The sequence below is a fragment of the Canis lupus genome, chromosome 4, assembly GCF_003254725.2.
Source record: "Canis lupus dingo isolate Sandy chromosome 4, ASM325472v2, whole genome shotgun sequence".
Classification (NCBI taxonomy): domain Eukaryota; kingdom Metazoa; phylum Chordata; class Mammalia; order Carnivora; family Canidae; genus Canis; species Canis lupus.
Genome location: NC_064246.1, coordinates 57,430,599 through 57,718,956, shown reverse-complemented (window position 1 = coordinate 57,718,956; position 288,358 = coordinate 57,430,599). Strand labels below are relative to the sequence as shown.

Genomic DNA, 288,358 nt, shown 5'->3' with positions numbered 1-288,358 from the left:
TCTCCCTACAGTGTTGTCTTGGTGCCTCATGGATGTACGATGAGTCCTACAGTCCCAGGCATCACCTCTCTCTCAAAGTAGAACAAAAGGGATGGAGCCACACAAACCATACTATTCTTTTTATTAAGAAAGCAAAAATGTTCCTAGAAGTCCCAGCAACCTTCTCCTAACATCTTATTGTCCAAACTGCTGAGATCCACAGCCACACCTGGCTGCCAGGGAGTTGGAGATCAGAGTTAATAGTAAGTTTCAGCCAGTGGTTCTTTAAGAGAGATCTCCACACCAGCAGCAACCCCATCACCTAGGAACTTGCTGGATTGCAAATCATTGGGCCTCGCCCTAGACCTACTGAATCAGAAACCCTTGGAGTTAGGCTAGTGATTTGTATTTTAATGAACTTTCTGGGTGATTCTGATATGCTTAATTTTGAGAACTACAGGCCCAGACTGATTCTTTGTTTTCTGGGACTGGGCTTATTGTCCTGAATAGAACAGACATTCCATCTAACATTCTTTCCTAACACAAAGGTAAGAGATGGATATTGTGCAGGCATCTATGTGTCTAACACAGAGATATTAGCTTTTGGCTGTAATATAAGTTGCAAATAGGACAATTGTTATTAAAAAGACTTGCATCAGAAGTCAGCATCCTTAGGCTTGAGAACTGGCACTTATTATCTATTTGCTGTGTGATCTTGGGCAATCACTGAACCTTTCTTATTCTACTTCCTATTCTCTTAAAAAGAGATATCCTTGCAGGGCTCCTATAAGAATCACCCAATACGATGTTTATGGGTGGACTCTGCAAACCCTAAGTCTTCATGTAGTGTCTGTTCCCATGCATCGGTGCATCACTGTCCCTCTGTTCCCTAGGCTTCTGCTCTGATGCTCTATCCTGACAGTCCCTGAGCAATCCAATACAGGTTCCACAGGCAGAACACACGAGACTTTATCAACAATGTCCAGGTATCCTACTTACTCGGGGCAGGGGATAATGTCTTGGGCAGGGAAGGAATAGGGAAGGGAAATTTTCTGTAATGCACTAAGGGTAAGTCTGTGGGTTTTTTTGTTGTTGTGGTAGTCATTTTACTCTTGACTTCTTACATTGAATTCCTTGAATTTAATTATCTGGGAGCTTTCAAAATGGCTTGCCAGATAACTTGCCACCAAAAAATGACAATCAAGAAGTTTGAGATGGGATACTGATGGCATTTTTGTGGTAAGAGGAGGCAGAATGGGATTTCTTTAGCATGTGCCAAGCATTTAAATAGCAAGAAGCTGTTTCTCTCAGACTTCATGCATATAACATCATCCACTGTACTGTAATCTCAAGCATGTTTACAAGCTTTGAAAGTATTATAACCATAAAGACCAACTATGCATAACTCTCCATGATTTGATCAATTCACTGGCAAGGATCTGTGTAGTGCCTGGGAGGGGGCATATTCTGTAATCTAGGCCAAAAAGGGCACAGAGGATGATTATTTTGGTATATTGGCTGGTTGCTGTTGTATCAGTGGTCACCTTCCTTATCAAGAGCGATCCTTGCTTAACAGTCATTAGTGGTAGGAAGTGGAAGAGGATAGAATGGCAGAACCCTGAGCACTGAGAATTCCTTTGAAATACAATCTCATTTGAGACAAGGATGGCCTTGTGAGGCGAGATGTGAGGTTGTGCTAGGAAAGAAATTTGGTAAGTTCAATTCTCATAGCAGAAAGAAGCCCTATGAAGCACCAAGTTATGATCTTAAGGAGCCCCAAATTATGGAGCAAGCCCCAAATTAAGGAGCCCTTGATTATGAGTTTTGTAAGACTCTGGAATTCTTATAAATTTTGTGAACTCCTGAATGTGTTCACATAGAAACCCTTGATTATCCTTAGGGAGAAAGGCTTCTGGGCTCCTCCCCCCCCCCCCCCCCCCGCAAAAAAAAGAAAAAGCTGGAGAAGTAGCAAGGAATTAAGGAGTGGATGAGTTGAGGAAATGGTGATAGTTACTGATGGAGAACCATCTGGGAAAGGCTGGAGGAGTGCATGGGGGCCTGGTTTGCAGTGGAGAAGGATCCTTGAATTTGAGCTTTAGAAATTCCAGGGTAGAGTCAGTGTCCCCTTCCTTTCTTGATAACTGCAACAGGCCAGAGATTGGAAACTTGTCTCATGCCATTTACCAACTGTTGGGCCAATAGTTCATGTATTCAATGCATATTTCACATTTGCTGGTACCTACAAAAGCTGAGTGCCATATGTAGTGTTAGTGAGTAATGTGAAAAAAAAACATGCAACATTTCTGCATCATGGAGCTTATGTACTAATAAGGAAGACATAAAAAACCCTCAACAAATAAATAAGTGTAACTTATCAGAGAAGTGATGTGAAGGAAATAGAGTGGTGAGTGAGAGGTTTGCCAGCAAGGCCATGTTGAACAGGGTGGTTACTGTGGTCCTTTTGAAGACACACATTTGAGCTGAGATATGAAGGATGAAAATGAACAAGACACATAAGGAGTTATCAGGAAACTATTTCTGGTGGGAGAACACCCGACACAAGTGCCTGGTGGTGGGAGAGAGATTGACAGTTTCAAGGAATGGAAAGATGGCTAGGATGTCTGAAGTATGGCAGGCAAGGGCAGCATGGGGACAATGCTGTGAAATAGGCCGGGGAGTTGGGGAGGGCCCAGATCACGGAGGACTTTGCAGGTATGGGAAAGAGTTAGGCATTTATTTTATGAGAATGAGAAGAGAGAGATGAGAATTTATTCTATGAGAATAGGAATGGGAAGTCATTAGAGGGCTTTGAGCAGCAGGTTGACAAAGACCATTAACAAAGGTCCTTCTGGCTTCTAAGTGAAGAATAGATTAAAAGGTTCTCCAAGAAGTCATTGAGACAAATCAAAAGCTGGGCATGGGAAAATATGGTGGCTTGGCATGGTGGGACAGCGAAGATGGAGAGATGTAGATATGAGTGGCTCTGCAGGTGGAATGGCAGGTGGACTGCAAGAAATGAAATAAATGGTGACAGTCCTGATAGTCTTTTTTTTTTTTTTTTTTTCCTGGTAGAGCGTCGTAAAAAGGGTACCATACCATTAGGGAAGAACTGAAAAGGAGATATGTGGAAATATCTACTTCAGCAAGTGCCCTGGAGTCTGAGTCATAGAAAAGCCAGCATGGAATCCCCTCACGAGTTTTACACTGTTTCCTGTCCTTAGGCTTCAACTGTCAGGTATCACTCCAGTGTCGGTGATGGATTAGCCATACAAAAATAATAAAAGCAGTCATTGAGCTCTTACTGTGTCCAACAGGTTGCCAAATTCCTAAATTTCCCATCAAAACTATGGAATAGATCTCTCTTATTGATCCCTGTTTTCTAGTTGCAAAAGTGAAAGCTCAGAAAGACTAAGAAATTTGTGTTAAGTCACCTAGTTAGGAGGAAGTAGGAGAGCAAAGAACTGAAGCCAGGGCTATCTGACTATAACTTCATGTGTTTGTTCCTATACTCTGTTTTATAGGCTATACTTGGTACACAATTAGTCAAATAAATGTTTCCTGTGGATACCTACTATTCATAGCATCTAAACACAAGGTATGATATTGAGCAAAATGTGGGTCCTGTTTTTAAAGACTTGACACAAGATCAGAGGGATCAAAGGTGGCCACAAATGACTCCTTGCCAACTAGAAAGTGATGAGTAACACACAAGAAGTAAAATCAAAGGACTTTTCTAGTTCAAAGAGGCAGGGAATTTCTGCTGCCTGTGTGTAGGGGGATATACAATCAGAGAGTGCTTCATGGAGGAGGTGGCAAGAAGAGGGCCTGGCTATAAAACTAGAGCAAAGCCTGAGGGGACACCACAGAAGCTCCTGGAGTATGTGTCATGTGACTGGCTTAGGGCAGAAGTTCTCAAAGTGTGGCCTGGGGACACTTTGATATGTGAAGTCAAAACTATTTTCAAAAAAAAAAAAAAAGACACAACTATTTTCATTATTTGCCTTTTTCACTCTCTTCTCTCATGAGGTTGCAGTTGCATTTCCCAGAGGCATGAATGACGTAGGATATTGCAATAGACCGAATGCAGGAGCAGAATGAGAACACAGCTGTCTGACTAACCCAAATAATAAAGAGATGTGTGATGAAAGTAAAACATACCATGCTTCCTACTATTTTTTGTGTGTGTTTGCCTTGAGAAACAGTTGTTTTTCATAAAGATGTTATTTTTTATTAACGGTGTCATTGTAGATTGTGTTAAATAATTTAAAAATTGTTTTTATTTTAAATTTCTAATATAATAAATAATCAGTAGGTATAACCTGCATAAACCAAAGTTCTTTCGGATCTTTAATGATTTTAAAGAGTGTAAAACTTAACTCCTGAGACCAAAATTTTTTGATCTGGGGGCTCCTGGATGGCTCAGTCAATTTAAGTGTCTGACTCTCGATTTTGGCTCGGTCATGGAATCAGCTGGCTGGACTCCATGCTCAGTGGAGAGTCTGCTTCTCCTCTTCTGCTCTTCCTAGTGCATGTCTGTGCATGCATGTGGTCTCTCTCTCTCTCTCTCTCTCTGTCTCTCAAATAAATAAATAAATCTTTAAAAAAAAGTTTATGATCTGTTAATCTGATGCAACAGTAAAGGGTAACCTGGGTCAGGGAGAAGTTAAAGGATCTTTTAGGCTGGAGTGTGTGTTGGCTTTGCTGCTTCCCGATAGGAGGAGAGCCAGGCTCAAGTTCCTGGCCTTTCCTTGGTGGGGCTGTAGGGTTTGTAGGGTTACATGCATCATAGCGTGTCAGTATTCTGTTCAGCTCCAGGCAGCATCCCCTGTCCTACATTGTGTAAAGTCCTGGAGGGTGAGGCTGCTCTGGTTGGGGAGCTATCGGAGTTCTCAGCTACCGCCTCCAGGACAGGAGGGAGAATTGTGAAATGGATTATTCTCATTGCCTTTCTAGTCTCACTTTGCTACCTGAAGTACTTTAAAGCACATGTTTTTTGTGTGCTTTAGTTGAAATCACCAGCTGGATCTCACCATTACAGCAGAGAGCTAAGGCCTCTTAGTCATTGGAGTGAGGTATTGCAGTGTGGTTAACCACTTGGGCTTTTGCATTAGCCGTGCTGGTGTTTAGTCCAGATACTTCTATGTATTGTCTTCTTGTGCTAGTTATTTACCTCTCAAAAAATTTTTTAAAGATTTTATTTATTTATTTGAGAGAGAGAGAGAGAGAGAGAGCGGGCGAGCACACATTAGTGGGCAGGGGCAGAAGGAGAGGGAGAAACAATCTGAAGCAGATTCCACACTGAGCACAGAGCCTGACATGGTACTCGATTCTACAACTATGAGATCATGACTGGAGCTGAAACAAAGAGTTGGATGCTCAACTGACTGAGCCACCCAGCTGCCCCTACCTCCCTTATTTTTTTTAAAAAGATTTTATTTATTTATTCATGACAATACAGAGAGAGAGGCAGAGGGAGAAGCAGGCTCCCTAAGGGGAGCCTGATGCAGGACTCGATCCCAGGACCCTGGGGATCACGACCTGAGCCAAAGGCAGATGCCTTTGGTACCCCTACCTCCCTTATCTTTCATTGGTAAGTAGAGCTGATGATACCTGCTTCATAAATTTGTTGAAGATATTAAATGAGAGAAGCTATGTAAAGTATGCAGCATAGTGTCAGGCACATAGCAAGGCCTCAGATGGCAGCTATTAGGGTTCAACTAGGACCAGTGTGTTGAAATCATAGGCAGGCAAATTGCCGCTCAATGAGCGGATGCACGTCAAGGCATTAGTATAGTACTTGGCATCTAATAATCATTTGATAAGTGGTCATTGCTGTTACTGATGTAATTATTTTCAATGTGAATTTTAAAATTTTATGATGTAGAACTTCCTTATGCTTAGAGCTGTCCTCTGAATAAATTCAGCTATGTTGGATTTTATCACTTGTCATTTGTTCATTTGTTCATTCATTCATTCCACACAAATGTTGAATGCATCACCAGATACCACTCTAGATGCTGAGGATTCAGAATTGATTTTAAAAACTGGAAGAATGTAAGTAAGGGGTGGGCAATGAGTCATGGGATGCTATAGAGGGGAATCATGCATTGGATAAGCTGGGGTAGGATTCCGGGACTTTCGAGCAATTCCCCTGCCTGGTGACTTATGAAACTGCATCCTCATATGACATTAGCATTGTAGAATGTCAGAGCTGATATTCCACAATGACATTCAGGCTTTAGTGGTCACTTAGTTCCTTACACATATGAAGAAATTGAGGTCCTACTTCCTGTTCCAGATTCTGATAATGTTCTCTTTAATACTAAGGTCCCCAAAGAATTCTGATTTAGTTGGAAAAATGCAGGAAAGGGGGAGGATGATGAACTTTGTCCAGCTTCACAACAGCCAAATCAGTCCTTCAATGAGTAGAAGTGTGTTAGACGCAAAGTATCTAACATAGGTGAGCCAGGAGGGAAGCAGTGTAGCCACCTGGTTAAAAATACTTCATTACACTCCCAGGTTTTACACTTAGGAGGTTATTAGTTCTCTGAGGTTAAGTTTTCCCAGTTGGAAAATGGGGATATAGTTAGAAATTGCATTCAGCTGGTTGTAAGAAAAAATCTCTCAAATGGTGACTTGAACGCATTAGTTTTGGGTTTTTTTCTCCCTCAAAGAAGTGAGCAGATCAAGGTGTATGGCAGTTATACAGTCTCCCAGTGATGCAGGCTCCTTCTGCCTTTCCTTTTTGCCATCCTTAGTACATGGCTCTTTTCTTCATTGTTAATGCATGGTCAAACATAGCTGTTCCTCTCCAACCACCACATCCAAGTTTTTGTAGGAATATAGAGGAAACGTGGAAGGGAAAAAAGTCACCTGTAAATGGAGTCAGTCCTCTTTTAGAGACTGTTTCTCAGATATGTTGCTCACAAACTTTTTATGTCTTATGGTCAGAACTTGACCATCTGACTCTCCTTACTTGCAAGAGATGTTGAGAGAGAAACTCTTTGGTCTGGGTACTCTGCAGCACCTAATAAAACTGGAGTTTACTTAGTAAGGAAGAAAGGGATAATGGATATTGACTGAGTCACTAGCAGTCTTTGCCACAGGAACCAAATAGCATTGTCTATCCCCTTTGGTTTGGGGAGGATTGAATAAGATGATGCATGTAAAGCACTTAGCTCAGTGCCCAAGCATATAGAGTTTATCCAAGAGAACATGATAATCTTTGCCCTCAAGAAATTTCTCCTTTTACTGGGGGGATAGATATATAATGAAGTAGTGACATGGCAATCTACTACAAGACAAATGTAAAATACAGTCGCTTCACAGGGTCAGCTCTGCTGTAGCCTTTCTTTCCTCCCGCCACCTCAGGTCCATGTACCAAAGATCATAGCACAGACCTTTGTGGAGCACTTCTCACTGGTTAGATGCTTTCTTACTGCTATTCAAGCATGATCTTTTTTGACCTCAAAGCAACCCAGTGTAGGTTGGGTTGGGTGATAGGAAGTAGGTATTTTGGGGGAGAGGGAGGCTTCTTTAAAAATTGAGGCATATTTGACATATTACATTAGTTTTCATTAGTTTCAGCTGTATAACAATGATTCAATACTTATATATATTGGAATGATATTTTATATTTTAGTTGTACAACATAATGATTTGATGTTTACATATATTATGAAATGATCACTATAATAAGCCTGGTTAATACTTGTCACCATACATAGTTACAGACTTCTTTTTTCCGGTCATGAGAACTTGTAAGGTCTACCATCTTAGCAACTTCTGAATATACAAGATGGCATTATTAACTATGGTTGCCGTGCTGTACATTACATCCCCATGACTTGTTTATTTTATGACTGGAAGTTTGTGCCTTTTGATTCCCTTCACTCATTTTACCTACTTCCCACCCCCAGTCCTGGAAACCACCAGTTTGTTTTCTATATCTATGAGCTTGGTTTTGTTGTGGTTGTTTTTAGATTTTACATGAGTGTGATCATATGCATATTTGTCTTTCTCTGTCTGATTTATTTTACTTAGTGTAGTATCTTCCAGGGCCAACCATATTGTTTCAAATGAAACAGCCTTTCTGAGGTAAGTGATTTGCCTGAGTCATGTGCTTATTAGGGACAAGTTGGAATAAGAGTCCACATCTGTGGGGCTGGTAGCCTTGCTGCCATACATCGAAGCAGGTGGGCTTGAAGGTAGTTTCTCTCTCCTATGGATTGTTAAAAGGAAATTAAAAATAAAAGATAAAAATCATGATTCCCATACAGATGTAAAAATGAGCACAATTCATATTCAAGATTTTACTGAACTTATTTAATGAAGAAACAGCTGTGATGTTTTAACCAGTTCAAAGGAGAATCCAAAGAACAGGAGAATTTAGAAATCAGGGACATTAAAATAAATTTGGAAATGGAGACAAAACTCATTTTTTTCCTACAGGTTGGGGAGGGTTATTCCCTTCGTTGGACATAATTCATTTGCATGTCTGTGGACAAGAATTATTTTGCATTGCTATCAATTATCTATAAGTTACAGAGTTAAATAGTTCCCAAAGTCAGAGTCAGAAAAGGTGGAAGGGTACTATAGACAATGCATAATTTCCCACTGAAATACACATTGTCCCTACAACACCTTCAGAGAAGTTTCTCGTCCAGGCTTTCTGATCCTGTTTCGGGCCCAGGCCTTATGTTTCTACCTCCCTCAAATATGACTATCCTCTTCTGTTAACTTCATATGTTACAGAATTCGTGTCCCTTTCGTGCCCATGATTCTTGGTCACTCCGCTTTGAAGAATGAAAAGGTAGAGCAGACGAAGAGTGGTGGGCAACAAAGCAAAATTTATTGAGCAAGAGTATAAAGCTCCCAGAGAGGGAGGGGAACTCAGTGGGTTGCCCTCAGAGTTTCTAAGTTTAGGGTTTTTTATCAGCTCTTTGTCGGAACTATGTTAAGCAATCAGGCTGAGTCGTGCCAATCAGGGCTTTGGTCACGTATCTGTCTTGTCTTATAGGATAAGTGTAGTAGGATTGCAGGGTTCTTATCTCACAGAGTTGAAGAATGAATCTCAGGGACACAAAAGGTTGAAGTGAAAGCTTATTAAGTGAAGGTGAGAACAGTACGGAAAGGAAAAGCTCTCTAGAGTAAGAGGGGTCTGGAATGGTTTGCCACTAAGGGCTTTTAGGGCTGGTCTTTTATTGAAAACTTCACCAGGAAGCCTGTGGCCTTGAGATCCTGGTGCTGTCTTGGTTTGAGCAAGGACTATTGATAACACCCTTAATGACTGACTTCTCTGAGGTCTGGTCATTTTCCGTGATAACAATGTAGCCGCCGAAGAAAAATATTCCTTAATATTCAGGGCCAGGTGGTCTGGTCTATTCCCTTATCTTTTGTTCACTTTGTGTTGGGCTTCTGTATGCCAGGAATAGTTTCAGAGCCTGGTCAGGGACCCCTACCTAGACTAGACCTTAACCCTTCCCTTACTCACTGTCAGGTTCATGTCCACATACTGATAGTCCTCTTTTGGTGACATCTGAGGGCTTAGGTCTTCACAGCCCCTTGCCTGGGATATTGACAAATGCTTTCGTGGTTAATTATATTATTTTAGGATGTTTTGCCGAAGTCATTTCTGCAAAGGCTGCAAAGGAGAATGTCAGTGTGGTCCTGTCTAATCTGCAAAACAGGATGTCAGTGCTGTTTTATTTTAGCTGTCCTGACTCCGTATTTTCTTGTTGGGGACCCTGGCCCTGACCACCTTACTGTCCAATTAACTCTGAACACATAGACTTCTGTTCCCTTTGGGTTTGGCCTATAGTTTGTTGCTTCCAGGGTTTTTATTGATTGATACTCCTTAAATGGGGGCAGGAAAGCCAATTGGAGGGCTGTGGCTGGGATGGCTCTGTGAACTGACTAGATCAGGAAGCCTCAGAACTGGAAGATTCTCCAGCCAGTCTGCTTCCTAGGCTTGGCTCCCATGGTGGCTCAGTCACGAATTGGTTAAGTAGCCTTGGAAAGTCACTTGACTTTGAATCTCTCTGGAATATTCCAGAACTTCCCCACATAGACTGAGCTCTCCCTGAGAGCTGAAGAGAGGTTTTTGTTTGTCCTTTTCTTTTCCTCTCTCTCTTTTCAGAGGTACATTTGGGAAGCCATGTGATTGAGTTGAAATGTACTGGATTTAGTGTCAAGATTTGGTTTCCATGTTGTCTCTGTTTACTAGCTGGGTGATTGGAGGCAAGTCTTCCAACGTGAGTTTACTTATCTGTAAAATGGCGACAGTTATTCATGTCTGCCACAGGCTGAAAAAATACCACCCCCCCACCCTGAGAGATGTCCACATGGAATCTCTGGAACCTATGAATGATACCTTGTTTTGATAAAGGGTCTTTGCTGAGGTAATCTCTAGAAGAGATTATTCTGGATTATCCAAGTGGGCCCTAAATGCAATCACAAATGTCCTTGTAAGAGAAAGGCAGAGGGAGATTAGACACCCAAAGGAAGGCAGAGTGCAGGTAGAGCAGAGGCTGGAGTACATAAGCACCAGCCTGGGAGTGCAGGCAGTCACCAGGAGCTAGAAGAGGCAGGGAACCCATTCTTTCCAAGCCTCCAAACAGCGTGGCCTGGGCAGATTTCAAACTGCTGGCTTCCAGAATTGTGAGAAAATAAGTTTAAGACACCAAGTTTGTGGTAGTTTGTTGCAAGTCCCAGGAAATGAATAGATATCCCACTGGCTTCACAGGGTTGCCCTGCATCTCCTAGGAGAGAGAACCTAACAGTGCTCTATAAATGGCCACCTGCATGTTAAGGGTCAGGACAAATAATGGGTAAGTAACATGTATGTATCCATTTGTCCATTGCACATTTAGGCAGCACTTTGATAAACTGAAACAAAAATTTTGTGAAAAAAAAAACTTTTCAAGTAAAAAATAGCATCTGGAGCAAATATTCCTGGCTGACCTCACTTTAGGTATTGGCCTCCTGCTGTCAGGGGAAAGGATGAAGACCGTGGTCTCACCTTGCAGCTACCCTGGGCTGGACTTGTGGGATAGGATGTCTGAAGATGGATCAGTACATCCCAGACATTGCTTGCTGTAGTGAAAATAGTGTTGTTACCATGAAGAGGCTTCGAGTGACAGCAAGAACAAGCGGCTATTGTTTGGTGGGTCCCATCTCAGGGTGAAAACTGGCACAGCAGAGAGACAGTTGGAGTGGACTGCCTTTGCCCTGCCAGGGCTCAGTGCAGCAGACCACAGCAGCTGCACTGCAGCCCAGCGGGACTGAAATGCAATGGTGAGGCACTGCCTGCCAATGCTGACTGCATTCCAGAGGTGTAGATGCCAATCTGAGACGGATGCTGTGCCAGGAGCAGGTGGAAGGTCCCCGCTTTGCCAGACCAGACCTGTCTCCACCTTCCTCTCCTAATACACACACCTTGTCCAACCATGGTGCTGTGTCAGGGGTGTTGGCCTGGCTTTGCAGATGCATCCTCTTGGACCTTTTTGTGTTCGTGTCTTGCTCTGCTTATTCTCAGTACTTAAGCCAAGACACTACTTGCCAGAACCTCTTCTTTGTCCACTAAACCCGTCATATTCAATTTCCCATCTCTGGCATGTTCCCACCTATATGCTCTGGGAAATCACAATTGTCACACCATTATTACAGGCTTTAATTAACTACTTACTGAGCATTGAGTACCCACTATAAGTCAGGCGGATACATGCTGGGAACATATAGTAGACAAAACAGACAAGACCCCACCACCCAGGGAGTATGTTAGTGGTGGCCAGACTTTAAGCAAACAGTCACGTAAGGAACTCCTTAACTATAAGTTATGATATAGTATGGAGACAAATATAGGGAACTAAAAGTTGTTTATTTTTTTTATGACTATAGGAATTAAAGGGCAAAGGTGCTCAGTTGGTTAAGTATCTGCCTTTGGCTCAGGTCATGATCCTAGGGTCCTGGGATAGAGCCCTAGGTCAGGCTTCCTGTTCAGCAGAGAGCCTGTTTCTCCCTCTCCCTCTACCTGCTGCTCCCTCTGCTTCTGCTCTCTTTCAAATAAATAAATAAATGAATGAATAAATGAATAAATGAATGAATGAATGAATAAATAAATAAATAAATAAATAATAAATAAATAAATAAATTCTAAAAAAAAAAATAGACTGGAGGAATTGGGAGGTCTTCTTGAGGAAGTGACTTTTATTTGCAGGTGTCATGGATGAGTGGGAATTCAGCCAGTATACAAGCTGGGGGTTTGGTGTTTGGGGTAGGAGGTAATTTCAGGCAGAATGAACAACAGGTACAAAAGCTGACCTGCAACTGAGATACTGAAAGGGGATGATGTGACTTCTGCTGAATGAGTGAGGAAGGGACAAAAGGCTGGAGAGGTGGGCAGAGACCTGATTGTATTGATGGCATTTTAAACATCTTTGTCTTTGTTCAAATTGTGAGGATTTCCACAGAAATATTTTAACAGGAAGATGACATGATCTGGTTTTTGGCTAGTGAAAGAACAGGTAGGAGAAGGCTAGAGTGGAAGCTGAGACAATTAGGATATCTTGGGAGAGAAGGACCCTAGTAATAAGCCCATACAACCTTTGCCCATACAGGTGGAGTTCAACTGGTAGCCCAAACTCCCCCAGAGAGTTGATGGATGAGCTAGGACTTGAATGCAGATTTAATGATTTGTAGGACAATATACTTGCCTCTGTACCACACTACATTTAAGTAAATGCTTTCCCTTTCATAGGGATAGTAATAATTGATGTTTTGTCTTCAATGGGAATGTAAGACGTTTTGTGGTCTTATTACAAGATTCTCATAGAAGTTGATAAAGGATAGAGGAAAACCCAGCAACTGACTTACTAACTATAACTTTACCACATGGATGACCACTGTAGATAGGTTCACCATTGTGTTCAGGGCAAGATGACATGGTGGTTGTAAGATTTAGGGCTGCTTCATCAGACAGACATGAGTTGAAACTGAAGATCCACTCTTCTCTTCAGATAGCATTATTTTATTCAAAGCAAATATTTGTCTGGCATATAGTAAGTATACAATAAATGCTATTTATTCAAATAGGGATAGTGGTGATGATAATGTCAGTCTATTTAATCAAAGACAGAGTATGTCCTTAAGGGGACAGGAGACTTCAAAGTAAAAGGCCTTTCAGAATAGCTACTGAATTTCACCTTTAATTAATCAGTTCAATAAAATTTATTGCGTGTAGGGCAGCCCCCGTGGCGCAGCGGTTTTGTGCCGCCTGCAGCCTGGGGTGTGATCCTGGAGACCAAGGATCGAGTCCCACATCGGGCTCCCTGAATGGAGTCTGCTTCTCCCTCTGCCTGTGTCTCTGCCTCTCTCTGTGTGTGTCTATGAATAAATAAATAAATAAAATATTTAAAAAAATTTATTGCGTGTATACTATGTACAAGCAATAGTCTGTCCCAGGCACAGTTCATGCCCCCAACGTGTTGAAGAGGGGAGATAAGAGAAATCTATAAACAATTCTAATGCCATGTAGAAATCATGTTCCTTGGGAGAGATGCTAAGTAAAATGGAGGTTCTGTGACAGTTGTACCATCTAGCTGGTGGAATTTCGAAAGTATTATGAAGAGGATGGCTCCTGAAATGTGGTTTGGAGGATGGGTAGATTTTTAATCTTTTGAAGATAGGGTAGGGTAGTTTGGACATTTTATTTTATATTGCAAAAGTTATACCTGATCTGTTTAGAAAATTCAGAATAAAATCTGTAAGCAAAAGAAAGAAAATCAAAATTCCCTGTGATCTCACCAGCTGGGATAACTAGTTACCATTGTGTTGTATAATTTTAAAACATTTCACTATGCAAGTATATATACACATGATTATACAAATAGAATTGTGCTATCCTATAGTCAGTTTTTTCTTTTTTAACTTTAAACACATTTAAAAATAATTTTTATTTCACCAAGTGTTCTCTTTTGTGTTCTTTTGAGTCAGGTGCTGCCACAAGAGGGGATACGAGAGATGCGAGAAAACAAAGTTTATTATACTTTTAGGTTCTATAGAGAGTGTCATCAGACACCATAGTGGGGACATATCAGGGAAATACCCAGAGAGGGGCTCATTCAGGCAGATGGGGAGCCAAGAGAGAACAAGGATCTGTGGACAGGTGCCTTTATTGGGTGTCAGGGTGGAGTACACAAGCAAAGGGCATGAGGGGATTTTACTGGTGTATTTGACTGTCACTAGATCACAGGGCCTGGCAAGAAGGCAACTGTGGCACGGGTTAGCCTTCTCACTCACTGCTGTACCTGAATGCCAGGTCAGGGTGCTCACAGCCGGTTCATGGAGATGTTGAAGCAGCAGGGAAACACATTTTAAAATTTACAGTACATATCTACAGTCTTACAATTTTGTGGTGGTTGCTTAGTATTGGACTCTTGGAGATGTTATCGTATATTTAGCCAAGCTTCTATAGTTGGCCACATAAGGTACTTCCTTGTTGCTTTCTGGTTTATTTTTTGCTTGTTAAACAATACTACAATAAACATAGTCATAGCTGAGTAATGCCATCACATGATGATGTCTTCAGGCTGATTTATTAGTAGTAGGATTTCTGGGCCAAGCGGCCTATACACTTAAAATTGTTTTCTTTTTTTTTTTAATTTTATCTTCTAAGTTCTGGAAATAAATAGTGGGTATACACTTCAAAAAGTCATTTATAAAGTTGTATTACTCAAAGTTTTATTAACCTGAGATACTATGTTAGTAATAACTCCTTACATTTTTCTATCCTCTTACAATGATGAAAGCATGTTTACATACATTTCATCATTTGATTCTCATAACGGCTCTGGAGGCAGACAGGTAGATATTGTTATTTCTCCTTTTTCAGAGGAGGAAAGTGAATCTCAGCCAGCTCAGCAATCTACTTAGGATAACATGGCTAGCAAGCGACAGAGCCTTCTGACACGGAGTCCTGACACCCTTTGGCAGTATACCCTGTGGCCTGCTGTGCCTCCTCACAGCACATTAATGACCATCTCACCATCCATAATATTAACCTGATGAGGCTATTAGACCTGTGATGTTCACTAGGAGTGGTTTTCCAGGTTTTATATCACTTTTCCCTAAAATATTATTTTAAAAAATACTACTGTGAGACATTGTTTTTAGCGTTGGCTACTTTCTCAGTTATGAATGGGTGGGATTTTAATAGGCAGTGGAGAAGGGAGGTAAAGTATTTCAAGCAGTAGGAGTATGGCTGTGTAGGAAGAGATTAGGCACTGGCTTCAAATGGGCAATGTCAGGCTAGCATTGGTGCAACAGAAATAGGTTATTTAGCTTGATCTATGTTAAAAAAATTACCAACATCAGGATATTTCATGTAGTTATGTGTATTCCTGGGCTCTTCATTCAGGAGCTCTGGCAACCCTTGGCCTGCCTTCAATCTAGACCATGATTTTTATCCCCAGATTTATTGATATATAATTGACATATAACAATGTATAAGTTTAAGGTGTACAAATGCTGATTTGATATACTTATATATTACAAAATGATTACCACCATAACATTAGCTAACATCTGCATCATGTCCTTAATTCTCTACTGTGGTGATAATATTTAAGGTTTACTCTCTTAGCAACTTTCAGGTACAGTTAACCCTTGAACAATATGGGGATTAGAGCGCTGACCCCTTGCATAATGGAAAATCCATGTAAAACTTTTGACTTCCCCAAAACTTACCTTCTAATATCCTACTATTGACAGGAAGCCTTACTGATAACATAAGCAGTCTATTAACACATATTTTGTGTGTTATATGTACTAAATACTATATTTAGAAAAAAGATCCATGTATAAGTGGACCCATGCAGTTCAAACCAGTGTTGCTCGAGGTCAACATAGTAGAATATTAACTATAATCACTATGCTGTACATTAGATCCCCAGAACTGATTCATCTTATATGGAAATTTGTACTCTTTGACAAACATTTTCCCTTTTCCCTCACCTCCCACCCATTGTTAACTATGATTCAAGTCTATTTCTATGAGTTTTGGCTTTTTTAGATTGCACATGTCAGTGATATCATACAGTGTTTATCTTTGATTTATTTCACTTAACATAATGCCCTCCAGGTCCATCCATGTTGTCCTAAACAACAGGATGTTCTTTTTCATGGCTGAATAATACTCCCTTGTGTATACCACATCTTCTTTATTCATCTGTTGACAGACCTAGATCCTCCATATCCTGGCTGTTGTAAATAATGCTGCAATGAACACGGGAGTGCAAATATCTCTTCTAGATCCTATTTTCATTTACTTTGAATATACTTCTAGAAGTGGGATTGCTGGATCATGTAGTAGTTCTATTTTTTTTAGTAGTTCTATTTTTAATTTTTTGAGGAACCTCCATACTATTTTCCATAGTGGCTGCACCAATTTACATTCCCATCAACAACACACAAGGTGGTTTTTTTTTCCCCCACATCCTAACACTTGTTATCTTTTGTCTTTTTGATGATATCTATTCAAAAAGAGATGATACTTCACTGTAGTTTTGATTTGCATTTCCTTGATGATTGATATTGAGCACCTTTCATGTACCTGTTAGCCATTTGTATGTCTTTTTTGAAATAATATCTATTCAGATCCTCTGCCCATTTTTAAATTGGATTCTTAAAATACTGCATTTTATAAGGTTTTTTTAAATATATTTTGCTTACTGACCCCTTATCAAATATATGATTTGCAAATATTTTCTCTCATTTTGTAGGTTGCTTTTTCAATTTTTGTGGCTTTCCTTTGATTGCAGAATGTTTTGGGTTTGATGTAGTCCCACGTATTTATTTTTACTTTTGTTGCCAATGCTTTTGGTGTCATCCAAAAAATAATTGCCAAAATCTGTGTCAAGGAGCTTACCTTATATGTTATTTTTCTAGGAGCTTTATAGTTTTAGGGCTTACATTCAAGTCTTTAATCAATTTTGAGTTGATTTTTGTGCATTATGTAAGACTAGGGTCTAGTTTCATTTTCTTGTGTGTGGCTATCCAGCTTTCCAGTTTTCCCAACACCATTTATTGAAGAGACTGTCCTTTCTCCATTATATATTCTTTGTTATAAATTAAATGACCATGTATGCATAGGTGTATTTCTGAGGTCTGTATTCTGTTCTGTTCATCCATGCATATGTTTTTATGCCAATACCATCCATTGAAATGAAGAATTTAATACCTCTAGCTTTGTTCTTCTTTCTTAAGTTACTTTGGCTAGGGACACCTGGGTGGCTCAGTGGTTAAGCGTTTGCCTTCAGCCCAGGGTGTGATCCTGGTGACCTGGGATCGAGTCCCACATCAGGCTCCCTGCATGGAGCCTGCTTCTCCCTCTGCTTCTGCCTGTCTCTGCCTTTCTCTCTCTGTGTCTCTCATGAATGAATGCATGCATGCATGCATGAATGAATGAATGAATAAATAAATAAGTAAATGAAATCTTTAAAAAAAAGTCACTTTGGCTATTTGGATCTTTTGTAGTTCCATATACATATTTTAGGATTGTTCTATTTCTGTGAAAAACGCCATTGGAATTTTTATTACTGTTATTCTATAGTCTGTTTTTTTAAAGTTTTTATTTAAGTTCTAGATAGTGAACATACAGTGTGATATTAATTTCAACTGTACAATATAGTGAATGATTCAGCACTTCCATAGAGTACTCAGTGCTCATTTTAGCAAGTGCCTTCCTTAGTCCACATTACCTATTTAACTCTCCTCTGCCATCCACTTCCCTTATGGTAACTATCAGTTTGTTCTCTGTAGTTAAGAGTCTTTTTCTTGGTTTGCCTCCTTATTTTCTCCCCTTTCCTCATTTTTTGTTTCTTATATTCCACCTATGAGTGAAATCATATGGTATTTGTCTTTCTCTGACTTATTTCACTTAGCATAGTATTCTCTAGCTTCATCTACGTCATTGGAAATGACAAGATTTCATTCCTTTATATGGCAGAGTAATATCCCAATATATATATAAACACACAGCACACGTTCTTTATCCATTTATTAGCCGATGGACACTTTGGCTATTTCCAAATTTGGCTGTTGTAGATTAACCTGCAGAAGAAATGAATAGACATTTTCCTAAAGAAGACATGTACATGGCCAGGAGACACATGAAAAGAAGCTTAATGTCTTTGAACATCAGGGAAATACAAATCAAAACTATAATGAGCTGTCACCTCACACAGAATGGCTAAGATAAAGAAAATAAGAAACAATAGATGTTGGTGGGGATGTGGAGAAAGGGGAACCCTTGTGCACTGTTGCTAGGAATGTACCCTGGAAAACAGTATGGAGGTTCCTCAAAAAGTTAAAATAAGACTACTCTATGATACAGCAATTTCACTACTAAGTTTTTACCCAAAGAATACAAAAATATGAATTCAAAGGGATACATGCACCCTGATGTTTATAGCAGTATTACCTACAATAACCATTGGAATTTTGATGGAATTGCATTTGAATCTGTAGATTGTTTTGGACAGTTGGGCATTTTAACAATAGTAATTTTTCCAATCCATGAGCACAAAATATCTTTCCATTTATTTGTGTATTCTTCAACTTCTTTAATCAATGTCTTACAGTTTTCAGTGTGTATCTCTTTCACCTCCTTGGTTAAATTATTCCCAAGTATTTTATTTTTTTTAATGCTATTTTAAGTGGGATTGTTTTCTTAATTTCTCATTCTAATAGTTTGTTGTAAGTGTATAGAAATACAACTGATTTTTAAAATTTGATTTAGTATCTGATAACTAATCAATTTGTTCTAAATGTTTCTGGGTAGACATTTTAGGGTTTTTTATATATAGTATCATGTCATCTGCAAATAGAGACAATTTTACTTTTTCCTTTCTGCTTTGGATGATTTTTCTTTCCTTTTCTTGCTTAATTGCTCTGGGTAGGCCTTATAATAATACATTAAATAAAAGTGATGAGAGTGGATACCTTGCCTTATTCATGATCTTAGAGGGAGCTCTTCCAGCTTTTTATCATGGACTATGATGTTAGCTGTGGGCTTTTCATATATGGACTTTATATTGAATTGTGTTCCCTCAGTATCCACTTTGTTGAGAGTTTTTATCATTGAAAGCATGTTGACTTTTGTCAAATGCTTTTTCTCCCTCCGTTAAGATGCTTGTATGATTTTTATCCTTTATTTTGTTAAGGTAGTGCATCATATTGATTGCTTTGCAGATGTTAAGTCATTTTTACATCTCAGGAATAACTCTCACTTGATCATCATGTATGATCTTTTAAGGTACTATGAAATTCAGTTTGCTAATATTTTCTTGAGGATTTCTGCATCTATGTTCATTAGGAATACTGACCTGCAATATATTTTTGTAGTATCTTTGTCTGGTTTTGATAATCAGGGTAATGCTAGCCTTGTAACATGGGCTTGGAAGCACTCCCTCCTCTTCTATTTTTATTTTTATTTTGGAAAACTTTGAGAGAATCGGTAATAACTATTTTTTGAACATTGTATATAATTTGCCAGGGAGTCATTTGGTCATAGAATTTTCTTTGTTGGGAGGTTTTTGATTACTACTTCAGTCTCCTTACTGGTAATTACTCTGTTCAGATTTTGTATTCTTCATGATACAGTCTTGGTAGGTTGTATATTTCCAGGAATTTATCCATTTTTTTCTGAGTTGTCCAATTTGTTCTGAGTTGTCTAATTTGTGTATTATTGTTCATAGTAGTCTTTTTGATCGTTTGTATTTGTGTGGTATCAGCTGTAATATCTCCTCCTTCCAATTTTATTTATTTGAGCCCTCTATTTTTTTTCTTGGTGAGGGTATCTAAGTATTTATTTATCTTAAAAAAAAGCACTGTTTGTGTCATTGATCTTTTCTATTATCTTTTTAGTCTTTATTTCTGCTCTGATCTTTATTATTCCCTTCCTCTGCTAACTTTAGGCTTAGTTTGTTCTTTTGTTTCTAGTTCCTTGAGGAGTAAAGTGAGGTCATCTAAGCTGAATCATGACTGACAGGAGTTGGGTAATTTCTACACCCTTTAGATGGGACACAAGTGTTCTAGTTTGTTTCAGGCTTTTGCCTCCAGTTTTTCTCAGGCTTTACCATTCTCTGTTGTTTTTCTGAGGGTCAGTAGTGATTAAAAATATGCCTGTCATATTGTTTTTCTTACATCCAGCTGGTTTTACTCTGTCACTTTGCTGGCTGGACCTTTTAGGCATCTGAGTATAAACCTGTTGTTTTATTTATTATTTTATTTTATTTATTTTATTTTAAAAAAGATTTTATTTATTTATTCATGAGAGATACAGAGAGAGGCAGAGACATAAGCAGAGGGGGAGGCAGGTTCCCTGCAGGGAGCCCGATGCAGGACTCAATCTCCGGAGGACCCCGGGATCATGCCCTGAGCCAAAGGCAGACGCTCAACCACTGAGCCACCCAGGCGTCCCTGAACCATTGTTTTAGGGTATGTGCAGGGCATAGCCCATTTCAATTAGGGCCTAGAGAAGATCCAGGAGAGTAGTGGGAAAGAAAACTGGAAAGGCAGCTTATGGTCAAGTGAGGGAGAGTCTTAAAACCAGGAGAAGCACCTGGACTTTATTTTTTAGGCACAAGGAAGCCACCAAAGGATTTAGAACTCTTAACTGACATCCTTGTGCCCTGTCCTGGGGCAGCTGTTCTTTAAGTGTTCTTTACTTTTGCTGCATTTTCTCTTTGCCATCTCTGCTCCCAATGGAGAGTGTTTTCAAAAGCCTAGACAGCTGTTTACATCTTCTTTGTAATGAAGGCATTGTGCTTCTTCCCTCCCTCTGAGGACATCTTGTAAATTGCTCGCTCTTTGTGAGAAGAGCAGCCTGTACTCCTTTCCGTGCTCCACGTCCCTGCATGGAGGCCGGGACAAATAAACCAGGGAGGTATCGCTGCATCCGTGTCTGACTGATTCACCAGGATTTGAGGAGGAGGAGGAGGGCCTTCATTAACTGTTGCCAAGTGGTTTCTGGTTGAAAGCGATTTGTATGGTGTTTGGCTTGTGGGGAGTCTTTGCTTATTCCCAGGTCAGGTCCTTGGATATAACCTGGATGTGATGCAGAGAAGTGCTGATAAGGGATTTCAAAACTCGACTTCTAGCCCTGGCTGGGTTGCTCATGGGCTCTGTGACCCTGTTCACTATCACGTTGGTGAGTCCTCCTTTTCTCATGTGCAAGATTAGATTAACTGCTACCCTGTCCCACATCACAGGGGTGGTTTGAGGATTGAGTGGAAGCATGTACAAGAAGAGTGCCAAGTGTTATACACACACTACAAGGTGACCATTAAGGGAAGAGAATTGTTTTTGTGGAAGAAAATGGGTCCTGGCCAAGCACCTTTGTAGGGTGATGGTGCATATGGCCTTGACTCGAAGTGGAGTAGATGATTCAGGTGGCTGAGATAATTCAAGCAGTTGATTCTATGGACTAGAAAAAGCCCATTAGGGCAATATGTCCCTGCTAGCTCGAACACAGTAGTCCTGGTTAAATAAAATGCAAACTTATAGCAAAGTGCTTAAAAGTATGGTCTCTGGCCTATGGCTCTCCCTTTGGATCACACTCTTTCTAGCTTTGTGGCATTTAGGCCATCTTTTTCTGATTTGCTAAGCAAGTATCTTAACAATAATACCTGGGTCATAAGTTTATTGTGAAAATTAAGTAAGGCAGTGCAGGTAAAGCCTTCAGTAAAGTGCACAGCCTATTGGAGGCATTAAATAAAACTTGGTATTGTGAGTAGTTCTCTGTTGCTCTGGCTCACTGCTGGAGGGGAGTGAATAGGACCCAGGTATAGGCCTGGAGGGGAGCAGACCTAGAACAGCAGAGGCCCTGGCCTGGTCCAGGGCAGGATGGAGGAGGCTCTGGGAGCATGAGAAAGGACACAGCACTGGGAAGTGAATGGGGGGCACTCTGTTGTCACCATCTCCATAGTGTTGTTCTGGAAACCTTGTTAAGGTGATAGATCACTGCAGCTTAGCACTCCTCCCTTCATCTCAGCAGGTACCTCCCACCCTTGATGATGATAAGGAGGGGAAGGTTATCAGGTGTTGGTGTGGGACCAGGCAGCAGTTTCCAGGGAGCTCCTGACGCCTCTGTGGCAGCTTGGTGCAGAGTGTGCAGGAGGCAGGCTGGGCAGGCGAGTGTAGCAAGCTGGTTACGGTTGTGGCAGGCACCAGTGTTTTATGGTTGTGGTGGCGCAGGCTTGCTAGTTGCTGTTTCTGGAAAGCATTTTCACTTGCCTTTTTATTACCTACATCCCAGACATTCTCTCTATAGAGCTTGTGTCCTCGGCCCAAAGTCTCCCTCCCTTCTTCCCTGCTCCGTCAGAAACATACAGACATTGGTAGCAGCGCAGAAAACTTATGACACACATTATATACATGGGCACTTGTGTAACCCTTGTGACCTACCTGTTTCTCTACCTCTAGGACCCCCTCTCCCCATAGAACACAGGAGTGGGCCCTGGTAGGGCATAAAAGAAGGCTTGCATTTTAGCACATTCCCCACAGCTCAGCCTCTCCCTGACCTTTGGTCTTCTTTTCCCTTTCCTCTGAAGATCTGATAAAAATGCAGACATGGGGGTGGGGCACCTGGATGGCACAGGTACTTAAGCATCTGACTCTTGGTTTTGGCTCAGATTGTGATGTCAGGGTCATGGGAACTATCCCTGTGTCCGGCTCCGTGCTCAGTGTGGAGTCTTCTTGGGTTCTCTCTCCCTCTGCCTCTGCCCTCTGTACCCCCTCCATGTTCTTTCTCTTTCTTTGTGTCAAATAAATAAATAAATAAATAAATAAATAAATAAATAAATAAATCTTTTAAAAATGCAGGCACAGAAAAGGTCAGCTTTGCTGTCTAAATCATTAATCCACATATATTTAGTCTGAATCTATAAGTTCAAGGCTCAGCATGTTTATCACAAGAGCAATGCAGGTGACAGTCAACTTGGAGGTGTGGGACCCGCAGGGGGATGGGGGAGGGGGACGTGCTAGACAGGGACCTTAGTCTGTGTGCAGCTACTTCCATAGCTACATGACCTTGCTTCTGTCCCTGTCCCTTGCTGGGTTTTAGTTTCCCCATTTAAACAATACATATTTCGTATTCAGCGATTTCTGTGTTCCGTTGAGCCCCGAAATTCTGTGATTCTGTGGAATTTGTCATTTCAGTTTCCCCAGACCCCCTCACCCTCTCTTTAGAATGAAGCATTATTGGTAAAAGCCCATCTTGCAGTGCCTTTCATCTGCACCTGCTAATGCAGCGTCTCCAGCCCCCGGCAAGGCCCTTCAAGCTATTTCAGGGGGTCCCCAGGGAGAGTCCCATATGTGCTAACAAATAAATCTGGTCAGCTATTACCTGGCATCTGCCATTTTCTCCTTCCAGACGCCCGAGATAATGCTCATAGCTGATGTTCTGCAGTGTTCATTGGTCAGGGGACGTTGCTTCCCCAATTGTCCCAGTGCCCAGAGGCAAGCCACCTGCTGCCAGGCTCTAATATTTCCCCAGACCTTGAGGGTCTCCAAAGGACTTCTGTGCTACCACTGCTCCCACCATGCCCAGCCAGACCCAGGGCCACTATAGGAATCATTCTCACTCAGTTAGTTACTGATTCTTCTGCCACTGCAGTGAATGTGCTGGAATCCAAAGCAGGGCTCTGGAGCGAGGTGGGGAATAATGTACCTCACTTCCTTCAGCTCCCTGCTAGGATGTCTACAGCTCTCTTCCCAAAAGCTTCTGGGCTTTCTAGTTCTTTCTGTTCACCTTCCACACATAACCTGTGAGAAACTGAGCTGAGGAAAAATTGGAGTCTGAGATAGTGTACTGGACTCAAAATGACTCTACTTTCCAATAATAAAGGATTTGGCTAAGGGAGAACATTGACTTTGGAATGTTCTCATATACAACTTGCTTAGGGACACAGGAATGTCTACACTGTAATCATACATTTCAGTCCTTGTGGCTCCCAAGGGATTTAGAGTTCGAGAGGACTGTGGTGGATGGAACGCAGGCATAACTCCATTCCAACGTAGGACACTAGCAAACTAAGCTATAGGTGCTCAGCATGGCCTGAGATCTAAGCAAATTCCTTCCTCCTCCTATTACCAAATCAACCTTGAGATCTGACTACCTGCACAGGTCAGGAGAGTGAGGTGACGGACCTTGCCCTGAGCACCAAGCACAGTACTTGGCAAGCAGAAGACAGATGATCAGTAAGTATTGGAGGCCAAGAGAGGGACTAGATAAAGAAGAGAGAGGCGGGGGAGGTAGAGAGAGCCCCGGATAGATCAAGGCTGTCGTCTGGTCAGACCAATGCGAACCTCTGATTCTTTTCTCTTGGACTGTCTCTCATTCCAGACTTACCTTTATAAGTGACTGATTTCTCATCATATACACACATGACATGTCCCTTCCTTCCCTAGTGGTAGCAGTGGGAATGCATAGTCATAGCTTCTGGAAATGTGTATATATTAGGCCAAGATTAAGAGCTGTGCTAATGATTTTAGTACATGGCATGTCCTACATGCAAACCGTATTAGCTTGTCTTTTATGTCTAAAGCTTCTATCTCTTAAAATTAGGGCATAAGGGGCACCTTGGTGGTTCAGTCAGTGAAGCATCAGCCTTTAGCTCAGGTCATGGTCCTGGGATCGAGCCCCATGTCGGGCTCTCTGCTCAGTGGGGAGGCTGCTTCTCCCTCGTCTTCTGCCTGCCACTCTGCCTGCTTGTGCTCTCTCTCTGTCAAATAAATTAAATAAAAATAAATAAATAAAATACAATCAGGTAATTGAGTAGGTAGACATGACAGATAGAATTCCATTCAAATATAAAAAAGCAATTTTTAAGAAAATATAGTCCTTGGGGTAGTGAGTTTCTTACTACTGGAAGTATTTATTCAATCAGAGACAGCTTGGCTATTTGATGAGGATATTATATGGGAGATTCAGGCACCAAAAAGAAGTTAAACTGACCTATAAAGTCCTTTCTAAATGAGGGAATCTATGTTTCTAAGTTCCTTATATACTATTCTCACTATCTGCATGTTAAGGAGGTATCATCCAAACCCACGGATTAGACTTCCTCTTTAAGCTTGATACATAGAGATGGGAAGGATGAAGGGACCCCTCATGGCTAGCAAATCATCTCATATCATCACTAATACTCTCAAAAAACGGGATTAAGGGATTTTAGGTTATTAACTCTAGCCCACACTCCCAGTTCAAGTATACTTTTTTTTCACACCAACTTTCCAGTGGACACCCTTTTTTTTTCTGTTGACCCTTTCATTGGCGACCTTATCATTGGTAAGATAGACTTTCTTTACACTATACTGTATGTAAGGTTCACAATAGCAGAGACTGTATCTGTTTGGTATATGGGTGCATCCTGGGCTCTTAGCATAGTTTCTGGCATGTATAGTGGATAGATAACAAATTTACTGAATCAACATACTGGTTGATTGAATATCAAACTTCTCCATTTAAGTCAAAATGTGCTGCCTCCTTTGAATTCAAGGACAGAAGTCCATGGACCAATACCAGAGGTTGGAGAATTACTCGTCCCTGCATTTTAGCCTTTGACCTAGAACATCAGCTTCATCTTAAGACTTATGAAGGACCAAGTTAAAGAGAGATGGAGATATGTACTTGAATAGCTGCTGGATCTTCTGAACTCAGGGGCCCTATTGCATTTGGTAGCAATGTAAATAATGTATCATTGCATTTGAGTTTGTGTGGCTGACTGGTGGAAGACTAACATTCCCAAATAATGTGCATTTGAGAATACTATCCTGGAGAGGATAGTTATCCCAAGCTTGTTAGCTAAGGAGAATAAAGAACTGTTAGAGGGGCTAGTCTTCATTAAAAATTTCTTAGAAACACTTCTTTCATAGCCAAGTATGGTTGCCTTAAACCTTTTCCTCTCTCTTGCAAATGTATGCCTTTGATTCTAAAAGAGAGTAGCAATGATCGCAAGTGCTCCATTGGTGACAATCTAGAATATAAGGCATTACCTGTTTCTATGGGTTTTCTCTCTTTTTAAAAAAGATTTTACGTATTTTAGAGAGATTGAGTGCATATTTGTGTGTGAGAGAGAAGAGAGTGGGGGAAGGGGCAGAGGGAGAGGGAGATAGAGAATCTGAAGCAGGCTTTGAACTGAGGGCAGAGCCCCGTGCATGGCTCAGTTTCATGACCCTGAGATCAGGACCTGAGCCCAAATGAAGAGCCACTCAACCCACTGAGCCACCCAGGTGCCCCTTAGGGGTTTTCAATCTCAGATGGATCCTCCATGCAGCTTGGCGATCCCTTCACAGGTTCTAAATCACATCCCATCTCTGATTTCTCTCCATGATTCTGCCCAATTTTAGCCTTTCCCCAAAGTGTCCAGTTCTGTCACGTTTCTTTTTATGCTCAGTGGATGACTTTAAATCCTTCAGTGAGAAGATAGATTCCATCATTTTAGCTCCATCAATTGCCTGTCTTGATATCTCCCAGCTTATCTCCTTCCATATAACTTTCCTCTTTCCTCATTATCTAGAGAAAGAAAAATCATTTCCCCTGGCCAAGGGTCATATCTTTGTCTTTCAAGCCCATCCTCCATCACTTCCTTGCAAACCTTGTTTTTCCAGTCTTCTACTTTGTGATCTTACCTTCAAGTGCCACTTCCATAATGCTAGTTCTTTCTCTTCAGTATGTGAACACGAGCAATCCCACAGTTCCTAGGAGCTATAGTCTCATTTCTTTTGTGTTCTTTTTAAATTTTATTTTATTTTATTATTTATTCATGGGAGGCACAGAGAGAGAGAGAGAGAGAGAGAGAGAGAGAGAGACAGAGACATAGGCAGAGGAAGAAGCAGGTTCTCTGTGAGGAGCCTGATGCGAGACTTGATCTTAGGACCCTGGGATCATGACCTGAGCCAAAGGCTCAGCCACTGAGCCACCCAGGTGCCCTCTTTTATGTTCTTAATGGTTAATTTTGCTCAAAAGCAAACACTGCTTCTCAGTCGATCAGAACCCATTTACTCCTCTACCAGTGTAATGCCCTGTCTTCTCCTCCTGAAATTGCTCCTGATGACTGGTAATAACCATTATGTTTCTAAGTCCTGTGGGTGCTTCCTGCCTTTTTCCTTGGCTTCTTTGTGGCATTTGCCATTGACCATATCCCTTGGTTTCTGATTGTCTCCGGATTTTCCTCTTCTCTGCCTAAGAGTCTTTCTTACCTGGGATACAAAATGCAAAATAGGATTTTAGGGACTATTTGCTCAATTCTCCCATGGAAAATACATAACTAGTACCACTCTAGTGCATAGGAGAAAAGTTAAATCATTAGATACAATGGATGCCTTAGAGCATTTAATTTTTTCCATGCATAGGAAAAGAGTGGCATCATCTCTACTTCTTCAGTTACTTTTTTCTTCCTTCCTCCTCTGATCCTTTTATTTCTCTAACCCTAAACTTTCTCCCTGGGAATGACTTCTCTAAGCCTGTAGTAGGAGCTATCAATTATAATCTGGTGGCTCTGAAAGCAAAAGTCCAAACCACACCTTACTCAACAAACTCAGAAACAGTATTCAAAATAAATTCATCATCTTTTCTCTGGACTTTCTTGAGCCCCTGAATTGTATCCCCATTCAATCAGGTACCCAGCCATATCTGGGAGTAATTTTAGATTCTCCATCTCATATGTCCTATCCCAATGCAGTTATTCAAGGAATTCCTTAGTTCTTGCTTCTTTGATATCTTGTGATTTAATATCTTATTCTAAATTTAATTCAGGCCCTTAATTCCTAGATTTCAATCAGGTGCAACCTTCCCAAGAGTCTCCCTATTTCAAAGTATACTGCCTTCCTCCTTCTCCCCTCAATAACCACAGAGTGATTAATGTAATATTCAAATATGCTTATGCTTCTCCCTATTTAAAGATTTTCAAGGTTCCCCTCTCCCTGCACCCACCATTAATCTGTCAGAATACATTTTGAATTTATTTGTTAGGCAAGGTCATCCATGATTGATCTCTGGCCTCACAGTCTTCCCACACAGCATTTATTCCAACTACTTTGTCTACATACCCACTGCCAGTTCTTTCCCTGGGGTGCCTGTTCACTCTATCACTTTATTATTTATTTATTTATGACAGAGAGAGAGAGAGAGAGAGAGAGAGAGAGAGAGGCAGAGACACTGGAGGAGGGAGAAGCAGGCTCCATGCCGGGAGCCCGATGTGGGACTGGATCCCGGGACTCCAGGATCGTACCCTGGGCCAAAGGCAGGCGCTAAACTGCTGAGCCACCCAGGGATCCCTATTTATTATTATTTTTTAAATTTAAATTCAATTTGCCAACATATAGTGTCACACCCAGTGCTCATCACATCACATGTCCTTCTTAATGCCCATCACCCAGTCACCTCCTCCCCCATCCCCTTCCCTGCCAGCGACGTTCATTTTGTGTCTCAGAGCAAGCGTCTCTCGTGGTTGGTCTTTCTCTCTAAGTTTTCCCTACTCAGTTTCCCCTTCTTTCTTTATGGTCCCTTGTGCTATTTCTTATATTCCACATGTGAGTGAAACCATATAATAATTGTCTTTCTCCGATTGACTTATTTCACTTAGCAGTTCCATCCATGTTTTTGTAAATGGTAACATTTCATCCTTCCTGATGACTGAGTAGTATTCCATTGTGTGTTTGTGAGAGAGTATATACCATATCTTCTTTATCTATTCATCTGTCGAAGAACATCTTGGCTCCTTCCACAGTTTGGCTATTGTGGTCATTGCTGCTATGAGCATTGAGGTACAGATGTCCCATCGTGTCACTGCATCTGTATCTTTGTCTCTATTATTTTTTAAAAGATTTATTTATTTGAGAGAGAGAGAGAGAGTAAACACAAGCAGGAGGGGCAGAGAGAGGGAGACTCTGAAGCATATTCTATGCTAAGTGCAGACCCCAATGGGGGTGCTCAGTCTCATGACCCTAAGGTCAGGACCTCAGTCGAAACCAAGAGTTGGTCAACTTAACTGTGCCACCCAGGTGCTCCTCACTATTTTTATGTACAAAAGTTTTTAGCTTTACTGAGATATAATTGACATATAAAGGTTTATAAACTTAAAGTTCCTTATATATTTTGGAGGTTAACCCTTTATTAGATATACTGTTTGCAGACATTTTCTCCTATCCTGTAGATTGCCTAAAATCTGTTGTTTCCTTTGCTATGCAGAAGCTTCTTAATTTGATGTAGTCCTACTCATTTTTGTTGTTCATTTGTTTTTATTGCCTGTGCTTTTGGTGTCATATTTTTGAAATTATTGTACAGACTTACATCATAAAGAACTCCCCCCCCCAAAAAAAAACCAAACAAACAAAAAAAGAATTTCCCCAATGTTTTCTTCTAGGACTTCTCAGTTTCGTCTCTTAGTTTAAGTCTTTACTACATCCTGAGTTGATTTTTGTGTGTCGTGGAAGATAAAATCAATCCTTCCTCCCTCCCTCCCTCCCTCCCTCCCTTCCTTCCTTCCTTCCTTCCTTCCTTCCTTCCTTCCTTCCTTCCTTCCTTCCTTCCTTCCTTCCTTTGTATATCCAATGTTCCTAGCATGAAAAGACTACCTTTTCCCCATTGTGAAGTCTTGGCACCTTTGTTAAAGGTAGTTTTTTGGTATTTAGAAATGCAACCAAGATTGTGTGTTGGTTTGTATCTTGTAGCTTTACTGAATTTATTACAATAGTTTTTTTAATGGAGTCTTTATAATTTTCTATATATGAGATTATATTGTAAGCAGGGAAGATTTTATTTCTTCCTCTCTGATTTGAATGCCTTTTATTTATTTATCTTGCCTAATTGCTCTGGCTAGGGCTTCTAGTACTCTGTAAATAGAAATGGCAAGAAAGGGCATCTTTGCTTTGTTCATGATCTTAGAGGAATTTTTCACTGTTGGCCATGATGTTAACTGTGGGTTTATGACATATAGCCTTTATTATGTTGAGGTATATTTCTTTTATACCTGGTTTGTTGAGAGCTTTTTATCAGGAATGGGTGTAGAATTTTGTCAAGTGCTTTTTCTATTCTATTTTTATTCTTTCTTCTCTTAATGTGGTGTATGACATTAATTGATTTCATATGTCAAACAATCATTGCATCCCAAGGGTAAATCCCATTTGTTCATAGTGTAATATCCTTTTAATATGTGGATTGGACTCAGTTTCTTAGTATTTTGTTGAGGATTTTTGCATCTTAATTAATCAGAGATATTGACCTATTCCCCCCAAGCTTTATTGAGATAGAATTAACATATAACCTTATATAAGTTTAAGGTATACAACATTTTGATTTGATGCATTTATTGTGAAATGATTATCACAACAAGGTTAGTTAACACATCCATCCCCTTACATAGTTACAATTTGTGTGTGTGTGTTGAGAACTTTATGAGAGTTATTTTTTAATTCTCTGTCAGATAAATGGTGTAACTTCATTTTATTAGGGTCAGTTTCTGGAGATTTATCTTCTTCCTTTATTTGAAGCATCTTTGTCTGACCCCACCCTTTATGACTCTCTGTGTTGGTGTGTGTTGGTTGGACAAAGTGGACACTTCTCGCCATCTTCACAGACTGGTCTCATACAGGAGAAGATCCCCACCAATCAACCTTCCTCAAGGAGTAGCAGATAGATGTGGTTTTTTATGTGCTTACTCTCTTGGGACTGGGGCCAGAGAGCTATGGCATCCACCGGCCCAAGCTGTTGCCTCTGTTATCTCTTAGGAGGCTAGACTGTGCTGGACCCATTAGACCTCTAGGACTAATGAGACAGATGCTAGTTCTTTGGGAAGTCTTGGGGAAGTTGGGATGCTGGTACATCTTTCCAGCACTCTTTCCTTTCTCTGGAAGGAACTTAGGAGCTGAGATTTTTTATCTACTCACTCTGCTGAGTTTGAGGATGGGAAAAGGGAATTAATGACATCTACCAGCCTAAACTATAGCCTCTATTATCTCCCAGGACACTAGGCTGTGCTAGACTCATCAGAACTCTAAGACTGGCAAGACACAGCCAGTCCTCTGGGTACTCCCTTGGAAAAGTCAGGGTCCTGGATACATGAACCAACTACTTCTCTCCTGATTAAAAGTGGGAGTTACGGGATCACCTCCTGATTATATGATGCTGTGCTAGGGGCAGAGTCAACAGCAAGAGGTTGTCCTGAATCTGTCTACTGGCTTTGGTGTGTCTTGTTTCACATTCTCTTGAGGTGCAGGAGCCTTTTAATTAGTTTATCATTTTTTCACAAGGGAAATTTGTCTAGGAATTGTTGTTGAATTGGTATATTTGTGGGGGTTTGGGGGAAGGTGGATTTCCTACTGACCATTTTGCTGGTGTCACTCTCGACCTGTCCACTCCTCTTGCTACTTTATGCTCTTTGCTCCCCATAGTTAATGGAGCTCTATCTCCTCTAAGTGTGCACCCCACTCCGATATACACTGTGATTACATCACACAAATCACTGTAGTCTCTGCCTTACTTATGGTCTCCCAATCATACTGTGAACTCACTGCGAACAGAAATATACTTGCTCAATTTCTTCTTCCATACTTGGCACTGAGTACATCCTCATTTATGAGCAGTAAGTTTTAAGTATAATTTCCAAAGACAGAGTAGTGGATTATTTGTTTTAACTAATTGTGAATAGGGGAGTCCTAGATTTAGAATCAGACACCTATGATCCCATTCTGGCATATTACCAATTAGTGATCTATCTTTGGACAATTCAGTTCACTTATTCTAGCCACATTATCCTTTCCTCTAAAGGGAGGCTAATAGAGAGTACCTTCTGAGAAAGATCACCTAAAATAAAGAGTATGAAAGGGGCTATGGAAATGTAAAGGATTATTATTATTTTTCCATATTGAAGATTTTGTCCATTTGAAGGTTTGGAGGTTATCAATCATCTGTGTAGATCAAAAAGAGAAAGGAGTTGTGGGCAAAGATAACACCTCTCAGTTCAAGTTTTCTATACCTTGGTACTATTCATAGCCAATCATGTATGACTTCAGTGTTCTAGAAATACAAAAATAATCTAGCTAAGTGTCTTGCCAGAAAATATAATCTAATATATGCTCTTATTCTCCAGAAAACACATCAGAAGAAAAAGTGACATCTATTCCTATAGTGCAAATTAGTTCATTCACTAATTCATTCCAAATTAGTTCATTCACTAGTTCATTCCATTAATCTTTTTTGAGAAACTATGTAGAACGAGACACTGGATTGGGTGCCATGAGGGGTATGGAGAAGAATGGGACTTAAATTGTCTTCAACAACGTTCAATCTTGGAAGGAGCTGATACATGTCACTTTGTATTTTGCATTATTGGTATTTATGCCTAAATCATAAAAGAGGTATAAATCAAAGGCAAGAGGAGGGATCCTGGGGAATATTCCAGGGAGAAGATGACATTAGCCTTAAGATATGGGCATGATGTGGAAATACAGTAATACACGGTGGGCAATGGGAAAGAATCCCCTCAAATAGCACCAGCTCCACTTGTGGAGTTTCCAGGAGTGTGTCAAATGGATTCCAGTGGAGGTCATCATAGAGGCACACAGAAAACAAATAGGAACAATAAATTGGATGTTTCAGGCAAATACTTGGATAAAATAGATGGATAGAAGGTGTGGTCTCATAGTTCTCAGCTGTTGCAATTTTCCTCACTAAGAGAGTGAGAGACTGGGTAACACCCAGGAGGGGAGCCCAATATCTGCTCTGCAACTCTTGCTAGTGTCATTCTGAACACTTCTGGTCTGACCTGACATTCAGTTTCATAACCCCCATTGTGGGACTGCTGGGTGAATGTAATAATACTTACCTTGCCTCTCAGGGGCGTCATGGAGTATAAATGAATACATCCTAGGCAAAGCATTAATTGGGTTCTTCAGGTAAAAGGTGCTCAGTAAGTGAAAATGCTAATGTTGTTATGAGTTTCCCCCTTTGCTGTCATCCTGGGAAGCAGAAACGATGTTTACACAGCTATGCAAAACCATCTTCTTCAGCGTTCTAACCTTTTGAGAGGATAAAAATATGTGCAGTAATAACCATCAAGCTGGGTTTGAAGCATTGAGATAAAGGGCCTGCCCACCAGATGGTTCCCTGGGGTAGGTGACTGGTAAACCCTGCTTTAATCTTCATCAACAGAAGAAATGTTTGTTTCTTGGTAGTTCACAGTAGACCAAAGGAGACACAGTCTTCTTTTTTATTTGCCACTTGTGTGGCCTTGCTAACGTCTTCCTGCCTGGTTATTTTCATACAGAAGCTCTCCAGTCATGTACAGAAGCATGAAACACTCATTTCTGTCGGGTAAGTCTGTTAGGATACAGCTCTCTGTGGGTCTCTTGCAGTTCCGCCTATCTTTGAGTAGGAAACATTGACAGCTTTGTTCAGGACTGTCTTTTCAAGGACGTGTCTATAACAAACAGCCTTGGAAGATCAAGATCGCATCCCTTCCTAGGGTGGAGGGAAGATTTCTTTCCTAATCAGAGAAATGAAGGTAACATCTCACTCTGGGAAAAAGATTGGACAGGTTTGTGTGTCCCCCCACCCTCCTTAATGAGATTGAAGGTTTCCTAAAGTTTGGGTTCCTCAGCTCCATCACGAACACACTGTGTTGGCTGCACCGCTCTTGGCACATCTCTGCACTTCCCCAAAAGACTCAAAGGACCAGGGAAATGGAAACAAGCATGAAGCTCATGCTGCCTGCTGTTCTTTGAGTTATAAACTCCATTGTTTCAGACCCAGGAGTCTCACGTCTTCTGTCAGCATCTTGAAATAGTGGCAGGCTGAATTATCATCTTATGGGACCTCATACCCTTCCCATTCCTTGATGACCTAGTTCTTCTAAAAGTCAAGAATTTAAAATGCTCTCATATCTACCTTCTTTTTTTTGTTTTCTTTCTTCTCACAACTGTGGGAGCGAAACACTCTGCCTTAAATCAGTGCCTTGTTATGGCACCCTGGGAGAGGTAATGCAGGAGCCTCCTGACTGCTTTCTTGCCTCCAGTCTTTCTCCACTGTGTATTCATATCCTGCACAGTTGCCAGGCTCAAGTCCCTAAAGCTCAGCTTTGATCACGGCCCTCCCTTACTCCAAAGTATCTAATGGTTCCCCATTGCCAGAACGAATGATAGGTCCTTTAGACAAAAACAAATGCTTTCTGAAAGTCAGGCTTCACTGTCTGTTTCCAGACCTCAACTTTTATGACCCCTCTTTTAGCACTCTGTCCTTGAACCAACTAAACCACCCCTTGCACTCATAGTCCACTCTTTTCTGCTTCCTATCTCTGTTCATGTTTCCTTTCCCTGAAATAGTAATTTCATTCCCCATGTCTGCCCTTGAAATTTTATCACCTTTTCATCCATGCTTCAGTACTGACTTTTCCAAGATGGCTTCTGAATTTCTATGCTGACTCAAAGTATGATTTTCCCATGGCACTTTTCTTATTTGATTTTGTGCCATAATCACCAATATTTGTCTTATCTTCAGTTGAGGGCAAAGGTCACATTATGCTCTTTGTTGCAGAACTTTATCTTGCTTATTAGTGTCTTTTAAATAGGCATTCAATAACAGTTGAATTATATGGGTTTGATAGATGATTCTAGTGGAGTTCAGAGAGGTGAAGAGGTGTGTTCAAGGTTGCACAGCAAGTTAGTGAGAAAATGCTTGGACCAGAATCTCACTCTTTTGATTTTAAGCCAAGGATGTTATGCTAGGAGTGTTTCACTTCTTGAGAAGCCTGATTTTGGCATAATATGCCTCAAGCATTGGCAGTTATATACTAGAGAGGAAATTATTTATTACAAAGATCAGACACCAAAATCTAATCAAGGATTTTACTTTATACCAAAGATATAAAATACTTATTTGATTCTAACTATAAATTAACAAAAGGAAACCAGTGGTGTGACAGTAAGTATGGACAAATGTTGTAGGAGAAGTGGCTTTCCAAGGGTCTCTAAAAGCCTGCTCCAGAGGTGGCTACTTCAGCCTCACCCATGGGTGACAGCCAGAATCTTTAGCAAGTCAAGTCCTTACTCTGTCCTATTTGCCTGTTGGAGGTTAGGATGGAGCAGCTGACAAAACTGCTCCCAGGGAGCAGATCTGCTGACATCCTGGGCTGTTTAGGAGCAGGGGAAGAAGGATGATTTCACCATGTTCTACAGGAAGAGAGGCGTATGGCCTTTCCTTGGTCTGTGCCTTCCCTGGGATGAAGATTGCTTGGCTTGGAGTTAGTCTTTCATTGCTGGATGTTGCTAGTAACAAGATGAACAGATAATTTTCCTGAAATTTAACATTCCTGGCCATCTTTTGCAGTTGATTAAACAGAGAGCTAGTTCTCTGATGGTAACAGTCACTAAAGTTCGTCGTGAGCCAGTTCACAGTCTATCTGAGAGGCAAGAAACCCTTGGGCCTGTCTCACCCAACCCCCATCTTCTCCTCATAAAGAAACTGAGGTCCAGAGAGGTCTTTCGACTCTCACACCTTCTCCCACCCCAATGTAACAGGCTTCAGGGTGACCTTGAAGAGGGAAGGTAACATTGATCTGGGCAATCATGGATAGAAAAATGCTACAGAAATACTCCTGGAATCTAGGGAGTGTGTACTGCAGGTGGATACACCTCTGTTAAGAGAAATGGAGTGCATTCCCACCCAACAGAGCAAAGACAAAGAAATAAGTCTTAAAACAAAGGTGATTCATAGAACCTATAACCTAGATAGGGCAGTATTTTTTTTTTTAAAGAATAAATTAAGAAGTACTTCTTGCTGTCCACACAAAAAAGCTGGAAAGAGGTGAGAGGGTGAACATGGGGAACTGACTTTGCAGACTTATAAAAATTTAAGCACTACTCTGTGCTGTATTAGGTTTATTAGGGAGAGTCTGGGGGAGCTTTTGTTCGTGCCTTGAATCACAATGGTGCAGTAGAATCCCTGTCATTAAAATTTGAAGGTAGATAAACAGTAAATATTTCCAGGGATAATTACTTAGTGCTGGGCAAACCTCAAAGTGTTGGAAGTTCCAGCTCCTGTTGGATCAGTACCATAGATGAGGGGGGTGGTATTTATCTAAAGCTTATCTGAATCATCTGAGCAGCAGAGGTAGGTGCAGTTTGGCAGACGCTCTTCACATGGTTCTGTTTGAGAGGCTTAATAATAACAGTTAAAAAAAAAACCTTCCCCAAGGAGATATTTATTATTTCTACAGTGTCACCACTAGCAGAATCACGTCTCCCTGCTCCCTCTGGCCTGCCCCTTCTACCCTACCAGTCCTCATTTACAAATCCCTACAAAAATCAGCAAAGCCTGATTTGCAAGATGAAAATCTTCCCTGGAATTTTGGAAGATTCTGTATTCACTGGAATTTTGCATCAGTGGAACCAGGGGCATGGCTATTTGTTCTTGAGTACTTAAAATCTGAGTTGTACTTACTAAATACACTTATATTCTTATCATAGAGAAAAATATAAGAAAAGTGAAAGGTCTCTGACCACCAAGAGGCCCTGGGTTCAGACCCCAGCTCTGCCATCATCTTCTGGAGGTTTAACCTTGAAGAAGTCATTTAAAACCCGAGCCCAGGCTTTCTCAGCTACAGAATAAGGTGATCATCAGATCTGGTGATCATTAAGGTATTTTCCAGTTATAAAATATATGACGACACTTCCAGAGCTGGCATGGATGTTAGATGTTCTACAGTTTACTTTGCAGATAGGGAAACAGATTGATTGGAACAGTTTGCCTGCTTGGGTATCAGGCTTATCAAAGTGAGAAGAAATCTACACACGAGATGGTTATATTACCACTCAGGATAGTAAATACCTTTATTGTCTAAATGCCTGGTCCAGAAGCAAAACAGCCCTTTAGGATTAAACATTTCCAGAAAGCTTCATGAAGGAGAAATGGGACTGGCTAGCAGAAAGGGAAAGATGGTGGCATCATCAAGGGTACAGAAAGAGGAATGTGGCAGGCCTGTCTGAGCCAAGATGTATGCCAGGGCGGCGTGTTCTACAGCACAAGCTGTGCTCTGTTGCCTTGCTAGTACTTCCACCATGATTCCAGGTGGTACATGGTCTCAGTATTGAGTAATGTGGACTGTGAGAAAGTTCTTTCCTCTTCAATTCTCCTTTAATCCATCTGATCATGCCAGGGAGAAAGACTTGTGTTTGTGCTAATATGTTTCTTTGCAAAGATTTATTTATTTATTTTAGAGAGAGAGTGCCTGTGAGCCAGGGGGAGGGGCAGAGGGAGAGAGAGAATCCCAAGCAGACTCTCCACTGAACGTGGAGCCTGATATGGGGCTTGATCCCATAATCCTGAGATCACAACCTGTGCTGAAATCAAAAGTCAGTTGCTTAACTGAGCCACCCAGGTATATGTTTTTAAGGTCCTTAATAACTCCCTCACACCTTTTTGGTTTTAATCAAAGGCAGAGCAAATGATAGCTTCAGAAATATCATCAAGTAACAGCATCTCTTACATTTAATAACTCTGCCTGTTATTCTTATATTTATTTTGAAGATTCCTTCTATTTATGGCAAGCAGTACATTTTTTTCCTATTTATATGGTGATATAAAGTTTCTTTTAAAAATAATTTTGCTTTAAAAATTATTTATTCACAGAGAGAGGCACGGAGAGAGGCAGAGACTTAAGCAGAGGGAGAAGTAGGCTCCCTGCTGGGAACCTAATGTGGAATCATGACCTGAGCCAAAGGCAGATGCTCAACCACTAAGCCACCCAGGTGCCCCTTAAAATAATTTTAAATAGACGGTCCTGGGATGGAGCTCCTGCATCAGGCTCCCTGCTTAGTGGGGAGTCTGCTTATCCCCCTGCCTCTCAACCTGCCTGTACCCTCTCTCACTGTCTCGCTCTCTCTCAAATAAATAAATAATAAATAAATAAAATCTTAAAAAATAATTTTAAATGGGAACATGCCATTTAAAATGAATATACTAAGTAAGAAACAATGCATGCAGGTAGTTTAAGGGTCTAGAAAAATCCAGAATGTGATAGGAGATTGATGACATTTGGGAAACCCTGATATGTTTGTAAAGAGCTGAGGCTCCTGGAATAAGACAGGCCTGGGTTCAAATCCTGCTTCTGCTATTTACCAGTGCTGTGACCTTGAGCCTAATCTTCAGGATTACATGGAGGAAGAAGAATGAAGGATTATGATAACTCCAGGAAAGCACCTGCAGGATTATCATGAAGTGAACACGGTCTGCTCTATGCCTGTCTTTACCACCACCCCTCCCCTGTGGTATCAGGTGCTTCCCTGTAACCACTGGCCCCACCACACCTTCAAGTCTGGCTTGTTTTTTATTCCCACCTCATTTTGTGCTGCTAGTGCTTTGGTGAGCTTCCTCCGTTCTGTGGAGAGAGAGCTGCTATGGCGTGGTGGAAGGGATATTAGAACTTGAAGCAGGAGACCGAACTTCGAACCACTTACTAACTATTGACGTCTGAGATAAGTTACTAACCTCTCTAAACCTTTAGTATGAATATTAATAAAATAGACATGAGTATACTATCTAAGCCTGTTGTGAGAATGGACATCAGTGCACCAGAACATTCCGGGCACATAGTAGGTCTTCAGTAAATGGCTGTCGCTTCTTCTCTGTCACCTATCATGTAGAATCTATCAGCATCTCTCTTTGGAGTCTTTGTCTACTTCGTTAATGCTGTGATATGACAAGAGACAGAGACTACTCTTTAGGCAGCTAAATTTCTCAGGAACAAACTGCAGGCTGTTAAAAATGCTCAGCACGACCAGACAAAAAAGCATTTCAACCAACGGTTCTGCAACCCAGTCTGGCAGATTCTTGACTTTGGCATGATCTTGCCTCTATAGTTTCCTCCCTTCTGACTCTTGACCCATAGAAAAGAAAACCTGCAGAGACATCTAAATCTAGCCCTTATATAATGTACTGTATGTAGCAATCTTACTTTCTAGATAGATTGTGTATTTTCAGGTCTCTTTCAGTTATAAGTGACAGAAACAGAATGCAGTAGGATTAATTGGGACAGGGAACTTTTCAACCCATATAAGCTAAAAAAAAAAAAAAAAGTGAAAGGGACTGATTCATCTAACTGGAAAATCTGGGGATTGTTGGCTTCAGGCATGGCTAGATCCAGGTGCTTAATGATATTATCAGTACTGATGAGGAATGCAAATGTAATCTTAACCTTGATCATCCAGGCAGAATAAGAAATGCTGTAGTTAGACATGAGATATTAGGGTGTTGGCAACTGTTCTGTGAATATACACTCTGTGGCCATCATTGTTCCTAGTGGATGGCATTGCCCAGACACCCACCATGTCAAGAGCTAGTGAAATGGATGTGGTTAGAGATTTTAGATGGTTAATACTGTGAAGGAGAAGCTAAACACCCTTTGGCGTGCCAAGATAAAGTCCCATGTTTATTAGAACCATAAAATGCTATGATGTTACGGCTGACAGTGCCAAAGAGAATCAAACTTTCCCCTTGATTTTATAGGAGATAAAATGAAGGCTCAAAGTGACTTTCCCAAAATTATACAGAAATTCAGAGACGCATCTAGAGTTATAACTCAGATTTCCTAGGTCCCAATTAAATATACTTCCTCCCCCTACACTTTGCTACACTTCTGGATGGCTTAGCCTCCAGCTGCTGAATCTGGCTGTTCCTCTTATTTAACCAAAGTGCATCTGCTAAGGATTTAGGCTCTTCTAAAAACTTCTAGCCTGGCTTCAAGTGGACCCCTGCCACAAGACAAGAGCAGTCAGCCAAGCAGAGCAGTGCCGACACACAGACCCAGGCAGAGGGGGAACGCAAGGTACAAAACATTCTCCCAGTCCTGACACCTCCATCTCCCATACGCCAGAGGCCATGTGAACTGGTTTGCTGAGAAGGTTCTGGCATATGCATATTCTGCTCCCTTAAGTGTTACTCCTCCTGCTTACACTCTATAAACCCATCTGCTGCAACTCTGTATATATCTGGGCCATGGTTCCACTTTGTGAAACTTTCCGTGATGCAGACTCCCAGAAGTTTGTCTCTGTTCTCTTTGACTCCTGGCATCAGACTTTGGAGGCTGACCTTTGAGAGATCACCTTGTCCATTCTTATTAATGACAATGGAGGAAACTAAGGCTTGTAGCACTTAGTGATGCTAAGTGACTTGCTCAAGATCTCCAGTGATAAGAGATAGGCCTTCAGTCACACGTTCAGTCCTTTGTCTACTAGATCCCGCTACATATGGTTGTACCCTGGACCTTGGTGACTTCTGTCCAATCTGGAGTCCACCTCATGTTTTGCTGTTTCTGGAAGCGACCATCTCACTGTGTAGGTACTACGACCCTTGGTCATCAATGTAATTCCTGGATTTCTACAGCTGCGGCTACCTGTTCATACATGGCTGCTATTCTAGAAGCAATGCCAATAGACTCAGGCATCTTGGCAAGTAAGTAATGTAGTGACAACTAAGTGCATGCAATTTACAGTACGGTCACACTGTATGTGTGGTTAAGTTCTAAAGTGAATATGTAACAAGAACATTCTGCATAATCAAAGTACCCTAGAAAATGCTTTAAATTGTCTGTAAAGTATGAAATAATTCCATCTTGTCCTATGTTTGACACAGCCAGTTTGTCCTTGAGCACTGGAACAGATGGCTATTTGGTTGAGCCCCACATGAAATGGTTGCCTTGTGTTTAGAAACCAATTAATACCAAAAATAATACCATGTCTTTAAACAAAAACAATCACGATCATCTTATTAAGATGGCCATGCTCAGAGAGGATGCAGGGACAGACACTGCCCTGGGGACCAGCAGGTTAGTCTCTCTCACCTCATGCTCATGCGTGGGCACCTCTCAGCTCTTTAAATTATTTCTCAGCCAATTGCATGCCAATGAATTAATGTATATTAAATATGTATACTACATAAATCTACTCTACAAGATAGGTAATAAGAAACATCTACACCATTTGGGGCCTGTAATACTTTTGACAGTTGAGCTAAAGGCTGATAAGATTGCCACCACCCTCAAGGAATGTGTCGTGTGTACCATACTTGCTCTCTGTACTCTCTTCTTCCATTTCTGTGAATGGAAGAAAAACTGACTTTTTTCTCAGTGTACTTAAGCCCCATATGCCTGAAATTGTGTCCAGAGTGTCCCTCTTACCTCCATCATGTGTCATAAGGCTGAAAACACAGAGCACATCCCATAAATACTGATACCACCATAGCCTTATTGACGGAGCTGTGCTAAAGCAAATGCGCAGTGGCCTTTGGGTTCAGGAAGCCCTGGCTGCAGATCCAACCTCTCCCCTTTGATAACTCTGATGAGCTCCCTAAGGTTTTGTCTCCTTCATTGAGTGTCAGATTAGATAACAACATCTTGTTTGAAAGTTTTGTGAGCCCTTAGACATGGTGCATCAGGATTGCCAGGGGTTGTGGTTGGTATATGGTGGTGTGTTCAGTAACTGGTGGACACCTGGATGATTATTGCTGATTGTGTTGGAAGAACCGTGGTCTCTGTGATTCTCTCTTAGACATAAGAACATGTGGACTAGAATTCTGAGATTTTTGGGATTCTGGTCTTCATTCTATCACCTATTACTATTATTAACAAAAACCTCTTGAATGAGTGTGACAACCTCATTAGACTTCTTGGGGCCTCTGTTTTAACACTTGTCAAGAAATGCTGATAATTCTTCATTTTCCTACCTGCCAAGATTTTTGTTAGGAAGTTTCACATATGAGAAAATATACACGAAAGTGTTTTACAAATGTGAGTCCACGGAGAGGTCCGAGTTCGAGCTCTGGCACCGTGACTAGCCAGCTGAGTGACCTCCTGCAAGTGAGCCTCTGTCCTCATCCCCACCAACTCCTCCAGGTTATTTTGAAACACAAAAGAGGTGATGAATGTGAAAGTAGGTTATAACCTCTAAAATATATTCATGTAAGGAACAATTATGTCATTATTAATAAAAACATTAAATGCTCTAAAATACCAGAGACATTAGTAACATCATCTCTCAAAGGAAAAATGACGTCATGAAGAAGCTCGCTGAACTGTTCAAAGATCGATTTGGGCTAATTTTGTCCTAGGAGGAGAGAGGGACTTAGAAAGATCTCACTCTGGCTTCAAGGAGCCTCCTCGGGTTAGGAGTGATGTTTTCATTTTTGTTTAGTTTTGTTTTCTGGGGAGTCAGCAGCGGGTCTAATTAATGCCATCAAAAGCATGACATTTAATTAACTAAATCACATGTTGAGCCTAATGATAACATATTTCAGCACCCGGCAGGCAGTGATGGTCTCTTGGGCCATTTCTAAAGAGGCTTGTGATTTGATAAGGAGAAAACCCTTCTCAAAAAAATCAGAGATCCCCCCAGAGTAGCCAGAGAAAGCACAGCAAGAGTGCGTGCCCGCACATTCTCCCAGAAACAAAGAGAAGGAACAGCAGAGAGAGGAATGGGACAAATGCATGGCCTCTTTATCTTTTCAAAAGGTTTGTTGGAAATCTAGAGGCATATAAGAACAAACCTAAGTGTCTAAATTGCCTGTCCCATGTCTTGGTTTGTTCCAATTACCACTGGCAATCAGAGCAGGACAAACAAGGAGCTGGCAGTGGGGTGTCTGAAGCCAGCCTGCCAGAGTCCCTCCAAGCAGCCAAGCATGTGGACGTGGGTGCCCTCTGCTGGGCACTGGGAAATCTACGATGATGCTCATCTGGGTTCGTACCCCAGGGGCCAGAGCCTTTCCCTCTGGAGTTGAACATTCAGAGTAGAATTCCCAGAGACCCCATGGTCACAATAGAGCCCACCCATTTGTCCTACAGGAAATCGATTTCCAGATCATTCTTTGCCTTGGTTTACGCACAGATCCCTCCTTTGCTACCCTATTTCCATTACATTCTCACAGACATTAGTATTGCTTTAACTCTGGCACAGAGTTCTGTTTTGTGTCGTTGGTAATAAATCTGGATAAAATGACTTATATATGGTGTCATGAACTGCATCAAGTTGGGTCATCTAATGTAAACACTCCTTTGAGAGAAGAGGGAAGCAGAGGCTTAGGAAGGTGAAGTGACCTGTCCAAAGTGCCCCAGCACAGTGGTGACTGCAGCCTGTCCCCTTTGCCTGGATGTGCTGTCTCCCCACACTGGCCCCCAATGCGTGGTGGGCGACTGAGATATTCACTTGCATGGAACCTCAGAGGATGAGAGCGTATCCTGGTGGTGAGAGTGTAGGCTCTGGAGACAGGGGTCTTGCACTTGAATCCTTGCTGTACCTGCGTTGGCTGTGTGATGTGAGACAGGTTACATGACCTCCTTGCAGGTCATTGTTCTCATCTAATACCAAGGTTGTGAGGGTTGAATAACTGAAAGCGGGGAAAGCGTTCAGTGTAGTGCTTGGTACATAATTGGTATTCAATAAATGATGTTTATCATTACTTCTATGAGTGCATGGTAGTATTGGTTGGGAGACATTAGCAGTGGTTATATAATAGAACTACGAGAACTGATGTCAAGGGATTGCCTAAATTGTTTCTTGCATTAAACATGAAAACATGCCTTCCTCCTGGAGGGCCACTCTAGGCAGAGTGAGCAAACTGGGAGCAGGTGGGGGGGGGGAGTTTAGGGGAACTATGTCACTGGTGTCCCTTGAAGGAATGGTAGAGTCGGGGAGGAGACTTTTAGTCTTTTAGTTGGTGCTAAAAGAGGTGGCCTCGAATGCCAGGAGCTTGGCTTTATTTGGCATTCGACGAGGAGTCATGGCTGATTCTTGAGTAGGGCAGTTTTCCGTTTGTCTCATGTGACTCATTCTTCTGCTCCTGTGATGCGAGGGCTGCCAGGAGCCTGACGGATTACTGCCCCCATCACGTGTGCACGCGCACATATGCACACGAACACACCCGCTGTGTGCTATTCAGTATTCCACTCACCTTGAGGTTGTCGCCAAGGAGCCTAGTGTCGCTTGCAGCCACGTCAGAATGAGGAACGAGCCGGGCTGTCACGGTTGGCCGGTGGCGGGGGCTTGTCGCTTCTAGATTGAGTGCCCGTTTCCTTGCATGGAAATCTCTGGTGTGGGTGTAAAGACGCCGAAGGTACTGGCAGAGGGGAAGGAAAGGGGGCGAGAGGCCGCTGGTGTGCAGAGAGAGGAGAGAGAAAGCCCTTCCTGCAACTGCTGCAGGGATTGTGCCCCTGGAAAGGGTGGTCAGTCCTTTTAGTAAACGCTGCCTGGGCCTGTCAGGTGCACTGCACCTCCTGGGGTGGGCCGCGGGGCCCTGAAGTCCCTGCCTCCCCCATTCTTGGACTGGCACTTTATTTTCTGCATGTTGCCAATTCTTATTTGCTGGGGTGAGCAGGAGATGAGGCTGAGGGAAAGGAAACAGGGACAATTCTGATGGATGTTGCAAGTGGAAGCTCAGTAGGGTTTGGTCTTTGGGTGATGCGGCCCCTGGGCCTCAGCAGAGACTCAGCCGTGTGGAGCTGCTCACGTCTCTGTGACCCCATCAGTTAAGGTGGCAAAACAGCAGGCTTGTGGGCTACTTGCCAGTGGATTTGATTTAGCACCAGAATGTCTTTTTTTTTTTTTTTTTTGGATATTAGAATGAGATGGCAAGATTTTAAAATTGGATTTTTTTAATATAAAAATATGAATTCTGGCTTCTTTTGAAAACCAGACCATTTGATGGCACCGGTCTGCATTCCCCCACTGGCAGCAATCAGTAAGTAACAGGAAGACTCTGCCCTGTTTTTAACAAGGCGAGCATTCTCAAGTTCCCCCACTGCTTCCACCTGGTCCCTGATCCATTAACTTGACCAGCCTGACCCTTTCAACATTAGCTGGTGACCCCCAATGTGGGCTGACTTCTTCGTCTTAGAAGTAAGAGCACTGAGTTCCAGAGAGGGCCTGTGGTTTATCCACGGTCACACAGTCTGCCCCCGTGGACAGAGTAGGTGCCATTTACTTGATGGGATTTGAGAGGTGGTAAGAAAGACTTACTTTTTCCCCCACTTCCAAGTGGAAAGTTAACCTCCTATCCCTGCCATCTGCTTCATAACAGTCTGCAAGGGGTCCCAGGAAGAGAAATCTTTGGCCATATTACATTTCTGGCCTCCTTCAGATCATTTCCCATATGTATCTTTGCTGCTTGTTCTTATACAGACAGCCTGGCTCTGTCCCCCAGGCTTGGGTACACCAAATGGTGTCACCACTGGGAGCTGAGCAATAGAGCCAGAGTTCTAGAATCCTCAGCAGTAGTTCAGGCTCACAGGGTCTGAGCCTGAGTCTCCTTATCATAATCTCAGGAGGCTGTTGTCAAAATTAAAAGGAAGAAAATGTAGAATGTGCTCAGCATAGTAGTGGCCACAGTGGCAAGAAATAGCCACTTGAGGTTAGAAGTTATTATTCTAGAGAGACTTGGAACTGCCGGTGTCTGAAGACAGCATCTTGTCCAAGTGGCTCATTTTTATGATTGAGGTGATAACACGTGCTTGTGGTAAAAAACACAAAAGTAGAGGAGAAAATCAAGTAAAATGTAAGAGGCTTTCTCTCTATCACCACCTCCAGATAGTCTCATCTCCCCAGAGGCAGACACTGCTAAGTTTCTTGTGTATCCTTCCAGAAATTTTATTTGCATCTGCATCATAAATAACTTGCATCCTATATTTTGACACAAATGGAATCAGACTACTTACGCTGTTCTGGTACTCACAGTTTTATTTAATAATATGTAATATGTCCTCTTCTCAGGGAAGCACATATAGGTCTCTTTTCTTCCCCCCATTTTCAGTGGCTGCTATTTCATAGGAAGATTATAGTATAGCTCACAGGTCAACAAGCTTCTTCTATAAAGAGCCAATATTTTAGATTTTTTTGGATCATAGGGTCTGTACCATTTCCTCCTACTTCCTGTTTTTTTTTTATCTATGCTTTAAAAATATAAAGACCATTCTTAGTTCATAAGCCATACAAAAACAAGCCAGATTTGGTCCATGGTGGTAGCTCATCTATGCAGTCTCTTGTGGGGACAGTTAGGTTGCTACTACAAGCAATGCTGCAAGGAGCATCTCTGTGCTACATCTTCCAGACTTTGTTGAGTTTATCTGGAGGATGAATTAATGGCAATGATGTTGCTGGGTCATATTTTTAAGTCATGGAAGATATAGTCTCAACCTCCTTATTTTATAGATAGTTCAAGAAATACAGTGAAAAGAAGAGTCCAGTGTCCCTCAGTAAGCCAGTGGCAGGAGGAGGACTAGAAATTACTTTCCCAGCACTTGACCAGGGCTCTTTCCACTATAGCACAGGCTCTGTTCCTGGCTGAGGCCTGGGATAGAGCTTGTTTTGGGATGTGGAGTAGGAAAGACTCAAGTGCCCTTGAGTCACAGAGCAAGGTTGTGGAAACTGGGAACTTGAATACTCTTAGGTCTCTTTACCTATCTGCGTCTTATTTCTGCACTTGTAGCCGTTCTTGCTCCTGTTGTAGACCAGCTAGTTTCCATGATGAATGGCTATTCATGATGACCACTAACATCTCCAGGATCCACATGGAGGAAAGGAAAGAAGCATGAGTCACAAAGGAGGCTTTTGCCTGCAGTTAACAGGAGACCTAGGCACAAAGTAATTTAAATAAAAAAGAAAATTTATTATGGCACATAACTGGAAGTCTAAGAGGTCGGGTAGGCTGTAATTAACATGGTTAGTGGCTTGATGGGTCCTCATGAACCCTGGGTCTTTCTATTTCATGTTTTTATTCTCAATGTCGGCTTCATCTTCAAACTGTTGTAGGATGGTTGAACAAGTTCCCAGAGTCACATGCAGACCCAAGAACAGTCTGCAGCTTCCCCTCAGGAGAGAGGAAGCTTTCCTAGGCACACCCCAAACACACTTCCCCTCATTGGCCGGAATTGGGTCACATGCCAGTTAGTGACTCAATTACTGATAAGAGGGATGAGGTTACTAATACTGGCTTATGAAAATTATCTGAGCTTCAGTGCTTAGTGGGATGGCCACCATCCTGTCTATTACAGAATGCTTATTTCTCAAATCAGCTAGAGAAAATTGCAGAAAAGGATTTGTGTTGCTTTGTCTTGGGTCATATTATGCATTCCTCAGGCCAATTCCTATAGTCAATAAGGGATTAGCTTATTGTTGCTAAACTTGGATAAGATAGTTACTCTTTGATCAACTGCTATTGTAAGAATGGTACAAATTTTGAGAATGGTGGGAAGATGAGGAGAATGTGCTTCCCTTAAATGCACCCTCATTGTGTCCACTACAACCTTTAGGAGATCTCAGGTTTTAGGAAATGACCTAAGGAGAGGAGGAGCACTAGAATTCAAGCCAGACTTCTTGGATGAACGTCCTGGCTCTGTTATCCACTGGGCTCAACTCACTGTTTCTGTGCTTGAGCCTTTCCATAGGGGGATAATCATGCCTAGGCAGCCTGTTTTATAGGATCCTCCTGAGAATCAATGAGGACATGATGAAAACAAAGTAAGGGAGCTTTCAGACACATGATAACCTAAGTAAGGGATCCTGGCTAGTCCCATAGTGTCTCTGGGAGGCAGGAGGGAGGGCTCTTTCTCTCTTGGCTCTGTGTACTTCTAATCCAAGGCTGTGGGACAGGAGTAGACTCAAGGGAGGTGAGCTAGATAAGGCACGGTGAAGGCATTGATGCAGAGATGGAGTTGTAGGGTGAGGCTTCCCTGATTCTTTAATGGCCCCACTTCACTCTCCCTGCAGAGCAGCTCCTGCCATGTTTCTTTGCCCTTTCTCCTTCCAATGTCCCTTTTTTCTATGTGGGGACCTGAGTGACTTAGACTGCTGGTTCCTAACAAATTGCTCTCTTGGCCTTCCTTTGTAACGATCACTTTGTTAACATTGAAAAGATTTATTCAACCAAATTTTACTTTTGACCTTCTGACTTTCTGCTTGTATGTATGTATGTGTGTGTGCGTGTGTGTGTGTGCTTCCTTCTCTTTGGAATGTTTGAAATGTATTTGGAACAAAAATGGAGAGTTTAAACAGTTTCACTGTGCATTCATCTCATTCATTCATTTGCCCCATTCCTTCATTCAGCAAATATTTGTTGATGATCTGTGCCAGGTTTTAAGCATATAAGAGAGAGCAAACAGAGATGTGGAGCTCACAGTCTAGTAATATCAGTGAGTGGAAGCCCACTGCTGTTTCTCTCCCTCCTGACATAGCACTCATCACCGTACCTAGGGATCTGGGCATACCTTTCGAAGCCAGTCTCTGGGACAGGGCAGTACTCCCACTACTCCTCTCCTACAAAGGTTTCACGGGAAAGGTAACAATCTTAACTCTACCACTTGCCAGCTGTGAAACCCGAGTAAGACCCTTTCCTCCCATAGACACGGCATACCTGTCTGCCAAATAGAAACAGCAGGACTATCATCAGGTTGCTGTGAAGATTAAGTTGGATCACCTGAGGGAGCCTATGCATTGCCCAGGTAAGGGCAGGGGCTCCGGGGTCAGGCTGTCTTGTTCACAGTCTGGCTCTATTTCTCACTAGCATTGTGACCCTGAGCAATTTAGTTTATCTCAGTTTTCTGATCTGCAAAATGGGAATAGTGATCATTTCTACCCCATTGGATTGTTATAAGGGTTAAGTAAGTCTTATAAAGTCTTTGGTCCAGGCCTGGTATGTGATAGTGCTCGACAAAGTTTATTATTATATCTACCTAAAAGTGTTTTCCCCCCAGGTGTAACTCTTTTATAACTGGTAAGGAATTACAGTGGCATCTCTTTATTTTGCTTTTCAGAAGAGGAGCACCCATAGAAGGTTATCACTCATAATTGAGCTTTTTAAAGCCCTGCCTTGTGGACACAGATGTGCTGTCACTCTGCTCGTCATTCACTGGGCATGTCATAATTGTGCCTGCACTGCTTACACTGAGTGTGATCGGTGCAGGCAGGCACACACAGTCAATGCTGGGCAGAAAAAGACAAGGGAAATGGCTCTCAAAGAGAGAATACAAGCACATATGACTATCAACAACAGTAAAAGATACCTTGGAGCTGCTCAAAGGAGGGTAGCAAAGGGCTTCTGAGAAGGGAAAGAAATCCATGACACCATTTCATTATTAGCAGTGCTAACAGGTCATGTGACTTTGAGCAACTTGCTAGACTTCTCTGTGCCCTGTTTCCTTATGTGTTTTACTGTTTTAGAGAGAGAGAGAGCTAGAGAGAGAAAATATCATACTTTATTAGAGATCCCAAACTGGTACCATAGATGGGTTTTATTTGGCTTATAGAGGCTTTAAAATTCAGGGTTAGTTATCGACACTTAAAACTTCAGAGATTTCATGGAAAACTCTAGATAGCCAGTTTTTTTAAAATAAAGATTTTATTTATTTATCTGACAGAGAGAGAATGCACAAATAGGCAGAGTGGCAGGAAAGGGAGAGGGAGAAGCACAGAGCTAAATGCAGGGCTCAATCCCAGGAGCTTGGGATCATGAACCGAGCTCAAGAGAGACACTTAACTGACTGAGCCACCCAGACAACCCTAGATAACCATTCTTTTGGAAAATTGGAGGAGCTGGCAATAGGTAGATGGAGTTGAATATCAATCCCCCACCTTCAGGTGAGACATGCATGTTCTAGGGCCTCCTACTCCCAATAAACTTGGTTTCCATCCACCCACCTGGCTCATTTAGGTTTGCTGCCTGGATCTTATCAGGACTGGAGTTTGTGACACCTTAAACAGGTGATCTCCTTAGCATCTTTTTGTTCTACCATGAGTTTACTAAGTAGGACAAATATTACTATAATCCTTTTAACTGCAGAGGAAAGAGTGAGTCAGAGAGATTGCTATTTGAATACACAAAGAGATGAGGAGCATTGGTGGGACTTGAAAACAGGTCTCAATTCATTCTTTAACACTTTCTTCCAGGTGCATTACACTTTTTTCTGGACTCAGGGTGATCTATTCACTCTTCTGATGATGATGGTGTTAACAATTATAATAATAATACCTATTGTTCAGTGAGAATTTCATTTGTCTTAGTTACTTTCTATCACTTAATTATTTTGAGGTATAGGCATTAATATCCCCATTTTGTAGAAGAGGAGACAGAGATATAAGGAAGCCAAGTAATTTTTCTGTGGCTACATGTTTACTTGAAGCCAAGATTTGAGCTCAAGTCTGTCTCACACCAAACTCCCATCCTTAACCTTGAGAGTCACAAAACTGCAAAGATAGGGCCAAAAACTTGTCTCATTCAGTAATGCTGATATGTGAATTTTAGTGGGATTAATTTTTTACCCTAAATGAATGCCTGTTTCACTTGCTTTAAGCATGAGACCCTCTGAATACACAAATCCTCAAATGTAGTGCTCTTAGCAATACACTTACCAAGGAGAATGAGAACCCCAGAGAGGTCAGAGGGTCTCATTGTGATGAGAAAGGAGCTTCTAGCTGTCAGGCTGGATATGGCAGCGTAGTAACATCACTCCCAATGTCAGAGAGAGGTGAAGGAATAGCCTGGCTGGGCATCATTCACAAAGTCCTGAGGCTGTGCTCCTGGCGCAGTTTGACTCAGCGTTCTCCCGAGAGATGGGACTGGCCTGGCTTGTCATAACTTCACACGTTTATAGGACCTGAGGTTGGAAGACACTACAGAGGTCATCTGGACCCATTTTTATGCTGGCATCTTCCCTATAAAACCCCCAATAGGCTGTTTCTACCCTATGCTGAAAGACTTCCCGTGACAGCAAGCTCAGTATTCTATAAAACAGTCTTTTCCATATTCGTTAAAAATTTCTTTGAATCGGGTTCAAGGCTGCATTTCTATTTGATCTACTGTTCATTGTTTTATCTACTGGAGGACTGTCTCCTCTCTGCCTTATACATCAACCCTTCTTCACGTTGTATTGTGGTAAATACTTTACCACCAGGTGGTCCCTCCTTGCTTTAAATATCCATATTTGCCTTAACTGTCCCACATGGAAGAGTTCACAGATTCCTTACCACCCGTGCTCATTATTCTCCATTTGTCCCTCCTTTCTGTACCCATTTCTACTGTTTTCTGTACTGTTCCCTGCCTTGGGAGATAGACCTGTCTGGGTTACATCACCTGGGCTCCCTTGCTGACTTATGCCATACTGGGGTTAGCCAGTAAGAAGTAGAGGTGGGTGCTTAGAAGGTGAGGGAGAAGAGAGGATACTTTTCCTGCACTCTTTCTCTGCTTCAGCCTGACTTTCAGGTTATGACAATATCTCTCCATCTCTACAGCTCTTGCTGGCGCCCTCCTGCAGGGATCTGGCTCTCAGTGGAATCTGAAAATACTACTCCCTGCCCTTGCCCTTTCAGTTGTATGGAGTTCATGACTTTCCTCTGTTGCTAGTCTTCAAGTGCCTCAGCATCCCTAGCTTGTCACTTAACCCTGCCTGTGCTTCTCTCCTGGTTGCTTTGCTTTGTTGAAGTTTCCATTGTTGTGGATTTCGTTTCCTGCTGTGACCATGAACTATCTTGTCTCCTACTGCTAAATTTACTCATGTGTGCTCTGTATTTGTTGTTCTTCCTGTTGATTTCTCAAATTATCAGGCCTGGCACAGTTGACAAGGTCATTGCATATGAGCTGTTAGCCATTGGCACACATTGTTGGCTCACCCCAGGTTTAACTAAAATTGTTAGGTCATTTTTGTGAGATCAGGTGTCACGCCCATCTTTGGAGCCAGGTTATCTGGATTCAAATTCTGACTCTAAAATAAATAATGCATATGAGCAAGTTGCTTCCTCTCTATTGCTCAATTTTCTCCTCTGTGAAATGGGATGACAATAGTTTTCATCTCCAAAGAATTGTGAGGATTAAATGATTTAATACACATTAAGCACTTAGAACAGGGCCTGATACACAGGATGTTACTTTCATTATCAAGGTAACCATCTTTTAAATATACAATTGAACATTTTATTTATTTATTTATTTATTTATTTATTTATTTATTTATTTATTTATTTATAGATTTTATTTGTTCATCAGAGACACAGAGAAAGAGAGGCAGAGAGGGAGGCAGAGAGAGAGAGAGAAGCAGCTCCATTCAGGGAGCCCAATGTGGAACTTGATCCTGGGTCCCTAGGATCATGCCCTGGGCCAAAGGCAGGCACCAAACTGCTGAGCCCCTCAGGTGTCCCACAATTGAACATTTTAATCTAAATGCAGAACTTTTCATTTTTGCCTTTTTTTAGCATTCCTTTATGCCATTGGTATTGTGATTTTGATACTGTCCCTTAAAACTTTGTTGCTCAAAGGGTGGACTACTAGCCAGCAGTGTGGGCATCACCCAAGATGATGAAAAGAGCTGGTGAAAAATTAAGAGTCTTAGATCTCACTCTAGCCCCATTGAATCAGAATTTGTTTGTTCACAAGACACCAGGTCATTTTTGTGCACATTTAATTTGAGAAGCTCTGTTCACTCCCATCTATTGTTTCTGAATCATCACTCTCAGCTAGGATAGAGAAGGTATACCTTTGACAGGGAAGGTATGCCATTCTCTACTTTTAAGTTTGCCATAGACGCTGGTGTTGTAGCTCAACCAAGCCAGGCAATGCTTCCGGGAGTAAAACTCTCCTGGGAATAAATATGGAGTCCTATTTTTACTGCTGAGGTCCAGAGTTAGACTGAACAGGTGTGTGTGTATGTGTGTACACATATAAATCGTACATGAAAAGATGTATTTACCTTAAGGTTTGTTGTGAGGGTTAAGTGAGATAACCCTGTGAAGCATTGAGTACATATCCTGGCACATAGAATGTTGACATCCTTTCTCTTTTCCATGAGTCATATGACTTATGTCCAAAGTGTAACCCATTCCTTGAAGAAAAAACTCTACTTGACATAACAGGAAAATTCACTTCAAATAAATTGGGAAGATTGGGTTTATTTGAAAGCTGCAGCAAATGCCTCACGGTGACATGAATGCCACTGCTCATTTCTCTGGCCATGTGTTTCTGAATAAATTGTATTTGACTTGATAACTGTAAATGGAAGCATAGTGTAATTAAGAAGTGAAGAAAAGATTACTGGTGTATAAATTTGAATTAAACACCATTGGCATATAAGTATTTGTATTGTGGCTGAAGTCCCAAAGAGGATACTGTTGAGGTTGCTGATTAACCTTGACATTAATTAAAATGCACCAATAATAGAAGAAGTGAGATGGCTTTCTGTGATCAATAGATGAAAGATGTTAATTTTGGATTCACCCCGATGCAGCTCAGAGGACACTGTATAGCTGGCCTTACTTTTCTCCAGGAGCCATGTAATGGTTCAGAGTATGGCTCTGGATTCCAACTGTCTGGGGTCAAAAGCCATCTCCTGCCACTTACTACTTGAACTCTGGAAAAGTTACCCCATGTTTCTCAAGGCCTCAGTTTCCTTAACCGCAGAATGTGGAAGATAAGAATTTTATCTAAGGGATGCATTCCTGAAGACCATGTGCACTCCAAAACTCACACATTTCAAAATCAATTTTTCCATAAGACTGACAAAAGAAGGGAAGGTATTCCTGTCCATGATCCTGTGTTTTTTAATAAGAAATACACTTTTGGTCTTATTGCTGGCACAGAGTTCCTAAAACCCTTGGAATTTCCTAAGTTACAAGAGTTATAAAGGGATCTTTTGTTAAGTTAATGAGGTGACTTGTGGACACACCTGAAGATGGAAGCTGGTTACCAGTAGAGTCAACTATGTGATTAGAGGATTGGAACTTTCAGGCCCACTCATGACATAGGAGAGAGGAACTGGAGGATGAATCAATAGCCAGTGGCCAATGATTTAATCACCTATGCCTATGTAATAGAGCCTCCATAAACACCCCAAAAGGACTGGGTTCACAGAGCTTCCAGGTTGGTGAACAGGTGACAATGTTTGGAGAGTGGGGTCCTCTGAGAGGGCATAGAAACTCTGTGCCCCTTTCCCAGACCTTTCCCTAAGCACTCCTTCCATCTAGCTGTTCCTGGGTTATACCTTTTTATAATTAACCAGTGATCTAGGAAGTAAAATGTTTCTCTGAGCTCTGTGAGCTGCTCTAGCCAATTAATCTAACCTGAGCAGAAGTTCTTGGGAATCTCTGATTTATAGCCTGTTGGTCATGAGTACAGATAACAATCTGAACCTGAAATTGGCACTCTAAATTGGAACCTCAATTTGTACCCCTGGGTCAGAAGCTCAAGTAATAATAACCTGGGATTGCAGCTGGCCTCTAAAGGGGGTAGGAGTCTTATGAGACCAATTCCTTAACTTGTGGAATCTGATGCTTTCCTGGTAGATAGTATCTGAATTGAGTTGAATTCTTGGACATCTTGCTGGTGTCTGAGAATTGCTTGGTGTTGTGTGGGAAGCTCTCCCAGTACGCACATTGGAATGGGTGTTCAGACACCAAAAAGCAACCCTTGAGCTAAACTGGTACCACTGTCATTTTAGGACTTAAGAAAATGTATAAACATAATTTTTTTTTTTTTTTTTTTTTTTTATTGGTGTTCAATTTACTAACATACAGAATAACACCCAGTGCCCGTCACCCATTCACTCCCACCCCCCGCCCTCCTCCCCTTCCACCACCCCTAGTTCGTATAAACATAATTTATAAATCCCTCGGTTCATAAACTTATGCGGTATTTGTATAAACATAATTTATAAATCCCTCGGTTCATAAACTTATGCGGTATTTGACCAACATGGGGAGGAGTGGAGATTGGTGTTATATTACATTTTGTGCATAAAGTAAGATTTTATCTTTTTTATCACAATACTTCAAATATGCATAAAATGGGGCTGTCCTATACTGATCTCATGGTTGACAGATAAATGAGATTGTACATATGAAATACTTTGCATGGTGTCTTATCCATAATATTAACAACTACTATCAACTATTTGTTAAATGCCAGGCGCTAAATACTTCAGGCATATTATCTCCTTTACTTTTCACAACAACCTAATGAGATGGGAGAATTATTTATTACTGTGTAACAAATTACCTCCAAATTTAGAGTCTTTAAATGACAAACTTTTATTACTTCCTACATCTTTTAAGGTTTGGGAAATCAGGGGAGCTTGGTTGGTTGGTCCTGGCTTAGGAACTCTCCTAAGGTGGTAGGCAAGCTGTTGATGAGACCTGTAGTCATCTCAAAGCTCAGCTGGGGCTGGGGAATCTACCTCCAAAGCTGCTCAGGTGGTTTTTGGCAGTTGTCAGTCTTCACTGGCTATTGATAGGAAGCTTTGGTTTCTTGTCAGGTAAGCCTTTCCATATAGCTGCTCATAACATGGCAGTTGCTATCTTCCAGAGCAAGAGACCTGAGAGAAAAGGAGACAAGATAGTGTGTCCAAGATTGAAGTCACAGTCTTTTATAACCAAATATCTGATATGACATCCCATCTTTTCTGCTGTATATTGGTGGTAACACAGATCAATGCTGGTGCAACAAGTAAGGGGACTTCAAAAGATTATAAATAGTGGAGGCAGGTTGTCTCAGTCTGTGTAGACTGCTACAGTAAAAATGCCATTGATTGGGTGGTTTAAACAACATTTATTTCTCAGTTCTGGAAACTTGGAAGTCCAAGACCAAGGTGCTGACAGATTTGGTGTTCAGTGAGGACCTACTTCCTGGTCATAGAAAGCTGCCTTCTTGTTATGTCCTCACATGACAGAGGGCAAGGGAACTCTCTGGGATCTCTTTCATAAGGGCACTATTCCTATTCATAAGGGCTCTATCTCTCATGATCTAATTACCATCCAAAGACTCATCTCCTAATACCCCGATTGGGGATTAAATCTCAACGTATGAATTTTAGGAGTACACATTCAGTACAGAGCACAGGTATTTGAGAACTATCTTAGAGGATGTTTTCCATAGGTGGATACTGTTTTTTTTTTTTTTTTTCATAGGTGGATACTGTTATTATCCACTCCCCTTCAAAATTAGAAAACTGAGGCATACAGAGGTTATGCAAGTAATTCAAGGTTGCACATTAATAAATTTACAAAACAACAAAACAAAACAACCCAAGTTCTAAATTTAGGCATTTTAGTGGCAGGGCCCATAATCTTAACAGTACTATTTTGTCCACAGAGTAACAGATCAACATTAGCCACAACAACATTCCCAACAACCAGTCTGCATATCTAAGACTGTAGGCTTAGATTGCATTTGACCTTTATTCCTTCTGCTTAAAGATAAGTCTGTAGTGAGCTTCTTTCTTCCCTCAGCCTGGTGGTCTGGGTATGTACAGAGAAGCAGAAAAGAGGACTCATCTGTGTGAAGCATCCAGTCTTGCTGGGGTGACAAGACCAGCAGAAATTTTTGCCCTCTGCACTTCTATGGCGCTTTTTCCTTTATAGTGATAATAATAATAACAATAATAATAATATGTATTTATCATAATAATTAATTATATATATTATTGTTGTTATTATTATTATTATTATTGACACTTCATTGTCCTGTCCTGTCATTAACTTTTTCTACGTGAATTTTTTTGGCCTCCAAACTAGATTTAAACTCCTCTGGGGTTGGTCTCTGTTCTCTACCTCATTGATTCTCACTCAGTGTCAAGTAGAGTTAGTTAATGATAATGGATATCCTCAACCAATGTTTACTAGGGAAAATTATATAAAATTATTGGAAGGCCAAGGCAATGTGTGATGAAGTGGTAAAGCACACAGGAGAGACTATGATTGCTCTTTGATGTCAAAAAAGGAAGAATTTGGAGTTTTTTTTCTTGAAATATGTTCCTTTTTTTTTGATGTTCCCTCTTTGAGCTATCTCTGAAGCATGCCCTTCTTTCATCTACAACATAACACACTATTCTCTGAAAATATCCCAGCCCCTGACCCACCCATACCTCTCATTCCTACAATAGCCTTGGTATTCTTGAGTGTCTGTTCCATCAACGTAAAAGTTTTTGAAAAGGATCCCTACTTATTGTTGCACAGAAGAACCTTCAAGTTTTGAAATCGGAAATGTCGTGAAGATCCTTTATTCCACTGTCTTCCCTTTGAGGTAAATGGGCATCCATGTCAAGGAACAAAGGGTTTCGATTCTATTGGCACATTTCCCCACAGATATAAAGAGTATAATTTCTCTTTCTCTCTCATTTCAAAGTCAAATTGTCCTCAATTTCTTCCTTCTCTGGTTTGCCTTTGCTTCAGCATTATGTTCCAGACTTTGGCCATTGCTTGCAAAATCTTGGAAACCGACTCAACTCATTTCTTTCCTCTCCAGTCTTTTCTTTTCCCTTGGCTTAGCTGAATTGTACTATTTCAAAGGCTACTTTTATTTTTTCTTTCTAATGCTTCCCTGGGGTCATTATTCCCTATTAAATCATTCCCCAAAGGTGGGATTTTGTTTGTTTGTTTTTGTATCTATTGTCTTCTGTGAGAAGGCAGAGACTCCTGCAAAGCAAAATGAATAAGGATTTCAGTGATAGTTCTTGGTTTGGCTCCTCTTCCCTCATCTGTCCCTTTGTAATTTCTGGTACTGGTACTTTAAGTAGAGGATTGATTTCCTTGAATAATTCTGTCCCACTAAGTTCAGAGAATATTACACAGCAAAAATGGGAGGGAGGCAATTGCATGTCACAGTTCCTTGTTGCCCAGCCTGACAAGGATTCAAGAGACCTAGCTAGACCTTAGCCTTCCCAAAATGCCTACTTCAATCTTTTTAAGTAGGAACTGTTTTTACTTCATTTTACACATGGGGAGATTGAGACTCAGAGAAGTTACATGGCTTGTTGCGGGTGACTCAGGTAGAAAGAAGTAAAATCAAAATTCATACCCAGAAGTCTGGTACCAAAGTCTGTGCAATTGGCATAGGTGCATCATGGTTAGATGCTGAATGAGCAAATCAACATTTCAATCAGCCTTAGGGATGGATGAAATACTAATGAATTCTTGCTTTAAAAATGTGTAATCTTGTTGGAGTATGAGACATGAAAACATGTCATCTGGATGTCACATGTAATAAGACATGAACATGTATTCTCAGGGTCTGCCTATGCTTAGAACTTATAGCCCAGCCTAGCATCTTCTGTTCTGGGTGTCTGGTCAGGGGTGATACCCTCCCTCACCACTGGCCCAGCTATGTGACTATGTTCTATTCTCCCCTGGAGGCCCAGAGGACAGCTGTCACAACTCAGCCCATCAGGGAGCAGGGATACTCAGGTAAGGGCAGAGAGGAACTCATATGTTCTGGGCATTCACCAGGCAAGTCTCCACGTGTGCTCTTCTTTGCTTTTTCCAACTGCCCTTTGGAGTAGTTGGTATTATCTGGATTTTGGAGATAAGGAACTTAAAGCTTATTTAAAAAAAAACTAACTTGTTTAAGATCTCACAGCCCGTGAAGAGAAGATCTGGCCTCGAATTTATATTCCTCTAAATGCAAAGTACATTTCTATTGTGTGTGTGTATGTGTGTGGGGTAGTGGCAGCAGTGATGTAATAGCAAGAAAAGACTAGTACAACCTAATACTCCCTTCTGCCCCCACTCTTGTCATCCACACTACTTGAAATTCTCATCATGAATTACTGGTTTGGACTTTGGGGTGTCTTTTTTTCAAGTTACTGTTCCTTGGGTAAGAAACCAAAAATCTAGCAAGTTTTCAGCAGAATTAGATTCTAATGGGAAGTGACTTAGAGCAGATGTTTAGTTGTGAGAAGGACCTGCTTGAGTCTTTAGGGGAACCCCTGCAAAAATGAGGACAGGCATTCTGTCCAACTGTCTTCCAAACCTGTTTTATTGGTTTGGCTAATTCTCTAAGATAAGAAATCATATACACCACTCTTTCTGCTCTGTAACTTCCCAAATTTTCTCTGGATATCTAATAGCCTGAATTTGAAAAGAAAAACCTAACTGTTAAGGAATTAGACCTATGGTCTTTCTTTGACAAAATGCCTCGCCCAATCAATTAGGTTCAGTAAGAAAAGTCTAGACCTGTAGATTTTGGGGTGTCTCTCCCAGCCATGTGGTAGGGGAAGGATAGGCAGGTGGAAAGAAAAAAAGACTGTTATTCTCCCTCCCTCATTTTAATTACTACTGAAAAGTTACAACCGGAAGAAGGGATTTCTAACTACTCAGCAATTAATTAACTTTCTGCCTCTCCAGCAAGCACATATCCCCTAAGACTTGGATGAGTCTGATGGGCAGAGGGGAATGCTTGGCCAGGACCAGCTGTGTGTGTCCATCATAATCCCCTTTGGTCTCCAACCTAATCTGAAAGTGGCAGCTCAGAGTTAGTAGACTTGGCAGCTAGTAGAGTTGGAAGTGGGGAGAGAATGAAGGAAGAGAATGAGTAACAGCAATGCTAAAAAAATAAAATGTAGGAAAATCATCCTTAGAATGAACTTGAAAAATTCCATAATATATGGACTCTTAATTTTCAGCCCATGAATGGACTTCAGGGAATCTACCAGTCTCTTGACATCATATGCAAAACTCACTCTGTGGGGGCATTTTCCATGGGTTTCATTAGTCTCAAAATGCTTCATGATCCCCCAAAGTTCAAGGCCAGTGGTCTAATCTACTTACTATTCTTTAGAGATGCAGAAACTAAGGCTGAAGAAGGGTTCACAAGATGTCCAAGGTCAGAGTGTAAATTAGTGTTGGGTCAGAATTCGGACCAATATCTCCAAACACTTGATCCTTTCCTACTTTCATCACATTTTCTCTTTGTCCTGGCTTTAGGTTTAAAACTTGAGGGGTATGTTTGGTGGAGGTTTAAGGGACATGGGTGGCTCCAGAAATATAGTACATTGATATCATTGGTCTATGATATCTCGTCATGTCTCCTCTCTCTCATCCCAATCCTTTGAGGATTTTACCCTACATTGGAGGCCAATTCTATTACTTAACTAGCACCTGGTATCATTATGTTATTTGATCTACCTGAAGACATGGTCACTCTAAGATGTGGGAGTCTGCAGCTGCAGAGAAGTTGCTGTGGACAGTGCGGTAGGTCACAGTAACGCTTTTCTTCTGAGAAATCTTTCCTATCTTTGGGTCAACCTAGTATCTTCATCAACCTTTGGTTTCCTTGGTTATTTTTTTCTTCTCTCTCTCTCTCTCTTTTTTTTTTGTTGAAGTACAACTCCTATGTACTAAAATATATAAATTTTAAGTGTAGAAACTGGTGGATTTTTACCTATGTATGTATCTATGTGACCACCATCCAGATCAAGGTATAACACTTTTACAGCAGCCCAGAAGGTTCCTTCGTGCCCCCTTTCCAATTAACAGAAACCTTTTTCCTCCTGTAGGCATACATCATTCTGACTGTCAGTTCATTTACATCATATAAATAGAATCATATAATATATATCCTTTTACATCCAGCTTCTTTTGCTCAACATAACATCTATGAGAGTCATTCATGTTGTTAAGTGTGGCAGCTGTTCATTCTTTTTCGTTGCTGCATAGTGTTCCATTATTTCAATCTACCATGTTTTATTTATCCTTTTCCCTGCTGCAGATCATTTGGATTGTTTCCAGCTTTTAGCAATTGCGAAAAAGGTTGCTGTAAACCTTCTTGTGTATGTCTTTTGCTGGCACAAGCACACGTTTCCTCTAAGGGATGGAATTGTTGGATTATTTTACATACATATGCTTAGATTCAGCAAATACTGCCAAAGTGTTTTCTAAAGTGGTTGTATCAAATTCCCCTGATTTTAAAGCACCTACCTCAGATCGCCTGCCTGTGTAGCTATCTGAACTCATTCCTGCCCTAGTTTCTGCATTCACCTTTGCCCTAACTTCAAATTCTTTCACCTTGGCTCTACTGAGTTGTAAAAAGTTAGATCTAGAAGAGCATGCAACAATCATGCGATTCAACCTCAGGGTTTCAGAGGTGGACAAGATGAAGCCCGAGTGTGGCTGGGTGAGGAAGTTGTCCAGTGACGCTGAAAAGGTCTCAGCTGACCTGGGATGACAAAGCATCATTGTAAATGCTCTGATAGAGGCAGGGGACATTTCTTATTCATCTTTTTGATCTCCCAAGCATCAGCTACATGAAAGTACTCAAAGAACATGTGCCAAAAAAAAAAAAAAAAAAAGAAGAAAGAAAGAAAAATGAAATGGAATGATTCTTAGAGATCATTGAGTTCGGTGTTTGCTGGATCATGAGACCATGTATGCCTGGTACACAAAGAAGATTCTAGGTGGTAACCTGTTAAAAATGAGTGACCCTGTTGTGAGGAGGGTTTTCCTCTTTCATTCTCTTTTAAACATTGCAGTTGGTAAAAGGATGAGAATTTTGATTTAGTGCCATATGTCACCTCATTAACACTTGTCAATCTCCCTTCTAGCTAGAGCTAAATTTTCACAATTTTTTAAAAGAGGTAAAATTAACATATAACATTATATTAGTGTCTGGTGTACAACAGATTTGCTATTTGTATTTGTTGTGAAATGATCACAGTAAGTCCAGTTAACATCTGTTACCATGATGCTTTGTTTTTGTGGCATTTTTTTTCTTTATCTTTTACAGTGGTTACCTTCTGTTGGAACTTTTCTATTCATGGCTGTGGTAGAAAGGGTCCCTCCTTTTCAAATATCTGTATTTAAGCATAAACCAAAAACTTGTTTCACTGAAGAGAAAGGTAAATAAACAATAGTAAATGACACATTACACTGTGAAAGTGCTCAGGGATTGACCAAAGTCTCATTGACAGTCATCTAATTCAGACTTGTACTGGATAAAGAAGAACCAGAACCCAGGTGGAAGAACCTTGAATGGCCATTGGAGTTGGCTGCAAGGGCTCTCGGTACAGTGCTCCTTATATATAGGTCTGGTTGTGGTACCTGTTTCTGTGGGAGGGAAAGAGACAGTTGTAGCCCCAAGCTCCTCATTTTACCCTAAAAGAGATTTGAAGGATCACCTGGGGGCATTTTTGAAGCACAGCCTTTAACTTGTCCTTCTGCAGAGCCTCTGTAGGCAGAAGAGAAGACACCTATCTGGGACTGTGGAGTGCTGTGTCACCACTGCCTCCATGGCTTAGCTCCTATGGCAGCTTTCCTTACCGATGCCAAAGGGGATGTTGCCAAGTGCTTCCTTGATGGTGCAGCTCTGCTCTTGCCTCGGCCCAGCTCACACAGCTCAGGTGGCTCCCCACCAACTTCTGAGGTGTGTTATATTTCCTCAGCTTGGCCCTGAGGGTCCTCACAGCCAGTTTGCCTTTCCAGGGTCATCTCCTGTTGCTCCCCAGACTGTCCCACATCCCATGCTTACCAAGCTGCACATCAACCCTAAGGATGTTTCCTGTTTTATTTCCCTCATGCATTCCTTTATAGTGTTCCCTATTTTCGGAATGCTCTTCCTTCATTTCTGACATTTAAGAAGACTTTAATGATTTCTCCAAGCAGGTGTGATTTCTTTGCCCTCTACTTGAAGCAGGATCCATTTTTTTGCTGAAGAGCCTACCCAAGTGTAATTCACGAAGTCTCATTCAAATGGATTACCTCATTGAATTGTCAAGATCTATGAGCTAGGTATTATTAGTAGGATTGTCATTTTACAGCTGAGGAAATTAAGGTGCAGAGCAGTTAAGTAACTTGTCCAAGGTCACACTGCTGAGAAGCAGCAAAACCAGAACATAGACATTTGGCCATGTGGAGTCCAAAGTTCACACTGTTTCCCAGTATTCTCTCCTGACCACCCTTGCTGTCTACTACATTCTGCCTTTGAGTTGGCTAAATGAATTCTAGGAAGCTCTCTGCTCAACCCATCCCAAGATGCAGCTGCGGTCAGGTGTATGTCTGAGGTGAACATAGTGAGGGCCTTTTTCTCACCATCACTGGTTAGGAAGCTGGGTCTGGCAAAGATGTCTGCTTTGCACCAGCCTGGGTTATCTGTGGAGTACTGTACTGGCAGCTGTTGTGTCCTGGTAAGAAAGCCATGGGCAGAGGGTGGGGAGAGCGCCAGAGTATGTTCTTTCTGCTTTGACTCAGGGAGAGCTCCTGGCCCACAGGAGTGAAGGTTCTAGCCTCAAGGAGAACAAGAGCTTGGCTCCTGTCCTTGGGCTGCAGCAGCAGCAGCCTTGCACAGACTGCTGCTGCCCAGGGACACCATAAATCGCTGGGCCATGGACTTGACAGCCAGAGCGATGTGATCAGAAAGCCAACAGGAGCCATGGCCAAACCTTTGGTGACTGCTTCTTTCATGGTCCTCTCATCCATCATGCCAGACATAGTAGTAGGTGGGATAGTCGCCTTCTTTCCAAATGGGGACTTGGGAGTTAGACAGTCAAGTCCCAGGTGAGCAGAGTGCATTAACCCTTTCAAAATAGTAATCCTTTATCCCAGCAGAGCATTTCATATGCATTATGTCCCTTAGTGCCCATTCAGTTATTCCTTGAACAGACTATGACACAACCACTAGGCACTAGGCATCTTTTTCTGATACCTGCTAAAGGAGAGGGAAGAAAAGTTCCCATTTTACAGATTAGGGAATGGAGATGGGACGTAGTGCAGTAGGCAAGAATCTCTCATTTTAGTTCCAGGACTTCTGTTATCATTTGAGTGAAGTTAGGAAAATCACTTCAGTTATTCATCCACTGCTTTTCATGAATTATCTATCTTTAAAATTCACTGTTTTTTTTTTAAAGTTATACTTGCATATAATTGGAATTTAAACTTTCTAAAAGGTATAAAGCCAGGCAAAGCTCTTGCTCATCTCTCCTCTTAAACTCTAGCTCTTGTCTCTGAAGATGACAACTCTTTTTTTCTGGAAAACAATGTGTGTGTGTGTGTGTGTGTGTGTGTGTGTGAGAAAGAGAGAGAGAGAAACAAATGGGAATGTTGTATGCTGAGCCTTGCTATTTTAACTAAACATTATATCTTGTAAATCTTTCCATGTCAACAGATAGATCTCATTGTTTTTAAAGGTTAGTTATTATTACATTGCATGGATATACAATTAATGATTTGACCAGTTTGCTATTTATAGATACTTGTTTTATTTTTTTCTTTTCTTGCTGCTTCATAAACAATGCTGCAATGAATGTCCTCATACATATGTCTTGGCATACTTTTGAGCAAATTCCTAGCAAAGAAACAGCTGAGTCAAGAGGTAAGTGAATTTTAATTTTTGAGAGCTATTGCTGCATTGTTTTCCAAAATTTGCCTCGATTAACATTCCAATCAACGGTGTTTGAGGCCTATTTCCTACATCTTCCCTTTTAATTGGTCATTTTAAAATAGGTTTTATAAACCTATTTTAGCATAGAAAAGTAGAATCCTATTACCTCTAAGTCCCCCTTTCAACTTGTATTTTTGTCGTTGTTGCTTCTGAGATGTTACATATATTCTATTGATGTTTGGCTTTTTTTTTTTTTAATTACATAGGAGGCCAGAGAAAACATAATTGTTCATATGTATAATAACAAGGATTTATTTTTTAAAATTTATCTAACATGATAAGGAAAAAAGGTGAGTCCCCATATGTAAACCTCTCTGTTAGCCAAAGTGGCAAATAGCCCAAATGTGTGAGGGCAAAAGGAAGAGAGTGGTGCCAGAGTGTCAGGGGTACTTGTCAAGAGCAAGTTCCTAGGATGCTTAATTATTCTACAAAATAAGGGTTTGGCACGTGCAGGTCCTCCTCTGACTGTGGCTCCTAGAAGCAACCTGCAAGCCTCTTGTGGTCCTTGTCCTTACGAAACTCATTCAGAAATGAGTTTGGGCAGATATGCTTATTAGCAGGGTGCAATACACAAAAACTCTGTAAGTTTGTAAACGTTAAAAGATCTGATTCTTAGTTCTGTCAGTGCCACTAACCGAGACCACCCCTCCACCACCACCAAGGTGCGAGCACATCACTCCAATGAGTCTCAGGTAATATTTCCTGTAAAGCAGAGTTAAGAATTAGACTAGATCAGCTGCACTATTGAAATGCAGTATGTGACCCACTAATGGACTATAACATGATTTTTCTGTTGACTCTTATTTTTAATATAGTCTTTATTTTTAATTCAAAATTTAGAGTCAGATAATTCTATCAAGTTTATTACAAAAGACATACCATTGTTCCCAATAATTTTACATATTTTGAGCTATTAAAAAAATTTTATCTCAAAGTAGCATGCATGTATAGGACCTCTTTTTTTTTTAATTTAGAACTATCTTTTTATATCCCACTATGGAAGATAAAAAATTACCTGTCACCTAGCAGCACTACCCTCAATGCACACAAACACATTTTCTATTCCTCTACTCCCTAATGCAGTTATGGCATAGTTAGTTATGTGAATGTTCCAAGTTTACATTATGTAAATATTTTTTTGCTACTGAGCCATGTAGAATGAATGCTGTGATGACTTTTCCTTTTCTCTCTAATTTTTCTGTTTTCTGTAGAGCTAAGAAATATCTTTCTTTTATTTGTTTAGTTTTTTTAAGATGTAATTTTTCCAAAATTTGTGCCCAAGTGTTGTTCCCTCCCTTTCTTTGCTTGTCACAACCTCTTCTCATTACGATTACCCATATTAGATATTCTTCCTAATTAAATATTTTTGGAGATGTGACTCTTAGAAAACTCCTGAATTGCTTTAGCCTGGATGGTGTTCTCTGAGTCTGCTATACCATTCTCACTCTGGGGGTTTTCATCCCTACTTTTTCTTTCCCTTCTTTCTTGCATTGGACTCTATATCCTCCTCTTTCTGGTTTTATTCCCTTATTTTGGTGAAGCACTTCATTCAGTCATTTTCTTATAAAGAATGCCCAGGATGAAAATTAAAGTAATTTGTGTTTCTGAAAATACCTTTAATTCATTTCTATAGTTATTTAACATTTTGGTTTGATATAGAATTCTGGATTAGAAATTATTTTTCCTTATGATTTTGAAGGTATTATGTTTCACTGTTTAAGCTTTTAGGATTGCTGTTGATAAATCTGAAACTTATCTGCTTCTTGATTCCTAGTAGGTAATCAGTTTCTTTTTTTCTTTTTCTCTGTGGATCTCTTAGATCTTTATTCTCATCATTGGGATGTTCTATCAATGTTCCTTGGCTTAGCTCTATTTTTACTTCCTGTGCTGGGGTTTTTAGTGAGTCTTCCAATGTGGAAACTCAGGTTTTTTGATCATGGGAAATTAATACTGAATTTATTCTTAGATGATTTTCTCTTTACTATTTTCTCTTTTCTCTGTTCTTGAAACCCCTATTATATAGATGTTGCATCTTCTGGAGGGAGTCCCTATTTTTCTTATATTGTCTTCCCTATTTGTCTTTTTGTCTTTTTGCTCTTCTTTTTGGGAGATGTCTTTCACTTCACTTTGAGTCCTTTAGCTTTTCGTTTCTCTTACCACAGTTTGGATTTCTAAGAGTTCTTTCATGTTTTCTAATTCTACCTTGAATAACATTGTATTTTTCTTTTTTCTTTTTTTAAAGATTTTTATTTATTTATTCATGAGAGGCAGAGAGAGAGAGAGAGAGGCAGAGACACAGGCAGAGGGAGAAGCAGGCTCCACGTAGGGAGCCTGATGTGGGACTTGATCTTGGAATTCCAGGACCATGCCCTAGGCTGAAGGCAGGCGCTAAACTGCTGAGCCACCCAGGGATCCCCACATTGTATTTTTCTTTCATGGATACAATATCTTCCCCTTTCTTTCTTGCTCATGATGTTAATGGCAGGTGGTGGTGATTGTTGTTTACGGTTTTCATTTTCCTGTAAAGTCTCTGTCACTAAGTTGCTTTTTTCCTTGTTTGCTGTCTTATTATTTGTGGTTCATTTTAAAGGCTTTATTTAGATACTTAGTCATTGTTGGCTATCTGCTCATATTTAAGGATGAGAACGAAAAATGAATTGAGAACCTTGTAAGTGTGGGCACACTTCCATTTTAAGGTTATAAGTTGGGCTACTTTATGAGAAGTCCTGGTATTGGTTTTTTCAAGTGTTTTATTCTTGAGCTAGTTGGATTCCTCATGTAAGATTCTTCCAATATCTTGCCTGGAGAATATGAATGTCATTGTTTTGATAGAACCCAATTGGAGAATAAAAGCTGGAAGTCACAGCATTTAGATTGTAACTATTGACTTAGTACCCTTGCTTTGAGTATAATATTCTCTTCCTCATTTCTTCCCAATGCCTGCATATTCAGAGATCTTGAGTTTTTTCATTCTTCACAATAAATTTCTAGTTTTTAGTCATAAATCAGTTAAGGGTAGTTTCCTGGCTCTGCAGATTTGAGAGAACATCTGGAAGCCTACTGTTTTTTAAACCTTCTATAATGGGTAATATTCCATTGTATACATAAACCACATCTTCTTTATCCATTCATCTTTCATTGGACACTGAGGCTCCTTCCACAGTTTGGCTATCGTGGCCATTGCTGCTATAAACATCGGGGTGCAGGTGTCCCGGCGTTTCACTGCATCTGTATCTTTGGGGTAAATCCCCAATAGTGCAATTGCTGGGTCGTAGGGCAGGTCTATTTTTAACTCTTTGAGGAACCTCCACACAGTTTTCCAGAGTGGCTGCACCAGTTCACATTCCCACCAACAGTGTAAGAGGGTTCCCTTTTCTCCGCATCCCCTCCAACATTTGTTGTTTCCTGCCTTGTTAATTTGCCCCATTCTCACCGGTGTGAGGTGGTATCTCATTGTGGTTTTGATTTGTATTTCCCTGATGGCAAGTGATGCAGAGCATTTTCTCATGTGCATGTTGGCCATGTCTATGTCTTCCTCTGTGAGATTTCTCTTCATGTCTTTTGCCCATTTCATGATTGGATTGTTTCTTTGGTGTTGAGTTTAATAAGTTCTTTATAGATCTTGGAAACTAGCCCTTTATCTGATACATCATTTGCAAATATCTTCTCCCATTCTGTAGGTTGTCTTTTAGTTTTGTTGACTGTATCCTTTGCTGTGCAAAAGCTTCTTATCTTGATGAAGTCCCAATAGTTAATTTTTGCTTTTGTTTCTTTTGCCTTCGTGGATGTCAGCTATTAGAAATGACAAATACCCACCATTTGCTTCAACGTGGATGGAACTGGAGGGTATTATGCTGAGTGAAGTAAGTCAGTCGGAGAAGGACAAACATTATATGTTCTCATTCATTTGGGGAATATAAATAATAGTGAAAGGGAATATAAGGGAAGGGAGAAGAAATGTGTGGGAAATATCAGAAAGGGAGACAGAATGTAAAGACTGCTAACTCTGGGAAATGAACTAGGAGTGGTGGAAGGGGAGAAGGGCGGGGGGTGGGAGTGAATGGGTGACGGGCACTGGGGGTTATTCTGTATGTTAGTAAATTGAACACCAATAAAAAATTAAAAAAAAAACAAATATGAAGACCAAAAAAAGAAAAAACCTTCTATAATGGAAGGTTTCCAACATAAACCAAAATGGAGGGAAGAGTATAACAAACTCCCATCTTCCTAATACCCAGCTTCATTACTTGTCAGTATTTTTACAATTTCAATACTTCAAACATACTTATAGCTCACCTTCTTACATTTGGCCCTGCATTCCCCCTCTTCTCGAGGTCCTGGCATCACCAGTTTTCACTCTTATTTCTGCTTTACTAGATTTTTATTGTTGCTCCCTCAGTGTTTGGTCTCTGCCACACTGAAGTTTCAGTTCCCCCATGCAGATCATATCCCTTCTGACAGCTATTAGATGCCCTCCACTTGGAGTCTTACTTCCCCCACCACCTTGACAGGCTAGTCTGTTACATCTTATCACAGCCTTTGCATTCTCCTAGAAACTCCCCTAACCCCTTGATTATGAGTTCATGGCCCCTTCCCTACCTTCTCCTTTCCCCTCCACTTTATCCCCTAAAATGCTTCTCTCATTGCGCTGGAAATGCCAGTCTCCCTCTTTAGATGATGAGTTTTGGGAAGACAGGTATATCTTCCAGCACAAATTATATATACAGCAAAGCATTATTAGATATGTACTGTATGCCAGATATGACTGAGTGTTAATTCTCAGACATAGGTGCTATTATCATCCCCACTTTATAGATGAGAAAACTAAGGCACTATTTGTTATTCAGTAAGTTGGCCAGGTTCATATCACCAGTAAATAGAGGAAGAGCCAGGAATAGAATTGAGGCTATCTGTTTCCAGAACCTGCCAAGCAAAGGATATTTCAGATCCAGTTGTAGAATAAATGCACATATGAAGGTGTGATTGAACTGACCAGGCAAGCCCAGTGCAGCCAGGAGGTTAGGAAGCCCCATCTGACAGCCTCACCAAAAGCACTTCTGTCTTACTCTGCAGCACTGGATATTTCCAGTCTGTGACAAAAGGACTGAAGGTCATTGCTATTCATAACTACAAATATTCATCTACAGCCTGCCCTCTGGACACCCGAAGAAGAGACCTTCAGAATTATAACACAATGGTCTCTAGAACCTGCTCATATGCAGATTCTGTCCTCTCAAGAGTCTAGCAGAGTGCCTGGCATTTAATAGTTTCTCAGTTTATGTTGAGGGTTGCAAGAAGTCAATCAATGAGTAAAATTAATTGAATAATCGATCCTTCAGTCCCTAAGTGCCAAATTAAAAGGCATTTTAGTCTACCTCATACCTGGGAAATAAACATTAAAAATTATAAGATTAGAGTTTCTCTCTACCCTCCTGTTCCCTTTTAGTATCTACTTTTCCTTGTCCTGGTACCAGCTTCAGATATCTAGAATACTAATGCTGTCCATCCTGCGCCCTGCCCATTTCCTCAGGATACTCCACCTGGAATATCTTCTTTGCATTATCAGTCAACTAGTATTTATTTTTAAAATGTCTGTAAAGTACCTACTAAATGCTAGGAGTTTAATGGTGAGAAAAAATGTCTGTGATTCATGGGGGTTGTCAAGTTCTTGAATTCCTATTGTGTGCTTTGTCCTGGGCTTGGCTTTGTAAGGGATATAAAGAGGCAAAATGATGTCTGTGCCCTCCAGGAACTTATTGTCTGGATGAGAAAGCAGAATAGGCACACAAACAAAAAATTAGAGCACAGGTAAGAATTAAACTGTAGGAGAGTTTGCATAATGCAGTAGGTTCTCCCAGAAGGGAGACAGCAATGTGAGGTAGAGTTTAGCTTGTATCACAGGAATGTTTAGAAGATTAAGGAAGGGGAATCAAAGATTAAAGAGTTTCCTTATAACTTCTAACTTTTCCGCTAAACTGTCAAGACCTTACCTACTTTGGTTACACTGTATCACCAATGCCTAAGACAGTACTCATTCATTTCCTCTACTCAGTTGTAGAGGAAATGAATGAATGAATGAGTGAGTGAGTGAGTTTTAGAGAAGAGGAGGATATGAAGGTAGATGGATGAGACAGATCTAGAGTATGGGCTGTACTTTTCTCTCCTGAGGATATTGTTCTGATGTCCTAGATATTAGTCAATTATCTCATAAGTTAACCTTTAAAAATCCCTTTCTGCCTTGAGAACCTCTGGTTCTGTGATTCTTATCCCTGCAGAAATGCTAATTGTTGATAACGGTTTAATGCTGGATTCCTCCTAGAGCTATTTATTTTAACACTGGACTCCAAAGATGTCTATATTCCTAACTGAAGGAATTTTAAGTGCTTAGACAGAACCAGGGGTGGGAGAGATATTTATAGACTGCAAGGGATGGGTCCCTGAGTATTAGCTCACATGGTGTTCTCTGCTCTACCTACCCACAAGAGTGACTCAGGAAGAATGGTTTTGGCAGCCACTTTCTTACTTCAGGGAGATTGGGAACTTTAGAGTTTTTTTTTCCAGTTTCCTCTTCCTCTCTCCAGCCTTCCCTCCCCTTCCTTTTCCCTTCCTTCCTCCCTTTCTTCTCTTTTTCCTTTGTCTCTGAGTCAACCAGTGGGCATCTCATCTACCCAACCTGGTTATGTTTCCATAACTTGTCTGTCAGTTCTGATTTCCATTAGGGATGGGCTTGTCCCTTAGTTCTTGGTTAGCAAGTGAGTCCCCAGGCTTATAAGAGAACAATTGGGCAGGTGGTCCTTTGTGTGTGTGTGTGTATGTGTGTGTGTGTGTGTGAAAGAGCCAGCACAGGCACACAGGATATGTGGGGTGAGGGGAGAGAAAGAAGGACATGTGGAATACAAATTAAGAGATATATAGGTCAGTTGATTGATTGTTGAATTAATAATAGGTCAGGGCCTTGAGCCCTGTTGTGTTAGGACTCATGACTATCCTATGTAAGTGTTATTCTTATTGTAGAGATGGTGTAACTGAGGCTAAATGGGGTTTAGTGATTTACTTAAGGGTACAGAGCCAGTAAGCGTTAAGGGGGATTCTCTTTGGTCGCAAAGTCAACAAGTTAGCCTTTTGTTATATCATTTCCTTTGTTGCTTGCATGTGGACAAGACTGTGTCTGGTCCTTCAGCATACAGCAGAGATGACCTCAGTTTGCTGATGGCATTCTTAAAATCCATAGCTACTTCTAGCAGACGTCATCTAGAAATATAGGAAGTGTCCATTTGTGGGTGTACTGCCCAGGTTTTAGTCCTCTTCCCTCACCCAGCCCTCATCTTAGCCTTTCCACCTGTCCCTAACACTTTGCACTTGGTGGTAGGAAGGAAGGAAGAACACTGACCAAGAGGCTAACAGGCTTGGGTTCAAGCCCTGCTCAGCTACTTATTTTTTTGGCTATTCTGAGCCCTTTAAACTCACTGGTCCTGCTTCCTTTCTGTGAAGTAGATGCGCTATCTAGTAATATAATAAAAATATGGTAATAACCACAATAATAGCCACAATGCCACTTTTTGAGCAGTTACTATGCAGATATTATTTTGCTAACTTTATGACAGATTTATAAGTTAGGGAGGGGATTAGTATCTACCCCCATTTAACAGAGCAATGCTACGGTTAAGCGTCTTGTTCAAGATTATACAGGTGCTGACTCTTTGAATAAAAAGTCATATCCTTACTACCACCTACAAGGCCCAGCATTAATTTCCCTTTAAACCAATGCCCCTCCACTCTCTCCCCATACCTCACTTTCTGTGCCCCGGCCACACTAGCCTTCCTGTTATTATTCTCCAATATGTTGTGCTTCCTTCCACTACAGGGCTTCTCTTTGAACAGGCCTATTTACAGTGGATGTAATATCTCCCTTCCTTTCCTGCCAGCTTAAAACTCTCTACTCAGTCTCCAGATATTCATTCATCTCTCATCTCCTAAGGAAGTCTATGGAGGTTTAAAAATAGGCCCAAACATTTTTTGACATCTTTTCTATTGAATGGAGCATATCCCTGCTCATGGATCTGGGCAGTTTTGTGGCTTTGACTAAGGACAAGGTGGAAGTGATGCTATGTAACATCTGACAGTTGGTCATAAGGTACCATGCTCTTTCTAACTTGTTCATTAGAACACTTGTACTGGGAACCCTGATCCACCTCACAAGAACTCTGGGTTTCCCAAGACTGTGCTGGCACAGCCATGCATTGGTGCTTTGGTTGGCAGCCAGCTGAGTTCCCAAATGACAGCCAGCATCTACTACCAGCCTTGTGAGTAACCCATCTTAAATACCCAGCTCAGTCAAACCTTCAGATGACTGCAGGCTTAGCTGATAACTGATTGAAATCCCATTAGACATACCAAGAGAGAATTATCAGCCAAGCCTTTCCAGAATATCTAATGCACAAATCACGACCACAATAAGATGATTCTCTCAAGCTATTAACTTTTGGGGCCATTTATTATATGGAAATAAAGAACATTAACAGAGTTTTCCATGGGTACTTCCTCCTACTTTTGTAACCAATCTTGGTCATTTTCCTTGTTGTGTTCTTATATAACTAAATTCCTTTTTTCATACCACTTTTCTCAGTTTGTAGTTACATGATCATTGGTATAATTATTTGGTCATCTGTCTCCCCCAGCAGACTGGCTTTGTGAAAAAAAGAGTTGTAATTGTTTTTGCTTGATTGTTGTTTCAGGTAAGAGTGAATTTGGCTACAAGTAATGGTGCAGTGGCTGGTTCCTGGCAGTGGCTCCAATCTCTTTGGGGTTGTTTCCCACGGATGTGAAGGTAGGTGGCTGCTAATATTAATTTAGTTGCTCAGACTCTCAAGAACCCAGAAATGCTTCCTCTTCTTTTTGGTCATATCCAACTCGTTATGTTTTCATCCTCAGACTTATATTTTACTGTTGCAAAATTGATGCCTAGCTCCAAATACTATGTCTTTACTCAACACTCCAATAAGCAGGAAGTAATAGGATAGAGAAAAGGGCTTTTTCCTCATGCAGATCTATTACTTACCAAGAAAGAAAGTTTCCAGCAGACTTCTTGTGATGTCACATTGCTCAGAACTGAGTCATTTGTTACGTAGAAGAGTTAACATAGCAGGCTATAGGCTGCTACCTTTATTTATTTTTTATTATTTTTATATATATATGTATATTTTAATTGCAGTTCAATTTGCCAACATATAGTATATACCCAGTGCTCATCCCATCAAGTGCCCCCCTCAGTGCCCATCATTCAGTCATCCCATCCCCCCACCCACCTCCCCTTCCACTACCCCTTGTTCCACTAACTCCCCAGAGTTAGGAATCTCTCATGTTCTGTCCCCCTCTGATTTTTCCCACTCATTTTCTCTCCTTTCCCCTTTATTCCCTTTCACTATTTTTTTATATTCTCCATATGAGTGAAACCATATAATGTTTGTCCTTCTCCAATTGACTTACTTCATTCAGCATAATACCTTCTAGTTCCAACCACGTTGAAGCAAATGGTGGGTGTTCATCCGTTCTAATGGCTGAGTAATATTCCATTGTATACATAAACCACATCTTCTTTATCCATTCAGCTGTTGATGGACATCGAGGCTCCTTCCACAGTTCAGCTATTGTGAACATTGCTGCTACCTTTAGAAGAGCCTACTTGCAAGCTTTGCTTGGGGCTGGCATTTGGGAACTTAGTATTTGACCCATTCCATAATGAATAGAGGAGTTTATGGCTCCAACACTGTTTGTACAAGTAGTGCAATTAATGTTTAACACCTTCTTAGAGTATGGAATTTTGGTACATGCTAAGCAAAGAGTGCTGATATGACCAGCCCTCAGTAAAAACCTTAGATTTTGGATTCACATGGGCTTCCCTAGGTAGAAATGTTGTAGACATGTTACTGATTTCTTTTTTAATTGCTGGTGAAGGGAGCACACTCATGTGTCTTCTCATCAGAAGGGGAGAGCAGAACACAACCTATGTGTGGATTTCTCCAGATTTCACCTTTGTGTCTTTTTCCCTTGCTAATTCTATTGTGTCCTGTTGTGTATCTTTTTGCTGTAATTAGGTTTAGCCATGAGAGCTTCTAGCAGACCATCAAATGATGATGAGAGTCATCATCATGATCTTTGAGAGTCCCAGAACACATGCTCACTGTGAGATCCCAGAACACATGCTCACTGTGAAACACATAACAATCAAAGAGGAATGGGAAGGATTACAATGACTAGTGTAGATCAGCACAATTTACTGTTTTGGCCTGGGAAGGAACCTACTGTCCCCCTACCACCCCTGCACCTGAAGATGTATTTGAAATTCTGGAATCAATTTAGGGGAGGATATGTATGTATGTTGGAGAATGATGTTAAAGAACCAAAATAGAATCTAATAAAAGCACATAGAAAGTGTATAGTATATACATTTTGGGAGAAGGAGAGGAAGAATGAACTGAACAGAGCCAGATTTTGGCTTCTTATATCATTTATTCTAAAGTTCAGATCTGAACTATTATGTCATATGCTACTCCCTTTGGCTTCTTATAGTCCTGTTGGAGGAGTCACATAAGAGGACTATCAAAGGACTACATACTACACAGCTGGGAAGGTTCTCTGTCAGTCTCTATGCACAAAGCACAAGGCAAACTTGCTTTGTCTACTCAGCAAATGGGTAAAGTGGCACCTACTTCCACTCCATCTGGTGTTGTGTCTGGAGTGGATTGATTGGTATGGGATTTTGGTCTGTTTTCTTAAATGATTCCTGCATCAAGTCAAAATAATTTCACTTTGAGAATCTTTGCTTTTAGTGTTTTAAATAGCTAGTTCTTCATGAAAAAAAAAAAAACCTGAGAACTTACAGGTAATGTTTTCTTTGTTGATTGAGATGCTGGGGAAATTGTTCAACAGGAGAGCTAATAGCTAGAGTTGAAGGCGAAGGCATGGAGCTCTAGGCAGTCTCCTGCTGAGAGGAGAGTGAGGAGGGTTGTCACACAGGGCAGGACTACTTGTGAGTGACAGCTAACTGCCATGCCCTAGTGCCAGGCATAGTGCGCAGTGCTCATAGGAGGTCCACATGGCTCCTCCACTACATTTTGTGTCATCTCTGCCAATGACTTTTTTTTGTATGTATGTAACAAAAATATATCATTTTTGATTCGTAGAATAATATCAATTCCAAGAATTGGTCTACCTTAGATCGAAACAGTCCAAGACCCTAATTTTACAGATAGAAAAACTAAGATCTAGAGAAGGGATGGGACTTATCTAATGTCATCAGGGAAATTAGTGTCAGAGCCACAGTGAAGAACCAGTTCTGCTGGCTCTCAGCTAATGTGCTTTTCCTGATATATCAGGGATCACCAATGGCAGAGTGGTACTAATGATATTCCTTTAAGTTCATATAGATCCTTATGATTTTTCATATTTTCAGAGGTATGTCTCTATTTTAACAGTAAGGAAACTGGTATAAGGTGCTCAAGGGAGTTGCTAAGATTTGAGACTTGTTCTAATTGAATTTTTGCTTTTTATATTACTCTGGACAGTAGAATTTTAGCAATGGTAACAGCAGTTATTGTGGCTGTTGCTCTTAGAAGGCTTTTGGCTACAATGAACAAAAACTGCACTAGAAGCCATTTAGTGACTTATTGACATTATAGACATAATAGTGACTTATTTTCTCATCTAGGAGGAACAAGCAGTCTGGGAATAGGGCAGATCCAGGGTCGTGAAGAATTTGGGGTCTTGATAACAACATCACTAATGCCAGATTTCTTCTCTCTCTTTGCTCTACCATGTTTGGTCTATCAGCAAGTCTGCCTTCACGGTCACAGGATGGCTTAAATAAGCATAAGAACTTTAATGAACAGCCTCTTTTGTGTAGTGTTTTTGTTTTTGTTTGTTTTGGTTTTTTAGTAAGGAAAACTTCTAAGAGGTGACCCAGAAAAATTCCTCTCAGGTCTCAATGGCTGTGAGTGGGTCACATGCCATTTACCCATTCAATTAATGACAAGCATAAAAGACCATGCCATGGAGACCCATCCAGATGCACTCCCTGGGACAGTGGGGCAGGGTCTGCTATTGAGAGATCTCTGTGTTCAGAGATGTGAAAGTGACATGACCAAGTTCACACAGCCAGAAAGTGGCAGAGGAAGGGAATAAAATCCAAAGTGTGTCTGACTCTACAACCAGCATTCTCGACCACCACACAAAAACACTTCCCATTCTTGTTTTCCATATTTGCCCTCCCCTCCCTAGTACTACTTGCCAAATTCCATCCCGCATGCCTAAGTCACTTTGGCTGGTGATTGCAGGATCTTCTCCTTGCCAGGTCAATGTCAGCAATCAATCCTCATCTCCTGGGCGTGAAAACCAGCCGATTAGAGCTGTAAGTAGGTGTTTAACAACAAGGAGTCAGCCAGAGCGTCCGTCAGCAGTTTTTCCCCCTGGCGGCTGGGCATTAGCAAATATGCTGAGAGAGGCACCCCTGTGCCACTGCTGCTGGGAGGAGGGAGTGTCACGGGGGCAGATGATTTGAGAAAAGTAGAATGACAGGATGTCAGAGCTGAAAGGTCTCTTAGAGTCTGTCTAGTTGGGCTCCATCACTGTGGTGATGGGAAAACTGAGACCCAGAGGAGGGAAGGGATTGCTTAGGATCACTCAGAAAACCATTGATTGGTCCAGGATGAGAGCCTGTCTGGATTTATTCAATGTTATTTCCAAGGTGTTCTGAAGTCTAACTCCATATACTGCCACCTTATAATTCTCACTCATGAAATCAGTTCTTTATTAAAATGACATCTGAAAAACGAAGGCTTTTTGGACTCTATTGTCTGGTCTTGATTAGGGATCTTGGGGCCCTCTCCTGAGAGAAGTACTCACTGACATACATTTGCCTGGGATAATTGCTCCAGGTAAAGCCCTGCCAGGTTACTAGTCACAGACAGGCAGCCACTTGTAGCAAATCCCCACTCCTCTTCAACCTCTTCCTCCCAGTCTTTTTTTTTTTTTTAAGATTTTATTTATTTATTCATGAGAGATACAGAGAGGGGGGTGGGGAGGGAGAGAGAGAGAGAGAGAATGAGAGAGAGAGACAGGGAGACAGGCAGAGGGAGAGGGAGAGGGAGAAGCAGGCTCTATGCAGGAGCCTGACGTGGGACTCGATCCCAGGACTCCAGGATCATGCCCTGGGCCGAAGGCAGGCGCTAAACTGCTGAGCCACCCAGAGATCCCCCAGTCTTTCTTTCTTTGATCATTCAGAACAAGTCCTGTTATTGGAAAGATCTAAAGGCACATGAACCTTGGAGCCTCAAGCCTTAAAAGTGAATGTTTCCAGCTTGAGGAGTAAAAGTTAATCAGATCAGAGTATAGAAATTTCTTGCAACAGTATGGGATGGCTTGAGATCTCCACATTTCATATATATATATATATATATATATATATATATATATATATATGAACCTATATATATATATATAGGTTTGGGGAAGTCATAAGAATTTCAGCAGTATTTATTGAATGACTATAAAAGTAGTAGTAGCAGCTGCTATTTACTGAGCCCTTCTTTGTGCCTAGCACTATGCTGGGTCCTTCACATGCATTTTTAACTTGAGTCTCCCCAAGCCATGACATTTCTTTTTTTTTTTTCTCTTATATTTGTTTTTTTATCTCTCTCTCTCAAGACTAGAAAGTTTGGTCCATAGCTGAAAAATCCTTTAATTTACTGCTATATTCTCAACTCCTGGAACACTATCATATCATCAGTAGGTGCTCAGTTAATATATACTGAATTAATAAAGCAACAGGCTGATGAAGTAGGTATGCTTATTTTTCATTTTATAGATGTGACAACTGAGGCTTTAAGAAACTACTCTGTCCAAAGTAACTATATCAGTTTTCCTTGGCTGTCATTAATATAAGAACAACTAATTCTTATTTAAATGAATGAGAGTTCTGTGGTTTTCTTCCTCAAACAAGAATTCTGGAGATGCTGTGGATTCTGATTCCACCTCAAAGATGCCATCAAGGACTCAAGTTCTTTCTAACCTTCTGCTCTGCCTCTGCTGCCTTCACTGTGTTGGCTTTTCTTCTTTATGTTGTATACTCTTGGCCACAAGATAGTTATGACATGAAAAGTACTTGCTTCAGACTGCAAGTCTGTGTAAAGAGAGAAGCAAGCAGATGGGGGCAGCAGCAGCCATGTGCGTTCCTTTAATCATAAAAAGAAAAAGTCTTCTCAAAAGCCCCTGGCTGATTTCCATTTATATCTCATTGGCCAGGTTATGTCACAGGACTACAATTAGCTGCAAGGGATGCTGGGAAAATGAGTATTTGTCTTTCTCTGGCCCTACTGAGGAAGTAGGCAAGGGAGATAGGGATTAGCAATAAAGGTATGTTAGCTACAAATGTCTCTACCCTAGTTGGGCAGATAGTAGTGGTGAAGCCAGAACTGGAATACAGATTTGCCTCTAAACTCTGTGTTCTTATTGACCAAGCATTAGCTAATCTGACTTTTACTCCTGATCCCAATAGAAAATGATCAGCTTGAGACATCTGGCTCTATTCTGAGTCCTCATTCTGTCCTGAGTCCTAGTTTCTTTATCTGCACATTGAAGGAATGGACTAAATGAAGTCTGTATGTTCTGGTGTCTATAAGGTTGTATGCTTTCAGGTCTCAGTCTGGCTCATGGCTGCTTTTAAAAGTCTTATTCAAAACCAAATCAAAATCAAAGTCACCATGTCAGTGGAGTACTGTATTTCCCAGGATCCAAATCCATCAAATAGAATTGATTTTCTTGGTGTTTGTTTTCATAGATGGTGGTATGTGTGTTTATGTGTGTCCCTCTGAGATATCTGATTCAGTTTTAGATGGTGAATAAAGATTGATTTTTGTCTCTAGTGATCTGGAAAGCCCAATTATTGTTGAGGTTCCTATTTAAATAGTTCTTCTAGCCTTTCATTTTTTACCTTTCTTAACAGTCCAGTCTGTGTAGTCTATATATTTCAGGGTTTTATTTTGTTTTAATTAATTAATTAATTAATTAATTAATTAATTAGAGAGCCCTGGCAGGGGAGAGGAAGAGAGAGAATCTTAAGCAGACTCCGCACCCAGTGCAGAGCTTGTTTCAGGGCTTGATCTCACAACCCTGAGATCGTGACCTGAGATCATGACCTGAGCTGAAATCGAGAGTTGGTGGCTCAATTGACTGACCCACCCAGGCACCCCTCAGGATTTGATTTGATTTATTATTGCATCTTTCTAGCAATAATTTTCTCTCATAGGATTCAGAACCAGAGGGAGTCACAAGTGCTAGTCTCATATCTTTAAACGATCAGCTCTGGGACCCTGAGGAACTCCTTCTGCTTCTCTAGGTCTCTGTTCCCTCGTTTATAAAATGACAAGATTAGACAAGATGGTTTATATCTTAGGATCTTCCAGCTTTGATATTTACATATTATCTGTGAGTATATGAGGACAAAGCAGATTCTGATTAATGAATAGACCACATTAGTTTTATTTCTTTCATCTATAAAGTGGTTACAAAGATCAAAAGAAGAATTGGCAGATATTAAATAAATGCATCAAATAATAATTATTACTTTTGTAATCATTTTTAAAATTTCAGGCCAGACTTTCTCATTTCCCTAAAAATAGCCTATTAGGGCATTTTGGTAATTTTGGCAAAATATGATACCCAGTGATGTGAAAAGAGCATTGGATATAGGGGCAGGCCAGTCTGGATTTACATTCTAACTCTGTCACATAATAGCTTTATGCCTTGATTCATGTTATGTATTCCCATAGTGCCAAAGTTCCTTTAATCCTGCAAAAATCAGGATTAAAAATATTTAAATTACAAGGTTATGGTGAGGATAAAATAAACAGGTTTATGAACAACACTCAGCACAATGGCTGGCGCATTAGGAGAGTTCAACAGACCTTATTGTTTATCCTTCCTTCTTCCTGATGCATTAGAAGCAAACACAATTTGGTAATTGTCTATTTTCTGGGTGTAAATTTTTCTCTTTGATGGTAGAGCCACTTTAGATGGGACATATGGCCTATGCATCTTTATTTAATATATCAGCCATCTGAATATTGGTTGTTTTGTAAGGGGCAGAAAGAGTGAATCCTTTTAGCTGGGACCCCTGTTTCTACTCTGTTTCCTTTAGCTTGTGAAACCTGGGACACTGGGAACTTCATTTAATTTTTCCAGTCTTCAGCTTGCACATGTGCAAAATGTTAATATCGATTTCAGAGGGCTTTCATTAGTCCTCTAATAATTTGAAAATGCTTGGTAATCTCTAGAGCATTAGGGAAATATGAGGTATCACTTCTGTTATTAATTCACCTACCTATCTTTAAACTGGTCTCCTCTTTACCTGTTCAAATTCTTTCTGAACTTCAAGATCAAAGTCATACCTTTGTTGTAGGAAAACTTCCTTCTGCCCTACCTCTCCAAAATCTACCCATCACTAACTTTTCATGGCCATCACTGCTTGGGCTACTCTCTGTTGCCATATAATATTAGTGGTTTCTCCCTGTTTGTAGATGATTTCCCCCGACTTGATATTGATAATGCTTTTTGCACATCATTTTGACTCATAGCCCTTATCATGCATCTCTCTTAGGGCACAGTTAAAAAATATGTGGCAGTTGATTGTTCTCTGTGTTATTATTTTATTGTTCAGGCTTAACCATTTTCATTCTAGAGTAATTTATTTTTCATTTAAATTAAATTAATGATTTCTTTGGGGGCATGGGTAAAAATGCACATGGCTTAAAATTCAAAGGGTGAAATGAAAAAGGATTCTCCCCTCCCACGTCTGCTTCTTGGTGCCCTCCCCAGAGACAACCACTATTGTTAGTTCCTTGATTGTCTTATCCAAAGCTGGTCTACATATCCCCTTTCTCCTTATAATAGTAGGCTTCTCTTATGTACCTTGTGTTTTTATTTATGATCTCATAGATAAATGAAATCAGATAAATATCTGATAGCTTCCTTAATAGTATAAAAATATCAGTCTGTCTCCTTTTATTTTTTGGTTTATTTAAACAATCATTTTTTTATTGAAAGTGTTAATGAGATCATTGTACATTTACATACATTTGTAAGAAATAATTTAGAGAGATCTTGGGTACCCTTTATCCACTTTCCACTAATGGTAACATTTTGCACAACTTTTAGAATAATATCACATCCAGGATATTGCCATTGATTCGATCGACTGATCTTATTCAGATTCCATTTTATTTGTGTTCATTTGTGTGTGTGTGTGTGAGAGAGAGAGTATGAGTATTCAGTTCTATCCAATTTCATCATGCATTGTTTAGTGTATCCTCTACCACAGTCAAGACACTGAACATTTCCCTCACCACAGGATCCATTATAGTTCTACCCACCTCCCTCTCATTTCTCTATTCCTAGCTCTTGTCATTCACTAATCTTTTCTGTATTTCCAAATATTTGTCATTTAAAAAAAGTGTTATATAAATGGAATAATACAGTATGTTACCCCTTGGGATTGGCTTTTTTTTTGTACTGAACATTATTATTGGCTGTGTGTATATACGCACTACAGTTTCTTTCACTTTTTATCTGTTGAAGGACATCTGGGCTGTCTCCAGTTTTTTGTTATTATGAATAAAGCTTCTATGAATATTTATATACAGATTTTCATGTGAACATAAGTTTTCAATTTTCTGTGATAAATGCCCAAGTGAATGATTGCTGGTTTGTATGGTAATTGCATGTTTAGTTTTATAAGAAACTGCCAAACTTTTCCACAGTGACTACCATTTTACATTTGTATCAGTAATGTGTAAGTGATCCAGTATCTCTGGATCCATGCCAGAATTTGGTGATGTCACTATTATTTATTTTAGCCATTTTGTTTGGTGTATAATGATATCTCATTATGACTTTAATTTGCATTTCCCTGGTGGCAAGTGATGTTGAACATCTTTTCATGAGCCTCTGTCATCTGCATATCCTCTATATTGAACTGTCTGTTCATTGCCCATTTTCTAATTAGGTTGTTTTATTTTTTTATTGTTGAGTTTTGAGAGTTCCAAAATACATTAGATACCAGTCCTTTGTTGGCTATGTAGATTGATAATATTTTCTTGCACTCTGTAGCTTATCTTTTTGTCTTCTTCCCATGGACTTCTATAGAATGAAATTTTATAATTTTAATGTGATCCAATTTATCAATCTTTCTTTTGATGAACTGTGCCTTTGGAGTCAAGAACTCTTTGTCTAGCCCTAAATCCCAAAGATTTTCTCCTATGTTTTTTCTAAAAGTTTTACAGTTTTACACATTACCTTGAAGTCCATGACTCATTTCAAATGAATTTTTGTATAAGATGTGAGGTTTAGGTTGAGATTCTCTTTCTTTTGTACCTATTGGTATCCAATTACTCCAACATCACTTGAAGATAATATCCTTCTTCCAGCAAGTTGCTTTTGCCCCTTTACCAAAAATCAATTGCACATATTTGTGTGGGTCTAATTTTGTGTTTTCTGCTCCATTGATCTATGTGTCTGTCTATCCACCAATAGTTCATTGTCTCGATGACTTAACATATAGTGAATCATGAAATCAGGTAGACTGATTCTTTCTACTTTATTCTTTGTCAAGATTATTTTAGCTATCTTAGGGACTGCAACTTCCCACATTAATTTCAGAAGAATGTATACAAAATATATACAAAATTTCTGTTGGGGTTTTGATAGTATAGTCCATCCTTGAACAATGTGAAAATCTGCTTATTTCTTTGGACTCCCCCCAAACTTATCTAGTAATAGCCTGTTATTGACCAGAACCCTTACCAACACAGATGATTAACACCGATTCTGCATGTTATATGTATTATATGCTGCATTCTTACAATACAGTAAGCTAGAGAAAATAAATGTTATTAAGAAAATCATAAGGAAGAGAAAATACATTTATAGTACTGTAATGTACTTATAAAAAATCTGTAACTGGACCTGTGTAGTTAAAATATGTGTTGTTCAAGGATCAACTATAATTGCTTTACACTTGTAGATTAAATTAGGTAGAGGTGATACCTTTACTGCATTGAATATTTACTATGCTCTCTATTCATTGATTTATCTAATCAGCATTATGTAATTTTCAGCAGACAGATATTCTGTTCATCTTTAGAGCTAAGTTTTCATTTTTTCTTTTGGAATGGTTGTAAATGATACTGTGGGTTTTTTCCCCAGCTTTACTGAAGGATGATTGGAAAATAAAAATTGTATATCTTCAGGTTGTACAACATAATTTTTTAAAAGATGTACAACATGATTTAATATATGTATACATTGTGAAGTGATTAATACAATGGTATTGTGTTTTTAATTTCAATTTCCACAAGTTCACTGTTAGCATATAGAGATGTGTTTTTGTGTGTGTATGTGCTTTGGTCTTATATTCTGCAAGCTTGATGAACTTACTGTTGCTTAAAAATTCTAGAATTTATTTTTTGTAAATTCCAAGGATTTTCTACATTAGAAAATCAGGTCATCTGCAAATAGAGATAATTTTATTTCTTCTTTTCTTATCTATATGGCTTTGTTTCTTTTTCATGCCTTATTGCAGAATCTAGAACTTTCAGCACTGTATTAAGAGTGGTGAGAGTAGATATCCATGCCTTTTTTTTTTATCTTAAGAGAAAGGTATTTAGTTTTTCATCTTTAAGTATGATGGCACCTGATTAGCAATAGGTGGCTTCATTTTTAACAGATTACTGAATATTATTCCACTGTAAGGTTGTACTATAATCACTTCTACAGTTCTTTCTCAGTGGATTTTTATTACTATTAGTCTTTTGCTTAAATGATGCTTCTTTGAGTATTCTTGTATATAGATATCTTTTCACATATTAGTGAATATATAACCCTCTTCTCTGTTCTGTCAAGGCTTACTCCCTCGAAGATCTTACCTGGTTTTGTGGTTTTAAGTGCTATTACAATAACAACTCCTAAATATATGTTCCAGCCTGATGTCTACCTTGAATCTAGATTTGTGTATTCCTTTGCCCATTTAATTAATATCTTCATTTGGATATCTAAAATGCTTCTCAAAGTCCACAAGTGTAGAATTGAATTGCTAACTTGCCTATTTCCATCCCACAAAACCTGCTCTTTGGATGCTTTCCCTATTTTAGTAAATGGAATTCCAGCCTTCCAGTGGCTCAGACTAAAAGCCTTATATTCATCCTTGCTGCCTCTATTTCTCTGACATCTAAACTATCAGCAAACCTGATCAGCAAATTCTGTCCTAACTATGATCAATGTTTTTCACTCCAAGGCTATTCCTTTGGTCCAGACCACAGTCTATCTTCCCTAGGTTATTGCTGGGGCCTCCTAACTGGCCTCTCTCCTTCTGCTTTGCTCCTCTACAACGTACTCTTCATACAAGAAGTCACAGTAAGAAAAAGAAAAAAAAAAAAAAAGGAAGTCACAGTGGCCATCTAAAATATTACATTGTATACTTCCCTGCTCAGAACTTCCAGTGACTTCCCATCTCCCTTAGGGTAAAATAAAGGTCCTTACTGTGGCCTGGAGAAACGGTACAATCTAATTTGTAACTCCTGTATGCTTTGGGTATATCTACCTCTCTGACGATTCTCACTCTGCTCTGGCCACACTGACCTCATTTTGCTCCTTAAGATGTCAAGTGCACTCTGACCTCAGAGCACAAACTGTCCCTATACCTGGGACATTCTTTCCCTAGGTATCTACATAGCTGACCCCCTCGTTCCCTTCAGTCATCTGCTTAGTTTTTACTTGATCAGGCAACCTTCCCTAAGTACCCTCATCCTCCCTTGGAACTCTCCTTTCCTTTTAACCAGATTTTTTTCCAACATGCTATTTATCATCATCTGAAATATTATATGTTCACTTGTTTCTTTGCTGTATGTCTTTCTACCAATAGAATGTAAGTACCATCAGGGATGAAATCTTGTTTTCTTCACTGATGTATCTCCAGCTCCTCCAACAGTATGCAATAAGTATTTGTTGAATGAGTTAATGAATGAACTGCTGGGTCAAATGTAATGCGCATTTAAAATTTGATAGATATTAGCAAGTTGCTCTATAAAGAGTTTATACTAATAATATATGAGGGTTACAGTCCCACTCTTAATATATGAGAGCTCATTTCTTTTTGTATACAACCCATTAAGAGTTTTTCTCAACACTCAGTTTTATGCTGCAACTCCCAGAGGTAGACACGATAGATTCAACATCCATATATTTATTCAGATTCCAAGACAAGTTTCAGAAAGATCCCATACAGAGATAGTGATTTCAACAAAATGTCTTAAATAGCTAGGTTCTCAAGCTTTGTATGTTCACATAATTTCATACATGAGAAGAATCTGGCAAAGTGCTCACAGCTTCTGTGTCTTGTTTACATTGAAATGTTAGTAGAGTTAACCTTATTTTTCCATTGGATTTTCTCTTGAATCCTAAGTCAGAGAGCACAGGAGAGCCCTCTTCCTGGTGCCTTTTTTGTTCTTTAAGGCAATTAGTGATTCTTCCCTCAGAAAAGAGTACCTTCCCAGTATCTTGAGCCACTGAGGATGTTTTGGTGGGGGTGAGAATGGGGATAGATGTGAAGATTAGACTATTTTAAGAATTAGGCCAGAGAAAAGGGACCTTGTTGCTTGCTGTTAGATTCCTACTGCTGGACCCTTAGTAGGCACTATGTGAATAGTTCTTGAGTGCTGACTTAACATTTGTGTTATTGACACACTTGCCATAACAGCCCTGAATATCAGTATCATGCTTTCCAACACATAAAATGGCTTTATATGATTCCCAAACAGTATGCATTTCTTGAGCAGAATCTCTAGAAGGTAGGGCAGGAAGGATGGAGGCAAAACTTGGTCATTGTAATCTTTCCCAAAGTGAGTACTGTGGAATATTAATATGGGGAACAGATTTCTTAACAGCAGGGGTTTTATAAAGCTTCTTCAGAGACTTTTGGTTGTAAATATGCTTTGTGAATATCTAAGAGGGGAACAGAATGCATGGTGTTTGCCAATTTATTTGAATCAGTCTTTTATTCCCTAAAGTACATCATGGGCTTGGGGTTTCAGGGAACAAGTTTTCAGAAAGATTGGCCTAGAGCCCTTCTGTCTGGGGTAAACACTTGGAGACAGAAGGCCTCTTATTCCAGGCCTGATTCTTTACTGAAGTTTCAGTTTACAGCTTTCATCTTAAGAGAGAATATTGACATTTTGCTTTGATTTTCAGGACAAAGTACAAAGGACCATCCCTAGAAGGTCCATGATTTATTTAGGACATTTGGAACAGTGGAACATCTCCAGAAGGTCTGAGTTACTCAGTTCTGTAGGTTGTTTGGTCTTCTAATTAACTATCCTTCTTTATTCGTTTTTAACTGGTTGGCACAGCCATCCAAGATGCATGTTTAGCAGAACCTGTTCAGGTGAGATCAGCAGAAAAAAGGAAGGAGCTGGAAGGAGCTAATGAAATGCTGGGATCCTCACTTCACACTCATTTTCCTCTCACCCAACCTTCGGAACAGGAGCTGACACCCGGAGAATAACAGAAGTTACTCAAATGTGATGCTTTTACCGAGGAGAAAGATCTGGAGGAGGGTACTGACAAGAAGTAGAAATGTTTTGTTTGAGGGCGAGGGCTTATTTTCAGTGCAGAAATCAGGGATTGCTTCAAGGAGAAGGTGGCTACTAATTTAAAATGTCCATTTGAGAGAAGTTAGTATTGATTGAAGTTTTGAGGGCAATTTGACTATCAAATTTTAAGTGTTTATATCCTACTGATTCCATAGAGTTCCATGACAATGCCACTTGTAGGAATTATTATAAAGAAGTACTCACATAAGAACAAAAATGCATATTTATAAATAATGAATGGTGATACATTGCCAAAATAGAATCCTATGTAGACGGGAAGAAAAATGAAATTTCTCTATGTGAAAATATATCCATTATATATTCCAAATGAAAAATCAAGATACTGCACATTTTGTGCATACCATTTTTATATAAAAGAGTTAATAGCTTATAATACAGAATATAGACTAAAATCCATAGTGACTTAGAATACAAATGAAGCTGCTGGTAGTGTTTATCTCAGCAGGGTAGAAAACTGGGAATCATCTCATGCTCTACATTACATTTTTCTGTAATACTCATTTAAAAAATAATCACATGTTATCTATATGGTTAGAAAATAATGACAAAGATCTTTTTTAAAGTACGGTTTGTGTGATAGATGAACTTTTTTCTCTTTATTTCTCAGGAGATTCAAGGCACATGGGAATCCCAGAACACATAGGGAATGTATAATTTCTTTCTCTTTTTCCAATTCTTTTGGTCCTCATCTCCCCTTCTAGAGCCCTCATTTTCACCTAGCCTACTTTCTCTCTTGGACCCTCTCTGTCCCTCCAGCCCTCCCAGGCCCCCAGTGGATAGCCCATCTGCCTTCATCTCATGTCTGAGATTGCTTCTCTATAGCTCCCTCTGGAGCTTTCCTATGTACTTGCACCTTCAGACCACTGAGGCTTCCAATATTTTCTCCAGGTAGGCCACCTATGGGTGAATAGAAGGGAAACAATCTGGCATCCCTCTGCTCTACAAATGCATCTACTTTGTGGCATGGGCCACTATTTTTTCCACATCTGGAAAATGTTTGAATTATGTTAAATAATTTCTAAGGATCTTTCCCAAGATAGTATTTTATGACCACTTAAGAAAACATATTTACTTTCCACTTTAAGGTTTTCTGACTTTGTGCCACTCTTACCTGCTAGAGGAGAGAAACTTTTATCACATTTCTTTAAAATGTGCTGACAGGCAGTATTGGAATTTTAAAAAGTGCAGTCTTGACTTTACTACCATTTTATTTTGTGGCCTTGGCCATTTGCTTTATTTCTTTGGGTCTCAGTTTTCTCAGCTTAACAGTGTGTGTGTGTGTGTGTGTGTGTGTGTGTGTGTGTCTGTCTGTCTGTCTGTCTACAGCCTTCTCATTATAAGGAAATATTTGGAGGGCAGCCCGGGTGGCTCAGCAGTTTAGCACCGCCTTTAGCCCAGGGCCTGATCCTGGAGACCCGGGATACAGTCCCACATCGAGCTCCGTGCATGGAATGGAGCCTGCTTCTCCCTCTGCCTGTGTCTCTGCCTCTCTCTCTCTCTCTCTCTCTCTCTCTCATTGTGTTTCTCACGAATAAATAAATAAAATCTAAAAAAAAATAAGGAAATATTTGGAGATAAATGTGGATATTGACCTGGCTTTTATCCCAAGGGCTTAAGAATCAAATGGTAAACAGATGTGTAGGTGCTTTTATCAGTGCACAGCAGAGTCTCTCAATCGAGGCACTATTAGCATTTTGGGGCAAATACTTCTTTGTAGGAGGCTGTTCTGCATGTTATAGGATGTTTAGCAGTATTCTTAGCCCTATTTACTAGAAGCCAGCAATATCTCCTCCCCAATTATGGTAACTAAGAAAATGTTTCCAGATGTTCTCACATGTCCCCTGGGGGTGGGGGGCAAATCAGTCCTGGATTGAGAATCGCTGATGTAGAATCATATATTGACTTCAAGCATTGGTAATTATATAACTACTTTGAGAAGGAGAAAATAAAAGGAAGAAAAAGTCACATAAGTAGAATTCCAGAGAGTGCCAGAGAAGTCTCCTGTGAGGAACAGAAGATGATACACAAGTGAAGGTGGTGCCAAATAGAGCATCATTTCTGGGCAGTCATATTTCCTGTGGGAACAATCTGTACCCTAAAGAAGGATGGAGAGATCCATCCTGTTGAGGAACCCTTCTACCATGACACGGGAGAGTAGGGGTTTATAGTTCTTGCCAACCTCTAGTTATAGATGGTGATCAAAGGGGGATTTCAAAGGAAAATGAAGGATACAGCTTATTCCATTTGGTCAGAGACTTATAGAATTTCATGGATATTAAAGCATTTAGCCAAATCTTACATTCAAGTGCTACACTGCTCTGTATAATATTCTTAATTCCACTAGTTATTTGACCTTGAACAACTTATTTAATCTCTCTGAGGGTTTGTTTCCTACTTTCTTCTTTAACTCCAGAAGAATGTCCAATTTTTCCAGTTTCTTAATACTGTAATAATAGTTGTGAGCAAGACTAATCATTATATTACACAAGGATCACTGTACTTTATATGCAGTGCCTCAATTAGGCACACGGTAACCCTATACATCTTGTTATCATCCCATTTTGTAGATGATGAAACTGAGGGTGAAAAGAAGCTTTAAACCTAGTTCGTCCTGTCTCACACTTTTGCCTACCTCTGCTTCGCAGCCAAGAACTCAACACACAACACAATACCCTGGGTCATTGTTATTTATTTCTCTATCTCATCTTCTAGAGTGTAAACAACTTGAAGCAACTTGTGAGCAATCTGAGCAATCCCTGCACCTACTTACTCCTGACTCCAAGGGCTATGTCATGTACATTGTACTGTTCTCAGGCCACTATGCCTTACTTGTAAGGAATAAAGAGCTAATAGTAGAATTTTATACACCAGGACCCAACAGGACAGCAGGAGGGCAAGAACCTGAATAAGTCAGAAAATATCAGTCTTCCAGGCAGCAGGAGACTAAAACCTATTCATAGGTTTATTAAGTAGGAATAAGTGGAAACAGAATTCATCTTTTTAGTGCCTTAGAATTTGAAATAAGGAAGCACAGGAAGATAAAGTGCTTGTCTATGCTTACACGGTATGTTGGTAGCAAAGCAAGGTTGAGACTGGGCTCTGGCTCCCAGTCAACTTTTAGTGGCATGCTGTACAGGTTGGATGGATCAGAATGCAGCATCTAGAGAGGTATTACCAGAGCTGTGAACTGAGGTCAGAGTGTAGATAGTTAACTTCTGTGACTCTCCTTTTCCTTATCTGCAGATGGGAGTCACAGTGATTCCTACCTTAAAAAGTGTTTGTGAGGAAAAAAAAAAAAAAAAAAAAGTGTTTGTGAGGATTAAATGAGATAAAGTACAAAAAGTCTGTAGCACAGTATCTGTCACATAGTAAGGACTGAACAAATGTTAGCCATTATTATTATTTTCAAAGATTTTAAAGAGATTCCTAGCTATATGCTTTTGTGACTTTTCTTAGAATGCAACATATATCCACTTTTAAATTCTTCTTCTTTAAAAGATTTGTTTATTTATTTCAGAGAGAGAGATGGCAGGGGGAGGGGCAGAGGGAGAGACTGAGTGCTGAGCTGGATGTGGGCTTGACCTCAGGATCCTGAGATTACCAACTGAGTTGAAACCAAGAGTCAGATGCTTAACTGACTGTGCCACTCAGGCACTCCTCCACTTTTAAATTCTGCATGCACTCCGTTTTCCTCTTTTTTTGCATATAGTTCTTTGAGTTTTGGCAAATTCATACACAATCAGGATACAAAACAGTTCCATCATTCAAGAAATTCTCAACATTTTCCCCTTTCTAGTCAACACTGCAACTTCTAGACTTAGCAGAAATCTATGTTTTCTGTTCTTGTAATTTTGTCTTTTTCAGAATGTCATTTAAATGGAATTATATAGGGACGCCTGGGTGGCTCAGCGTTTGAGTGTCTGCCTTTGGCCCAGGGTGTGATCCCGGGGTCCTAGGATCGAGTCCCACGTCGGGCTCCCTGCCTGGAGCCTGCTTCTTCCTCTGCCTGTGTCTCTGCCTCTCTTTCTCTCTGTGTCTTTCATGAATAAATAAATAAAAATATTTTTAAAAGGAATTTATAATATATAATTTTTGAGACTGTATTCTTAGCATAAATCATGGGATTCATCCATGATATGATACATATCTATATAGATACATTAGAGGCATCGATATCCAGATATATCTATATCTCAGTGTTTCTTTCCTTTTTATTGCCAAATAGTATTCCAGTGTACAGGTATACCACAATTTGTTTATCCACTCACCAGCTGAAGGACATGTGTGTTGTTTGCTGTGTGTATGGAACAATTATGAGTAGTGACACTATAAATATTTGTACACAAGGTTCTAGGTAAAAATAAGGTGTTATTTCTTTTGGGTAAACACCTAGAAGTCTGCTTGCTGGGTCATATGATAAATGTATGTTTATAAGAGATTGTTAAACTGTTTTCCAAAGCAACTGTTAACATGTTATGTTCCCATCTGTGATATATGAAGATTGTAGTTTTTCCACTTCCTCTCCAGTACTTAGTATGGTCAATCTTTTTAGTTTTAGCCATTTAAATAGGTGTGTTATATTATCTCCATTGTCTTTGTAATTTGAATTTTCCTAATGACTAATGTTCTTGAGCATCTTTTCAAGTGCCTGATTTCCATTAGTATATCTTTGATGGAGTTCTTTTTCAAATCTTTTGTTCATATTTTTAAGTTGAGTAATCTGGTTACTTAGTATTGATTTTTTAGAATTCTTTATATATTCTGAAATTCTGACAGATATTTTGCTAATATTTATACCAGTCATCATTTATCCTTTCATTATCTAAACAGAATCTTTTGTAAAATAGAAGTTTTGAATTTTGGAGGTGCCTAGGTGGCTCATTTGGTTGGGTGTATGACTCTTGGTCTCAACTTAGGTTATAATCTCCTTGGTCATGAGATTTAGCCCCATGTGGGGCTGCATGCTCGGTTCAGAGTCTGTTTAAGATTCTCTCCCTCTGCCCTTCTTTTCCACTCGCACTCTCTCTTTCTCTCTCAAATGAATAAATAAATAAATATTTTTGAAAAACACTTTTGAATTTTTATGAAATCCATTTCATTAATTTTTCTTGATTAGATCATGCTTTAGATTTGTGCCTAGGAAATCTTTGCCTTATCTAAAATCACAGAGATTTTCTTCCTTTGTTTCCTTTGGAAATTTTATAATTTTAAACCTAACATTTAGATTTGTGATTAATTTTGAGTAAATTTTTATGTGAGACGTATGGGTTGGAAGGTTTGTTTTGCACATGAATATCTAACTATTAAATTCATAATACTGGTTACATGTAAACACTTAAGGCTGCTGCTATGTATGATCTCTCACTCATCAGTACCTTAGGAATATTGATAACTTCTATTACATGATTATGATTATAATTATGATTATTTGTCCATCTATCACCCTTCTCCAACAAATGAGTGAAAACCATGAAACAGCCACTGTACTAGGTAAAGAACTGTCAACGTTATTGACTATTATCTCAAACAACTCAGGCTCATTAAGAAGGTCAGTTATGGGCAGCACACATTTATAGTGATAATAAGCAAGACGCAATGTCTATTTGTCAGTCTGATGAGGAGTTAATTTCTCAAGTCTGAGAACCGAGGAAACATGAAACCTAACAAAGTCAATTCTCTTAATTTCATAGCTTACTTCAGTGCTTAGGGACAAAATAATCAGGTTTTAATTGAGCCAAAATCATCTCCAGAGACTCTGAAAATGTCTTGTAAACAGTTTTGCTAGTGGACCAAGTGCCCAGAGGCAGAGAGAGTTCTAGGAAGAAATTGTTTACTCATCTCACTTTTTCTCCCTTATTAACAATGCATTGTTTCATTTGTATCTGAATATATACAAACAAAACTTTCCCACAGATAATTTAGAAAACCTACTTGAAATTTTCAAGCCTTTGTCACATCTATTTCTTAACATGTATGGGATAGTAGAAAGCACACGGGAATGAATCCATGGTCCATCTTTCAGTAGTATGGCTTTGTTTCTCTTTATCATGATCTTATTGTCTGTAAAAATAAAATAGCATGCCAACCTTCCAGGGTTTACTACCTTATAGGATTTTTCTCACTGGACAGTAAAAGAATTAAGATGATGACTCTTTCTATAGTACCATACTGCAGATATGTTGGGAAGGATAGTTCCTATGACATGAGTTCATGCAAAAACACCACATAGGTAGTGAGTGATTTCTCTATGTCAGGCACTCTACTAGGTTTGGAAATACAATGATGAGTTAGAAACAAATATAATTCTTGCCCATATGGACCCTGTGGTTTAGTGGGGAGAGTGAAACTAAAACAGATAATTACAAGCACAAATTGTACAAATTACTGTATAACATCCAAAGAAGCTATATGATAAATTGCCTATGTTGAAATAAGTCCCCAGATCATCTGACATATACCCAATAAATTTTATGGGTTATCTCTTTAAAAATAATTTTGTGGTCCCTAAGGAAGACATATTTCTTACCTAGAAGTGAAGAATGTTTTCATCTGATTCGAAGAGTCAGAAAATATAGTAAAGTACCCTCAGTGAATAATCTTTGATGGAAAGTCAAAGTCATCTTGTTACCAAAACAATAACATTTTAGAGATCAAACATAATTTCTGTTTATATTTCTGTATTAAGATTTAAAGAGGAGGAGTTAATTTGTATTTAAAAATTACGTGTTCTCTTTAGAATTGATTCTCAAGAAGTAGAGTCTTCTGATGACTCAGAATCATCATTATGAGTGTTGGCCTTTTGCTCTGTACGACTCATTCTGTCAGAAGGACTACATGCCCCTCACTTGAATGTCCCCTGGTTATAATTTTATGACTTCTAATACCCACTTTTATAATGTTTCTAATTTTCCATTATTGTCATCTGTCAACCTTCCTTTTTTTTTAAGATTTTAAATTTATTTGTTCATGAGAGACAGAGAGAGAGAGAGGCAGAGACTTAGGTAGAGGGAGAAGCAGACTCCCTGTAGGGAGCCTGATGTGGGATTCCATCCCAGGATCTGCCTGGGACCATGACTTGAGCCAAAGGCATCTACCTTTGCTCAGTGCTCAGTGCTCAACCACTGAGCCACCCAGGCTTCCAACCTTCCTATTCTAAGTTTATTTGCTTTCAGTAGTAGCTCCTCTATCCCTTTTCATTTCTAGTTCCAATCTGCTATGATTGGGAAACAATGTAACCACATTCATTAGAATTGTTTGTGAAATAAGAACAGGCTCAAGGAAAAGAAAAAAAATCCTCTTTCTTTAGCAAAGTGCATCAGCTTTATGCATGAAGGATTTTGTATGAATGCCAATTCTAGATAGTTTTAATAATTCAGGTCACCACAAAAGTATCTTTAAACAAATGAAGTGATTTATGTAAACTGGAGATAGATAGCCAACTAAAATCTATTCTATTTATACAGTGCTTTTCACTTTTTAACGTGCTGTGTTTTTCATTCTAGCTTAACTTCATCCTCACTACAGCAGGGTGAGGAGAGATAAGGTGAATATTATAAAGAAACTCAGATACAGAGATGTGAAGTGATTTATCTCAAGTTGCTTGGTGAATTGTTGACATAATTATGTCCAGAACATAGGTCTCTTGACTCTTGCTTGAAGGTTTTAGAAGGGCAGGAAAAATAAAGAAGTAGGACTCAAGAAGCAAACATTTTACATTAACCTATACTGGTGAATTTTACTGGATGAAATTCAAGTGTTTGGGGAACAAACCTAACATCATTTTGGGTAAATATGGGTTTCTGGACATGCTTGAACCACGTATAAATGCACAGTGATGGTTCTCTTGGCCCCTTGGATATTTTAAAGTGTTCTTTTCTCTGTCAGAGCAAATTCATCAAGGGACTACCATGTGGGGAAGTTGGTGAAATATCAAAAAGAGGATGAAGAATGTGTATGAAAGTGAGACCTTCAAAATTAGGTTGCCATATTTGATAAAGAAAAATGCAACATGTCATAGTTTTGAAATTAATTTTTTCCTTTCACTTATTTTTTATTCGTTCAACAAATACTTACTTGGTGACAGATAGTATGCTATGCCATGATGGTCTAAAGATCAACAAAACATGGCATCTCCCTCAAGTTGCTCACGCTCTAGGAAGAGGGGTGGTAGGAATATCTTAAAATTAGATTTTGGGGGTTATACTTCAACTCTGCAAACACGCCAAACTTCATTAAATTTTATACTTAGAATGAGTGAATTCTATCATTTGTAAATTACATCTCAATAAATCTGTTTAAAAAGAGCCAATTTGTAAACCAAGAAACAGACTCTTAACTGTAGAGAACAAGCTGATGGTTATCGGAGGGGAGGTAGGTGGGGGGATGAGTTCAATAGGGGATGAGGATTAAGGAATATGCTAGTTGTGATGAGCACTAGGTGGTGTATAGAAGTGTTGAATCCCTATATTGTATACCTGAAACTAATATACCATATGTTAATTAGCTGGAATTTAATTTTTTTTTTTTTTTTTTTTTTTTTTAGAAAATAGGAAGAGCCAAACTGAAGCACAGAGTGATTTGTGCCATAATAGACATAAATTTAGGATGTTATGGGATCTCTTAAGAGGCTTACTAATTCAAAGAGACAAAGGGCCTCTAGAAGAAGTGATATCTAAACAGAGATCTAAAGAATGAATCAGGGATACCTAGGCAAGGAGTGGGGGAAAGCTGAATTGAGCAACAAAAAGAACATGCATAAATGTTGAGGGTAAGAGCATGCATGGTCTGTGTGCTTCAAGAGGTAGAGTGGTTTAGCTTTGCTAAAGCTCAGCTTAGGAGGAGGAGTTACAAGAATTGAAGCTGGAGAGATGAGCAGGAGTTAAGCATTATGATCTTCTATACCATGAAGAAGAATTTGTAATTTATTTTAAAGGTGATTTGGAGTCATAAAAGTTCAAGACATGGAAATGTCATGAATAAATATGTGCTGTGGAAAATCAGTTTAGCTGCAGTGAGGATACTTGCTTAGGAGGAGAAAGTCTAGAGGTAAAATCAGCAATACAGGCAATTTCATAGCCTTAGTCAGTGGATTTGAACTAAGTAGATGAATTTAGGAAAAGGTAGAATTAGAAAGACTTCATGACAAATTAAGTGTAGGAGGTGAGGAAGTTGAAGATGTTGAGGAAGATTCTAGTTTGTATTTCAGTGGCCACATACTCACCAAGAGAATGAATACTGGGTGTAGTTCAAACCTGGAAAAAAAGAAGGTAATAAATTCAGCTTTGAGCAGTTTAAAATTTAGGTGTTTGTAGGATATCTATCTATCTATCATCTATCTATCTATCATCTACCTATTTATCTATAGAGAGAGTGAGTTTTAGGCTGGGGACACAGATTTTGGTAGTCACCAGCATATACATAATAATTGAAGCCAAATGGTTGAATAAGGTTTCTTAGAAGGACATATAGAAAGAAGAGAAGGGGCCAAGATAATACATAAAAGGACATTAAGATTCACTATGTGGACAAAGGAAGAAGAAACTTAGAGGGAGATTTATAAGAAATATATATGGATGCATATAAGGTAAACAAGGGAATTATGATGTCATAGATCTAAAAAAAGCTATTTAAAAAAAAAGCTTGTTTTAAAAAAAAGATGAACAAATGTTTAATGTTGCACAGATATTAAGGACTGATCTTAGAAATGCTCCAAAATTTGTCCTTTGGATTTAGTGACAAAGGCCATTCATACTCTTGACAAAGGTATTTTAATGGAGTAATAGGGGAGAAGACCATGTTACAAGATGAAGCATGGACGGAAGAATGGGGGTGAGAGTAAAAGGTAGTGTAGACAAATCCTTGACTCCAAAAGAGAAGAGAGAAGGGGGCTATTTGAGCTAAGGTGGTAAGGGAAGGCTTCTCCTCAGGGAAGATGATGTTGAACCTCAGTGATGAGAAGGTGGTGGCTCTGCCAGGAACTGGGGAAATAGTGTGCCAAGCAAAAGAACAGTAAGTGCACATATTCTACTGCAGGGCTGAGCTCTGTTTGTTTCAGTGACAAGAAGACCAGCATGGTTGAGCGGCAATAAATGCAGGGAGAGTGTTGGGACTTGATGTCAGAGATTGGCTGTTGGGTCATGTAGGGGTTTTAATGGCCATTCCAGGGGTTTAAATTTCGTTCTATGTGTGATAGGAAGTCATAGCCAGGTTCAAATGGGGATATGCTGGTTTATGCTGCTATGTGAAGGATAAACTATAGGGTGCCAAGAGTGGAGAGAGAGACCACTAAGGAGGAGGTGGCAATTTCTGAGGCAAGAGATGATGGTGACTCAGGCCAGTTTGTTAGCATGGGAGGTGGTGTAAGAAGGTGGGGTTCAGGATAGATTCAGGAGGTATCACTGATGAAACTTGCTAATGAATGGGATCAGAGGAATGAAGGATGACTCCTAAGTTGTTGACCTAAGAAATGAATGGATAGAAATATGGAGGGGGGTCCACAATCCATAGTTTTGTTTAGCCATGTTAAATGTGAGATGTCTATGACATCCTCATGTGCCTGTAGAGTAGGTACTTAGATATTTAAGTCTGGATCACAAGGGAATAGTTAGAAGAACTAGAGTTGTAGATCTGGATGTCTTGGAACATTAGGTAGTTTTTAAAGTGATGACACTGGCAATGTATGGAAACGTTGAGTCACTAATACTGTATGTTAACTAACAGGAATTAAAAAGCAACATAAAAAAATTTTAAAAACCCTACTAATATCTTTAAAAAAAGTCATGGTACTGGATGAGATCACATAGGGAGTGAGAATAGGGAGAAATAAAGTTTGATGACTGAATCTTAAAGTACTATGTTTAGAAACATGGCAGAGAAGGGAGATCGTCAAAGGAGACTTAGAGCAGCAAGTGAGTTTGGAAGAAACCAAGAAACGTGTCATATCCCAGAAGCCAAGGGAAGAAAATGTTTCATAATTCTACAAATCAGATTAATTTTCTCTTCTCTGGTTGGGAGTAGAGGTACAAGTTACACAGAAAATCAGGAAAAGGGGATTTGGGGCTTTCTCCCCTTATAGCCTTCTTCTTTGCATTTTCTGTGAAACTGTTAAGCTTGATAGCCAGGAGTGTTAAGAGTAAGCCGCTCTTGCAGCCCTCATCTTTAGGAAGAAGACCAACATACTTCAAGAAAGGCTTGTATAGACTTGAACAGAAATAATTCAAAGTGGAAAGTAATGTGTCATCAAACAGCTTCAGATGAATCATCTTGGGGGCTTTGTATTGTCTTTTTGACAGGGAATTTTTTTTTAAAGATTATTTACTTATTTATTCATGAGACACACACAGAGCAGCAGGCAGAGGGAGAAGCAGACTCCATGCAAGGAGCCTGATGCAGGACTTGATCCTGGGACTCCGGGATCACACCCTGAGACAAAGGCAGATGCTCAACTGCTGAGCCACCCAGGTTCCCTTTGATTGGGAAATTAAGGAAGTCTTCATGTAGGAGGTTATGCTCATGTGTACGCACACACACAAAAGCATATGGAAATAGGCAGGAAAGATATCTTAGCCAGAGGGACTTGCATAAGTAGGCCACAGAGGAAGAAACTTACAGCTGGTGTCAAGGATCCCAATCAGTTCAGTTTGTTTGGCTCATAAATAGGTTGGTTGATTGATTCTGTGCTCCACCTGTGCCCAGAGCTCACACAGGAGACACTCAAAGCAATGGTTCTTTGCCACAGATTAAAATATATAGAGAGCCAGAAACTCAAAAGATTAGCTTTCAGTTTCTAGACTCCTCCACTGGCATTGTTCCCTCTCTGATCTTTTAATCCAAGTTTGTAAAAATCCCTGAAACTTCCCTGGTCTCCAAGGAGGAAGGATAGCAATGAGATTGTATTGAAGTCCTAAATCCCCAATGGCCCAGCTTAATCGAATGGACATATTTCATTAAACAAATGCCTCTGCCATCTGCTATATTCCAATTAGGAATGCATGAGGAACATATTTCTCAATTATGTTGGAGAAGATGTCTGGGCTCAGAGGCCCTGGCAAACAGCCTTTTTTTCAGGCAGTGCTCAATGGGGAGAGCTGTCTCTAGCTTGTAGTGGCCCTCATGTTTTTTCATGTCTTTTCTCAACTCCACTAGTAACTTTGTATTACTACATTCCCTTCTGGGTTGGGACTGATCTGATCCAATACCCCAAACACGCTGGTTTCAAATCATTGCATTTATTATAAAAAATAGTATTTGTTGACATTTTTGTTGTGATCAGCTGCCATGCTATGCATTTTGCATAACTTTATCTAAATCTTAAAACTTCTCTTATTGAATAAGTAGGATCCCCATTCTATCAATGAGGAAATGAAGGCTTAGCAGTCTTAAATAATTTCACCAACGTTCCACAGGTTGTGAATGATGGAGTTGGAGTTTGAACTTAAACAGCCTGGCTCATGTTCTTACCAGTGAGTGTTACTAGAAGTGCCATACACTGACAATGCTATCCTACTTCCAGGGACTTCGCAGGGAAATTGATCAGGGTGGGTGGGGCCAAAGAAAATGCTGAAAATAGCCTGGGAATGGAAGAAGTTACCCTCAAGATTCCAAGTCAAAACACTGGAACAGCATACTCACCATTTTATATCCTAACCCAGAATTGACTGCAGAGCAACCTATCACATCTATTTATCCACCTCTTCTCTCAACTCCCAAACCTGTTTATTATTTAACCAGTCAACTGTGCTAACTCTTATGCCTGGCTCATGCCATCAGGGTTGATGATGATATAGGAGAAAAATTACACAGCACTGTGATTTCCTAGTTCTACACATTTATAGGTGCCCATCTCAGATGCCTACCTCAGACTACGCAATGATCCTTTTACCCATTCCTAGACCCTCATTGCTCACAGAATGTCATCATCATCTTGTGATATGATGTTTCTAGCTACCTGTACTTCTTACCAGCTTCTACCTCTAGCTTATTCCCTGCCATCTCAGAGCAATAAAAATTAACTATCAACATTTATTTAGCATATTTTATAAACTGGAAGCTACTGAATGTCTGTATTAGTTCATTCAATCCTCATCACCAAACTGAATCCTCATTTTACAGACAAGAAAAATGAGGCTCAGAAAGGTTAAGTAAGTATTCCTCAGGAATGTGTTCTTAGAGCTTTTGTCTTCTCATATGTTGTCCCTACAAAACTGCATCTTCTTCCATGATGTCAGTCACCAGCTAGGTACTCATCTGGGAGATAGGGATAATGACTCTCCTTGGTACATAATAAACCATGAGTAAACAGGATGTGTGGTGGTATGGGGGGGGGTAGGAATGAGAAGGCTGAGGTAGCAAGAGTGTCAGGGTGTTGTAGATAAGATGGAAGTGGTCACAGTGGTGACAGTGATCCTTATGGGGGTGATAATTATCTACTGGTTAGTCAAAACACAGAACTATCTGATTTTTTACTCCTCCCTCTTATCATATCAACATCTATAAATGTTATTTTATTAATTTATTTTAGGCCTCATAGTCCTCATCCTAGTTGGAACCTGTGCCATTTTTTTTTTGCCCAACAGGTGAAATGACTTTCTTAAGGTCACACAATGAAGATCGAGTGCTGGTCTAAGGTCTTCTTATTTCATATTCTTTTCCCCTCAATCAGGGGCAGTAGAACAGAATAGCAAAGAGCCAGGATGACTGGATTCATTTGTGGTTCCTACTCTATTATCTGGGCAAGTTACTTATCCTTTTCTACCCACCAGCAAAGTGGGAAATGACCGTAGCATCTACCATGTGGGGTTGTTATGAGGATTGAATATAACAATGGATTTGAAGTATGTATTAGCTTCCTAAGGCTACTATAACAAAGTACTGTAAGCAAGGCGGTTTAAAACAAGAGACATTTATTATCTCAATCCTGGATGCTAGAAGTCCAAAACAAGGTATTAGCAGAGCAATGCTCTTTCTGATGGCTCTAGGCGAGAATCTGTTCTTGCCTCTTATAACTCTTGCTATTGCCAACAATCCTTGCTGTTCCTTGGCTTATAGATGTCACATAGTTGTCTTCTCCCTATGTGTCTATACATCATCATCCCTTTGTGTGTGTCTGTTTCTGTGTCCAAATTCCATTTTTTATAAGGACACCAGCCATACTGAATTCAGGTCCATTCTAATTACATCATTTTAACTTTATCACCTCAGTAACAACCCTATTTCCAAATAAGATCACATTCTGAGGTATTGGGATTTAGGACAGGAACATATCTTTTTTAGGAGGACACAATTCAGCCCATAACAGAGTACTTTGCCAGTCTTGGATACAGAGTAAAACCTCAATAGATGTTTTTTTCTTTCTCACCAAGGAGTCTCTTCTGTCAAAGGAGAGCTCTGTGCTGGGGAACAAGACTGACAGCTTTGGCTCAGCAATTGCTTGCATTACACAATTACACATTCAGCTCTGGAGGCAGGCGTCTTCTGTGTTCTCAGGGAACATCATCAATATTGTGACACTGCGACATGTGTCAGCCACAGGGTTCTCCAGGTCTCCTTCTCTGGGGATTCTTATAAGGATGGAAACTTAGCCTCCAATCTTGGGCAGTGTGAGTGATGGCCCGCCCAGAGGCCGGAGGATGAGAGGGTCAGAGTGTCAGAGCTACCAGAGATCTCAGATCCACCACACTCAACTCCCTCACTTTAGTGATGAGGAATCTGCAGTGAGCACAGAGGGGCAGAGATACTCACCTGGTGTGTGTGAGGCAGAGCCAAGATCAGAGCCCCTGTTTCCTAATTTCCACTCGATGCTCTTTCAACCATATCCATATCTCACTGCCAGAATTCTTTTTTTATTTTGTTGTTTACTTTGTACAAAGATTCTCTCTTTGAATTTCTCCATCTGTGTAATGGGAGAGTTACTCTAGGCCAGCACCATCTAACAGAGATACAATGTGAGCCTCATAAGTGACTTTTAATTTTCTAGTGCTTATATTAAAAAAGTAAAACAGGTGAAGTTAATTTTAATACTGTGTTTAATCTAGTCTACAATCACTGCATTATAATTAAATAGACATTTGACATTTTTGTCTTACTAAATCTTTGCAATCTCGTGTATCTTATGGCACATCTTAATTTCACTCACCACATTTCTTTTTTTTTAAGATTTTATTTATTCATTTGAGAGAGAGAGAGAGAGAGAGAGGGAGAGAGAGAAAGACTGCATGAGTGAAAGGGAGCAGCAGAGGGAGAGGGAGAAGCAGACTCCCTGCTAAGCAGAGAGGCTGACATGGGACTCAATCCTAGGACCCTGAGATCAAGACCTGAGCTGAAGGCAGACACTTAACTGACTATACCACCCAGGCACCCCCAACTCATCACATTTTAAGTGCTCAATAGCCACACAGCCAGTGGCTACAGTATTGGACAGCAGGGCTCTAGGTCACTGGTTTCCAGTGCTGGTCTGCCCATCTATGGTGAAAATGTTGGTGTGAATGTATCATTTTTACTTTCTGAGGAAAGATTATTCATTCTTAAGTTAGGTTCTTTCTCTCTTGAAATTTTTGATCAAAGTATCTCCTCCCTCTTAAAATTATGGGGATACACAGATGGAAATGTTTATGTTTTTGGTTTTAAAATGTCCTTATTTGACAAAATAATAGGGAATGCTAGAGTAGTTAAGAAAATATAGACGTATATTAAGAGACATATATGCATATGTGTGTACATTATGTGTGTATTTATACACACATATATATGTCTGTATATGTATAACATTCTGGGCTATGAAATCATCATTAATCATTTAGGATTATTTTCCACTCTGATCTTCCATAGTTGTCATTAAAAGTCAGGTAGAGGTAAAATGTCTGAGACTTTGGGGATTAGGAAAGCAAAAGTACCAAGAAAGATCTACTTGGTTTTGGTTTTTGTCAGTTGTGGAGCATTTGGATTTTCATCACTGAGTTGAGTATATTTAAAGGCTCTTACTAGGTCAAGTCATCATATCGGACACTAGTTTTCTCTGGCTCTAGGAAAGATAGTGAAGTACTGAGAAAGTATTTCTACATTCTGTCCTTGAGTACATGAACTCTAGTGCCTTCTGAACACTCCCTGGGGAGTACACCTGACATGGGCTTGGGGCCTGGCTCATCCAGGTATTTCCATATGGGGTGGGTGGCCTGATGTTCCTTGGGAATGCATAGTCATGATTAAAGACCCAATTCTTTACTGTTAACCTCTCAGTCTTTCAAACTCTGTGTTCTGCCTAATTGTCATCTCATCTCACCTCTCCTCACCTCTATTCTCTTTTCCATCCATAAAGGTCTGCTTTCAATTTCTTTTCCATACTTCTTCCTGCCTCAGGGTCTTTGCACATATTTCCTCTGCCTAGAAAGCTCTTTCCTCCTTGTGGCTTATCTGTCTGGGCTCAGCTTAAATGTTACTTCCTCAGAGAAGCCCACCTTTATCCTCCAGACTTGGTCAGGTCTCCTGTTATAAATTCCCTTAGCTCCTCTACTTTATAGCATCTAGCCCAATAATTATTTGCATGATTGTCTATTTGATGTGTGTTTAACTAGATGGTAAGCTCCAAGGGAAGCTTTTGTTCAAAGATGCTTGCCTGGCACCTAACAATATACTTGATTCAATAAACACTCAATAAGTAAAATTGGTTGAACAATAGGAATGCTCTGTGTGTAGCATTTAATTTGGGGGTAGTTATTTCATATACTGAGAAAGGGACAAGTCAAGCCCATTTAACCCTTTTTTACCTGGATGTTGGTTCCTACTAGGCCAATACTGAGCTCTAAAGCTTGTGATCCCTTGGTATTTGGAAACTCTAGAAGATTCTGTGTACTTTCTTCTGGACATACCTAACACAGAAGCTGTCAGAGAAGTCTGCCATTATCATCACACTAAGAATAATAAGATGCACCCTAGTCACACCTGCATTACTCATTAGCTAAGAGATCTTGGGAAAGCCACTTAAATTTCAACTCAGTAGACTACTCAGTTCCAGGTTTTCCAGTTGGTGGCTTCAGCCTGAAATAGGTTGTCAAAATCTGTCAATGTGGAGGGCCTGGATCTGTTATCTCTGGAGGGCTCATATAGGCTTTGGACAATGGGGAAATCTTGTCAGAAATTGCGTTGCTTGTGACTCTGGGTTCTGAAAAATAGAAACTTGTCAGAGGAATAAAGGTTACCTTTTTTTTTTTGGTCAAGGTCACCAGTGAGTCACTGACTGTGCCTAGAATAGCAATTGGCTCAGGAACACAGTTTTGATCATTTTTGAGTATCACCCAGATATTTATTAGACAATAAATATTTTTCCTTTTTTTATTAGTTTTTAAAAAAATGGATATGAACTATTGGCACTGAGGAAACAGGACCAAACAGGGAAGAAGAGTCTAAACAAAACCTAGGAATATCTGGCTGGGGTCCCTCTGCCTGGGTGAATTATGTCAGCGTGAAGGGTGCACTGGAATGGAAGCCAGAAGCCCTGGCTTTTAGTTCCAGCCTTAATACTAATGAAGTGTGAGGCCTAAGCTTTCTGGATCCCTATCCTCCTTTTCTGGAAAGTGGAAAGAGTCAACTTTGATCACATCCATGGAATGTTGCAAAGGTTCAATAGTGTTTATGTTAATTTATTTCATAAGCACAAAGCCCTCTACAAACAGAAGGATTCCAGTGATTGTTTTTGTTGTCAGTGAGGATATCCTATGCTTTAAATGGAGCCATTTATGGTGTGAGCCCTCTAGGCTCAATCATTCACTGTGAAGTGCAAGTCATTTACCTCTGTGAGACTCAACTTTCCCATCTGCGAAATGGGACAAACAAATCTTTCTCTGCAGGCTCACTGAGTTGCTATGAAAAAATAAGCTAAGTGATGTGAAAATACTCTGAAAAGTGCAAAGCCTTTCTTCTCTTGCTTTCTAATCCTTTGACTTCCTTCTTCTCCCTCTCTGCTACCATCTTTACAGGGCATCTGCTGTGTTTTAGGCACGTTATTAGTTATGGAGGACTCATGTGTAAGATGCTTGACCCATATCATGCTTTCAAGGGATATTTGAGTTTATTTGGAGAGACATGGGCATGTAGGAGTGTAATGCAGTGTTTTATAACAATACTGAATGAACATTTAATAAGTGCAAGGCACTGTTCAAAGCACTTACATTAACTCTAATCCTCACGCTAACTCGATAGTACTCAATGGTACTAATATTTTCTCCAGTTTTGAAGAGAAGGAAGCCAATACCCAGAAAAGTTGGGTATCTTGCCCAAGGATGCAGAGCTACTATGACTCCTGGGGGTCAAGCTCTAGAGTCAGTTCCCTTACTCATCAAGTACAAAATGCACAAGTATAGTAGAAGCAAGAAAGAAGAGAGTCATTAGTTGAAACCTAGGGACATCAGGGCAAGCTTTCTAGAAGAAATCACAAAACCAAGTGTTCTAGGTGGCAGGAATGGGAAGGGCATTCCAGGCAGATGGAACAGTTAGAGCAGACATAGAGGTGTGAAATAACCCGACAGACTGTGAGACCCTCCATGACTTGTCTCTTGTCGACATTTCTGACCTCATCTCCTTACTTCTGCCGTGCTGATTCTGCTGTAGCCACATTGTCCTTCTTGCTGGTCCTGTTATGCCAGACTTTTCTTGTTTCAGGTCTTCCATGTCTGTTCTTCTTTCCTAGGACTCTCTTCTCTTTGTTAGCATGTCTGTTCTGACACAGATGTCACCTCCTTTGAGAGGCCTCCCCTGATCACTTTGCCAATTATAGTTGCTTTCCTTCTGTTGGTTAGCAGCTCATTTTTAAATTTCTTTTACTTTTCCTACTAACACATAGAATTACCTGAAATGATATATTTATGAGTTCGCTCTACCTCTGCCTACCTTTCCTGACTTTGTTAGAATGTCCGCAAGGTGGGAACATTGTCTTTCCTATTTACTGCTGTGTCTTTAGCAGTTAGAATATTGCCTGGCATGGGCTGACTGCTCAGTGAGTGTTTGTGGAGTTGGTAAGGTAGAGTAGGACATGGGGTAGGATGGGATAAGGCTATTCCAATGCACTGGGGCCTTGTGATGAAGATCTGGAATGGCTTGCAGATCGTTCTTATGGGTACTGTCTTGGCAGGGTTCTTCTCCAGTGCAATATTGCCCCTCCTCACAGGGGAATCTGGAATTGTTGGGGCCATTTGGTTGGTCAAATGCTGACATTTAGTAGACAAGAGAAGAGGTCAGCGATCAGCGATGCCATTTTCCTGTGATACACAGAATAATCCTGCCCTATGCAGCAACAACAACAACAAAGGTTCCATCCAAAATACCAACACCTCCAACCCCCACTAAGAAGCAAAATGAATAATTAATAAGAATGACCTTTAGGGGACTGAGCAAGAGCACCACTCTGGTCTTAGTGTTTTAACAAAAAGAAGGGCTTGAAATGGAGTTTGGGTTTATTCATCTGTAAAGTACAAGTCTTCTCTTTGTCACTGGGTTACCTGTGCTAATGAAGGGGAGAGAAAGAACATCATGAACTGCAGGATGTTTTGTCTCTTAGTTAATTAGGGTTTCCTATGAAGCATCTCTTCACAGGTATAAAGCTTATTATTATTACTAGTGGTGTGAAAAACATCTCAGCGATGATTTCATTTGAATCTATTTCCCCTGTGAAGTAGTAGGGCAATAAAATAAAACACATAACATAATCTATATGTCTGCTTTCTTCCTCCCTTCCTCCCACCCTCTCTCCACACTACCCTCCTTCCATCATTGCCATGACGAAAATAAAGCAGGAACTGGTGTCTATGTGTGTCAGGGGAGGAAGGACACAGTTTAAGATTAATGGAACCCAGGCACTGGAAGTGGATTTTATGAGGATAGGAATAGAAGTTTATTCACTTCAAAGAACATTTAGATGCTATCAGGGAAAATATATAAACGCATATATATTTTTATTCAAGCCAGCCCCTGAATGGGTAGAGCACGCACCCTGAATCGAAGGTGGCCAAAACATTTCTCCACAGCCCAAAGAACCTTAACATTCATTCAGGATTTCAACAGGCTTTTTTTTTTTTTTTAAGATTTTATTTATTTATTCATGAGGGAGGGACACACAGAGGGAGAGACATAGGCAGAGGGAGAAGCAGGCTCCTTACGGGGAGTCGGATGCGGGACTTGATCCTGAAACCCCAGGATCATGACCTGAGCCAAAGGCAGATGCTCAACCACAGAGTCACCCAGGCATCCCTCAACAGGCTTTTGATGAAATATTTTTAGTGAGTAAAGACCGTGGAGTAGGTACTACACTGCATGGTGGGAGCAGAGTGGAGTATGACACAGAATGTCGCTTTTTCTCTCCCGCATCCGCCCACCCCTCTTGCTGCTGCCAGTCTGGTCTCCCTGCAGTGTGGTGCAGAGAATTCCAACATCACTGGGAGCAATGTTAGACTCCTCGCCAGGATTTCATGCACAATTATTTTTGTTTTATTTTACATGTCATCAGATGATTTGAGATTCTCTCTCTCCCTCCACAGAAAGGAATCAGTTTTTTACCTCCAAGGAGCTAGCATTTTCATTTAAGGTGTTGGTAGGGGCAGAGCTTTGGGTTAGATGAACCTGGTTTAAACTAGGCTGTGCTGCTTAAGTCAAGCACTTCACCTTCTAGGAAATCAGTTTTGTTTGTTAAGTAAGGCTAATATGACCTCTGCTTTGGGTTCCAAGAAGAAGGTGGGAGAGGACATAGAATGCTCTAGCACTGCATCTCACGGAGGCAGGGTGATCAACCTTTCCTGTTTGTCCAAGTCTGTCTTGGTTTAGGCAGTGAAAGTCCTGCATCTCAGAAACTCCCTAGTACTAGGCAATATGGAAAAATGGGTTATCCTAGAGCAAGTAAGTGTTCAACAAGTTGTAGTTGTTAATAGCAACCACAGTAATAATGTCTCTCATAGTAACTGCGATGAAATTTATGAGGCTCTTGTTCTCTGTTTCTTTATCTGGGAGGGTGGCTAGTGCTCTCCTCCTCAATTGGGGTGCATTTCTTTAGAAATTTCTGTTCCAAAGCTGGTGAGTGAGTTCTGATACTTTAATAATACTGACACATTGGGCAGAAATCATGTCTCCTCTTATTATGGCGTTTACAGCTTTTTGATTTAGGCTAACAGCAACATGAGACCTGTCTCAACCTTTACTTTGGCTCTAATTTAACCCTCTGTTATCTTCGGTTTCATCTGTAAAATGAGAATAATTTCCCTGTCCTTGCTGGTTACAAGGGCAATTGTGAAGATCAAATGAGATCGTAGGAGTGAATCTGCAGAGTAAACCGAAAAGCGTATTATAAAAATAAAGAATTATTTAGCTGTGAATTTGAGGACATGGACAGAATCTATTTTCCTGGGTCCCAGCACAGTTCTATCTACAGGAGATTTTCAGTGTGCCTCCTTGGTAAAGGAATGAATGAATGAGTGAGCAAAGGTGTGAGCTCACAGATGAGTCTCCTCTGGTGTCAGTTGCTTCCAGGAAGGGAGCTGGAATGACTTGCTCCCTAACACCAGCTGGTGTGCACCAGTCCAGCGATCGCCTTGCTTCCCAACCAAGAACAAGTGTGCTTCTCTTTGCCCTGCCTTGGCCCAAGGTAGGCAGAGGCAAATTCTGCCGAGGGTTAAAGCTGGATTAACAGCCCATGAACGTTTTATTTCTTTGCTAGCTGAGCACAGTAACTATTGATGGCAATATAATGTTCTTATTGAGAGGAGAGTGAGGGAAATATGAGAGGAGGGATTGATTTTTTAGCTCGGACAGAAAAGAATACTGGGGAGACAGTGACCCATCACCCAAGCACACTCACACAGTGGGCAACACTTCTGAGGTAATCTTTTCCCGGTAGATCAGGGGTTTTTAACCTTTCCTAGACTATAGAAATCCTGAGAAGAGTCTAATTGGAAACTCTGGAGCTGTCTCCAGGAAAACACATATGTACACATGCATATTAAGTTTGTTGTATGATGTCATGGAACTCCAAGACCCACAGAAGAGTTTTTCTGAACTTGGGAAAGAAGTATCATGATGCACATTTGAATTTAGTTTGCAGATGTATCTTGCTTGGTTTAAAGGTGACATAAAATTGTATTGAATTAGTTGCCAAGAGCTAAAATCAGAAGATTTCTACATAAAAATCCAAGTATCTGTCTTCTCTTAAAAAGGCAAAATGTCTGGCACTCTTGGGCTTCCACAGTGGCTATCAGCTGGGCTGAGCGAGGCTGTGTGTGTGTGTGTGTGTGTGTGTGTTTTAAACAAGGGAAAAAGACTTTCTAATTGTTGCCAGTCCTTTCTTCTCTCCCTTTCAGGCCTTTGAGTTTTGCCCTCTACTCTGGAAGGGGTTAAGATCAAGAACCCCTGTCATCTTTTGGGTTCTAGAAAGAGAGCTCTTCAGGAAACTTTGAAGTCAAGTATTCTTGGAACATGCCCTCAAAACAAATCCCACCCACACCCAGAGTATAAAACCAATTAAGGAGAAGTTGGTCTGTTTATTTATTTATTTATTTTTAAAGATTTATTTATTTATTCATTCAGAGAGAGAGAGACAGGCAGAGACACAGGCAGAGGGAGAAGCAGGCCCCATGCAGGGAGCCCAATGCGGGACTCGATCCTGGGTCTCCAGAATCACGCCCTGGGCTGCAGGTGGCGCTAAACCGCTGCACCACTGGGACTGCCCAAAGTTGGTCTGTTTAAATGGGCACAAGGCCCTACATCCTGTCAGTTAGTTTGGCCTCCCTCAGCCTACTTCAGTGGCCCCCAAGGTACTACTGGGAAACATCCAGGACTCAATAGGGTGAGTCTGAAAACTTCCTTATATCAGTCAGAATTCCAACAGTTGCATGTAACACAAACTCGAGTTAGCTTTAGCTGAAAAGATAATTTATAGGCTTATGCAACTTTGAATGTTTGTCCTCAGACAGGGCTAGATCCAGGAACCCAGATGATGTTATCAGAAATTCTCACTGTTCTTTGCTTTCCTCTGATTTGGTATCGTTCTCAGGAAGCCTCTTCCCATGTGGAAGACAGATGACTACCAGGAAGACTCCAGGTTTACATTATTGCTACAGTTTATAATCCTGTTAGGAAAAAAGCTTCTTCCTAAGAGTTCCAGCAGAACCTGGGATATGGTTTCAGCAAAACATTTTTGGTGAGTGCCCATCCCTGAGTCAATCACTATGGCCAGGAAAATGGAACCAGCATCGGTCAGGCTTAGATCACATGTTCCAGGAATCATGGAGGTCCTGGGATTGAGGTCAGAGTCACATGAACCACATGGATGAGGACTAGGGTATGGCTAATTCTCCAGAAGAGTAGTGGGGAGTTAGCACAGAAAGAGAAGGTATAGATGCTAGAGAGGCATAAACAACAAAAATCTGTTCCAGAGTGATTTAACCCCACTTTTCTTTTTCCTCATGAGGATGTGGAGACTTGGAAAGAGAATGGCATGTGTCTAAGGCCACAGATCTAGGAGGTGGCAAAACTGAAGTGCCAATCCAGAACTGTTGCCTTGAATCCTAGTGCTCCTTCCATTTTAGGCACTAGCCCTTCTTTGTTATCTATTTTTCTGGGATCCTGACTGTGATATGTTGTAAGGTAACAATAATCATATTTGACAATAAATCAATCCTTGAACTATAGAATTTTAGTGATAAAAGGGGCCTAAGTGGGTTTATTATTTAAATAAGAAAACAGGCCCAGAGAGACTAACAAGGTCAACTGACAATTTATATAAGACTATCAAAGTGTTCTCACATTTCTTATCTCATTTGAAAGTAAGAATAATCTTATGACACGTTGAACTTGGGTTTCTTGTTTTCAAATATTTTCTCATCAGTGAAATCATTTTAGCCCCACAACAACCCTGTAAAGTAGGAGAAGATAATAATTATTTGCTCTTGTCTATACAAGGCACATGGTCATAGAGGGTAAGATACTAGCCCAAGGTCCCACAAACATGTAAGGGGCAGACCCAGTTCTAGAATTCATGTGTCTGGCTCTGGGTACTTTTTCTGTGTGACACTTGAATCGGATAGTAAATTTATAGTCAAGGACCTTTTACTTAAGTAATAATCTAAAACATTTGGGCAGACTGATCACTATTAAGGTTTTTAAATCTTACCATTACAAGTTACATTATATTTGTCCTATACCAAAGACAAATATGAGGGCCAATGAACTTTAATTCATAAGAATAAAATTTAAATAAAAGAATTTGGGGAGGGGTACCTGAATGGTTCAGTCAGTTAAGCATCTGCCTTTGGCTCAGGTCATGATCCCAGGGCCCTGAGATAGAACCCTGCATTGGGCTCCCTGCTCAGCAGGGAGCCTGCTTCTCCCTCTCTCTCTGCCACTCCCCTTGCTTGTACTCTCTCTCATTCTCTCTGTCAAATAAAATAAAATAAAATACAATTACAAAAAAACAAATAATATAAATGGCAAGATGAGATTGAGTTTAGGGAATTTTAGATCTGGAAGGGATAATAGAATAAAAGAAAGAGAATAGTCTCCTTAATAGATAAAGAGACTGTCGTTCAGGGGCACCTGGGTAGCTCAGTTGGTAGAGCAGGTGACTCTTGATCTCAGGGTCATGAATTCATGCCCCATGTTGGGCATAGAGATAATGTTAAAAAAAAGAAAAAAAAAAAAAAAAGAAACTGAGGTTCACAAAGTTGATGTAATTTGCCTCAGAGCCTATAGCTGGTAAATGGTAGAGACCAGACAAGAATATGGGTCTCCCAACTTCCTGTCACCCTGAGGATTTTGGTCATGGTGACTGAGAGGGAATGTATTGTGGGTAAGACACTACATGACTGTCTAAATGATTCTGCAGTACTTGACTGTGTGAGGAACATCAGCCACTGGTGGTACTCAAGGCAAATTTTGGTGTCAGCCAGACATGGAATTATGTAACATTGACTCAAGCTCCAAAAAAGTAATTATCTTTAATTTTCTTTCAATGTTTCTGATTCCATTAAAGGAAAAGTCTCTGTTGGATTCTAATTTGACCTTAACACCTCTGTAGGAGTTGCTTGTGTCCCTTTTTTTAGCCGAATATATACAGGTCTCAGGGTTAGAGCTTTTGGTAGGCAAGAGTGACTGGCCAGAGCTCAAAGACATTGTATTAATTTCCTCATCTATAGTTTGGATATATGACAAATGATATCCATTTTCAATTCATGAGTTGATCTAAAGTTTCTTCAAAATTTTACTTCAGTTCTATTTAAAATTTATTTAAACAAAAATGAATTGATTTATTAGAAAAGTTATGTGTATATAATAGTGCAGATTAGGGTCCTGGTACAAAGATCTGGCAAAATCAAGATGACAATAAATAAATGAAGTTGGAGAATTACTGTTGCAGGAACTGGGTCCAAGGCTGCATCTAGGGCATGTTGAAGAGTGCACCATTTTGACTTTAGAGGAACACAGATTTAGCTCCTAGTCCTACCACCAGAGTGAGCTGTGTGACCTTGGGCTAGACGCATCACGTCTCTGGGTCTTAGTCAAAGTAAACAACAGTGCTTCCTTTGCAAGGCTGTTATGCAGGTGAATTAACACGTATAACAAGTATCAAGCACAGTGTCCAACACTTGGTAGATGAGGAACAATAGCTCTGAGGAGTCCTGTGCTTTAACTTGTTATGAATGAAAGAGGAGAAAGTGAAAGGATGAGGGAGGGTAATAAAGCAGCAGATACAGCCTTGCTTTGAACTCTCCCACCCTCTTTTTTGTTTCTCCTGAGGTGACCAGGCAACATCACAGCTGGTTAAGTACATCCTTGCTCCAGGAGGTCTGTTTTATCACTTTCTGAAAAGGCAAACTATAATCCTTGAGGCTGCTTTATTGCTTGACGACTGCAAGTTTGCTTGACGGAAAAGCAGCCTTCAGGGCATGCTGGGAGGTGGATTCATTTGTTATTCGGGGCGTAGGAGGCCATAGCTTCTGGGTTGTTAAAGAACAAACAAAAATATCCCTTAAAAAAATAGGCTATGGTTTGGTGAAGCTTGAAATGTAATCCTGTGGTTCAGCCCTAAGAGAAAATCTTCATTAAGCTTTTTGAGGTTTGCCCTGGTGGACTGTGGTTTGCTCCGTGGGCTGTAGCTTGCTTATTTGATTTCTTAAAATACCATGTGAAGATACTGTTTATTTGTATACTGTGTTTTTGCCTCCTCCTCAGATATGGCTTCTGAGGCAAGTGCCTCACCTACCTGTGCCTGGGCCTAGTCCTCGCTCTGTTCCACAACGGCCAGTGGCACCCCTGCCATGAGGAAGAGAGAGCGTCATTATACTCTGAGTTTTCCTGGTAGGCCTAAACGTAAATATTAGAGAAAGGGATTTTTGGCTCAACATAAGCTGGACAACAATGAAATAGTTTACCTTATGAAATGGTGATTGTCCTGCTGTGGTGAAAGTACAACCCAGATTAGGTGACTTCACTCAAGAAAGCCAAGAGTGGAGGGGTTTTTCTGCTTTGAATTGGTGGTTAGAATGGAAGACATTTTCTTGTAATTCCGATATTGCATGAATTGAATCCATTCATTCTTTCATTCGACAAATATCACTTGGAGTGTCAGGACTGTGCTAAACACTGAACATGAATACAAATGTAAAGAGACCATGCCACTATCCTCAGGAGATCCCGTTTCTCAGCTGTGAATGTGAATGTGGCAGGGATCGACAACTCCAATAAAGCAGTTAGCATCAACCAAGTGCTATGTCCAAGGCACAGTTGCTGGGTTCTCTACTCGGTGCATATTGTATATTTGTTATGGAAATAAAACATACATATAGTGAAATCCCCAAATCATATGGGTGCAATTTGATGTTTTGGTTAAATATATATGTATATACACACATGTAACCATGATCCCGGGCAAGAAATAGAAAACACTTCCATCATGCCTGTAAGTTCCTGTGTGCCATTCTCCAGACAGTCTTAGTTTTCTCAAATAGCCTCTGCTTCACTCTCTAATACCATATAATAGTTTTGCCTGTTCAAAGACTAAATCTATGTGAAATCATAGAGTGCATTAGAATTTTAGTCTGCCTTTTTAAAATCAGCATTTTTAAAAAAGATTTATTTATTTGAGAGAGAGCGAGAGTAAGCACGGGCAGGGGGGAGGGGTAGAGGGAGAGGAAGAGAAGTAGACTTTCTGCTAAGTGCAAAGCCTGATAGAGGGCTCTAATGCATTAGGGCTCCATCCCATGACCCTGAGATCATGACTTGAGCCAAAATCAAGAGTCAAGATGCTTAACTGACTGAGCCATCCAGGGGCCCCTTAAATAAGCATGTTTTTAAGATTCATCCATATTATTGTAGGTTTTAATACTTTTTTCTTATTGCTGAGTAGTATTCTACTGTATGAATATGACACTTTTTTTTTTTAAATCATTCACCTGTTGATAGATACTTGTTTCCAGTTTGAGGTATTAGAAATAAAGTTGCTTTGGAGATTTTTTTATATATACCTTTTGGTTCATATGGGGATTCTTTTCTGCTGGGGTTTTGAGGTGAGACTGTGTTTAACTTTTTAAGAAAATGTTGAATAGTTTCCCAGGGGGTTTGAACCATTTTATAGTCCTACCCACAGTACATGAGAGTTTCACTGGTTCACATTATTGCCAATATTTTTTGGTGGTGGTATTTTTAATTTTAGTAATGCTAGTAGATATGTACTGGTATCTGATATGTTGTTTTCTTTCTTAAAATTATGTTTTAAAGTCACATATAGTAAAGTTGACTTTTTAAAAATGATTTTATTTATTTATTCACGAGAGACACACGTAGAGAGAGGCAGAGACATAGGCAGAGGGAGAAGCAGGCTCCTTGCAGGGAGCCTGATGCTGGACTCGATCCTGGGATACCAGGATCACGCCCTGAGCCAAAGGCGGATACTTAACTACTGAGCCACCCAGATGTCCCTAAAGTTGACATTTTTACTGGAGTATAGTCCTGTGAATTTTAACTACTATAGATTTGTATAACCACCCCCACCTCCCAATCAGGATACAGAATAGTCCCATCACCTGAAAAAATTTCTTTTTGCTTCCCCCCTTATAGCCAAATCCTCCTCTCACTCCAACCCTGGTAACCACTGATGTGTTCTCTCTCCTTATAGCTTTGCCTTTCCCAGAATGTTATATAAATGGAATCATATATTTAATTTTTGAGACCAGCTTCTCTCCTTGAGCAAAATATGTTTGAGATGCATCCATATTATTGCATCTATCAAGAGTTTTTCTTATTATGAATAAAGTCACTGTAAGCATTTTGTAGAGGCTTTATGCCTGCATAAATGTTCATTCTCTTGGGTGATTGAGAGCAGGATTGCTGGAGTCATATGGTATGTGTATACCTAGCTTTATAAGAAATTGCAAGTAGGGGCACTTGGGTGGCTCTGTTGGTTACATGTCTGTATTCAGCTCAGGTCATGATCTCAGGGTCCTGGGATTGAGCCTGTGGTGAGCTCTGTGTTGGGCTTCCTGCTCAGTGGAGAGTCTGTTTCTCCCTCTGGCTCCCTCCCCACCCCTTCTTGTGCTCTCTTTCTCAAATAAATAAATCAACTCATTAAAAAAAAGAAACTGCCAAATTCTGTTGCAAAATGGTTGTACCATTTTGCATTTCAACCAGTATTCTCTGAGAGTTGTAGTTGTTCTATATTGTGAGTTGCATCATGTCCCCCAAAAGATATGTTGACATCCTAACCCTTGGTACTGGTGAACATGACCTTATTTGGCAATAGGGTCTTTGCAGATATAATTAAGTTCAGATGAGATCAGACTTGGAATAGAGTGGGCTGTAAATCCAATGACGGGTATCCTTAGAGGTTTGGAGAGATACACAAATAGAAGGAAGACAGTCATGTGAAGATGGAGGTAGGAATTGGAATCATGCAGTGACATTCCAAGAACACCAAGAATCACCAGCAATGACAATCACAAAAATTAGAAAGAGGCAAGGAAGGATTCTTTTTGAGAACCTTTGGGGCCATGTCTCTGTTAACACCTTGCTTTTGGACTTGTAGCCTCCAGACTGTGAAAGAACAGATTTCTGTGTTTAAAACCACCAAGTTTGTTGTGATTTGTTATGGCAGTCCTAGGGAATTAATATACTCTGCATCCTCTCCAGCAGCTGCCTCTTTTTTTTGGGGGGGGGGGGGGACAATATTATTTGAATAGATATGTAATAGAATCTTCATATAGTTTTAATTTACATTTTCTTAGTAGCTAATGATGTTGAACCTGTTTTCATGTGCTTAGTTGTCATCCACATGTGTTCTTTTCGAAATGTCTATTAAAATCATTTGCTCGGGATCCCTGGGTGGCGCAGCAGTTTGGCGCCTGCCTTTGGCCCAGGGCGCGATCCTGGAGACCCGGGATCGAATCCCACGTCGGGCTCCCGGTGCATGGAGCCTGCTTCTCCCTCTGCCTATGTCTCTGCCTCTCTCTCTCTCTCTCTCTCTCTGTGACTATCATAAATAAATAAAAATTTAAAAAAAAATAAAATCATTTGCTCAATGAAAAAAACCGGCTTGTTTACTTTTATTGAGGTTTGAAGGTTCTTTATATATACTGGATAAAAGTCTCCTGTCAGGCATGTATTTTGCAAATATTTCTCTCACCTGCCCTCTTTCATTCTCTTGCCAGTGTCTTTTGCAAAGGAGATATTTTGAATTTTGATGAAGTCAAGTTTATAATTTTTTTCTTTTATAAATCATATTTTTTGTTGTATCTAAGAAATCTTTGCCCAGTTCAAGTTGTGAAATTTTTTTCCTAGATTATAGTTTAAAATGTAAATCTAGAATTCATCAATTTTCTTTTAAAGAAATTAGAAGAAGGTAAATATCTAAATTTTATTTTGATGACATATTTACCAGTCTGGTATTCTATATTTCTATAAATCTAAGGTTTCACTCAGTCTTCATTTCCTCTGTCTTCAGCCTGAAAACATTCCTTTACCATTTGTATGTACAGATGTTCTAGCAATTAATTCTTTCAACATTTATTTATCTGAATAATGTGTTTTATTTTACCTTTAGTTTTGAAGGATATTTTCACTGGATATAGATTTATACATTAATGATTTTATTTTTCTCAACTTTAAAGATGTCATTCCATTGGTTTGCAGTGCTTCTATCCTCTCTAATGAGAAATCAGCCATCATAATATTTTTTATCTTCTGTATGCAATGTGTCTCTTGTCTTTGCTTGCTTTTAATATTTTCCTCTTCATCTTTCACTTTTAGGAGTTAACTCTGATATGTGATTTTCTTTATATTGATTGTACTTGGGATTTGCTATGATTTCTTATCTCCAATTTGATCTTTTTTTCACAGTATTTTTGAAGTTTTCAACCATATTTCTTCAGTTACATTTTCTTCATTTTTCTCTTTCATCTCCTTCTTAATCTCTAATTACACACATTAGGCTGCTTAGGTCATTGAGACTCTGTTCATATTTTTCCCAATACTATTCTCTCTGTTTTTAAAATTGGATAATTTCTATTGATCTCCTTCCAAGTTTGCTAATCCCTTTGCCTGTAGTTTTCATTCTGCTGTTAATTCCATTTAATGAATATTTCATATCTAATATTACATGTGTCATTGCTAGAATTATCACTTGGTTCTTTTCTCTAACTTAAATTTGCCTTTTGATAATTCTCTCTATTCATTATAGTTATATTTTTTAATTTGAATTTTTGAACACATTTCTAATATCTGCGTTAAGGCTCTTGTCTGATAATTACATCTAGGACACTCTGGGGGGTCTATTTCTAATACTTGCCTTTTCCCTTGATTTTGGGTCATGTTTTTCTCTTCTCACATTAAGAAATATTGGATCTTGTGGATGATGCATTGTAGGTACTTTATATTTAAATAATTTTTCTCTACCAGGAAGTTACTGAATGATCATGTTGAACTTGCAAAGGATTTGTTTTACATATCCTTAGATTATGTATATTTCTGATTTGGTCTTAATCCTTGTTCATCGCTTAAAATTCTGAGAGTCTTTACCATATGTTACAGCTCTTGTAGAGCATTAATGGAAAGTGCAAAGTACTTCTTAAGCATTTCTAACATGGTTACACCTCTAAGCACTGTCTCTTCTGAAGTGAGCAATACCTGAAATCTCAGTTTAGGTCTGTTGCCTTCTACTATTGATTTCAGCTGGGTTCACTGAGCCTCTCCTCACATGTTCGATTTTGGAGTTGGCCAAAGATTGGAGAGGTGTTTGTCCTAATTTTGGTGCTTCCCACTTCATAGGTTTCTTCTTTCCTGGATCTTTCCCATCAATTTTTAATCTCTTTGGTAGCACTGAAATCCTCTGGCATATTTAGCCAATAAGATGCAACTTTCTGTTTGACTACTGTCCAGTCTGCACCATGTAGACCAGAGATACCCTCAGAAAAAATATAAATAAACATGGATTTTACAGATGAAGTTTCCTTCTTTCATGGATTGTGTACACTCCAGTTATTGTCTTCTTTTGATCACTTTCAGTGCCTTAAAATAGTTATGTTTTTAAGGAATATTTCATTCACAGTTTATTATTATTATTGGTGCACAGGTTAGTCTAATATGAGCCACTCTATTATTACTGGAATTAGAAGACATTTTTACTCTATGAATTGTTATACTTTTCTTCAAAATAGAATAATAATTAGCAATTATTGTTACCACTGTTTTCCTGATGAGCAAAACAAGGCTAAAAGAGATTAAATGCCTTTCTCAAACTTACCTAGCTTGCAAATGATACAGTCTGAATTTAAACCCTTTAGTTTTAGTTATAGATCTATTACTGCAGATTATAGGAATTTAGGATAGATAAGGGGAAAAAGATCACATGACCTTAGGGGAAAACTCAATTATGTTGGTGGTAGACACATTCTGTGTTTATTTAATCCTTCTAACAGCCAAAGAGGGAAGTTATCACAATGACTCAGGTATTTTACTCATGTGAGTGTTGATAAAACATATGCACAGCTTGCATACCTGGTGTCTTTCTGACTTTACTTACTACATTGTGTTAAGTCACCGATCCTTCAGTCAGAGGTAGGACTGCCTATTAGGCAGATGAGGTAGCATTAGGTGACCCATAGATGGAATGGCATTGTATAGTCATCTAACAGAAAAACAAATCCTGGAAGAAAGGAAAAAAATCCTTGAAGATTCTATAGCTAATCTATTCATCAGCATGGGCTGCCATAACAAAATACCATAGACTGGTTGGCTTATGCAACAGAAATTTATTTTCTCATAATTCTGGAGACTAAAAGTCCAAGATCAAGGTTATGGCCAATTTCTGGTAAGAACTCTTCTGGCTTGCAGATCATTGCCTTCTTGCTATGTCCACATATGGCCTTTCCCTGATATATGCATGTGGAAAGAAAGAGTTCCAGCATCTTTCCCCTCTCATAAGAGAGACTCCAGTCCTATCAGACAAGGGCCCTACCCTCATGACCTTATCTAACCCTAATTTACTTCTAAGGACTCCATCTCCAAATGCCATCACACTAGGGTTAGGGCTTCAATATATGAATGTTGGGAAAGACAATTCAGGGAAACGCTGGTCTCCATGTAATACCTGAATTGACTGAGGCCACACAGTTAGCAGCAGATTTGAGAGAGCTTCTCAACTTTGCTCAGTGTTTTCCCACCAGAGAGTAGTTCATTGACTGAGTTTGTCAACAAAGAAAACCCTTCTTCACCTGTTAAGTACTCAGGACACTTATGTAAGAATTGTCCTTGCTTATGAACAAAACAAGCAATTACCTATCCAGAATAATCTGGCATGTCCCAACTACTCTAAAATAGCTCTGTCTTTATACCTGAAACTTCCGTCATGAAAGGAATTCCACTGGATAAATGCATGGCCTTTAATAGCATAGATAGCCTAGTTAGAGGTAAGTCACTTTACATTTTAGTGTAAATTAGTTGATATAAGCGTTTTTGATATGAGAGCTTCTAAAGATAAACATTAGTTGGAAAACCTTCCACCATGTGTATTCTCTTTATCATGTCATTAACTTGAATCTGCTTCCTGATCTGTCAATGGGAATAGTGATAGCATGAATTTCTTAGTTGCTATAAAGAGAAATTCAGAGATGTACCTAAACTTCATATCAGACATGTTACAAGCTTACAATAAGAGCCACTAATAATTTTAATCATGATGATGACAATGATGATGATGAAAGAGAATACTAGCTGAACTAGGAGGCACTGAGCTATTAGGAAGACTATTTGGGCTGCTTGGGTATTCAGGGACTAGTGTAAATGTGTTGAAAATCTGTGATCTAGGAGGGGAAAAGGGGATACATACAAAGAAGAGGAAGACAGGGGCATTAAAGATAGATTAGAAAGATGACTAGCATGGAGGAAAATATTTGTTAATTATATATCTGATAGAAGGTAGAATATATAAAGATAGAACATATAAAGATAGAATATATAAAGAATGTCTGCAACTTGAAAACAAAAACAAAATAACCCAATTAAAAAATGGGCAACTGATTTGAATAGACATTTCTCCAAGGAAGATATATGAATGACCAATAAGCATAGAAAAAGATGTTCAACATCACTAATCATTAGAGAAATAAAAATGAAAACCATAATGGGATAGCACATCACACCCATTAGGAGGGCTATTATAAAAACAAAGCAACAACAATTAAAGACCCAGAAATTAACTAGTGTTGAAGAGGATGTTGAGTAATTGGAACCCTTGTGCATTGCTGGTAAGAACGTAAAATGGTTCAGCTGCTGTAGAGAACAATTTAGTGCTTCCTCAAAAAGTCTAATAGATCATATGGTCCAGCAATTTCACTCCTAGGTATATACCCAAAATAATTAAAATCAAGGACTTAAAAAAAAAATAAAATAAAATCAAGGACTTGAACAGACACTATATACCCATGTTCATAGAGGCATGATTCATAGTAGCCAAAAGGTAGAAACAACTCATATTTCTATCAACAGATAAATAAAATCTACATGTATTGTACATACATACAATAGTATATTATTTAGCCATAAAAGGGAATGAAATTCAGATACATGCTACAACATGGAGTTTATTTCTCCCAACCTCATGACTTTTGAAACATCATGCTATACGAAACAGGCCAGATACAAAGATTCCTCTTACATGAGGTACTTAGAATAGGTAAATTCATAGAGACAGAAAATCAGTAAGAAGTTACCAGGGCACATCCACATGCAGAAGAATGAAACTAGACCACTCTCTTTCACCATACACAAAGATAAACTCAAAATGGATGAAAGATCTAAATGTGAGACAAGATTCCATCAAAATCCTAGAGAAGAACACAGGCAACACCCTTTTTGAACTCGGCCATAGTAACTTGCAAGATACATCCACGAAGGCAAAAGAAACAAAAGCAAAAATGAACTATTGGGACTTCATCAAGATAAGAAGCTTTTGCACAGCAAAGGATACAGTCAACAAAACTCAAAGACAACCTACAGAATGGGAGAAGATATTTGCAAATGACCTATCAGATAAAGGGCTAGTTTCCAAGATCTATAAAGAACTTCTTACACTCAACACCAAAGAAACAAACAACCCAATCTGAAATGGGCAAAAGACATGAACAGAAATCTCACAGAGGAAGACATAGACATGGCCAACATGCATATGAGAAAATGCTCTGCATCACTTGCCATCAGGGAAATACAAATCAAAACTACAATGAGATACCACCTCACACCAGCGAGAATGGGGAAAATTAACAAGGCAGGAAACAACAAATGTTGGAGAGGATGCGGAGAAAAGGGAACCCTCTTACACTGTTGGTGGGAATGTGAACTGGTGCAGCCACTCTGGAAAACTGTGTGGAGGTTCCTCAAAGAGTTAAAAATATACCTGCCCTACGACCCAGCAATTGCACTGTTGGGGATTTACCCCAAAGATACAGATGCAGTGAAACGCCGGGACACCTGCACCCCGATGTTTCTAGCAGCAATGGCCACGATAGCCAAACTGTGGAAGGAGCCTCGGTGTCCAATGAAAGATGAATGGATAAAGAAGATGTGGTTTATGTATACAATGGAATATTACTCAGCTATTAGAAATGACAAATACCCACCATTTGCTTCAACGTGGATGGAACTGGAGGGTATTATGCTGAGTGAAGTAAGTCAGTCGGAGAAGGACAAACATTATATGTTCTCATTCATTTGGGGAATATAAATAATAGTGAAAGGGAATATAAGGGAAGGGAGAAGAAATGTGTGGGAAATATCAGAAAGGGAGACAGAACGTAAAGACTGCTAACTCTGGGAAACGAACTAGGGGTGGTAGAAGGGGAGGAGGGCGGGGGGTGGGAGTGAATGGGTGACGGGCACTGGGTGTTATTCTGTATGTTAGTAAATTGAACACCAATAAAAAATAAATTAAAAAAAATAAAATAAAATAACAACAAAAATTAGCTAAAAAAAAAAAAAAAAAAAAAAAAAAGAAGTTACCAGGGTTTGAGAGGAGAGCAGAATGAGGGATTATTGTTTAATAGGTACAGAGTTTCTGTTTGGGATCATGAAAAATTCTGGAAATGGATAGTGGTAATGTACTGAATTGTGTACTTAAAGATAGTTAAAATGCTAAATTTTACATTATATACATATACTACATAAAAACAATTGTAAACATGGACTAGAAATATTAGAGTTGAATTTTATCTGAACAATTGTGCCTAGAAGTGGTATAAAATTATAAGAGGCCCAAGATAGTGGCACAGCATATTGGGGTAACCTAGAGAGGAGGGTGAGGTGAAGTACCCAAACTCCATGTCATTGATATATACATTGTCTTAGTGTCTAAGAGATTAGTGTTATCAATAACTCATTTTAGCATATATTTTATTGAGCTCCTACTCTGTGTCAAGCTCTGTTCTGGGGATTTCTGGGGATTGTCTGTAGAAATCTAAAGCACAATTCCTAATCTCAGGATTTTATAATCTGGCTGGGAACAATAGTTTAATTACACATAAAATGACTTTTGAGAAATGCAATATTAAAAAATCTAAGAGCTGGGTTGGGTAATGTAAAACTATGAAGATTAGATTCAGCAAGGGCTAGTGATGTCTGGGAAGGCTTTGACCCTGGGTGAGGTCGTGGTTTGGGCATGAATTGATAAGACTGACAAGTGTCAGATCTTCTGCATTATTATTATTATTTTTTTTAAATGTTATTTATTTATTAATGAGAGACACAGAGGCAGAGACATAGGCAGAGGGAGAAGTGGGATAGAGGGTAAAATACTCAAGTTGAGTTTCCTGGAGTTAAAGGAATCTGGGAAAGGAGCTTATTAAGTGACCTTTCCTTGTTTTTTCCACCCTGCTGGATTCAATTCAGCAGTGAGGAAGACTTATTCTCAACCTTTCATCATGTTTCTCTATCCCCCAACTTTTCATAGGCTCAACTGTCGCTTTAGTATCCTGAACATCTGGGGTAGGGGTGGAGGTCAAAACAACAACTCCAGATAGTTCCAATGCGAAGGCTATAGAATTGCTTTTTATGAGACCAGTTCAAGATTGTTCAGTCAATGCAATCTATTTTTAGAGAGTTTTCCAAGTTTTTTATGGTACTGTCATGGCTTCATTGATAGAGACTTGTCAGCAAAGCCTTCTCATCTTCTTCTTTTGCCTTATCTTCCTTGACTCCTTCATGTTCATGTTCCTTCTGTATTAATTGAATATTGCTGAAAGATTTAGTTCTAGGTATACAAAAATAAATTAAAAATTCATAGCTGATCCTTAATAAATGTTTTCCAAACTGAACTGAATGTATAAGCATATTCTCTTGCTGTTAGGAGCCTCTGCCTGGCGTTTAAGTCTGGCCATAAAATGACCCTACTCACTCTTCCATATACACCTGCTCCCACAGTATCCTTTAATCCAAACATGTCAATCTCATCTTTTAAACACAGTGTGAACATTCTACACTCTACAGCTTGACATGCTGATCTCTCTATATGGAATCTCTCTTCTTGATCCCTATTTTGAAGCTTGAAATCCTATCACCTTCTTAGACAGTTTTTAAAGCATAACTCTGCCTCCTCTGGTTCTTCCTGTCCTCTTCCTCCATATTATTCTCTATATTCTGTTAATAATTAGTGTGCACACAGCAGACTATCACCCATTCCTGGCCAATGCTACTAAACTAGAGTATGTTTCTACGGTGTCTGTCTCTGTCTGTTTCAATATCACTGGGAAATTTTATTGGCTTTTCTGCACATCATCACACACTGAATGATTGCTTTTGTAGCTTGTCAGGTCTTTATTGGGCACCTAATCCGAGTATTGCCTGAAGTGGTTCTAAGAAGCTCTTTCTATAATTCCTCCAAATTTTTAGTTGGCATAGATACTCAGTCTTGGCTTTGGCTGGAATTAAGGCTCAGTTTGTGCCTGGGGGTTATGAGTCAGTCTGGGACTTGGTCTTGAGCCTATTTATGTTGGAGTTAAATCATCACAGTAAATACATACAAAAATTGTAATTAATTGACTTTTTGTCTATCTTGCATGAATATTTTATTGATGGCCACATACCTATTGCTCAGCAGAGAGCCTGGCACATAGTGGGTACTTTAATAGTTGTTGAATAAGAATTAATGAATAGCCTCACTCTGTGGCCACTGCAGGCCCAGTATTGGTTGAGGTTAAGACTAATTCTGGGGCAGCCTGGGTGGCTCAGCAGTTTAGCGTTTGCCTTCAGCCCAGGCATGATCCTGGAGACCTGGGATCAAGTCCCACATCAGTCTCTCTGCATGGAGCCTGCTTCTCCCTCTGCCTGTGTCTCTGCCTCTCTCTCTCTCTCTCATGAATAAATAAATAAAATCTTTTTAAAAAAAGACTAATTCTGTACCCAGGGTTTAGATGGCAGTCTTTGGCTAGTTTCAGGAGTTAAGTCTGGTCATTTGAAGCTGAGGTCAGGTTTCATTCTGTTAGTGGGAGCAGGGCACAGCTTGTGGTCACATTCAGAGGCTGAGTGGAAGGCTAGGGTTGGGAGGCAGTGTCCCATAAAGCGATTTAGTTGGCAAACTGGCTCAAGTGGGATCAAATTCTTGATCTATCCATTTGGAATGGGAATTTTAACACTGGGCAAATCTGTCAGAATACACTATGCAATTGCAACCTAAGGCAGCAGATGAACACGACAACATTTATGCCATCTTCTGAATAGACTTCAGAGAGTTTTCAACTCAATTTTACATGAGGAGATTTCTGACTTCATCATCTCCTGAAGGCTTTTCCTCACAGTTTGGAAATGAATGACCTGATTTCAAGACCTAGCATAGGGATTATCCTACAGGGATAGTTGTGTAGGGAAGGAGTTGATGAATTATGATTTTAAATTGTCCAGTGGTCCTACATGCTTACCTGCTCACTGTTCTATTTAAACATCAATCCCTGGCACCTCTATTGAGGTGTCTCTCTGACTCTGCTGCTGTGTCTATCCTGAGTTCCTCTGGCTCACTGTCTCACTGCCCATCTCCAGTTTTCTTTTGTCCTCTCTCAGATTTTAGCAGTCACCTTGCTGGGTTCTTGCTGAGGCAGCACTGCTCCCAAATGATTAATAACTTGGAAAATGACTCTGAGTCTGGTGATGGATTAATCCCAGTGGAGAAGGAATTGCTGGGAGGCCAGATGCCCTGGAAAGGAAATGACCACTGGAAGCTTTATACCCAGATCTGGGCAAATTTTCTTCCCAACTGAGGCCATCCTGGGGTATACAGAAACTCCTCTCTCACTCCTATACCTTCCCATAGCACCTTGGCTTCCAGGTCCTATCACTATTTCATGATCAAAACTTACTAGTTTAGGGTCTTATACTTTGATCTCTCCTTTGAGTGAAAATATCCAGGTTTTGATCTTGGATTTTTCTTAAATTAGCTGTTATACTTTACAGGAACCATTTCATCTCTCTAGACCTCAGTTTCCTCATTTCTGAAACAGAAATGATAGTATGTGTAAGGATAAGAAGGAGAGATATTTGTTAGTGCTTCATAAATTGAAAACTTCTGTGCAAAGGTAAGAATCAGTTTATGGATTGCCCTTCTGTATAATTTTTTTTTCATCTTAGAAGGGAGATTTTAATAAGATAATTTAAGAGTCATGAAGAAATATGGATATTGCAGGCACCAAGAAAGGTCAGGAGATTATCTATCTATCTATCTATCTATCATCTATCATCTATCTATCTATCTAAGATAATGGGCACTTTTCAGTTATTTTTATTAGGAACTGATTTTTACCTACATGTGTAGATATTCCCTCTTTTGGTTGAACACAAACACACTTATTCATATATATTTATATATACATGAAACAAAATGCAGACTTATACATGTTGGAGGGAGTCATTTGAGGATAGAATTTTTTATCTTTCCTTGAGAGTACCATGATTCTTATTGAGACACATTTTTTAATTAGAAGTTAATAGAAGGAAATACAGAACTCTTTGATTCTCCTCTGCCCTTATTTTCTTTGAATCTATTATGAGCAAGATGTTTTGCCCATGTTTATTGATCAGCCATCTCGGATGAGGGGCCCATGCCACATAAAAAGTCTTCATGCTTGTGACCCATCATCTTGGATGAGGAATCTTTCTCAGAAACTTCATTCAGCTGATACTCTTGGAGTACCTACAATATTGCCTTTGGGGATCACCTAGAGCAAGATAGATACACTATCTGCCCTCATGAAGCTTAGCTTTGCTATTCTGACTACTTGCTAGGTGTTGTTCTAATCACTGTGAATGGAGTAGTAAACAAGATAGACAAGGTTCCTGTTCTCATGGAGAGAGATAATCCACAAATAAAAATATATTAAGTTTAATAAAGAGAATCAAACATGGTGATGAAGCATAGGGTTCCTAGAGGGTAACTATGGGTGGTATGGTCAAGAGAAGCCACTTCTTGACCATGTGCCATTAAGTCCAAGCTTGAATGACAAGAAGAAACAAGTCATGCAAAGATTTAGGACAATGAAAAAACAAATCAAGATCAGCATATCTGGTGCTTAATGGGCAAGTGAAAGGATAGGAGGGGATGAAATTCATAAGATTAAAATTTTCTACAACATTGGAGGCTGTTGATTCTAAGTGCATCAGGCAGAATCTACTTGTTTTAAGCAGTAAAGTGATATGCTTTCATATATGTTTTTAAAAGAGTAGTTGCTTATTTTGGCTATTTGTGCACGATGGATTATAGGATTGAAATGACAGCAAACTCAGGGAGATGTGGTAGGAGGTATTTCAGTAACCCAGATGAATGATAAAGAATTATCCTGGGGAATGAGTAGTGGAGATAGAAGAGGAAGAAGTAGAGGTATATGTCACATTTAGTAGAAAATTGGGTGTTGAGATTAAAGGGAAAGAAAGGAATTGCTGCCATTGTATTTTAATATGTTTACTTTTCCATCTCTGTAGACTGTAAGCTTCTCGAGGTCAGAAACTGGCTCTTTAAATATTGGGTATAATGAGTATATGTTGAATGAATGAATAAATGCACACACCTTGGATACAAGAATGTAAGTAGGAACAAATTATCTTCTAAGTTATCCTTTTCCTACTTAAATTTTAAAAGTCCTGCATTTGTATTTGCTGTCTTTTTTATTTTCCTTGTAACTGAATTTTAATAATACCAGAGCAGCAGGATGATATTTATATTAAAGCTGACTAACCCATGCCTGTTCAGTAGGGATTTAAAAGCCTCAAACAGAGGCAACTTGATTTCACCAAGGTAGATTCTGTGAGCTTCATTTTCCATTTGTCTTTTATCCTGTTGAGGCCTGTTCCTCTCAGAAGCCTAGCTTCTGGGCACAGGCCAATTGTAATTGACTAAAATTGATTGCTCATTGAGAAATGAGGGCTAAGTAATCAAGACTGGAAATTCGAGCTGCAAGTTCCATCAAGTCAGACTTTCTGCAAAGACTCCTCAGCCTCGGGAGCCAGACTCATCCAACAGGGACTGGTGTGGAAGAAGATTTAAATTGGAGCTGCTTTTCCATAGCCTTTGGAAAGCTGCTGATTCATCTTCTAAACTGGGCCAGATCAAAAGCAAAGCTGAAGCAACTTTCTCAGGCATTTGCCCTAGAAGAGGAATGAGAGTCTGGCCTTCCACACAGAAATAAAGTGGTTTGTAGGTTGTATCATCTCATTGGGAGTACAAAGATCCTACTGACTGCCTGTGGCCCTGCCAGGAATCTTGAAATGCCCATTTCTTTCTTGATTTAAAGCATCAAAGATTCCCTTGGAGATGCTAATGTTATGATAAAGTTCAATTAAATGATCTACTGTCTGTGTCAATGCTGCTATTTAAGGATATTACAGTTCTTTTTTTTTTTTAATTTTTTTAATTTATTTATGATAGTCACACAGAGAGAGAGAGAGAGGCAGAGACATAGGCAGAAGGAGAAGCAGGCTCCATGCACCGGGAGCCCGACGTGGGATTCGATCCCGGGTCTCCAGGATCGCGCCCTGGGCCAAAGGCAGGCGCCAAACCGCTGCGCCACCCAGGGATCCCGGATATTACAGTTCTAATCTCTGAATAAAAGTCCTTGGAATTGTAGACCCTTCTCCAAGTTAAAGTCAGGCACAGACTAATAAATCCATTCAAAATTCTTGCAAAGCCAGCCACAGTTCTTCCATGGTTCTTTCATAGTCGTGGTCCTGAAACAGCTGTTCAGCCAGAGGAAGAAAGCTGGTCTTCCTGAGATGTGGAGCTGATAGCACCTTGGAGGTTAGCTATGTTTATTCTTTATGGGTGCTTTCATTCCAGCATTCATTCACAAAGTATCTATCAAACATCTCAGCTGTTTGTATGGAAAAATCCAGGCCTAGAGAAAGGAAGAGACTTGCTAACTGACAAGTTAGCTGTTTGGTGGCAGATCGAAGATGAGCTAAAAACAATATCTTAATTCTATTTTCCTTTCCCAGCTTTAACACTAAAAAGGAGCAAAAAAATGCTCCTTTGTTTCCTTTGTTTAATGCACAGTTTCATCGTGATGTAACCATTGTCCTAATCACAGAACAAGGATGTACCAGCACTACTTTAATGAAGAAAAGCCATTTTATAGTCTCCCATCATTGGCTTCATAGAAGCTTGGAGAATGAACAGTAAATCACCTTTGTTTACAGCCAGTGGGTATTAGAACATCAGAGTAAGAAGCAATGAAAACTCACGAATCTGAAGCTAGCTAATTAAAATTGATACCTTCCATGGATGTATCAAGAGTTTGCTAAGGCAGTCAACATCATATATTTAATTCCAGGACTCTCCCTCCTCTAAAGATTTTTAGAGCAATTTCACACTAAATGAGAAGACTAGCCCAAATTAGGAAACATAGAGACTTGCAGTTTTCTATTACCTACTAGAATCAGTCTAAATAAGTGGATATTCTTGGTTAATTTCATTGAAGTAATGGATGGGAATGTTATGGAATTAACATATAATTAAAAATATAAGTGCATGTGCACCTAATTTGTATGAGAATGTGTGAAAAATAAACTTCTTTAAGGTTTCTTAAATATTTCCTCTGAAAATGTTAAAATGCTATTTTGTTTAATAAACTTGGCTTTTATACAGGAGGCATTTTAGCTTATGACTTAAGTTAAATTGAAGTCAGAACAATCCTGTTCCAACACTTACCAGCTACTTAGCCTCAGGAAATTTTATCAATATTGTGGGACCGCAGGTTTTTCAATACTAAAATCGGCACAATAATATCAACTGTGGTATTTTAGATATTTTATCAACTTTGTAGGATTGTTGTAAGGTTTTAATCAGGCAATACATGTTAAGTGTTTAGTGTACTGCCTCTTATGTAGGTGTGAAACAGTGCACAATGAAGACAAATATTATTATTATACTTGTTAAAACCAGTATCAGACATTTCAAATATTGATTTCTCACTTTCACACTATCACAAATTTCCCATTAGCAGAAGATGACAAGAGCTAAGTAAGCAAAGGATACCATCACAGTAGATATTGATAATGTAAGCCTTGTTAGGAAAGTAATATACAATTGTTATATAACACCCCCTATCCCTAGCAAGGTCTGGAGCAGTACTTAATAATTAAACACAAATATTTCTTAGCAGATACAAATTGGACTCTTTAAGTGAGAGACTGGATTTTCATCCCAGTAAAGCTTCTATGAATTTTGAATTATTTAAAACCACCTACCTGAAAGGACAGGAGTCCCTCACTGACATCTTAGGTCATTATTTTGATATATGGTACTTTCTAAAGCTCTATCTCAGTGTAACCTGTGTCCCAGCCAGACTGCAGGCTAGTTATACTCTCATTCTATTGACTTGCCAAGGGAATTATTTATTTGGCACCAATTATATGCCCTGTGCTATATGGCACTTAGTGATAATAATAATAGCTTGGGTTTATTTTATACCTTTACTCCAAGTAATTGAGAGGACATTCAGATGCACAAGGAAGGATAAGCTGCCATATTGCTCCTGCTAACTTACAACACTTGGCCTCCTATGAACCACTTTGAGATGATGATAATGTGGAGATGTACATTGCAGAAATGACAGTGGGAATACAGATGAAGAACAAAGGAAGAGAAAAGAAAGAACTGAGAAGAGAAGCAGGGAAAAGACAAGTAGCAAAAGAATTTTGACTGATATTACAGGGAACCTGAAGAGTAAGAGATACCTCAAAAATATGTCACCCTCATTTCCTTTGGGAGCCAAATCCTCATTCTGGCATTCAGGTTTCATCCAACCTATATAACTTTCTCTCTTTCGTCTTCAATCTTGATTGAGTTGGACTGCCAACTTCAGGACATAGATTTCCCCATATTGCACGGAAAACTTGAAATAAAATGAACTCCAAAATAACTCATCATAATCTCTAATGATAAAGTATCAGCCCTAGAAAGGATGAGAGTGGATGGCAATGGTCTTCTCACCTCCCTAAATAGAAATCCCTTCTTAAATAAGAACACCTGTGGCTATGGAAATCTTGATACCTGTTAAAATGTTCTGGCTGTAGGAATAATTTTGAAAGATATCTTTACCCTCTTTTCTTTAAATAGGAGAAAATAGGGCCCTGGGAGTTTAAATGGCTTGTCTAATCTCACACAGTTAATAAATGCTAGAGCCATATTCAAAGCCAAGTCTATAATTCTGTAAATATTCTCTTGCCACTTTTTTCCTTCAGATTTTTATTTAAATTCCAGTGCAGTATTGGTTTCAGGAGTAGAATTCAATGATTCATCACTTACATACAACACTCAGTGCTCATCCTAACAAGTGCCCTCCTTAATCACCCATCTAGCCCATCCCTTACCCATCTTCCTCTATCAACCCTAAGTTTCTTCTCTATCTTGAAGAGTCTCTTACAGTTTGTTTCTTCTTCTCTATTTCTTTCTTCCCCCTCCTGTATGTTCATCTGTTTTGTTTACTTTTTAAAAAAATCTGTTTTGTTTCTTAAATTCTACAAATGAATGAAATCCTATGGTATTTGTCTTTCTCTGACTTATTTTGCTTAGCATAAGTACACTCTAGCTCCAACCATGTCAATGCAAATGGCAAGAGTTCATTCTTTTTGATGGCTGAGTAATATTTCATTATATATATATGTATATATCTATATCTATATTTACACACACACACACACACACACACACACACACACAAACACATACATACCACATTTCCTTATCCATTAATCAGTCAATGGACATTTGGGCTCTTTCCATACTTTGGCTATTGTTGATAATGGTGCTATAAACATCGGGGTACATGCACCCCTTTAAATCTGTATTTTTGTATCTTTTGGGTAAATACCTTGTGGTACAATTGCTGGGTTGTAGGGTAGTTCTATTTTTAACATTTTGAAGAACCTCCATACTGGTTTTCAGAGTAGCTTGTCCCAATTTGCATTCCCACCAACAGTGTTTCTCTTGCCACTTTTTAACTGATGACATTCCCTTTCTTTTTGCTATCAAACACCACTTGCTTTTTTTTTTTTAATTAAAAAGGTCATATTTCATGATCAAGTTGGTTTTATTCCAAAAATGCAAAGTTTAACATTAGAAAATTAATTAATGTAATTTGCCACATCAACACAGTAAAGGAAAATAAAAACATATTTTTTTTTCTTTTTTTTTTAATTTATTTTTTATTGGTGTTCAATTTACTAACATACAGAATAACCCCCAGTGCCTGTCACCAATTCACTCCCACCCCCCGCCCTCCTCCCCTTCTACCTCCCCTAGTTCGTTTCCCAGAGTTAGCAGTCTTTACGTTCTGTCTCCCTTTCTGATATTTCCCACACATTTCTTCTCCCTTCCCTTATATTCCCTTTCACTATTATTTATATTCCCCAAATGAATGAGAACATATAATGTTTGTCCTTCTCCGATTGACTTACTTCACTCAGCATAATACCCTCCAGTTCCATCCACGTTAAAGCAAATGGTGGGTATTTGTCATTTCTAATAGCTGAGTAATATTCCATTGTATACATAAACCACATCTTCTTTATCCACTCATCTTTCGATGGACACCGAGGCTCCTTCCACAGTTTGGCTATTGTGGACATTGTTGCTATGAACATCGGGGTGCAGGTGTCCCGGCGTTTCATTGCATCTGTATCTTTGGGGTAAATCCCCAGCAGTGCAATTGCTGGGTCGTAGGGCAGGTCTATTTTTAACTCTTTGAGGAACCTTCACACAGTTTTCCAGAGTGGCTGCACCAGTTCACATTCCCACCAACAGTGTAAGAGGGTTCCCCTTTCTCCACATCCTCTCCCACATTTGTGGTTTCCTGCCTTGTTAATTTTCCCCATTCTCACTGGTGTGAGGTGGTATCTCATTGTGGTTTTGATTTGTATTTCCCTGATGGCAAGTGATGCAGAGCATTTTCTCATGTGCATGTTGGCCATGTCTATGTCTTCCTCTGTGAGATTTCTGTTCATGTCTTTTGCCCATTTCATTATTGGATTGTTTGTTTCTTTGGTGTTGAGTTTAATAACTTCTTTATAGATCTTGGAAACTAGCCCTTTATCTGATAGGTCATTTGCAAATATCTTCTCCCATTCTGTAGGTTGTCTTTGAGTTTTGTTGACTGTATCCTTTGCTGTGCAAAAGCTTCTTATCTTGATGAAGTCCCAATAGTTCATTTTTGCTTTTGTTTCTTTTGCCTTTGTGGATGTATCTTGCAAGAAGTTACTGTGGCCGAGTTCAAAAAGGGTGTTGCCTGTGTTCTTCTCTAGGATTTTGATGGAATCTTGTCTCACATTTAGATCTTTCATCCATTTTGAGTTTATCTTTGTGTATGGTGAAAGAGAGTGGTCTAGTTTCATTCTTCTGCATGTGGATGTCCAATTTTCCCAGCACCATTTATTGAAGAGACTTTCTTTCTTCCAATGGATAGTCTTTCCTCCTTTATCGAATATTAGTTGACCATAAAGTTCAGGGTCCACTTCTGGGTTCTCTATTCTGTTCCATTGATCTATGTGTCTGTTTTTGTGCCAGTACCACACTGTCTTGATGACCACAGCTTTGTAGTACAACCTGAAATCTAGCATTGTGATGCCCCCAGCTATGGTTTTCTTTTTTAAAATTCCCCTGGCTATTCGGGGTCTTTTCTGATTCCACACAAATCTTAAAATAATTTGTTCTAACTCTCTGAAGAAAGTCCATGGTATTTTGATAGGGATTGCATTAAACGTGTATATTGCCCTGGGTAACATTAACATTTTCACAATATTAATTCTGCCAATCCATGAGCATGGAATATTTTTCCATCTCTTTGTGTCTTCCTCAATTTCTTTCAGAAGTGTTCTATAGTTTTGAGGGTATAGATCCTTTACCTCTTTGGTTAGGTTTATTCCTAGGTATCTTATGTTTTTGGGTGCAATTGTAAATGGGATTGACTCCTTAATTTCTCTTTCTTCAGTCTCATTGTTAGTGTATAGAAATGCCACTGATTTCTGGGCATTGATTTTGTATCCTGCCAAGCTACCGAATTGCTGTATGAGTTCTAGCAATCTTGGGGTGGAGACTTTTGGGTTTTCTATGTAGAGTATCATGTCATCGGCGAAGAGGGAGAGTTTGACTTCTTCTTTGCCAATTTGAATGCCTTTAATGTTTTTTTGTTGTCTGATTGCTGAGGCTAGGACTTCCAGTACTATGCTGAATAGCAGTGGTGAGAGTGGACATCCCTGTCTTGTTCCTGACCTTAGGGGAAAGGCTCCCAGTGCTTCCCCATTGAGAATGATATTTGCTGTGGGCTTTTTATAGATGGCTTTTAAGGTGTTGAGGAATGTTTCCTCTATCCCTACACTCTGAAGAGTTTTGATCAGAAATGGATGCTGTATTTTGTCAAATGCTTTCTCTGCATCTAATGAGAGGATCATATGGTTCTTGGTTTTTCTCTTGCTGATATGATGAATCACATTGATTGTTTTACGGGTGTTGAACCAGCCTTGAAACACCACTTGCTTTTAAGTTTACCTTAAATCTTGATATTTCTATGAAATCCTCTTTTGACTACTCCATCTTGTATTCAACTTTCTATTATGAGGCACCTCAGCAATTTAGTTCTATAAAATTCTTATGGCAGTTATCCATAAGATTATGCATCATGAAATCTCTATGGTGAACTTAAACTTTATTTAAATATTGTTTGATTATTTGGATTAATGAAATACCAGAAGCAGAAGAGACATAAGGCATAAAAAAATGACAAAAGTTGGTATTTATGAGTAATTACTATGAAAGATTACTCTAAGTGACTTACTTGTATTAATTCACTTAATCCAAACAAAGCCTTGTGAAGTATGCGCATATATTATTTTCATTTTACAAATGGAAACAGAAATACCAAGAAATTAGTTAAATTTCTCATGCTTAACAGCTATAGGTTCAGTTATTTAAGTTGAAATGGATCTGAAATGAAGTTATTTTTTTTCTTAAAATTGTCAGCAAAACCTGATCTGACATGTACTGATTTTGTGGCAAAGCTTGATCTGACCTGACATCAGACTATAATTATATATTTTACTTAATGTTAATAGTCATCTATTTTGCTGCAGAAATATTTGTGTTTAATTTTTGAGTACTGCTCCAGACCTAGGTAGGGATGGGGTAGGTGTTATATTTGTATATTACTTTCCTAACCCTGCCCCCCACAGTGGCACATATCTGATAGAAACACATCTACCCCTCAGGGATTTTTTTTTTTCTGGTACACAAAGATGTTTTTATTAAAGCATAGGGACAGGACTGGTGAGCAGAAAGAGCTGCATTGGGATTGTGAGGAGCAAATTGCTATACACTTTTAAGTTGAGGAGAGGGATGGGTAGAGATAAAGGGAGTTTCCAATAGGATTTTCATATGTTAAAGAAGACTTACAGGATCCTGGAGGTCTGGCTATTGTTCAGCTAACATTGCGTTTTGCCTGAAAGGCTTTCGCAGAAAGAATTTCCATCTGTAGTTAGTGGTAAAAAATCCACGTTTTAAATCAGACTATTAGGGATCCCTGGGTGGCGCAGCGGTTTGGCGCCTGCCTTTGGCCCGGGGCGTGATCCTGGGGACCCGGGATCGAGTCCCATGTCGGGCTCCCAGTGCATGGAGCCTGCTTCTCCCTCTGCCTGTGTCTCTGCCTCTCTCTCTGTGTGACTATCATAAATAAAAAAATTTAAAAAAAATAAAAATAAAAAAAAATAAATCAGACTATTAGATACTTGAAACAGGGGTCATAACAACTACACTAATTTTTCTAACACTTCTATGCAAAGTATAAGGAAACCAAGAGTCCAGGAAGAACAGTGAATTGACTAATATTATATAGGTGATAAAATATATGATTTTCATATTCCAGCAATCTTTCAAACAGAATACTTTTTCTGTGTTCATGTCTTGTCTCCCATCTGAACTCTTAGCTCTTTGGGACAGAGGCAGTAATGGAGACACAAACATTTTCCTCTGGGACCCACCATGGCACAGTGGTTAAGGAAACCCAAGCTTTGTGGTCATAGGACCTGGGGTTGAATGGCAGCTTCATCACTTTACTGACCACTTTGTGCCTGGGGCCATGTCCCTAACCATAAAACACAGTGAAGACAATGCTGTGGGGCTGAGGGAATGATGGATATAAAATGTGGACAGAGCAAAGATTAAACAAATGGAAAATTTTCTTCTTAATGAATTTTAAATGATTGAGTGAACCTAACAGGCTTTGGTATTCGCTTCTCTTATACTCTCCTGTATTAGCAGGAATAACCTCTGGGCTTCACCTTTCACTGCAATGGGAAGGGCAAGCCCTTCAGAGGGCTCTTTGTTTTGTTGCCAGCTAGCTGCTCATGATCCTAATTCAGTGGGGCAAATGGAGTGAAAATGATTAATCTTCCTTCCAAAAAGCATAAAGTTTGGAGCTTGACTTGAGAAACATCATTTTTGGTCTGTATAGCTAGAGGATATCCTCACAGAAAAATCATTCGTAGTTATTTCACAGACAATGAATGTTCAGCCATTGATGAATTCATGATTATCCAGTTATTCTCAAAACAGAACTGATATTTATGTGAGATAATCCTTTCCTATCCTTTTAGGTAGGCCATCTCAAGATTGATTTATATCAGCTCTACTAATGTGCCTTTTACTTTCCATTAGATGGAATGTACTAGATATAAACCAATGGTTTGGCTTAGCCAGAGTGATGAACATCAGTTGGAAGACTGCCTAAATTAGAATCACCAGGGAAGCTTTTTAAATATTGGTTCTTGGCCCCCTAGAGATTTTGGGTCCAATAGCACTGTTAGGATCTGGGCATTTATATTCTATATTCTCAAGTGGTTTTGGAATATAACTAGGTTCTAAATAACTTCTCTAGGAATGAAAATTGAGTTATTATTTAATTTATTAATTTATTAGGCCTTATTCAAAGTCCTGCCAGCTTTGGTTCTCAGGTTTCTCATTTGTCAAATGGGACATTAGTTATCCTGTCTCTAAGTTTTTTCTAATGTTGGTAGTTTACGATTTTATTTCTGTTATATGACTCTAGACTTCTTAGAAGGATAGCTTTTGTTGTTGTTTGCCAAGATAGGCATTGTACTGTAACACAAGATATAATAAACTGTGGGTAATTGAGCCCAACAATGAGAACAGCAGTATCGGTTGTTGTTGCTGTTTTTTTTTTTTCTTTTTATTTGTGGTAGAAAACATGTGATATCTACTCTCTTGAATTTTAGAGTGAACAGTATTGTTAACTATAAATACAATGTTGTATAGGTCTCTATAACTTTCCATCTTGCATGACCCAAACTTTATATCTACTGAACTTCATCTCCCATTTTCTCCTTCTTCCCAGTCCCTGACAACTACCATTCTACTTTTTGTCTCAATGAGTTTGAATACTTTACATACCTCATATAAGTGGAATCATGTGGTATTTATCCTTCTGGAGACTGGCTTGTATCACTTAGTGTAATGTCCTCAAGGTTCATCACTGCTGTAGCACATGATAAGGTTTCTTTCCTTTTATGGCTGAGTAGTATTTCATTGTATGTGTTTGCCATATTTTCTTTATCCTTTCATCTGTTGATGGACATTTAGGTTATTTCTAGCTTTTAGTTATTGTGAATCATACTGTTATGAACATGAGAGTGCTACAACTCCTCAAGAACCTGTGTTCAGTTCTTTTGGATAAATACCCAGGAGAGAAATTGCTGGGTCTTACAGTAGATACATTTTTAATTTTCTGAGGAATCTCCATACTGTTTTTTATAGCTGTACCATTTTACATTCCTACCAACTATGCACAGGGATTTCCTTTTCTCCACATTCCCACCAACACTGGTTATTTGTTTTTTTTTTTCTGTTAATGAACATTATGACATGTATGAAGTGATCCCTGATGATCACTTTGTCTTGCATTTCCCTGATGATTAATGTTGACATTTTTAATTTACCTTTTGGCCATTAGAAAAATGTTTATTTAAGTCCTTTGCCCATTTTTAAATTGGGTTATTTGTTTTTTTCACTATTGAGTTGTAGGAGTTCCTTATACATTTTGAATACTAACCCCTTACTAGAGGTGTGATTTTCAAATATTTTCTCTCATCCCATAGGTTGCCTTCACGGGAGCCCTCATTTTGCAGCAAGAACACCTAATCTTTTTTCTTTGTTTCTCTAGAAGCTTGTGGTTAGTAGTCAAAGTCTCAGTCTTCATAACTACCAAAAGGAATAATAACACCATTCTGAGCTGATTTGTTTTCTTGTGGGTACCACATGACTTAATATTTACTAAAATATTCACTTAAATTATTGACATTTTATTTACCATTATCATATTTCAACTTGTATAGTAGGGTTTATAGAGAGTTAGTTTATCTTAGGTTTCTCCATAACAAGAGTTACGAGAAGATCTTTTCATATTCTCTATTAGATGGTAGGGAATGTGTTTGTGTGTGAGTTTTGCAATACCCTATCATTCATCTCCCCAATTATTCATCTGTGTATCCAATTACCCAGTTAAGAATATTTAACAAATATTAACAAATACAAAGTGATTTAAAATTATTATCATAATAGTCATAATGACATTTAAAATAATTATTATTATAATAATGACTTATATGGATATGGTGCTTTACAGTTTACAAAGCACGTTAGTACACATGGTCATTGCAGTCTTGAGAGACAATGGTTTCTCACTATTATGTGGCTCTTTACTGAAGGTGGTCCATGTAGCCAAAATTTTAGCTGTATCTTTGCTAATGAGAAGCAGAGATGGCTATCTTAAGTAATTATCTCTCTAACACATTTATCATATAACTTGTATCCTCATGTTAGTATCATCTAGGTAGTTAGAGAAAGTGGTTAATTACTTAGGAGATACCAGAGGTCCAGAGAAAATCCATGACTTGACTAAAATTACATAGAAATTTCATTGTAAGGCTGGATCTCAAGTCTGAGTTTCCTGATTCAGTTCCTCTCCAGACTCTGAACCCCTCTACTCCTGAAGAACCCTAGCATCATAGGCATCCTTGTTTGCCTCATGCCAGAGAGCTACCAATGTTGGCTCCTTGCCACCTCCTCCCCTGCAGTGCCTCAAATGAAAAAAAACATGTCACTCTTCTCCATGTCCTAACCCCATTCTGTCACTCCTGCCTACATGTTGGTGAATTATGCTTTTGGCTGAGGGAAGAAAATTTGCAACTGCCAACCTAGAGATGGTCCTGTTGGGGGCTGGAGTCATGCATCTGACCAGGCTCCAGAGGGAGAAATTGTTCTCTGAAGAGAGCTATTGCCTCAATGGTGTCTGTACCAAGAAAGATCACCCTGTTTTCTGTGACAGTTTCCTTAAACCCATTTTATAGTGGATAATATATACAAACACATTATTTATATATACCTAAAGGTACAAGAATCAATGCAGTAAGCATACAAGGATCATAATTTAATGAAGAGACAGTCACAATCATGAGTGCAGCCTTATAGATAGGTAAACTGAGGCCTCATAAGTCTAAAGGGACTTGCCCAGTAGAATAGTCATACATATGATCCAGTGGCAGAGCCAGCTCTGATCTCAGGAAAACCTTGCCTGGTTCTGTATAGAAAACGTACAACAACAAAACATCTTCACAGCAGCTTGTATGTCTCCTCCATAGCACTTATAAAAACTGAAACTGTATAATCATTCCCATTTTGTTCATTGTCATTCTCTTCCACTGGATAAGGAGTTCCTTGAGGGGATGAACTGTGTTGGTCTTGTTTACTGTACAATCCTTAGTGTTTAGCATGATGCCTAGCACATAGAGAGCTCTTAATAAATATTTATTGACTGGATAAACAAACATGAATATATTAAGGATAGATTAATAAACAAGCTAGGAATAGAGCCTGAGTTTGGAGATTTCAGAGTAGTAGTCTTCTCTTAGAGAAAGCTGTCCCTCCGTATTTTATATCTTGTAAGATATTTTATATTTAATGATGGCACAAATGCATTTTTCATTCATTTTGTGTGCAAAGGCAAAAGGTCTCCTTGCTTTTAGGATGACAAATACAAAGTGATTTAAAATTATATAGTATATTCAGGACTGGAACAAGACCAAGTGTTGGTCCAAAGCTAGTGACAGGGTCTGACAGCACAGCTGACAGACGGAGGGAAGCTGGCTGTTCCCAAATATATTTTTCTATCCTTTATAAAATTCTCCACCTTCACCCCTGTTCTATCTTCTGTCTCTCATCCCTTACTGTCCTCTTTATCCTAATCATCTCCCACCCAAGTAGACAGGCCTTTGGCCAGTTTTCCACATAAAAGACAGGAGGACTGATTCCCAGAGCTTGGCTACACTCTCCACCACTGGGGATTACCTGGGTGTTGAACACTGGGTGTTAGAACTAATGTTTGTCCAGCTGATTGAGTCAGAGGACTCATTTATGGGACCTACAGCCAAGCCTCTCCCCTTCTACATCCCCAGATATTTGCCATCAAAGGCAGCCACATGGCCTGGGAACACTCTTTTGCTCTTTTGATCAGCCCTAGGTCACGAGGTTGAGAATAGGAAGATCATCCTTCTATGTTATTTAGTCCAGCTGGGCATCCTGGAGTAGCAGGCCTTAGAAGTATTTAGTTTGTGAGGGACTGACCATTGGCCAAATGTTTTCTTTTCATAATCTTGCTTGGACCATGGACCAATAAATTCCTCTAATTTAGATTCTTGCCCTTCCAGACTATGTGGCAGCATTAGTCTTACATCAAACTGTACTGTCTTAATTTAAGGACTGGGATTTGAAAATTGGCTAATGTCAAGCTGACATAATATCCTATTTCTGATCTAAACCTGCTTCTAGTTAAAGAAGGAACAGACCAAGAAAGGAATTTGGGCTTCACTTTCCTTGTTATAGGAAGAGCAAACTGAGGTCCAGAAGAGGAACATGACTTTTCCAAGTCCCCACAGCAGGTTTCTCTCATTATTCCAATTTTGATTTTCAAAGCCAGCCACAAAAGTAGCTAATTATCAGTAATAGGCAGGCATTTGGGAAGGTGGATAATAATCACCTGGGAAGCTTGCTAATTAATATATTCTGTTTTGATTAATCTACGATAGGGCCCAGGAATGTATACCTCCTGCACCTAATGATTCTGTTGTAGATTTTTTGAGGACCACATCTGCACTGGTGTGGACCTCTTTGTTGATACAAAGAGGTTAGAGTAACTCTCCCATGATCACTCAGCATGTGAGGGCACTCTGATTAGTAAAACAGGAACAGCCAGGCAGAAAAGTGGCTATTGAGGTTGCTTGAGGTGATTAAAGAAGAGATGGACAAAGAGAGGATGAAGAAGGTTTCAGTAGTCATGGCGGAGGTGGAGGAGAATGTGCTAGTGGTACATCTTAAACAGAATTCTCAATAAGAAGCAGCAGAAACCAGCTCAGGGTACCTGTACTAGTTTGCTAGAGCTTTTAGAACAAAATACCACAGAATGGTATGGCTTAAATACCATTTATTTAAAGAATAAGAATGAGTGGCTTAAAAAACAGACATTTATTTCTCATGCTTCTGAACCCTGCAAGTCCCAGATCGAGGTGCCAGCAGCGTTTATTCACTTTGAGGCCCTCTCGGGTTTGCAGACAGCCGCTTTCCCATTGTGTCCTCACATGACCTCTGTGTGTGTGTGTGTGTGTGTGTGTGTGTGCACATGCGTGCATGTGTACATGCATCCCTGGTGTCTCTCTGCATGTCCAAATTCCCTCTTGTTGAAAGGGCATCAATCAGATTGGGTTAAGATTTACCATAAAGGCCTCATTTCACTTAATCACCCTTTCAACGATGTTATCTCCAAGGACTTACATTCTGAAGTATTGGAGTTAGAACTTGTGAATTTTGAGGTGACATAATTCACCCCATAACACTGCTCTAGGCCCACAGGGTTGAGAGGCCAGGCTCAGTTATGGATGAATTTGAATGGTAGAAGTAGAGAGGATGAGGAAGGTTCTAGGGATGGGAAAGTAATCTCACCTGCTGAATTTAAGGCTTTTGTACTCTTCATTTCCCCTTCCTGGAACAAGGGACACACTTTTAGTTCTCCCATGTTTCCATGAAATTATAGAGAATTAAATGTAAGCCTTTCATCCAACGTCAAAAAAAAATCAACGGCACAGATACATGTTGAAGACATGACTTAGCAATAGTGAGTGAAAGATCATTATTGTTATTTAACTTTCTCTGAGGCAGCTATGAAGGGAATATAGGGGTGTATACTGAGAACTCTATACTTAAGTTCTTGCTTCTATTTTTTTTTTTACCGAGATGTGTATACATAGAATGCAGAAAGAAGAAAATTAAAACTGATCATATAATAGTAGACACCTAAATATACCAACTGTGTGCCAGGCACTGTTCCAAGTGCTTTACATATATTAACTAATCTTTACAGCAACACTTTGTGGTAAATACTATTATTATATTCATTGTCCACTGAGAAAGTTGGTACAAAGAAGTTAAAGTTCCTCCCCTGGGATCATCCAGCTCTTAAGTAGCACAGCTGGGAGTTGAGCCCAGGAAGTCTGACCCTAGAGCTCTGTGTTATGCTGTCTCCCAGTGAAGAGTTCAGGAAACTGGAGACTTTTCTAGAGCATTCAATTTTCAGATATGCTTTCGGTTACTGTTTGGAAATATGCTTATTCTGTATGAAGCATCAGAGTATATCTAGAACAATGGCAGAGGAGATGTAGTGTTAAACAGTTACAAGCTCAATATTATGCAATACTTTGAAATAATTCAACAAAGAATTGGGCTACTATAGCAGATATAGCTATTGCCTATACCTAATAGCCATTTTTTCTTTTTCTTTGCTTATAAAACTATCCTTTTTCAGAGGTAGTGGGTCCAACTCCAAGGCATGGTTCACAATTGGGGAAGGCCAGCTTAACAATCCTATGCCCCTCTGACAGTGATTGGTTTAAGGATGGGCATACAATCCTTTTCTGGCCTATGAGATGCTAAGGAAGTCTTCTGGGCTCTGGAGAAGGTTTTTCATTTTGATTAAAAGGGAGAGATACATGAGGAGAAAGCCTCTGGTATGTACCACTTTTCTGTTTGCTTTGAAAGTATCAGATTGAAAAAAAGATAATTGAGCCTGTGAAGAAACCCATCACTGATTTCCTGCAAGATGGAAAAGGCCTTGGCCCTTGGTGACTGTACTGAGCCACTAACTAACCCTGGTGCCACCTTGCTTCAAATTTCTTGTTAAATGAGATGTTAAAATTTGTATTGCTAAAATATGCTGTTACTTGTGGCTCAAATCATCCTGATAGAGCTGCCTTGGAAGATAATGAGCTCCATGTCCTTGGAGATAAGCAAGCAGAATCTGGAGGCCCACTTATCGGAGATATTGTAGCAGGGCCTCAGGCTTTAGATGAGGTTTTCCACTAGAGGACAATTAAGGTCACTTCTAGGTTTTATAGTCTATGATTGTCTCCATGACCCTACCCAACCCTGGCACAAGTCACTCTGCATGACACTCCAAGTCTGTGTGCATTGAGCCAGGCTGGCAGCCACACTTGACATTTTCTATGAGTCACTTGTAGTGCCAGGCCCTTGTGAAAAGGCAGAGGCTGTGATGTCACAGCTCTTCCAATGACACAGCATCAGGGGACAGCCAGAAATAGACATGTAGAAGCCCTTGCCACTGGCGCTCTCTTGTACTCTGACACAGTCACATTTCTCTTAGCTCAGACACCAGGCTGCTGGAGAATGGGAAAAACCAAAATAGACTGGCTGCCCAGTCACCCTCCTAGAATTTCCCATCTACTCTGACAAAGTTCTGAAACACCCAAGGTGAAACCTGTCAGATAGAATGTTGAGAAACTGGTAGACATTTAGCTGGGCTTTGATACCTCTTCATGGTGGCCCACTCCAATATGAAAACCCCGAGAAAATGTCTTGAGGCAGCCTTGTCCTCAATGCATTCCTGCGATCTGATATTGGGAAGTTGGGGACTATGGTCAGTTTCATCTCTGGCTTCTTGGTGCTGTAACATATTGGTTGTTACAGCTAGATGGGGCGGCCAAACCCTGTAGAACTATGCCAGCCATTTGACGGAATGCAAAGGAGCTGTAGCCCTCTGGCACTTCTGCTTAGAAATAGTTTTTACATAATACTGATAATTATGGCGGCAGCTAATATTTGTTGGGATTTCAGGGGGTCAGTAGACTGTGTCTACCTTCTTCCCTAAATCTGAATTAGCTAAGAAATAGATGTAAGAATCAGAAAAATGGATCTCAAAATGTCATATGTATTATTGATGAAAGTTAGGTTGGGGGATTTAGCTTAGAAATGAGACGACAATGGATATCTTAATACTGCACTCATACTGGTGTGGTTGTACAATCACAGGCCTCCCCTAAATAGAGTAGTAATCTTTGTAAAGTCTCATGCGTGGCTAAGAGCAGACCCCAAAGTATAACTCCAAATGTACTCTGATAAAACTCTTCTCCCTTGGGAAGTGTAAGTGAGAATGGGAAGTGAGGCTAAGAGCATTGGTCTAGCTTAAGTCCCTGCACATGGAATCATGATGAGTGAGAAGCATTTCCCCCATCCATATTGGCTGAGTCCTTAATATTTGCTAGGTACTGTGCCAAGTATCTGCAGAACCTGTATAGTTTAACTGCCTTTCAACCTTATGAGGAAAGTACTTAGGATTATCTTCATCTTACAGATGAAAAAAGATCAGGGGCTTTCCTGAGGTGATACAGCCAGTATGTGGTAAGATGGGATCCAGACTGAAGTTGGTATGAAGCCAGAACCTACCTTATAAACACTGTGCTGCTGCACCTCCTCCCCATTACTGCACATCATGGCTGGGTGCTGTGAAGAGATGGAGGAACACAGGGTTCTTGATCAGGAGATTTGGGTTCTGGCCCAGACTCTGTCATTTCTTAGCCTCCACAGCTGTGGTGTTCTCACCTGCAAAATAGGGATTGTGCTGCCTCTTCTGAGAAGCTCAGCAAGTCCCTGTGAAGGTCAGGTGAGATCATGGGCATTAAAGTATGTTGTGACAGGCCAGCCCAGAGCACAGATGTGTACCAGGGAGCAGTATAGCTGAGTTCCATTCCTGCCTCCCATAAAAACTTTCTCAGGGATGTGGTCTAACCACTTGACTTTCAGTACCTCAGTTTTGTCATCTGTAAAATAAGAACACTAGTCCTTGACTTATTAAGCTCTCAGGTGTTGTGGTGCTTGAAGAAGGTAAAGTGAAGAAAATGCTTTCTTTGTATAATATAGAAATGCAGAAGAATGATGAGGGCTGTTATTTTGTGAGATGTGGTTATGGGCAGTTTTATTTTTGTGATAAAATTGTTTCTTAGATTCTCATCGACTCATTTGTCTAAAGAATTAAAATCTTGATAGTTTAGCTTTGCATCCAGAGATTTATTATTTAAAATAAAATACTAAAACAAAAATCTTCAGCTAGTTCAAATAATTCCACTTGGAAGCATTAGCAAATACCAGCTTTGTACTCAATCTTATGTGCTAAGGAGCAGAAGGTAAAAATGCCAACCACATAGGGTGCTTACAATGTGTCTTATACTATTTTAAATGCTTTGAATATATTAATTTATTTAATGTTCACAGCAAACTGTGAGTAGGCATATTACTATCTCCATTTTAGAGGTAGGGTAGGGGGAACAGAGGCTCAGGGAGGTTAGATGACATTCCCAGGACCTTATAAACAGCAGAACCACAATTTAAACCTAAGCAGTCTAATTCATAATCTATGGTCCTAACCACTAGAACAGGAGTTTAGAAGCCAAGTGCTTGCCTTCACACAGCTTGCAGAACAGCTCACAGACTAGCTGAGAGGCAGGAGTTGCACAGAGAAATTGGAAAGCAAACAAGACATTGCTGTATTAAATTATGTGTCAAATAATACTGTCTGGACTATGAGTTGATAAAAAGGATTCAAAATAGAGCAGGGTAGTGGAAGTGTTATGGAAGAGGTAATGTGCAACTTGGGCCTTTTAGCGCAGTTAGCTCTGAAGAGGTAGGTAAAATGGTAGGGACCATCCATGTGGTACTTGGCCCTGACTAATGGGACTCATTACTCAAGAAAGCATTGGTGAAAAAATACCACTAAACAAAATAAATATGTATCATACAAAGAAGACAGCTCTAGGAATAAACAAAGAACACTATTCTAGATCACTAACTAATCATATGGCAATTTGTGCCTCAGTGTCTTCCTTTGTAAGATAGGACTAGTAATTCCTATTTTGCCTTCCTTACAGAGTCAACTCATATTAGACATCATAAATTATGCATATACAATGGGATAATATTTTAAACAAATCATTCATATTTTTCTCTTTCGTCTTCCCAGTGATAGGAGCTTTGCCCTAGTTACCCAGAGAAGGGCTGCCAGTGGAGGGATACTGACCAAAAGGAGCATCCACACACCAAATCAGGCTGTAGTCTTTAAAGCGGATTGTCTAAATTCCTTTAGCTCCTGTTTAGCCTATCAAGGGCATGCCGTATCTGAGGAAGGCCACTGTGGAGGAGCCCGTCCCTTTCTTACTTCGAAAGTTAGGATAATACAGGAGAGAGAAGGGTGCAGGAGAAGAGAATGAAGATACAGGGTCCTAACTGTTTCATCCTTGTGGTAGCTTTGGCACAGGGGGCTGGAGGCTCATTAGATAGATTGGGACAACACTGAGAGTAGGTTTGCTTTGTCATCAGCCGAGGACACAAGATGGACCTGCTAGTCCCGCATGGGGCAGTTTGCTCCAAAAATACCTGAGAGTGCTTGGATCTTGCTTCGGTGGGTTATGGTGGTTGGGGCAAGCTGGCCCTGTAATAAAGACTGCAGATCAGGGATCCCTGGGTGGCGCAGCGGTTTGGCACCTGCCTTTGGCCCAGGGCGCGATCCTGGAGACCCGGGATCGAATCCCACATCAGGCTCCCGGTGCATGGAGCCTGCTTCTCCCTCGGCCTATGTCTCTGCCTCTCTCTCTCTCTCTCTGTGACTATCATAAAAAAAAAAAAAAAAAAAAAAAATTAAAAAAAAAAAAGACTGCAGATCAGACCCACCCAGGTGGGGAGAGTGGAGTTTAAACCAAACCTAAGAAAAACCTGCTCCTAGCCGTAGGCAAGGTGAGGCCCAGATAGGCAGGGTCCCCCAGTCTGTGTTCTGGTTGAGGCAAGAAAGCCAATGAGAGTGCCATGCCAGCTTTCATTTCTGTTGTGCAGGCCAGAGGGGCAAGCAGAAACCAGGTGGACATAGAGTGTGATTCCCTGGATAAAAATGAACAGGAGGTCATCCCTCTACCCTGCATATCACCATGAATACTTATAAATCACATATCCCTCTCTGTCTCCACACTTGCCTTTTACTTAGAATTTATCTTGATGGAGAAGCAGGGAGGGGTTTTTTGAGAGATTAAAAAAATTTTATTCTAGGGAGACTGACACTACCTGAAGTGACTGTTTAGATAATAAGAAGAGACAGAATTTAAACTAGATTGATCATTTAGTTCATTTTTCTACCAACTGTCAGATGGGAGTTATAGACAATTGAAAGCTCAGTTACAGGCAAAATAAATTCATTTTCTGTCTTTATCTAGGTTGATGTGTGAACAACACTGTGTGATCCAATTACATACAATGTTTTTGTTGTTAAACCTTTCTGACTGAGAGTAGCATGTCTACATATTGTATTTTTAAATATTTAAGTGACGTTAACCTTTGCCTGGAACATGATAATATATGTAAAAGTTCCTGGCACGTATTTAGTGCTAGGTGAATATTAATTATTTTAATGTTGTTAAGGGTCAACGTCAGGAAACATAACAGCTATGTTCTTTGGATCACAGCTCTTGGTTCTGTATTTAGAGCCTGGATGTTGGGCAAGATGGACCCAGTGTGTAACATCAGTGCTTTTCCTCTGGGTGATGATGTAAGGAAGTGTGGTCCAGAGCAGGGGTTCCCAAACTTGGTCCTGCATCAGAATTATCTGGATAGCTTATTTAAAAATATAGATTATTTCTCCTTTGTTTCTCCTTGTGATTATGATTCAAAATTTCTGGGGAGGTGCCAAGGCATCTTTTGAAAACCATTAAAAATCTGTTCAGATGGCATTGTAAATACCAAGAGGCACTATGGCATATCTTTGGTTATTTCTTCCTTCTTTGTTGTTGACTCTTAACACATGTATGGGTAGACTAGAGCAAGTCAGGTTTGATTGATTATTTAGTTTCTGTCTATATAAAGCTCTATGTCTAACCAGCTCAGCTCTGTAAATTCCCCACATTTCAAAACAAAACATATGTAAGAGATGATGAGGGTTTTTGTTTTGTTTTGTTTTGTTTTTTGGCAGGGGTGTGCGGTGGGGAACAGGTCAAAGAAATTGACATCTCCTCTTTACTTGAGCAGAACACAAAGTCTCCATGCCAAGAGCAAAGGTTAGGTGGGAGTGAAAAATCCCTAATGTGAGCAGAGCCATTTTCTTGTTTTTCTCTCCTTTTTATTCCTGTTTTCAAGTCCCAGAGGTATATTGCTCCTATCAACTCTCAAACAGAGGATTTTTACTGCAGCACAAACTGCAAAGCAGGCAAGGTGTGTGCTAGAATTCCTGTAAGAAAATCTTTCTTTGGGGTCCTAGCACTTTTATCCCACCTCTGCCACCACTTTTAGGGTGCTATTGCCTTAATGGGGCCTCTCCAGCACTTTGAGTCATCTTTTTCTGTTGGTCACCTGACCAAATGATGCCCTGGCTGAAACTGGCAAATGGCCATTGTGCTGAACATAATCGTTCCAGTAAAACATGGCTGATTAGCATAGAAATCTCCATAAGCCTTTCTATTCTAATTTTGCTGTTAGAATTCTGGCCTCTCTCGGAGGTCATGCTAACCTAGTTAAGGCTCTTGGAGAAAATACTGTCGTTCCAGCTCATTGCGTTTGCATTAAAATATATTGTCCTTCAGCTGACATGCTAACCAGCAACCCATCATCTGCAACTTTGTGCAGAACCTAAACTGCAGGGCATCATCCATTGTTTAAGTTGGAATCTGGAAACCTCAGTGGAAATATATCATGGGCACCAGGACATTAAGGTCCTTAAAGTTCTGGCTGTGCCTACTTCACTCTGGATAAAGTGAAAAGATTTTGATGAAAAGCAGGTTATTGCAAAGTGAAGGATGCAAACTGCGGAGGTCCCTCTAGTGTCGCACCCCACAGAGACAACATGGTATTGTGAGAGCATGAATGCCAGAGTCAGACTGCCTGGTTGAAATTCCTGCTCCACTGTGTACAAAATTTGGGGATTTGGGCAGGTTACCTAGCTTTTTCATGGCACAGTGTATATTTCTATAAAACAGAAGTGATAATAAAATAGTATATATCTCACTGGGTTGCCATGTGGCTTAGATGACATCATTTATGTACAAATGATATGTCATATATGCTCAATCAGTATTAGCTGTTATTATTATTAGTTAACTATTAATATTATCTATGCTCAATCAGTGTTAACTATTTTTATCAATAACAATAACAAAACTAAGGAATGGTTAATCCCTCATATGTCTCATTGATACAATTCTTAAAAATCTATTTGAGAAAAGATATCTAGGTGCTGAGACTACAATGACAAATGAAAAGGGATGATTTCTACCTCTGCAAATATTACATTCCAGAAACACAGCCTGGAAGTTAATGAGTTACCTATTACTGCAGGTTCAAGAAGAGGGTGGGTAATTGTTTTGCAAGAATGTTATGGATTTGTTTTTATTGGTTGGGAGGTTGTAAATTGCTTAGAACAGTACCTGACACTGCATAATAAGTATATAATAGTTTAATTTATATTGTTATTATTACTATGATTTCCAGCTATACTAACTTGTATTATCTTGCTTAAATCTCATGATGACTTTTTGAGGTATTATGATTATCCCATATTACTGATGAGGAAATTAAGGCAGGGATCCCTGGGTGGCGCAGCGGTTTGGCGCCTGCCTTTGGCCCAGGGCGCGATCCTGGAGACCCGGGATCGAATCCCACATCGGGCTCCCAGTGCATGGAGCCTACTCCTCCCTCTGCCTGTGTCTCTGCCTCTCTCTCTCTCTGTGTGACTATCATAAATAAATAAAAATTAAAAAAAAAAAAGGAAATTAAGGCTTAACTTCCTCAGTGGTATATAGTTTATATGTGGCAGAAGCACCTTTTAAACCAATTACATAGGGTCTTTTGGAATTCTTACTTATTTGACTTGATTTGTCATAGCCTGTGTCTCTCAAAGCAATTGCAGAGCTATGAAAAGTCTGTTGGGTGATTGGTTGGTTTCTTTTGACTTATATACTTGAGATCATTTTCTTCTTTTTAGGGAGGATTGGACCTCTCAGACATTTAGACACAGGCAGTGAGCTTCTGAAGATCCACATTGCAGTGGATGGATGTTTGTATCCCTTTCCCACCCCAATTTCATTTGTTGTACTCTTAACTCTTGATGTGATGGTATTTGGAAGGATAGTGCCTTTGTGAGTTGATTGATTCACAAAGATGGACTCCTTATGAATGGGCTTAGTGTCCTTATAAGAGCGACCAGGAGCATCCCCTTATTTCTTCAGCTACATGAGCTTACAGCAAGGAGACAGTTATCTGTGAACTAGGAGGTAGATTCTCACCAGACCTTGAATATTCTGGTATCTTTATCTCGGACTTTCCAGCTTCCAGAACTATGAAACATAAATGTTTATTGCATAAGAGACCCAGTCTGTGGTATTTTTGTTATAGCAGCCTGAACTGACTGAGGTACATAGCCTGGTCCCTAGGAATTCCCTATGAGTTGAGCTACCCCACTCATTGTTTCTACCTCACTTCCAGTTTCAGGCAAGACAATGTCTAATATTTCCTCACAAAAGCATCTAATTTTAAAATATTCTTGCATAGGAGCACCTGGGCGGCTCAGCTGGTTAAGCATCTGACTCTTGATTTCAGCCCAGGTCATGATCTCAGGGTTGTGGGATTGAGTCCTGCATTCTCTATCTCTCTCTCTCTGCACATTCCCTGCTTGCATACTCTCCATCTTTCTCTCAAAATAAATAAATAAATAAACGAAAGAACAAAAAACATTTAAAAATACTTTTGCAGAAAAGGGAAAATCTATGCTTAAATAAAATTAGGCTAAAAAAAGATCAGAGTTGGAAGAAACTACAAAGATCATTTACACTAACTCCTCCATTTTGTGTTTGAGGCAGAGACCAAGGGAAAGGATGAGAATTACCAATGTTTACTTGACTAACCATTGCTGTGGTGGTTAAGAGTGTAGATTCTGGAGCCAGATGTCTTGGGTTTGAATTCTAGGTCTATTACTTCTTAACTGGAACCTCTTTATGCCTTAGTTACCTAATCTATAAAGTGATGGGAATAATGGTTTTTACTCTTGGGGACGTGCTGAGGATTAAGTTGACAACACTGGGGACGAAGTCCAGATTGCTTAACTCTGACTAGTCCTCTTTTTATTTCTCTAAATTCATTTCCATTAAGATCTTCTTTGTATCTAGCTGAGGTTCATCTGGCTTTAGTTTGACCTTTGCCCGCTTGTTCTGTTTTCAGTCAGGATGTATATGTAGCCACACATTATGATCTTGGGACTTTGAGATCATGTAGATGTGGAATTGAATTCCAACTTTACCACAGAAACTTAGTTAGCTTCCTTATACCTTTGTTTCTTCATTTGTAGACTAGGGTTAAAAAGGCATATATACCAAAGCTTCTGCATAGCAACAAAATAAAATACAAAATCAACAAAATAAAAAGGCAACCTGCAGAATGGGAGAAAAACATTTGCAGACCATATATTGGAAAGGGATCACTATCCAAAATATATAAGGAACTCCTACAACTCAATAGCAAAAACTCAAATAATCCAATTTAAAAATGAGCAAAGGAACTGAATAGACATTTCTTAAAGAAGACATACAAATGACCAACAGGTACATGAAAATGCGTAATCAACATTACTAGTTATCAAGGAAATGCAAATCAAAACTATAATGAGATAATACCTCATACTTGTTAAGATGGCAATTACATATATATTAATAATTATACATATAATTATTATATTAGTATATATATAGTGGAGAAAAGGAAACCCTAGTACACCATTGGTGGGAATGTAAACTGATACAGACATAATTAATAATAAATTTAGAAAACAGCATACAGGCTCCTCAAAAAATTAAAAATAGAAGCACTCTATGATCCAGCAATCCTTCTATTGGATATAATCCCAAAGGAAATGAAATTAGTACATCAATATGATATCTGTGCTCATGTGTTCATCACTGCATTATTTATAATAGCCTAGATACAAAAGCAACCTAAATGTCTATCAACAGATAAGTGGATTTTTAAAAATGTGACATATACAATGGAATATTATTCAGCCTTAAAAAGGATGGAAATCTTGCAATTTGTAACAATATGGATGAAACTTGAGGACATGATGCTAAATGAAGTAAGCCAGTCACTGAAAGACGAATATTACATGTTATCATTTATATACTGAATCTAAAAAAGTCGAACTCAGAAGCAGAGAGGAGAATAGTGGTTGCCACAGGCTGAGAGATGGTATAAATGGGAGGTATTAATCAAAGGGTATAAAGTTCCACTTATAAGAAAGTGAATAAATCTTAAAGATCTCCTGTACAGCATAGTGTCTGCCTTAGTCCCTTCAGGCTGTTTTAACAAAGCACCACAAAGGGACGCCTGGGTGGCTCAGTTGGTTGGGCATCTGCCTTTGGCTCAGGTCATGTTCTCAGGGTCTTGGGGTTGAGCTCCAAGATGGGCTCCCTACTCAGCAGGGAGTTTGCTTCTGCCTCCTGCTTTGCACTCATGCTCTCGCTCTCTGTCTTCCGTACTCAAATAAAGAAATAAAATCTTAAAAAAAAAAAAAAAAGACAACAAAGCATGACAGAGTGGGTAGCTTATAAACAGCAGAAATTTATTGGTCACAATTCTGGAGGAGAAAATTCTGAGATCAGAGTGTCAACATAGTCAGGTTAGGGTCCTTTTCTGCATCACAATTTCTTGTTTTATCCTCATGTGCCAGAAAGGACTAGGGATCTCTGTGGCATCTATTTCCTGAGGGCACTGATCCCTTTTACAAGGGTTCCATCCTTATGACTTAGTAACTTCCCCAAGGTTTTACCTTCTCATACCATCACTTTTGGGGTTTAGGATTTCAAAATATGAATTTTGGGAGGACACAAACATTCAGACCAAAGCAGTTCTTAGAGTTAACAATATTGCATTGTATACATAAAAATTTGCAAATATAGATCATATATTAACATTTTTATCACAAAAAATGTGTTAGAGGGTGGGAAACTTTTAGAGATGATGGATATATTTATGGCATAGATTGTGATGGTTTTACAAGTGTTTAATTATGTATAAATTCATCAAGTTGTATGTTAATCATACTTCAATAATTTTTTTTAACAAAACTCTTATTGGTTGCTGATAGGATTAAATAAGCACATCTTCATAAAAGGACTTAGCAAATCCTGACACTTAAGTACTTAATGCATGCCAGTACATTAACAGTATTTATTACAGATCCTTGTAGGATTTTGCAAGTTATAGGAGTATTTTCCTTTTGTAGGTTATTTGAATAGGCTAAGCCATCAGTGAAAAGAGAGGTTTTGCATCTCACAAATAGGACACTGGAGAGTGTGAAGCCAATGTGACATTCAGATGAATTAGATTTATAATTCCCAAGCAGATGCTTAGGCATTCTCTGGGAGATTCTGGGGGAAACTCATTAAATTATGAATTACTGGGTCCCATCTCATAATTGTTAAATCTGAATGGAATAAGGAAGTATGTCCCAGGAATATATATCTTTCAAAGTTCCCTATGTATGCTTATGGGCTTCTAGATTTGAGAACCATAGGATTAGGCAGCCATCTAAATGGGATGACTTAAGGGGAGCCAAAGATGTTCTTTTATATCATTCATTCCTCCCATGCCTTCCATTAATGCATTCATTCATTTATCTGTCCCCTCCCCCAATCCATCAACCAAACATGTGTTTGTGCTCAATGTTTGCCTCATGACCTGCTGTTCCTATTATTGATGCAATAATGAATGATCAATGTTCTTATAGAGTTGATAGTCTGAGAGAATGGATAAAATAAGTATAAATAATATGTGATGAACTATAGAGTGGGAGGGGAAAATGAAACACCTCTTGCAGGTTGTAGTGGAAAAATCAGGAGAGGTTTCATTGTATCCAAGGGCATCTCCTCTCCTTAGGATGTTTCTCTGATTCAAGCTTCTTTTGCTCTTGATTGTTTGCATTAGCTACCAATCCTATGGGTTTCTAAGCTTTCTGACTTACTCTTCACACATTAGATAAGAGTTATGTGTTTGCTTATATGCTTTCTTAGGAGCTGAGAACTTGAGGAAGGTGATGCCTCCTCGCTAGGTGCCTGCCTATGACTGAGGATCATTAGTAAGTACGCAGTAAACATCGAAGAAGTTGGGTGGTCATACTGGTTATGGGAAGAGGAGAAGCAGTGGAAGATGGCCTGGAGGGGCGGGGCTGGGGCCAGATCATGGAACATGTGGAATTTGAATCAATTTGAACTTTAGCTTTCAGGCAGTGAGCCCAAGACAATTTGGGAAGCCATATCGACTGTCTACAAAAAAGTTAAAAAGGGCAAGAACTAGATCTTAAAGTGAGAGAGAGTACAGAGATAATTTTAACTATAAATTGTGATGGATTACATCAAATTATGAAGTGAAACAATCGTTTCCTTTCCAGTTCCATTTGAATCCACCTGATTACTTCAATGAGACATTCTCAGTTAGGTGCTAGCACTTAAAAATCTAACACTTTCTAATGTGCCTTTTTATTTTTATTTTTATTTTTCTTTTAAATTTTTTTTTAATTTTTATTTTTTATTTTATGATAGTCACAGAGAGAGAGAGAGAGAGAGGCAGAGACATAGGCAGAGGGAGAAGCAGGCTCCATGCACCGGGAGCCCGATGTGGGATTCGATCCCGGGTCTCCAGGATCGCGCCCTGGGCCAAAGGCAGGCGCCAAACCGCTGCGCCACCCAGGGATCCCTAATGTGCCTTTTTAACAAAGAGAAAACATACTTCAAGCTCAGAGCCTTGGCAGATGTATTAATTATCTACTGCCATATTATTTTTTTTTTTAGATTTATTTATTTATTTATTTATTTATTTATTTATTTATTTATTTATGATAGTCACAGAGAGAGAGAGAGAGAGAGAGGCAGAGACACGGGCAGAGGGAGAAGCAGGCTCCATGCACTGGGAGGCCAATGTGGGATTCGATCCCGGGTCTCCAGGATCGCGCCCTGGGCCAAAGGCAGGCGCCAAACCACTGCACCACCCAGGGATCCCTCTACTGCCATATTAATGTATGTAATAAACATTTAGAAAACCTCTGTACCTTTCAGGGGGCACCTGGGTGGCTCAGTGTCTGCCTTTGGCTCAGGTTGTGATCCCGGGGTCCTTGGATCGAGTCCCACATTATGCTCCCCACAAGGAGCCTGCTTCTTGCTCTGCCTATGTCTCTCTCTCTGTGTCCCTCATGAATAAATAAATAAAATCTTTTTTAAAAAAAATACAGAAAAAAAGAAAAGCTCTGTTCCTTTCAGCAATAAATCTTTATTTAGCTCAGGAGCCTGCAAGTCAGCCATTAAGGCTAGTGGTTCCTTTGGTCTTAGACTGGATTTGCTGTCAAGTCTAGTGGTTAGATTCTCAGCTTATCCTTAGCTGGGGTAACTGGAATCTGCTTCATGTATTTCTCACATTCTTCCAGCAGCATAGCCTGGGCACATCATCATTGCAGAGGGGTGATCCCAGTCATACAAGAGCCTTTCATGCCTCTGTATGTATCAAGTACACTAATGCAAGATTGGCCAGGGCAAGTCCTATGTCTGGATGCAGAATCAAGGGATGGAGAAATGGACTCTGACTACTTAGAGGAACTCAATCCTGTGGGCACAAAGCATGGAGACATGAAGGGATAAAAGAATCATTAAAGGTCTCAGTGTATCTAGTATAGCAGGCAAGATTATATAGCTAGAATTTAGTATAGCATCTTTTTCCTTATTTTTAAAACCATATTTTCATGGCAAGTGATATAAGTTTTCAGTTATGAGAGTAATGTAAAATTTTCTTCTAAAACAAATCTATTTGAGACAAATGTAATTGTATGTAAATAAAAAGTGTTTTTTAAAAAGTAGCCCATATGGCACACAGGTATGGCAAAAATCATCCAAGGAAGTAACAAGCTTGGAAAACTGAGCCAGGATGATTGCAATTGGGACTCTGAACAGAAAATGCGTGCAAGAGATGCTGCAGACTCAGCAAAATAAATTTAATAACCACATGGGTTCAGTTGAGTTCAGTTAAATAAACATATGTTTTAAGTGTCAGCAAGCTGCCTGACACAGTGGCAGGAACCAGAGATACAAAGATGAAAAACTCCAAGTTTTTGTTCTAAAGCACTTCATAATTTAGTGGGTGAGAGATGCATGACAGATAACTTGGACACTCTGGACTGTTATATAGTTAGTCAATATGTTCTGGGTGCCCACAGAAAGGGCACTCAGCTTAGGCTGGGAGTGGGCTTTGGAGAAGGGCTCCCAGCAAGCTCCCTGGAGGAACCTCTGGAAGAATGAGTAGAGGTTCCCCAGGTAGAGGGCTGAACGAAAGTGTGAAAAGTGTGAAATCCTCCTTGGAAAAGCTCATTCTTATTGAAGCCTGACAGGAGATGAGATAGAGGAATTGGGGACAACCAGGTTATAGACAGTACAGCAAAGCTAGACAGTTTAGAATTTACTCTGTTATGGAAAGGGTGGCGTGGTGGTTAGTGAAGGTTCTCAAGCAGGGAAAAGACATATGTGTATATATATATGTGTGTGTATTCATGTATTTATATTTATACAATATTCACCACAATATATACACATTTTTTCTTCTTCTCTGTAATAATTCCTGCCAGGTGGTTTTGGACTTTCTGTTTGGAAACCTTCAGGGACAGAGGGCTCATTATTCCACAGGAGAGGCTGTCATAGTAGACCTGATTGTAACCAGATGCAAATTGACTTGAGGGACACACAACTGGAAATGGGAATTGTGCAATAATAGAGATGAGGGACACGAAGGGGCTGGATGAATAGGGAGAGTTCAGATGTAAAAACAGAGAACCTTTTGGTTCACGCTAAGTGCTGAAAAAATGTAAACTGTGGTTGTGCTCACTTTCACACCCAAACTTACTGCATAAACAACTCCCAAATCACAAAGATATCTATTTTTCCTTTTAATTGGACAAAGCAATGCTGACACCCAGTGGCTGGTTCAGATTACCCACAGCTTCCAAAGAGAGGATCCCTAGGGAGGGAGATGGAAGTGAGCTTGCCCAACCTGGCAGTCAGAGCATCCCAGGATCCTTAGCTGAAAGAGCAAGTCTAAATTCAGCTAGAAACAGCCGACCATGTGATGTGCTTGGCACCACACAAAGGATAGTTCCCAGTGAGTTTAATGCAGACAAAAGAGCTAAATTAAACCTGCAGATGAGAACAGCATTGCATCAAAGTCAGCCCCTTGTAAAGCAGAGGCAAAAGCAATTACCCTCAGAGTTCCCCAGAGAGTTCTTTATCCAAAGCACCAATAAGAACATGGAATATTTAAAGGTCAGTTTCGTAGTCAAATCAATACTGTATTTGTAAGACAGTGTCCCAGACTCCCTGCTTTAGATGGAAGTTACTCAGCTCCTATTCTGACCATGGGTCAGACATGTTAGAGCAACAAGGAACTTGACAGATCAGATGAGAAAACAGATCCAGGGAGGACAGACAAGTTTCCCATGGTTTCAGAGCAAACTAATAGCAGAGCTGTCTCGCCAGACTTACTGGCTGGAGCTCCTGCAGCCATCCTGGACCCTGTGACATGCTATATTCTAAGGATGGTGGACTAGAAAGGGGGAAGGAGTCTGGGTCATAGATAAATTCAGGGAGCTGCCCTACCACCCTGGACTGCAGACCAGATTTTTGTGAATTCTCATTCATTTCTGCCTTAATTCATTTGGGCTGCTATAACAAAAACACCATAGACTGAAAGGGTTAAACATTTATTTCTCACAGTGCTTAGGCTGGGAAGCCTAAGATTAAAGTGCCCTGCTGAGGGCCTCCTTCCTGATTGGCAGATGGCTGTCTTCTCAATGTATCCTCACATGGGGGTGGGGAAGCAAGGGAGTTCCGGGGTCTCTTTTATAAGGGCACTAATCCTAGTCATGAGGGCTTCACCCTCATGACCTAATCACCTCCCAAAGACTCTACCTCCTAATACCATCACATTGGAGGTTGGGATTTCAACATATGAATTTTGAGGACATACAAACATAGTCTATAAGGATGCCTCAAACTTCAGTTACCATCTGTATGTTATCGATGGCCATCATCTACTTGATATTACTACTTGAGCATCATAGATAAAATGAATATTCAGAACCAAACTTAGGGTCTTCTCCCCACAAACTTGGTTTTCCTATACTGCCCCCATCTTAATAGATGACACCTCCATCTATTGTACAAACCAGAAAGAAAGGAGCTATCCCTCTTTCCTTTTCCTTATCCCCATAACTAAATAAAGCATCACAAGGCTTGGCTAGAGATTTCTAATATTAACTCACCTCTTAATATCCTTCCCACCATTGTTCTACCCCATTCATACTTTATTTTTCACTTTGGTGCTACTTACCACTTGATGCATAATCTACTTGTTTGCTTACTGTCTCTTTCCTCCCTACCAGAGTGTCAGCTTCCATATCTGCCCTCATTTATGTCCCACTGCCCCCTCCTCAAATACACTCTGTTGTATTATATGCTATCATTTTTATCATAGCCCTTATCAGTTTCTGAAATTATGTTTATTTGTTTACTTATGAGAATCAGAAACTTGTCTGTCTTATATATAGTTGTTGACTATTTTAGCAAGAAAAGAATTTTATCTGTTTGGTTCACTACTGTATCCCAGTACTTAGACCAGTGCCTAGTACAAAGTAAGTGTTTAGTAAATGCTTGTTGAATGAGTGAATATGTGTACATGTACCTGTCTCATGTACCTGTAGTTTTTGGGTAGTGACGGTTTGTAGCAGAGGATGCGTAGTGTTAGCAAGTGCCTGGTTATTGCCTAAAATTCAGCGACTTCTGTCTTGTAATTTTTGTAAATTTTGTAGTTTATAATTATGAAAGCAAATGTTGCCTATCTGATAAGGACTTAAGAAGGCAAAAAAAAAAAAAATAAATAAAAAAAAAAAAAAGAAGGCAATCTGGTCTGATGGAGAAAAAAATTATTTCTTTTAAACCTGATTTTGGAAAAGGGAGGTCTGATATTGTCTGGAGCATATTGTCCTAGGTGTTATAATCTTTTTTTTGTTTTGTTTTTGGTATATCATTGTGGGTTTAATTTAAATTTCCTTAACAGTTAATGATGGTGAGCATCTTTTCATTTGCATATTTTCTTAGGAGAAATGTCCCAGGTGTTATAATCTGATCTGCTACTTTTATTCTGCTACCTTTCTTTCTTTTTTTTTTAATTTTTATTTATTTATGATAGTCACAGAAAGAGAGAGAGAGAGAGGCAGAGACATAGGCAGAGGGAGAAGCAGGCTCCATGCACCAGGAGCCTGACGTGGGACTCGATCCCGGGTCTCCAGGATCGCGCCCTGGGCCAAAGGCAGGCGCCAAACCACTGAGCCACCCAGGGATCCCTCTGCTACCTTTCATTAGGGCCAACATCTGTAACGAAAATGATTGGTTATGGGTTCATACCATAGTTTATCTGGTCCTTGACTGTGTCCACTTATTTACTTACAAGAAATTATCTAACTCTACTCAAGACCCTGTGAGGGACATAGATGGAAGCTCTCTTGCTTCTGCTGCTCATTCTCTGATCCTGGACACCTATGAGATTATCAAGGGACCAAGATACCTTCTATCTTGTAACTCTGAGCCCTCTACCTGGATGCCCTCATTCAGCATGGCTGATTTCTTCATTGATTGGTGAGAACTCAGCCCAGAGAAAGACCCTCCCATTTGCCCCAGTTTAATGTCCCTTTTACCCTTTCCTCAAAGATAATATTTTTATTATACTCTATTAATTTCTTCATAGCTCATATCAGCATCTGAAGATACAATGTATTTGTTTATTAATGAGAGGAATAGATCTATCTATGTTGAATATGATCACCCATTCCTGTAGTTTAAAAGAATATCTGGCACCTGAAAGGTACTTACTACATGTCTACACAGTGCTTACCATGTGACAAATACTCCCTTATATACCGCATAGACATTAGTGCATTTTATTTTCACAACACTATAAGGTCAGTACTCTTATAATTCCATTTCATAGAAGGAATCGAAGCCCAGAGAAGTTAACTAACTTGTACAGGGTGACAGTGCTAGTAAGTTAGAAAGCTGGAATTCTGATTCTGTGACTTTAAAGCCGATCAGAAGTCCAGCTTTCAAATAGAATTTGCTGTCATCTGATTATCTCACCACCATCAGATGCAGAGATACACTCTGTGACCTTTCATCAGAGGTTCTCTAACTTTTCTTGAGCATTCAGGGCACAGTGCTCACTTCCTCTGGAGTGAACCTACTTCATTACTGAATATTAATTTCCCCTTCATATTGAGATATTATCTACCTTCCTATAGATTCTCCCCAAATGTTCATTTTCCACCTGCTCCCTGTGCCTACGGGAAGCCCATCAGCAGTGACAAGGTCTCCCTCCTGACCCTTCTCTCCTCTCTGTGGATAGTGCCAGGTTCTCCATGGGCATGGTTTCTCTTCCTCTCCTTGCAAGGGAGTGCAAAGCTGCTTTCCAAACAATCTATGACTGAACCCATTCTTTGCTCCTGTACCTCTTCTGGGAGGCTGTGGGTCAGCTGTTAGTTAGTGGGGTTTCTAAACCCATCACATCTGATTTCTCTGAATCTCATCCCTCAGCCAGGATGGTAACAACAACAACAAAAACAAAAACCCATCTGGCACAAAGGCAATTCCTCTCTGGGACCATGGGAGCTGTTATCTGCGGCTCCTTGGATGATGCTATTAGCATTACTTACAGCTTCCGTTCCTCCTTCACGGCCTGAAATCACAAGCATGGGAGAGGCAGATAAAGAAACTGGCTTATATACGCCTTTCCTTTCATTGCTGATATGCTTGTACCTTGTGGATTTCTTGCCAAATAATGGAATTGTGAAATGAGGAGAAAAGTTATCACTGGGTTGGGACTATGGAGATCCATTATGATGGACTTTCCAGGGGTTACCAATTCAGGGGATGGAGGTGGACAGTATTTATTGGCAGAATAAAACATTTGCCAAAAACAAACAAACAAACAAACAAACACCCCAGTAACATGGTATAGGTGAGACTGGCTGACCTGTGTATAAACACCAGCTCTATTTATTTGTTGTGTGACTCAGGCTAAGTTACTTTACCTGAATCTTTTTAAAATAGGGAAACAATAACTAGCTGACATAGCTGTTATAAGGCTTAATTACACTTGTGCTTTATATGCTGTAGGTCCTCAAAACATATTAATTCAGATCAGTGGAACTCAGCGGAGGTTTCTTTTATTTGTCAAAAGTCTGTGTTCATGGGATTTAAATCTCTATTTCAGGCATCTGGCTAAATCTGTGTGTTTAATAGGGTGGCACTATAGAATAGTAGAAGAATTTCTAGTAACAGGAATTGAATATACTGAATGCTTTACAGTTTTGTAAAATGCTTCCTCCTATGCTATTACATTTGATTCCCATTGCAGCCCTATGAGGTGAGGATAGTAATTCTACATTTTGTAGATGAGCAAACTAGAACACAGGGAATTTACTGAACTTGCCCAAAATCACAGTCAGTGATTGATTGTTCACTATTGTTAGCTCAGAAGACCTGGATCAGGACCTTGCCTTGAACTCAGGTTTTTAAATTTTTTTTTTAATTTAAATTTTAGGTAGTTAACACACAGTGCATATTGGTTTCTGGGGTAGAATTCAGTGATTCATACTTACATACAACACCCAATGCTCATCATAACAAGTGTCCTCCTTAATACCCATCACCAATCTAGCCCTCCATCAACCCTCAGTTTGTTCTATATCTTTAAGAATCTCTTATGGTTTGTTTCCCTCTCTCCTTTTTTTTTTCTTTCCCCTCTTCCATATGTTCATCTGTTTTCTTTCTTAAATTCCACATATGAGTGAGATCAAATGGCATTTTTCTTTCTCTGACTTATTTCACTTAGCACAATATACTTTAGCTCCTTCTACTTCATTGCAAATGGAAATATTTCCTTCTTTTTGATGTCTGAGTAATATTCCATTGTACTCTCTATCCATTCATTTGTTTTTTTTTTTTTAATTTTTTATTTATTTATGATAGTTACAGAGAGAGAGAGAGAGAGAGGCAGAGACACAGGCAGAGGGAGAAGCAGGCTCCATGCACCGGGAGCCCGATGTGGGATTCGATCCCGGGTCTCCAGGATCACGCCCTGGGCCAAAGGCAGGCGCCAAACCGCTGCGCCACCCAGGGATCCCTCCATTCATTTGTTGATGGACATCTAGGCTCTTTCCATGGTTTGGCTATTGTTGATAATGCTGCTATAAACATCAGGGTGATTATACCCCTTCAAGTCTATATTTTTGTATCATTTGGGTAAATACTTGGTAGTGCAATTGCTGGACTGTAGGGTAATTCTATTTTTAACATTTTGAGGAACCTCCACACTGTTCTCTAGTGGGAATGTACCCACCATTCCCACCAACGGTGCAAGAGAGTTCCCCTTTCTCTGCATTCTCACCAACACTTGTTGTTTCTTGTGTTGTTAATTTTAAACATCCTGACAGGTGTGAGATGGTATTGCATTATTAGAGAAATACAAATCAGGTTTTCTGATTTTAAGCTCTGTTTTGGATTTCCTTCACTGAATATAAAGTCCTTTGCTGGGTTTATAGAAATTAATTTTGTGTTACTCTTCTCTGTATCTTCTGTTTTAGTGCCTAGCACACAAAGGGCACCAGACAGGCATTTATAGAACTTAAAAGTTTCAAGCAATTACAGATAATAAATGAATTTGCAGGAATGGGGATTGATGTGCCCAGTGTATTAAATAAGACAACTTCTAGATGAGCCTCTCTCTGCCCATCCCAAACTTGGCAAGGGTTAAATCTGCTCCCATTTCTTTTCTTTTCTTTTTTTTCCTGCTCCCATTTCTTAGCTTATTTGCGACTTGGACTGGAGCATTTTTGAGACTTCTACTGTGACTACAATTATGGGAAAAAGTAGCTAGCCCAGAGAATCTGTGTTTTTACAAATAACGGAAGAAAAATTCTGTGAGAATCAGACATTGCTTAGATGAGTAGCATATAGTATTGGCAAAGGTGTAGGTTTGGGAACCAGTTCTGACCCAAGCCATATAGATATTTATGGATTGTATATCTTTACACATCTTTCCATGACTTGAAGACAGCCAGCCTACCCCCTACAACTATGGGCTGAGCACCCCCTTAGTTTAGGATCTTAGTTATTTTATTTTTTCTTCTTGATCTTTCTGGCACTTTGCTTCCTTTTCTATTTCTAGTCTCTGCAGCTCCTGACCCCTAGCCTCATCTCCCATTCTTCCCTGGGCCTGGCCCTTGGCACAACTTCTCTGATTCTGACTTTTGTCTTCTCTAATTGACTAAAATGAACTCTGTTTTGTTTTGTTTTGTTTTTCCTGGCTGCCCTGAGCAATACATACTCTCATGAGGATAATTCCCTTCGATTAGCCCCATTACTTCAGGTGGGAATTGACCCTATAGAATCTGTTCACTCATCCCTGTACTCATTCACTCCAGCTTGGTCCATTTGGGCTGCTATAAGAAAGTACTGTAGACTGGGTGGCTTATAAAAAAAAAGAAATTGATTTCTCACAGTTCTGGAGTCTGGAGGTCTAAGATTGGAGTGCCAGCACATTGTACCGCCTTCTCTCTCCAATCTCATATGATGGAAGGGGCAAAGGAGCCATCTCTGGCATCTTTTTTTTTTTTTTTAAGATATTATTTATTTGACAGAGAACACAAACAAGGGGAATGGCAGGCAGAGGGAGAAGCAGAAGCAGACTCCTGCTGCGCAGGGAGCCCGATGTGGTGCACAATCCCTGAGATCATGACCTTAGCCAAAGGCAGATGCTTAACTGACTGAGCCACACATGTAGTAGATCCTAAGGCCTCTTTTAGAAGGGCACAAATCCCATGCCAAGGGCCCCATTCTCCTAATGCCATCATTCTGGGGGTTAGGATTTCAACATCATTTTGGGGGAGGGACCCAAACATTGAGTCTGTGGCACTTTCCTTCAATATACCTATGTACATTGAGTATTACCTACTTGCCTGGCACACCAATGCTGGAATATGGACATGGTCTTTGCCCCATGGAGCCTGGCATGAAGCAGGGGATGTGATGTAGCATGGTGGTTAAGAGCATATGGGTGGATCTGGGTTCTAAACACAGCTCTGCCCCTCGTTAGATACATAACCTGTGTTGCCTTGGTCAATATGCTTAAATTCTCTGATTCTATTTCTCCACTTATAAAATTTTTGTGCTATCATATGTGTTAGTGCAGTGCCTAACACATATTAAACATTCAATTGACATTGGCTGCTGTTTTTATTAGGGAAGGACAGATAAGTAAAAACACAATTCACAATTTGAATGTACTACAGTACATTCAGTACTACAATAGGGAAAGTATAGGAGGCCTTATGCAGGTTTTAGAAGCCTTTCTGGAGGAAGTGATACCCAGCTCACACCTTACAGGTAAGTATGAGTTAGTCATGTTAAGCAAATATGGAACATTCCAGGGGAGAGGAACAGCATGTGCAGAGATCTAGATAAAACTAACAAGTCACTTGGTATGGCTAGAGAAAAATTTTGAGAATGCGTGATGAGAGATGAGTCAGCGTCCTGCTTACTTACTTTTTCTTGACTCTCTTCCTCCTGTCCCTTTCCAAGCCATGGCCTTATCTCTTTACCTTACTTTTCCTTCTTGCACAGCTGTGATTTGCTAGGGGCAAAGGATGCCGGAGAGAAAGTTGTTTCCCCTCGGTGACTTACTTACAGAATTGCTGATGCAGGTACCCCATGGAAAACTTGGAGCCATATTCTATTTAGAGACATTTCAGCCTTACACAGCAGATCCAACTGCTGCCGTTTGCCTCATTACCCATTAAGGGGACATTTGCATGGAAATAAATGTTTCTTCACTTTGTTCCCCAGGCAGATTTGTCCTGCAGAAGGCAAGTAGGGGGAGTGAGGAAGAGGTCACTGAGATGTGCTTCCAACTGGCCCTTGCTAGGAGTATCAGCCTGGGGGCTACTTTACTGTGACACAGAAAACTGAAAATTCCTATCCTCAACCCTGGAAATGGGTGGAGCTGGTAAGAACAGAGCGATGATGGTATTGACTCTGGGAGAGTAGGTGTGAAACTGTGAAATTTGCCTCTCTGGTCTACTATCAGTGGCAAACATGTGCACATCTGTCTACATCCCTCCTTTATGCACCCACAACAGGTATTACTAGCTGATGGCAGTACAGTTTCTGAGCTCACATAGAGCCTCTGAATCCTTCTAAACTTACTGCTTTAGGAATCCATTGCTGAGTGTGTAGAGTTGGAAATAGTGGTGGAACACATTAACTTTCTCATTGCCTCTCTTCTGATATGCGAGAAAGTAAGCCCATCAAAGTGAAGCATTAATGGCAGAGCTTAGCTTACAGTTCTGTGCTCCTGATCTAGACCCCTTAAAGGATTTGCTCTCCCTAAAGGCATCATGAAGCCCAGTTAAAGAGCCTTTTTCCCAAAAATATGCTGTTGTAATGCTATCCCCCTGCTTGGCATCTTCCGATAGTTCCCACTGTTTGTTAAAAAAAAAAAAATCTGAACAACATAGTGAGTCATTCTAAGTTTTCCATCTTCTGAGCCCAACTTTGGTCAAAATGGATTCCAATCCCATTGTTTATATCTTTTCCATTCTATTTGTCTACATTTATCCTCCAAAGCTTGGGTCAAGCCTTTTGACCTCTCTGAAACCAGCCAATTTCAATCCTATTGATCTTCTTCCCCTAAACAACTCTTAGAGTTATGGTTCAAGCCACATCACTTATTGGAGTTTTGGATATTTTAATGGTGGAAAAATGACATCTGGCCAATAATGCTGTACATCTCATTTCCTCTGGCCCTAGATTAGAAGAGAAAGCTATACCTAAGGGCTGACCTTTTAATATACATTGATCCTTTTCTGTATGCAAACAGCCTAGCTGGGGTCCCAGCATCCAGCCAATCTGATTGAAGTTCCATTGGTTTCAGGTGAATTGAGAACGCATCAGTGGGTGTGCAAGGGGCTTAGCGAAGTCCCTTTTTCCCTGGCGGCTTTCATTTAGTATACGCTGTTTCTTCTTTTCCTTTTATGTTCTTTTTCTTTCAGTCTATATGTAAGGCAGTATCTCATTAATGAATTAGTTAATTAAATATTTATTAAGCACCTTCTATTTGTCTGGCACCATTTGGAGTTGGGAATACAAAAATAAGACAAATTCCTTTCTCTCATTGAACTTGTATTCAGATAAGGGAGACAAATAAGACACAAGTAACAAATAAATAATGACTTTCTTGTCTAGCACGTTCTAAGGGAATACGGTGTGTACTCCGTAAATGCTAGTTATCTTGGCTTATTTAATATCTATTTGGATAGATAGGTATACTTGGTGGATGTGTGTGCTCATTTATTCAAATACATTTACTGAATGTTGGAATATACAGCAAGAATCTCTTTAATAGATCCATGCCTGCAGTCAGCCCAGATGGTCCAGAAACATGGACTATGGGATTATGTAGTCTTGGAGTCAGTACCATAATTCTAAAGGCAACTGTGTTTAGAGTACTGTGTTCCATGATGGATACCACATTGGAGTCTAGAGAGTATCTAATGGAGAGTGAGTGATTTGGTATGAGGTCTTAGCATCATGTTACCTGAAAAACCTTTGAAGGAACTGGAAGTATTTTGGAGTATAGTTTAGGACTTTAGCTGAAAGTAGGCAATGGTAATAATTATTGGCTGTAAACACTTGATGAGCTAGTATATGTAAAAATGAATATTTTTCTGTGCATCTCAGAAAATAAAATCAGGACCTGTGAAAATGCCAAGAGGCAGCATTTAGTTCAATTTAAATTGTTCCCAAATAGGCTATACAATCTTTTGTCGAAGGAAACTCCTTGACACTGGAGACGTTCAAGCAGAAGTCACAGTTCATGGTGGGCATGCAAACATTAAGGAAATGTTTGTACCGGGCTATCTCCAATAGTTCTGTTAACTTTATATCTAATAATGATTTGTTATAGGAATCGTTATTTTGTTTTATGGGCTAGAAAGCATTTTTATATAAAGTTTCTGATTTGATCTTCATAAAGAAAAGGTTTGGACTATCCCCATTTTACAGATAAGCAATCAGACCATAAGAGTCCAGTTATCCCTGGACAAGCTCAAACTATGATATATGGCTTATGACCCCACAAACAGTACTCTTACTACAAGGTTTAAACATCCTTGCTGATTCATCTTATAAATCAGAAATGATCAGATCATCAGATATGATCATGGTTGACAGTTACTTTGTACCCTGTGTATTCCTGCCCTTTTTTTTTTTTTTAAGACAATCACTGCTGGACTATTTCTAGTTTTCTGTTCTAATGCCCATATGTTTCTTGCTGCTTTTGACTTTTCCTTTCCACATTCAAAAAGTATATGTATATATACTTTTATATGGATATATATTTCCTCTCTACAAGTTACCAAACACACTAACTGGTTGACCTAATAGGTGGTTCCTAGGGGGCAAAGGTTATGGAATAATTGACATGTTGCCTAGAGAATTTCATCTTTATGTTTCTTTTCATGTTGTTAGTCTGGTATCTTCTTTATCCAGTTTTAGCCCATCCTTCAAGGTTGGGCCTAAATCTTATATTTTTCTGGAAGCCTTTCTTATGGGTTGTTTTTTGGTTTTTTTTTTTTTTTTTTTTGTTTTGTTTTTTGCCTTATTTACCCACCCATAGCATTTATTATGTATTCTGTTCATTTCAATTCTTGTAAATTCTATTTTAAAATTGCTTGACATTTTTAAGTTACCTGTTCCTGCTTGGACTATGAAATCTTTACTTACCTGTTTTCCTCTTCCTCTGCAAACTCTAAACCTCTTACCACAATGTTGGGCACACAGAAATGTTGAATAACTATTTGATGACTTTAATATCACCTCTGTGGGCATCAGTCTTCTCATCAATAGAATATTAAAACATATTTTCCACTTGCCCTAAAAAAGCAGAAGTAGCATGTAGCTTTGGCTCTAGGACCCAATGATGTTGGATTCAAATCTTGGTTCTATCACTTTTAGAAATATAACCATGGGAAAGTTTCTTCACTCTTTTAAGCCTTATCTGTAAAGTGGGGATTGTGATAATATGTATCTTCAGGGGACATTGTGAAGATTAAATCAAGGGATGAGTGAAATTTTGTGCACGGTGCCTGGCACATTGTTAATCCACAAAGAATGTTAGCAGTTATTGTAAATGCTGTTGTTATTCTTCTTACCACAGGAACTGTCAGATAAAATGACCCAAATTTGTTTAAATGATTTGGTGTTCTGACTCTAGGGATATATACTAGTAAATCAAGAGCCCTATTTTAGGTATGTATATATACATTTGTATGCTTGTACTTATTTATTTATACCTAGCCTTGCCCTAAAAAGGATTTAAGGCAGCTTATTAGGATGCAGAGCATATAGCAAGGTAAAGTAAATTTTAAAATAAGAAAAATGATGCTCAAGGAAAACTAGGAAAGAGAAAATAAAAACTTAGAAACGAGAGTAGCATATAAAATACATGCTGTGAAGTATCTTTCCCCTGATGGAGGTGGGCTACAAATCTGGTTTAAGTTTCTGAAGAGCAAAGAGTAAAACAAAATCAGTTATCCAATTTACAGGGCACAGGAGATAAAAACAATCAAGATGCTTATGAAAAGTGTTAGGATTTTTCCTGGTGGCATTGGAGAAGATGCTCTTATGGCTCAGTTGGTGGCTGTGTGGTGTAATGGACAATATCTTTGTGGTAGTTTTAAAATGTGCTCACAAATTTTTTGAGACTCCTTTCTTCCAGAGGGGGTTGCTAATTCTCTTCCTCTTTTCTGTGAGACTTCTAATATAAGGACACAGAAGGCATCTTCTCCTTGCTCTCTCTCTCTGGAATGCTCACTCTTGGAGGAACCAGATACCATGTTTGTGAGAATGCTCGAGCAGCTGTGCATGCAGAGAAGCCCTTGTGCTGTGGCATTAAGGCCTCCTGCAAACAGCCATGTGAGTGAGCCACCTTGGAATCAGATCCCTCAGCTTCTGTGAGGCCTTGTTGTGTCTGCAGCTCTGCCTGATATCTGGACTACAGTCCTAGAAACCCTAACGTAGAGGTGCCCAGCTCAGCTGCTTCCAGATTCCTAACCCTTGACACTGGTGAGATAATACTTGTTTGTTGTTTCAAGCTGCTAAATTTGGGGGATATTTTGTTACATAGCAGTAGATAACTACTGCAACTCTCAACATCTCCTGCAGAGATCCCAGTAAGGAATTTTAGGAGGATACTTCTCATGGTGACCCTCAGTTTATGATGAGTGCAAGTTATGTGAGCATGGTTTGGTGAGACATAAAGTAGATGGAGTGCTGGCAATTCCACGGAGGGGAGGTAGACACACAGGCCATCAACTGTAATTTGAGGAGGAATGGATAAGTTACATGAAGGTACAAGCGATAAGATCTGGGAGTTTAGGAAGATATACTTGCTGAAGATTTTATGGAAGAAGGGGCATTTGAGTTGGTTGTTGTTGGATTGTATATTAGATAGGACTCCTTTGGTTACAAATGCACAAACCTGCTTAGGATAGACCTGCGAGAGAGTGCGGGAAGTAGGACTAGGCAGAGGGAGGTGTTGAACTGCAATTTACTTGCAACAGAGGCCTTAGCCAACATCATAGGGAATTTTGGAGCTGGGATAGCATTTCAGAACTGTCTCGAATTCAGACAGGAGTCTGCACCTGTGTACCTGGCATTGCTCAATCATCAGGTGTGAGCTGCTTCTAGGGAGGGAACATAGCCTTGGGTAAGATAGTTTCATGCAGCTAAGGGCAACTGCTGGGCCATCAGCAGGCAGTGCTCATGGCCACTGGAAGAATGAATGCCACATTTCTAAAGAGGTCTGAGGGTAGCACACCATGGCATCCTGCTTATGCTGACTTAGACAACCATCATCATCATCATTATCATCACAATTAACATCATTTATTAGCTCACAGATCTGAAGAGCCAGTGGATATGGCTAGTTTCAAGTCTGGCTGGTTCAGAATCTCAGAAAAGACTATTAATAAAATGTCTTCTTCTCTGACTCTACTGTTCCTTTCTATTGGCCTCATTCACACTTTCAGGTGGTGGCAGAAAAAGATACTGTAGTTCTAGGCTTACGTCCTACCACTTGAGCATCTCACTGGAAAATTCTGTCTTTCTCAACATTCCTAGCAAAAGTTCTGGGCTGCCACTGGCCTCCTTGAATCACCTGCATGTCTCTTAACCAGTCCCGGTGGCCAGGTGACTATAGTCTCTGACTAGACAAGGCTGGATTATTTCCCTGTCCCAGAGCTGGAGGGTGTGCTCACCCTCACACAAACCACATCAACCCAGTCACATGAAAGAGTCGAGATCTCAAGGGAAAATTGGGGTTTCATTACCAAGGGCTGACAAATAGTAGTCTTCCATAGATAGATGGGTGTGATGTCAATGGGAAGTAGAAGAAATAAGGTCTTTCTAAGACAAGGGACTAGCTTGAGCAATGATGTGGAAGTGCTAAAGTTGGCTAGTTCAGTGACTGCCAAGTGGCATATATTTATACATAAACATATTCAATATGTAAAAATCTTTGTCTCCCCTAGCTTAGATCTAGACCCATACCCCTTTAGTCAAGGGAGGATAAATTAGGCAGATAATATTTCCAGATGCACACAGAGCCCTACCACAAGGGACACTATGCTCCCCTGGGAAACCTATCTGAAAGCCAGTGGGCCCGGAGAAGGAAGAGGGCAGGAAGAAAGAAGGAGAATGAGTTCTGGCAGATTTTGCTTGCAGCTGGAGCAAGGCTGAATGAACCAATGATTTTCCCTGAGGCTGTTCTGTCAGGACCAAAGTGGCTTGGGCTGGCTGTGGCAGCCTGGGCAGTCAGCTCTGAGACACATGATGACAGAGTGTGGACCTGATAGGAATTTGTGTTGCTCTCTGAAGGGTGGTAGCTTTGGTGATTACCACAGCAGTTAGGAGTGAGGAGTTGGTTGGCACAATCAAAAGGCTGTGGTACCTACGAGAGAGTACTGGGCAAAACACAGGGCTACCTGTGCTGGGTGATTCATATCTCATAGCCATGTGGGCCAGTCATCTTGAAAACTATCATTTGTGAAAAGACAGCAGTGCAACCTCAGAACAACTCCTGACTCTGTGTCTGGATATGAGGAGACATAGAAAGTGTGTTTTGATAGGTATCTGAGTAGCATACCTCTCACAGGCAGGGCACAGCGTCCCAGTCCCAGAGGGAGGGCATGGGCATTCAGTGGGGAAGTTCGAGTGCAGTTAAGCCACTGACCTATCAGATAGTTTCTGACAATGCTAGGAGAGATCAAAGATGCGTTCACCATGACGTTGACTATACACACATAGAGCTGGAAGGAGAGATAATCTGGTTATGCCACATCATTTGAAAAATGAGAAGAAAAATTAAGCCTCATTTGGGTTAGATTTTTTTATGATTACAGTAAAAGGTATTAACAAAACTGGGGTTTGCATTCAATCTTATAATTCTGCTTTTCTTGATTTGAAAATCACTTTCCCCACTAAGGTATCAGACAGTACAGACCAACCAAGTTAATTCATACTTCCTGAACTATAGGAAGTGATAGAAGAAAAATTAAAGGGAAAAGAGCTAGAAAAAGTTGTGGGCTCTAAGAGGGGTTTCTGAAACAGGCACACATGGGGCATGTCTAGCTCAGAAGAAGATGCAGCTAACTCACTCAAATAATGAGAGGCAGTGTGATCCAGGGAAAGAAGGCTGGACTCCAATTTCCCAGAGTATTTTTTATGAAACACAAATCCTAAAAATTTCTCTAGTCATTGCAAAATATGTTCATCTCCCCCTGGAAGATTTACAGGGTGAGCCTATTTGCTGTCCTGCAGCAAACAGACCTGCTTAACTATTTAACCAACTGCTTATTAAAACACATTTGAATCTCTTTTCACTTTTTATTTTTATTGCACAATACCTTTTAACATCCCATGGAAAGTACTTTGAAAAATGGTACGACAGTTAAATTGTATGACTTTGGGAATTTCTCTTAGCCTCAGCCTTTCCCTGTAAAATTACATGTTAGGTTAAATGTGTTCTTTCGTTCCCTCTGAGCTCCTTTGACTCTAATTATTGCACATTAGTGGTGTGATTAAAACAAGCAGCGAGGAGGCAGGGTGAGCTTCTCTAAGCTACTGTTATCTTTTGCCTGGATCACTGCACCAGTCTCTACCCTGGTCTGCCACTTTCAATCTTGTCCTTCTCTAAACCACTCCCTCCACTGCAGCCAGAGACACTTCTAAATAAAATGCAAATAAGATCATGTCACATCTCTGCCCCCAAAATTTCAATGTTTCCTTCCAAACTTCAAGGCAGAAAGTCCCTAAGAATGCATTATACCAGAAATCCTTTGCTAAATATCTCACTAGCCATCAACACACAGTGAAATCAACCTTTTTTTAGGTTAGAAACAATACTTAATTGTTAAAAAGAAATGGTGGCATCAGAAGGAAAAGTCTTCTTAGGCTAGATACCGAAAGAAAGAGCAGTCTGCAGACTGCACCACATGACAGCTTCTTAGAAATGCAGGACTCAGGCCCTAACCCAGACCTTCTGAATCAGAATTTGTATTTAACAAGATGATTTGTGTGAACAGCACAGCTTGAGAGGCACTTAGAGAAATCCAAGTCACTGTACAAACCTCAACAAGGCCTCAGGGGTAAGGATAAAAGCACAGGCTTTAGAATCAGGATTGGTGTCAAGTCTAAACTGCATTGTGCCCTTGGGTAAGTTCTGTAGCACCTCCGAGATCTGTAGCACCTCTGTTTCCTCATCTGTAAAATGGGAGATACAAATACTAGTACCTAGCTCACTATTGTGAAGATGAAGTGATACATTAAAGACAGCCTTCATCACTGAGTTGGCATACAAACCTTAGTAAGAGCCAGATTAGTAGACTGGGAAACTCCTTTTACTCATAGAGGGCCTCCAGCATGCAGCATCAGGGTCTCGGGGTGAGGGCATTGTAGGATAGGAAACAGGGGTAAGATTCATGAACTCCTTTTCCAGGGAATTATCTAGCATGCACTGTGGGCTTGGCCCTGGAAGGAGCTGGGCTCACCCAGTACTAGCCCTCATGGAGCACAGAGACTGTGATGGTGTCAGAGACATCATTAGCAGGGACCTACATGCCATTGAAAATAGACCTGACCCTTCTCTGTCCTTGTGTCGCCCCGAAGTTGCTTTAGCAGAGCTCTGGTCTCAGCTGTTCCTTCTCACTGGGGAATTCAAAAAGTCTCCTTTTTCCCCTGATCCTCAACATATTATTTTGTTCATTTGGAAGGGGAAAAACACCCATCAGCTGTTTTCGATGGAAAATATCTTTTTCTTTTTCCTATATAAGACCATATTTTTCAGGGCTTTCTGGGTCACTGAAACCTCAGCGTGTGTCTATTTATCTCAGACTCTTGGGTGACCCCTTCATTTGCTGAGCAATCTCTCCTGTTTACACAGGGCTTGGCAGCCTCTGGGATGATTTTTCTAATAAAGACATCTCTCTCTCCTAGTCTGGCGGAGCTGGAGGCCCTCCTTGGGAAGGCTTGAGGCTTGAATAGAATTGGAGAGTGAGGTAAATGCAGGGATGATGTAATTGTCAGATCTCCCCCACCCAGCTGGTGCCCTCCACATTACCTGCATGTCTGAGAAAGTTCTGTGAGTACTCCAAATGCAACTTTGATACAATTCATGATACTGGTGTGGGGAGGTTTCAAAGAACTTGCTGGAACTTGCTGGCTCATTTTTATAATCGCGATGGGCTTTAAGTATTCATATTTGTATTGGAAAGTTTTGTTGGAATATTCTGGCAAATAGTTTCAGGAGGATAGGGACTTTACCTATCAGTTGAAAATGGTGCTCAGTTGCCATCTGACTCTGGTGGTAGCAAGAAACCAGGAGAACAACAACCATTTGTCTGGGAGAAGGGCCACCCCTGGGCCAGAGAAATAGAATTCTGTCTCAAGTGAAGCCATCTTTCAAATTATTATCTGAAATTTCAAATTTCAAATTATTATCAAATTTGAAAGCCATCTTTCAAATTATTATCTGAGGAAATCATGTGGAAGACTTGTGATCAGTTAACATTAGCTACATGTTCTTGTTCTCATAAAAAGCAAGAGCAGCGAGGATTGGATTCAGAGACTGATCCAAGACATGGTAACCTCTTGGAAATGGAGAATCAGTGATTGTTCACTTTACTGAGATGGAAAACACAAGGTATGTGAGTGTCCTGATAGTGTCTGCCCCAATGTGTTTCTTCTCTTCTTTTCTTCCCTTTTAACTTTTTAAATTTTCTTAAATCTCTGGTTGGTCTTTTGTTTATAAATGCTAGTGATATGAAGTTCTTATCTGTATAATTTTAGCTATGAGATTTGAGAACAAATGCTTAATCTTTTAAGCCTTGGTTTCTCCATCTGTAAAATGATTAATTTGGATCAGATTATTTCTAAAGCTTCTTCCAGCCTAAAAGTCTGATCGCCAACGACGCTACATTATTTGATGATGAGTTGACGCTACATTATTTGATGATGAGTTGCAACAAGTTGGCAACTAACATTAGTTGGCAGCTAAAGCAGAGTGTAAAGTAGAAGATAAGATAGCTGAGATCTTAAAAATGCCTGTTATTTTTTTAAAACAATGTGAGCCATGTTGCACTTTTGTCTAGAGTGTGTGTGTGTGTGTGTGCGCACGCGCGCTCACACACACGGATGCAATGGGAGACATTAGTGAAAAGTCTGCATGGAGTTAGGGATGATTATGCAGCAATGTAGGGCAGGAAGGAAGAATGCCTGGCGAGATGCCATTATTCCTGTGGGCACTGCTGATGCCCAAGGGCAGACATTGCTAATCAACCTTATCACTCATTTTAGTGCTTCAGGGAACCATTCACAAAGCTGTGATGGCATCTATTTGTCTCTCCTAGCAGAAGTATAAAACCCATAACACTGACCCTATCAGCAATATTCTCTATCCTCTGAGATCCTGAGGGTTCCTTTCATTTGAATATTCATTCATCACATATTTTTAAAACTCCTACTATGTGCCAAGCACAGTTCTTGGAAATGGTTATAAGCATCGAAGAAAGCAGACAAGAAGTCCCTGACCTCATGGATCTTTTATTCTAGTGGGAGCAGGGAAGGAAAGATAGACAATAAACAAGTAAATAAGTGAAATATGCCGAGTGTTAGGCATTGGTCAGTGCTATAAAGAGACTTTCAAAGCAGGAGGTGCCTGAGTGGCTCAGTCAGTTAAGCAGCTGCTTTTGGCTTATCATGATCTTGTGGTTCTGGGATCAATCCCTGGCTGGGTTCCTTGCTGGGTGGGGAGTCTGCTTCTCCCTTTCTCTCTGCCTCTCCTCCCAGTTTGTGTTCTCTCTTTCTCTCTCTTCCTCTTTGTCTCTTTCTCAAATAAATAAATAAAATCTTAAAAAAAAATAAAAAGGAAACCAAAGCAGAAAAAGGGTAACTGGAGTGAATATGTGTAGGTTAGAATTAGACTATAGTATTAATAAGGCTCTCACCAAAGTCTTCATGAGGGGACATTTGAGGGAAGATCTAAAGGGGATGAGAAAAGTTGGTAAGCAGGAGAGGTTATCCCAGGCCATGTGTTGTTGAGGTTGTACGGAGAAGCAAAAATGGTCTTAATGTGAAAATATTCAGTGATGGATACTTGTAAAATTAGCCCCACTCAAGCATTCTTCTCTGCTTAGCAATTGTTTCCTGACACATTGTGTCAATATTTTTGTTGGCAAGTTGCTGATAATAGATATAAACATCAAATAATACAAGCAAGAGTAATTCAAAGTAGTTGTAAAGTAAAATTACTAATTATAGTAAAGATGATGATTTTATGAAGCTGTAGAAAGTTATGTTGGAAAAATGCTTTATTATAAGCAAATAGGATCTGAGTTTTTACAGTTTACAACTGAAGAAGATAGAATCATTGAGGATCAAATGTGATTAGCTTTTTCAAAGAACATGTTTAATCAAAAGACTCTGAAAGGACTTTGGGACAATTTTTATTTTTCTTAAACATTTTTGCAAACATGACCCTGTTAATGATCACTTGTGAACATCAAACAAAGAAAAGGAGATTGCACCTTGCTTTGTAATGTTTTTGAAAAAGTATGCCCCAATCCCACCATACTTGATTTAGTTTTTGTTGCTTTTTAGAATTATCATGGAGTTACAACAATATCCTAAATATAAGCTAGAAATAACTTGCTTTAAATATTTTGGCCTTATTTTTAAGTTGAAGTCCCAATAGTACCTCTTCTACTGTTTAGGATGACATTTGAGGATTTGTTTTAAGTGGATTCACTTTAAACTGACTGATTTCCATCATTACCAGTAGAATTCCCCTGGTGAGGCAAGTTAAGTTTGGAAGGATGAAGGAACTCACTCAAGGTCACATGGCTAGAAGGTGGCAGAGACTAGGCAATGCTTTTTCTGTGCTTGCCAAAGAGGATCAAAGTCATATTCAAGTAATCCTCTAGCTGATTTATGGTTTTGAACTCACATGGGAAATTAGGGCTTCCAGACAATTCATTGGAAAACCAGCATAGTGACTCTTTTTTTTTTTTTTAAGAGAATATATAAATTTATTGGCACTTAGAAAAAAGTAAGTGTGGACATGATTCTGATTTAGAAGACATTCCTCATAGCCTATGGCAGTCCTGAAGAAGGAATGGTTGGCTTACAAGGCCTGAGGAGTAGGGTGAAATGTACATTTGCAGAGTTATAGAGATCCTCCTTTCTCCCCTTACTGCTTAAGTACGGGACCTCTAATTTTGAGTAGGAAACAGAGTAAATACTGCACTAAATAATAGGCAAGCAATTTTAGGAGTCATATTTTTCCTTTTACTCCTGGGGGCTCTTAGAGAAGAAATAGATGCTTTCTTGAGTTTCCAGCCTGTTTACTTTGGGAACACCCTGCATTTCCTCATTTGACCACATAGTTTGAGATCCCTGGTGTTTTGAGGAGTGCTAGAGGATTTTTTAATTTGCATTTTGCTTATATCCACATAAGGAGATACTTTAATTGCTATTCACTTCCAAATATAGATTTATAGATGGATAAGATTGAATTCCCACAAATATGTAAACATTTATGGGACGGGCATTAGGGATCATCTCATTTCCTTTTTTCATTGTACACTGAGGTTGTACATAAAGGGAAAGCATCATACCTGGGTCACACAACAGGGCAGTGACAGATCTCACACCAAAATAAATATGTTCTGAATTATGGTCGGGTGCTCTAGTTCACCCCAGTATGAATGCCGTTCCTATAAGCATTTATGCATGACTAGTCAGCATATCTGTATTTAAGATGTCTGCAAGAACTATTTTTTTTCTCTGTTAACCCCAGTAAGCTAAGAACACTCCATGTTCTGCTGTTGCACCCAGAAAATTGGTCACATGGGGTTATAGCTCAGAGTATGTCATATAAAGCAGTATTGAAATACCAGACTAGCTGTGTGATTTGGGTGAGCCTTTAAAATCCTCTCTACCTTGATTTCCTCATTTGCTAAATAAAGGTAAGAATACTGCCTTCACAGGCTCATTTTTTTTTTTTTAAGATTTTATTTATTTATGAGAGAGAGAGAGAGAGAGAGAGAGAGAAAGAGGCAGAGACACAGGCAGAGGGAGAAACAGGCTCCATGCAGGGAGCCTGACATGGGACCAATCCTGGGTCTCCAGGATCATGCCCTGGGCTGAAGGTGGCACTAAACCGCTGAGCCACCCGGGCTGCCCTACAGGCTCGTTTTGACAGTTAACCAGGGTAATTGATATAAAGTAATGAAGTACTTGAGAGTGTTTATAATCAGGTGGGATACAGCTCAAGAAATGCTAGCCATCCTTGTGGTCATCCTCATGAGCTCTGGTGGCAGCAGTATCTTCATCATTAGTTTTGCTATTGTTACTGGCAAGTTGAAATCAAGCCAGTGAATTGTCTGTTGAGCATATCCAGCCCAACCTTGGTCTGATGACTTAATCTTCTTTCCAACATCCCTACCATAGGACCAACCAGTCTTAACTTGAATACCTCCAGCACCAGCAGACTACTTTCTCCCTTGAGTAGGAAGTTCTAGTTCCAGAAAGGATTTTAAAAACAACTAAACTGGGCCTTAAAAGTCTCTAATTTTGAAAATAAATGGCCTGTCCTGGTATCATTATTCACATCTGTAATGATTTATATACCACTTATATAAGGAATTTGTTTCTACTGTTTCTCATAAAGATTATGAATCAATTAGGTCCTTGTTTTTCCCTTGTAAAAACATGAAGGTCCCAGGCCAAAACTTGGAAATTGGCTGACAAGAGAAGGAGGGAACACGCCCCAGCAGTCTTCATTTCCAACCTGACCTTTGTTACCAATTGTCATCTGGGCTGAGGAGCCTCTGCTCTTCTGACAGGCCACCCTTCTCTGAGCCTGTTACTCTTCTCACTTCATCTGGCTGGCTGACTGTGGGTGTTTGTGGATACCTAATATGTGCCTGATACTGTTTTTGACCTTAAGCATACAAAGGCGATTGGGATAGACTACATGGTCTCATAAAATGGATAACCTTATATGGAAGACCCAGCAAACAAGGAAATAGGAAGATGATAATTTCAGTGAGTGGTATGTGCCAATACAAAATTAAAACTGAGCAATAAGGCAGATGCTATGTGGGGGTCAGGGAGACATTTAGATTAAGGAGTCAGTGAATGGGTGGCATTTAAGTGGGAGTCTTCGTAATAGATAGGAGAGAGCCACATGAAGACCTAGGAGTGTTCCAGGCAGAGGAAGCATCAGGAAGGAATAAGTTTGTTGAGTTAATGAGTAGAGTGGCTGGAGGCAGCTTTCTAGGCATGAGGTTGGGCAGGTAAGCAGACCTGAAGGCCATAGAGAGAAGTTTAGATTCTCTTCTAATTGCATTGAGTCACATCAGAGGGCTTTAAAAAGTGGAGTGATGCTATATGATTTACACTTTTCAAGGATTATTGTGGCTAGTAGATGGATAAGAAAGGGTCAAGAAAAAAAAAAAAAGGTCAAGAGGATAAACAGGAGGTCAGTTAGGTTATTGGAATCATCCAGGTTAGAGACAATGGCAACTTGGCCTGGGAACCTAACAATGGTGATGGAAAGAAGAGGACAGGGTCAGGGAAAACTGGAGATAGAACTGGCAGCAATTGCAGGGGGTGAGGCCAAGTAAGAAGTCAAGTAGGTGTTGGGCTTCAGAAGCTGGAGGCCTGGTGGTACCATTTTCTCAGCTGGGGACATTTGGGGATAAACACATTGGGAGATGAAAATCAACATTCTGTTATGAACGTATTCCATTTCAGATGGGTCTTAGACCTATAAGAGGCTAGAGGATGCTATAGCTCAGCATACAAGCCAAGGGTAAAAACACAAACTGAGAGTTATCAGCCTAGGATGGTATTGAAGATCATAGGACTGGAGATAGCAGTGACAGTGGGTTGTAGCAAAAAATCCACTCACAAATGTTAGCTGACAGCAGCCATTGGATTAGCAAGTGTGCCATTCAGATTTTCTTACTTTGTCTTCCTTCAACTGAGAAAACATACCCAGAGGGCCATGAGGGTACAAGACGTTGGCTGGGATCAATTACAGAGATGCTATCTTCTTTCAGTTCAGTGAACTTGCAATCATCAGATGAAAGAGAGATGCACAAGTCACTAATTACAAAACAGAGCAGGTTGAAAGGAGTATGAAGTACAGGGATCAGCAAGCATTGGGTCAGGGAACAGGAAGGAGCAGTTAGTTTGGTGGAGGCATATCAGGAAACACTCCACAGGGAATATGCAATTTGTAGGGGAACCTGAAAGATAAAAGACATTTTAGAAATTAAAAAAAAAAAAGTAATAGCACACTACTGGCAGAGGGAGACTAGTGGAGAATGGTTGGAGTGGGGGTGGGAGGTACAGAAAGGGACACATAGAAGGATCACATAGTAGGATCTCAAGACAGTTTGTGGTATGAATGCACAATGAATTGATACCATGTCTGAGGCTGGCTATTCTCCTCTGCCTGGAGTCAGCCCTTGAAATGAATTTGTTCCCTTGTTCTGAGATGTAGATCTTGCATGGCCCAGAGAAAGTAGAAGGAGCCTTTCACCTTGCACTGAAAATCGAAGGGCAGGGAAGAAACAAACTTCTCCCAGAAGGCCAATAACAATGACACTCAAGATTGTAGATGGCAAGCTTGTTCCAAAGGTACCACTGGTTATCCAGGCCACCTCGCAGTAAATCACACTGCACCAGGCCTCACGGCACATTATGGGCTGGCTTGGCGAGTTCTCTCTGGGGGAACAAGGACAACGGATTCAGGAAGTGAAATGCAGGGCCTCAGAGAAAACCAGAGCCAGACAGGCACCCAGTGGTGCCCATGGCCTCACTCATGAGAGAGGGGAACTGAGGCTCTAAGATAACCATCTCCCACTGAACTCACATAACAAATTAGTGGCAGTGCAAGCACCAGAATGAGGTTCTCCTGATTCATGACCTTGAATGAATTTTCTACTGCTTCCCACTTGCTCCCTGCCTTTGAGGTTGGAAGTGTTTTGCAGCCTCAACTTTGTTAGTCTCTGGCTTCAAGAGAGCAGCTATCATCTGCTTACTATGAGGCCCTCTTCCCCAGCACACCCTCCTCTTGCCTAGCTCTCAGGAGGAGGCAGGTTGAATGTTGGAGAGAAGCTTAATTGTCTTCACTCTGCAAGGAATCATGACATTTTGCAGTAATGAAGATTGTTGGTACAGGGAATGGTGGCCCTTCAGGTGTGGTCATTGTTGAGCTGTCTTTAAAGTCCTCATCTCTGGACAAATCTTCTTCAAGCTGAGTTTGACTGGAAGAGACTGTAGCTATCCTTGGAACTTGATAGATTTATTTTATGCCTCCCCAGAAGCCAAAGCATCCTTTCTCCCCCCTCCAAGCTTCTGTCTGAATTGCTTCCCAACTGACCCGAGGACAGACTGTTGGCTTTGGCTCCTGATCTCTCCCTGGGTCTCTCTTGGAACCTTCCTGCCTCAGTGCTGGGGTGATTCTTTGTCTTGGAAATGGAAAACTAAGATGCTGTGGACCACAGGAAGGCTTGGAGTGGGGGCCTGTGTGGGAGAAATTAAAGAGGTGTGGGTGAGGGCATGTGGCTAGGACCATAGGGAGGAGTGTGGTGGGAAGCTGGCAGAGAGTTAAATTTAAATGCAAGACACTTAGGCTGATGTATGACCGTTGTAAATCCACGAGCAGCTTCTACATGCTTGGCAGACTAGTTTCCTCAGTATAAATGCTTTTTTTTTTTTTTTTTAATGAGTCTAGAATAGCGATCCTGCAGTATATGACAGCAGGCCCTTTGTTTGCAAGGCAAGTAAGGTACTGAGGATGAGAAAGAAGGAAGAGAGTTGGTATTTCTGGGAGGTTGCAGCTCCATGACAGCTGGGATCCAACCCATCCTGCTTACTGCTCTCTCTTCACTAACACATTACATGGCACGTTACGTGCTCAGTAAGAATTTGTTGATAAACAAATCATCTTTTAGAAGAGAATTTGTCCCCAAAATACCTCACTTCTAGGTTTATCAACTCTGAAATTTCTAGCTATCAGAAGCTTCAGCATATGTAGAGAAGAAGGAACTCAATAATCATTTATAGCCACACAGCATTTACCCAGGTGTCTCACATTCATTATCCTTGTACTTCTTATTGGATCAATAGTTTTTTAAGGTCAGCTGCCTTGTCCATTTCCTCCTGTAGCCTTGGAGCCCTCCTAGCACTGGAGACATTCACTGAGAAGCTGCCAGGTGCTGAGGGTATATTGGAGCAAGTGTGGACAACAGATGCACATAAAATAACCTACCAAATAGACTGTGAACAATGCTAGAAGGGACAAGAGCAGCCCTGAGACAGAATGGGAATATAGTTGTAATTTAAATTGAGGTGGGGTTGGAGAAGGTCTCTTTGGTCAATTTCATTTATTTGAAATATATATCCACCTTCTCCTTTGCTCCTGCCCATAGCACCAGGAACTGAGAAGGTACACCTGCATGGTGTTAGGATGTTGAATGGACCCCCCTGACTGCCTACCTGGATTATTGCCCTCTTCCCTTCCCACTACCTCTTCCATTTTTCATTCCTTGGATTCATTTGTTTACTCATTCAATCAACCAATATCTATTTGGTATCTACACCTTCCAATGTACTGCACTGGTACTAGGAATATACCAATGAGCAAAACTAACATCGTTCCCACCTTTTTGAAGCTTCTGGTCTTTAAGGGAGAAGCACATAACTCAATCCCCAAATGTCCTATTATGGACAGTGAAATTTCCTAGGAAGGCTGATTTCATGGTTCAATGAGTGCGTTAAGTAGACACTTGATCCAGTGTAGGGGTTCCAGAAGGGCCTCCCCAAGGAGGTGACATAGACTAAAGTCTAAAGGGGGAATTGGATATACACTATACCACTATTGGGGGAGAATGGGGAGCACTGTAATCACATGCAGGTAGGCCCTAAAATCATGGTGGGGAGATCAGTGATCTTCATGTCAGCCCTGTGAAGTGGGCAGGGCTAACTCTATTATAGGAATATATTTTTATAGATGAGAAAGAACTGTGACTTGAGAAAGGTTAGTAAGTTGCTCAGCTTCCTGGAGGCAGAACAAAATTGGGACTTGGGCCCAGGGGTGCAGACTCAAAGCTCTCTAGCATTTTCCACACCCTCCTTGGCCATAGTCATCCAGCTATAAAATATCTGATGCCCAGCTGGTTAATCACTGTGCAGGCTCCAGGCATATGGAATGCATACTAAATCATGGTTAGAAATGTCACCTTCAGGCTCCATTATCTTCTATCCAAATGAAGAAAAATAAATAGTAGTAGTCTCATAAGCCCCAGAGCTGGGGTCTAGCCCCTGCCTGTTTGGTTTTTAAGTCTCTGTATCTTATCACTATATTAAGTATTATGTCCAAGGTCAAACTGACAGTGACACATTTGAGAGTTGAGGCTCCTTAAAACAACACTTCTTTCACCTGTTCTTGGACCTAGCAAATATTTGGGGAAAAAAAACCAAGGCCTATTTAGTATCCCTGGCTCTATTTCTATAAAATAGGATCAGTATCTTGGGCAAGAGAGAGCTCAAATTGAACAAATTGAACAAAAGTATTGTATTCAGTTCTTCTCTTTTCTTTTTCTTTTTTTTTTAAGATTTATTTATTTATTCATTCATGAGAGACACACACAGAGAGGCAGAGACATAGGCAGAGGGAGAAGCAGGCTCCCTGCAGGGAACCCAGTGTGTGGGACTTGATCCCAGGACCCCAGGATCAAGACCTGAGCCAAAGGCAGAGGCTCAACCACTGAGCCACCCAGGGGTCCCCAGTTGTTCTCTTTCTTACTCTTCCTTTCAGCTTTCTAAAAAACATCATCTTCTTCAGGCTATTATGTCATCGAGGCTAAACATTTTCACAACTATACCTCCTGAACATGTAGAATCTTAGTCCCCACTCAGCAGATTCATTCTATGGGTTTCCACAGGGACACAGTTTCAGACTGGGAAATGCAGCAGGAGTGAGGGCTTCGTGGGCAGGCACAACACTAGCCTGCTCTGTGACTGCAGGCCTGTCACTGAGCCATTCAGAGCATCAGTCCTGTCCTCCATGCGGGTGAATTGGTGGCAGGGAGTGGGGTGGGATCAAGGGAGGAAACCCCTGCGAAGCACCTCACTGAGTCCAGCCTGGGACACGGTTCTCACTAAACTTTGGTTATTAGATCATAATTATCAGCTTTCACAAATAAACAAGTGTGAGGTCCAGAAAGAAAAGGGGACTTGCCTGGGGTCTCACAACCAGTTAGATCCTGAGTTTGGGACAGAGCCCATGTACCAGGTGCCCTATACTCTGTATCTCCATTCAACCACGTATTCTTCAGCCAGAACACAAATCTAAAGTGTCATTGGGAAAATAGTGTTCGTCCCATTGCCTGCTTGTGACCTGAATTCCTGGGATCTGAAATCATTCTCCCTGCCCCCCATCCCAGCCCCTCTCTGCTGCAACCGGGTTTTGTGGCCTGCGGCAGCACGCAAACATATTACCAGGGAGAACATGCTCGTCACGCTTCTGCTCTTCCTCCTCTCCTCTGGGGCAGCCCGTTTTCATGAAAATAGGACGGGGAGGAGGAGGAGGAGGAGTATCAGTATGATCTTTATCATCATTTATCTGGAGCAAACTTGAATTGGTTTCTTTGAGAGGAAAACTTCCTCTGAAGACCAACAAGGAAGCAGTACAGCCACTCAGGCAGCCCAAGGGAAGCCTGAGATAATAAGAATCCCTTACATTCCTGCCGGCTATAGAGCTCTCACAACTTTTCATTTATATCACCTAATTTGATCCTCTCAGCAATCCTGCGAAGCAGGTAGGATAGGGAGTCTTTTTCTTTTTTTTTTTTTTTTTAGCTAGGTAAACTGAGTCACAGGGAAATCATGTAGGTCATATCGCTACAAACCCATTTGTGCATGCTTTCATTCAGCAGATATTTCTTGAGTATCTATTGTGTGCTGAGCCAATCTTAGGCATGGAAAGAGATACCAGACATCAACTCCTGGCTTCAAGAGATATACATTAGTGGAGAAGACCAGAATAGGCACATAAATAGGAAATTGAATTATAGTAGAGTTAGCACAATAATATAAACATGCTAGGAAATTAAATGGGGAAGAGGTACCCGATGTATTCTGAGGGGGAGTGGTATCAGGGAAAGCTTCCTGGAGGAGGTGATGCCTGAGATTTGAAGGCTGAAGAGGTGCAATCCAAATGAAGTGGTTGGGGAGATGGCACAAGCAAAGGCATGGCCTAGAGAAATGGTTTGAGAATAGAAAACCAGGAATGGGAAGTCAAGGAGATCATACAACTTATTTTTGAAAGTACACTGTATGCCTTGCTAATGACCTTGGTTTTATAGTCTGGTCAAAGGGGCAGGGAGTGCGGGGCAGGGCCATAGAAGGTTTTTAGGTAAGGGGATAACAGGCCTAGTTCCACCTGGGCTAAAATTGTGATGTTTGATTTTCTGGTACAACACTCTGGTGCTCCAACTTCATCTCTTTATGATGAGGGCCACTAGGCTAAGCCTCCCTCAGGCTCCTGAAATCCACCAGCCTCTAGTCAGAGAATCAGGGTAGGCCCAGGCAGATGACAAAGTCTCTAAGACTATGCATCCTCCCTCTGATCTTATGCCTTGGTTCTACTTTTTGGACCATTGTCTTCTTGAAACACTAAGCTCACCCTGCTGTCAGCCCTTAGCAGAGCCCTCCTGTGCATCAATCCTTTTCATGCATCTGGATTTAAGTGCCTGTTCCCATCACCAGCCATGTGAGTAGCCCTGAGGCTGTGAGGCTCTGCTTTGACACCTTTCCTTTAGCCCCAGGGGTGCAAGGCCTGGAGCAAGGATGCCTTGCAGCTTACCACCCTGGACTCTACTTTTTGCAGATTCCTTCTTCTCTAACTTTCTGGTTTATGCACAAATCCAGCTCCTCTAAAATCCCTGTGCTCGAAATATGCTGTCTGTTATGAAGAATGTGAGCTGCTGTTGGGTCTTAATGATTCCTAACTGTACAGCCTTATGAAACCTCTACAAGCCTCATTTCCTCATCTATAAATTGGAATGTTATTAATACCTACATCAGATGATTGCTGAGGTTTAAATGAGATAATGCATGTGAAGTGCTCACTAAGTACTTAGCACAATAAATATTTAATAAATCATCATGGGTTTTTATTATTATTATGGTACTGACTTTATAGGGTGTCTGACTCAGGCAGTAAGGAAAATGGAGTAGTAATCAGTCTCTCTTTTTGCAGCAAGTGCAAATAGCATTTCATTCATCTAAAGGGGCTTTTAGGTAGGTAGAAGGGTAGGTATGACAGTGTCAGTAAGAGCAGTGTGGATGTAGATTGTCAGGATAACCTGGGTTCTGATCCACCTCGGCCACTGACTTTTCTGTGACCTGGGGTACACAAAGCTCTTTCTCCCCATCTCATTTCTTTCTCCCATAAATGGAGTCTCCCAGCTCTCCTAGTCAATGACTCCACTACTGGAGTCTACACTGTCTATTTCACATTCTGCAAGGTCTTGAGACATCCAGGGCTGAGATATCTGGGACCTGCAGTGTCCACCTGCCACTGTCTGGGGAAAGGGGCTGATGGGTCCATTGCCTGTCAAATACCAGCTCTTTGTCCCCCAAGCTGGCAACCCCTATGCTGCCACTGGAGGCTGGTTCTGTGGTCCTTTTTTGCAGTCCCCAATACTTTCTTGAGTTCCAGACCGATCTGGGACATTTGCCATAAGTTTTACTGGACTCAACAGTCTTGTTCCTACTTTAGAGGGATTTTATGCCTGGTCATCCAGCAGTTGGCAGGGACAGAAGATGGACCAGGGAGGGAGACAAGAGAAGAGGGGGATGGAAAAGAAGTAGGTACTGAGTAAGTGTATGATGGATGAATGAAGGAGGGGAGAGAGGTTAAGAGAGAGGTCTTGAGGAAGACCAGTACCAACGCTTTTAAATACAAAGGCAATGAATAAATATTTGCCAAGTCAATGTTGAAGAAAGTCAGAAGAGAAAGAAGATAGAAGAATATAAAGAGGAAATAGAGTTGGGGCAGGGGAGAAAAAGAAATTGGAGAGAAAGAAATACGAAGGAAGAAAGGAGTACAAAGAGAATGATGTTAGTAGATATGAAGGAGGTAGGGGAGGGAGGGAGAAGAACAACAAGAATAAAAGACAATTTGGTAGGCAATAGAATGAGAGACATAGATAAACTCTAGGAAGTGTCCTGCCCATGATTTTCTTCCATACTTTCCCCTAAAGCTGTTAGAAGTTCCAACATTGGAATTAGAAAGTGTGTGTGTGTGTGTGTGTGTGTGTGTGTATGTGTGTGTGTGTGTGTGAATGCATAAGCACTGCCCTCTATTAAAATCCAGAATTGATTGAGGTGGGACAAAGCAGGAAGGTGCTGTCAGCCCTTAAAACCCAGCTGAGAGCAAAGTTTGCATGGAGGTGCCCAGGAAAAGATAAGTAAGCAAGCCCAGGTCAACTCTGGCCTGCACTCAGGGGCAGTGGTGGGGAAGATGAGCCCAGCAGAGAACTAGGCGCTGAAACTGGGAGGTGGGGACCTCAGAAGATTCTTGTATGTGAGAGGCCCCCCAATTTCTGCTCATTCCTAAGAGCTACAGTGTGTTGGAACTGGAGCCCCGGAGATCACATAGCTTGGAGGTCTAAGACCAGATGGCATAGCTACCATTGGGGAAAGGCATTTCTGGTTCAAACTCCTCATTTACAGATAGGGCGAAGGGGGCCCAGGGAAGGGTAATGGCTGGCTCGGAACTAGGGTGGAATTGGACTGGAAACCCAGGTATCCTCCTTCTTAGACACTGTGCTTTCTACCTGCCTGTACTATTTCCATAATCCTTCTCTGATAATCCTTCTTAAAGCCCCCAGAAATTGATCTGTTAATTAAGGGTCTGCTTGACGAAGTCTAAACCTCCTACTGTACTGCTTCCTTTCAAGGATGAAAATAATGTATTTGCCTCATGATTACTTGTCATGGTAGCTACCTTGCAACTATTCAGCTATTAGACATGGTGTGATTACTGTGGGTTGTCCCTGATTTATAGAATGAATAAATGTTGAGAAAAATGGCATATAAATCAAATTTGTACAAATCAAATTCCATTTTTCTATTGATTTACTTTATCTCAGAGGTGTTTTATCTTAGTTTTGGAACTCTTTTCAGTTGATAATTGCCCCAAGCCTTTTTCTTTCTTTCTTTCTTTCTTTCTTTCTTTCTTTCTTTCTTTCTTTCTTTCTTTCTTTCTTTCTTTCTTTCTTTCTTCTTTCTTTCTTTCTTTCTTTCTTTCTTTCTTTCTTTCTTTCTTTTCTTTCTTCTTTTCTTTCTTTCTTTCTTTTAAAAGATTCATTCATTTATTTACTAGAGAGAGAGAGAGAGAGAGGGAAACCACAAGTGAGGAAAGGGGAGAGGGAGTCAGAGAATCTCAAGCAGACTCCCTGCTGAGCATGGAGCCCAGTGCTGGGCTCAATCCCATGACCCTGAGATCACAACGTGAGCCCAAACCAAAGAGTTAGATGCTTAACCGATTGTGCCACCCAGGTGCCCCACTTTATTTTTTAATGTAAAGAACACTAGACTGAGGGCCTGTGAAAATGGATATCACGTCCTACTTTGCCACAAACTCACAGTGTGATCTTAAAAACCCCTGAACCTCCCCACACCTCACCTTCCCTAAATGAAATAAAAAACAGCAGGGTTTGAGGGAAAGGATCTCCACAAGCCTTTTCCTCTCTCTCTAATGTCAGAGGCTTCTCTGATTTTGTGTCACTGAATCGAGGTGGCTTTTTCTCCCCTTTAGTCTCTACATGGTTAAGAATACATAAGAGTTGGACCATGACTTAGGAACAATTTCAAATCCAGTCCATGTCAGGATTAGAAACAAAGAAGTAAAGAGACCTGGGGAGGCCAAGGGATGGAATGAGGGGATGCAGTAGACAACTTTGTAACTGTCTGCTCAGCACCCCTTTGCAAAGGATGACTCCTTACCCCAGCCAAAACCAATGTGGAAAGATTAACTATATTCTAGTATGATCTCACCTCTAAGACAATTGATTAAGAGAGCAGGCAGGCACCTGTCCGAGGTTGATCTCTTCAGAGTGTCTCACAGTGAGTTCGGGAAGAACCTAAGGTGTCTGTATGGATAAGACATAAAGCTTGAGAGCTGTGTGGTCATTTTTGTTTTTAGCCATGAATACTGTGGTACTTCAGGGAAAGATCAGGGCAGAACTAAAGCAGATGCACAGGAAGAAAAAGAGAAAAGGAAGAGAATATGACTTCTGATGGCGCTTGAGATGCTGCTCCTTTATTTATGAGGCTCAATGATTTTTCATGCTTGCCCTTAGGAGACACCCCAATAGTCTTAAACATTATTCCCTTGACTCACTTTATTGTTGCCAAGGAGGAGTTGAGCTGGTTCTGTCACTTGCCACCAAAAGGATTCTAATAAATTATAGGGACCGCAACCCAGACTCACTGAATCTGAATCCCTGGTGCTGGGTTACAGACATTGTTGTTTAAAATGAAACTTCCTTAGATGATTTTCACATGCAGGTGGTCTCAAGAACCTTTCTTAAGTACAAAGCGGAGAAAGTAGGTAGCCAACTAGAGTAGAGGGTGTAAGGCGTCTCATTCTGCTTCATCTTTAACGACCCAAGTGCTCTTGAACATGACTTCATGTCTGGCCCTCAGTCTCCTCATCTGTTCAATAAAGTAATTATCTTTATCCTGCACTCCTCCCAGAGCTCTGAGTAAAAGAAACATACAGAATGTGCTCCTCAGGAAGCAGATGCTGAGGTGGAGGTGAGCAGGCAGGGTGTTCACGAGGAAGTGCTCTCTGATCCACCCCTGTGAAAGGAAGGAAAGGAAGCAGGTTGGACAAGGAAGACAGAAGCTCACAGGGGGCTTGTGGCTAAGGAAGACTCTGAAGACTTGTTCTTCCTTGGCCTAACTAAGGCAGCCTTTATTTCCATCAGTCACTGGGGGTAGCAAAGTACATTCTTCAGGTAGTTCTCTAAAAGGACCCATAGCACTGGCCCTCATCTCATGCCTTGGAGGGGGAGCTAAGCAGCCCTTTCAAGGTTAGTCAAACCCAACATGAAATGCCCTTTATTTGATACTCATCCTCCCCCAGAAACCTATCTCTAGTATTTCCTGCTAGTGTGAAGGACCCCATGGTAGATGGTCACCCTGCTAGAAACCTCCAGTCAACCTCTCCCTCAGCCTCAATCATTCTTCACAGCTCTTAGATTTACTTTTAAATATTATTGTTAGGGGCACCTGGATGGCTTGGTCAGTTAAGTGTCTGAGCCTTGGTTTTGGCTCAGGTAATGATCTCAGGGTCTGGAGATGGAGCCTCACATCAGGCTCTGTGTTCAGTATGGAATCTGCTTGAGATTCTCTCTCTCCCTTTCCCTCTGCCCCTCCCTCTACTCACATGCAAACAAGTGTGCCCTCTCTCTCAAATAAATAAATCTTTTAAAAAATAAATATTTTTGTTATACTTTTTAAAAAATATTTGTCTGTGTCTTTGCTACCATTGCCTTAGTTGTTTGCCATCATGTCATCTGAATTATTCCAACAGCTTCCTAACTGGTCTCGCTGATTACTGAATTCTCCTTCTTAAATTCATTCTGCATGCAACTGCCAGATGGATCTTTCTGGAATGCAGAGCAGAGCATGTCACTCCCCTTCTCAGAACTTTCCAGTGGTCCCCTCATTGCCATCAGGATATAGACCGAATGGTGATATGGCCCATGGGATCTATCCTCATCTGATTCTGCTTCTCTCATCTCTCCCTCTCTTTCACCAAGCTACTTATAGCTTCCATCATACAGAGGGTTGCTCTGTGCCTTTTTGCCTTTGCTTATGCTGTTCACTCCTTTGGAATGATGGTACCCTCTCCATCCATCTGCCTAATTCATGGTTATCCTTTTAAGACATCACTCCCTCCAGAAAACAATATTACACTCTGGGCTTCCAGAGCTTTTGTCCCACAAAACTCATCTTTGTGTGTTCTTGCATTTGCTTTTTATTAATAAAAATCATATTATAATTTGATCTAACATTTATTGACAGCTGAGTTGGTATACTGTGCTGGATATCTTATATAGATTATCTCATTTAATTCTCAAAATTACTTTATGAAGTTAATATTCTCATCTCTGTTATATAGATGGGCAAGCTGAGCCTTGATGAAGTAACCTGTTTGAAGTCACGCAGTTAGTGTAGTTGAGATTTGAAATCAAGGCTGTCTGATTACAATATTCTTATCTTTTTTTAAGATTTATTTATTTTAGAGAGGAAGAACATGTGTGCAGAAGCCAGGAAAGGGGCAGAGGGAGAGGGAGAGAGGGACAAGTAGACTCTCCGCTGAGCATGGAGCCTGATGTGGGGCTGGGGGGTCTTGGGACCCAGAGATCATGACCTGAGCCAAAATCAAGAGTTGAGTGCTTGACCGACTGAGCCACCCACATGCCCCAATATTGTTATCTTACTAATCTTTTTAACCTCAGTACTCAGAATGGTATATAGAAATAGAGTATGGTATCTAGCACATAGAAAATGCCTTTTGAACTAAACCTGGCACAGTGACTAGATCATGGTTTGTTTCAATAATTGATTTTTTTCACTGTATAAAGCACATTGAAGTAGATTGAAAGCTGTTATAATAGCAGTAACTAGTGTTTGATATAATTTTAAAGAGTATAAAGGAAAGCAAATGGAAGCTTTTAAATTGTTTAAAATAGAATGCCTGGGCCAGAAACCACAGAGAGGAAAGAAACTAAGATTTGACTTGAAATTTACTACCTTTGTCTTTCATCTCAGCAGAAGTGACACAATGCCTGTTTGTTTGTTCACATAGTAAAGATAGGCTCTTATCATTTCTCTTAATTTTCAGATCACCAACAGATGCAGGGTCTTCCCAAGTTGGCAAGGATCCAAAAATTAAAGAAATAGCAAACACATGTTGAGTGTCTCCTTTCATCCCCTTTTACCTCCCCCATCCCAGCAAGGTATATAGATTTTATCATTTTGATTTTACATTTTAAAAATAGAGGCTTCAGGAAGGTAGAGTGACTGGATCAAGGTCACAGAGTGAATATGTATAAGATTCAAAATTGGGTCTAACTCTAAACTCTTTGCTTGTCCCATGGCATCACCCTGAAGTCCTGCCCACCTTTGTTCCTGAAAAGCCAGACTTGTCCCCAGGGATCTAGATAGCTTCTAATGGGCACTAATGTTCTTAGGCATCTTCAATTGCTGGTACAATGGCTCCCCTGGGGGAAGGAGCTGCCCAGTTGTTCACCAGCTCCAGTGTTTTTCAATTAGGTAATTAGCAGGTAGCTCCCTGGGGAGCTAGGTGAAAATGCTGTGGCAAAACCTTGCGTAGAAAGGGAGCTGCTGTTTTCTTTCTTTCTCTCTTTTTTTATTTCTTTAAGATTTTACTTATTTGAGAGAGAGAGGGAGGGAGAGAGCAGGAGTGCATATGAGCTGGGAGGGGCAGGGGGAGAAGGGGAGGGAGAAAGAATCTGAAGCAGACTTCACAGTGAGTGTGAGGAACCCTACATAAGGCTGGATCCCATGACCAACCCACCGTGAGATCATGACCTAAACCAAATTCAAGAGTCAGACGCTCAACCCATTAAGCCGCTCAACAGACTAAGCCACCCTATGCCCCAGGAGCTGCTGTTTTCTGTAACAGCAATCTTTCAAGAGTCTCATTCAAGTACATTATGCAAGAGGGAGCTACAGAGTTTGCATAAATCCATAGGGATACAAAGTAGGGTGATGGTTAACATTAGATTAATGGAGGGGGAGGGTCCTGGCGAGTGACTGCTTAATGAGTACTATGGGGTCTTCTTTTGGGATGATGGAAATATGCTAGGACAAGGCGGTAGTGATAGTTGTGAGTGCACTAAGTGCTACAGATTTGTACATTTTTAAATGGTTAAAATGGTACATTTTGTGTCATGTGTATGTTACCACAATAAAGAAACATGTCCATAAACATACAGGCCAAATTTGTGGACCATTTGCCAACAGGTGCAGTTCTCCCACCCATCTCTGTGTCTAAGATGATTTCTTACAGCTACTTTGGTGTAAAATACAACAGTGATATCCTGCTGTAAAGGTGCCTGCAGCCTGAGTGTTGGTGTGGCTGGCTTTTACTCTTCACTCCTACTCAGACACTTTTTCTATTCATCGAAGGAGGTAGTATAGCATAGTAGAAAAAGAATGGGCTTGGAGTCAAATGGACCCATCTCTGAATTCCAGCTTGCGATTTACTGACCGTGCTGTTTGAGAGTATTACTTTCTTTATCTCTGAGCCTTGATTTTCTCATCTATAAATCAGGAATGATAACAGGGGTTTCCTCCTAGGAAGTTGGTGAATTACTGCTTACAAAGTCTGGCTGACAGATGATGATTACTAACTGGTAGCTGCTTCTCTTCTTTTCTTCTTTCTCCTTTTTTTCTTCTAATTTCTTCTCCCCATCCTCATTATCATTACACAAAAAATTTACGGCTAGGAGAAAAGAAAGGGCTTGGTAAAACAGAATACTCTGTAAAGCCTAAAGCTGGTAGAAGCAACATTATTAATTCTTCTGATGGACACGCTACTGTGAGATCTTGAAATCCTCTTTCCACTCTTATCTCCTTTATTCCTTACTATTATTCAAGTAATATTTAGCATAGACTTATTATCTCCATGTAGCAGGTGAGGACACTGAGGCACAGGCAAGTTCCCATCAATGGTTCTGAATTTCACCAGAAATGGCAGAGCCAGAATCAAAACAAGAATCAAAACAAGTACTTGTTTACTTCCAGCTTGCTGCTTTATATAGCCAAAGCTACCATCAGTGCTGTTGATAGTATTCACAGAATCTTTCGTAAAAAACAGCTGTTGAGACGATGCCTGGGTGGCCCAGTGGTTGAGCGTCTGCCTTCAGCTCAGGGTGTGATCCTGGGGGGATCAGCCTGGGAGTCTCCCATCAGGCTCCCTGCGAGGAGCCTGCTTCTCCCTCTGTGTCTCTGCCTCTCTCTGTGTTTCTCATGAATAGATGAGTGGGGTCTTTAGAAAACAACAAAAAATAGTTGTTGACTTTTATGTTGCTAGGAGTGTGTCTTCATGGGGCTGCCAAGAGATTCTTTGGGGGGATCACACACAACCCTGAATCCCTTCACCAAGTGGAATAATCTGAGTAGAGATTATTGGCATTGTTATCAGGAGTCCTGAGTACTGGTCCTGGCTTGGTCATTAATCTTGCCTTGTTCTGAAGCCTCCAATAAGAGAGCTTAAAGTAAAGGAAATGTCATCTGCTTGCATTCATTCATTCATTCATTCATTCATTCGTTCATTTATTCATCAATTCTTTAATATATAAGTATTCAGCAAGGTACAAGGAATAAATACAACAGTGAACAAGCCAGATGTGCTTTTTTCCCCTTCCCATGCAGAGCTCATATTCTAGCAGGGGAGAAAAAAAAAAAAACAATACATAAATAAAATAATTACATGTAGTATTAAATTTTAGGAAATAAAAGGGGCCAAGATTGGACATAACAAGGAGAGATCTATCTGTAGGGTGACCAGAGGAAAGAGAGAAGAGCTGCCCTTTAAGCTAAGAGCTGAAGACCTACAAAGAGCTAGCCAAGTGAAAGGAGAGAGGTAGAGGTGGGGGTGGGGGTGGGGGCAGGGCACATTTCTGGTAGAAAACATCATAGGAAGAAGTGCTAGGGCTGGAGAGGATTCAGAGCATTCTAGGAACCTAATAACCCAGCATGGCTAAGCTTAGTCAGTAAGTGGAGAGTGATCTGAGCAGAAGTTGAAGAGCAACAGAACCCAGACCATTCAGAGCCTATAGTCCACTGTAAGGAGTTTGAATTTTAAGTGCAATAGGAACTCTTTGGTATCTTTTCTAAGCAAGGGAACTACGTGGTCTGATCTGCATTTTAAGAATGCCAATCCAGCTGGCCATATGGAGAATGGACCAGAGAGGAAAACCAGGAACCTAGTTAAGGGACTTCAACAATGACTCAAGGAAGAGTCAAGTGGCTCTGAGTCAGAGTGATGCTAAGGAAGATGGCAAGAAGGTTGAAGAAACATTTTGGGGATAAAATCTAAAGGACTTGCTGCTGAGTTGGTTGTAGAGAGGAAAGGGCACAGAGAAATCAAGGATGACCACTATAATTTGGATAAGACCACTGGAAGTTGGGAGAGATGGGTGGGAGTAGAGGAATAACTAGTTCCATTTTTGTGTTGGGTCCCAAAGAAAGAGCAGAGTGACAGTGAGGGACAAACCAATAGAGGGACATGGGTTTGAGGACCTTGTATAAGGTTCTGGAGACACAATTAATTCACTGAGTGGCTGTAAATTCTTTTCTTTCTCTGGGTCTCAAGTTCTCCATCCATAAGTTGAATTAGTTGATATGGTGATATCTTTTGTTTTTCCTAGTTTTGACATTCCATGATTCCAATAACATGTTTACTTGTCATTCATGGGTCTATCTAAAGTCTTATATATATATTTATATTTGGGGCCTCTTCTGCCTCTTATAAGGTGATGAATTCATTCCTGCTGTACCACTTCCTTTAATTTGTCCTGAAAAATTTTTTGAAGCCTTTACATGGGGACCCTTCATTTGACTTTGCCAGAATTGGGTGAATGCTCCACAGAGTTGTAAGTCAGAACTTTGGTTATGGCACCCCACCTCTTTGTTACTTTTGTGCTTCTGGCACCACCTCCATTCTTACTTGCTTAGATATTAGCTTCATGGTTCCCAAATTATGCACATTGGAATCACCTGAGGATCTTTTAAAACCAGTGATGCCTGCTGCCTACCCATAATCATTCTGATATATTTGGCATGTGACCTGGGCATCAAGAGTTCTAAAAGTTCCCCAGATGATTGTAATGTGCAGCAATGTTTAAGAATGATTATGTTACTGATACTTAAGATATTACCTGATAATTAAGGAATGGATAAATGGCAAGCTAACAGGGAAAGAACCAAAGCAATCATTCTTCTCTCAGGAATTTAGAATTTCCCCAAAGCCCTATAGGTTCAAAGGTTAAGAACAGAGATGGTAGGGCTAGGAAGTTGTTGTTGTAGGGAAGGGAGCTAATCCTCTGCCTTGTTTGGTGTGTCAGTTTGGAACTTCCTCAGGAGCTTCCCAGGGGTCATCTGAAACTGGCTGCAAAGGCAGAGGGCAGGAAGAAAGGAAAGAGGTGGGCCACTCCAGATTGGTAGATGACAGATTTTATAAGCAGGTGAATTTACTTACAAGGCTTGTCTTGGGCAGTTACAAGAAAAGCAAATCTCCATACCTGCCCACCAGAATCTTAAAAATTTATATAGAAGCCTCAGCTGAGTTCAGTCATATATACTGTCCAGATAGTCCCAATACCACATCACTATTTCAAGACGATGTCCTCAGGGCAGCTTCTGAGAGTGAGGAAGGCATTTTGGGAAGCATACTGCAAGGACAGGGGAGGGGTTTGACCTTCTGTTGCTGGGGTCCAGCTCACTCCATCAACCAGCTGTCATGATCTCTCCATGACCTCCCTGAAAATGATGACAATTAACTATGTAGAAAAGTCTACTTTTTCTGTTGCTTTTTCTCTCCTTGACTCTTAACAGATCTGAGACTCTGATCTTAATCTATTTTGAATCAGAAGCTTGCTATATTACTTAACACATACTCAGAATATATCCTGTCACTCCTATGGTCACAGCAAACAGTGGAAATCACACAGGATCTATTCCTGCTGGACTCCCAGGCTGTCACTAGTCAGTCATTCGGATAGTCGCTGCACCAGTGGGTTAGAGTTGGCAGGAAGATACCTATTATGTTGACTCTAAACTAAGGAAAACACATGTGTGTGTGCATGCTCATTCTTTGCCGGGGAGTGGAGGGATGGGTGGGGAGAGGAGGGGTGTCAGTTTTCATATTAGAAGGCACTTTCTTCCTGATGGTAATTTTGAGAGAATACCTCTACACTCTGGTTTTAAATTTTCTTATCTGAAATAGGATATTTAGATCCTTTAGTCTACTAGTTGGGAAAGCACAAGAGGCCTGTCACGGCAGTGAAATTTTCTGTGGCTCAAATGAATGAGAGACGAATCACAGATTCAATCGAAAGCTGCACACAGAAAATTCAATATTTGAGGAAAGGGAACCTTGAGGCCATTCATCTTCACCTCATAGGAATGAAACAGAAATAAAAACCACCTTTCAAAAGGAGAGCTATAACTTCCAGCTGTTTGAGGTGGGTTTCAGAGTTTTTTCCTCTTATTCAACCCAGTTTCTTTATGGAACACAAATAAACCTTAAGGAGTAGAAGGATTGGAGAGGATTGAAATCTGATTGCATTTGCTCTCCCTCCCCCGTTTTGGAGCTTAAAAATCATAATTGCTTTCTTCTTTTTATTTATCAAAAGTTATAAACTTTCAAAGCTTGGTAAAATTAATCAGAGATATGAACTGTATTTAGTTAAGGGTGAAATCTTAACACCCCCCCCCGCCCCCACCATGGATCTCTGAGATTCCTTCTTGGTCTTCAGGCTCTCCTTGGAGGGGATGGTGCTACCTAGAAAAATCAAAGCAGACATTTTGATCGAAGCCCTCAAGACTTTGGGCCTTGCTACATCTGAGCCTGGAAAATATCCCTGACCCAATGAATAGGGTCAGACTTCAGAGCCAAATAAATGTGTGTTCAAATCCCAGCTTTGCTTCTTCACTCCGTGGCCTTGAACAGCTAACTTAGACTCTGGTGTTCACCTGTACCAAAGAGTTAATAATCTCTCTCAGAAGCTGGAATGTCAAGGGCCAAATAGAGGGCCTGGCCCAGGATAGATGTTCTACTGGAAAAAACTATACAGCAAATCTGCTCATACCATGACAGTGATGACCTAACTATTTCAGGCTTGTGTGGACAAACTCTAATCCTTTTCCTTTCATATTAACTGGTAGACAAAATCTCACAGCAGTTGTGCCTTCTTGGTGGAAGTTGAATTTGTCCAGTGGATATCGGGCTAAAGAGGGTCTCCCTGTTATTGGCCTCAGGAGGACCACCCTCCTCTCCTTCATATGGCTTTGGTAGGGTTGCCAATCCAGGACCCCCTGCTTCCCTACCAAAGTGGACAGGTGGCCCAAGACAGACCGGTCAGATTGTCCTTTCTCAGAGCTTAAATCTTGAGGGAGACATGTAAGAAAGGCAAGAAGCTGGAGCCAAGTCATCTTAAGGCTGCATGGGAGAAAGATAGTACAGATTCTTTCCATGAATCTTTCTAGAATCTCCTTCCCTGACTTTACTATCCTCCTTTAATTCTGAACACTACCCAGTGCTGATCTATTTAACTTCCTTCTTTTCTATGCAAGAGTTGGAGCAGCGTCAATCACTGGCAAGAATCTAACTGATATATGAAAGAAATGTCCCAACATGGATTGGGGTCTCCACTTTTAACATAATACAATTACTAATTAACTCACCTTGAAGAACAAGTAACTTTCATACATGCTTTAGATCCACTAATATAGACACACAGTTTTTGGGCCAAAAGGGGTCTCAGGGGAAGTTCAATCTATCATAATCATTAATATCCAAGAAAACTGAGACCAACAGATGAAGTATGACTTGGTCATTATTCCATAGTCATTTGATGGCTCAATCAGAATTCAGATCCCCTAACACTGAGCCTAGTGTTAGATTGCCTCTCCCCTTCCACCATCCTTAACTTGTGTTTATGGACATAATGCTTTGAGTTTCGCCTCTGCAAGGCCATAATAGTAGCTTTCATCTTTATAAAAGCTAATAGGCTTTCTCTTGTGTCATAGTCCATACCTGCACCCCTGACCAGGTCTCTGGCATTGTTGGCTATTGGTTGAAAAGAGAGGATGGGATGGGGTTAGCATGAAATAGAGAGGCTGGGTCCCTGCAACCTAGGCCCAATACCCAACAGGCAGAACCCAAGCCCCACCAAAGCACTGGCTTTGCATGAAAGAGTTGCACACTTTGATTTTTTTCTTTAACATGACAATTCTGACCCTAATCAATAACTTTCCTACTTAAGAAAAGTTTTGGAAACTTGTAAAATTACAAAAACTAGGAGTGAAGTCCATTGAAAACTAAAGGAAATAGAGAAAACTGCTTTCTTTTCCTTCTAAAGATTTCAGAAAATCCTGAAACGCAGCAAAACAACAGCAAACACAAGCACAAAGACAAACACTAGTCCTTCTTTGTGAGAAGCAGGAAAGAAGAAGGAAAATAGCTTGGGTGGTCCTTGTTCTTACCAAGTGAGATAAGGGTCTTAGTGTGGCCCTGGTAACCCAGGAAAAAGAAGAAAACCACCGGTTTTCTAAAAGTACACTGAGCACTTCCTGTGGGCCAGGGACTAGATTTCATTATTTAAGCCCAACAGTTTCATTGGAAGGAAGTATTCCTATTCTATAAATGAGGAAACATGTCCAGAAAGGAGAGTCTATTTGTCCAGTGTCACACAGGTAGTAAGTAGGGGAGCCATGATTTAAACTAGGATAATTTGAACCCCAGACCCTTATTCAGTATGCTTTATGGACTCCTACCCACAGAAGGAATGAGTCCCTAACACATGTTTGAAGTCTACAACAAGCTGTGCAGTTCCTTCTTTCTGCATATACAAATTGGGAGAAAGACATGTCTTTGAAATTTAATCGTTTCTTTTTCCTCCTTCCCTGAACCAACCTTTACCAAGTGCTTGAAAAGGGCCACTTAAATCCACAGCCCAAGAAAAATGTATCTTTGTGATTAATATGTGTTAAAATGAGGAGTGACATGGTAATAAAATGGGAAAGGTTTGGGGGCCTTTGGGGAAATCCATCTGACTTCAGGCTGTGGTTCCAGTAATGAGGCTGCTATTTTGCGGTCATGGAGGTAATGTTTTCTGATGCAGGTAGAATGATTAACAAGGTGAATACATCTGCCCAGAGGAAGGAAGGGTAAAGAGGAAGTGCCTGTGGGAGAATGGCTTAGGATGGAAGGCCACATACCTTTCCTTCTTCCTTTTTGGGGAGCTCTGAGAATTTCAAGTAAGCTCAAATGCCAGGAGTGATTTGCTCTCTCACTCCTCTTTTGCTCTCAATCTAATCCATTTAATGGTGTGTGGGGTGGGGTGGGGATGGAGGATTGGGAGGGGGGGCAGGAAAAGCGGCAAGAAGTTTACAAGAAAAGAGGCAAGAAGAAATAGAGAAATGCATTTACTTAATCCATTTTTCCTATTGTCTGGAAGTGTAGCTTAGGTAATTCTTCCTCTACTTACCTGTAGGGAATTCTTGCCTGGCAAGTGCAGTATAGCTGTTAGGGGGATACTGGGTAAACTATACACTATAAACTAGAAACTAGGAACACTATAATACCTCATACCTGCTGATAACAAAGAGGAAGGAGATGGGAGAGATAGCAAGGTGGCATCCTGCTCCCCTTGTCTCCTCCAGCTGTCAGGCTAGATAAAGCTAAGGCCTGGCTACTATGCTGGCAGAAGAGAGAACATCCTGAAATGGAAGTGGCTGCCTAGAGGTCCCTCAGGATGTGGGAAAGCCTGTTTGTGTGTCTCAGAGAATACCAATCCTGGAAAAAGCAGTCCAATCGGTTTCTGGACTCTGACCAACCAAATAATCATGACTCTTCTTTGTATACACGTGGGTATCCAAAGGGGGAGTGGAGATGATGCTGGGTTCATACTATTCATCTTGATTCATCCGTAGGAGGTTGACAGCCATTGTGGAGGCACCCAAAACACCAAAAGGAGGTGAGTTACTGATGCTCTCTGTGTTCATTGTCTTCTGCTTCAATTATGTCTTTCTAGATGAATGCAATGGTCTTCCTCATCACTCTATTCTATATTTGGTATCAAAATGACTTTCCTGAAGCACAGCTCTCAGTGTGGCACTAAATACTCAAAAACATTCCATGGCTCTCACTGTCTAGAGCAGCAGTGGGAAATTTGGCCCAACTTCTGTTTTTGTAAATAAAGTTTTCTTGGAAAAGCACACTCATCCATTTACAAATTATTTATGGCTACTTTTATGCCACAATATTAGAGTCGAGTGGTTGTGGCAGAGAGCTTATGGCCTACAAAACTTAATATATTTACCATCTGGCCCTTTACTTAAGAAGCTTGCCACATCCTAGTCTAGAGAAAGGTGCCAAACATCTATTCCTGGCAGTTGAGGTCCTTGTCAATATGGTCCCAACCAATGCTTGTTTCATTTACTTCCACTCCTCTTGAAGTACCTCATGTTCCTGCCAAAAAGGCATCCCCTACTTCATGCTTTTTTAGTTGTTTTTAAGCTTTTAATTGAATGATTACATACCTATAAATATCAAAATTCTATGTGTGTAGCCTGATGAATTTTTAAAATATCAACATATCCTCATAACTGACACCCGTGTTCTATAACTAGACGCCTATGTTCTGTGACTAGAACATTAATTACCAATAGTCTAGAGGCCCCAGAGGCCCTTTTCATGCTCTCTTTTATCCTGATTTCTAACATTATAAATCACTTTAACTCTTTCGGAGTTTAGTATACATACACAAGTAGTATTCCTTTTGTCTGGTTTCTTTTGCTCAAATTATATTCATGAAATTCAACGATGTCATTGCATAAAGTTATAGTTTGTTTATTCTCATTGCTAAAATCCATTTTGTATATTATACCACAACTTGTTAATTCTTCTGATGATAGGCACCCTGGGTTACTACTTTGGAGCTATTATGAATAATGCTGCTATGAACATCATTTTGCTTGTTTTCTGGTTAACTTATGTATACATTGTTTGAGTTAATACCTAAGTATGCCATTGTGGAATCATAGGGTACAAGCTACCTAATAATTACCCAATGTACTTATACTAATAGATACTCCTATCAGAATGTTTGAGAATTCCAGTTGTACTGAATATTCTTATCAACACTTGGGATTTTTGTCAATGCTGTTTTTTTCTTTCTTTCTTAGCAATTCTGGTAGGTGTAATGATGCAATCTCATTGTTGTCTTAATTTGTATTTCCTTAATGACTAGGAGGTAGAGCACCATTTCATACATTTATTGGCTACTCATGTGTCCTCTTTTGTGATGTGCTTGTTTTAATCTTTTTTCTCTTTTCCTATTAAATCATATGTTTCAGTAGGAAAAAATCATAGTTTTTTTTTTTTTTTGTAGAAGTTCTTTATATATTCTGGGTATGAGTCTTATGTCAGATATGTATCTGTGAATATCATATTTTACTCTTTGTTTTTTGTTTTGTTTTAAAGATTTATTTTATTTATTTGAGACAGAGAGAGAGCACAAGTGGATGGAAGGGCAGAGAGAGAGGGAGAAGCAGACTCCTTGCTGAGCAGGGAGCCTGATGTGGGGCTCAATCCCAGGACCTTGGGATCATGACTTGAGCCAAAGACAGATGCTTAACTGACTGAGCCACCCAGGTGCCCCCATCTCTTACTCTTTGGATGGTGTTTTCATTTAAGCTTTTTGCCCCGATGAACAGAGATTTCTAAGCTTACTATATTGCAATTCATTATTTTTTTTCTCCCTGGTTAGCACTTTATGAGTCCCATTTAAGAACTCTTTATCATCTGTAAAATTATAAAGATGTTTTTGTAAATTTCCTTCTATAAGCTTTATTGTTTCTTTTTTTCTACATATAGATCTTAAATATATCTGAAAATGATTGTGTGTGTGTGTGTGTGTGTGGTATGTACGACTAGGGATAAGGATTTGTTTTTACCTATATAGTTATCCAGTTGAACTACTTTTTTGTTTTTAAAGATTTTATTATTTATTCATGAGAGACAGAGAGAGAGAGAGGCAGAGACACAGGCAGAGGGAGAAGCAGGCTCCATGCAGGGAGCCCAATGTGGGACTCCATCCCAGGACCCCAGGATCATGCCCTGGGCTGAAGGCAGGTGCCCAACCGCTGAGCCACCCAGGGATCCCCCAAACTACTTTTTTTAATTAAGAAAACTCTTTGCATACTAACCTGCAGTGTCACTATTGTGCTCTATTAGTTGACTATTTCTTTTCATAAATGCTGTGCGAGGAAATAACTATGTATATATTAAAAGAGTACAGCATTTATGATAGCATCAGAATCCGTTCAATTTCTAGGAATAAATGTAACAAAAATGCACAACCCTCTGCAGTAAAAACTTTAAGCAAAAGATAAGAGAAAAACAAAATTATAGTATAGGTGTAAATATTTTTCCTATTCTTATGCCTTTTTGTTCCTTGCTTTATTACAATAGCCAGGACTAATACAGAGTTGTATACAAGTGGTCTTAGTGTGCAGCCAGTTTCTCCCCTGCTAAGGGCATGTGTCACTCAGACCGACATGACTTATTTTACTGATTTGCTCTCCAGAAATCATAGAGTGAAAAGAATTGTTTTCCTGCTTGAAAGGGTCTCTTATGGCCAGACAGAACTATTTGTTGTTTTTTCTTCTTGTACTATATTTCGGAACAATTCTTTGACTATAGATGAAAGGCCAAAATCTACTTACTAGATTCTCTGGGTTAAGTGAACATAAAGCTCTTTTATTGGTCTATGAAACAAAGATATGATATAACTAGTATCTACTGAGTATTTATTAGGTGTTGATGGCTTTGTTTGCATTAGTTTATTTGGTGGTACCAACAATCCTGTAAGGTAGTCATCATCATTTCATCTGTATAGGCAAGGAGCCTGGAGATTAGAAATAACAAATTTGACCCAAATCACCCAGTTTGGAAGTAGCAGAGCTGGTTTTGAACCTAGACAGTTTGATTCCAGAGCCCTTCACCACTGTGCAGTACGAATTTGCTCATACCAAGTTGAAATGTGCCTTTTTATAATTCCTTTGTGGTCACACAGAACAAGTGTGCCTTCTTTTTCCCTGTGAATCTCCTTCAGTTGCATGAAGATAGCTTTTATCAGCCTTCTGAGTGTTCTCCAGATTCAACATTCCTAGTTTCTGTCATCCCCTGCATGACAAGTTTTAAAAATCTCCTTTGCTTTTCCAGTTAGCAATTTTCTTCTCAAAACTCCTCTGCAGACGTGGTGCTCAGTGGGGGAATACATTGCTGTGTTTGAATGATTACTATTTCACAGCAGAACTTTACCCTTCTTTATTATGATCCCTATACTGCTTCTAATACATCCTAAGGTTGAAGCAACTTGGTACAGACTTTGGAGTCCGAAGATCCCATTCTAATCTTGGCAAAGCTATTTGCCAGCTGTGTAATGTTGGGCAGGTCGCTAGATCTCCCCAAGCCTAAGTTTCCTTATATAGAAAATATGGGGCCATTGCTGGTACCCTGGTTACCTCCCAGAGAAGGATAAGAGACTCATTTGAGATAATGGATGGGAATGTTGTTTGCAAACTATGAAGAGCTCCATCAATGCCAGTTATTTTTAGCAGACTCATCATGCTGTTGACACATACCAAGTATTTGTACAGAGTGAAGCTGAATTCAGCCATTAAAAAAGTGAGCAAAAGGGAATGTTAGTGGCATTCAGCCAACATAAGGAAATGCTAGTTGGGCTGTTTAGGAGAGGGAAGGGGGAGAGTGTGAAGTTAACCCCAGAAAAGGAGATACAAACCAGAATGAGATTTGGGAGAAGCTGCCACGGTCCTTAAGGTTAATGGGGACCAGGAAATTATAATCATAGCTGGTGACCTGTGATGCTGATTGTGTTTTTCCTCCCAGTGAAATCATGAGGCAGAGCCATTCCCTGCCTCCCTCCCCAACCCCCATCCCACAAGGCTAATTATTATAAAAATTCTCTGTCATTGCTTTGCAACGGTCCACAGCCTAACTAATTTAAAAATGCAAATGAATGCTAAATTACAGTCAGGTTTGGAGCTCGTTTCCTGCCTGTGCAACTAGAGATGGTAGGTGTCATGTCTACAGCTTGAAATCAATCTCAGGCACCCTGGGTGATTTGATAACAGCCACTGGCATCGCTGCTGATGTCACAAGATGCTCAGTTGATGGTAGGTTGCAACAGCACTGTGAGCTATCAATCTTAGGCCTGTCTCTGGCTCTGCAGTGGCATACTGCAGCAGCGTTATTTTCTCCTGAAAACCAAGGGGCCCTCCCTCTGCCATCTGTCAGGTCCATGATGGGCCAAGTGATGAGCCTGATTCTGGTGGTTGGATAGCTTTCCCTTACCACCTAGTTGTGGGCTTGGGGTCTGAAAGCCTGTTTGATGATTATGAGGATGATGATGAGAGATGGAGTCCTGCCTGTCAGCTAATCTTTAGATTAGAGCGTGTCTCACAGTGTAATCCTGGGGCCTGCGGTGTTTTAAATGCAGATTCCTGGGTCCCATCTTAAACCTATATAACTGGAATCTCTACACATGGACTCTGGAAATGTATTCTTTAAGTCTATCTTCCCAGGTGATTCTTATGCACATTAAAGTTTGAGAATTGCTATCTTACATTGTAAGATTATGGTATACTGGGGCTGAAAGTAGCCCTAGAAATCTCCTAGCCCAGTGGTATTCAAACATGGTTGCTATACATTAGAATTATTCAGGGAAATTTTAAAATTACCAGTGCTAGAGGGCTTAGTCCTCACAAATGTTACCACAATCTCTGCAATTGGGGTCAGACTATCAGTGCTTTTTCCTTTTCTTTTCTTCTTTTTTTTTATTTACTTAAAGCTCCTCCAGAATTCCAACATACAACCAAGGTTGAGAATCCCTATGCACAGTCCAGCCCATTGGTTTGACAGCTGGGGACTCTGTGGCTTTCCACATAGGTACTATCTCAGAGGGGAAGTAGGAACCCAAGAGAGTCAGTGGCCCAGACAGGATAGGAACTCAGATTGCTGCTTCTACCATATCAGATTGCTTTGTTGAACCAATGGCAACCCTGTTTCCCCATGTTTTATTTTATCCTATAAAAAGTAAAATAACACCAAAGGGTTTGATTTCCTTATAAACCAGAGATTAAGCCAGAGACTATTCCTGTTCTCACAAGGGGAATCTATGGCTCCAGCCAGATTAATCGCTGGTTCAAGCTGTGGCCTAAAGCTCAGCCCCAGCAATAGGCCCATCCTCATATCCACCCTAAGTAGTGCTGAGTCACGTCTATCAGCTGGAAGAGGTTTGCTGTTTGCTGGGAAAACAGGCTTCTAGTTCTGGCATTAGCCATACACATGTGACTTTTGAGCAAGCAACCAAACATCTTTGGGGGTTCACTTCCTTGCCTTATACAGAGAGTGCACATAACCAAATTGCACATAACTTTGCTGAGAAAGGGACTGTGTTTCAATAATGTAGCCTTGTGCTAGACACAGAGCAGACATCCAGTAAATACTTGATGAATTAAGTAATTAATTCAGAAATGCAGGTAGAAACCTCATATAATCATTTCCCCTAGCTTATCTTCTCCCCAAATAATTTACATATTAAATCTTATTTCAGAAGATTAGGTTGCAGTGAAAATTTCTGTATGGTGCATCTATTTCCAATCCCAGTAAATGGCATAATGATACCTAATACAGGTTTTCCCTACTCTCTGAAGATTTGCTTTATGCCACTTTGCTTTTATAAAAGATCTATATTAGTACCCATTTCACTAACTGTAAGAAATCCAAAGAGGATTGTCACTTTTACAAAACGGCAATTGATTCTTGGCTTTACATCATTTTGGCTTTCAAAAGGTTTCATAGGAACATTCTACATTCAGATAGCAGGGCAAACCTGTATTTGTCTTCCACAACAGAACTTTGGTGAACAAAATAATTTTAACTATCCCTTAAAATTCTATATAATGGAATATCCTTTAGACAGGTTGTAAAGCAATCATGTCTTTATTTTCCAAAAGTCCTTTTGACATTATGTAAGAAGAGTGGGAACAAAATTCAAAGGATGAGGAGTATGTATGCCAAACCAGTGGAAACATCTCCTGAGTTTCATCCATATATGTATTGAAGTTCTAGATTTTTTAACCTAATAATAATGTACTGTCTTTCACTTAGAAAAATCATTCACTATCAGTAGGACCTACACCTTGAATTATTTCATGATTTTTGAACTTTCACTCAACGATACCAACATATTTATGTGTGAGCTTTGAACCATATGAGTTTCCAATTCGTGGCCAGGATAAAAGGTCTGTGACTGTAAATAGAGTGTGGTCTAGACATTCACTGACAAATGTTTATTGACATAAGATAGGTACTGCTCTGGATGTCGGGGATTCATTGTTTTCCTGCAAGAGACACACCCCCTTTGATCCTGGAACATACAGTCTGGTGGGGGATACAGGTATGAATGTCTGAATGGTAGCAGATGGAGGCACAGACTGTGAAATAGAGATGTGGCTCTCTAAAAGTGTTTAGTAAAGAAACCTGACACAGACTGGAGGGTCAGGAAGGCACCTCCTAACAAGTGATGGCTGAATCAATACTTAGGTGAAGAGGTGCAGGGACATGGCTCAGGCAAAAGGCACAGCCTTTGCAAAGACCCTGTGGTTGGAACAAGCTTGAGTTTGAGCTGTGAATCAAGGTCATTTCTTTAACAAATATTTAATGAATATCTACTATGTTCCAGGTAGGTTAATGGTTGGCCAGGTGAATGGAGCAAAGTCAGCTTCCAATAGTGGTTAAACATGTCAGCTGTGAGGAGACAGTGTTGGGATTGCATTAGGACTACAAAATGTGAGAATTTGTTCATGTCATGAGTTCCGTTGCTCAGCCATTAGATCAAGGATAATAATAGACTTTTCAGGGGATGGCCATGAAGATCAAATGAGTTACCATGTAAAAAACACTTGGCATAGTGATGGGTGCATCATAGACATTTAATGAATATTTGCTATATGCAAGCCAGCTAGAAAGGATAAGAAAAAAAATCGATCTTTGTTTCTAAGTCTGGGCTTTAGACCCTGAGAAAAGCTCTGGAGCATCTCAAGGCACAGTTGTGGGGACAAGGAGTGGTTTCCTGCCAGCTGCATCATCCACCCAAGAGACTCAGCTGGCACTTCTCTTGTCCCTTTAGACAGCTTGCTGCTGGCTGGGATGGTGGCAGTGGGCCAGTCACTGAGTTTAAATAGAATTTTCTTTGCAAATTGACATAGCAATGAAATTACCAAACTGCTGTGTTTATCTTTCCAAATAAAAGCCAGATTTTAAGTACATTATACCAATGTAATTGAAAATCAGAAGCAAATGAGGGTGTGTGTGCTGTAACTTCTGTGCTAAAGAAGGTGTGCTTGCAGTACCCTGTGCTCAGAACTGTTCAGATGAGCTGGATTCTTGAGGTGATAATGGCTCACCATTCAGGGAACCTGAAGGCCCCAGGTTATCTCTAGGGTTCCAAATACAGCAACTTGGATTTTAATTAAGACCTGCTATTCCCAAAACAGAGTCCTCTAAATCCTTCTTCAGAGATGCTTCAGGCTATAGGTGGTTTTCCCTAACCCAAACTTTACTGCCAGAGCTCTCTGAGACAAGCTCACCTGCTTGAAACCCACTGCCACCTCCTGTTGTCTGCATGTGGAGAATTGCAATGCCTCCACATGGTGCAGGAGGCTGGCTGAGAAGTACAAAGTATGAAGCTTGATGGGAAATTCCGGGACTGGCTGGCCACCTGGCTTCATTTTTGGGGTCTTTTTTCTTGCCTTAGTGGTTGTTACCTGACAGTGGCCATGAGGGAGTTGGAGGTAGGCCTCCCTAAAACTCCATATTCCCCCATTCAAGTTACCTGAAATTAGAATAGTTTTTTGATGTGAACAGCTGCTAATATATTTCCTCAACTTCAAAAATGTGAAAGAAAGCATCTTTTTAAAAACTTTGCTTTTTAAAAGATATTAGTCATGCACAAACTAGGTAAGATAAATATAGTTTAAGACAAGTGCTGGGCAGATTACCACCCTAAGCCTCTCTTGTGTTGATTCTTCCACACTGACACCTGTTCATCCTTCTTTATTCAACAGCATCCTGTAGCTAACTGTAAGCAAAGGGGGTACAGTTCAATCTGGAGATACAGATCACCTGCACATCCAGGCAGAAAACAGGCTGAAAAATGAGTATCATGACAGAAGGCTGGTAACAGTGTGCTGTCTGAAGAGAGTGCATAATAGAATTTTGCTTGGAGGACTTTGGCAACTGAGTATTATTTGCAGAATATTGATAGTCAGGTGATGTTAAGTCAGCTTTTGTGATAGAATAGTTTCATTTAGCTCACCTTTGGGCTTTCATTGTGGGCTTTTACTTGGGTATTTTTTTAGACTAGTATCCTTGATGGGCAGCAGAATGTGCTGACTTAGGGTGCCTTTGGATTCGAATTCCTGTCATTTCCATGTTGAGTTGAGTGTCCTCCCTGGTGTCCTCATTTCAGTGAGGATCTCAGGGTGACTTAGAGAATCAAGCATGTCTGTTTTTATTGGGGAACACATAGCAGTGAAGTAATAGTCAAGATGAGGCCCAGCTCTCACTGCAAAATGCCTTTGGTGCTGAAAGAAGTCAAATGATATGGGTATTATCATCTGTGATAGGGGTCGGATGGCCTCAGCACAGAAATGCTATAGATAACATTTCCTTTTTTCTTCAGTTAAAAGCAAGGGTAATGAACCTTCATCTTTGGACCAAGCATCTTTGGTCCAAGCATCTTTGGACCAAGGCTGGATGACCTTCTCTCCGTGTGCCTCAGTTTCCTCAACTATAAATGAGGTGCTGGGGATGCCTGGGTGGCTCAGCAGTTGAGTGTCTGCCTTTGGCTTAGGTTGTGATCCTGGAGTCCTGGGATTGAGTCCCATGTTGGGCTCCCTGCATGGATCCTGCCTCTGCCTCTCCCTCTGCCTGTGTCTCTGCATCTCTCTCTCTCTCTGTGTGTGTGTCTCTCTCATGAATAAATAAATGTAATCTTTAAAAAAATAAATGAGGTGTTGGACCAGTTGATTTCTGAGGTTCAAATGTAGTAGAGAGGGGCTTGGAATCCTGGGGCCTGGGCTAGAGTCCCACATTTAGCACTGACTGGATAGGTCCTTTCCCTTCTCTGTGCCTCAGATTCCTATAAGACAGGGAGTCTAGAAAAGATGTCTTTATGATCATTCTCAGTCCTAAAGAGTAGAGGGCCCATCTCTCTAGTAGGAAGGCAATGACTGACTAGTCCTTGAAACACAGCTATGCCATGATGAGATCTAATAGAACAGTCAACTTGTGATGGAGAGGCTGGTTCATCCTATTCCCTAGTAGGCATCTTTTCCTCTATTTCCTTGGACTACTTTGGGCATCCTCAGAAGTTCAGCCCATGTTCACTGCTGAGAACAGCCGAGCAAATGGCAACAAATGAAATGGTACTTTCAACAGATGAAAGTGCTATTTCTGCCTGTACCAGAAGATGTTTTTTTTTGTTTTGTTTTTTTTAATTTATTTATGATAGACAGAGAGAGAGAGAGAGAAGCAGAGACACAGGCAGAGGGAGAAGCAGGCTCCATCCCGGGAGCCTGACGTGGGATTCGATCCCGGGTCTCCAGGATCGCGCCCTGGGCCAAAGGCAGGCGCTAAACCGCTGCGCCACCCAGGGATCCCACCAGAAGATGTTTTGAAGTTACCATATCTTGCAAGAGATGAAGAGGATGTGTGCAGAGGAGATGTGATAAAGGCAACCTAGTTTGATAGCCAATCAAATGAAAAAGTTTTGGGGTGGGGTTGCACACTTATAAAAATGCATTATAAATGGGGAATTGGCTAGATTTACCTGTGTCAGGAGAGGGAGGGGTGGTTACAGCTCCTTGTAGGAGGGAGGAGATGCCTAACTCCAAACAGGTGTCTCTGGAGATGGGCTTCAGTTTTGTGTGGATGGGGGAGTATTAATATAGTAGGGCACATCTAGGAAGAGATAAGAAAGGATGTTGGTTAAAAACACATGTTATGGGGCAGCCCAGTGGCTCAGTGGTTTAACGCTACCTTCAACACTGAGCCTGATCCTGGAGACCTGGGACAGTGTCCCATGTCAGGGTCCCTGCATGGAGCCTGCTTCTCCCTCTGCCTGTGTCTCTGCCTCTCTCTCTCTCTGTCTGAATAAATAAAGTCTTAAACACACACACACACACACACATGTTGTATAAGGAATAATTGAAGATCCCTGGGGGCGGAGATGACAAGCTGAGAGCAGAGGGGGAAAAACCCTTGAGGAGGAGGGGTCATGCAGCTGCTAAGCAGAGAAGGGAGAAGATTTAAGATAAAACAGTAGTCCATTGTGAGTAGGCAAATACTGCCCCAGGATAGGGAAAATCATTTGAATTTTACAATGGTGGAAGGGGTTTTTGAGTTGGGCTAGGAGCTCCTTATCACTGGGGGGTTTAAGGAGAGCCTGATTAGTCAGTCTTCAGAAGTGCTGTGTTAGATGGGAGGTTTAGCAAGGAGATTTGTTTCTAATTCTGTTATTTTATGGTGCTCTTCACTGTGGTTAAACCTTGAAGTTCCAATTGTGGTGCTTGTACTAACTTGCTATGTCACCTTGACCAGGTCATTTAAACTTTCTGGACCTCAGTTATTCCTGTGTAAAATGGAGACAATAGCACCAATCCAACAGCATCCAGTGATGCTGTTACAGAGAAGCCTTGTGAGAGGGGAATAATGCATAGGAAAGTGCTTTGAAGAACAGGACATACTATGTGTAAATGACCCCTGAATGATGCCAGAATTCATCATTCTCCAGGCACTGTCTGGCCTGGCAGTTCGTCATAGTTGTGGAGAGTGGAGACACAAGGGCTCGACATCCTGGGTTGGAATCCTGGCCCTCCCTCTTGCTGGATATGAGATTTATGGCAAGTTATTAAACTTTCTGTGCCTCAGTATTCTGGTCTAAATAATGGGGCTGATAAGAATAATATTGATTTTGGAGGATTGTGAAGATGGAAGACTTAATACATGGGAAGTGATTTCCACAGAGCCTGGCACGGAGTATAACACCTCAAAGGGTTTTGTTCTCCTCACTGTTACTGTTGGCCTCAGGCTATACTTAATGCCTCTTACAGTGGATTGTGACACCAGCTGGCTGAGTTGCTAGGATATGTTCTAGACATGTCTTGGAGGGACATTAACCCATTTTCAATGTCCAAGGCAGCAGAGAATGTCCACATAGGTCCCTCATGGGAGATCTAAACACAGCTACCAAAGTTTGTCAATTTGGCAACCCCAAATGTTTTCTTTTATTTGGAAGCTCATAATATTCCATCATAAATGTTTCATAATTGCCCTCATGAATTATTCACCTGCAACTTAATAACCTTAAATTTTATGGGATTATGGTTTTATGGGAGAAAAACATTACCAACCTGGGACCCAGCTGTGAAGAGAAAGTGCTGACATTACCAATTTATTTTCACTATGCTGTAGAAGATTTTTTTTGTAACTATGAAATATAGAATATTAATAAAAGAGCAAATAAACTAAAGGAGGAGGAAAAAATCCTTACGTTGCTCTTTCTAAAGCATTTAATCTCAAAGCTGTGTTTGCAGTATTTTTTCCTATTGCCAAGAAGCTGATCCACTTCCATTATAGTTGGTATCATTTTCTTTGGTGAAACCAAAGAAAAGTTATTGTTTCCCTTTCTTTCTCTAGCCTTTGGCCTTCATATACTTTTATCCATTACACAATTTATTTTTAAGTGAGTATTCATTAGTAATTTTTAAATTAGTATCACACTCTCCCTATCCTGGACTATTAGAATATTAGTTTTGGGATATCCCTGGAGTTATCTGAATCGAGTATAGTAATAGAGTAGAAAGAGCAATGTATGGGAGATTTAAGCATGAACCTAGCCTACCATTTAATTGATTATATAACATCAGCAATTCGATTTTCTCAGCCTCACTTTCCTTATAGGCAAACTGGGAATAATCATGTCCATTCTACCTACCTCCCAGAAACTTTGAGAAAGTTAATAGGTAAGGCAGCCTTTTATTTTGTATTTTTTGAAGTTTTTATTTTAATCCCAGTTAATTAACATAAGGGATATTAGTTTCAGATGTACAATATAGTAAATTAACACTTCCTTACATCACCCTGTGCTCATCACAACAAGTGCACTCCTTAATCCCCAATAGATGAGGCAGCATTTTAGAAAGCAAAGCACTACAGGAATGTAAGGAACTGGCTCAGCAGCACAGGTGAGGGAAGACCAATGTGTTGATAACACTGTGCCCTGTGGAGGGATGAGCAGGAAGGTCCTATGGGAGAGCTGGTTCATATCAGACAGCTGGCAGAGAAGCCAACTCCTTTATTCAGGTTGGAGGTTTCCCTGGGAGCAGAAAAGAATAAAACAAGATCATGTTCTCCTTTAATGCCAGGTGGGGATACAGCTGTTATTCAAATTCCTTTGTTGCAAATCATGGGGTATGTGTGTGTACTTTTTAGAATCAAAGACCAACAGAGATAATGAAAAGTCCAATGTCCCCATTTTACAGATGAGACCTAGTGGGGAATGGAGATTTTTATCAAAGTTCCACTAGTAGGGTTAAAGGCAAAAGCTGAGACCATATGCCTGGTTCTCTGATTTCTGACATGGACACTTGTCTGTCACAGAAAGTGTCATGGATGTGCTGTAAGTAGGGCCCTCTGCAATAGAGGGTAGGGGGTCACTAATAAAAGTGGGATGGGGCAGGTGTTGGGCAAGATGGGGAATGAAGGAGAACAGCTAAGAAATGTGATTCTGCTGTAGGGAAATGAGCCCGACAAGCAAAACCTAGGAGTCAGTGGGGCATTTTTTTAGACCAACTAGACCTGAGTCATCCAATTAAAACAGGAATAGATGCCCCAGAGACTGCACCTCCTCTTTTCCTCACAGTTTATGCTGACTTCTAATAACATTTTATTAAAATTCTCTGGGTCCTGATTAATTTTCTTGGCTGCTTTCTTTATTATTGCTCTCCTGGCCACAAGATAAGAACAGTGAGTGCTCTAATGAATGGAATGAACAGTTGGGCTCAACTCATTTGGTTGGTATGGCTCTCTGTCCTCTGCCTAATGAAGCTTTGGGGGATTCCTCCCCCTGTATTTTGGGTGGATGGTGGGACATGACACCTGCTAGTGTCTGAGAAGACAAGTATTACTTAGAATTTACCCTCTAGGGCATTATCTGTAAAAAATATTTTGATTTGGTTACTAGAGGGTCTATCTGTCAACTAAGGAAGAGAAGTCCCATTTGCTAAGTACCTGCTGTGTTCAAAGCCTTTTTCTAAGTGTCTCTTCTCTGGGTTTCTAGAGCATCCTGTGTATTCTTCTAACACAGAGTTGCCAAGATATGTTTTCACAAAAGCACTGTGAACAATTTGACGGCAGACACTATATCTTTCCCTTAGATGCATTCTCAGCCACACCATGAGGCTAACTCTCAGCAAGTTCTCAGTAAACATATGTTCAATTGATGAATGACTGCTGGTGATAAACATAGGCTTTCTTCTTTCGGTGCTCACCACCACACTTACTCTTATTCTTAGCTCTGCTTTACACATGACTAAGGCAAGCCTCAAAGGACTTGCCTAAGGTCACATATCTATAATATATATGTCTTCATGGCATGAAAAAGGCCATGATCTTTCTACTGATTAAACATGCTACTGCATGCTATTATGAACAGTATTTTATTACTGGGAACTTGCTAAATTTCAGCCCAGATCCCAATGAAATGTTGCCTTTGAAAGATATACATTATAGACTTATCTTTATGGTAGAGGTATGCTATAGTTTCAAGCTTGCCCTTGATGTATCATTATAAACTGAGAGATGGCTTTAGAAATGGTGAAAGTGGAATGGTGGCATGTAAATTAGAGGTAAAGAAATTGTGGTTGTTAGAAGGGAAGATCATTCAGGATCTTCTCTGTACAATATTACAATTCCCTTTAGCACTGCCAATGTACCCTTAAGTGGATATTCCCAATTGTTTTGATTCTTAGTGGTTATGAGGGTTGCTATTGGATAAAGAGCTATGTTAGTTAAAGAGGGATTAAGGGCAGGCAAGAAGAGGATGTTGATAAATCCTTGAATGTAGAAAGAATCAGGGAAAATAGGGGGGAGATAAAAATGAAGCAGGAAAAGGCAAGGCTCTGGGAGCTAAATCATGGATAGACAAACTGAAATGAAAAGCGAAGAATTGTAAGCTGATGGGCATGGCCAAGGATGGGATTCACAGGTCAAGGTAGTCCCCTAAAAAATATATGTAAAGCTTGCAATGTACATTTCACTGGAAGTAGGGTCGAGGAGTACTAAGACCAGAATTCCAGAATGGGAGGATGGGGCCCAGTGAGTTTTTAGAAGTTACACTTGGAAGATGGTCAGGCTGTAACAGTTAGCATTGAGTGTGTTTTATACATATATGGGGGGAGGGGCTGAGGGAGAGGGAGATTGAGAATCTTAAGCAGGATGTATACCCAGTGTGTGAGCCTGACACAGAGCTTGATCTCATGACCCTGAGATCATGACCTGAGCCAAAATCAGGAGTCAGATGCTTAACTGACTGAGCCAGCCAGGTGTCCTGAGTGTGTTATATTTTTACAATATTGCTTTAATCTCTCTTTAAGGCCTTTTTCAATATTACTTTATTGAATCCTCATGATAGTAGGTACCCTTATCATCTCCATTTTACAGATGAGGAAACTGAAGCACATGGAGATTTTGTAGATCACCCAAAGTCACATCATTAACAAATGAGAGAGCCATAATTGGAACTGAACAATCTAATTCCTGGAACTGTCATTCTAATTACATCCTTATGGTCTCTCTAGAGTAATAAAAGGAGAATGTCCATCAGGGATGATGAAAGACTTAGTATTTTTTGCATGGCTTCCTAGATCACATGACTATATGACTTCATGTGTGTAGTTTCCCTAAATGGCCTCAGGTTGGGTGCTTGAACTTATCTGTGGGAAGGACTCTAGTGGATAAGGGCAGAAGATATTGATAGTCCCAGAGAACCACCATGGGGAAGCAACCCCACAGTGGCAGCAGCAGAAAGGTCCTGGAGATTTGGGTGGCTGGGGGAGACTTGTGTTTATGGAGCAGCTTGAAAGATTCACCCATGAAGGGGCTTTCTGGAGCAGGCTGTGGAAAAATGTGGAAGTCAAGGATCCAGCTTTAGAATTTACCCAAGGATGTCTCTTTCCATTCTTACAGTGATCCAAGTGCCTTCCCTCGGTGTTTCTCTGTTGTGTGAGCACCAGCACAGAGAAATGGTAAGAAGTCACACAGGCCTAGGCTCTGCTCTCAGGTTCTGTCCCTTCTGCCCTACATTCCTAGACAGATTTTTATGTCTTGGAGCCCCTTTTCCCTCTTCTGTGGACCTGGGGCAAGTACCACCTAAGACCATCTACCTCAAAGGGCTGTCGTGAGGACTGCATGAAAGCATGGAGGTAAAGCACCTGGTATGTCATGAGCACTCCATATGTGATTGGTGCTGATTTCCACTTACTTCAAGGGAGATCCATGTTTACCACCTGCAGACAACTCTTGTCCCAAACAGATTCCATTCTCTTACCAGCCTTTCTTAAACTCTTCTCAAACCTGTTTCTTTTAACAGAATGTGAACTTGGCTCTCAATTCTACATGAGCTCCACTCCATCAGGGGATTGGGAAGACATCTGTGGGCTATCTCTAGTTAGTACCCAGTGACGAGGGCTTTAATGTAAGTCTGTGCTGGAGCTGGCTGATATCATCTCATGAAAACTGATTGTTAAGTTTTTAGTTTAGTTTTTTTTTTTTTTTTTTTAGGAATTTCACGAGTTGGTTGGCTTTACTTTGATAGCTTGACATTGGCCAATATACCATTTATACCACAGAAAGTGTCAAATACTATAATCAGAGCTTATTTTGCTCCTTCAGGAGTTGGTTTAAAGACACTTACCAGCGTGCCACTGAATAGCTAACAGTTATAAAGTATATTATCTGTCATCTGCTGTTTGAAGAGCTGTATGTGTACTAACTTAATCCTCACAATAACCTTTGGAGGCTTTTATTGTTATCCCCCTTTCACAGACTAGGGAACCAAGAAAGCGGGTTGCCAGAAGTCCTGTAGCTAGTTGGTGACAGAACTGGGATATCAGGTAAGGCAGGCTGGCTCCAGAGCCTGCATTCATAGTCAGCGATCCTGCCCTTCCCTGGAGGGTTCTTGTGAGGATCCAGTGATTTACATGAAGGGCTTGGCTCAGTGCTTACTACCTAGTAATTGCTTGATAAATATTAGCTGTTATTATTTATGTCAAGGATTAAGTTTTTTGATGTTCAATGAGAGCTGTGGATCCTTTTCCCTTGAAAGATGCATAACGCACACACACACACACACACACACACACGCACACACGGAAGGTATGATATTGAATACAATTTTCACAGACTCTCCAATACTCAGTGATCCTGTCTACCTCCTTGGAAAAGTAGATCCAGAGAAAGGGATCAAATTCCCTTTGGTTTCTCTTTCTAGTGAATCATTACTGGTTGTTTCACTTTGCCTTCTGAGACTGTTTGTATATTCTTCTCAAGCCACTCCCTCCCCTTTGGATGTGCTCTGATTTGTTTTGTGTCTCTGACAGCGTGAGGTCCAGAATTGGGCAGACTCATAGTCTTCCTCCTGTTTCCTGTTGTTTTTTCTAGTCTTATTTTGCCTCTGTTGTCCTGCCTTCAGGGGACTTTACATCTGGTATCTGGGATATAAATCTGAGCTGCAGTTTTAACACCATTAACATCACACACACATACACGCACACACACCATTACACACCCTAAAAAACCACAACAGGAAAAGAACTCTGAATATGTGCACAGGCATGTCAAGTTTTCTTGACTTGCTTTGTCTGGACATTGATGAGCTAGAGACATCTACTTTAGTATCTCCTGCTTTTTAAACTTTACTTGTCTTCCTAAAGTCCCAACTCCCCATGAGCATGTTTATTCTCCAGGCCTTGATTTCAGCTCTTACTTTGACCTGAGAAAGGAATGATAACTAATAAAAATCATTTAGTCTGTCTATATGTGCAAAATTTTGTACATGTCATCTCATTTCACTAAACTCACCCAACAGCCCACAAAATAGGGGATTTAAAGGAATCTGAAGCTCAGAGAGGTTAAGTTAACTTGCCCAAGGCTTCACAGCTAATAGTTGGCTAACCTAAAATTCAGACCCACATCTTGGAACTCCAGGTTTGCATGCCTCCTCTTGTACTCCGATTTCCTTTTCTATATAACAGCATCTAATAGTGGCCTGCCATGCAGTCCCTCCCTGGATATCCACATTTATCAGTGGGCTTTAGAAGTTCATAGTATATATGACCTAAAGGGATTCCAATCAATGAGCATCAGGGAGGGATATTCTTGCAGGTTAAAGTTCTCCCTGGATTTCACAAATGCTACCACGCAGGTTTTTTTTTCCTGACCAGCCTTGGGGTTCACTAAGTAGGAGCAGGCTATGGCCCATCTTCTTTTCCTTTCAACCTCAGGAGGAAATGGGGCTAACACCCTTATAGAAAATAAAGGCATCCCTCCTTGCAAGGGTCTCTGAGCTAGATTTCTGATAATTCAGAAAGCCCTTTAAATAAGAAATACAGTGTTTAGAACCTGACAGGTAGGCATCCTTCCAGCTTTTTGTGGCTTACCAACGGCCTCTAGTGGCCAGTGACTCCAAGTGCCATGAACTGCAAGCCTTGGCTTCTTACCCAGATCCTTTGGCTGTGTGCCCCATAGAGTTTTAAAATACTGCATTAATTCCTGATCAACATGGTTTGCAGTATTGGGACAGAAAAAAAAAAGTAGAGTCTAAAACTCTAGGTAAAGAGAGTATTACAATGGCTGATCTAATTCATAAAACCAGGAGCCAGGCTGTTACTAAAGCTCTTCTCCTTTTAATATTGCAGGCTATAAACCCTAGGAGGTAGATGATACTATTATCTCTGCTCAGCTGCTAGGTAAACTAAAGTTCAGAGAGGTCATATAACTAGGCCACACACTGGTTAGTGTGAGGAACGCCCAGGTTCATGTGGGCACAGGTCTATATGAACATAGGCTCTAACCTTTGCCAGACAGGCTGAAGGCAACATGTGTGCAGTTGATTGTCATGGCAGTGGTCTAGACTTGGGCAGAGTAATGGCAGCTAGCATTTAAAAATTCATTCTGTGCCAGGCATGTGCTAAGTGCTCTTATGTGGAATACCCAATTCACTCATTTCTAGCTACCATGTGAGATAAATATCTCCAATTTACAAATGAGAATGTAGACTCTTAGCAAGGTCAAAACTGCCAGAGGTCATAAAACTTAAAGGAGGAACCAGGAGTTAGGATTCAGTTTGTTCAAATCCAAAGCAATTGCTCTAATTTATCTGAATGTATTGAATGTGTATCCTTATAGCAAGTCTAGGTTGTTGGTCTTTAGCACTCACTCACCTGAAATATTCTTTTCTTCCTCCTTACCTGGCTATGTGCTAATGAAAGTTTTGGCCAATAAGAGTGTAGGGAACTATGGAAGTCTATCGGTCAGTGTCCCTCAGAACAAAGACTGTGTAGTTGGGAGAAAGTCCACTCTTGTGTGTGTGTGTTTTATGCTCTCACTTATCCCCTCCGACTCCTGACAGGTGGTGGGTGGAGTGGGATTCCATCATTTCCTGGGGTCTTGGAGGATTTCAATATGTGGAGATGGTACAGGGCAGTGGTCATGAGACAGGCTTTGGAGTCCGGGACATAGCCACAGTTACTCAGCCATTTAAGACTCAGTTTCCTCATCCAAGAAATAGACACAATAGTGCCTACCTTGTAGGGCTGTTGCAGGAATTAAATAAGACAAACGCATATGATATTCTTAGTGTAGAACCCATCTCAGGGTTAGTCTTGCTACTGTGTTCATGAGGAAGGGAACACACAGTGACTTGGTATGTTTCTCTGGGAGGCTTCTCACCAACAGCACTAACCATTGAGGACCTGACCTCTTGTGAAATTTTAGCAGATGCAATCAGGTTTTTCCCCTTGTAACATGAGCAATTCACTTAGGGCTTGAAGCAAGAACAATGTGTTGATGGAAGACAGCCAAAGCGCTGACGTCCCCCTCCCACAGGGATAAAATGGGGGAGAGGAAGTCCCGAAGCCTGTATAGAGAGCCATGCTAACCAAATTCCTTGCCAGGAGAATATTGAGTTTTGGGAGCCGCAGGGGACATATAGCCACAGAGGAATTAATTTGCTTCAAAAGGAATCGCCGTGACTTAATGGCTTTATTGAATCCACAGTTTTTAGCCCATTGATTCCCGTTTACTTGAACTTGGGGCTGTGCAGGAGCTGTGCCATTACTTTGCCTGTTCCTATCGATTAGCCAGTCTCCCTCCTCCTCTGGCCTAACATTCATCCTTCTTCACGTATGTCACTGCTCCTTTCCTGCCTCCTGCATTCTGTCCTCATTTCCGCCTTCCCAGTGACTAGGTTGGACGTATGCACATGGTCCAGGAAAGTCCTCTGGATTCCTTGTTAATTGGAAATAATGGCATCAGGTAGATCAATGCTGCTGTCTTGCATTAGGGCTTTTTGTGCTAGTTATAATCATGCTTTTGCTTAAGGATTTGTTTTCTTACAATGGAGCTTTGGAAAAAAACAAAAAACAAAACTTTAACTTCTGTGTTCTTTTGGATTGTCTTATTTAGCTGTCCTGGGAGTTTTTAAAAGGTAATTTCAAACTTTAGTGTACACCAGGATCACCTGGGATCTTACACAAAAGGACATTTCTGAGCCCAAATATTTTGACTTAGTAGGTTTTTGCTCTCCTTTTTTTTTTTTTAAATTGAGGTTGACTTCGCATGACATAAAATTAACCATCCTGAAGTGAACAATCCAGAGGTATTTAGTACATTCACAATGTTGTGCAGCCATCTCGTCTGTTGAGTTCCAAGACATTCTCATCACCCTCAAAGGAAACACTTGTGTCCAGTAAGCAGTCACTTCTTGTCCCCTACTCCTCCCCAGCTCTTGGTGATCACTAATCTGCTGTATGTCTTTGTGATCATATAGATGGAATCATCTAGTTTTTTTCTTTTCGCATCTGGACCATTTCACCTGGTATAGTATTTTGAGGTTCATCCATGTTGTAGCATAACTCAGTCCTACATTTCTTTTTGTGCATATATTTTATTGTATGCACATACCCTATTTTGCTTATTCACTTAAACAAGGACATCCTTTTGTTCTGTAGCAGGTGACCTTTGGTCCACACTTTTGGAATCACTGGTGTGGAGGCCGAGAAAATTAAGGCCATTCCACCTTAAATTCAGCGTTAGCACAAGTACAGCCATCCCAGGCCCCTGTGAATAAGAGCTGAACTTTACCTCACTTCAGTTACAGGAAAAAAAAAAAAAAACAGCTTACAACTTAAAGCCCTAGAAAGCCCCATATTAGAATGAGAACGGAGCCAAGCCAGTGGCAGAAAGCCCCATATTAGAATGAGAACAGAGCTCAATGCCCTTGAAAGCCCCATATCAGAATGTAAACAGAACTTAAGAAATTCCTCCACCCCTCCTGGAGGTCCCCTAGACCAGCCCTTAAAACTAAGCTGGAACCCACCTAGGGTCCAAGTCCCTGCTCTGCTGTGTTGGGTATACTTGGACCCAAGCCGAAGCTTGTAAATAAACCCTCGTGTGTTTGCATCGGTGTCGGCTCCTTGGTGGTTTCTCGGATTCGCTATCTTGGGCACAACAACTGGCAGTAGATATTATTGGGTTTGCCCCCAGGCAGTTTGATACCCTGTCAAAGTAGTTTGGAGGCCAGGCCCCGGCTGCCCATTGCCTTTGGAGATGGTCCTAGCAGGGGATGATCAGGGAAATGCCTAGTCAGACAGGACAAAGCATTGTAGCAGGGCATAGACAGAGACCCAGGGAAACAGTATAGTGAAATACATGTAAGAGAGACTTGTATTTATATCCTGATTCTGTTCTCTGAGCAAGTTAAAAATTTTCTGATCCTCCTGTTGTTTATTTGTAGATTAGAAAAAGAACAGTTATCATTCCCACTACATTGTTGTTTGCATTAGATGAAATAATTTATATTAAGTGCCTGGTATAAAGTCTGGCACAGAGTGAGTAAAGTGGGGCCCAAAGTGGTCATGATTTTTATTACTTTTCCAGAAAAGGAATAATGTGCCGCTGGAGTCTGGCATAGCTAACTTAGCTGGTTTGGCTGCTGTTCTAGTACCCTATAGCATCTCCAAGAAAACTCATGAGAAAAAGACCCTGTTGTGAAAAAATAAGAAGACCCAGCATGAGACTCTGAGTCTTAACAATAAAAGAGAGACCTTGTTTTTAAATTGAGACAGTGTCGGAATGGAAGCAGTAGTAGGGTTAAACTGGTCAGAGTTGTCATTGCTGGTCTGATTTCTCTACTAGACTGAGAGTAAGGAAAGGCAAGAGTTATGTTTGTCTTTTTTACTACTCTGTCTCTAGCACATGTGTAGAGTTTGCACTCAATAAATATTTGTTACATGCCTGGCTGGTTGGATGGATGAATGGATGGATGGATAGGTGGATACTGTGTTATCTCTATGAGCTTAGGACTCCTTAAATTCTTCTGAATAAGTCTCATGTACTATTGGAAAAAAATTTCCTGGCCAAGGTACCCTTCTATGAGACTATTTCGAAATCAACTCCAAAATTCTTAAAAATATGCACATCTTTTGGTTCAGCTGTTCCATTTCTTAGTATTTAACTTAAGAAATCCCTGGAGGCTCAGAAAGATGATGGCTTAAGAACATTAATTGTGAGGCCATTTAGAATAGCAAAAACAGTGGAAAATAACTTGCTATCCAACAACAGAGGATTGGTTAACTATATTATGGTTTTTTTATTTAATAGATTTCAAAGCCATAATAATTTAGAAGATTGTTTATAATATGAGAGAATGCTCAAATTATATAGTTAGGGAAAAAAGCAAATCACACAACCATATTTTGATATACTACCACTGATGTGTATATATGTTTGCATGTGCAAGTATAAACTGGAAAAACATGTACTAAAATACTATCTGTTATTCTGAGTGATATAATTGGAGGTAATTTTAGTTTTGAGCTTTTTGAGCTTTTCTGTAGTTTCTATTGTTTTTATATTGAATGTGTAATCAAATACAATAATATTAAATATTGCTAAGGATTATTTCTGATAAGAATTTGAATCTTAGATCTCTTATGTGTGTCTTAACCTGCATAGGATATGGAATGGCTTTAACTGTGGGGATTGGAAAGCTATGAGAAATGGCTGGGGACAGCAAAGCATTAGGCAAGGCTTCTACAACATTCCAGGAGTAGGCCACGTTGCTCTTATTTTGCTGGAAGAGAGTATGTTCTGCATCCCTTTCATGTCATGTTCTCTATTCTCTCCTATATGTTACTATTAGAGGTAAACTGAGGCAAACTCAAATTAGTTTATTAAATTGAGTTTATTTGGGAATAGCAGAGGAGTTGCAATTCAAGAAAGCTATGCTGTAACAAGCTACAGGAAAGTCCATTGAGGGTTTGGGGCAGTCTGTATTTATGGGCAGAGAATGTAAAGAGAGGAAAGTCCAGCCAGAGTCCAAGCAGTAAGTTCTTTGGCTTGAGGAAGGGGAAAGATTCTTGGTAGATGATCATTGGTCAGGAGATGTGTCTCAGTCTTCTGTAAATCAGGCAGTCATGAGAAATGAGTTTCTTAGTTCTTAAATTCTATTCTTCTGAAGGTATATACATGACATTTTCCATTTTATTTTCTCTAGTTCCATTTTACTTTATTTATTTTTTTAAAAGATTTATTTATTTATTTATTCATGATAGACACAGAGATTGAGAGAGAGGCAGAGACACAGGAGGAGGGAGAAGCAGGCTCCATGCTGGGAGCCCGATGCGGGGCCCAATCCCGGGACTCCAGGATCGCGCCCTGGGCCAAAGGCAGGCACCAAACCGCTGAGCCACCCAGGGATCCCTCTAGTTCCATTTTAGATTGACATCCCTTCATATTAGCTTTGAATGCATCCAAGGGTGTAGTTGTTTTTTGGTCTACATGGAGACTGGATCCATGTTGTAAGCTTTGACTACTGAGATAACCAGCCATATATGTTTTCAAGAAGATAATTTGCAACCTTGCATGGGGTGAATTGTTCATTAATTGTTCATGTTTAGTTCTGTCCCATGTTCCAGGAAGTTAAAAGAAGAAAATCTGGACTGAGAAAGTGGAAATGGAGTAAGTATTTCTAAGGAAAGTAAGGGAAATAAGATGACAGTTTTTGACCACTGGCTTTTTAGGTTTTTAGGTAAATATTCAGTTAAATTTAATACCCTCCTGAGCGGGCCTAAGGCTTTGTTCTTGGGTCATCTTCTTTGAGGTTAGGTTCTCCCCAGAGGTTCCTGGATCCCTTACACTAGCATGTGGCCTCTGGGTGCTCCTCCAGAGTTCTTCAATGTGTTGGCATCCTAGATAGGGATGATTTGGATTCATGTTGGACCTCTACAGGATTTGAAAACCAGTAGTGATGTTGGTCTATGGAATGTGCTTTATAGGAAAAGGAAAGGTGCTAAAGGGAATATGTATAGAGGAGCATCTGAAGTCATATAAGATGCAGTTTGACAGATGAATAGGAGATTTGGGGGAATCAAAGAGAACCCATGGTCAGAGGCAAAGGTGCAGTGTTTGAAAGGCCATTGAGGTGGGAAGGAACTCAGTGTGCAACAGGAAAAAACCATGTCAACAAGATGTGCAAAGGTGTTTCAAGGACTAGATAAGAGAGAGGCTTATATTCCATACTTAGGAGTCAGCTATTCTGGCTCACAGCTCATTGGTTGCCATTGAAGGATTTTAAGCAAAGGACAAACATTTAGTAATATACACACCCTATCACTTCTATTAATCTGTGAGTTCCCTGAAGGCAAATATTTGATTTTGAGTCATCTCAGTGGTGGCCTCCTCCCGTGCCTACTACGGCCCCTTATTTATAATAATTGCTATCTTGAATTAGGTGCTCAGTATGAGTCTGACACTGTGCTAAATGCTTTACATGCTGTAGTAGTTAGAGTTCTCCAGAGAAACAGAACCAGTAGGGTCAGTCTATGTATCTATGTATCTATCTACATTGATTTATTATAAGGAATCAGATCATGCAGTTAGGGAGGCTGAGAAGTCCCAGATCTGCAGTCAGCAATTTGGAGACACAGGAGAGCTGATGTGTTGCTCCATTCCTATCCAGAAGTCTGAGGAACAGGTAAGCTGATGATGGACGTATCAGTCTGCAAACTGGCAGTCTTGAGAACCAAGAAGAGCAGATGCTTCAGGCCAAGTCTAAAGGCTAGACAAGACCAATGTCCTAGCTCAAGTAGGTTTTGTTTTAAGGCAAGAGTTCCCTCTTATATGAGGGAGGGTTATTCATCTGTCCTATTCAGGCCTTCAACTGATTAGATAAGGGCTGCCCACGTAAGGGAGAACAGTCCATCTTACCCAACCTCCTAATTGACATGTTAATCTCATCCAAAAACATAGTCACAAACACACCCAGAATATCGTCTAATAAATTCTCTGGGTACCCCCTTCCCTCCCCTCCCTCCACCACCATGGCTCAGTCAAGCTGACACACAGAATTAACCAGCACACATGTATGTCATTCAACTTACACAATGATCTTGCAAGGTTGTTTCTATTTTCATTCCTATTTTATAGAGGAGGAACTAAACCTTAGAAAGTTTGTGTCATGTTCACGAATAACAACTGGTGAGTGGAAAGGCTAGTATTAAAACCCAGGCAACTGACTCTTCGGGCTACATCCTTAACTACCATGCTCGAGCAAATATTTTAAGATTGTTTATAGAACTGTTGCATAGAAATTTAACAAACATATAATCACTGATAATAGGTTAATTATATTGAACATCCATTAATTTCTATCTAATGAGTAAATAAATGTATTCTTAATACCTGTCTTCCAATAGATACATACTTTTAAAACTTTTTTCTGGTTCTGGAGAAAAAGGACAAGATACAGTGAGGAGAATATTGCTCAGCAAACACTGGTGAGTCTGATGGATAATTCAGGTTCCCTTTCACTATGAGTGTCCTAGGTCTACCAGCTGTATTTCAGCAAAGAAAGAAGTCAGTACAGGAAGATGTGGAGACAGCAAGGACCTCTCAGCATTAAGTTAGCTGTGTTGTAAAAAGAGGAGACAAATGTAACCAGCTCACAGTAAGACTTGACCCTTGGAAAGAATAATGTGGTGAAATAATTTCCTGGGGATTGTCTGGAGTATGTTTGAATGAGGTTAGTCAGCTAAACTTATTCCAGAATCTCAGGAGTCCTAGGCTCTGTGGGTTGACTGTCACTAATAAATAGCATGTTCTGGAAATCTATGCAAATCAAATCCTGCTTTTCCTATTGATTTTCATGGATTATGAAGATATCAGTGGGCACTACACACAAACTCTATTACAAAGCTATAATTATCAAAATGGTATGGTATTGACATAAAAACAGACATGAACTCACTGAAATAGGATAGAGAGCCCAGAAATAAACTCACATATAATATGGTCAATTAATTTTGAACAAAGCCACCAAAAATAAACAATGAAGAAAGGAAGGAATGTCTTCAATAAATGGTGCCAGGAAAACTGGGTATATCCATGCAAAAAAATAAAACTGGGCCCTTGTCTTAAACTACACCCCAAAATTAACTCAAAATGTATTAAAGACTTAAACTAAGACCTGAAACCCTTAAATTCCTAGAAGAAAACATAATGGATAAGTTCCTTGACTTTGGTCTTGACAATAATTTTTTTGGATTTGACACCTAAAACAAAGGCAACAAAGGAAAGAATAAGCAAGTTGGGGCTACATCAAACTAAAAAGCTTCTGCTCAGCAAAGAAAACCATAACAAAATGAAAAGTTTTTTCTATGGAATGAGAGAAAATATTTGCAAACCACATATCTGATAAGAGGCTAATATCCAAAATACATAAGAAATCCATACAACTCAATAGCAAAAAAACAAATAATCCAATCAAAAAAGGAAGAGGACCTGAATAGACATTTTTTCCCCAAAGAATATATATAAATGGCCAAAAAGTACTTGAAAAGGTGCTTAAGATACTAACCATCAGTGAAATGTAAGTCAAAACCACAATGAGATATCACTTCACACCTGTTTGTTGTCACATTATTCACAATAGCCAAGACATAAAAATAAACACAACTTAGTGTCCCTCAATGGATGAATGGATAAAGAAAATGTAATACACACACACACGCACAAGCATACAATGGAATAGTATTCAGTCATAAAAAGAAGAAAATCCTGTCACTTGTGACAACATGGATGAAACCAAAGGGCATTATTAATACTAAGTGAAATAAGCTGGATGGAGATAAATCAATACTGCACGGTATTACTTTATGTGGAATTTTTTTAAAAAAGAAAATTGGCTTCATAAAAATAGAGTAGAATGGTGGTTTCCAGGGGCTGGGTGGTTGGGAATATGGGGAGAAGTTAGTAAAAGGGTGCAGACTTGCAGTTATAAGATGCATAACATCTGAGGATCTAGTGTATTACATGGTAACTATGGTTGATAATACTGTATTGTGTAATTGAAATTTGCTAAGGGAATAGAGTTTAAGTGTTCTCATCATAAAAAAAGATAAATATGTGTGGTTATGAGTGTGCTAATTAGCTGAATGGTGTGATCCTTTCATAATGTTTATGTGTATCAGATTATCACATTATATTTGCTATACAATTTTATTTGTCAATCATACCTCAATAAAGCTGGGGGAAAAGAGAAATATCTGTATAATTAAGACTGGCTCAGCTGGGAGTAATGTTGGGGCTTTAGTGGCCCAGGCTGGTAGGGAAGAATGTCCTAAATCCAGATAGTAGTCTAATTTGTCACACCCAAAAGGAAGCTTCAGGTTACAATAAGACCAGTGTTTACCACTTGGGGAAATTCAAGATAGGAAATTTTTTTATTTGCAAAGAACTGAACTCATTGTAGCTGGTTCTTTATAAAGGAGAATTTTGAAAGTTTACAGGGACATTTCAAAAAAATGAAAGACAATTTTGTACTTTGTTTCAGAAAAACATATGCTTTGATGTAAAGGTCCTAAGGATTGAGTTTTCTCTCGTCTGTTTTTTTGTTTTTGTTTTTTTTTTCCCTCTCTAGATGCATTAAAAAATGTTGATTGGTTTCTCTCAGTAATACTACCTTCTAAGACAACCAGTCTGTAAGTGTGTGGCTAAAAATGACCATCCCATCTATGACTCACATGACCTCTCAGTTTAAACTTATATGTATCTGATTATATCTGTTTTTTTCCTTTGTTCAAACTCTCAAGGAAGGGTACTGATTATTTCCTAGCCAGTTAGTGGATCTTTGTTGCCTTTTTGTGTGTGTTGGGTGTGTATTTGGCTATGGCTTACAGTGGATCACATGCTAAAACATACTCACCCCTCATCAGGTGTGGGGAAGAAACTTTTCTGAAAAAGGAATGTGGGCTTACTGGTATGCCAGCACTATATCCCAAAGTAAGTCCCAGCAGGACTTCTTTTTAAGCAGTGATATTGCCCTGAATCACAGAGTTATCAAGTGTCTGTCCCCTGTCATCTCTTTTAAGCAGAACTCAAATCAGTGGCTGGGAGTTTGGCTGACGGGATTCAGTTACCAGAACAAAGGGATTGGCATATGTGTGGTCGAGGCTTCAGCCCACTAAGCTTAGGTTCAGAACAAAATCCCAATCTCAGAACAGGAACAGGTATGCAAATCAGGGACAGAGGGACAGGTACTGTCAAATGGATGAGAAAACATGACATGTCTAATGAAAAGGCATATGTGTTTGAGCACTATGTGATGCATTGGAATGAGTTGAGGAGCTTAATTTCAGTTCACCTGCCCAGATCTAGTGATCTGCTAAGAGAATTCTTTTGACAGTATCAGGTGGTGAATGTAGTGGAGGGTTAGGTTTGGAAACCTGTGAGGTACTGGGCTCTTAGATGCCTGCATGTACCTGATTCTGAGCCAACTTACAACTGCAGCAGGGACCTAGGTCCTCCTACTTCCAGGCTCAGGCTCTTTCCTTTGTATCCTGCTGCTGCCTTTATAGTTGAAAGACATCACAACATTCTTCTGTATCCTAGAAACAGGGTTTGTCTTGCTGTGACTATTAGATTTTATTTTATATGATCAGGGTAGGTAGGACTTAGGTGAATTTCATGAGAGATTGAGTTTTGAATATATGTATTCATAACTGGGCTCTATCAGTCAGAAAAGGTTAGATTTTAATTTTTTTTTCCAGGGACATATGATAACATATAAAAATGCTATATATCTATGCTGGATCTTCTAGGGGTTCTCCCATGAGCTTTTCTAACTCTAGGAACTAGGCTAGTTAGGGAGGCAGAGGGAAAGGACAACATGGCAAAACATATCTTGACCCTTAAGCTTCTACCTCAAAGTGATACGCATCAGTAAGTTCATATTTCATTGGCCAAATCAAGCCCTTACTTCACATAGGCAGGGAAGAGTAATCCTACTATAGCCCTAGAAGAATAGATTCATTCATAAAGTTTAGCATGGAGACGTTTGACTTGTTTACTTCTATATCCTCAGCATTTAGAACAGTGTTTGGTACATGGTAAGTATTTAAAAATATGCATCGAATAAACAAAGGAAAGAATAAATGTATGAAACTAAAATAACAACTCATATCACCCAGGATTTACCTTGGTTCCTGGACACAGTTCTGAAATTTCTTTGCTAAAACCTTTTAGGAAATAGCTACAGAAAAAAAAATCTGTATTTGGGAAAATAGTCTTCAGTATAGATTATTCATGATTGGGAAGCCGTGAGCTGCATGAGTCCTTAGTTGCATTTTATATTGGTATCTGTGTCACGTTTTTTCAAAGGGTGTTTGGCAGGTGAGTTTGAATAGTTGTCTGATTCTCAGGATATTGAAGTGTGGGATGTAGAATTGGGGTTCATTCAGGGATCTCACTACAGAGCTGAGAGTAAAATCTCCATATTGACAATTAACTTTGCAGAAGATGTCATGAGGATCCCCTTTTCTCCAAAATTATGGGTCCTCTTGGGGTTAACATTGGTTCTTACATGAAATAGCCAGAAGACTGCATGTAAGTGGCTATTCTGGGAGGCCTGGCTCTCAAATCTGCAGGCACATTAAGATTAATGGCCACTTCCATTTCCCTGCTTTGTCCTCAGTAAGCATGGGTCCTTAGAGCCACTTTATGCCAAAAGAACAAATGTCTGCAAGTGCCCCTTCCATTTCTGGGAAATCTAAAACCTGCCCATAACTTGGCTAATTTGTAGTTAATCATGGGGAAGATAATGAGTAGGGAAAATTGAGGGAGCAGGGGACAGAGTTGCTAGGAAACAGATTTACTTCTTACATCTAGACAAATAAACTAAAAAAATGGTGTTAATGAGTCCAGTTACTGACAATCTCAGTTCCAAGGAAGCACACATACAGAAATAGTGTTCCCATGAAAAAGCATCAGTTAGAAACAGAGGCCCTGGGGAAAGGAGTAGAACATGGATATTCAGCACAGAATACTACTTCTTAGAGTAGATTCGCTGATTAAATGAAGTACTTGATGGAAAGGGCTTAATACACTATCTGCATAAAGGATGTGGTCAATAAATGTTAGTCAAAATAATTATTGGTATTATAAATATATGTTAGCTATAAGTTAGTATTAGTCCCATCATCCTCTTATGTGTTCTGGTTCTAGCTCTTCACCAATTGCGAACATCTTCCATTATTAGTTAAACAATTTCTGAGTCTTCATCTCCTCATTTCACCTCCTGTGCCTTGATTGCTGGAAGGGTCAATGAGGGAAGATGTCTGTGAGCAATTTATAAACCTCAAGGAATTTTTTGTCTACAAAGGGCATAATTTGTCTGCTTCGTTATTGATAACAGCAATTCCCTGGACCCAAGAGGGATTTTGATATATATCTTTGGGGCTCCTTTCCTGCTATTCTTTCCTTTCTCTGCACTTCAAATCCCAGTCTTTTTAGTAGCTGTGAACTCTGATCTCTGTTTCCCCAATCCAGCAAAACTGCTGCTGTCTGCTTGACTATTTTTCTGCATAGCGATTTGGAAAATGCCCTCACAAAGAAGACTGATGTGTGAATTGGGAGGGTTTTACCTCATGTGCTTTCCTTCTCTTGAGGCTCATAGCCTTGCATTGGTTATTGTTCAATGTCTGAAAACAGTTGTTTTATGTATTTTGTTTAGCTTTTTACAGCAGAGATTAAATCTGATAGTAGCTACTCTACAAAGGCTAAAACCAGAAGTAATTGTAGCTTTCTTAAAACTTTTACTTTATTTTGTTAGGTGAGAAAGCAAAAGTCCTTCAAGTAGACAAATTAATAAAATAATTACAAATTGTTTTTTTTTTTTTTTTTTTTTTTTTTTTAAATATTTTTTTTTAATTTTTATTTATTTATGATAGTCACAGAGAGAGAGAGAGAGAGAGGCAGAGACATAGGCAGAGGGAGAAGCAGGCTCCATGCACCGGCAGCCCGACGTGGGATTCGATCCCGGGTCTCCAGGATCGCGCCCTGGGCCAAAGGCAGGCGCCAAACCACTGCGCCACCCAGGGATCCCAATAATTACAAATTGTGATACATTCTATGAAGAAAAAATAAAGGCACTAAAACAGAGGTAGAAAGTGGGGAGGGATGGCAGGATTTGGGGTATGGCGGTCAGAGGAGGCTGCTGTGAGAAGTCTGAAGTTAAGATACAAAGGATGAGCAGGAAAGAAAAAAAAAAGGAAAAGTAGGACCTTACTTATATAAGCAGAGGTAGGAGGGGAGAACAAAAAAGAATTCTAAATAAAAGTATGGACTCTGAATAAGTGGTGCTTGCCAAAATTTACACCACACAAATAAGAGCCAGAATATTACGTTAAACCTGAGTGCCATGTTTTAAAATAGAGAACTTGTAAGTGTTGTTAAGCCAAGGTCTCTGGAGACCCTGAAAAGAGAGGAATAAAGAAGTCAAGGCTATAGCTAGGGATTGGGTAGGGGGCAACATTTGGGCATATCCTACTACGATTGCTATCTTTAAATACCCACAAAGCTATCATAAAGGGGATAAGCAACATTCTCGTGCATGGTTTGGCAAACTACAGCCCAGGGTCAAATCCAGCCACAAAGCCTGCAAAATTAAAATGATTCTTTTTTTTTTTTTTTTTTTTTTACATTTTTAAATGATTACATTTGAAACAGTTATATTAGTACCTCTGTAATTGCTTTGATTTTGTTATTTGGCCCACAAAACTTACACTCTTTACCAGGGCCCTTTAAGAAAGTTTGCTGACCCTTGCTTTAGAACAATTGCAGGAATTTAATTTCCTGTAGCAAAAGAAATGAGCAGCAGATTTGGATACAAATTCTCTAAGGGAAAAGTATTTCCTGGATGGGGTTCTGGAGGGGTCTTCCTCATAGGCCTTCTCCTTACCCCTCATTTCACACTGGCTAGTTTTCCACCTACTCAGCCCATGCATGAGAGGACATTGTTTGGCTTCCTGAGAAAAATGTGGAGGTGCTAGACCAACCAACTGGCTAAGAATTTGATTCTGTGAAATTGGACGGTTTTCTATTTAGTTGAGACAATAATTTAGTTTGAAAATACCCAGTTACTGATTGTAACTAATACATTGTTTCACCAAAGCAAATTACTTTATCATTCCTCAAACTGGATTTAAAGCATAAACCCCTTGAGTAACAGATTAGTATCTGAAATTAATCTATCATAAATTATTAAGAACCAGGGGGAGACTAGTTCATAGTATAATAAACCAGGCTAATTCTCCAGAAACTAGGCTTTGGGTCCAGGTATTTCAAAAGGAAAATACTGATTTCAGAGCAGTCTTTTCTAGCAAAAACCGAACAGGTGATAGAATATCCTGAAACACGGTGTAGGTATTGTTCCTTTATCAAAGAAGGAGTACAGTCTGATGAGGAGATTAGAAAATAATAGGAAGTATGTAGGACATTCCTAGTACTTAATTATCTTATAACTGGAAGTTTGTACCCTTTGACCCCCTTTGTCCAATTCCCCCCTCCCCTTACCCTATGCCTCTGGTAACCACAAGTCTTACTCTTCTTCTATGAATTTAAAAAATTTTCCATATATAAGTGAAATCCAAGTGTTTATCCTTCTCTGACTTATTTCACTTAGCATAATGCCTTCAAGATCCATTCATATTGTAACCAATATTAGGATTTCCTTTTTTTATGGATGAGAAATACTCCGTGTGTGTGTGTGTGTGTGTGTATGTGTGTACACGTAGACACACATACAACTTCTTCACTCTTTCATCCATCAATGAACCTTTAGCTTGTTTCCATGTATTGGCTATTACAAATAATGTTACTATGAACATGGTGTGCAGATATCTTTTCAAGTTAGTATTTTCACTACTTTTGCTTGTATTCCCAGAAGTGGAATTTCTGATTCATGTGGTAGTTCTATTTTTCATCTTTTTGAGGATCCCCTATACTGTTTTCCATGGTGGCTGTACAAATTTACAATCCCACCAACAGTGTACAGGATTCCCTACTCTCCAAATCCATACCAGCCTTTGTTGTCTCTTATCATTTTTTACAATTATCAGTCTAACAGGGATGAGGTAATATCTCATGGTGGTTTTAATTTGCATCTCCCCAATGACTAGTGATGTTGAGCATCATTTTATGTACCTGTTGGCCTTTTGTATATATTCTTTGGAGAAGAATCTATTCAAGTTCTTTGCTTGTTTTTAAATTGTGTTTTTATTTATATTTTGATTTTGAGTTGTATGAATTCTTTATATGCTTTAGAATTAATCCCTTAATCAGGTATGTGGTTTGCAAATATTTTTTTTCCTATTTCGTAGGTTGTCTTTCCCCCTTTGTTTATGGTTTCCTTTATTGAACAGATGCTTTTTAGTTTGATGGAGTCCCACTTGTTTATTTTTGCTTTTGTCGGCTTATACTTTAGGTGTCATATCCGAAAACTCATTACCAAGACCATGTCAAGAAGCTTTGTTCCTGTGTTTTCTTCCAGGATTTTCAGTTTCAGGTCTTACATTTATATCTTTAATCCATTTGAATTTAATTTTTGTCAGTGGTGTAAAATATGGATCTAGTTTTATTGCTTTACATGTGAATATTCAATTTTCCCAGTACTATTTATTAAAGAGACTTTTTTTTTCTCCACTGAATATTGTTGGCTCTTTTGTCAAATATTAGTTGATCATATATGCTTGGATTTATTTCTGGCTTCTTGATTCTGTTTAATTGGTCTATTTGTTTGTTCTGTACCACTATCACACTGTTTTGTTGATAAAACAAACCAAAAAAATGGCAAGCCATTCTATACTGAGGAGTTTGAATTTAATCTCCGAGAGCAGTGGGGAACTACTGAAAGATATTAACAGTGACATGATTATATTTGAACTTTAGAAAGATTGTTCTGATAGCACAATGGGGAGTTGAGTGGAACAGAGTAAGACCAGAGCTTGGGGGTATGTTAAAATTACTGTTGCAGTTACCCAAGTGATAAGCGACAGTGAAGCATACAGTAGTAGGGGCCATGGGACTAGGGGATGAAATACCAAGGAAGTGAAATTATAGGATTAATTATTGCTTGGACGTATGCAGTAAGTGAGGAAAGAAGGTCAAGAATACCATTTAGATATCTCTTAATGAGATGACTACTCCAGGAAAGATACCCAGAAAATTAAACTCAAAGGAAGGAATGATTAGCAGAATAAAACAGTACTAAGAAATATGACGATTTTGACTAAAAAACTGGGGAGGACTTCATGGAAGAAGTGGTATTTGACATAAGCCTCGAAAGATGGGTAAGTTTTTAAAGGAGAGTCAGCTGTGCTCTTTCTCAGGAGGATGACGGTTCTAGAAAATGTGTGGAAAAGAGTAAGGTATCTAAGAGAGTCATTTCATAGGTAGGTAAGTGTTTGTAGTCCAGTGTTATTGGCACCCATCTTTTTTTTTTTTTAAAGATTTTATTAATTTATTTGACAGAGACAGAGAGAGAGAGAGAGCCAGAGAGCACAGTGAGGGGAATGGCAGAGGGAGAGGGAGAAGCAGACTCCCCACTGAGCAGAGAGCCTGGTGCGATGCAGGGCTTGATTTCAGGCCTCTAGGACCATGGCCTGAGCCAAAGGCAGATGCTCAACCACTGAGCCACCTAGGCGCCCTGCCACCCATCTTCTTATTTGACTCTGACGATGTTCACATGATAAAGGTATGGTAAGTAAAATGATCTCCTTTTCAGAGGTAAGATGCCAACTCATGGATAAAATAGTGCTTCCAAGCTACCCTCTTTGTAAGGAGAAGAACCATGACTTGAACCCACATGGTACTGAGTACAAGGCAACATGAAGCTGGATCCAAATGGAAAGCCAATAAGTTGCTGCTCACCTATCAGAAGGACCTGAACAGAAATAGCTCTCAAGGAAGAAATATTTTAGCAATAGAATCCAGTCATACTTGAGCTGTGTATCCTGGAAGAAGAAACTCTGAAATTGGGAGATCTGAGTGCGAGTTTCAGAGGAAACTTCAAGGACTCTGTGAATCAAACAAAACCACTGAAGGGCTTGAGTGGCCTTCATTCTTTTCTCCTGGGAAGCAGTAGCTTGCATATTGGCCATTTGGAAAGATATGCCATGAATCCAGGTATTATAATTGTTGTTATCATTGGTTATAGTACAATATGACTTTATGTTGTTGCCAAAATTATTCTACCTTTGCTATTGGGAACTTTTCAAGTTGTTTTCTGTGTTCTTTTGGCCTACCTTCATCATCATGGGTATTCATTTATTTTTTTAGTACTTTCTTACTTTTTTGGCACTACAAGATGTTTCAGGCTCATCTTATAGATTTCCTGTCCCTAGAATTAGTCATTTTTACAAGGAAACTTTTTTTCTGTTTTGTTTGTTGTTTTGGTTGGTTTGTTTTTGGGTTTTTGTTTGTTTTTGCTGAATGATATTAGAAACCTGAGTTTCTAATCTGAGCGCTGGTGTGCTTTTTGCAGCCAGGGTGCCATTGCTTCCAGGCACTCTCAGCTGACAAAGCAAGGAAATACATGTGTGCATACCAATTGGTATCTATCTATCTATCTATCTATCTATCTATCTAATCATCTATCATCTATCTATCATATATCTAGCTAACATCTCTATGAATACTTCTATATTTGACCATCTCTATCTATATTAAACTGAATTAAAGGCTCATACTGATGTCTTTAATGCTAAACCACTACCACATGGATTATTTTATTCTCCTCCCCTTGATTATGCATAATTTCTGATTTCAACCATGAAAAACCTGGCTCTCACCATCTGTCACTCAGTTAGTTATTTAATTGTTCAAATCCAGTATATATGCTTAATGGTTTCAGAGTTGACCTGTATCCCCATGGGGGGGGATTATCAAGTAGAGGACAGTGCTTATGTATACAGTTCCTTTTGCCTTTGCTCTTATAGAGTCCATCAATTTCTAGGTAGGTTTATCCTATCCTCATACATTGTACCACAGTTAGATTCTGTGGCCACATTATGCATTCCATCCTGAGATTCCTGATCCTAAACCATGTTTTAAATTTGCATATGTTAGTTTCATTCTGTGTCCTATAAAGTTTTATAGGTTTTGACAAATGCATAATATCACATATCCACCAGTACAGTGTAATACATAATAATTTCACTGACCTAAAAAAAATCCTTCTCCCCAAACTTCAGGAAAGAAACAATTTATGTGTTTACCAACTCTGATTTTGCCTTCCATAATGTAATATATATTGGAGTCTCTTGGACCATCCCCAGGTTTGATGATTCACTAGGAAGACTCATGGGACTTAGCAAATAGTATTCTCAGCTAAGATTTATTACAAAATACAAAATAAAAGCAGCAAAAGGAAAAGGCACATGGGGGCAAAGTCAGGATAAAAGGCACAAACCTCCAAGAGTTCTCTCCCAAAGGAGTCACACAGGGTGTGCTTAATTCCCTCAGCAATGAGTTATGATGATGTGTATAAAATGTTACCCACCAAGGAAACTAACTGATGACTCAGTGCCCAGAGTTTTTATGAGAGGTTTGTTGTATAGGTACACTCTGTATAGCATGTACCAAAATCCTGGATGCGTGGAAGAAAAAATGTCCAACTCACACCATATTGTTTGCACAGGAAGTTTAGACACAGTGATCACTCTTATGAATTCTTGGAATGGTGGGAACCCCCTTTGAAATCCAAGTCCTGAAACACCAGCCAAGCAGCAACCTTGTAAGCCACGTCTTTCTAAGGAGAGCAGTCTCAGGCCTTCTTTATTAACTCTTTTATGTACATCATGTGAATGAGGTTATATAATATATAGTCTTTTTAGACTGACTTCTCTCACTTAACAATATGCATTTAAAATTCCTTCATGTCTTCACATGGATTGATAGCTTATACCTTTTTATCACTGAATAGTGAGTGTTCATTGTTTGGACATACCACAATTTGCTTACTCATTCACCTATTGAAGGATATTTTGGCAGCTTCTAGCTTTTAGAGATTATTAACAAAGCTGCTCAACATTTGTGTGCAAGTTTTTATATGGACCTGAGTTTTCTAACCAGTTGTGTACCTAGGAGCATGATTGCTTGATTGTGTGGTAAGACTATGTTTAATGTTACAAAAAAACTACCACACTGTTTTCTGGAGTAATTGTAGCATTTTGCTTGTTTTTTTTTTTTTTTTTTTTTTTTTTTTTTTTTTTTTTTTTTTTTTTTTTACCAGCAATCAGTGAGAGTTTCCACTGCTTTACATCTTTGCTAGCAATTGATATTGTGTATTTAAAATGTTCTATTTTAGCCATTTTATTTTATTTTAAAATATTTATTTATTTATGATAGACACAGAGAGAGAGAGGAGAGAGAAAGAGAGAGAGAGAGAGAGAGGCAGAGAAACAGGCAGAGGGAGAAGCAGACTCCATGCCGGGAGCCCGATGCGGGACTCGATCCCAGAACTCCAGGATTGCACCCTGGGCCAAAGGCAGGTGCCAAACCGCTGAGCCACCCAGGGATCCCCCTATTTTAGCCATTTTAATGGTGTGTGGTAGTAGCTCCTTGTTTTAATTTCCACTTCCTTAATGAAAGTGATGTTAGACATCTTTTTTTGCCATTCTATACGTTCTTTGGTGAAGTAGGTATAGAACATTCTGCTCGTTTTTAAATTAGGTTTTTTATTTTTTTACTTGTTGAGTTTAAAAATTTTTGCATGTTTTGGATACAAGTCCTTTACAAATATAACGTACTCTCCTAGTTTGTGGCTTTTCTTCCCATTATCTTAACAATGGCTTTCATGGACTGAAAGGTTTTAATTAAAAGAAAAAAAAATTCAACCTAACAATTTTTCTCTCTTCTAGGTCATACTCTTGGTGTTGTGTCTAAAAACTCATCACCAGACTTAAATTCCCTATATTTTATTCTAGATGTTTTATAGTTTTTCTTTTACATTTTTATGATCCATTTTGAGTTAATTCTTGTGTAAGGTATAAAATTGTAAGGTCTGTGTGTAGGTTTGTTGTTGCTGTTGTTGTTGTTGTTGTTTTGCATATAGGTTTCCAGTTGTTCCAGCATCATTTGTTGAAAATAATATTCTTTCTCCATTGAATTGCCTTTGTGCCTTTGTCAAAAATCAGTTGACAATATTTGAGTTTATTTCTAAACACCCTGTTCTGTTCCATTAATATGTGTTTCTATTCTTTCACAAATAGCATGCCTTCTTCATTACTATAGTTTATAATAAAGCTTGAAATAAGGTAGTATGTCTTGAAGACATTCTTCATGTATTGGCTACTCTAGATCTAGATCTGTTACTTGTCCATGTAAACTTTAGAATTTGTTGATATCTAAAAAATAGCTTCCATAAGTATATTTTTTATTACAAGGCTTTGCAGAACCCTAAGTATACTAAAGTGCATTCTGAATATCTAAGAAGGATATATACTTTGCAGCATTTCCCAAACTTATTTGACTTCAGTATTCTTTTTTTTCTAGACTTACATTGCATGACATCAATGGTAATTCCCTTCTTTTGACAAAAGGAAACAGTAAAGATCACAGAGGAGGAAATGTCTTGCTCTAGACTAGATTAATAATTTAATAGGATCAAGTCCTGGACTAGAAACCTATTCTTTTTAATTTTGTGGATATAATTTATTTTGGTCACATCTATACATGACATACATTTCTACCTTCAGATAATTTTGTAGTTATTATAAAAGCTCAGAGAAGCATAATATAGATATTTTTTATTTTGAAAGATTTCAATGCTTCATGCCAGATGAATGGATTTTCATTTAACTTACTCTCAAATAATAGTGAGTAAATGTGACTATGTATTATATATAATAATTTTTTCTTATTCAGATTATTTAAAATTGTACAATTTAATACTAGGGATAATAATAACATAAATCTTATTATCCCATGCTTTTAATGTTTATTGATACCTATCCAATAAACATGGTGGGATTGGGGGCACACTCATTGAAAACCATAAATGATAGTGGATTGAAGATACTAAAGTGGTTATGAAGCCCACCAATCTCCTTTATTTTTTCTTTTTAATAATAAATTTATTTTTTTATTGGTGTTCAATTTGCCAACATACAGAATAACACCCAGTGGTCATCCCACCAAGTGCCCCCCTCAGTGCCCGTCACCCATTCGCCCCCACCCCCCTCCTCCCCTTTCACCACCCCTAGTTTGTTTCCCAGAGTTAGGAGTCTTTATGTTCTGTCTCCCTTTCTGATATTTCCTACCCATTTCTTCTCCCTTCCCTTCTATTCCCTTTCACTATTATTTATATTCCCCAAATGAATGAGAACATACAATGTTTGTCCTTCTCCGATTGACTCATTTCGCTTTTATTGGTTTTGAAATTCATTCCGTTGATACTTCTCACTCTCCTCAGGGTCATGGGTTTATGCTTTCTTCCTCTCTTTACTTAAATAGGGCTCTACTAATGAGTGATTCTGAAAGGCTTTCCCTAAGAGGGCTAAATTATTGGTTCCTCAGTTGAATATTGGTTTTCTTTCTAAGCTCCATCAACTTATTTAAGTACTTCTGAAGAGTCAGTGAAGGGATCCTCAAGGTCCATGGCCTGAGTGGTTTACAGAAATGACACAGTGTTTATCTCTTTAATACCTCAGCTCTTTGCTTGGTTTATATCTTGTTACATTATGTTTTCCGGGAAACTTCAGGGTGGTACCAATGGTTGGATCTGTTGGTGGACTTGTAGCTTTATTTATATAACTGGATTAACAGTACCTAATCATATTCTGAGCAAATGTTCTGTCATAAGTAGAATGGTAGCCTCAAAAAAAAGTTTGTCCAAGTCTAAACACTTGGTACCTGTGAATGTGGAAAAGGGTCTTTACAGATGTAATTAAGTTAAGGAGCTTAAAATGGGATCATCCTGGATTATCCTGGTCGGCCCTAAATTCAATGGCAAGTGTCCTTATAAGAGATAGGAAAGGAGAAGGCACTGGAGGAAGAGGAGAAGTTCATGTGAAGATAAAGGCAGAGGTTCGAGTTATATGGCCACACGCCAACGAATGTCCGGCACCAAAAGAAGCTGGAAGAGACAAGGAAGGATCCTTTCCTGGAGGCTTAGAAGAGAGCCTGGCTCTGCCAGCACCTTGATTTTGGTCCCTGGCTTCTAGAACTGTGAGATAATAAATTTCTGTTTTTTTAACAATCTGTAGCAATTTGCAGCAGGAAATATACCTTCACAGGAAATATACCTTCTCTTCCAAAATTTCCAACTTAAGTTTTGAAACATTCAAGGCATCTTTCTGGTAGTTTAAGGTTTGTCAACCCAGAAGAATCACAAGGTGAGAGTCGAGCTCTGTGAGGGCAACAACATCTGCTCCTTGTCATGTCCACATGCCTGGGTAGCTCTTGATCATCTTGTCATCATAGGTGACAGCACCTTATCATCATAGGTGCAATATTATGATTTTTAGAAAAGATTTTATCTATTTATTCATGAAAGACACACACAGAGAGGCAGAGACACAAGATGAGGGAGGAGAAGCAGGCTCCATGCAGAGAGCCTGATGTGGGACTTGATCCTGGGACTCCGGGATCACTGCCTGAGCCAAAGGCAGACTCTCAACCATTGAGCCACCCAGGCATCCCCAATATTATGATTTCTAAGAAATATGTATTCGGTCAGGCAGATGATCAAAATGCTTGGTCTTTGTCTATGGTTTCTGGCTCACAGATCCTAAAACCCTTGGAATTTCCTGCAATAAGAATGGTGAGGTGCCCACAAGTCACCTAAAAGCCTTCAACTAACCTAAGGTTGGGGGTCTGGCTGATGGGAGAGCCATCCTTGTGATTGAAGGGTTGGAACCTTCAGTCCTTTCACCCCTACCTTTGGGGAGTGGCGAGGGTCTGGAGATTGTTTTCAATTGCCAATGGCCAATGATTTAATCAACCATGCCTATGGTAATGAAGCCTGCATAAAGCCCAGAAAGGACAGGGTACAGAGAGCTTTGGGATTAGTGAATACATGGCAGTGCAGGGGAAAAATGCCTGGGGACAGCATGGACGCTCCCTACCCTTTCCTCACACTTTGCCTATGTGTCTCTTCCATCTAGCTGTTCCTGAGTTAAATCCTTTTGTAATAAATCGGCAATATAGTAGGGAAATGTTTCTCTGAGTCCTGCAAATTGCTTTAGCAAGTTAATTAAACCTGAGAAGGAAGTCTTGGGAATCTCTGATTTATAGCCAGTTAGAAGTACAGGAAACAACCTAGACTTGTGGTTGGCATCAAAAGTGTCTGTAGGAGGCACAGTCTTATGGAACTTAACCTATGAGATCTCGTGCTATTTCCAGGTGGACTGAGTTGAATTATAAGACCTTGAAAATTGCTTGTTAGTGTGGGGAAACACCCCTTCCCAAAAAACAGACATGACTTACCTATGTTTTTAATCCACTTATTCATGTTGCTCAATTCTTAGGTTTGTTTGTTTATTTGTTTATTTTTACTTGATCATTTTGGCAATAGAGAGCAACTCTTGGATGATAAAATATTCATGTCCATAGGTGGTTGAAGACATGTTTTACTTGTGTATGTGAAATATATATATTATTTTACATATTCTCACCATTGAAAATTCTTGCTCCTAGTACTTTGGAAAGAGACTTAAGAGCACTCTGCTGATTTTGACTCTCAAAATCAGAGGCTGAAAACAAACTCTAACATTGTAAGAAAATCTTGTGTGTTTTTTTTTTTAACTATGCTGTTGAAATACAAAAATAACATTAGATTTTACTCATTACTTTCTCTTCATTTTATTGTCATACTATTTCCTGCACTTTTGCAACAGCTGAGTAACTGTTTACCTTTTCCTAGTTTACTTTTAACAGTCTGTTCTACATATAAACAACTGAATCTTTGTAAATCTCAGCTTTGATAAAGTATTGCCACCCCTTAAATGCTTTACCCTGTTTTCAAATGTCTACAAAGGGAAGCCTAAACTGCTTAAACTGGCCCTAGCCAATCTTTTCAGCATTATTCCCACCTGCTTATTAGAGAGATCTTCCTGACCCTTAGACAATGCTTCTCAAAGTTTAATGCACCCGTGAGTCACTTGGGGGCTCTCGCTATACTGCAGATTCTGATTCAATAAGTTTGAGGTGGGGACCTGGGTTCCTGCCTTTGTAACAAGTTTTCAGGTGATGGTGATAAAGGTAGTTCAAGAACCCAGTCTGAGGAGCAAGACCCTGACAATACGCCCTTCTGCTATATGTACCCATCATACTTCATTGTTATATGTTTCGTAGCTGTCTTTCCTTTACTGGTGATTATGTCCCAGAGGACTATAGACCATATCAGACCTGTTAGTTTCACTGTTAAATCCCTTGGCACCTATCAGAATGAATCTGAGATTCTTAATACTCTGCTTTGGAAAGGATCTAATTTCCCCCTTTTCTTTAAACTGCAGGCAGTGAATTGAATCCAGAGAAGGAAAGTGACCTCTCCAGGATAATACTGTGAATTTAGTGGCAAAGCTGGGATGAGTAACTGGTCTCTGAAATAAATACCTACTGTGGCACAAAACTTCAAGTAAAGTTCTTAGGACAAGTAGCACATTATTCAGAACTTGCCCCCCAGGTATTGGATACTTAACATAGAACTCCCATTGCAAGCCCTTTGGCAAATTGCAAATGTCTGAGAGAAGACAAGAAATACCTCTGGGGCATTTCTCAGAGTCCATGGAGGCTCTGCAATTAGACTAACAGCTTATAGAATAAGTAGAGTGTAGCCAATTGAGAAGGATTGACCTAATTCTTCCTTTTTAATTACCTTAATTTTATGCATCAGGTAATTAATTGAATGACTTAGTGATTACAGATATTTTCTTTATCTCCAGCCAGGAATGAAAACAAGTTGCCTCAGAAACATAGGTGGGGGTAGGAAGAGCAATCAAGGTATTGGCTACTTGATGGGAGTCTGCATGGACCTATGCTGTAATAAAAAATCATTGTTGTCTCATATCTATCTGAGCAATGTACTTGTCTGCCTAGTAGGAGGAAAATGCAGGTAATGCCCCAAAATAGCTTGCAGGACTAGACTAGGGTTTCTCAACTTTAGGGCCAGATAAAGATAATTCTTTGTTTCCGGGAGCTATCCTGTCTGTAGGATGTTTAGTAGCATCCTTGACCTCTACCCCGTAGGTTCCAGTAGCCATTCTCCTCTGCACACACACACACACACACACACACACACACACACACCAAGTTTATGGTACAAGGAAAAATGTCTCCAAACATTGCCAATTGTCTCCTGGGGGAGAAAAGGAAACAAATCATCCCTGCTTGAGAACTGGACTAGACCATTGGTCAGGCTAAGTATGTCCACAGGACTGTGGGATATAGCTTCATGAGTTGTACAGTAACAATTCTACAGAGTGCTATTGTCATAGATTTCAATACTATTTCGGGGAAATTTTTTCAGATTTTGATAGTAATCTGCAACCTAAGATTTTGGCCTTTAATAATGAATCTTTATAGAATAAGAGCCTCCCACATTTGCAAAAGTTATCTGCCTATCAGAATATCTGGTGACTTTAATGTCTTAAGAAGATGAGCCGTTAGTCACCTTGATCTCCACAAATGTTCATGTCTTGTGTCCTACCTCATCCTAGTCCTTGCGGTCATCAGTAACTGTATCACCTCATTTCAAGTATCTTTCTCTCTAATCACCAACCTTTGTGCCTCTGCATTATCATCTAGTTCTCCCAACAATATATAGACACCACCAGGTTTCCAGTTTGACATCACTGTTTTGCACTACTGACCATGCCCCTCTTACGCTATTTGTTTCTTTACCCAATTCAGACTTTCTTATTCATCATGGTCATCATTCCCCTGTGAAAACCATCAATAACCTTGCCTTACCAACCCCTACAATGTGTTTGCCTGGCTCAACCCAATGTAGATCGAATCTAATTATTTACCGTCTGTATCTGTATCTAAACAGATAAACATCTGCACCTAAATGGAAAAGACACATACAGTATAGTGACTAATCCATTGCAGTTTAAATTCAAGACCACAAACCTCAAAGGGGCAATCACACCGCCTAACATTCCCACCGTGATGACTGTTTTCTCCTAAGACAACTCTTTTATATTTCACTTCCTCAGATGTCTTACCACACCTGTGCTCTCACTCTTATCTGACAACTTTGCCTGAAAGATAGAAGCGGAGGGAACTCTCACATACATGTTATCAAATTTGGAACATAACTCTCTTTGGACCTCAATTCTCTATCTTCTATCCTTTCATTGCTTCTGTCAAGGGCTAGTCTCCTCCTGTGCTCTCTGTCCCAGCTCCTGTAACTTCCTCAAGCACATCCCTTTGGTAGTCCCCCATTCCTGCATCACAGTTTCTTCCTTTTTCCAAATCATTCCTATTGCATCATTGCATATAAATACATTGGTTTCTCACATTTTACATTACCCATTCATGATCCAAATTATATTTCTTCTACCACCATCTCTCTCTCTTTTTCAATAGTAATTCTTAAAAGTTTCATCTATATTCACTGGATCTGGGTTCTTATCTCCCACTACTTCTTCATATACTCCAATCTGGTTTTAACTGGCTTTTACTTCATGCACTCCAATGCTGGTTTTTATATTACTTTTAAAAACCATCCCTGTCCATAATCATCATGTTGCCAAAACTAATGGAAACTTCTCTGAACTTCTTACTCACCATTTACTGTAGCCAGTCTCTGTTTCATGAAACTCTTCTCTTGGTGTCTAGGATATCACCCTCTCATAATACTTTTCTTCTTCTTTATATATCCTCCTTTATTTTTATTTTTATTTTATTTTTGGTTTCAATTCTACTTTTAATTGTTAGAGTTCTCTACTGATTGGTCTGCCTACACATTCTCCTACAGTGATCTCATCCACCCCATGGCTTTAAATATCAAATGGATGAAGATGACTCCCAAATCTTTATCTGCATCCTGTATTCTTTTCTGTGGTCCAGATTTATATATCCATCTGACTCATTACTATTTATAATTGAATGTATGAAGGCATGTCAAATTAGCATTTTCAAAACAGTTTTTGAATTTTTCCTTCCTCTCTTTCCATGCTCCCCCCAAGACTTTCTCCGGTCACTAAATGGCACCTTCACCCACCCAAGCCCATTCAGAGCCCACTCAGAGAGCACTCTGGCCCCAACCCCAGGAGTCAACCTGGATATGTTCCTTATTTTCATTTCTGACTTATAGTACTTTTTCACGGTGTTTCATTCTATTTCTGAAAAAATATCTTGTCTGGTCAAAGAGAAATAGCACCAAAAACATAGTAAAGGTGGCAAGACACATTTTATTCAAGCTTTATTCAGTAGGTGACAGAGACTCTAGTATAAACTGAACTCAACTCCAATTAAGATGAAGGTAACAGGGGCACCTGGGTGGCTCAGTGGTCGAGTGTCTGCCTTTGGCTCAGGGCGTGATCCCCAGGGTCCTGGGATGGAGTCCCATGTCAGCCTCCCTGCAGGGAGCCTGCTTCTCTCTCTGCCTATGTCTCTGCCTCTCTCTGTGTGTCTCTCATGAATAAATAAATAAAATCCTTAAAAAACAAATAAGACAAAGGTAACATTTTTAAAGGGAAGACAGAGAGGGAACAAGAAGGGACTAGGGGCTGCGGGAAATGGAAAACAACAGAGAGGAATAAGTGGAGAATTACCCAAAATGATTTGGCAGTGTGAATTGGAACAATGCACATTTTGTGGTTTGGCAGCATTGCCTTTTATTTTATTTTTTATTTTTATTTTTTTTTTATTCAGCAAAGACTCAGCACTGGAGCTAGGGTCACCTTTAGAGACATGGCCCTAGTACAGGTAGAAGCCAGGCTTAAAGTGTGGTCAAGACTCTTAGCACACTGTTCAAGTCTTTTGTGCCATATGGCTGCTTACAGTTCACACCCTCTTGATTATTACCACCTTGTCAATCATTTATCATCTGGATTTTTGAAGGAGGCTCTTCAGCGGTCTCCTTGCATACATTCTTGCCCAGTGCCAATTAAATCATGTGTTCATTAGTCATTAAAGACATGCAAGTCAAAACCACAATGACATATCACCGCATACCCATTCCAGTGGCTATGAAAAAAACATACAATAATGAGTGTCAGTGAGGATGGAAAGATTGTAACCCACTGCTGGTGGGAACATAAAATGGTACAGTCACTTTGGAAAAGTTTGGAAGTTTCTTAAAACATTAAACATCGAGTCACCATATGACTGAGCAGTTCTATTCCTAGGTATCTACCCAAGAGAAATGAAAACATATGTCTACACAAAAAAATATATCAAATGTTATTATCTGACCATTGGAGATCAGCAGAGAGACTCTACTTCCTGTTCATTCAGAGACAGAATTACAAAGCAGCCACCATTCCTACCAACAATTGTTAGTTGTTGTTCCAGAGGGAAAACATTACTCTAGTAGATCTTACATCAGTAATTAAGTGACACACATTACCTCTGGTCCATAATTAATCACAAGTCTTCACCTAACATAAGAACAAGGAAGTGCAATCCTGGGAGGTGGAGAACCAGCAATGGTCAGCAAGCATACCAGTGACTCCATTGTCTGTGATCTTGGCTTGGTATGATTTTTCTTCATCTCTGTGCAGAGCTGGCTCCTTCTCATCCTTTTAGCTCTCAAGACTTCTCTGAGAGAACTGCTGTAAGAAGTTCATCCCAAGCAGTATCTCTCTACCTCTTGCACAATCCTTTTGAGCTCTTTATCCCATCCCCCTAATGTGTTATGACACCACTTGTTTTATGGTCTGAAATTGTTTAGTATATTTCTTTACCTATTTTACTATTGACTAACTCTTCCCACTACAACATAAACTTTTGGAGGCATAATTTGTATACTGTTTTATTCATTACTGAATTCCCAGCTTTCAGAACAATGCCTGGCAAGCTCATAAGAGAAAATTAATAAATATTCATTAAATGAATGAGCATGCTTTTTTTTTTAACCTCCCTAGCATTTTCATGCTGTACTATCTTCTTCTTCTTCTTCTTTCAAGCAAAATACTAGGCATTCTCTAATGTTTAGCTAAAGGTCATCTGCTCTGTAAAGCCTTCACCTAATCAGAGGTAATGTTTAACTTAACCACACTCTCAAAAAATTTTACTTATTAGTTTTTTTTTTAAATAGCAGATTCCCTTACTTACAGCTTTCAGCCTTTGCATGACTCCCCATTATTTCCTATTCCATACTTTGAATTAGATTTAAGAACCTTATTAAAGTGAAGTATTAGGTCTACAAGTAGTTTCCATTCCAGGGGCCAGCTCACTTAACAAATATTTATTGAATACCTATGTTCTAGGCAGTGTTCTAGGTGCTGAGGATAGAGTAGTAAGCAACAGAGAGTCCCTGCCCTCATGAGACTTATTTTCCACTGGGACAGATGGCCCAACCAACAAATAAAAACATGACATTATTAAGATGTGATAAGTATTTTGAAAAAAATTAAAGTAGAATAAGAGAAATAGCAAAGAGGGAATGTTGGTCACAGAAAGCTTTTTTGAATGGAGAACTGCATGAAGTGAATATGTAAGCCATCAAAACATCTGCGAGAAGGATACTATAGGCAGAGGGGACAGCAAGCACAAAGGCCATGAGATAGAAGTGAGATAGAAGAAGACTATTATGACATCAGTGAAGTGGGATTGGGACCACATTTCTTGCAGAACTTTCTGTAGACTGAGGTAGTCATTTTGGGTTTTGCTCTAAGGGTGTTGAGATGTATTACTAGATTTTGAGCAGATCAAGACTTTTTAAAGCATCTAATCAACCATCACTCCATCTTCTTTGTAGAGAATAGTCTGTGAGGGAGGAAAGTGGAACCAAGAAAACTGGTTAAGAAGTTTTTGATAGGTCAAATGAAGGAGGATTGCTAAGATTAGAATGATAGTGAAATGTTTGGTAAGTGGCTGGAAGGTGAGTATAGCATCCAGGGAGCCAAGTGAAGAAAGTGTTTCAGTAAGGAGCAGGACCAAATAAATCAATGCTTTGGGGCAGTTAAGCAAAAAAGGTCTTAATAATTGACACACAGAGTCATTGGTGGGCTTCATAAATGTAGTTTCCCTGGAGTAGTGCAGACTAAATCCTGACCAGAGCAATTGCAAGAAAAGATGGAAGCTGAGAAGTGGAGGCAGAAAGTATAGACTGTGATGGAATTTTACTATAAGAGGAGCAGATACATGGAGGGCAAGTATACACTTTGCATAAAAATGATTACTTAATGGATCAAAATTCAAAATGAACACTCAGAAGGAAAGAGAAGGGAATGAATTTATTTGTAATTATTGGTCATTCACTCTAATCTAAGGTAGAAACTTGAGGTCTTCCATTTAAGAAGACCTTCACTCTCTACTGTCTTCTCTCTCTGCTTCTTTAATTTCTCTCTGTTCCCAGGGAACAGAAAGACCTCCCCTATAAATCAGGGAGGAAGGAAAGAGACCCTAAGGACCAGGCAGTCCATGTTGCTAGCAATAAAGGTTCTAGAGGAAAGCATAAAGGGAAAATCTGTAGCTATGTTCTAGGCAAAGCTCTTGTGTCCCTTTTAGAATTGTTCCTTCTTATGCCTATCTTGTCTTGGCCATGATACTCTTTTCTTTTTGGATTTCTGCCCAGTGTTTTTGAATTTCACTTTCCAGAAAGCCAGTTATCCTGGCCAGAACTCTTAATTGAAGATAAAAAACAAAAAAGAAAGGAGGGGGGGAAGGCAGGGAGAAGGATGGAAGAGAGAGAGTAAGAGAGACAAAACAATAAAAAACAAATTTTAAAACCCAGCTCTAATTGATTTAGTTTAAAATGAGTCAATTCTTTTTGTTTTTTCCTCCAATATTTTTCCTTAGTAAAGAAATATGACCTTTAAAAAACAGTATCAGGTTATGGACCTAGGAGAAGATGCCCCTCACCCCCCACCCAAAATTCCTTTGACTGTTTTTAGTCTTTACCAGGGGTCAGCAAAAAATAACTCAGAGGCCACATCTGGCTTACTGTTTTTGTAAATAAAGTTTTATTGGACCACAGCTGTACTAATCTGTTTACACATTGTCAGTGGTTGCTGTAATGCTACAATGACACTGTTAGTTGTGAAAAAGAGTTAAACTATTTTTTTAGTTCAAGAACCTAAAATATTGGGCAGCCCCAGTGGTTTAGCAGTTTAGCGCCGCCTTCAGCCCAGGGCCTGATGCTGAAGACCCAGGAGTCTGAGTCCTGAGTCCCACATTGGGCTCCCTGGATGGAGTCTGCTTCTCCCTCTGCCTGTGTCTCTGCCTCTCTCTCTCTCTCTCTGTATCTCTCATGAATAAATAAATAAAATCTTTAATAAAACCCCTAAAATATTTACTATGTGGCCTTTTTTTTCCCAGAAAAAGATTGCTCACCCCTTGGTCTGTACTAACATTTTCCAAAATGTGCCTTCAGTGACATTACCTCAGTGGGATACAGTGAACACACAGGCAGGGAACTCCAAATTAAAGAAGATTAAGGTAATTTCTTCACTGCAGGACTTTATAGAGCCTTTAATATTTCACTATGAATGTGAATATCTAAAAGGAGGATAAAATGTGCTTTGCAGGTTTGAGAATAAAATCTTAGAGAATTAAGATGGTATAATGGCTTTGATTTCTAAAAATGCCCAAATTCTGGCCCGAAAGACACCTCTTTTTTACATCTCTGGATAAGTTCTTGTATTTCTACAAGGAAATATTGGTGACTTATTTGTAATATCTACAAAGAAAAATAGCTTCTCAAGTGCCCAATACCTCAATGCAGGGCCCTCCTGTAAAGGTCATGTTGAAACATACAATGTATATCTTAAGTTACATAAAGTGCTTCCTATCCTCCACCTGTTTTAAATCTTGGGATATTATTATCTCATGTCAGGCTCATAGATAAAGGGCATTGAAGGGAATTGATCAGGAGCATTATGGCAGGTCTGCAGATCATGACCTAACCTAGCTTATGTGCTTGGAGGAAGTGGAAAGTAGAGTATGATCACAGCCATGCCTACGCAGAAGCAGCAGTTTTTAAATGGAAACATAGGAAAAGGAGTAGAATCTTGTTTGTACGTTTATGCTTTCAAGGCACAGTGTTTGTGTCTGATAATGACAATGGTCCAGTCAATATTCCATCTGAACCATCTGATATGTAACCTTTTGCTACATGCAACTCCTTCTTTGCTGATGGTGGGGACAATTGAAAATGCCCTGGCATGGTGAGACGATGCTGTAGTGTGTCCTTTCTCTATAATTTGCTGATTTTCCCCGACTTTTCTGACTTTCATTTTTTTTTAATTTTATAGAATTCATAGTGAGACCAATCTTCTGGGGGCACCTGGTTGGGTTAGTTGGTTAAGCATCTGCCTTCAGCTCAGGTCATGATTCCAGGGTACTGGCATCAAGTCCCACATTGGGCTCCCTGCTCAGTGGGTAGCCTGCTTGTCTCTCTGCCTCTGTCCCTCCCTCTGCTTGCACTCTTTCTTACTCTCTTAAATAAATAAATAAATAAATAAATAAATAAATAAATAAATAATCTTAATTAAAAAAAAAAAAAAGAAAGAAAGAAAGTTGGCCTCAGCCAGTGGTCCTCAGATTTCAGTAGGTTTAAGAATTCTTGGAGATTTTTAATAATAAATCATATTCCTGTATTCCACCTCCAAAGTTCTAGTTAAGCAGGTTCAGGAACCTTTGTCTTAACAAACTCCCCGGGTAGGAGTTTGTTAAGACAAAGAAGGTAGTCTGCTGGTCGTATATATTTTTTTCCCAAGATTTTATTTAAATTCAAGTTAGTTAACATACAATGTAGTATTAATTTCAGAATAGAATTTAGTGATTCATCACTTATATAACCCCAAGTTGTCATCCCAACAAATCCCTCCTTGATACCTATCACCCATTTAGCCCATCTCCCCACCCACCTCCCTTGGAGCAACCCTCAATTTGCTATGGTTAAAGAGTCTCTTATGGTTTGCCTCCCTCTCTGTTTTATTTTATTTTTCCTCCCATATTTTGAGGAACAACTGTCTTGACACTGGCTGGAGAAGCAAAAGAAATCTTTTTTTTAACTTTACTATTTTTAAGTGATTTTCCTAGAGTTTGCAATATAATTTACAACTAACTCAAGTATACTTTCACCCTTCTTTATCCTTAATAACCTTTCTTACTTTAAAGTTTGTTCTGCCTGAAATTAATACAGTAATTCTTGCTTTCTTTTGATTGGTATTAGCATGGTATATTTTTCTCCATTTACTTTTAATTTACATGTATCTTTACATTTAGCATGGGTTTCTTATAGACACATACAGTTGCATCATGTTTTTTGATCTACTCTGACAATCTCTGTCCTTTAATTGCATTTAGACTATCGACGTTTAATGTGATTATTGATACAGTTGGGTTAATATCTACCATATTCCTATTATTTTCTATTTCTTGTCCTTGTTCTTCCTGTTTTTGTCTTCCATTCTTTTTTTTTCCTTTTGTGACTTTAGTTGAGCATTTTATTTGATCCATTTTGTCTTTTTAAAAATAATATCAATTATATTTCTTTTTTACTTTTTTTTTTAGTGGGTGCAAAAGAACAGTCCTCAAGCTGACATGTAGTCCTGCCCAACTCAGCAGAAGAGGGTTGGAGTAAAACTCCAGACTGGTGGACTAAGTTTGAATTTTACTCCAAAATCAAATCTCTTCTTGGGAAACCTCTGAGACAGGTAGGCAGTCAGTCTAGATTTAGATTTCAAATTTGGGCAAACTGAACAGATATATGATTAATAAGTTGGACCTAGGAAAATTTGAAAGTCTTAAAGACTATAGGGGTTCTCTATATGTTAGGAACAGTTGTGTCATTTTCGTAAAAACAGGAGTTTTTAGGGTCAGACCTTAGAAAGCCCAAAATTCAGTTCTCTGGGTCTTTGAATATACTTTCTGGAAAGTTATATTTATTTATTCATTAGAGACAGAGAGATTGAAAGGCAGAGACACAGGCAGAGGAGAAGCAGGCTCTATGCAGGGAGCCCCACGCAAGACCCGATCCCGAGACTCCAGGATCACACCCTGGGCTGCAGGCAGCACTAAACCATTGAGCCACCAGGGCTGCCCTACTTTCTGGAAAGTTATAGCATCTCCTTTTCTGGAAATTATTAAGAACATTATGAATAGTGCAGACAACATGAGAGCTTGCTTGGTTTGCACACTATTTACAAGAGAAATGAAGATTTACTAGAACAACAAAAATGGAGCTGTCTGCAAAGATAATGTGCTGTCTAGGCAGGCAGCAAACTTATATAACTAAAATGTACAAGTGTAAGATATGTTGTCGAGGGATTTCAAATATCTCATCATTCTAGGGTTTTAAACTGTAAAGTTGTAACTTTTAAAGTCCTCGTTAGCTTTGGGATCCTGAGTCTTATGTATAATCATCGCATGCCATTTTTGTTGTTGTTGGAAAGCATGGAAATTTTATATTTTATTTCTGTAAAAATAATGTATGTGTCCACTTGGGGGTAGTAAAGTATTTTTTCAGTATCTCTAGGGAGTCTTCAGTATTTCCTCTGCAAATCCATTCGACCGTGAAAACAGTACCAACTAGATGTTGTTCTGTATCTTTTATTTTGTGACTGTGTCTTCTACTGTATAAACATACACAATAGGAATTATGAGCAAACACAGATTTTATTTCCTTTTTTTCCTGTAATACCCGAGAGTTAAAAACATACAGATTAAAATGGTTTTATCAGCAACAAATATGCCCAGGGCTGAATGTCATTTGAGTTAATTCTATAATGGTGGTTTCATTATGTTCAATTCAGTTCAATTCATTTCAGTAAGATAGTCCCAAGATGGTTTGAAAATTCCTGAATTATAAAGATATGCTAACACTTGAATTATTCTCCTGCTCTTAAACAATTTCAAGATTTCCATATTTTTACTGTAATAACAGTAATGTAACAATTTACTGTAAAACGTAGTGGATTAAAATAATGCATCTTTATTACCTCCTAGTTTCTGCGGGTCAAGAATCTGGGCACAGCTCAGCTGGATACCCCTGGCTCAGGATTTCTCATGAGGCTGCAATCAGGGTGTCCACAGGCTTGCAGTCCCTTCAAGGCTTGACTGGGATAAGATCTGCTTCAAAACTCACTGGCAGCTGGCTTCTCCAGAGAAAGCTATCTAAAGAGGGAGGAAGAAGAAGAGCATAGGAGAGAAACCAGCAGAGAAACCAGTCTTTTTGTAACCTATTCTTGGAAGTGACATCCAGTCATTTCTGTCATATTCTATTTGTTAGAAGCAAGTCAGTAAAGACAAGCTCACACCCAAGGGAAGGGGGATACATAGAACGAGTATCAAAAGTAGGTATCATTGTAGGGGTCCATTTTATAGGTTGCCTAACACAGATGTAGCTATCACATTTAAAATTATTTCTCTTTTGAAAATTGACTCAACAGCATTCAGTAGTTAATAAGATTTCTATTTTATGATTGGAGTAACCAGAATCTGTCTTGCACCTGGTGTCAGTAGACATGGTTCTCGTCCTTCCCATGTGCTGCCCAGTTGTGGCACCTCAGGCTTTTAAATCCTGATTCATAGTTTCCTTGTCAAAAAAGAGAGTCCATTTGATTATACTTTTTAAGATATCTTCTAGTTTGGATATTCTTTCGTAGCAGATAATCAAATTCTGTTCTAAGGGGGTCCAGCTCTCTTTTCTTTAGACAAGAGTTTCTCAACCTCAGCACTATTGACATTTTGGATCTGAGAATTCTTTGTTGTTGGCAGGGAAACTCTCTTAGACATTTTAGGATGTTCAACATCACCCCTGGCCTCTACTCACTAGATGGCAGGAATAGCTCCGTATTTGTGGCAATAAAAAATGTCTCTGACTTTGAGGACCACAGATCTAAGCAGAGCTATAGTTTATCTAACATACAAAAATTATTTCCTCTTCTGAAACACCTTGGTTTCTCTTCTTAAGGAAAAAATATATAAATTAATAAATCTACAGGTGTTAATAACTTACAAGCATTTGTAATTTAAAAGAAAAGTGCTCTTTTGAGGTAGAAATTTAAGACCTAGAGAATAATATTTCTGGTGACTGTGTAAAAGGGAGGGTGGGGGGAGGGTAGGACACTATTCATGTGAAGCACGAATCATACTTATTCTACAGAGAAAATGAAACTGCTAGAGAAAAATTTCCAGAAGCCACAGAAGTGATTGTGTGGAAGTATTCATGAGTCCTGTGATAGCTAATTTTATGTGTCAACTTGACCGGCCCATGCAGTGCCCAAACGTTTGGTCAGACATTATTTTGGGTATGTCTATGAGCATATTTCTGGGTGAGATTAACATTTGGATCTATTTGGGTGAGCAGACTGATTAATCAGATTGCCCTCTCTAATGTGAGTTGGCCTCATCTAATCAATTGAAGATCTGAATAGACCAAAAAAGGGTGAGTTAAGAGGGAATTTTGCCTACTTGAGTGATTGAGCTGGGCCACTGGGCAGCCCTTGGGCTGGAAATTATGCCATTGCCTTGCCTCTCTTTGTTCTCAGGCCTTCAGACTCAGACTGGAACTGTACTACCAGCCCACTTACCATAGATCCTTAGTCTCAGTTTTCATAATAAAATGAGCAATTCTTTATGTTAAATATCTGTCTTTCTCAACCTATGTATGTGTGCATGTACATGGGTGTGTGTGTGTGTGTGTGTGTGTGTGTGTGTGTGTGTGAATTTTACTGGTTCTATTTCTTTGGAGAATCCTGACTAATACAAGTCCTGGGGAATTTAGAATAAGAGAAAAGATGGTCAGGGGAAGACTTCTGGGGAAAAGACTTGAAAAGAGGATGGAAGGGAGAATTTCAGACAAGTCACAACTTTTCTAAGCATTTTCAACCCCTGGACTGGAAATTATGGAAATATATTTCCATATAATGGAAATATATTGCATTATATGTTCCATTGTAACACTTAAGAAATTTCTATTTGTCACAGCTTCCTCCTACTGCCATCCTCAACTCCCAAGCACCATTGACAAGGAGTCTCTCCTTGACCAAACTTTATTAAAGCTCTTCAAGCCTTCTTTGTGAGAGTGCCTTCCTTGGCCCCCATCTTTGACCTGTTTGAGTTCAGTTTTAGCAGAGCATCCTGCCAAGTCAGTTTAAGAGCATCCTTCTTCCCAATGACATCCAATCAAGTTATTTTCCTCTGCCCCTTATCTAATCAAGCTCTGCTTCCCCTACCCCACTCTTGATACCTAACCAGTTTCCTCTCAGTAATTTTGCATCCCTCCCTCACCCTGGTCACTGGCCATAAATCCCTACTGGGTCCTGTTATATTCGAGTTGAGTTCAATCTATCTCTACTATTGCAGTAGTCTATCCCTTATTACAAGAGTCTTGAGTAAAGTCTTCCTTGCCATTTTTGACTAGTGTCTGGTGCAATTTTTGTTTTATTTTATACTGCAATGCAATGACATCTCCAGTAAATAAAAATCACAGGGGACAGATTAAGACTAGATTCTTAGACATTTCTTCAATTGGAGTCAAACTGCGATTTTATTTTTTTTTCTACTCAGGATGACCATGTACAAGTTACCTAGGTATTTTTAAAAATATTTTATTTGTTTATTTTAGAGATCGTTCACAAGTGGAGGGAAGGGCAGAGGGAGAGAATCTCAAGCAGACTCTGCCCTGAATGTGGAGCACCATGTGGGGCTTGATCTCATCACCCTGAGATCGTGACCTGAACTAAAAATCAAGAGTCGGATGCTTAACTGACTGAGCCACTCAGGTGCCCCAACCTAGGTATGTTTTAAAGCTACACCTTCCTGTCAAGAATTGGTCCATATGAAGGGAATATAAATTAATTTTATACTTAATTATGTCAATATAAACCTAGTGATGAAATCCTCTTTGGTAAAGCCCAAAGACCATATTGTATGTTTAAGAATTATGCTGTTTTTAGATTATATTTCATTTTCTGAGTTATCCAGATTGTCAGTTCTCTCCATTCATTCAAATGTAGTTAGATACAGGAAGCAATATGAGAGTCAAGAGAAATCAGTCCAAATACTGACCCTGCCACTTATTGTTTTATATTGGAAAAAACAACTTTGTGCTTTAGGCTAGTGGTTTAGATTTGTAGCTAAGAGTTGGAGGTCTAAACTTAAAACCACGTTAAACCTCATCTTCAACATATATTAGCTCTGTGACCTTGGGCAAGTTACTTAACTTCCCTGTTTCTGTATTTTTCTTCTTGGAATGAGGATTATAATAGTGCCCATCTCTTGGGAAGTTCTTTGGAAGGTTAAATCAGATGATAAATGTAAAATTTGTAGTATAATAGCTAGAAAAATCTTAATAAATATTGATAGCTGAAAGGTACATTGGGCTAGGTGATCTTGAAGTCTTCTTCATTTTCTAAATTTCTATAAATTTTGTAAGTTACATAGGCATTCAAAATAGGCTGCACATCAGGGCCAGAGTTAAGAATAGATAATAGATAATGAAAGAATGAATATAAATTTCTTTTTAGTTGGCAAATTTGAATACCCCAGGATTCAACAGATTGAGAATAAGGACATATTTGCTATTCATTGTCTGTGTTTTTAGATTTAGATCAATGTCTGCCACTTGATATAGATATATATATATATATAGTATCTACTGGGAAGGGAGAATGGAGAGTATATAGCATATGGAGCAATTAAGAACAGGTTACAGGTCAAACTTCCTGTCTTGGTCCCTAGTTCTTTTACTTATTTACTTGTATAAATAGCAATCCAGTTATCTCTTCAAGATTCCATTATCTCATTTGTCATATGGTGATTGTTACAAGCTTTACTTGATACAAATGTCAAGCACATGGCCCATGATCTGCCACATATAAGTGTTTAATAGATAGATCATATATGATCTAAATTTGATATTGAGGTTCAGGTACAAGATACAGCTAAACATTCGTTTCTCCATATACTGGAGATAATGTAACCATTAGCACCCCTGAGGCTTATCTCCTTGTCTCCCTGTTATTCCTCTCTGAGCTTGGTGTCTATGCTGGAACGATCACATTACTTGGATCCTTAGCCTTCTGTCTTCTAATTCTGAGAGCCAAAAATCAGACCTTTAATTCCCCAGATGAAGACATGCCAAAGGCCTCTTAAAACAATTAATATATATGCTTGTCCCTAGCAGCCTGGGAGCCTTGTGGTTTTGCTGACTTCCCTAACATAATATTGATTAATCTTTGATGTAACAGAGAAACAATCTTTAATACACATTCATGCTTTCATTATTAATGAAATCCTACCAGTTCATGATGGCATCTTGGGCAGCTTTTTTATCTGGTGGAAATGACTGCAAAAAATACCTGACACAGTTCCTGATACAGAACTCAGTTAAATCATTTTACATTTGAATGCTGCCAGAGAGAGTAACATTCTCTAAAAACTGTAAGCAAAGTGAAACGGTATCAAAAAATATATCTCCAGGAAGCAATAAATGCCTCCATTCCCATTTATTATTTTCCCACAAACACTTATCACAGTGCTCCTTAGGTGTCTGGCACTGTCCTAGCATGTTACAAATAGTATATTCACTTATTTAATCCTCATATAACTACTGTGATATAGATAGATACAGCCATTATGTCTCTTACATGGATGGCAAAATTAAATTACAGAGAGATTAGGTAACCTGTCCAAGGTTACACAGTTAATCTTGTTATAGCCCGTACTTGAACCCAAGTATCTGGCTCAAGTGTTCTTTTTTTTTTTTTTTTTTTTAAGATTTTCTTTATTTATTCATGAGAGAGACAGAGAGAGACAGAGAGAGAGAGAGAGGCACAGACACAGGCAGAGGGAGAAGCAGGCTCCATGCAGGGAGCCTGATGTGGGACTCAATCCTGCGTCTCCAGGATCACTCCCTGGGCTGAAGGCAGGCGCCAAACCACTGAGCCACCCGGGCTGCCCAAGAGTCTTTTTCTTGAGTACAGTGTTGGGTTTCCAATCTATATTAATGATTTAGTGGAAAATAAGTAAAGAGGTAATATTTGGGCATAACATTAAACTGAAAGGCTTTTTTAGTGATGCCAATGAGATAGGGTCCCATGTAGAATCTATGTAGTAAAACGGCGGAACTCAGACTTTGGAGTCAAATAGTTCTGGGTTTAAACTCACTGTACCATTCACTAGATGTGTGTCTTTAGCCTCAATACTTCATTACCTTTGGTAGTGTCCTACATCTCACCCTTAGTCAGGCCATGGATGGTGAGTGGAGTATTCTTCCATGCCCCCTGGCATTGGGATTGTCCATGTGACTTGCTTTTAGCATGGAAAGCACATACTGCAGAGGGCAATTGTGTTTCTTGTGAGTGCCCCAGGCTGCATGGAGTGGAGGTGCCCCAGCTCACCTGCAGGTATACGATTAAGATGTAAATACTGTTGTGTGTCTCACTTAGACTTTGTGCATGCTTATCTATTTTCCCAAGTGTAAGAGAGGACAAGTTTTAATTTGTCAGTAGTGGAGCTGGGGGATGTAACTCCCTCTTAGTGAAGGTGAGAGAACTTGGTGAGATAATCATGCACATGAATATTATGAGGTAAAACAGTTTCTACTGTTTTGGTAGAAAAAATTGGTAATAAAGTTAGGATCAATATTAAAATATTTAACATTTACAAAAGGAAGCATGGAATTTTATAAGATATTCCTTCTGTTGGTATAATATTCAAATAAACAAGCTTTACTCAAGCCTGTTTAAGACATAATTTCAAAATACTTACAAATCATTCTTACCTATGCATTAACATAGGCTTCTTAACAAACATTATTTTTTTCTTTGAAAATAATGAATTCCCTTTTAAAAAATATTTTATTTTATTTTATTTTATTTTATTTTATTTTATTTTATTTTATTGACACACACACAGAGAAAGAGAGTACAAGTAGGGGAATCAGTAGAGGGAAAGGGAGAAGCAGGCTCTCCACTGAGCAGGGAGCCTGATGCAGGGCTCAATCCCAGGACCCTGGGATCATGACCCAAGCTGAAGGCAGATGCTTAACCAATTGAGCTGCCCAGGTGTCCCTGCTTCCTTTTCTAAATAGTATTTTGTTTATCAGTTCAGTCTAACCATTCTAGCCTACTACATTCACAGTATATTTTTCACAATATATATATGTCATTGGCAATGGTATTATTTAGGTGCATGCAACAATTTCTAGACCATGTATAGATTAAAATTTCCAAACATTGACATTACCTAGAAAATGTTTCCAAAGTATAACATATACATATGTCTAATGTAGAGTTCAAATGTGATTTAATGATTTAAAGGGGATGAAAAAAGGGAAGGAATAGATTGTTCAGACCTGTTTGACTTGTGTAAGTTAGTACAACCTCAATACTCCTTATAATGTTTATAATGGTACACTTCTACGAATTTAAAAAAAATGAGGCTGGGTGCCTGGATACTTAATCGTATCCAACTCTTGATTTCAGTTCAGATCATAATCTCAGGGTCATGAGATCAACCCCCACATAGGGCTCTGCACTGGGGTGGAGCCTGCTTAAGATTCTTTCTCTCACCCTCTCCCTTCCCCCCTCCCCACCAGCTCACACAGGCTCGCTCACTCATGAGCGTGTGCTTTCTCTCTTAAAAAAAAAAAAAGAGGTCTCCAGCCAAGTAGAGAGAATGTGGAAATTTAAATTTTGCATCTTTTTACAATGAATCCTGTGGGATATTTAAAAACAGATGTATAGGGAAGATAACATGTAGAGCTGTTACTATTTTCTACATTGATATTAATGGAGAGCATCCAAGAATAATTATTCCATTCTAGGTTAATTATAAAATGCTGATGAGGCTTTCATGTCATAATTAGCATTATCTCATACCTCAGGGTCAAAATCTGGTTCAAAGAGGTGGTGGAAAGGGAGGTGGGCAGGGGGTGGGGATGACTGGGTGATGGGCACTGAGGGGGGCACTTGATGGGATGAACACTGGGTGTTATGCTATATGTTGGCAAATTGAACTCCAATTAAAAAATATGTAAAAAATAATTTAAAAAATAAAATTCTTTTTTTATTTTCTGTAAAACAAAAAACAAAAAACAAAATCTGGTTCATTGACTACTATTTTTTCCAACGAGTTAACCACAACTTTAAGTGCTCTGTAATTATAATGGTGTTATTGGGCATCTATTCTACAAATCAATCATGTATATTATAGAAAGATGGCAGATTGCCAGTGTATTGATGGTTAGTGGTGTGCTGATAAGATGGCTCTGGAGGGGGGGTGGTGAGAAGAACCCTGATGTAAAATATTTGCCAACTTCTGGTGGTATAAATATTCCCACTGTGGCCGATTTCAGGTTACCAATCATATAACACCAGGCTCTCAAAATTCCTAAATATGTAAAAATAAACTTTTGGAGGCCAGTCTGAGCCAGCATCAGCACAACACTGAGCCACTAATACTTATAAATGCTAGATTCTTGGGATCCCTGGGTGGCTCAGCGGTTGAGCATCTGCCTTCAGCCCAGGGCATGATCCTGGAGTCCTGGTATCAAGTCCCATATCGGACTCCCTGCATGGAGCCTGCTTCTCCCTCTGCCTTTGTCTCTGTTTCTCCCTGTGTCTCTCATGAGTAAATAAATAAAATCTTTAACAAAAAAACACCAGACTCTTATGTTGGAATAATGATACTTTTAAATTCTCCTGCAATGCCTTCATCCAACTATAACTCATCCATTAAGACAGCATCTTTATGTTAGACTGTTAAGGATACTTTACAATAGTAATTATAATAATTTAAGTCATAGACTACTTTGAGAAGCTAATCAAAACTATAAGCTTTCTTGACAAAAAAGTACACACTAAGAGTTACGAACACAATTTCAGGAGATTCTTGGACTTCCTGACACATGTTCATGAGTCTCAGATTAAGGATCTTGGCTGTCGGGCAGCCCCAGTGGCGCGGCCGTTTAGCGCCGCCTGCAACCTGGGGTGTGATCCTGGAGACCTGGGATGGAGTCCCACGTCAGGTTCCTGTGGGGGGCCTGCTTCTCACTTCTGCCTGTGTCTCTGCCTGTGTCTCTGCCTGTGTCTCTGCCTCTCTCTCTCTCTCTCTCTCTCTCTCTCTGTGTCTCTATGAATAAATAAACAAAATCTTAAAAAAAAAAAGAATCTTGGCTGTCTTTATGGACTAGACAATTAATTTGGCAAACAACATTCTGAATGTCTTCAGTTCACTAAATTCATGAAATACCAGAGACCTCAAAAGTCACTGTTTAATTGCAAGAGTTAAATTACCAATATGTTATTAATCATGTTTACTGGCCTCTTCTGTCATTATTCCAAAATGCAGAGATCACAAGGAATTCACAAGGAGATGATGAAGTCAGCTATTGAGCAGCATTGAGCAATTTAGTTTTTATTTTTCTCTTTGTTCTACTAATTGTATGTGAACCATTACATCAGCTCTTAGACTTGTGACATTTCAATTTTCATTTTGAAATATGTTTCCTATATGTGTATATATGCATGTGTATATGAATATGTATATAGACAAAATATCAACACTTAACTCCTTTTCCCCTTCTTAAATGCTAGGCTTAATTAAATCTATTGCCCTTGACTTGAACAACACCTTTTTTTATATAGTAGTATAGCACTTGTATTTGTATTTTGTAGCACACTTCACACACATACACACACACACATACATACAGAAATAATTTCTTCTACAAAATGTAAACTCTCAAGGCCAGAAAATTCATAACCTGGCATAATGCACATAACCTATGGGTACTAAGTGATTTATCAAAGAAATAATTAATGAGCAAATAATTCTTATATACATTTTTGAGAGAAAAAAGGTAAATAAAGAGAAAACAGATCAAAATTATAATCAAACAGCAAAATTACTAGCTTCAATTTTAGTGTTCTTTTTCTATGCATTCACCTACAATAGCAGCATATTTAGTTGTGGTCACTGGGAGTTGATGTTAAGGCAGGTGACCTTATTAGATCTTAATTTGAGCATGCTTCTAAAAGGTGAGAAGGAAATTAATTTCTCCTCCATTTCTGAGGTTTTATTTTGTTGAGTCCTTTCAACATGATCTTCAAATGACTCAAGGATTCTGCTCACCAACATAAACCATCACTGGAGGACTCTAATTCATTCAAGTTGGCTTATAATTAGCAAAGAGATTTAAAAATACATACATTGAATCACCTTGAATATGATTGTTCGGTTAGGAAATAATGATGTCAGGGACCAATATCCCCATTTATCAATAGGATGGCTCATTCAATTTAGGGAAAATTCAGAGACTAAAAACTGGAACTTGTAGTTTTAGCATCAGTAAGTATCTGGGATTGGGAAGAGCCTTCTTGTACCACAGGCACTGCAGACATGCTATTATAATCACAACTGGCTAAACAGCCAACTGAAAGTCAAATATCCCTATCAGAAACACAACCTTAGTCTTTTGGCTCTTACTGCAGTTCCATTTGGAGCTGTTCTTTGGCTCAGCACATTGGAATGTGAAGTCAACTCACTTACCACATATTTATTGAACATCTACCATTGTGACAGATATATTGCCAGGATTCCAGCAACAGGAAAAATGAATACAAGATACTTCATGCCTTTGACAAATTTACATTCTGACAAAACAAGTATATAAATCTCTGAAATACAAAGCGGAGTGAGAAAAAGCTTAAGAGAGAGACTGACAGGTCAGATACCACATCTATTTGAATAAGTCAAGCAGGGTTTTATGGAGGTACCACACTGAGATCGATTGAAGCATGGGTAGGAGAGCAACAGATGGGGCCTGGAGATGAAGAGGGCATTTTCTAATCAAATATGTACAGCTGAGATAACTGGGGCACATTTTCATTAGAAGAGCAAGTAACCCATTTTGAATAGAATATATATTCCATGTGATGCTGTAGTAGAAGATGAGTCTGGAAAGTTGATTTTTCTTATACGTGTGAAGACTGGTATATAGATAATGAAGGATTAAGTAAGTGAAAGTCATGGGTTTGAGACCAGTAGTTGCTATTTAGCTTAGGTTTTTTCCCAACATAGTTTTTTCCTCCAGATACCTCTGTTTATTAAGACTTTAGGAATGCATGTCTAGACCAAACTATGAGAGCAATTAAGTTCACATGCTTGGAATAGTTTGTCTCTATTGACCTTCCACACATAACCTTCTCCCTCTTCCCATTCTTGTCTAAGTAGAACTTGTATCTGATCCCATTTTTGGTAAGGGATGACTGAGAATGACTTGGGGATCAGAAAGGTGGGAATAATAGTTCTATAAAGCATCCCCATATTATCAGGAGGACTCTTCAAGTAAGGCTTCAAAACTTTAATGAATCACATTATAATGACAAAATATGAGGCAATAGGGTAAATAGTTTTCTGTGGAAGAACATTGACATGGATACCTCAAATTATGTAAAGTAGTATAAGCATCTACATGGCTCCTTTTTATGTCACACAGGGGCCACTGGTTGTGAGAGTTACAGCCTAACTCAGAGTGTGAATGACTCAGGATAAATGATTTCCAAAAGTGAAAATTACTCAAAGTACAGGTGTCATATTTTATAGGTCATGATTATTTTTTCTTTCCATGAACAAGTAAAGGGGCATGAGGCAGTTAACCCAGTTCTGGGTTTCAGATCCAGATTTAGTAGCGATTTGTTTTAAAAAAAACCCACACAAAATAGAAATGGGTATATAAATTCTAAGACTCATTTCACCTCCCTTCTATCCTATAAGGAGGCATAAATTAAGGGTGTCCCTCCCTATGGGATGGTGGCATAGAGGAATGTTAACTCTTTGAGCATTCCTTTTATGGTGCCTCTCCACTACAGAGTGTTGTGGGGAGGGGAGAGCTGCTGATGGACAACTGACAAGGGAACTGGGGACCTGCATCTTCAGTCAGCTCCACAAGGTGACATTCTGTCAGGAAGATGTTCCGCTGGGCAGGTGGCCCCTGTGGGTGGTGCTGGGAGTGCCCCTGTTTGCAAGAAGGAGAGATCACATTCCTGAATGCTGCCCGGAAGCGGCGAGAGAGTAGGTTATAGATAATGGGGTTGACGGCTGAGCTCAGGTAGAAGAAGACACCTGGAACACAGGAGATTAAAAAAAGAGACACACTGAGGAGAAACTGAGTGAGAGGTATGATAGAGAGAAGTATAAATATTTAACAAGGGCCTCGAATCCCTGAGACTGCCTCTTTTGGAAGTAATAATATATACAAGACTCTAATTGAGAATACAAAATGCTCTGAACAGATCTACCACCTGTGTATTTAGGAATCAAACACAGAAAGATTAAAGAGTCTCAGAAAAATTTAGGCTGGCATGGGATCTCTCTGAGATGCTTGGCAATTTCCTTTGATCCCCACTTGTTTAATTAAAGAACATGCTCTCATAGCATTAATGAGAGATGCTTAAGTATCAGAGGAAAGAGAGATTGTTTTTATCTCATTGGAGCTTTGCTTAAATCTATAATTTGAAACTGCAAGTGATGGAGGAATAGCAAATCAGTTAAGGCATAGTCTCTGCTGAGATTTCTTATAATGCTAACTATCTCTTCAATAAAATATTCCCCAGGGCCCTTTTCCTACCTGGCCTTTCCCCTTGATGGCTCTTCCCACCTTCCAACTTCATTAAATAATTGTATTTTGCCATTCGTTTTCTCCACCAAATGCCTTGCACACTGCCATTTCCTTGTTTTATACACACTTCTTTTATTACTATATCCTGTTTTATTTCCCCAAGGCCCAAGATGGGCCTAAGGTTGAGAATCAGAAGACTTAGTTTCTGATCTTGTCCCTTGCTTGTTCTGTGACAGAGGGAACTGGCACTTCAATTCTTTTCTCTGCAACATACCATCCCAACCTACCTCTCTGAATTACTGTGAGGATAAAGTTGAGATGCTATCACAGAGGGACTGAGAATGGCTAAGAATATAAAACAAGTGATAGGTACTGTTAACAACATTCATTGTTGTCCTCATTTACATAGTTCAGGACATACAGAGTGCCATATGCCCTATGCACAGAATTGGGCAGGGAGGAATACAAGAGAAGAATATTGCTATAGACTGTTAATTCATTCAATAAATTCTTATTTTGTGCCAGAAGCTTTGAGGCACATTGGTAGATAGTAGATTTAGACTTCGTTCTCAAGAACATGGAATAGTATTATAGAGGAAAAATCTATGCCTAAATTTAGTAGTTAACAAAAGAACAATACCAAACTGTATCTATTAAGAGCAAAACATATGATACTAACTGTCACCCTATGGAAATTCACATAATAGCATAAACACAAGGACTATAATAATCATGAAGGATTTAATTAGGTGATTGAACACTAGCCAGATCCTGAAGCGGGCAGGAGATAGTTGGAGAGGAAAGGAGAGAATACTACAGGTAGAAGGTATAGCCTGAGCAAATGCGCAAAAGTAGGAATGGTTATTATCATGCAGGATTAATGCAAAAAGTGCAGCACTCTAATTAACCCATTTGACAAGTGTATGGTTTATGAATGGAAAAATATAACCTGAGGATGAAAAGGCAATTTTGGGGTTTTTAAAAAATTTTGTAGCATTTAAGACATTTAGACTTCATCTGGTTGGCAATGTGGGGAAGAGAGAGAAATTTTAACAGGAAAATGTTAATATAAATGCTGTAGTTTAAAAATCTTAAAATGGTTGTCTTGATACATCTCAAGATGTAGAGTCAACTGGTCAAGTCTCATGTGATCTTGTGATATTTTACAATTTGTTTTATCACTTCCACTTTTCTCAGCTTAATCACAAAGTTAAGCTAAGAGCTGTAAATATTTTTGAGGTTAATAATTAATTAATAATTAATTTTACAGGGAAGAAAATACTAATGTCCGGGTGTAAACTGTTTACATGGCCTGCTGAGTACAAAAGAGAGGGTGATTGGAAACAGATAATATACATGGCATTCAATATGCCTATGAACAGTAGTTTTTGCTTTATGCACTCCTGAAGCTTAACACATGCAGGTCGTCCTTCTTTCTCTTCTCTGGTGATGTCTTTGATAATCTCAAGAGCTAAGGTAGCTGGACAAGGTGGTCTGCATCGAAGTCTAACAGTCACACCAGCTGAGAAAGAGGGATGTGGGCAACCATTCTCTATTCCATTTCAGAGTAAAGAACCCTGAACTTGAAGTTGGGTGACTTGGGTTGGAATGCTGTTTTTTACCATTTGCCAGCCAAGTGACTTTGGGCAATTGAGGTTTTTTTTTGTGGAACTGTTCTTTCAGCTGTAAAATGATGATGGCAATATCCTTGTGACAATTATAGAAAGATATGTAGCATTGTGTAGCTTAAAAAGCTATTATTTTATTTACTTCTTACCTTAGCCAATGGTTAGTATAGAACAGGCATTATTGCCATTTTATAATTGGGAAAACTTGACATGAAGGAAGCCACATTCTTCAGATCACTCAGAATAGTAATGATATGAGGGAGATGCAAATCCAGGTCCTCTGACTTAATGACCTTTCCACCAAATTTCATGGTATTCTTCACAAGCATCATTAAAGTAGCCTAAAAGCAGATCTTGATGCCTTATGAATAACTTTTAGTTGGCTTTCATGAAGATCTAACGCTTGCTGGAGATAATATGAGATTTCAGGGATTAAGCCCGGATGTTTAATTAATAAGAACCAATTCAATCATGTGATCATTGGAAGTGAAACAAAGGAATCGCCTCTTAGACCATTTTCCTGCTGTAATCATCATGCTTAGAGTTGAGGTCTTCAGAAAAACATCCACCTAGAATAGTGATTTGGTATATTTCTTTTGGACGCATAACGTATCTAATCAATATGTGAATAAAGTAACAATCAAATGTGTTCTTTATTGTATGGTGGGTCCCCATAATCATCAGTATATCCAATAGAACCTACTACTCTAAGCAAGATGAAGCAGCTGCAATTACCTGAACATTTGCAATGCAACCAAACCAGCCAAGATTTTACCTGATACCACATGGATGAGATTGAATGCAGCAGCCAGAGATTCAGTCCACTCCTCCACAAAGCTAAAGAAGAGCCGATCAATGTGGAATGGGGCCCAACAGAGAGCAAACACTAAGACCAAGACAACTGGAAAACGATGATGAATGAGAGAGCAAAAGACAATCAAAGTAAGGATAGGTACACAATGTCCACTCTAAGTCCATACATTCCTTCTGGTATTCCCCTCCCCACCCCCGCCATCTTTCTTAAGCTATCATTATAATGGACCATATATGTCTTAAGGAGCCTCTACATAGAGTATTTACATGTGAGAATGAATTGTATAGGATTTAGGGTCAGTTTTACCTATGATTATTCATGATTTCTTGTATAAATTTACTTTGGAACACTTAAAACAGTATTGACTATTCAAAGTTCTGAAAACATTCTGTCATGGAAAATATATCACAAGAAGGTTGCTGGAACCATATAAACTGGTTATAGAAATAAAGTGGGTTCAAGCAATTGGTGTTCTTTAAAGTCATAGACTGATAATAAACTATGTAGTATATAGTATAAATGTATTAATTTATCTTATTACTCGAAATGATTAAAAACTTCTGTGCATTCAATCATTCTGTAAGGGGTGGGAGAGACAGAAAGAGAAGAATCATGAGTGTAATATTGCTTTATAAGCATCTTTTGACTGGGAAGGCAATGTGTTATAACTTTCTAGAGTACAGACTTCCTTCCAATATCTTTTTCTTTTTTATTTTGAAATAATTATAGATTCATAGAAACACACTATTGCCCACTTTTTTTAATTTTTAGCTCCCAAGATAGAGATTATGCTACCATAGTTTTTCTTTGGGGCATTTAATCTTCACCAATATAAATATGTATGTTTTTCTTTCTCTTCTGAAGTTGTAAAGTACTTTTATTTCCCAAGACATGATGCTTGAGATTTGCCTCAGAACAATCTTGTAGGGGCTGGGGGACAGATAGGAATATAGATGAAACAAGATTAGCTATGAGTTGATAATGTTTGAAGCTGAGTGATGGGTACATGGGTGTTTATTTTACAATTCTCTGAACTTGTGAGCACATTTGAAGTTTCCATAGTAAATGGTACATATATTTCCTGTTGGCTGTAAACATATTCAGAGTAGGTGGTCTGCCTGTGTAGTGTAGTTTCAAGAATATCTAAAAGCTTCTTCTGAGTTTACTCCTCAAAGGAAAAGTTCCTAGTCTGCTCACTACTGCCTACAGTTCACTTTAGCTAAAAATTTAATTACTGTTGGGGAACCTGGGTGGCTCAGTAGGTTGTGTCCAACTCTTGGTGTCAGCTCAGGTCATGATCTCAGGGTTGTGAGGTTGAGGCCCTCATCGCTCAGCAGGGAGTCTGCTCTGGATTCTCTCTCTCCTTCTGCCCCACTCATAAATAAATATTTTTAAAATGTAGTTAGCATTAAAATTGAACACTCTACCCCCAAAGGCAAATACTTTACTAAGTATTCTATCAGTCTGGCTTTAATGTGAGTGCAGTCTTTTTGTGAGAGCAGATTATGATCTAGGAGAAAGGGGAGAGAGACAGAATGAAGATATGAGACTTCTTAATAGAGAAAGTCAGATACCAACAATCAGGGGCCAAATTGGGGCCAAAAAATTTCCAAGAAGATGGCTATCACTTTAGTGACTTCAAAAATCTTTTGTTCATAAAACATCACATAGTTATGTGAATGATTTATATGCATATTAGTCTGAAGGATTTATTTTTTTCCAAACCTTAGGTTTTTACTTGGGAAGCTTATTATAAATCGCCTTTCTCATCAATATCTCTCATACCCTAGTGTAGGATCATACGTTTTTATAACATTCTTTTGGGAGAGTGTAGAACAGTGCCTGGATTTTTAAAAACAACTTATCTATGCTAAAAGTATACTGTTTTATATAAAATGAAATAGGCAGGATGACTGTTTAGAGTTATTCGAGGCCAGATATTCTTAATCTAGAATTAAAAGATCCCAGAAAGTCCAAGGATGGGTTTTAGGAGGTGTATGATCCCCTATAATGGATTATAAAATGTTTTGTATAAGTGTATTTGTATGTATTCTGAGTGGAGAGTTCACAGCTTTCATATTTAAAAAAATCATAACACAAAATAGGTTAAAATCACCTGCTTATTTTATATTTTATTTTTTAATATTTACTTATTTACTTTAAAGAGAGGCAGGAGATGGATACAGGGAGAGGGAGAGATGGAATCTTAAGCAGATTCCAAGCTGAGCATGGAGCCTGACTTGGGGCTCATGACCTGAGCAGAGACCAAGAGTCAGATGCTAAACGGACTGAGCTACCCAAGTGCCCCTCACCTGCTCCTTTTAGATAAGAAAAGCAATGCTCAAAAAATCAGGGTGAGGTTTACAGAGTATATTACAATGATGCAATTTAGGGTATTGTTTGAGGGTTTAAAAAAAAAAAACTAAAATAGAAACAAAACAGACAAGTCCCAGGAGATTGAGAAAACCAAGGTTTCAATGTTATGTTTCAGGAGAATTTTGATTCTGATCCCAGCAGCACTTTCTCAGTACTAAATGCAACTCTTTTGCTTTCACAAACAAAGAAACCCCAAACAAAGTGGAAGACTTACACAGCATTTTGGTGATTGACTTTCTGGCAGGTCTTTGAATATTTGCAGTCACTTCATCTGCCCCAAGGAGCTGATCTTTCTTCAGCTACAAGAGAAGTGGAAAAAGATGCTAAGGGAGGGAAACATTGTTTCCTTCTGTCAAGATCCAAGAACTGTAACTCTAACATTGATTTTGCAGTCAAAAATCTGAGATTTAAAGATATGTAAGAATCCATTAAATATTTAACAATAAGTTGGAGGTGGAGTTGGATCCAAGTCATCTAACTCAACTGGATTACGGTTATGGCTACGTTGCAGTGCTATCATGTATCATATGCTATTCTGTAGAATGCTAGTTATGTAGTATATTAATAGATGTTCCATGAAAAGTGTGAAATCTAAAGTAAAAAAAAAGTGTTAGGCTTTTTCATCCATCCATTAATTTAATAATTATTAGATGTGTATTAGAATGAAATCCCTCTTCTGTAGGGTGAGTAGGCAGTAGAAAACAAGAACAGATATTGTTTCTTGCTTCATAAAGCTTATAGTCTTTATTGTGGGTCTTCTCAGAGGCTTTAATGTGCTTTGTAGACATTATGAACATCTTCATGGGGGTTTGTATATCACCCTAACCCCCATCCCCACCTTCCATACCCCACATCTCCCACCTCAGCCTCAAGGGAGATAGTGCTGCTTTGACTGAACAATATCCCTCCTGACCCAACCCCTTTCAGTGGAATACCTAGTATATCTTGAGAAGCACAATTTAGGGAAATCTGTGTTACTAATATTACTGAGAAGAGTACATATGTTTTTGAGTTTATATGTTAAAATACACTCATTCTGTTGTAAGATGTGGTTATCCTTGAAGAGGTATATAAAAAATTAAAAAAATTAATACCTGTACATGCAATTTTTCCTACCTATGTACTCTAGAGGACTCTGGTAGTTATTGTAGCTCATTGTCCTCTTCTTCCTCTGAACTCGCATAGCACTGAAGATCTGCATCATTCTCCTAGTCGTAGAATTTTCTTCTCTTTAATTCACATATTTTTATTTGTGAGGATACACAACCAAATAAAGAATGCTTCAAGGACTCATGATAAACTACCATCAAATATCTAGAAGATAGTACAGTATATATTTGTAGTTGATTATCTAGCATTTATTCTTTTCTCCTACCAATGGTATCCTGATTTTCCTTTAGGGATTTTAGTCCTTCTCCATTCTTAGTCATTAATTTGGATGGGAATGATCCCAACTCCAGCTCCAGGTTCAGCCTTTGAATAATGTAGCTACTATCCATCAGTCACAGTAACTGGATAATTAGATCCAACACAATTTCTGATACTTGCTTGTACTTCTAGAAATGGAAGTTTTATTTCCCTTTCATTGGGAGCCCTTCTTGTTTTCTGCATGTGAACTCTGGAATACAACAGCTATTTTTTCTTCCCACCATGAAAAAAAGTGCGTGGAGCCACCAATGGCCTGCAGTGTGGATCTTGAGGTCAAAATCAACAGTACAGACAGAAAAACAAAGAAACAGAAATAACACTAGGTCTTTGAGAACATTGTGTGTTTCATGGGATTAATCTTCATCAAAAGCCAGCTCTAACTCTTGACTTTTCAGTTCTATACTTTCCTTCATATTTTGTCAGATTGACTTGAGATTCCTTCATTAACAATGTAAAAAGTTCTGACACTATTGATCAAGGCCATCAGGTGGAAGGAAAATTCAATGTACTCTATGTACTCTTGGGTAGATTAGGATCAATTTATTGAACTATAAGGAGATATATTCTAATTCAAGATGAAAAAGACATTGGTGTGATTATGTGAAACAGTGCAGCAAACTACTCTAAGAATCAGTGAGCTTCCTCGGCTGGATGGCATTTTTATGGAATACTGTAGAGAAGGTATTTAAAATTAAATAAGACTTGGAAGGGGACTCATTGGAAGTTGCCTCCAAAGTTTAACAAAAGATTATCTTGTCTCTCTAACATGTAAGCTCTTGGAAATCAGGTAGTTCTCAGGACCACACCAGTCCTGAATCATCCACTTGGATGATTAACAAACCTGACCATCTGTCTCTGAATATAGTGGTGCTCTCTACATATACCTGTGTCTTCACAAAGTGGGGGGTTAAAGTACCTGTGAGATTTGACCCTTCAGAGATGATCTAGAACTTGGAAAGAAGGAAGAAAAAATACTGTGCAGTTATTAAGAATAAATGGGAGAAAACTGAAGACTAAGAGGTTATAAACATAATAGTAAAACAAAATAATTCAGGTAGAGCATTCATCTCAGTTCCTGGCATATGATACTCAAGTTATATATTACTACTGTCATTCTGATTATTGTCCTTTTACTCAAAAGACATAATAAAAACTGAATTTTGATTAAACAGGGTTATTTATTTATATCTGTGGGCCCACTCATGTGGATTATTGAGTCCCTTCCAAAAAAATTCTCCTTCTCATGGTACTGCTCATACATAAGCAATACTTGATTAAAGCAAAGAAGCAGGCAGATGCACTGACAAAAAACCTTGATATTTAAGGTAAGAGTAATAAATCAAACTGCCAATCTTACTAACTCATGATCAGTTAAATCTACTAAAGATTCTAATTATTTCATATCATTAAAAAATGTCTCATTATTACAAGATAGTTATTGCAATATTTGATTTAAATCCATAATTAAGAATAATAAAGAACTATTGAGATCTCTTAGTCCATTCTGTGGGTGGGTCTAACAATTTTCATTGGTAATTTCTCTACTTCAAGGAACAATTTCCTTAAATCAAACATAAAGCAAACAGTCCATATAATTCTTTTATAAATAGGCTTCCTGTACAGTGCAGTTTGCAATGAAAAGAAAATTATAAGGGTATTAATTATTGCTTAATTTTTAGCTTCTGTAGGTTTTAGTGATACAACTAGACAACTAGGACAAGAGTGAAAAATTGAATATTTATGTGTCATATACATTGTTTCAACATAAGTTGAAGGAAGTGATATAGTAGAGTAAAATCCAAACAATTTGTCCAAATACTGCTTTATGTTTGAATACTTTTGTTTCCCTTCAGATGTTTAGCAAAGTAGATACTCAACCATTAAGTATTCTATCCACCTCTGAACTTTTATTTTAAAGGTCAAGATAGAAAAAGAGGAGTGAAAAATTGTGATTACTGCATAGGAAGCTCAGGGCCTTCCTACCCTGCTCTCATTAGCTGTATAAGATAAGAGGTAAGGGGGAGGTCAATGGAGGTGACTCAAGTTGATTTATTATGCTGATCAGTTGTTTATATGATTACAATCATTCCAGCAGATGTTCATTTATATGATTTGTGGAGACTAAGCTTCAGAATACCAAAATATAATCCTAGCTTTTGTGTAAATATTTCTACAATCTGAACAAAATCTGTTTAATTATAAAAAAAAAATTAGTGCAACTCCGTTTGGCACGGCTGGATTCTGCTACAATTCATAATCCATCTGCTTCAATTCAAGTGTTAATGCTGCACGCAATCTCAACAAGTACTAGTTGAGAGCTCCAAAAGAACTTCCTCTCAGATAGAAAGAAACTTGCCCTGGTGTTGTCTGTTTTCCATCTCTAACATATTCTAACCTTGGAGAGCAGCTCAGTGGATACTTATGTCCTGGAATGATGAAGCAGCCCTGAATGCTCAGCTTTAAGCATGCATATGGGCTCCCTTCTTTCTTCCTTAGTCCTGGGATTTCATCAGTCTTAGGTTTTTTGCCTTCCGAAGGCAGTGAGTACCAAAGGCAATCATAACTTTAGATTTGCCAAGGGAGTCAATAACTTAATAGTCATCAGAGTTGCTTAATCTCTTTTCAGTCTCTTAGATCAAAAAGCTCTTTGAAATAATGTTTCCAATTCTCTTGCTTTCTAAGGTAGGAAAGCTGAAGTCCAGCAATGAATAAAATAATTTAACTTCATTCATTCATTCATTCATTCATTCAGCTTACAGTCTAGTTGGAGAGAAATAAATTGAGGAACCCACAAATATAGAATTGTAAATTGTCATAAATGCAATGAATGAAAATCACCAGGAATCATGACTAGATACACAAGTACCAGGTGCAGCTAGAGAGTCAGGGAGAGCTTCCCTGAGAAAGTGTGGGTGAAGTAGGATTTAAAGGATAAGTTAGAGTTAGAAAAGCAAAAGGGAATGTGATGGTCAACAGTAGCAACATTTCAGGCAATGATTGAGCAAAAGTTATAATAGCATGTGCAAAGGCCCTGAGGCCAATCTCATAGACTGGGGCCTATTTCTCCTGACTCTTAGTCTACAGATCTTTAAACTCCTCTAGCAATGATTTACTAAGCAGATAGTTCCTTCTTTGGTGTCCTCTGGGTAACAGTTCATCCTTCCTGAGAATAGGAATAAGTTGCACTATACACAGAGCAAATTAGGTAGTTTCTAAACCATTGTCTGAGCTGTCACTTAGCTCCTGATACAAGGTAGCTATAGGTTCATGACAATGAAACAAAGTCATTGGTTGGGGATAGAGGATGTGTGTTTCCTATTCAAAGTTAAATACTTCTTTCAAATTAACCCAAGATGAAAGATTGTTTGGTGTTGGACAAAAGGTATTAGTCAGTTTGGGGAGATTTCTCATAGCCCTCATGATATTTGGAATTATGTAGAAGTCCTTTCCCTCCAGTGATACACACAGGACATCCTAGACTTTGCAAGCTAGTCTGGGGTGACCTGTGTCTCTGGATGTAGAGAGACATCTTAGAGGATCCCCCTCTAAGAGGAGACTGGCACACCTCTCTGTCTGATTAAATTTACTCCTATGTCCAGATATCTGTGGTTTTTGGAATTTGTTCTTACTACTTGGACTGTGCTACTTACCTTAGGCAAAGCAGATATGGAAAAGGACCATTGTGGGACACTCATTTCTGACACTCACCTTTTTCAGAGATGTCCTGAGATGGGAGTACGTTAATTGTCACAGAATATCTGGTGGCAGAGCCATCTTGAAGTATATGATGTGAATGTCATGTTTGCTTTGTTTTCTTTTCATTTATAATTCACTTTGCTCCTGCTCACAGATTTTTTTCTCCTTTAAGTTATCACAGACTGTTAGAGCTATTAGGAGCCCTAGATATGATCTAAATGTGACCTTTTCATTTTATAAATGTGAAAACTAACTCCAAGAGAGAATTATGTGGCTTGCTTAAAAGTGTATTTTATGTGAGCTTCAGACCTGGGAGTCTAAATGGTCCCAAGACTGTTTCTTACACAAGCTGCCTCCTTAAATGGGCATAAAGATGTCACAGTTAGATTTCATCCCTATGAATTGGGATGTAGAATATACCAGGAGAGGAATTATATAGGCTCACTACTACCCTCACCAAAAGTAGTTTCTCTCAGCTAATTTAGATCTTAAAAAAACAAAAAACAAAAAATCCGTTTACCACCATTAGTACAGGAAAGGAACTTCTAATTATTAGATATGTTACAAACTAAGTGATAGTTTTTTAACTAAATCTCAACTATCATTTATTACCCCTTTCTTCTACTTTATCTTATATGCTCTGTTCACTTCCTTGTCTCTCAATTTCCACTTGATCAAGAGAAATCCAAGTTGGTCACACTCAAGCATATTTTGGCATTTCAGCCTGATATTTCAACCAAAGGATCAAAGCAACCATAAGGGGCAGTCCGACTTTAAAACTGTATGTCTGTCTTGGAGTATAAGATAGGCAGAGATAGCTTATGTTATGCTCTGACCAAGTTGATCTAGAGAAAAATTTCAATGCAGGCAGTAGATGGAGGCAAGAGAAAATAGGATGCAGAACAATGCCTCCAGGGGTGGCCACTTTGTGCTATTTAAAATGAGGTTCCACCTCAGACCTACTGAATCAGAATTTCCCCCTGGGGGCGGGGAGGGGCCTGCACATTGATATCATAGTAAGATTTCTAGGTCATTTGTAGGAACTCCTTAAGTTGTGAAGGCCACAGGCATAGAGGAAGAATAATGGAAGGTGACTTACAGGAAATGGTTTGTAGTTGTGGTCAATATTTGCCTAATTTTGAGGCTAGCCCATTAACTTGTTTCCCCTCTAAGCTCATTCTATTTTTCTCTATTCTTCCTTTCAATTCTTAATTTCTCCAATTCTAAGGTTTGAGTCAGTGAGAGAAGAAGGGATGCTGTGCTAAGCGGGGGAGCTTGGATACTCACTTTGAGGCCCATGAGGTAGTAGAGGACACTGATGACAGTCATGGGGAGGATGTAGAAGAGGAAAGAAGTGACCTGAATGATGAAATTGTAGATCCATATGGGTTTGATGACCGCACAGGTGGCAGAGCCTGGGACCAAGGACCCATTGGGGAAGTAGTGGACCTTGATGCCGTGAATGCTGGTGTTGGGCAGAGAGAAGAGAACAGAGAAGCCCCAGACGACGCCAAGGATCCTGAGAGCCCGCCTCCGGGTGCTCTTCAGCTTGGCGCGGAATGGGTGGAGGATAGCCACGTAGCGCTCCACGCTGACCGTGGTGACACTGAGGATGGAGGCAAAGCACACTGTCTCGAAGAGGGCCGTCTTGAAGTAGCAGCCCACGAGCCCAAATAGGAAGGGGTAGTTGCGCCACATCTCATAGACTTCCAGGGGCATCCCAAGGAGCAGGACCAAGAGGTCAGAGACAGCCAAGCTGAAGAGGTAGTAGTTGGTGGGTGTCTTCATAGTTTGGTGCCAAAGAATCACCAGGCACACCAGGAAATTGCCAATAACCCCCACCACAAAAATTAGTGCATACACTGCAGTCACTGGGAAGAAGAACTGGCTGCGGGGAGGCCCATAGAGGAAGGCCAGGTAGTCCTCGGTGCTGTTCATGTATTTCTCAGATGGATCTTCCAGTTCCTGCTGGTGGATCCAGGAATCATTCTTGTGTTTTTCCATCACTGACATTAAAATGCAAGACCTGAACCTCCTCTGATATGATCGTGTGTCCCAGGCTGAGCCAGAAAAGAAAAAGAAAGCAGGCAAGAAAGCACAGACTCAGGGGAAAGAGGGTGGGAGAGAGTGAGTAAGTACTCCAGCAAGCCTGGGCTGCTCAGATCGGATCCTTTTTTGAAGAGCTAGAGGCCCCGCCCCTCCACAGGCTGTGGGCCAATGAGTGCGTGTCACACACTCGGCAAGAGGGCCTCTGGTTGGGAGAGCTGGCTTTGAAAGCCTGGAGCTGGAGAGGAGGGGGGGACATTTCTCTGAATTGAAACAATCTGGGAAAGCAGCTCACATAAATGATGATACTCTAACTTAAATAAGCTGTGGGCACTTTGAGCGGTGCATTTTACAGAATTGTAGGAATCTGGGTGGAAATACAAATTAAAGTTGCAGGGTCTTGGGTAGGAGGGTACAAATTTCCATTGATCCTTGTCGCCTGCGCAGCATGACAAAAATGAGAGATGAGTAGATTTTTCAAGTTATCTTGTTCCATTGGAAATGCAAGGCTCTCTGGGGAGAGCATGATCAATGTGCCTTTCTTGGTTTGATTGCATCCACAATAGAATCCAAAACCTGAAAGAACACTTGCACATTATAAAGCCCTGCCTACTCTCTGTCACTTCAGTGCCTTTGGGCAGTGGCTTGCTGTACCAAAAGGCAGTGGAGGTTAGAATCAGGCATATCCCTAGAAATCCTGTAAGACATTGGGAACGTTACTCAAACTCTGCCAGCCTCATTTCCTTATCTGTATATTGTAAATTCATCCACTCTGTTTTTTTCAACAAATACTTCTTGAGGATTCACTATGTACCAGGCAATGTTTGAGGATTTGTAGAAACAGTGAAAAAGCAAGACAAAAATCTCTGTCACATGGAGCTTTTCTTACAGTAGGGAATTCCAAAAATATACAAGCAAACTAGTAAATTAATGATTTCAGATAATTGTGTTGTGAGGCAAAAGGGTACAAGACGATACAAACATAAGGCTGGAGGTGTTCTTTTATCAGGGGTTGTCAAAGTAAACTTATCTTAGGAGATGTTATTTGGACTGAGAACTGAATAATGAAAAGTCAGTCATAAAAGAACTAAGGGAAGTGCGTTCCCAGCAAAAGTAATAGCAAGTGCAAAAGTCCTGAGGCAGTCACATCTTGATATGTTTCAGAAACATCAAGAAGACAAATGTAGATGGGACTTAATGAGCAGACAGGAGAGTATGAGTGATTAGGTTGAAGTGGCTGATGGGGGCCAGATCATGTAATTTTTTTCTAGGATTTGATATAGAGTTTCAGTCAGATTCAGTCTACAGAGGGACTTCTTTGGAAAGTTGTGAGCAGAATTATGAAGAGTGAAGTTTTAACAGAATATAAGTACGAGGCTGGTGCAGTACTCTAAGAAATAGCAATGGCTTAGATTATGGCTTGGATTATTATGATAGCAGTAGATTTGAGATATCTGAGTTCAGGAATATTTTTGCAAGGGATGATACCTTTATGGTTGTTGAGAAGATTAAATGAGAGTACTTATATTAAAGCATCTTATAGTTAAGAGATGCTTCCTAAATTTTAATTATTTTTCTCTTTTATTTGTTAAATTGAATGATAAAACTGAGACTGAAAAGGTCAAGTGATTTGTCCAAGTATAATCTGTTGGTCAAGATGGGGCAGTTTATGCTGCTGAAATAAAGGATATCTCAGGGGTTTAAAACAGAAAAGATTTATTTCTCACTCACACTATAAATTTATCATTGGCCGGCTGGAAGGTCTGTCCCACATTCTACTCACTTTAGGACCTAGACTGATGGAGTGGTCACTATCTGGGACTTTGCTAATCATTATGATAGAAAGTGAGCTCTGGAAGTTCTCAAGTAGGCGACCATAAATCCTAGCCCAGAAGTAAGTAATACATGTCACCTTTGTTCATAGCTCACAGCTCTTTGGCAGAGATAATCATGTGTATCCACTCAAACACAATAGGGGCAGGGAGTGCTCTCCTACCATGTGTACAGAAAACAGAGAACCAGGGAAATTTTGTGTACAGCCTTAACAATGACATAAATAGAAAGTTATGGCAGAGCCAGAATTGGAACCCTCTCATTCATGATGTCTTTTTATTTTTTTTTAAGGATTTTATTTATTTATTCATGAGAGACACACAGAGAGAGACAGAGACAGAGACACAGGTAGAGGGAGAAGCAGGCTCCATGCAGGGAGCCTGATGTGGGACTCAATCCCTGGACTCCAGGACCATGCCCTGGGCCAAAGGCAGGTGCTAAACCGCTGAGCCACCCAGGGATCCCCTCATGGTGCACTTTGACATTGAAATTACTATTAACAAACTTTAATATTTATTTCTGATAAAGTGTAAGTATTGGAATGTAGTATCTCATTGAAATGCAGGGTCATTAAAATTATAAGGGTGGATAGTAGCAGATGTGACTTGAGGCTGGAAGATACACATAGGACAACCAATTAAAGATTCAAAGGCATCTCTATTGCGACAGGGGAGGTTTAATGAAATAGAACAGTGTCTAGTAAGTGATCCAGTGACAGGCTTGTTACTTTGCAGGGAGATGATGTAGAAGTGATAAAGACATGTAATAAGTTAATAGGTTAAACATAGAAATGTATTTATTTTTATTGGGGTCAAAAAGACTTGTAAGATTTAAAAACTGGGAGATGTGGTTGGGAGTGTTCATGTGAGAAGGACTTCTCAGTTTTTTTTTTTTTTTTTTAAGATTGTATTTATTTGAGAGAGAGCTCGAGATAGCACAGAGGGTTGAGGGGCAGAGGCAGAGGCAGAGGGAGAGGGAGAAACAGATACCCCCTTGAGCCAGGATCCTGAGCAGGTCTTGATTGCAGGGCTCAATCACAGGGCTTGATTGCGGGATCCTGATATCATGACCTGAACCCAAGGCAAATGCTCAATGGACTGAGCCACCCAGGCACCCCAAGAACTTCTCAGTTTTAATGCACTATCAGTACAGGAAAGCAAGTCAAAGTAGCTGCTAAGAAAGTATGTGCACATCTATGCCCCCTATTACCTGGATCTTCACTTTCTAGCTATGTGAAGATGGTGAGATTAATGAGGGGCTCAGTATCCTAAAGGCAACATTTGATGCAGGTTGGGAATGTTTTGCCTGAAGAAGACTCAGAAGAGTGAAGTGGGATATGAGGGTCACCTTCAAACACTTCACAATATGTTTGGATGACACCTAAGGAAACAGCAGAAGCTCATGTGTAGAAAACCCAAGGAAGCCACAACAGGAGGTCAATTCCACTGGAATTTCCTAGTAATCAAACAGAAAACCTCTTAGAATTGTTCACTTGAATGAAAATAAGCTTAAGTTTTTATCTACCAATTCCTGTCCCCCGTTGTTTGAGGGTTGCTCCTGGGGTCAGTAACTTCCCTATATCTCTAGACTGTTCTTGCTCAGGAGTTGAACAACTTCCACATTGTCAGAGAATGTTACAGGATGGAAAAATAGATATGGAGCATGAACTTATGGTGCAACTCTATCAGCAGAGATAAGTCTGAGACTGCATAGGGCTACTCTTTGTAGCGGTGGCTTAAATCAGGTGGGCTAAGAGGATGTGATGTGAGGGTACCCATAGCATCTACTAAAATCTTTAAAATAAAAAATATAATAGCTGATATTTGTTGAGCAATTATTCTTCCCAGGTGCTACTTTAAGCATCTTACATGTATTAGTGTATGTAATCTTTACCATAATCCTGCGAGGTAGGTTTTTTTTTTTTTTTCCATCCTTTCATACAGGTGAGGAAACAAAGCCCAGTGGTAATGCATTTTGGCAGATTTATAAAAGATAAAGAAGAAAAGATCCTTAGGCTAATTTTCACAGACACCTCTCTGGATTCACAAATTCCCAGAAAGTCAGTGAGGATTTCTGTGGCAAGAGATGTTATATATCTAGGAAGAAAATCGTGGTGGCTGTTGATTTCTTTCAAAGCTCTTTGACAGAAATAAAATCAGTTTCCACTTCAGTGTCAATGATTTATGTTGACTGGAAACAGAGAATAACTAAGAGTGCTTAAACCACCAACAGACGGAGACTTTAGTAATTACATCTTTATGAAAGTAGATACTTGAGTAGCATCCAGAATAGACAATTTTTTCTGCATATCAGAATGCGACTCAGTGGAAGTCAGCACCTGACAGATGATATGGCATGTTTTCAAAGGAGATAAAAGCCCCCATTGGCTAAAAGTCCTGCACCAATAAGGTTTAAAATTTTACTCCTCTCTGAGGGCAAAATATCATCATCATCATTCATTATCATCATCATTAGCAGTGGCAGCAGTGCCAACTTCCATAATCTAGTGTTAACTGTGTGCCAGGAGCTGTGTAAGTGCTTGTGGGTTTGTATACTTGTTTCCATATATGGAGGGTGAGGAGAGACTGAATAATGAGGCAGATCACTACAGATTGTTAGGTGGAACGTATGTATAAAGCTTGTCGTGCATGGCCATAAGACAAGTAGATTTCTGCACCTGCCCGTCTGAATCTTAAAAGTTGATAAAGAGGCCTTTACTGGGTTCAGTCACATATACCATCTAGATGGTCTCAGCACTGACTTATTCTCTCAGTTCTGTGTTTTTGGAACAGCTTCCAGTGTGGAGATGGTAGGAAGAACATATATTATAAGGACAGGAGGGTGGTAAGGAGCCTCCAATTGCCTGAGTCCAGTTCATGGGTCAACTGGTGGTCATATCCTCTTTATGACCTCCTTCAACAGCATTTTATTTGAATTCTTTAATACAATCCTTGAAAAAACCCACTGAGGAGGTATTTTTATTTCCTCTTTTACAGATGAGAAAATCCAGGATTTAGAAAGGTTAGATGCCTCACAAACTTACATAGTTAATTATTATTGGTTCCAGGATCCAAACAGAATCTGAGTCCTAGCAGACTTGACTCTTTGCTATCTAAATGTAAAGCCTTTGCCCTGAATCATGACTCAGAAGTACCATGTAACAAATTCTATTTTATTCTCACATGAATTACTGAGCCTTGCATTTCAGGGATATCTACCTTTAAACAGAGTGTTCCTGTGGACACAATATATTGACCTAAAGGTCAGTTCATAGCTGACAGGCATGCACTCAATTCTAGGATTGTGTTTTAAGGGACTTCTTCTTTAAGTTAAAAAATAAAATTTTATGCACCCAAGTTAATAGAACCTGTCAAAATGCTTTTAAATAGAAGCATATCCATATGGTTCTGGTGTAAATTAGTTCACAGAATAAAATAAGTGGCAATTTGCCATATTAGTGCTATTTATATGAAGGGTTACTTGTAGATGACACCATCCAGCATGCCAGCCACTGTAGAAGGTATTTTGAATGAAAGTAATCATAATCAGAGGTTTTTTTGTGGTCCAGTTGGAGAGAGAGACTAACTAATAACATAAAAAAATATAAAATCATAGCAGGGTTAACAAAAGAGGTACTTAATAAATGCAACTACAAGATGTGATCTAGTTCTGAGATCTGAGAGATGAGAAGAAAGTAACATGAAGTTTTAGGGATGGAGGTTGGGAGAAGAGCATTCCAGGCAAAGCAAAGGACATGTGCAAATATCCTGTGGTGGTAAGGCAAGGGGAGTCTAGTACCCATGAGGAAGAGATGTGGGGGGCATATTGTGAGGTGGGGACCATGCAGGGATCTGCAGGCCACACTGAGGGCTTTGTTTATTCCTTTTGCTATTAAAAAAAAAAAAAAGCCAATGAAGCCTATGTTCCAAGCAGAACACGATCCTCAGAAAGATCCTTTTTGGCTATGGTGAAGAAAGGGTTAGAAGTAGGGAAGGTGAGGGGATACAGGCTATTTCATTAATCTAAGTAAGAACGTGATGGTCACTTGGGCTTAGATGGTGGCAGTGGAGATGGTGGAAGGAGATAGAGATAGGAAATAATGTTCAACAGGACTACTAGGTACCCAGGCCCATCACTTCTGACTATATGACCTTGAGAAGATGCTGGACCTCTCTGAATCACTATTTCTACCTCCATAAAAATTGTAACAATAGCAATATTTACTTCAAGGTTCTATGAGTTCACCTATTTACTTGGCATATGGTAAGTGCTCACTAAATGATAGCTATTATTAGATTCTGTTATGATAGAACTATTGTATTCCTAGTGGAGGAAGTCCTCGTAGTAGTTATGGTAGTGCTATCAAATTTAGGATAAGAGAGTTGACTAAGATGAAAATATTTCCAATAACTAGATTCATTTAAGTAGAATTCCTGGGTCAAAAAGATATGATTTAAAAGAATCAACCCTAAATATACCTTTATTTTTTGTAACTCCCCCTTTTTAAACCTGTGTTAGAGACATAAAAAAGTTAAATCATCTTTCACTTTCTAGTTTTCAAAAAAAGATATTTAAATTACAGTTCCTCAGTGGTGACTAAGCATGCACATGCCCCCAAAACCTTGCCAACACTAGATATTATCAAAGTTCCTTTTGGGGTACAGTATTGTTTTCATTGGGTTTAAGCTTGACTATTCTTTTAATGTTTCATAGTCATTTTTAATTTTTTCTTTGAAATCCCTTTTCATACAATTTGCCTAACAGTAAGTAATAAACAGAAAATTAGACTTTTGCAAATACCACAGAAACAGACACTAGAAGATGACATCCCAGTAAATTGTTGGAATTTTGAGAAGAGTCAGATGAAGGCAATCAAGATAGTAAGGAGATTAGAAATCATAAAAGTGATAGCACAAAGCTCCAGAAAAGATTTGGCCTTAGGGAATGAACACTTCGGTAGGGTGCAATGATTAGGGAAGCTTGCATATCTCTAAGAGATTGTCATGTGGAAGATAGATTAAATGTTTTCCATGTTGCTTCTTTGAATCAAGTAAAGATGCTTCAAACCAGTGGTGAATATTGAGGTAAAATAAGGATGAAATTTCTAATAGTTCTTTGAATTCCCTAAATAAAAATAAAATTCTCTGTGAGAGGTGGGGATCCTTTTACAAGGAAGATTTTTAGGAAGACTGGAGACCTTCCCTGCTGGAAAGGATAGTAAGTCAGACAAAGATGAATGAGCTTCTCACTACTCCATGTTCTCCATAGACCAGAAGCATCAGTATCATGTGTGAGCTTATTAGAAATGTAGAATTTGGGGCCCAGCCCAGGCCTCATGAATCAGAGTGTGCATTTTAAGAGAACTCCCAGGAGATTTGTTCATACATTAAAGTGTGAAAATCACTGGACTAGCTGTCCTCTTTAATTCTCTCTTAACCAGTATGATCCTGCGCATCTAAATGTAATTGCAAGTGGAAGGAACTAGGCCTGATAGGAGGACCCCGAGAGAGACGCTGGATGAGTTGGCTAATCTTTTAGAGTTTTTCTGACGACTTCAGCCAGCATTCTTGCACCAAGTTCACAGCAATAGCTGGGGTGATACCAGAAGTAGGCATTGCTTCATGCAGAGTGAATTTTGAGCTGTTGACTCTCTGAGCTGAAAGAACCCCAGGGATTCTGATTGCAGTGACTTGTCCCAGATTAAAATAAAAATTGATAACTTCTTTATACTTTAATTTCTAACCGGATTTGTTCTTTGCCTATCTCTTTCCCTGTCTCTCCTCCTCCCCTTCCCACCTGGGACACACACATGAACATAAACACACATAGGCACATGTATGCATTTCTTGATTTAAACAACTTGCTTTTAAATGAGTCTAGTAGCTGTCCTTGGGGCCAAACACTGTAATCAAAGGGAAGGAGAAATGTAATATCTCAGAAAGAGTCCTTTCCAGGAGTAGGAAAGCAGGCTGTGAAGAACAATATAAACAGCAGTTGGAGTTGAAAAGAGTATAAACTAAGAATGCCAACATTCTTCAGAGTGATACATGCTCTTCATTAGTTCTTCCTCAGACTCTCTAGCTGAGATCTGTCATTGGTTATTTCAATAAAAAGGCTAGTGTCATGATTTAGGTCAGAGAAGAAAATGGGGGAAAAGAGAGTAGCAGTGGATGGAAGACAATATCAGCAGTTGGAAGATGTGTATGTAAGCCCCAGTTCTACCATTTAAGAGGACTATGTTTGGTCTAATGGGTCCTTAGACAAGTTACTTTATATGTCCGTATTTCAATAGCCTTATGCATAAAAAATATGAATTACTTCTAATCACTTTCACAGTATTTTGAGTTCCAATAACACTCTGTAGTTTCTAAGAGATTTTTGAGGCTTCTTGTTTAAGTCATCACTCATCCCAATAAAAACATTAAGATTAATTATAGCAGGTAGGGTGCTATTTTACTTATTTACTGTTCCACTTGTGTGGCTAGCACAGTGCTGCTGCATAAAGAGTACTCAATCAAGTTGTGCTACATAGGTGGGTATATACATGAAGGAAAGAAGGAGGAAGGGAGAGAAATGGAAGGCAGCACATTTGCTCCTTTTGTGACTTTAGAGTCTTGTTTGTGATAATCAGGTTTCCCACAGTCTCTTTCTGGTCACCTGGGCTGATGTTTCTTTCACAAGTTTTGTCTTTTAGTGATGGCACTAAACTGGCTAATGGTGTAGTGAGAAGACCTAAGGTTCTGTGGTCATGGTCAGGTAGGCCTGAGTTTAATTTTGTTTCTTGAAAGTATATGGATTTGGGCAAGTGATCTGCCTGTCTAAGCACCAGTTTTCTCAGTCTAATTATTAATTAGTCCCAATTAATCAGTGGGATTAATATGTTCTAACTCATTAGGATTGTTGTGAGGATTACATGGCAAAATGGGTGTAAACAGTTTAGCACAGTGTTTCATACAGTAAGCATTCAGTAAATGCTATTTTCTTGAACTAAGAATTCAAGGTGGTTGATCTAATAAAAATATTTGATCAATGACCTGTTTGCTGGCACATGATGTACATTCAATAAATGATATAAAGTAGAATGTGTAAATGTGATATGATTTTTGTCTTCAATTGCATTTTCCTTTAAAGTGATTTATAAATCTGGGATTAATTTTTTACATGATCAAATTTTAGTTTTTTAATCATTTGTTTTAAAGTGTTGATTGTAAAGCTTCTGCCTTTTGAAATTTTTGAGATTTTTTCTTTATTCTGATCTATGGTTAATTTTTATAAATATTATATGAAAACTGGAAAAGAAGATATATTTTTGATGTGGTATGCAGTTCTACCCATATCTGTTAATTTCATTTTATGGACTATATCCATTAATTTTCTTTGATGAAGAGCATTAATAATGCTGCAGAAGCAAACAAATAAATAAACACAACTTGCTTAATTATAGCAAACTGGGTAATTCAGAAAATTAAAGGATGAGATGAACAGCCTGTCCTCAAGCAGGACAGGTACTGTTAGCTCTGGAGAGCCAAGCAGGGGATGCTCATGAGCAGCCTCTTTAAGTCACTGTCATCTGATGCTTAATTCCATCTACATTCCCTACTTTTGGATCTCTGTTTAAGAGTCAAATTCCTTGGGGCGCCTGGCTGACTTAGTTGGTTAAGAGTCTGACTCTTGATTTTTGCCCAGGTCATAATCTCTGGGTTGTGAAATCCAGCCCCGCATTGGGCTCCACCCTGGGGGTGGAGCTTGCATAAGATCCCCTTTCTCCCTCTTCCTCTGTCCCTACTCTCTCTCCTCTCTTTCTCTTTCAAAAAAAATTAAATTCCTCAAAGAAAGAATGAGGTTGGCTTAGCTTAGATTTCTTGCCTAATGCTGTGAATTACAGAAGAGATCCATTCCCAACTAGAAGAAAGGAGGAGGAAATCAGAGAGGTGATAACAACAAAGGTACACTCCCTGAATTGTGAAGGTAATATCTTTAAATCCTCATCTCAGTGGTTCTCTTTGTTTTTCCAGAGTAGGCCATAGGTATATTTAAGACTCAGAAAAATGGAAGCATAATTAGCTACATAAAAGAACATGGCTGGGCTTGGGTTCAAGGTACTCTCTTTCCCTTGATTTGTTTGTCTACAGAGAAAAATTATGGCTTTGCTCTTTCTATTATTACCACTACCACTATTTATCAAGTACTTGATTCATTTATTTATTCATTAATTAATATTTAAGCTACCAGACACTATGCTAGGTACACTTCTACCCCCATGCAACTTAGAATGTAGTGGCAGGGTAGTCATTTAATAAAATAAACACTTAAGATGATCAAATAATTACTGGAGTAATTATGATGAAAGAGAAATACAGCATACTTAGAGAGTATGTAAGGAGACTTGCTCTTGTCTGGAAGGGCAAAGAAGTGTCTGAGTTGGTAGTGATAGAGGAGGAAGTATAGGAGTTAACCAAGTGATGAGAGGGATAGAATTTAGGCATTGAGAAAAGTATGAAAAAAGTCCATGCCTAGCAGAAGCATGATTTATCTGAGAAACCAAATGAAGTGTCATGTGGCTGGAGTACAGAGAGCAAATGAGCATTAGGTATGAAAAGAACTTGGAGAGGACAGTACAGCTACCCCTGTGGACCTTATGGGTCATTTTAAGTATTCTGGCATTCAGCTAACAAAGATATGAAGCTATTGAATCATCAACACAGGAGTGATATGACCAGGTTTACATTTTGAAATAATTTTCCAGCTGCTGTATGAACATTTTAAGGGGCTAAGCATCAAAGTAAAGCATATCCAGGAATAATTGTAGGAATCTATAAGATAATGAAAGGGCTTAAACTGCTGTTATGGAGTAGAGATGAAGAGAACTGGACAGATTTGAGATCTATTTAAAGAAGTGAAACGTACTTGATGTTGGATTAGACATGGAAAGTATAGAAGAGGAGAGTGACAACCATGATTCCTCGGTTTTAGCTGGTATAATTGAATAGATTACCCATCCATTGATCATTTGTTGAATGGACAGTCATACATTCAATTGTACCAGTCAAAATCTAGGCCCATTCACATTGCTTTAAGCACCAGTATAGGCCTGAGTTGAAGGGGAAAGATCATGAGTTTAATTTTAGACTGCTGACTTTGATAAGCCTTTGTGATGGCTA

General features: G+C 39.7%; 1 protein-coding gene and 1 long non-coding RNA gene across 3 annotated transcripts; one reads left to right on the top strand and one right to left on the bottom strand.

Moving 5' to 3' along the window:
- The first annotated feature begins 174,257 nt into the window (after window positions 1-174,257).
- On the top strand, window positions 174,258-256,318 carry LOC112651430 (uncharacterized). Its single transcript, XR_003130791.3, has 4 exons — window positions 174,258-174,712; window positions 235,410-235,810; window positions 252,320-252,462; window positions 253,754-256,318. It is a non-coding gene; the product is annotated as an uncharacterized LOC112651430 (long non-coding RNA).
- On the bottom strand, window positions 253,405-277,476 carry NMUR2 (neuromedin U receptor 2). 2 transcript variants are annotated; one of them, XM_025434675.3, is made up of 4 exons: window positions 276,606-277,476; window positions 270,409-270,493; window positions 267,780-267,905; window positions 253,405-253,921 (listed from the first exon to the last, which is right to left on the bottom strand). In XM_025434675.3, exons 1-4 carry the CDS (start codon window positions 277,329-277,331, stop codon window positions 253,854-253,856), a joined length of 1,005 nt encoding a protein of 334 aa, XP_025290460.1. In that variant the 5' UTR covers window positions 277,332-277,476; the 3' UTR covers window positions 253,405-253,853. The 2 variants fall into 2 exon arrangements, with proteins under 2 accessions (XP_025290460.1, XP_025290459.1); XM_025434674.3 differs by lacking the exon at window positions 253,405-253,921 and adding an exon at window positions 262,918-264,880.
- Between the last annotated feature and the right edge of the window lie 10,882 nt (window positions 277,477-288,358).

What these genes read in the sequence shown, in the direction of transcription:
- NMUR2 (XM_025434674.3), bottom strand. Translation starts at nt 277,331, where the DNA reads ATGTCAGTGATGGAAAAACACAAGAATGATTCCTGGATCCACCAGCAG. An exon ending in ACTACCTCATGGGCCTCAAA is followed by an intron (nt 270,494 to 276,605) that starts GTGAGTATCCAA and finishes CTTCTCTTGTAG; the next exon opens with CTGAAGAAAGATCAGCTCCT. An exon ending in TCTCATCCATGTGGTATCAG is followed by an intron (nt 264,881 to 267,779) that starts GTAAAATCTTGG and finishes CCTGTGTTCCAG; the next exon opens with GTGTCTTCTTCTACCTGAGC.